At 36.3% G+C, this 288,358-nt stretch overlaps 1 protein-coding gene across 1 annotated transcript; it reads right to left on the bottom strand.

The window, feature by feature from the left end:
• Positions 1–107,145: 107,145 nt before the first annotated feature.
• On the bottom strand, positions 107,146–267,908 carry ADGB (androglobin; the record flags this gene model as incomplete). The annotated part of the gene is made up of 36 exons (XM_081295062.1): positions 107,146–107,328; positions 109,808–109,991; positions 110,674–110,764; positions 124,962–125,180; positions 127,994–128,099; positions 128,854–129,030; positions 131,877–132,049; positions 141,108–141,219; positions 145,829–146,028; positions 153,701–153,885; positions 157,111–157,298; positions 167,578–167,731; positions 168,259–168,393; positions 172,373–172,466; positions 174,389–174,529; positions 175,128–175,263; positions 178,218–178,385; positions 180,569–180,683; positions 182,260–182,401; positions 184,745–184,847; positions 186,415–186,478; positions 186,947–187,127; positions 187,856–187,889; positions 196,023–196,152; positions 208,928–209,018; positions 212,216–212,390; positions 217,589–217,683; positions 226,273–226,413; positions 230,393–230,640; positions 236,932–237,018; positions 239,779–239,918; positions 243,721–243,930; positions 244,545–244,616; positions 247,691–247,783; positions 251,457–251,619; positions 267,835–267,908. 36 exons carry the CDS (start codon positions 267,906–267,908, stop codon positions 107,146–107,148), a joined length of 5,004 nt encoding a protein of 1,667 aa, XP_081151188.1.
• Positions 267,909–288,358: the final 20,450 nt, after the last annotated feature.

Genomic DNA, 288,358 nt, shown 5'->3' with positions numbered 1-288,358 from the left:
AATTTTTTAAAATAACAAAGAAAAATTGTTCTAAAAAATTAAACTAAAACAGAACAAAACTTAGACTGTAAGTAAAATAATAGTTCCAAAATGAGATAAACAAAGTTAATAGCTAAAACGTGAAAGGAAGGAAAACAGTACAGAGAACAAGCACTTAGTATTAGGAGAGTAGAGTGTTTCAACCAAGGTTGCTGTGTACCAACTGGAAAGAGATGTAGGGTCTATTGTGAAATGAGAGGGAGGGAGATAAAGGGACAAGTGGTCTGGTAGGAAAGCCACTTCTCCCAGATGCATGTTGATCAAGAGCCTTACACAAGTGAGGGAACACATTTGGCAGTCAACGTTCATGTACCTAGAGAGCCAATCCTCACTATTCAGTTTCAAATCCTGCACAACAGTTTATTAAGAGCTACATGAACTGATCAATAAGGGGATCAAGAAAAAGACAGACACGAAAGTAGAGAAGAAGCTGGGTTTTTTTTGCTGGTTCAGCCTGCCTCTGGGGGAGGAAAGACTGACTACTAGCAAGCTCAGAACCTTTATTATGTAGGCTTAAACATCAGAAGGATTTGTTGTGAGAGAGCTTCTTCAAGACAAACAAAAAGGAATGCTGAGGGTAAAAGCAGCCCAATGAGAACTTAATAGCTTATGCTCATAATTCTCTTCCTCTAGGCAGTATATGTTTGAACCCAAGGTTGTGAACTAATAAAACTCCTTGTCTAGCAAGGAATTTCTCTTTGAACAGGGTGTCACCAATACAACTGGGCAGTTTTCAGTTGGTGCCTTTGCATAAAAAAATTTCCAAAGGAGGCACCCCCTCTGTCTTTGGGCAGTTCAAAAACCCATAATTCATTTGTCAATCCTGACAGTTGAGGATTCACAAGATTGCTTACCCACTGAATTTTGTTAACTCCCAAATCAGTACTCTGGTATCTTTGTGGTCATTTGTGGAAAATTACAGAACGCTGAAAAATTTGAATCACTGAGATGCATGTTCCCAGATGATGTTGACCAAGGTGACATTTTTATCTTATAATTTCATTTTTTCACACTGCAAATAACTGTTCTCTTTATTATATATTTAATGCCACTTTTTAAGTGTTTATGCTCTTTCTTGGTGATTTTGCAGTTTAAAATGGCCCCTAAGCATTGTGCTGAAGTACTGTCTGGTGACCCTAAATGCAAGAAACTTGTCATATGTCTTCTGAAAAAAAATACAAAAGCTTAGACTTGAATTATAGTGCTTCTGGCTGTGAGTTCAACATTAACAAAGCAGTAATATGTATTAAATAAGATGTCCTTGGAGACATGCACAAAAAACAAGATTATATATTGATTGGTCGATGAAAATTTTGTGACCAGAGGCTTCCATGAAACTAGCCCTGTGTTTCCTCTAGGAGCAATTATTCAGTGTTTATTAATCCAGTGTTCATGGAGACTTTATCGAGCACAACTCCAAATAATAAGACTTGGCTGGACTTTGTGTATATTTTAGTCAGTTATTTCATCACTGTGATAGAAGACCTGATGAGAACAATTTTAGAGGAGGAAAAGTTTATTTGGCACTCACAGTTTCAGAGTTCTCAGTCCAAATATGACCAACTCCATAGCTCTGGGTCTAGGGTGAGACAGAACATCATATTAGAGGAAATCACCTCAGGACATAGCAATCCAGAAGCAGAGAGAGCTCTGCTCACCAGGGACAAAATGTAAACTCCAAAGGCACACGCCCCAGTGACCTACTTCTTCTACCCACACCTTACCTGCCTACAGACCACCCAGTTAATTCCTACTAGTGGATTAATCCACTGATTAGGTTACAACTCATAATCTAATCATTTTATCTCTGAAATGTTCTTGCATTATCATACACATAAACGTTGGGGGGATGCCTCTTATATAAAGCATAACAGAGTTCATGTGTTTTTCCTTTGTGAGAGTATTAAATTCCAAACATCTAAAATGCTCTACAACTTCCGATTGTGTTGTGGACATTCCCTGAACAGACATGCCCAGAGAAAAGGCAGAGGTCTTGTTTAACTGTAGGAGAAATGTTCCTTTAATGAGAAATAGGAGTTTCCTGTAGAAAAGGAACTCATTCTAATTTAAAAGAGAGTTTAACTTAGAGCCAAGAAGGTACTGAAATACAGTGGGTCTCGGTTAACAGTGAGGGTGAGTTGGGAATATACCATTTGAATATACTGCTCAAATTAATCAGAATCCTCATCCTCAGGAATTTGTGTTAGAACCTGGAAAAAAGGAGGAAGTGATAGCTTTATAGTTAAGGAGACACAGCTAGGGAGCAGGGGGAATGTCGGAGTAGCCCATATGAGGAGGAGGAAAAAATATAACCTGGATAGTGTGCCCATAGCTCATGGCAGGGAGCAGAGGACTTAGAGATGGCACGCCGGGCCTGTGGCAAGATGGATAGGAGGGATAGAGGAGAAAGAACTGTACCAAAGCAGGAATTGCTATGACAAAGGAGCACCACTGCCCACCAGAAACTAAGGAATAAATTCAATCATACATTTAGAAGTGCACATGGAATGTGATTGGGATTTCTTTAATGCTTGGGGCAGATAGAAAACATGGTATAACTTTCTGAAATTCTACAGGAGGGGACTGTCAGAAAAAAATAATTTTTTGCACAATAATTTTGAGCATTCTTCAATTATTATTTAGTATAATTTTGTAAAACATGGATTAAATTGAATTAAAACTGATCCATATTTGATATATCAAATTCCTGTTTTATTTTTCTTTTCTCTATCTGAGGAATGATGTTCACATTAACAAGGGTAAAGTCACTGTTTTAAGGAAAAATCAGATGACAGTATAGGTTAGGAAGTGGATGCAGCATATTTATCTAATAATGAAGAAATTTCTAATACAATTGTTGAATTGTTATATATTTTCAAAAACTTTTGGAAAGTGTAAGAATTCTCTTTTTCTAAGTATTTATTCCAAAAAAGAAAAAAGATCAATTCAGGGACCATAAATAATGAGCTCAGTGCTTAATATACTCCCCACAAGGATTATGAGGCTGCTTTTCAGATCACAAAGAACTGAAATGGATTTATCAAGAATGTATATTATTATTTTGATACTCTCAATGACAGCATATTTGTTAATGTCTCTAAATGTCTTGAAGAATGAGATGGAGAAATAGGACTTTGATTATTAGAGATATGGCAGCTGCCCTCAAATGAAATATTTGACTCTGTCCTTTTCAACCTTATTGTCAATAGCTTGAATGAAGACAAAGCCCATTTATCTAATTTTGAGTTATACAAACATAGCATTCTGAAAGATGAATATTTTCAACAGCTTGAAATGATGAGTCAAAAATTAATGAGATTCAATTCAACAGAAATGAATATAAATGACCATGTCTATGTTTGAAACATTAAATACAAAGTGTAGGTTGTGAGAATTTGAATTTAATGAAAGCCAATGTAGGATTTCAGGTGGCCAATGCAATATATGAGTAGAAGTAGACGAGAAAAGGCTTATGAAATGTTGTCTTGCAGATATGTGCCTAGAAAATGAAAGTTCACCATTCTCTGGATAGAATAGACCATATAAAAATACTATATCCAGTTTTGTCAGGTTTTATAAAAGACATGAATATATTAGGTCATAATTACTGACAAACCCCCAGAATCAGAAAAAATTAAGGAGCATTTAATTTGCAAAAAAAAAAGAATATTTAATTGGTACACATTAACTGTACTTAAGTGTTTGGGAGATGGTTTGAAAGAAGCATTAGATTTGTTTCTTAGATTTTCAGTGACCAATATTACAGTAAGGTGGCAGATATTCTGCTAGAACCTGAAGTGGTGAGAAAAGAGACTGGAGGAGAAGAAATGCCAAAGAGAAGAAGATGTAAGCCATAGTCAGAGGTTGGTCAATGAGAGAAGGGCTAGAAGAGCAGATCTGTATTTTGGGAGACTCTATTGGCTGTACTGAGGAAGCAGATTCTGCTATCCATAGGCAACAAAAGTATGCTCCCAATGAGCAGGAGTCTGTATAGGTTGAACTTGGAGACTATGGATTTTAATTGCAAATATGCAACTTTGGAAAAGATTGAAATACTACTTAATTGCTTTTTCACTTCCTCTTATAATTAACAGGAAAGCCAGGGTTTACGGTTCCTTGAGAAAATTTCAAAATTCTAATCTTGAGATAACTCACACAGAAACACAGTGAATGAGAAAAAGGAACACTATAATAAATTATAAACTAGAATTTAATTAGTAGGGAAAGCTAAGCATAAAGCAATTCAAAATCTCTTCCTTAAGGCAGGCTTTAGTTTCTGAAGCTCTAGAAAATAATCTTATGGAGAATTTGGAATTGAAATATTGTTATCATCTTAACTAACAATAACCACCATCTAAACCCCAAGACCTGCATGTGTACTATCAGTATTGCATAATATATATTTTTTTCTTTCAAGCATATGATAATAAAAATCAAAGATATGGTGGACTCGGAGTAGCCATGTCTTACCATAGGGGTAGAGCTTTTACTTACCTGCTGTGAAGAAGACTAAAGAGCAAATTTAAGAAGGATCTACACTTTATGTATCCAGTATAATTATTTATTGGCTTGGACCAACCTCATTTTTAAGATTTATTAGTGATATAAGTGATTGCCTATGTATGCATGATTTTTCCATGTTTTTTCTTTTATAGCAAGAATTTGTGGTCAGCTAATATCTTTATATCTCCTTATTTATAAATATGAATGAAACCACTAAGCTAACAAATAGGAGATCACATTATCTTACATGTAGACTAGCTAATAGAAGGTCCAACTGAATATAGTCATGATTAAGAACGGGTACTCTGGATCAGACTGAGTATGCTTAAATCTTTTATTCTGCTATTTACAAAGCTATGTCCCTGGGTGTGAATTATTCATTCTGAGTAACTTTTTTTTTTTAATGAGCTCCTTCATAGGATTGTTGAAAGGGCAAATAAATTGTCTTCGAGCTGTGCCTGGTACGTGGCAGACAGTCAAATTGTGTTAGTTGTTGCTCTTATTCCTGGCTCTGTCTCAACTAGTTATTATGTAAATCAAGATTGTTAACTTCTTTGTAATTCAGTTTCCTCCTCTCAAAAATTAAAGCATTGAACTACATGCTGGCAAATGATACTTTCAGACCTCCTTAGTCAATACAGTCTTATTCCTTTTATTATCTTTATCCACCAGTTATATGTTGACTACCTATTGCATACAACTAATTACATTTTGGAATGTGGTTTATACAGATATTTCATTGGCCTTCTAGAATTTATAAACACAAAGGAGATAAGACATAGAGACATAAATTCAATGCAGTATTTATGTAATAATTCTTATGTACTTCATAGAGTATAAAAGTTTAGAGAAGGCAAGAAAGCAAGATATAATGAAAAGGGTAATTTGGGCAGAATTAACACATGGATCAGAAGATGAGAAAGAACAGAATATATTTAGGAATGGAACATACCATTTTCATATGGTGGAGGGGTCTTATATTCAGAATACAAGACTAGGTTTGAAAGGGATGTCAGGCCATTAAGAGCATAATGAATATCTGCCTGAGAGACAAGTACCATTCCATTAATTTAAGGAAGATGTTGAAGGTTTCATGGCAGGTATGAAGGTAGTGAAAGGAGTACTGGAGAAAGGAGAGTTAAAAGAGTCTAGAGAAAACGTAACCACAGTTCACCCTCAACCAAGGAGTTGGCACCTTTCTCATGAACTTCCTTGACATTTAACATATTTTGATCTCTGTTTACAACTGAATGTACCCTTTCTCCTCATCATGGATACTCCACCTGGGTTTTGAGTATTTCCCCCTAAGGTCATGTGTTGGAAACTGAATTCCTCAATGTGGCAGTGTTGTGAGGTAGGACCTGTTGGTAGGTTCCTGCTCGTGACCTGCCTGGGGAGGGAGTGGGTAACTGTTGGAGATGTGGGCCAGCTGGAAATAAAGACTAGGAAATATTAAGAAATAAACACAAAAGACGAGAATTATATATATTAAAGCAGGGGCTTGATGAGTGGAAGGGACCTGACAGGGAAAAACCCTTGAATGCTAAATTTATAGTGAAACACATCGAAGGGATTGAGTGAGGAGCTTCTTGAGGAATACAGGATAAAAATGGGGAAAAAGGTTGTTTGGGGTTGGCAGGTTACACCCATCTCTGGGTGGCTGCTTTTGAACCTAGTGCTATGAGCTAAGGCAGGGCACTAGCATGGTCTGGGCTTTCTCTAACAAGGGAATTTCACCCAGAAGTTCACAGAAAAGTAGGTTCCCTGTCTTACAATGGCTCAAACAAACCCATAATTCATACACGGCTTCCAACAGTAGGTATTTGATTGTTTTTCCTTTCTTTTAAAGCCTTGTTACATATAGTCAAGTCATAGTTGACCCTTTCCTTTGTCCACTGTGGTCCTCCTGACCCCTGACAGATGTCTAGAACTCTAAGACACACAGCAAGAAAAGAAACACCTTGCCCCATGAAAAGGAGAATGTAGGAGGAGGAAGGGACCTTTGGTAATTCCTCTGATCTTTCCCCCAAAGGTTCCTTTAGCCAACCCTGAGAAACAGTTTGCTGCACATTATGTCAAGGGGCATTTTTAGGCCCTTGATGGAACTCTCATATCTGTATTTCCTGAGTAGTTTAGAATGAAAAGGTCAGGATGCATGAAACAAATGGTATCCTAAAAAAGAGAATGATTTTGAGAATCAGATGGATCTGTCTGGATTTGGAGACTGGGTGTGCACTTATTTGTGGAAGGTACTTCTCTAGACTTTTATTTTCTCACTGAAATGGGCATAGTACCTGGCAGGTTTGTTTTGAAAATTCAGTGAAAGGAGATAAGCAGAAAACTATGATATAATAGGAACCCATTAAATGCTACCCTCTCCCACTCCCACTTCCCTAATTTTCATGATTCTTTCTGTCTTCTGGTTGGTTTGTTACCCATTGAAACTTGAGATAGAAAATATTCTGTTATTAGCAATTTTGAAAATTCCATTATACTGTCTCATATTAAAATAAATTATTTTAAATAGTAAAATTTTCTATCCCTTATTTAGAATATCTAAAGCATTCTGTCCTTTTAATGAGCTTTTCAATGTTCCAGAAATCAAAACATTTCAGTAAGGACCTGCTATAATTCCTGTTCTGCCTGGTGATCTTCTGCCCTCTCTTTAGGAGCTGCCTCTTCAGACAGGTCTTTTCTCTGACTTCTTGTAGCCCTGGGAAAGTCAGTCAGCATTTCCCCTAACTTTCTCTGAGCTGTGCGCACATCTCCAGTGGAACACATACCTCACAATAGTAGATGGAATGACATGGATGCCTACCTTCCCAGACTAAAAATATCTTCTGGAAGGTCCTTTAAACCTTTGACTCTTGAGTTTGTTATGCCCCTTTCTGCCCAAGACTAAACATCAAATGCACTTCTCTGGCTTCATGTGCTCCTCTGTACCAGCCTGTATATAGCCCTAACCTTCTGGAAGATTTTCCATGCTTTTGATCATTCAACATTTATCCTCCCCAAAATGTTAGTTATTCATTGATCCAACCCTCCTAGCCAAGTTATCAGTAAGTGGCAAACAGTAACTAGTTAACCCAGAAAAACAATTCATGCCAAGATGTTATAGGAAATGATTTGAAATATACAATATATAACACACTTATATGTGCTAATATTTGCCTTAAAATATAATCACTAGAATCTTTATCAGACATTGTACCTGAATAATGTGGTTCTTTCAGAGCCAGGAAATTCTCTTTCTTTATTAAATGTCATCATATTATGGAGCTAGCTCTGGACCCAAATTGCCTCAGATAATTTCTAGTTGTGTCACCTTGGGCAAGTTATTTTCCTTCCCTGTGCTTCATACCTAAAGTGAGTTACCTCATATATAAAATGGGTCTGATAAGAAGCATTGCTTTCTATGATTGTCTTGATGATTAAATTATTTAATACATGTAATGTGGTAAGAAAGGTGCCTGGCATATAATTGACCCCATGTAACTATAAGACCTATTCTACTGAAAATGCAAATCAGTGTTTTCCTAATCCAGTATTCTATTATCATAAATTATGTGGGGCAGAGAAATCACAAGGGAACATATTTATGTTAACTCTAATTCCTATGATACATGCATACAACACACACACACACACACCACTTAGAATTTCACATCTCGATTTTACCATTTATCACATCCAGATTCCAAAATTTTTATTTCATTGTGCTATTCCCATGCTCAAAAACTTTCATTGACTCTTCCAACTGTTTTTGGAATAAAATACAAACATCCTCACCTGGAAGTGAAGGTGTTCTATGACTGGTTAAAAGCCATCTATTTGTTTAAGTCTAAACCAAATTCAAAAAGTCTCTGAAATGATTCTGATGCTATGGTCCAATTGTACTCACTTTTCCATAATATAAAAATTTCTTGATTTCTGTCAGTCCATGTCATTTCTCAATTTAGAATTACTATATCCTTTTATTGAAATACTTTAAATACAAAGTTAACCCTCAGATTCTTGATAGGTCTATAATTTCCTAAAGAGTTTCCTCCCTCACGAACTCATGTAAATTCTGGTTAGAATGATTTTCACAATCTTGTAACTATTGAACAGTGTTCCTTGACTCTGTTTTCTTTAAATATTTGATACAGTTTTATGAAATTTGGACCTGGGTTTGTGTGTGAGGGGGGTTTTAAATTAAAGATTAAATTTCATTAATGGATCCACAGATGTTTAGATGTGCTTTTTTTCTCAGTTTTGATGATTAGTGTTTTTCAAGGGCTTTGTCCATTCCACCTAAAAGATTGAATTTATTTATATAAATCTATATTGTATGTTTGTTTCTGCTTTGAGTATTTTCTGCCTTTAAATTCTCTACCATCTAATCTACTTTAAAATTTATGGATTAAATTTTTCATTTAATGCATTGCACTTTTTAGCATTAGAAATTTTTTGTAGGTTCATTTTATCTTCTCACTTTTAAATTATTCCTTTAAAGTCCTTGAACATGTGAGTAAACATTATTAATCTGAAAATTTGGAAATCTCTGAAATCCGAAACTTTTTAGCATCATTGTTTCAGATTTCAGAGCATTTTGGATTCTGGATTTTCAAATTAGTGATGTTCCACTTGTAAACTCTACACAAATATCCTCAAATCAAAACAACTTTGGAATCTGAAATACTTCATGTTCCAAGCAATTCAGATAAGTGTTTTTTAGCCTATAACTACTAAAAATTTCATCTGCTGATTCATCCACTCAGTAATTTCTGGGTTTATCTCTTTTAATTTTTTACAGTTATGGATCATATTTCCCATTACTTTGTGTGTTTAGTACATTTTTATTGTAAGCTGAACATTTTCAGTACATCATTATTGACTGTGTTAGTCAGCTTTTTATTTCTGTGGGCAAAATACCTGACAAAAACAATTTCCAGGAGGAAAAGTTTATTTTGGGCTAATGATTTCAGAGGATCAGTCCATGTTCAACTGACTCCATTGCTGTGGGTCTGAGAGGGACAGAACATCATAGCAGAAGAAAGCTGCTAGATTCATGAAAACCAGGAGAGAGGAGAGAGAGAGAGAGAGAGAGAGAGAGAGAGAGAGAGAGAGAGAGAGAGAGAGAGAGAGAATGAATAAATATGGAAGAGCAAGGTGCCCAAGACAAAACATAAACCCCAAAGGCATATCTCTGTGACCTATTTCTCCAACCATGATCCCAACTAACCTCACTTATCTCTTAGTTAGTAGTTCTTTCAAATAATTAATACAACTAATGAATTAATCCTCTGATTATGTTATAGTTCTGATAATTTAAATATGAGCTTTTGGGGATACCTAATAACCAAACCATAACATTTCACCCCTGATCCTCAAAAGCTCTTGTCTTTCTCACAACTCAAAATGCATTTAGTTCATCCTCAGGAGTCTCCAGAGTCTTAACTGTTCTAGTTTTGCCCAAAAGTCCAAGTCCAAAGTCTCATTTGAGACTCAAGGAAAACTCCTGATTGTGAGCTCATGTAAACATCAAAAGCATGATAACATATTTTCAACCTATAATAGCAGATGATAAACATTCCCATTCTAAAGGAGAAAAATTGGGAATACAAAAAAAGGGATGGAACCAAAATAAGACCAAAATTCAGCTGGCAAACATATCATGTAGCTCCGTTTCTGGCATCTGGGGCAATGGCAGTAAGATAAGATATGAGCTCCAAAGGGCTTGGGCAGCTCTGCCCCGATGGCCTTGCTGGTTGCAGCCATATGGTTTCTCTCTTAGGCTGTCTCTGTCCACATCCAGCAATTTTCCTTAAAGGATGTTCCATGCTACATGCATCTCTTAACCCTGGGCATCTACACTGCAGCTTTGGCTTCCTTCTCACAACTTCATGTATTGCTCTTTCAGAAATAACCCATAGGAATTCTGAGCCTATTACATTCTGTCTGGTACCCTCGTCTTTCTCTTGAAATATTAGTAGAAGCCCCTAGAACTCCCTAACTCTAGCATCCTGCATTCCTGAAGAACCAGTATGACATGGATGATGCCAAGGTCTGCCACCATCTCAAGCTGTAGTCAGGCCATTGTGACCATGGTTTCGGTGACTGCTGAGTACCTGAAAAGCTGACCAGGGTGTCCTCAAGGCATCTTTCCTATTGTCTCTGTGCAAAATACTTAGCTTCTCTTTAGTGACTGTAATCTCTTCAGCAACCACATCTTTCTTGGCCCAAGTTTTACATGTGCTTTTCTAGCCAAACTGCTACTTTTTCAGATCCTTCTCTTCTGCTTTCTTTTCTGATTCCCACAATAAATCTGGCTAAAAGTTTCCAGCAAAACCCTTGCCACCACCTGAATTGTATGCTAAGTTGAAATTTACATCATTTGATTTATGAGTCCATCACCTTTAAATTAAGCCTCACACAAAGTCTCAGGATAAGGGCAAAATGTAGACAAGTTCTTTGCCTGGATGTGACATGAATGGATTCTTGTTCAATTCCCAAAAGAGTCTACAATTTCCTCTAAAGCTTTCTGAGCACTGTCCAGTTTCTATTGATATTTTGGTCTTCTGAGCTCAAACCAGATTCACTCATTAAGCTCTGTTTACAGCATTGTAAGCCTTTTCTACTTTGCAGCTCAAAATTTTTACTAAACACCTCCTGAAAACCAGTTTCAAAGGCTTCTGAACCACATGGTCAGAGTAGTCACAGCAAAGACCCACTTCTCAGTACTAATTTTGTGTCACTCTGACCAAAACACTGACAAGAACAACTTAGAAGAAGAAGAGTTTATTTGGGGGTGACAGGTTCAGAGTTTCAGTCCATGGTCAGCCAACTCCATTGCTCTGGGACTGAGGTAATGCATAATATCATGGTGGAAGGGTGTGGTGGAGGATAGATGCTCAGTTCGTGGAAACTGGAAATTGGAGAACAGAGTGCCAAATCCCAAAGGCTTCCTCCACATCCCCTCTGACTACAGTTACCCCAGGTCTGTAGTTCTTTCAAATTACTAATCCACTAAATGAATTAATACAATGATTAGGTTATAGCTCTCACAATCTGATAGTGAATTTTACAGGGACACCTATATCCAAATCATAACCAGTGACTCTTAGGTTTTATTGTTTTCCTCTCAATAATGTTGTCTTTTTTGTTTTGCTTTGATTGATCGATTGATTGATTGATTGATTGATGTCAGAAAGCAACTTACTTGGTGACCAGCTTGATATTTTCAGGATTTGTTTTTAAATTTAATTAGAGTTTGTTTAGGAATTCTTTTATTCTCCAGGGTGGTTAGGCCCCTCTCCTAGTCATGGATTTTCTGTGATCTCTATTGAATATGCAGAGGATGCATAAAGGTCTCTACACTCTGGCTGGTTGTAATTAGAATCTGGCTCTAATGTTGCTGAATTGGTAGTTCCTTGTAGTTACCTTAAGCTTGTGAAGTGCCTCTAGCCATGAACAACTTTATTTCACCAAATACCCAAATATAGTCCTGTTTGGATTTTTGGAGGTTTGTGTATGTGTATTCCCTTTTCTCCCTTACCCAGTCCTGCTATTTCAAACACTTTAACCATTCCAAGCTCTGATTAGTGAGATTTCTGTGCTTTGCTTGGTTTCCTCCTCTTGCCTCTTCTTTAACAGAAAGTTTTAGTAATCATAAAGCTCATATTTTTGTTTTCCTTCCTTCAGAAATCAGTGCCCATGCTGAGTATTGTCTAGTGTCTGAAAATATTATATGTTTTGTCCAACTTTCTAGCTGTAAATGAGTGATGGCTAATTCAGTATCAGTTGCTTTATATAAGAACAAAAATTAGGGGTTCATTTTCCCAAAATACAATTATTATAATAAAATTTTCTTAACTTGAAGAGATTTTCTTTTGGGTAATATAATTTCTCTATCAATTTTTATGTGTAGCACATGTGCATTTTTCATTTTAAACAAACTTATTCTTTGGAATAAGTTATTTCCATGTAATTTTTGGAATTGATGACATGGTCCATTGATAAAATTAATGCATATTAAATTTAACTGGTCATAGCCTCTGCAATCTACCCTACTAATTTTCTCTGGCAATGTTTACCAATGACATAATTATGGCTAAAGACAATGTTATCATTCAGAACTCATCTTATTTAATTTTGAAATTGCTTTTTTTTTTTACCATCCTTTCTGAATCATGACTCTCCCCTGATAGTCCTCCTATATAAAATTCTCCTTTGCTAATTTCTTTTCTTCAAATGACAATTTGAGTGTGTTCTCTAGGGCTCTAATATTGGGTCTTTTTCTCTTAACATGCTTTCTCTGAGCAAGTTCATTACTTTCTGGGTTTCCACAAGCACCTATGATGATGACTTCCAAACATGACAAACAAATCATTTTGTTCAGCTCAAGCCTCTCTTTTCTGGGCTTGAGACTTATATTTCTCAACTTCTATCAGTGCAATGTCTCAGACATTTTGCATGTCCAAAACTTACATTATCCTCCACAAGCATACCTTACCTTCTGCATTGCTCATTTTAAAAATTTATCAAGCTGTTCATGTGAAAAAGTCAGGAGTAAGCCTAGACTTATATATTTATTTCAAATTGAGTGTCTAATAGTAAGTAAGTCTTGTACATTATCTTCCTACATCTTGGGTTCAGGTTTGGTTGATGTTCTTCTTATCTTTTCATGGCAATGGTACTGTAATGCATACATGTCTATGGTGATACCCTTCACATTGCTGCCATTGTAAATATTTAAGGAAATCTGTTAACACATGATACCTTTTCAAATTGATCAATTTTCCTCTTTATCTCTAGGTAAGGGACAAAATCCATATTCCAAAGTTTAACAAAGCTGTCTGTATCCATCTCCCATCTATGTTAGTTGTGAACCTCTTCCTATATTGCAGAGAACCAAAGTAATCATCATAAATGGCAAATTGCTGAAATTTTCTTAACAACCTCTAGTTTTCTCCATCCTACCCATCTCCCATTCCCAATGACTGTGCACAGAACCATGTCAAGTGAATAAATAAGCTTTAAAAAATGAATTTTCAGAATAAGCAGTTAAAGCTAAAACTTTTATATTTCATTATTTGTGAATATAATCATTCTAAGATTCTTATATTTTGTTTGGATTTTAATAGTGGTTCTAATTTCTTAGTCCCAATTTGGCCAATGAAAATGTTTTGGCAATTCAAACAAGCTGAGAAAGAATATGTCACTTGCCACGAACATTATGCTATAGTATTTAATTGGTTTTAGAATAAAGAACCCAATGGAATGAGACTTCTTTCTCATATATTGCTTCTTTTGCTCTTTATATTATATAAAGGCTCACACATGTCTATGTATATATGTATCATACAGATATAAATTAAATGTCTATACCATATTTGGATAGATATAGAAATTATATATAGTTATAAATTATCACTTACAAATTATTTTAGATATAAATTATCACTTACAATGATATTTCCTCATGACTAGTTTATTTACAGTTCTCAGAATCACTTTGGATACCTTAATTTATATTATTTTAGAATTAGAGAAAAGTAGAACTTGCACTGATTGAACAAGTACTTGGTTAGCAACCAAACTGGTCTTATATAACTTAATTCTAAACAGTTTGGCAGAGAATGTGATTAAAGGTTATAGAAGAACATGCGAAACACATTTCCATTCTTTATTTCATCTTTCTTTTATATGTAGGCACACTTTTCCCTTGCTTAGAAATGCTTTTAGAATAAATATCTGGCACTATTCAATATGAAGTTCAAAACCTTCATTTCAGAAGCTGTAACATTCTGGAAGAAAAGTTCCTTTAGTAAAACAGTTATTTTTTAATTAGAAGTTTCCCTCCTACTGATCCACAGATTAAATGTACAGAAAATTCTAAAAGGAGAAAACATACCAAAATGTGTAGGAGACAGATAATACTAAGGAATATTAGTATTCATCATCAGAGGCAAATAAAAGGAAACTAATTACAAATAGACAGTTCAATTGCTTAATCAGTTCTTCCTGGGAGCATATTGGCTATTCTAAGATCAAATGTGAAAAGAAATCTACTCTCATGGGTCTGTTGAGCCATCTGGAGAATCACTGATATGCTCTCACCACACTGGTAAATTATAATTAAAACTGGTTCTATAAATATAATGAGAGACAGAAAATAAGGGGGAGACAGAAAGAGAAACAGGAAAACACTCAACTCCCTTTAGTTATATAAGAAGGATCTTTGAGCATTTGGTTCTGGTCTGCAGTTGTATGAAGGAAAGAAAAAGAAATTAAGAGATTCTGACATGGAGATCATTCCACCACATTAGCTTAACTGTACATTTAATGTGAAATGATGATTGTTGCTAAGCTATGACACTCATTAATATGGGCTGCAGGAAGGAACTGGTAAAATTGTTAGGGACTTTTAGGACACAGCCAGTGAACTTGGAAGGAAGGCGGGGAAAGAGAACAGAGTATCATTCTCCTTCCCATTAAACCGTGTTGACTTTTTCAAAAGCACACATGCAATAACAGCACAGCACTTTCTGAAATGAATAAAAGGACACGATAGACTAGCTCAGTCCTTGATGAGCCATGAAATTCTTTATTAAAAATGAATTAAAGTCACGGTGGTAAATCAGATTCTCTATAGCAGTATTTTGTTTCACAGATAGGACTTCACATTCCCAATTACTAGATTCCTGCAGGTGGGATAGTGTTTTCAAAATACTCACTTCAAGAAAAAGAAAATGTGAAATTCAAAAGGGAGGCTATAACCTTGAAAAGAATCACTGTGATAAGCTTATGTATCCAACCAACCACACGTGATCCTCCCCTGGCTTCATCTTTCAAAACAGACTTCCTGTTCAGATGTCTTGTTGGGATAGAACCTCTAGTATAGAGAATAAGTCATGCTATCTTATTAATCATGCATCCAGTATATTTTCATGATAAACACAGCAGTTGCAAATTCTTTGCTTTTAGAAGAAGATGAGGAAAGAAGAAAAATAAGAAGAAGACTACAAAACTAGTAGAATTTGGTATAATCCTCAAGCTATATAGATATTCATAACTGGTTTTTGGAGAGAACAAAGTCTATTATAATTTAGTACCAGGAATAATATTCATAAATTGACTCTATGTACTAAGCATCTGGGACTAAGTGCTTTGTTTATACTAGTTCCTTCATTTAGGTTGATATTGATGTATATGCTTTACATATGAAAGAACAGATATAGAAAAGAAATGTGGCCAATAAATTTTGTAAGTGGAATTCAAGTTCAGCTGTGCCCACCCTTGTATTCTTGTCTTTATATTGCATTCCCTCTCCTCTCAATCTTGTAGATTCTCTGTAAAGAACAATAGTAGTATATTAAATAATCCTAAATGGGATTTTAAAGTCATAGATAAAATACTGAGTTCTAATAGCAAAATGAATACTTTATATTATATTAATATAGTATTTTATACTTCCTGAAACATTTTTCCCAAACTAACAATTTCTATAAAAATATAATTTCACAGTTTCTCAAAACGTTTTTATAAACCTTAGATCATTTGATCTTTACAATATTTCAGTGTGTTGACGGCAGAACCATTATTTTCTCTGTTGCACAGATGAAATAACAGGAATTCAGAGACATCAAATAATAAATTTTACCTGTGCTTCCAAGACTTGGAAAGTAAGATCTGGGTGTAGGCCAGTTCCATATGAATTCTAGGGTTCTGAATTGTATAAAAATAGGATATTGGTATAAATTCACTTAAAAATTTGAGTTTTACTATGAATTCCCTAGACTAGTATCTCTAAGGTATTCAGAGCCTACAAGGCCCATTTCTATGTCTAGGTAATGCTTTCCTTAAAGCTTAGCAAATCCAGTTTTCATTAAAGCCCAGATTTTAGCCTACGTGAGAAGTGTGTTAGTCAGCTTTTTGTCACTGTGACCAAAATACCTGACAAGGACAAACTTAGAGGAGAAAAAAATTGTCTTAGCTCATGATTTCAGAGGATTTAGTCCATGGTCATCCAGCTCCAAGTCAAAAACATCAAAACATGGTGACAGAAGGACTTGGATAGCTACTCAACTCAGCAGCTAGGCAAGCGAGAGACAGAGACAGAGACAGAGATAGAGATAGATGAATAGAGAGAGACGGAGAAAGAAAGAGAGAGACAGTAAGAGGCCAGGGAGTGATATACTCCTTAAGGCCATACCCCAATAACCCATTTCCTCCTGCCATGCACACCTGCCTACAATTACTACCTCTCAATACTCCATTCAAACTATTATTCCATTACATGAATTAATCTACTAATGAAGTCAGAGCTTTCAAGAGCTAATCATTTTACCTCTGAGCATTGATGCACTGTTTATCTCATGAGCTTTGGGGGACATTATAGGTCCAAATCTTAGGAATAAGTTGTAGTGATAGAAATATTACCAATATTTATTACTGATTGTGAGAACAAATTGGTATAGTCCTAGAAAGTGTCAGTAGAGAGATATGAATGCTTTATCTCCAACAAACCTATGGTCATTCATGGGCAAAATAACAATTACTGCAATATTTCTGAATGCCTTTTTGTACAGTTTGGTGCAACCTTAAAGGATGTTTCTCCAACGTGAGTGAATGATAGCACAAGAGAGTAGACTCTACTTTAGTTATAGGTATGCACAATATCTTTATTTTATTTTTATTGGTGCTGAGGATCGAACCCAGTGCCCCACACATGCTAGGCAAACGCTCTACATCTGAGCCACAACCCCAGCCCATAGACTCTACTTTAGAAGGTAAAATGAGCTGCTGAGTATATTGCAGGTACTCCATAGTAAAGAGATGTTGACTACAGTATGAATAGATGATACAATGTCTGATTCACTGACATCAATTCCTATACCATTGTTAGGATTTTTCTATTTCCTAATGAAAAATTTACTATATTTTAAGCTTATCACGAGTCAGTACATTTATAAAACTGTGTGCATGCATATGTGCAGAGTATGCCAGTGCATAAAAGAAAGATATAAATTGTTCATATTATTGTGAGAATATTAATTATATGTAAAATTTGGGGAGGCAAAAGTTGAAAATGAACTACCAAAACATATGACAACCTAATAACTTGAGAAAAGATTACCTGAAAATTTTTTATTAAATAAATTAAAAGGGGAGACTGGATAATAAACAAGCATGAAATTTTATAAAGTGGTATCACAACAGTTTTCTCTTCTTCTAACCCAGCACTGCTAATTAATAAGACCCAGTCTCCCAGTAACATCAACTAACAAATGTGAAGTGGGTTGGTGATGGGATAGAATAGGTCACTCAGACAATTCTGATGTATTTCTCCTTCTGGACTCTTCTTGCTGAGAATGACTTGTCTGTACGTCACGGTACTCAAAATTATAGATGCCTGCTGGAAAATTTTGCCTCATTAAGTTCTGGCCTGTGATAAGCTGCCATAATTTTATAAAAAATAAAGAAGTTAGTTATTTGGCATGCATTTTGAAATACTTAAGTACTTCATGTGCATAAATTCCACTTGTATTTTTATTGAAATTGACACAAAGTGCATGCAGATTTAAAACTAATCCGGAACTGAGTTTTCCAACTTTGAAGAAGTAACTGAACCTGTTTGATTCTCAGTGTCTAGTAAAATGGGATCGGTCCACATCTCAAATAGTTGTCAAGAACATTCAATGAAAGAGTTCTTGGTATGATAGCTGGCAAATAATGCTTGGGCAATAAAATGCTTAATAAAGCGTTTGTTCTTTCCCTCATCTTGGGTACCCACAATTACACTTAAGTAATGATTCACATGTATGATATATCAAGGTCATTGGACTGTCATGTGTAACTAATTAAAACAAACAAAAAAAGGAACATAAAAAAAGTAATCTTTCCTAAGCTGATGGTCTCAGTTGTTATGTTTCTGCAGTTTGTTTTCCTTTAAACATTTGAACTGGGGCTGGGAATTCCACTAGGACCACAGCTCCAGTATGGCACTCTAGTGGAACAAGAGCCTATTAGGGAACATATATTCATTGGAGCTAGACACGGGATTACACACAGTCACTGTGAAGTTCACCATCAGACATTTCTTTCATATGTTCCTAAACGTTGCCTTTACTATTCTTATTCTTCTTACATATTCCATCTGACAATCAACATACTCTCACTCCAACACTTTTATCTGACATTAGATCTTGTTTGTGTGTTTGTGTGTGTGTATGATAAATAGGTTATTCTGAATATTTTAGTCTTAATCATTTTTTTCTGCATAGACACTTGGGATATGATGAGTACTTGTGAAAAACCAAATTAGCCCTTTCATCTGTGGGAAAGAACAATTTACTTCTTTCTAACCAAATCATTTATTAGAAGGAAATATATGTCAGGGTCACCTTTTTAAAATTTTGTTCAAAATATTTGTTATGACTCAAATATTATCAAATGGAATGTGTTCCTTGTTTCTTCCTTGGAACCCATGTCTACTATCCAATTTTCAGATAACAAATTGTGGAAACCACATCTATCATTTAGTTATCAAATAACAAATTATGGTGTAATGGTTTCTGTTGGATTTCTCTTTAACCCCAGAATTCAGCTTTTGTGCTTGATCATCCAACTTTTGATTCCTTCTGTCACTTGAAGTGGCTTGATCAATGGATGTCCAACTTAAAGCATGAAAACAAATACATGGATTCTAGTTCATCCCTTGATTTGGGGGGATATAAAGGAGTTCAAGTTGCTCTAAGTCTCATTTTCCCCTCCGGTATAATATGGGTAGTTATTCTCATATAACTTCCTTTATTTAAACTTCTTGCCTGAAAACTTCCATAAAATCCTGAACGCAAGGGTCATTCTCACTGGGACTAAATGATTGTAGAGACTTTCGTAGGCGGGAATTTATGGTAATGGGCCTTTAGATACTGCCTGTGATGCTGTACACTTGACAGCCTTGGGGACATAATGGATTAGGTGGCTTCTCCAATCTGCTCCCATCATTCAAGAAGAGCTCCACAGCCAACCTGAGAACCATTATTATAGCAGTAAGGATCTGTGGCTTCGATTGTTGGCTCTGTATCACTTCAAAAGATATACTAGAGATTGAGTTGTTTGGACTCAATTGAGATTTGATTTTCCCAACTATGGAAGAATAAATAAAATTCTCATTTCTAGAATTTTTATTATAAAAAATAACTACCTCAAGATTATTCTGGGCCCTAAACTAATTAAGGAAGCAACTTCTTACAAGCAATGTGTAAAAAAAAAAAAAAAACCAACAACAACAACAAAAAAAAAAAAACACTGAACGTATCAGAACCACACTTTGAATCTCTGTATCTCAAAATGACCTCTTTCTCAGGACTTTGATTTGAATCTTTCTCTTTTGTGAGGAAAAACAAAATCCTCATTTTCATTCTGCTTTGTAAGGACTTTCTTTCCCCTTTTCTATGCTTATCAGCATATCACTTTTAAAATCAGCTTAGCAGATTGACTGTGACCTTTTCAATTGAAACCAAACATTTTCCTTTTTATCAAGAGCAGGTTGTGGTTTGGGCATGAAATTACTCAAAGTGATTTATTAATGTTAGCATCTTAACACAGATTCACCCAGACCCACCTCACTGATGATTTTCCTGATAATAAAGAAAAAGGCCATCTCAGAATAGAAATAACAACTTCACATCTGAGCTGAATTTGCCTGTAGAATTTTGATTGGTTCATTCCAAATGACTCACTTTACAGTAAGTCCCAAGTTTGTGGTCAGAAATTTTAGGGTGTGAGTCAGACAGAAGAGAACCTTTATAAAACAGGAGCTAACTGCCTGGCATTCCACTCAGCAGTGCCATGAAAACCCAGGCAGGAATAAACTGGCTTCTGAATGGTCTTTCTGGGAATATCTGTATGTTGCAGAAGGCTCGTTCTTCCTGCGGAATCTTCTGTGCTTTCCTGTGAGAGGGCTGTGGAAGCAGGACTTGCTCTGTTCTTATACTTTAATCACTGTGTGACAACGCAGGATGATATTACTGTATCATCCAGCCAGCTGACAAGAAGAGATTAAACATTATTTCAACAGCAATACATTAAACCTCCAAATGAGCCCCAAGAACTGTGGTGACCTCCAATGAACCCTTGCTGTATGACTCAGAAGCAGGATGCAGCCAGGTTGTGGCCAAAATGGATTTTGAGAGGAGGCACATTCTGACTTTTCTGCTTCACTGAATTCACTCTGCTGCGGATCCAGAGCTCCCTGGCACAGAGAGAAAAACTGGCAGAGTCTCAGGCAGCATATTACTAAAAGGATTCAAAGCAAATTTATTTTAAAAAGAAATAAAATGCTGTCCACAGTGATTTAAAATCTTCATGGTCACCAGGGGTACCTTTGGAACACCAAATTTTTTGTTGAGCACCTACTGGGTGTCTTTCTAACAGAATGGAACCCCACAATGAAAGGGCAACCTTGAAGTCTCTTTGGTCCCTTGTTCCTTCCACAAGGCAGATCATTTTTTTAGCTTGAGTTCAAGTCTGCCAATTTGCATTAGCATATCATCTGCCTAGTTACCAAGAAAATGTGCCTGAAGAAAAAAATAGGAGCATGTTCACGGTCATTAGGCTTGCATCATGAGCATGAATCAGCAGTTTGGAGATTGTTAAGGCTGGGGTTGAAGCAGGCTGGGGAGCCGGTAGAGCATGCAGGAAAACTCCAGGCTGCCTGACTGTGCCTTACCACATCCTTTGCATAATATCCACCCTTGCTTAAGGAAGGGGCTGAGGAGGCCCATCACATAAGGACTTCCTATGCCTGTATATCTGCATTTCCTGATTCCTTGAACAAATACTGACCAACTGTGAAGGCAAAATGTGTACTTGACAGTAGTTATACATGAGTCTGTACTTGAAAGAAATGGAAATGAATGCAAAAAAAGTAAAAATTAATTTATTCTGACTTGCTTTGGATATTTTCTTTCACCGTGTTTAAAAGCAGTGCTAATAGTGTGGCTGTTTTATGCCACGCACAATAAATGTATAACAGATGCAAAGACATGATCAACCAAAAGAGTTTGTCTGTCTTCCCTTCATCTTTGTCTTAGAACATTTCTCTATGTGTTGGTCCTACAAAATATGTAGGTGAAGTCATGACTGCATTGTTGAAACATAACATCTTGAAAGCACTTTTCAAACAAGCTCTCACAAAATATTCTTTAATACTTCATGTATCAGGTGGGGAAACTAAAGTCAAGTGACTTACCTAAGGTGAGGGGAGTTACTTGATGATAGAACCAGGCCTTGAACTCACATCTCCTTATATTTCAGAGCTTCCTACTCTAGCACAGTTAACAAGGCTACTTACTAGTCCAAAGCTCTGCCACTTGGCATCCCTTTGGGCTAAGGCACTGGGCTGCAGTGTCGCCTTTACAGGGAATCTGAGATGAGGGGCAAAATGATTAGTTGACCCCATTATCAGTCATAAACTTGCAGAAAGTTTTGTTTTATTGTATTGCTTTCGAAGTATTCAAGAATTTTGGAAGCAGCACCTGTAGGAAACAAGTAAAGCCAGAGCAGAGATGGAGTGGGAGTGAAGGGGTGGCACCAGACACATGGATATAGGACCCCTGGATGATCCCAGAGGGACAACTGGGGAAAGAGACAGGCAACACTCGAGGCAGATGACATTTTCTTCTTCCTTCTTCCCATGCCATCCTCTCCCTAATCTGTATGGATTGTCATGTTTTGTGGCTCTCCCACCTGATGGGATTATTTGGATGGGATTATTTGAGGAATGCTCCCCTGGATGATATACTTTTGACATCCTAAATGCATTGAATGTGGACTTCTTTTTGCACTGGGGTCCCCTGAAAGAATGGGAGCTTTTCATCCTTTTCAAAGCAGGTGGTCTTATTTTGAGTGTCCTCTAAGATAAAAACAAACTTATCAATCTGTATGTTGAAATATACCTTTATTTCTTTTTCCTTTTAGAAAAAAATATTAAAAGTTTTGTACATTTAAGGGACTGGGGTTGTGGCTCAGAAGTAGAGCACACGCCCAGCATGTGTGAGGCACTGGGTTTAATCCTCCGCACCACATGATAATAAAATAAAGATATTGTGTCTACCTATAACTAAAAAATAAATTAAAGAAATTGTACACTTCAAAAGAAATTAGCAGAATATTTCCCAATATAGCACAGCCCAATTGGGAGACCAAACATCTTATGAGCAAAGAGAGAAATAAAACATTGTGAACCTAAACCACATATGCCTTTATCTTGGCTTTTAGCAGCCAACTTTATAAAATGTGATAAATCATTGAAATTTTTTTAAAAGACGGGAAAATGTAAGTTAATGTCATTCAAAGGGGAGGGGGAACATTGTTATAATTTGTGTGCAATTTTTAAGTGATTCATAAATTAGACATTTAAACAGAAATATTTAAACCAAAATATTCATCTAGGTACTTTTTGGTTTTTGTCAAAAAGAATTTAATAGGACCTGTAACTGCTTTTGCTGAAATCCAGTTTAAATTTTTAGAAATAGGGTGCCACACTGCAGGATTTATCATCATAATTGGCAGATATTTGGGGACCAACTATTGTGGCATCATTTTATTGAAACCTCTTTGTAAGCACACATATGCGCCAGATGTGCTGGTTGGGGCAGAAGTATGGAACCAGATTGTGCCTTTGCTTCCATTAGAACTCCTCTTTCTCTCTAGCTGTGAAAGTATGGACATATCCACTACTTTCAATGGATCTCAAGCAAGAGCAAGGTCTACCTGAACATAGTTGTATGTCTCAAGCAATGACTAGGTTTCTGCTCTGGAAAGTTTGCTGTCCTCCTCTACAAAGTAAAACTATTAGTTTAAGCTGATATTCTATGGTTAGAGTGAGGTTAGAATGTCACCATGACTGTGAAAGCCCTTTATAAATGTAGAATGTTGTGCAAATTGCTGCTACTATTTAAGAGGTCATGGTGACATTGGTGGTTCAAATATGAAAGCATTCCCAGAATTAAAATGTATTTAAACATATTTAATAAGTGTATGTGATTTTTGCATTAGCACCTGTGTAACTATAATACATTTTTTCGTTTGTTTTGTGATAAATATAAAATTAGAAAATCTGGGCTATCGTCTATACTTTCTTTAACCAATTGGCTTTGTAAACCTATGTAAGTCATTAAACCTTTCCAAGACTTACTTTTTTCCTTTATGAAACATAGAATTTGGATTGGGGCACATTTTAAAATCATGATACTAAAAGAAGTATAGTGAGATTGCCTTCTATAAAGGTTGCTGATGTAATAGTTTAAGATAGGGTAATAATCAGGAGAAAATAATTCAAGTTCTCAAAATCATAGTTTCTGCTACATTTGGATATGGTTGTTCCTTACTATGGCATCTTTAAGAGGTGGAGCTTAATGGGAGGTCCTCAGGTCGCTGTCAACACTGCTCTAAGAATGGAGTAAAGCAGTTCTCTGTGGGACCCTGGCTATTCTTATGAAAGCATTGTTATAAAAGCCTGAACTTGTCTCCACACAGCTTTTCTCTGACTTCCTGATTAGTGATATGATTTTTTTCTCCTACATGAACTCCTACCATTGCAGCCATTGAGGGCAGGTGTCCATGCCAGAGTCTGCACCATGCTGTTTGGACTTCTGGCCTCCAAAACTGAAAGCCATGTGAATTCCTTTTCTTTATTAAGTTAACCTGACTCAGACATTTGTTATAGCAACAGAAAAATAATGGACTAATACAATTTCCACATAAGAAATATGACTGTTCCTCCTGAAGGAACAGAAAAAGGAGAAGAGGGGCTTGGCACTCCTCTGAGCAATCCGTAAGAAGGACACATGTTTTGTGTGAGAAGACACATGTATTTATGCAGAAAGCACTTTGCACACGTGAGCAATGATTATCTTGGTGAAGGAGAGGTGATCTAGAAAGTATCTATGAGAATCAAGTTAGCTTTTGAGAAGGGATGGAACCTTCGATCAGGAAACAGTGGAGATAGAATTTGTATGTTAAAACGAAAAGTTGTGTTCTAAGCACTAAGTATCAATAATGATATCAGCCTCTTTTCTTGAAACTTTGTTGACTGAATTTGGCATCTCCCCTTAGAGAAATATCTTATCTCCTGTTTCTCATTTATAGCTGAACATGAGTGTGGAGTTAGAGGTGGAAACAGTAGGGAGACGATGAGTCAGCACACAGTGGCATGGAGACATAGGAAGAACACAGAATAATAATCCAGATTCAGATAAATATGGAGACTCTGCCTTCCAAACACAGTTGGAAGGATCTCCGATAGATTCATCCTGTATAACTAAGGAAGCTGTCCAAACAACTCCAGGCCCATCTTTATCTTCACTTCCAAAATAATTGAGAAAACACAAGATCTTATTCTGTGTTAGCAAAGTCTATGCTTTTGATTTTAGCTTTTCAATGGAGGGAGGAATAACAGCGGACAGGAAAAAAAAAAGTCCTAAATCATTTAGGAAGAGGGAAGCAGCACTAGAAATAGTCTTTGTGGAAAGAATATAATATTGAAAGTAAGCAAGAAGATAAATTTTATTGCAAGAGTAATGAGGAACAAATCAATACAAGGTAAAGTAGGTGCCAAATCAGAGGAAAGAGTAGAGACAGAAACATTTTTTGGACTTGTCAAAACAACTCATTATTGTACAGTCGAAGCCAAGATCTTCAGAATCAGTACACTTATTTGTACTTGTTCCTCAGACCACTGTAACTATTTAGTTTCAGCATCCACTTCTCCTGACAGACAGGCATTACTGACTTGATATTCTGGATTCTGTGTCAGCCACTACACTTGGCCACTCAAATGTTTTACTTGGATCATGGCCCTGGCACAGGTTTATCTTCAAGTTCATACTAAAGCCCTATATTATAGTGATTTGATTGTCATTTAGTGGATTTAAATCATCCTGAGAAATAACTTGCCTACTTGCCTTCTGTTGAGTGGCTTTAGAATCCATTTGCTCATGCCTCCAGTCATCAGGAGTGTCACCCAGGACTTAGAAATTCTATCTTTTGCCAGGCATGGTGGTGCATGCCTATAATCCCAGCAGCTCAGGAGGCTGATGCAGGAGGATCATGAGTTCAAAACCAGTCTCAGCAACTTAGGGAGGCCCTAAGCATCTTGGGGAGACCCTGTCTCAAAAAAAAATTAAGACTAGGGGGCTGGGGGTGTGGCTCAGTGGTAGAGAGCTTGCCTAGCATGCATGACGCACTGGGTTTGATCCTCAGTACCACATAAATATAAAATAGAGATATTATGTCCACCTAAAACTAAAAAATAAATATTAAAAATAAAACAGACTGGGGATGTGGTTCAGTGGCTAAGTGCCCCTGGGTTCAATACCTGTTTTGTTTTGTTTTTTGTTTGTTTTTAAGAAAAAAGAAAGAAAGAGAAATTTTATATTTTGAATTTCTACCTCTGATTATTCCATGAAAAGAAAATGTCTAACAATATCTTGAGGACTTGGAGGTGTAAAGCCCAACTGGGGTCCTTAAGAAATCATCAAAGTGCTTCTTCTTCCATTTTGCAATTGAGAGAACCCTGGATAGAATAGTTGCTACTCATCCAAGGTCATACTTAAGCTATGAGGGGGGGCAGAATAAAACTTGTGTCTTCTGATTTCCAGAATTGTCCTGTTTCTTTCTCTCAGTATTGCCTCATCTAAATATGAAAATACTATGGAATATGCTGTGCAGATTCTATTATAATTGAGCATATTTTTCTATAAGTAACTTTTTGTTATGTTCTGCTCAATTTGGTTAAAACTTTATTTTCTAGCATTGACTTTGGAGATTTTTCCAAACACTCAGAGATACCATGTACAAACACACAACGTGCAGCATACTTAATGTCAAACATACTTGCTGCCAATGATCAAGACAGAAAAGAGAATTTCACATAAAGGCAGACATAGGAACAAATCTCCAACTTGCTTTATTTGAGAAGTACACTGAAGATAAGTGGATGATGTTCCTCTGAACAAGTGTAAATGGATAAGGTATTCCATCATCAGACTGCCTTGTGATTTATCAGGTCTGCATCCAAAGATATCTCTAAATGCACATAAATGACTCAGGCTCTGTAAGCCAGAGAGAATGACAGGATGGCAAGAGACCAGTCAATATCTCAGATAGTTGGTGCCAAGAGGATGGAAGTAAAAATTGAAAGATGCAATCTATAGCCAGATCTGGGTTTAGAACATTAGTAAGGAAATAAATACTGAAATTTCAGAGCACGTATATCCAAGAGGAAGCCATCTTGGTGGAAATGGTGTCATAAAGGATAAATGAGGAAAGTCACTTTTTAACAATTGTTATTGGTGTCACCAAAATTTCATTGCAGATTGTCCTGAGGGTTTTAAATCGTGCAACTAAATAAGTCCTTTTTTGCATAGACTGAAGTTACTTGTGCTTAATCAAAGGAATCTGCAGGAAACCAGGTTTTCTAAATATCCTCAGCTTACTAAAATACATTGATATAAAAATAATAAATTTAGTCCTCAGAATTCCAAATTTCAGGGGCTGGGGTTGTGGCTCAGTAAGCACTTGCCTAGCATGCATGAGGCACTGGGCTCAATCCCCAGCACCACATGAAAAAAAATAAAAATAAACAAATAAATAAAGGTATTGTGTCCATCTACAACTAATTTTTTTTAAAAAAATAAATAAGTAAAATAAAGTTAAAAATGGCTGCAAATTCTTTAAAAAAAGAATTTCAAACTTGATAAAGAGGTTTATAATTTTATCCTATTTATGAGATAAATTTTATTTCCCCTTATGTGTTGAAGGGCTTTCTAATCCTTAGGATCTAGGACGCAGGATCTTCCAAGAAAATAGTACAGTTTAAGAAACATTTTTAAAAATTTTGTCACCAGTCTATTCCCTACAGACATAAAAAATATAGGTGGGTGAAGTTACTGTATTATAATAAGCAGTAAATGCTATATTTGTAACATAAGTGATTGGTTTCAGCTGTATTTCAAAGTTTATCTCTAAGTAATATTTTCTCTAGGGAGGCTCAGTAGTTGAATATCCCAACACTATTGATGTTTTTCAGAAACTTAAACCAAGTATTTTGTTACTCTCCAAATGATTGGGTTTATTGTTTGTTGATTGTCTAGTTACATGTAATAAAATCAGAATAGTTTTCCTTGGCCTCCAAAGAAAGGACATTCAGTATCTATAATTCCAGGGAAGACTACGGCAATGGGACATACCTCATGACTGTCTATTGCTCTTAGCACCACTGAGTTCTGCCAACAAAAATGTCACACATTTCTCTAGCCAGGTAAAAGTGGACTCTGCTTTCTCAAGGACTTACAGATGTCCCCAAACTCCACTCTTCCTTCTCAAATGTAAGCAGGAGAATCATCTTTGAAGAGGTGAGAAACTTTAATACTTCATTTCTCTCTTTGTCTAAGAATTCATTTCAGGAGGTGAAGAGGTGGTATTAATATTTGTGTTTTATTCATTCCTTTTGAGTCTGAGTCTCTGTGTGAAGGGCCAACTGTTGAGGGGATGAAAGAATCTATTCGAGCTTGATTTACTGAACTAGAATATGATTCCTGATACAAACCAAGATAGAAGGGAGCACTTCTGATTTCTACATGGAAAATAAATCTGCTTGAACAGAAATTTGAATACTCCATCTACTTTGATGGACCAAAGATGTTCAATTTCCCCTTTTACAATGTCATGGACATTTGTCCTCCACTCAAAAGCATGTTGAATGAATGAGAGGTAGATGTTAAAAAACAAAACAAAACACATTTTTGCATCACCTTTATTGTCTGACTAAGGAAAGTTACCTCATTTTTGTCTGCATTAAGTTAATCTTTCAACATGAGATTTCATCCAAAAGAAGTTGTGATTTTAGCTAAGGTTATCAACAGAGCCTGGACTTTAGAAGATGTCACTTTGGTTTGTAAAACAAAAAGAAAATAACCTGTTTATGTGTTTAATTCCATTTTCACAATGTATATCTTTTTAATGATTTTTAAGCAGAAATAGGAGACTCTGTAATGTAATGTTAAAAAATGTATAACTATTCTTTGCCAAGGGAAATGAAATTGCAAGAGAAAGTAGACAGGGAATGTCATGGGGCAGAAAAGAAGGGTATAAAGGTGAACATACTTCAGGGTGGCATCTTTATATCTCCATAAGTGCTTCATTCACCAACCTACCTTAAATAACTACACATCTAAGGCAAATGTAAATATAGTATATAAATACAGCTTGAAAACAATCCCAACTTCTCTTTAAAGCATAGAGCTGCCCTTAAGCCCACACTGTGTAGAGATTCTGGAAGTTACCATCTTCCAATTCAATAGAGCTTAATAAGAATAGCAAAACCTCTAAAGAAATTTTATTCCTGCTCATAATAACTCAACTTCCTGATCATCTCTTTTCCTGTGTTGTTACTGTGTTTTGATAAATCTTGAATTCAAGGAAGTTGTACATGGGGAGTATTAGTAATGATCACATGCTGAATAACACTGGTTATAATAATAACACTCACTTATTCACTTACCATATTAAGTGCATTTTTAAGCACTCACTCTAGGCCAAACTCTGTTAAGAACTTTTTGTGCATTATCACACTTGTTTCTCACAGCAACAATTACTTTTCCCATCTTAATAGTTGAGAAAATGGTATCTCAAAAAATACAAATAGACTTGGTGTAAGTTACACAGCAAGTGGCAGAGCTGAGAGGTTAGCTCAAGCTGTCTTATAGGAAAGTTCTAGCATGTAACTGCTAGACAGTAGTGACAAAATGGTAAACAGTATTTGAATGTTCAGAGTCTGTGCACACACATGGTTTGAGGACTGTTGGGAAAATAAATATGAAAATAGCTTGGTTTGTGCAGGGCAGAAACATGTTTATTATGTTTCCTGGGGTGTAGGCTGTTGACAGAAAGTAGGCCCGAGAGAAGAGAGGCACTTGATTTCCAATAGACTATCTGCATTAAATATTCAGCTTTCCTGCTGCTTTGTGTGAGTTCACTACCAGAGGCATGGACAAACTGGCAATGGATCAGGTTAAGCATCAACAAATCTCAACATCTGCCCTACTGAAGGCTGGATACATTATCACCTGGGGAGAGCAAGAAACAGGACCTGGGCCATACAGTTTCTGGGGGGCTGTAACTATTACTACCATGTTTAGATTATGATGCCAATCAGACTTGGGTCCATAACTGATAGGAATTGATGTGGGTTAGTTTCATAGAGCTGTTTTATTCTAGCCCCAGTCAAATTCCTGGAAAATGAGAGCTCCCAATATAAACTAAATGCAAAAATGGGTAGTTCAGTACTTCTGTTGTTGCTTATAGGATGGGTGTATATATTTCCCCTATGATATCTAGGGAGCACCAAGGTCCAGGCCTCTGGCTAAGGAAGCAAAAGGAATCAAAGGGAAATTACTAAAGGCTGAGTCTGGCTGAAGGTTTCAGCCATCAGATGTAATACCAAATATAAAGAGAAGGGGCAAGAGCCAAATTCATTTTGCAACTGGAGTTCTCTGGGTGTTCAGCCTCTTTGTAATATACCGTTAATGTGATTAAAATGGAGGCATTTAGAGTTAACTGGTTGTTAGAATAAATTAGGGACATGAAAATTGGCAGGGTTTAGGTTTTGAAGAACTACATTTTGTCAGCTCTCCTTGAAATTTAATCACTCCAATATTAAGCTATTTTTTTTCATGATGTGAAATTTGGCAGTGAACAAAATCAACAGGGCACAGCTATGCAGTAGAGAATTCTACTGCATTTTGGCAGAGTGATAGTGCTAAGAATGCTTCTTTTAAAAGATCTGAGAGAAAGTAACTATTAATCATTTAAGTCATTGCAGTGGGGGTCAAAAAGGTGTGCACGTGTGTGTGCATGCAAACGTGTGTGCATGTGTGTGCATGCAAACATGTGTGCATGTGTGTGCATACACAAAAAATAATTACACATACACAATTCTGAGAGCCAATTTGGTGCAACAGATTTTTGATGCAATCTGTTCCCTTTAAGCACTTTTCCACTATCTCCAAAAATAAGAAGCAAAAAAAATTCAACTAGCAGAAAACACATTTTAAATGTTCATATGATATACATTTATCTCATACATATGTACACAGAGGCACATTCATAGAGAAAAAGCATGTAAAGAGTGAGATTGTGAAAGATGCATGTATATTTATTCCTATCATGCACATGGACACATTGACATTTTGGTTGCCTGAGTAGAAAGTAGACCTGGCTACTTTGGGATCTGGCAGATCTCAGGCAGGATAACTGGGTAACTCAGAGTGAAATCTTTGTAGAAGGTCCATATGAATGTTTCTTTCCAGTAGTATTTTTACCTCAGACTTCTGTTTTTTTTTTTTTTCTTTTTTCCCTTGGTTTGTCTTTATATTCTTAGACTCCTTAAGTCCCCAAAATGCTACCAAGTAAGGAACTGGTTTATTGGCCTATGAATTAATAAAAATTTCTGAATCAGCTATTTCCCCAAGAACAAATTTCTTCTCCTCAAAACATCCAGACACACACATAAATTCAGGGCAGCACACAGAATGATCAGTTCTTCTGTATCTGTATATGAGTGTCTATGAAATTGGAAACAGCATTCATGTTCAAGTTTTAAAAGATTTCCCTGCAGGTTAGCCAAACAGTAACTTTGGAAAAAAAAAATATATCAAAGGCCACAAACTGCCTTTTGAATGATACCCTTGCTAGCCATGAAAATAAGCTCTTTGCCATATGCCTGAGGGCAGAACTAAAAATGAATCAGGCACTGGCCTTAATGGAAATCCAGTTTGGGGACTAGGAGAAATTTAATATGCTATGTCTTTTCTCTGAAATCATGACTATCCTCATGAAGGTTACAGCAAAAACTGTTTAGGGGTGGGAAGTACCATGTGTAAAATATCTGCTGGGAAGAGGTCTTTGATTTACAATATTCCTGAAAATGAAGATTTTATTTCCTATGATATATCAATCTTAGTTTTGTTTCATGATTAGGAAAAAAAAAAAAAAGCAAAGTGACCTATGGGTCTGGGAACTAAGTTCTCTCTAGTTTAGGCCTTGATTCTGTCTTGTTTATGTCCTTGGCCAGATCACGTCTCTGATGCAGAATTCTTATCTGTAAAATGAGGGTGAACATAACAGTTCTGTATCATTGTGGTTGAGAAGGACAAAGATATTTAGATGTGAAATTATTTCAAAATCAACAAAGTGCTTCACAGATATGAGCTAAGATGTTGGGGATTAACATAGAGGGAAACTGATGCATGCCAGTCGGACATGCAGAGCTTCTTCCTGCCTAGGAAGAAGGAAGGCTCCTGGGAAGGCTAGGGGGGAACAGCTGCTGCAGCCTAAGGCATGTGGGAGGAGAGAGCAGTAAGTGCCTTTTCCACCACTGACTCCCAAGTTCCCACTTGGTTTTAGTACTACAAGGTCAATTTGAGTTTAATTTCCTGTCTACAATGTTGATGTCATTGATGCTGAGAAACTTGTAGATCATTTGGTATGCTAGTCTATAGGGTCTGAATTCTTGATCTTTTCACCCTTTTAGAGCTAATGTAATGAAAACAGAATAAGTCCATAATGATCCAAAACCCTAGTTGATTCTCCAGTTGATTGTAATTGTGAGTCTCTGACCTCTAAATCCATACCAAAATCTGCCACTGGTGGAACATTCTAACTAGAGCACAGGCTGGAATGACTAGTGGGAGAACTTCAAGTGAAGGAGATTTTAATTCAGATTAGAACTCAGTTCAGACTGGACCCCACTAAAGAAGGGAAAGATTGCTACTCCAGGCCTCAGATGCTAACTGGAACAAGATTACTTCCTATGGGAGTGAACTTCATTGCTTTTCCCCAACAAAATTACTGGGATTCCAAATTACTAGCTCAATCACTAACCCCAAAATAGAATTTCTATAAGTAGATCATCTTTCTATAAGTAGATCCATTACATTCTTGTTTGTTCTGTTTATGTATTTCTGTGTTTCATTCTTGCCTAACTGGGGGTAGATTTCTAGGCTCAAATGTAACTTGATATTTTCATCCCTTGGCTTGGGGTGAGAGTGAAGAAGCAAAATGGTGATACCCTCCTTGTACCCATCAACATTAGACTCTATGTACTGTCTTTCCCAATGTCCCCAAGGTCCCATGATAATTTTGTCAAAATTTATTGAATGATTAAATTCAATAAATCATTGAATGATTAAAACATTGAGCAATCTAGGTAAATTATAAAGCCTAAGCTAAATACCAATGTGTATATATGCATATATATGTGTGTGTGTATATGTGCATGTAGATATGCACATGCATAAATGTGTGTATGTGTATGCATGTAGGTACTTATATACTCTGTAGCCGACTGTGTTGAAATTAAATAAAAGGTAAGAAGTCAATGAGTGCCATCTCGTGGAGAGACCTACCACTACATTTTCCAACTTATCTCCACTTTAAAAAAAAGTTTAATGCTAAACTGATATTCCTTGTAGTAAATATTTTCTTCCTGTCTTTTTGGTTTTCTCATATAAATGACAATAAACGTCCTCTGATTAAACACTGGCATGGTCCAGTGTGCCAAGGTACACCTTAGGGGATCAGGTGAGTCAATAGAAAACACATTCTCTACTGACTCAGCTCAGGCAAAAGCTCAAAAATTGTGAGAGACATGACAATAGACTTAAGGCATCACAGTGTTTTAATGGGGGGCACATTGTCTTGTGACCAGTTGATGTTGCTGTAGTTACCATTTCCTGGAGTATAGGCCCATCATATTGTAAACTCTCTGTCAAACACAAAAATTCCATTGATCCTAAGACATATAGTTTTACTTTTTCTCAATAAACTAGCATCACGATCAATGAGCCTATCCTCATGTTCAATCATAGTAGCAATAGTAATAAACTATTGGATCATTTGTATGAGATGCTAATGGGCAAAAGCCTGCTTATTATGAGAAAGTGAGCTTACTTATTTCTAGCGCCCCCATGATTGGAGTATAGGTTCACATTATAGGTGAGAGGTGAAAGTCTAAGGGAAAAATAAGGTTCTGCTCAATATTTGTGAACCCAGTTAACAAATAAGAGTTCATCCCTCAGCATAGGGGTATAAAGTATTTTTGTAGTTGTTACACAAAGAGGAATGGAAAAAAGATAGCTTTGCCAGAGTTTTTGATAATAAATAAAAATGACATTATGGTAGGAGCTAACATGTATCCTTGCATCCATTCATTCAACAAATATGGAGAGCTAGCTCTGTGTACAGTCCTGGGACTAAGGATAATGGAAGAGAACAAACAGATAAGAATGGACAGAGTTCCCCGATTTCAAAGGACTTGTATTCTACTTGTGAAATACAGAAATTTAAAAAAAGTAAAATATATTGGCGGTTGTGGGATTATAAAAAACTAAGGAGAAAAATCAAGTAGAGAATGGGGAGAAGGCCCCATTGGAGGGGGATAGTGTTGCAATTATACATAAGGTGACAAGGGAAGGCCTCACTGAGACATGAAGTTATGACGTGAAGGAGGTTAGAGAGGAAGTCTTGAAAATATGTTGGTCAGAAGCATTCCAGGCAAAAGGAACAATAAAGAGAAAAGCCTGAGGCAGTTCTGTGCCTGTCAGGTCAAGAAACAGATTTCCAGGCAACAGGCATTGGGATAAGTTCTTTTTAAATTTTATTTTATTTTATCTTATACCCTCTCTACAGCACATTGATGTGGAATTTGATATAAATTCCATGTTGCAGATAAGAAAACCAGCCTACGAGGAGATTGCCCACTGTGCCAAAGCTGGCCAGTGCTGTACGGTACTTGCTATGCAGCCTGGCCCTGGGCTTGATGTTTTACACACTAAGCCAACAGCTGAAAGGTTGATCAAAGGGATTTCTCTTGGAGGTTGGACAGCAAGAAGGGGCAGTGGACTCAGAAGGAAAGGGTCTGGTTGAGGAACAGCCTGGAAATATCTAAATATTCTCTTTTTAGAGATTGGTACAAACACAACCAGTCCTTTCTTTGCAGACTCTTTCTTTCATAAATCCTGGTATAGAATTTCAATATCAAATCTCTTCTGATTTTCCGTATTTTTGATATTTAAATTAGGCCTTCTAAGGTTTTTCCTTCCTATTTTCAAAAGGTAAGGAAAAGTTGCAGGCTTTGAAGTTAATTCAAAACTACTTGAAAGCCATTAAGTTGTCCTAAGAATCTGGTTTTGCCTCAGAGCAAGGTCTGGAAACCAGATTTTATGCTCTGTTTAAAACAGTGGTAGATGTTAAATGTCTTCTTTCTTGACTGCTTTCTTATTATTTTTTAATTTTTAGTTCTCTTAATTTTAGTTCTCTTATTTTGGCTCCCTTTCATCTCTTATAGAGGAATCCCTCAGGATTTAGAGGATCACTACTTATTTAAGGGACTGCTCATGATGTAGCCTAGGAGATCTGCCATCAGCATTGTTAAGACAAATAATTTCTATTGGAGATGATTACTGGAGGGCAGAATTTTGACAGGGCCAGGGTCAGGGGGAGAAGAAGGGGATCATGACTGGGCAACCAGGAAGCGGGGGTGGGGGGAGGAAGTGAACTGCCTGAGGTGGCACCTCCAGAAAGGCCATGGTGCCCAAGTGCCAAACCCAAGCTGCTGCTTTAGCTGGGCTCCTGGATGGCCTGCCCTTCTGGGATCTGCTTTCCTTGGATCTTTTCCTTAGGACCTGCTTTCCTTTCTTCCTCTCTCCAAATTTGTGGGTAGGAAATCAAATCAATAGTAACTACTGTTACTTGTACCTGTGTGATTGTTAAACACTTCGAGTTGTTTGTCCTTATAAAGATCAGCATTTACAGGGGCTGGGGCTGGGGCTCAGTGGTAGCGCACTTGCCTGGCATGTGTGAGGCACTGGGTTCGATTCTCAGTAGCACCTATAAATAAATAAATAAATAAATGTCTGTCTATCAACAACTAGACATATATATTTTAAAATATCAGCATTTACAAAAGCTACAGAGAGATCAATAAATTTGGCCAGTCCCAGTGGCTCAGGAAGCTGAGTTAGGAGGATAGCAAGTTCAAAGTCAGCCTCAGCAACTTAGTAAAACCCTGTCTCTGAAGCTTATCTGTTATGTATTATGGGATCACTTTGTGCCTGGGTGATGAGGGGTCCTAAAATGATCTGCATTTGAATTTTGAGCACCATAAAAAAAAGATGAAGAAATGGATTCCAAAGTCGAGCTTCCAGACATTGGAAAGGATGGAGTAAAGCAGTGTTGAATTTGTCCCTGAAACAAGACAGCATATCATTTATGGAACACATACATCTGCCAAGCTCCGTGTGAGGCTCTGGAAATGATTGGAGTAGGTTGTTACCATCCCTTTCCTTTGACAAATGACCCTCATTTTTGGAAGTTCAAGTTGTGAAACAATGTCCCCAGCACATAGTTTTGTTTTGTTTTTTTCAAATTTTCCTTTCTTCTTTATGTTTTTTATTAAGAATAAAAAAACCTTAACAGACTCATATGATATGTTATGATCATATACATACCCAGTAGTGACTGTGATTTTTGAAACTAGATTTGATCTGTTCATTTGGAAACATGTCTTAGAAAATAACATGGTTTTGGTATGTCTAGTGTATATTTTATACTAAAACACCAAGATTTATCACTAAATTAAACCCATAGAGAAATCCTGCAATGGGTCACACAAACAAGCATCATATCTTTATTTCTGCAAAATAAGACCATTGTCCATGAATAATGAATCAATTGCTTAAGGCAGTTTTCTTGTCTCTCCATTTAAAAAAATATTTTTAATTCATATGAAACATGCTTAAATTCTTCATCTATTTCTTACTTAGGGCGATTTTTAGAATCTTCACCTTTTCTGTCTCTCCTACAGGGTGGTTTGCTGGATATATGGTGCTTAGGATCAAAGGTGTCACCTCAGGGGTCATGAGATGAAAGTTCACATTGCTTTCTTTTTGTGAAAATCATTTTTTATGCTGGCTTAAATGGTGCCACTTGTTAATAATGCGTCACAGAATTGTTTTATTTTGAGCTAACCCACTCAAGAATTTTTGCTCACAAATTCCAATTTTTAAAACCAATTCTTCTCCATTATTAAAATCTATTAAACTTAATTTAAAAGGCATAAATGTAAAAGTTATCCAAAGGAAACTATTCTATTTGTGCTGATGAAATGTTGTTAATATCAAATTATCTTCTCTGTGTTTCAAGTTATTTTTTAATCTTGTTAAAGTTGGAAAGAAGTGATGGTACTAATGAAATAGTAAGTCCTGTGATGAGAATGGTTGAAACTAAGATGATATCACATTGTCCTATTTTTGTATATCCTTGAAAATTTCCAAAATAAAAACCAACATAAAAAACTTAACTTCTTGCTTATACTTAGTTTTAGCCATCTCATTTAGAAAAAAAACACTATTTTAAACAAATTCTTGCTGTTAGTTGTCTTGTAAATTTACCAGAATTTCTCAAATTGAAGTCAACATTAAAATATTAAATGAAAAAGAAAAATTCAATGTTTTCACAATATACATTAACTTTGTTTGCCTATCTTGGGCATAACTTTCTTACATATAACGATATTTCCTTGAGTTTTATTCCTGCCATAGCAACAAACACACACACGCACACACCTATTTATTAGAAGAGTTGAATCAAAAGGTAAACATCCCTAGGTATCATTCTATGAAGGTAGCTAAATGTCACTGGCTGCAAAGACATCGATGGGACTATAATAAGCAGAAGAAATCACATTTACCAGACTTCCTCCAAAGAAATGTGGTTAAAATAATTACTTAGAAAACCCAGGGGATAAGAGTAGAGATGCCCCAAGATGGATGTTGAGGTTATAGGCAGGGAGGTCCTACCTGATTCTGAGGCTGTGGTCAGGTAAGGGCAGGCATGTGCTTGCAGTGTGTAGGGCTTCTCTCAATCTTGGACTGAACTTCTTAGAACAGTTTGGCAGAGCCTCTAGTCCCTCCCTCTGTGCCTGATCCTACAGAATGTATGACCCATCTCCTCAATACATGTTGAATAAATATTTTTAAAGGATTAGTTCAAAGAGGCAACAAATTACTAATGTGCTTACTTATTGAGGTGAACCCTAGTCCTCAAGGCAATTTGAAAAACAAATTAAGATGAATTTTAATCTTAAAATGAATTAAAATTAGAATATTGGAAAGAAACAATTGTATTCAAAAGACTCTCTTAGCGGGCAAGGCAGTAGGAAAGATAGTGGAATGAGATGGACATCATTACCCTCCATACATGTATGACTGCACATGTGGTGCAATGCTACATGGTGTACAACCATAGAAATGTAAAGTTGTGCTGCAATTGTGTACAATGAAAAAGTGCATTCTACTGTAATATATACCTAATTAAAATTTTAAAAAGACTAACTATCAAGATGTTCACCTCATTTTGGTTTACAAATTGTAATATTTCACATCCAGACTCCACTTGTCTTAACCACTAAATGTTCAAAGGCTTCAAAAGAGAAAATGCCCAACTAAAAAGAGGTAAAATGCCAAGGACAAATGACCACACCACAGCTCAGAAAGCCTACTGGACTTTCCTGCAGCAAGTAAGACTCTCCCTTGGAGGATTTTACCCATGGTGTGTTGCTTGAGTTACTAAAGGCCTGTTTCCAACATTTTCCATGAGCATTGTAGACACAGTTTGCAGATATAAAGAACATCAAATTCAGCCAAGCAGTTCCAGGTTAACAGAAGGATAAATATAGTTATGACAGTGCTGTTGTTTTTTTTTTTTTTAATCTTCCAGAAGGCAAAAATGTGAAAGACATGGCCTTGATAGACCGCCACATCTTTCTCATTGGACTGTGGAAAATTAGTCTCCTCTTGTTAAATAGAAAAGGTTAGGATTTAATAGTTAATGAAGCTAAGGGAATCTGAATAGATAAGAGCTGCCTCTGTACAGGCTGCACTTGGACAAGCCCAAATCCTCTTATCTCTTTTCAGAAAGTCAGCTGTTTGAGAGAGATTGTTTTAAGCAGCCAGGTGACAGGAACAAGAGCATATACAAGGAGAACCAGTAGCTTTTTGGAAGATTGCAGAAGCAGGATACAAGAAGAGGTGCTGCTTCTCAGTTTTATTGGGTACTCTAACAACATACCGAATTTCCCCCCTGGATTCAAAACACTAATCCCCGGGTAGCTGAACTTTAAAATATTTACAGCATTATGGACATATTGTGAAATTCCTATTCTCTCTTGTTGCTTGCACTGTTCTTTGTTCTGTATTCTTTCACTCTCAAGTTGCTCAGGGTAGGAAATGTTCTGAGTTGAAGGAAACTCAGGAGGAATGAAGAGAGGGTCACAGAGAGTTCAAATAGTATGCCTTTGAACTAAGGGTTATTTGGGGCCAATAAGATAAGTCTCTTGCCCCAATTCAATCTAGTTAGTTTTTATCCCTTTTGTACATACTTGTTTTCTCTGGAAAAAAAAAATCTATCCCAACCTCCCTAATTCTCCAGAAAGCACCATGAGTATAAGTCATGATTAATAGGTCATGAGTATAGGTCATGGATTAAGCTTTATCCACGGCTCCCAAGCAAGACTCTTCCAATTCCCTGGTGACTGCTGTGACAAATGCCTCCTAATGCTCCTACTTTTGTTAACTATACAAAACATAGCTCTTTCATTTTTCCCCATCCTTTCATTTTCAAATATTTCTTTGATTTTCTTCCTACCATCTAGACTTTCACCCCAAAATTCTGCCCTCTCCGTCATCTTTTCTTATCCTATGTCTATAATGCCTAGAGCCCTCAGTTGCTTCTCTGAACATCCATTTCACATTCTTGCCTCAGCTGATGCTGGACTCATTCTGAGAACATTGTTTCTACCAATTACAGGGAACCCAATCTCAGTAACATGGCCCAGCATTACTTCTCACTCTCAAAGCTATGTCCAGGCCATGAGTTCTCCCTTCTCATGTAAGACATCCTAACTCTTTTGGGATTTGTGATACCCCACTTAATTACTAGCTCTCCTTGTCACCAAATTCCTAGATCTCTCTCTTTCTCATGCTTTAAAAGCACCTGTCTTGCAGCCTTATTCTCCTGCCAAGCCCCACCTCCACACAGTTCATTTTCTTGTTCACATGTATCCTTGCAGCACCCTCTGGAAATTTTGGTTTTGCAGCTCCAATAATCTTCACCTTTCCTCACTTTAGCTCTTCATCCATGTGGCCTCATACTCAAGGAGACCTTTCTCTGATCACAGTGCCCTGCATGCTCCTCATTCACATTCAGGTACATAGGTACATAGCTTGTCCTTTGGTTCCTATGTTCATCAGCCTCTTCCACGGCCTCAGTCCCTCCACCAGGCCTCTGTCTTCCTGTCCATCAAGCACTCTTCATCCTTTCTCATGCAATTTGGAATCCTTGACATAGCACTATAGTCACATTCTTTTACTTTTCTTGCCTGTTTGGCCTCTCATTTCACTTGCCAGCTAAACCCTAACCTGAAGTCAACCTAGCTATAAGTCTTCTCCATCTTTACTTCTTACAACTGATGATTCTAATGAATATTATACAGCCAGGTATATTTGTGGCACTCAAATTTCTTCATCTCAGCCCCACTCTTGTCTTTTTAATGTTGGTCCTAGAGCCAGTTTGCTTTCCTCTGATTCTATGACAGGTGCCTCTGCTTCTAACAGAGACTTGTTTGGGTCTGATATGAGTTCCTGTCAAGTCAACATATAGTCTCCAGAATCTGGGACTCACTCTAGATATTTAAAGTAAATTTGACTTCTCTGTCATGGTCCATTATGGATTGATTTGTGGTTTTATACATTAGATTAATCAGCAATTCTATGTTTCTCATACTCAAGTTTACAATAAGCACTTCTCTGTGGTTCTCATCTACTGTCTGTTCCATTGGGTACTGGGAATTGTGCTAGCACTGAATACACACTGTGTTAAAATTTATTAGCATTACCTGTCAGCAAACAGTTCTAAATCCCATCTGAGTCACTTCCATAGACTTCGATTCCCACATGCTCACTGCTCTTTTCCCTGTCCTGGTTGGAGTTTCCTCTAGGTCCCTGCTCCATCCTCATGGATCCTTCTGATCCAGTCGACCCCAGCTGTATCCTAATGAAACAGGTGCTCAGTTTTAATCCTTCTGTGAGGTTCCATTTATGTAATATGAGAATCTTAGCAACTTCCTTCTCTTTTTTTGTCTAAATCAAAGTTAGATGCTCTAACTTCTTTGATGTAAAATGAAATAGTTGTCCTTGTAACCCAAAGTATTGATTAAAGACCTCTGACTCTAGAGTAAAATTGAACTTGAAAGCAATTTATAAATTTATTTTAGGCCAAATTATTCCTCTCCTGCATTTTATAAGGATATATCTTCATACGTACTTTGTGCATAGTTTTATGTTCTTTTTATTTGAAACATAAATATTAAAATAGTATATCTTGCTGTTTAGGAACTCTGTGCTTTAAATCCATGTCTAGAGTTGAAGTTTTTCTCTTTTTCTGTTTATTGAACAAACTATACCCCATTCTCCTTTTGAATACCTGGAATAAAATATACATCATTGAATTATTACAGCTAACGATTATCTTTTCCATTATTCAGTAATTTAATGATCAACTTCTTCTCAAACTAATGGGCTTCAATTTGCTTGTAACAATTCTGAAATGATAATAATAGTTCTGTGCTAATCATATCTTGGTATAAGAAGTGGCATTTTAAAATGAGTAAAGTGAGAGAAAATGAGAGACCAAAGATCACAAAGCAATTTGTTTAAGATATAAAAACAAGACCATCAACGCCTACACACTAAGAATTCCCCACTCAGAAGACATCAGATTTAAAAACTCCAAATGGCCAGGCTCAGTGAAGCATCTCAGTGACTCTGGAGGCTGAGGCAGGAGAATGGCAAGTTCAAGGCTAGCCTTAGCAATTTGGCAAGGCCTTAATCAACTTAGTAAGACCCTACCTCAAAATAAAGAATAAAAAGGACTGGGAATGTGGCTCAGAGATAAAGCACCTCTAGTTTCAATCTCCATTACCAGAACAGCAACAACCACCAAACCAAACCAAAACAAACAAACTCCAAATGCAATTGCCAACATACTGACAAGAGAAGGACTGGCATTGTTCCTGTTCCTATTGAGCCCTACCCAGCCTTCAAGTCCCACTGAACCTACTGATCTCACCAGGTCATATAGATATTTCCCATTTGAATGAAAAAAACTTTTTTGTGGGGGGGATAGGGGTAAGTCATTATTTAGCAAAGAACAGATAGGGTCATGGGTGTCCTGTCAGTTGCATGAGGCACACCTACTGTAAATGGTGGAGAAATTCCCAGCTGGATCCATCTTGTGAAAAGAATGATAAACAAACCAGTTGGGATGATAAACAGGGAAGACTGGGTCATTTTACCAGAAAGAAAGGAAGTTAGGTTGACCCTCATAAAGCACAAGACCATTGACTCAAAAGCATATTTTTGCTTAATAAAAAAGCTTGGGAAGAGAAATGCTGTCATATCACAATTCTACAACACAGGAGAATATTACAATAAGCATGTACCAATTCAATCAAATAATTTTTGAGTGACATAACAATGCAAGATTTGCACCAGAATGCAAGCAGACTGGCAGTGTTTCTCATTTGAACTAAGTGTATAATCCTTATTTAAAGCAGAAGCTTTCCCCAAACCTTGGGAATCTCATATTAGAACTCAGAGTCACTCATGGAAGGACTATAACAAACCATTATCTGCCTCTAAACTCACGTATGTCAAATCCCTCACCTGGTGTCAAAATCTTTTCCTACAACACAGTTCAATTTGAGTAACTTCCTTTCTCAAAAGTCTACAATGGCTTTGTCCTCATCAGGAGCAAGTTTCTAGCACAGAGTTCCAACTTCTCCATTCTGTAGCACCTTTCTGACCTTTCTGCTTCCTCACCCAGAGCTCCTTTGAATTACTCATGAATTTCCCTCCCTTTAGCTTTGCTCGGGCTGTTCCTACAGCTTGTTTCATTTTCTTTATCTCTCTGTGTCCTAAGATCCTTTAGTCCTTGTTCTAACATTCCCTCCATGAATCCTCTATTAATTCCCCAACTCAAAGTTCCCTGGAACTCCCAAGCTCCGTCACACTCAAAGACGCTGCCTACTGCCTGGTGTGGGAGTTACTTGAACTCGTGTCTGATCTCCATCCATCGTTTCCTATGTTCTTGAGTCTCCTACAGGAGTGGTGCTCCAACTTAGCAAGCATCAGAGGGCTTGTTATAGCACAAATTTGTGGACTTCACCTCACAGCTTCTGATTCAGTAGTTTTAGGGTAGGGGTCAAGAATTTACATTTCTAGCAAGTTCCCAGGTGTTGCTATGCTTCTGGTCAGGAAACCCTTGTATTATGGGCCTGATATAATGCTTTAGACATAGTAGGTTCAACAAACACTTACTGGATAATGGGGGAGCAGGCATGCTGTTAGCCATGCTTTTCAACTAAAAATAAGTTATTCCCTTAAGACTTATAACAGAATGTCTAAGAATATAGATAAGATAGGTTTTATTTCAGATTATGAAGAGAAGCAGAATTTAAATAAAGTGAAAATGTTGACAGATTCATGGTTAAGTCTCATTCAATCTATTCTGCTCTGTATTGGGACTCTTGAGAGTTGGGGTGATAGGTGAATAAAGAAGGGAAAGGAAGGAAAGAAAGAAGGGAACTTGAAGGAATGAAAACTGCAAATTTCCTCAAATACTCATATGTCAATTGGAGCTCAGAAAGGTTACATAGCATGCACAGCACAGAAATAGAGCTCCAGGTTTTCAGTTTGCCAGGTTTGATGCACATTCTGCTCTGCTTGTGGCTCTTCTACAGAGTCAGTAACATCTTATGTGGAACTGCATACCAGGCATTAAGAAAATATTAGGATTGAGCCCAGGAAAGCAACCAAAAACTTCCCTATTTATTTTGAGTGAGTAATAGATGGCAAATACATCATGTACACACTGTATGCCACTCACTATTCCCTAGGCACCATAATGATGTGCCTCCTAGGCTGACACATGAAACTCTGGCCTCTGCCTTCACCTGGTCAAGAATCAAGGCTCTGTGGTATTACCTGCCCTGCCCCCCTTTCAAATATGCGTGGCCCTTTCCAGCTCTTTGGGAGAAATTAGAGCTGCTGCCACCTAGAGGTAAGAATAAGTCCATGAAACTAATTATCAGGGAAGGTCTATATCTGGAAGTAGGGAGAAAAGTTTTATGAATCTCTGTACATCACTTATCTGCTTTTGGAGATAAAAAGACAAAACAGATCTAACCCTCTTCCATGACAGTCGAACAGAAGATTGCTGGCATAACATAGAGTATGGGGTTGGTTGGGGTTTTTGTCTCATGAATACAAAAAAAAAAAAAAATGAAATCCACAGACAAAATGGCTTATGGGAACAAAGTAACAGGATTTATTCAAATAGTAGAAAGAATTAAATCAGAGCTCCTGAAAGGGGAAAGGTCTCAAGGGGCAGTTTCTAGTGAGTGGTGATTGTCTAGAGGTTTATATGAATCGACAGGGTTAAGGAAGTTAGGCTGTGACCCAAATCTGGGTAAGGCTCTCAGTGTCCACTACCTCTTCACTCACCCTTTGGTCCAATCAGGTTACTGTGCCTTTTGGGAAAGAGGGTCTGGGCATTAGGCAATGGATGTCTCGATATTAGTTAGTTTTTCTGCTTACATAGGAGTTGACCTGACCTTAATGGGGCCCAGCTTGTATCTGTGGCCTCTCACCCCTCTTACACAAAAACCTTGAAGGGACTCCAGTTTCTTCTCTGAGCATCCCAGCTCTTTCTTCTGCTGCATGGGGCCCAGACAGCCCTCTTATGACAGGGACAGCTTAGGGAAGGTGTTGCCCAGTAGCAGTGGTTACTTGGCTGGAAACTTGGTGGAGATGCAAGGTCTTAGACGCTATGTCAATGTACTGAACAAGAGACTTGGGGGGTGGGCAGGGGACCTAGTAAATTGTACTTTAACAAATGGCCCTCTAGGACATTTTTTTTTTAAGATATGATTTAAGCTCTTATTATCCATTTGTGGATACTGTTTTGTAATCAAACATACATGATATACCCCCACCAGAAATAGAGACTAAAATTACAGTAACTGTACATATGAGAATACAGCCATATTCCTCCAGAGTTGAAACCAAGGGGTATGGTTAAAGATGATGTACATTTAGGAAGAAATAATTATTAAATTTAATAAATAAATAAATTTTAGAAGTCAGAATTTGTTGTTGTTGTTGTTGTTGTGGTTGTATTATATCTAGTTTGACAAATATTATAAAACACCATGTATGTTTTATGTAGATGTCTCATGAATATTGCATTTCATATGCAAGTATGTTTAAAAAAGAAATGTACAGCATTTGAGAAAATAAAAATTCAGAAAAGCACATAAGAGACTCAAATATACAACATATTTACAGAGGACAAGACTACTATAAAGATGACCATTTTCCCCAAGTTATAATAATAACTGGTCAAAATTTCACCATGCTTTACTTTTTGTTAAAGAAGGGATCAAAGCAAACACTTCTAAAATTCTTCTGGAAGATTATATAAAATTAGCCAAGAACTCTCTCATATGTAAGAGCAAATGTACCAGCTGTCATTACCTGACACTAATAACACGTTATTATATTACAATAGTGTGGAAATTTGAAGACCAAGAAATCACAATACAGAAAACTACATAGATAAACTCATATGATGCAGGCTAAAGTTTAAGAACCACAGCTAGTATTTTACTAATCGACAAATAGGCAATCGTCCACGCTTCAGTTCTCTTTTCAAGGTCTGCCACCAAATCATCAGCAATTAAGGGTTCAAGCCAAAAATCTCTAAGTAGTCTAAAGTTTTCTGACATCAAAATATCTTTATTTTGGGGGTAGTTTTTAAAAAATGCAAAAGCTTTTTTTCCTCCTGATAGTTTTGTTATTTTTACAACTTTGTTTTGTATTGAATATATATTTGAAAATAAATATTTAAATCATGACATGAAAAAGACTGCAACATAAAATGTTGAAAGATCATTTAAATTATCATCATACCTAACACTTATTTTATAATAGATAAAACAGGTTCAGAAGTGTTACATGACTCCCTGAGATCCTAGCACCCTGTTCATTCTCTTACCTCCATCTGTCTTCAAGAGACACTCTTTCATGAGGCACCTCACTTTCACTGAGTTTGTGCATAAGAAAAAAAAAGGCTAAATAATAATAAGTACAAAATAATAAATAGATAGTATCTTTAATTTATCTTGGCCATCATTTAACATACAATCCATATCTAGGTATAATATCTCTGCTAGTAATTAAGCATGTCGTTCTTTAGGTCATTTTAAGTGTTTAATTTTTTTTCAGTTTTATAAGTTGCTGAGGTTATGAACTATCTGTTGAGACTCTGAAAATATTTAAGACTCTATTCCCCAAAGATTCTTATTGGATTTGGGCACACACACACACACACACACACACACACACACACATGCCTGCACACACACCTTACATGATCCTGCATCTAAATCCAGAATTTTCCCTTTGAACTCTGTCAGTGAACCCCCAGAAGTTCCACAGACTCCAGGTTAAAAACTTGTACTGTAAGAAGTCTCATTTAACATCAAGGGTGAGGAAGCATCCTCCCAGGGTTATCTTTTTCAGCTAAAGACCTGTTTGGGGGAACTCTTTTGCTCCTCCATGAATGCCATGTAAGTAACAGTTCCCCTTGTTTTCCTCACTTCAACACCTTGTTTCTGACTGACCCTGTATTTACTAATGTCCAACAGTAGTGTCTTGGGGCAGATCTTTCAGTTTTCTCTCTGTGGACATCCTATCTCCTTCTCCACATGAACTCCTGCCCTGTGAATATTATTGATAACATATCCAATTTTAATTTTAATATACTTCACTGTACTAGAGATAAGCAAGACATACAACTCTCTGCTTGTGTGCTGGACATAACAGATGAAGCAGAAATTATATGCACATTTGAAAGTCATGTTAATTTTAGGATTTTGTTCATGAATGAGTTGCTGGAGCCTCTCTTTGTCACTTATTTTCTCCTTTGTGACTCTTTCTCTCAAAATGATATAATTCCCAATGAGCAGTCACAAAGAGCAGATTAGTCTAAAATGTGTTCTAGTAAAGAAGCTCATCCAGAGTTAATGCCAAGGGACATGTCACAGCAGATTTAGTTTGCACAATAAATAAAGATCTTGAAGAAGCCCAAAGGCAGGGTTTTGAGGTGGGCATAGAGTATGCCCTGGATGGTGAGAATGGTGAGAGCTACAAACCTTACAGACCAAGAAGACAGTGACAGTGTCTAAAATCCGTTATGTATACTGATACTTTGATGCAGTCATTGTGTGTTAGGAGGTCCCAGGTGAAAGAAACTGCCATGATGCTATCTAGTTGTAGTAGCTCTAGAAGCCATTAACATATGTTGATTTGGTGGGTCACATAATAGAAAGCAAAATTCATAGTACCCATCATGGTATGTGAACGGAAGTGGGTTAAGCAGGTAAGTGGAGGGAGGCCAATCAACTGCATGGCTCAGTGGGAAGCACACCAAGGGATCCACACTGGCAAATGTCATTAAATGGAAGCAACTGAAAGATTTAGGGAACTGATGAGTAGGAAGATCTCAGTAAATCAAGTTTATTTATTTTTTTTTCTCAATTTTCTGAAAATTATTTTAAGAAAAAAAGGACCATTATTATCTAGATTGGAAAAAAAATCTATTCTTGCTTTGAAAGTATTTTGTAAAAGATCTGAAAGCCTCTGGCAAGTAATGAGGACTATGTAAAATAAGCTAAATAAAAATTATTTAAAAATCAATTTAAAGCTAGAAGATCATTTTTCAAAAGGGCCTCCTTTAAAAGTGAACCATCTTTGAAGCTCTAGGTTTCATAGTCAATAATCTTTATTATGTATGTTTTGAGTAACTAGATACAGCTAATGTATTCATTATTCATGACAATTGTACACTACATCATTTTAATCTTCATAATCCTTTATAGACATTAGCTAATTTATCTGTAGTAGGGCCCCTGGAGAGTGCAGTATTATTTCTGTTACTGGGCAAGCAAAGGAATTAATGCAAGGTGAAGGGCTGTGATTCTCTAAGGCCTATTTCTAAGCACTGATTCGGCTGAAATATCGAAGACAAACTGTTGGCTGTGAGCAACAGAAAGATAAAATATTTGCCAGTTTGATTGAGAAGTGTTGCTGCTGTTTACTTACCCTAGAAAGCTTAAATGAAGCAGGGATCTGGAGGCAATTAAGAGCCCTGCATGCATTTTCACTTTAACACTGTAATTATAAGGCCAGACTTTGCTACCTGCAGAGAGTCACAAGGAGTGTTGCAGGTCCTTCTCTCTAGGGGGATAGAGACAGTTTTGCTTTCCTTGGAGCTCCTTGTACCCTTTCTGCCTGAGTCATGATAGAACCTCCTCAAAGTGGGCATCTGCACAATGAGGCTGCTCACAATGCTCTTTCTTCCTTTCCCTTATCATTTGTGAATTTCTTTTGATCAATTTTATTCATTGTGATGGAAAACAATTTTGCATGAGAACTTCCTAACATGTTGGAAGTCAGTACTCAAAGGTCTGTGTACATATGGGTTTTAAGGGCAGTAACTATCCTCTTGGTATCTGTGAACTGTGGGGCCCCTGGGTTCTCAGAACCCAGAGCATACTCTGAGCTTACCTCAAAGTGTTCCCTTCCCACTTCTTCCTAGAGCCAATGAAACTCTGTGACTCTCTCTTGCTGATCTTTTTATCATTTTTTTTCCCTAGAAATTGTAATGATGAAACTGATTAGAAGTTGATTTTGGAGGAACTGGTAGGATATTAAAATTGTATATCTCTATATCCCCAACGAAGCCAAATCCTTCCTTTGGAGTTTTCCTGTATTGGCTAATCCAGCTTTAACACAGAGGGTGTTGAGTAGGTTGTATATGTTGGCAGTTTCACGTTATAATAATTATGTGAATTTGGGGACTCAGGCAAATTAAAACTAAAATTTTAGCTTTCTTATCTATAAAATCAGAGTGATCAACGTATTGCCTAATTCATCTTAAGCATTACAAAATTGTGACTTTTCTCACTTCAGAGCAATTTTAATTTGACAATTAAATATATCTTAAATTTAGATCTTTTTAACAGACTGTTTTCCTTTGATTTGTTTTTTAAAGAAATATTTACTATTTTTTATTTCTTACTGTTGGAATGATATTAAAGAAAATATCACCCTTCAGAAGAACAAAAACTGGCTTTTCTATAAGTCCCTAAAATTTTGTTACCAACATCATACCGGAATCTTGTAGCTTTATGCTACCTCTGTCTACTGTTACTTTCTTTTTGGAAATTCCCCTTCAAAAACATTTCAACATTTCCCGACATCTTCCTCTCAATCTTTCAAATACATCCCTCTGGCTGAACTTAGACTTTCTTCCATTTCTTTAAAGTCCATATAGTTTCTGAAAGCTAGAGATTAAAAAAAAAAAGAGAGAGAGAGAGTGTTCTGTTCACAAGAGATTATAACAATAAAGAGAAGAGGAGGGGCACTGAGGGGACAGATAGTTCATCTTGATCCTGGTAGGAAAGAGAGGACTTTAAATACCAACACCTTAAATTTCTATTATTTCCATTCTTGCTGGAGTTGCTTCTCTTGAGATGCTTCAGCAGAGAGGCACAGCAGTGGGGAACCCTGTGCATTAACCGTGGCACCAGCATGCTCACAGGGTAACAAACATTTACAAAGCTAGTAAATAGCCAGTGGTTGGAAAAAATAGAGGTAAGACCCAACAGGAGGGCAGAAGTGTCAGTAAGTACCCAGGGGCTCAAGGGGGATCACAGAGTCATCTTAAAATGGCATCTTTCAGGGCTGTGCAGACAGGAGCAGAGACCTTCATCCTTTTCACAAGTCAAGGTTGCTGTCCTGTGACAAGCTGAGAGTAGCCTCTTGAGTTTCAGAGCAGTGAAAGGTTGTGTGTGATAGGAACTGGATACAGGGTTGTCTGGTGCCCTGAGCTAAACAGCACAGAAAGAAAAAGCTGGAGGGAACAACTGCTTTGGGAAAGTTGGTTGTTTTGAGAACAGCTCAAATTTGGGGGAAAATATGGTAATATCCCTTGAGTAAAATACTTGATATTAATACCCATAAACCTTTCTTAGATGAGAATACAAATGTTGAAACTTGCAGAGATGAGGTCTATTCTTTTTTATGCTTTTCCCCCTGAAATATAGTCTTTGTGTTAAGGAAAAAAAACTGCTAAAAAAATAACCAACTCTATAAACTACTCTAAAAATTTTTATAAAATTAAAGCAACTATTGAAAATTCTCCTATCATTTTTAGTAGCTTTCTTGTCACTTATATTAAGTTAGGTTTTGGTCTGGCTTGGGGATATTACTTTCTTTCTTTCTCTTCTCATAAGAACCTATCCTGATTCTTCCAAAGGCAGAAAATAATTCATTTCACTTAATACTATTTCTCAAATATCTGTCTGTATTTACTCCTCTATAAATAGCCTGCCATCATTTGTTCCTTTTATGTATGTTAGAGGCATTTTCCCTATATAGGAAGTAAAAACTCTATGAATATCCCCAAACCAGTCATTGTAAATCTGAACTCCAACACAAACATGTGAGAAAGTTAATCTTTTTGTTCCTAAAAGGACAAATACAGAGAAGCTGAAATGAATGAGGGTGGGAATGTGAGGGCAGTACAATACAAATGTGTAGCATTTAATTATGAAATTGTGGTAAAGAGGTGAAACCAACCTTTACTTTCCTTTGATACATCTAAAATCCACCCACCTGAGCTCCTTTATGTATGAAAGAGCGTGAGTACATCTTTGGGTTAGTGCAGAAAAGGAAAAGTGATCCTTCAGACTCAGAAGGTGGAGCCCAAAGTATCCATGAGAACATAATCCTGAAAGAAGCTACAGCAACCTTAAGAAAGGGAATGGATTTTCTCTGGATTATGATGTAGGATTTGGGGCCAATCATACCATGGACCTAATGGGACAGCATAACCCCAAATGTAGCTGATCAGGAGTCTAAGGCCCTGACTAGGTCCCATGCCTAACCTGGCCACACACTAGCTGGTTAATAGCGGTAGATACAATTTAGAGCCCAAGGTTCCTCATCAATAAAATGGGAATAATATTTTTGTAACTTCCAGTCTAATAATCTATTCAGGGTCACTAATGGATACTGAAATATGTAAAATATTGTTGAAAAGAAGAGATAATCTCACGGTAGCAACACCATGTTTCTTTTAGCTTATAAGAGAAAAATGCATCTTCATAATTGAGAAAATAGGCAGATAGTATCTTATCAAATGATCCAATTTAATATCACCAGCAATAATGGAACAGAGATCTTGTGGAAGAGCAACTTTGTTTTGGGGGAATGCATGTTGAAGTATTTATCAGTGAAGTATTATGCTACCTATAACTTACTTTATACTATAAAGATAGAAAATAAATGGGGCCAAACATTAATGATCAATGGATAAGGGTGAAGAGTATATGGAAGTTTATTGTACTATGCTTTCAAATTTTCAAAATAAAATGTATAACGTCTGAATAATTATGAATAAAGCACTTGGCAGTGTATCAAGCACCGTGTCTATGCTTACCTAGTTCATGTTAGTTAACCTTTTCCTCTGCTAAGTTTGCTCACTTCTCCCTAGTCATGATAAGCACCCACAATGTTTTCTTTTTTAAATATTCTTAGGTCTAGTTACATTGACCTAAACAAAAATAGTTTCTGAAAAAGCATAAAGCAGAAAAAGGGCAGAGTACTGTAGAAATGCCAGGAATAGCAATAACTGGCAGCTCTATAAGGTTGCTCTGTTCCTAAAAGGGCCATCTTAAAATGGTAAGTATTAAGTATTTTGAAAAATTAAGAGGAAGAAATCAGTAGTTTAGAAAAAAACAATAGCCAGAATATTACCATTTCTCAAATAATAAAATAGAGCATTTATCTCATAGTAATGCAAAAACATGATTTTTTTACTTAGAACCCTCCCCCAACGTTAATTGCTGTATATATTATAAACTTTTGCCCAAAGGTAAATTGTCATTATTATTTTATTCAGATGAATAAAATATTATTAATTTTTATCCATATGATCTTATTAATATAATTATTTTAAAATTCATATTATTAATATGAATATATCTTATTCATATGAATAGAATAATAATATTAAAAGTTATTATCAGAATCACCATCCTCTATGTTCATGACTGTGAAGTTCTAAGGAATTGAGAAGGAAAAAGGAAAACAATTTATCATTTGAAAAAACTATTTACTGAATAGGCAGATCTTGAGTAAAAACCATCATGCTGAAGATTTCTGAAACATGGTTGGACAAAGAGCAGGGCTAATGTGTTCAAATGGATAATGTAGCATGTGTGGTAAGGTAGGGGAGAGAGGATGGCTAAACTCTGATTGCAATAGAAAAATAAATTATCATTTAAAAGATCTTATGCAATATGATATTCAGAGTGGAATAAGTATAAATAAAATGTGGGAACATGGGAAATCCAGTAGCTGGAAGGCATTAAAGCCTTGGTCTTAGATTTTGGTCTTGGATTTTCTTTGGATTTAGGAAGAAATCGAGAGTGGAATTTTATAAGAATTCTAAGAAAGGAAATACAGTGACAAAGTGACACTTGGAAAGAAAAGTTTTTCAAATGTTTTAAATAGATCGTGGATAGAACAGATTCAAGGAGATAAAGATCTTGTTTGGAAAGCAATGTTAAGACAGAGACAATGGATGTTTGGAGAGCACAGAAGGATGGCTTTGCTGGATTTTGAGTGTGTAGGAACCAAAGAAGGCTGAAATGATCTGAAGAATATTGAGATTCCCACAAAGCACAAGAAGGAAAGATGGTCCTATGTGAGCCTGGAATGGGTTTTCTGAGGCTAGAAACCAGGCTAGTATTACACCCATTGCTTTTATTCTCCTGTCCCTTTGAGTCATCATTGCAAAACAGTCAGTCCTTGTCTTCAATTCTGGTCCTCCTTCTTCCCAAACCTGCTGTGAAAGGCTCTTCTCAATCTCTGAGCTGCACAGGCTCCAGGTGCCTGCTTGCAGCCTCCCAGGACTGGCTGGGGCAGGGTCAGTGCCTGGGTGATTAGTAGCTTGCAGAGGTATGCGCTTTAGCCACTGCTGCTCCTGTTTTTTTGTTGTTGTTTGATTTTGGAGGATTTCAAATGATAATTGATTTTTAAAATGTCTATTGCTCTCTCTTGCCCTTTCCTCACAAAGAAAAAAAAAATTAGTCCCCTGCAAATATTTTCTCTCAATCCAGATGTGTGGCACAGAATAGATGACTGGGTTGCTGTACTCTCCTGGAACTGCTGATCCTCTGTGGGGTCACACTCTCCACACAATGTGTGGAGTTCTCTCTCTCTGCTGCTCAGAGTCTTGGGTAGAAAAGATGTTAGTCCTTTTTGTGATTGTCACTCATACTAGCAGGTACTCACACAACTCTGTATGATATCAGATCATCTATTTATCATGAACATGGTGGTTTTTCACATTAGGCCTTGAGGAGCTAGGCTGGCAGAGAAATCCATGTGACACACAGTATACATTGTACTTATATGGAATCTTTGGAAGTAGAAGATGTCCAGAGCTTTACCCCATAACTCATAACTTACCCATTCTATATGGACATATTTAGGATCACTGGCCTCTTGTGAATACAAAGAAGACTGAAGACATAAGGAGCATGAATACATGATCATGTCCTATAAGGTCTTTTTGTCATATTGTCCCTGCCTTATTTTGCCACTGCATGTCAGTATTCAAATTTCAAAGGTAACTGGTATAAATAACTTAGTTAGGGTCTCTTACCTCTTCTGGGCAGAGGTTGTAATGCCAGAACACCATAGTCATAACTGGTTGGGTTGCTTTTGTATCATCCTTTTCCCTGGTTCCCAACCAATGGGGTGGGGAACAGCTCGGCTGGGGTTTCTCTCCCTAGCAGAAGGTTGTGGGATGAACATTTTTAGCAAGAGGAGGCCTCTGAATATGGCATGCCTGATAACCTGCATATCCCCAACACCTGTCTCCCAGCCAGTGTGTGGGCTGCTACACTCCAAACCCATTTTGTACTTTGCTACTGTTTTTATCTGTTGGTTTATGTGTTTTTTGCCATTGTTGATGTTTCTCCCTTCACTTCAATTGCCAAAATTCTACCTACCCTTAAAATACAATTAAAACTGCCCAAGAAGTGTTCCATGCTTATCTCGGGGGGGGGGGGACTAAATTTCATCATTGTTTTAATCAATTAATGTAGCTATTTGAAACAGGAAATGTTAAGACAATTCAATAGAGCAAAGTGGATTACTCCATTAGGTTAATTACCATGACATTTTATGTGGCATTTATTTAGCATCATTATGTACTACTTTTTATCACCTATTCTCATGTCCATTTCTCATCTCCCCAACTGTTATATGTTATTTGAGGTTACATAATAGGTGCTTAATAAAAGACAAAAGTCCCTTCTGTCATCTTGGAGAACTCTCACATGTCTGGTTGTCTCTTATAAATCAATGTCCTACAGAGCTTCCCCAACTCCTTGGGGGTACTAGTGGACCAGAAGTGTACTAAGGATCCACTCACTAGAGCTCTATTTTGTCAGTGAGGGGAAGGAAGATAGCATATTCCATAACAGAGAGAAATATCAGGAGAACAGTGGACAAGGAAATACAATGACCTTGATGACCTAATTTTAAGGCAGCAAGTATTTCAAACTCTCAGAATTTTACCCATTCCAAGTAAAGCCCCAAAGGCAGTTAGGTGGGTTATCAGAATTCTTTCCCACTAAGGTACACCACTGCATAACAGCATACTTTGCTACTGCTTTTATCTGTTGGTTTATGTGTTTTCTGCCATTGTTAGTGTTTCACTCTTCACTTCAATTGCCAAAATTCTACCTACCCTTAAAATACAATTGAAACTGCCCAAGAAGTGTTCCATGCTTATCTGTGTAAGACAAGAGACTCACAAACTGGAATATTAATTTAGAATCTAGTGGGAAACCAAAGGCTGTGATAGTTTGACCTTTAACACAGTCTATTTCAGACTAAATGTTATTAGGGAAGTACATTACACAAGGTTTGTAGTGAGAACGAGAATCTAATCTATAGCTGATGGCAGTTCCTCAGTAGAATCACAGTTTAAGTGAGAACCTAGTTTGGTGCGAAGCTGAAAGGAAAAAGGACTGGAATTATAAGTGTACCAGGGTAACTCAGGAGAGCTGGAAGGACACACAGCAGTTATATGAATTAGATCAGCAACCATCAAAAGGTTTAAACAACTCATGTATTTACAACTAAATAAATGCTGGTTTTGAAGCCTGCCAACAAGAACTCAAGTTGAGAAGTAGTTAAAATCAACTAAGTTAGAGAAAATACAAGAGAAAGAAATGGTATAAGAAGTGAAAGTTTTAAAATAAAAGAAATTACCTTAAAATATTCTACTCTTTCTCTGAAGAGCCCATCTACAGAAACAATTTTTAGAATGACGAAGCATATCTAAAAAAATCCCATGGTTCAGCATTACATTTTATTTGAAAAGGGAATTTAAGTCTTTTAACCATTGTACAAAGAGTAAGATAGAAAAGTATAAAAAAGATGAAATGACTTTCTCATCATTAGACAATGAGTCAGCATGGGCTCAAATTTTGAAATATAGATTGCTTGGCACCAACTCTGGGAAAATGCTTTTGAACTCTAAAAATCCTATAAAAATGGAAAGAATAATTGCCCATAAAGTCTTAGTACCTTTCATATAGTAAGCATTTTACTCATTGTGTTGAATTCACTATATACAGAAAATTGCTTTTGTTCTTTCCTTCTTTTTCTCTTGAATTATTTTATAAAGTATCTTTTTTTGAGTCTTGATATTACCTGAGCTTGATATAAATTATTTTTCCATTTTTATTCTTATACTTTATTGCTTTATCCCTCCTGTTATGTATTTCATTGTAACTAATTATTATAAATGAAGGATATATGTTTCATAATCCTGGTTCATATTTAGTTTTTTCCAATTTTTTTTATATTATTACCAACAGTGCTTCAAAGACATTTTTTGTGTATATTGATAGAACCTCTTTCTAAAGATGGATCTTGCTGGACCAATTGGTAGGATGCATCTGTACTTTTGTAGATATGCCCACATAATGTTCCACAAACTTTATTCCCATCAACAATGCATGAGAATGCCTGTTTTCCCAAGCCCTGGTCGATGTGAGCATGTTAACTATTTTATGAATGACAATTTTATTCATGCAAAATGTTATGTTATTTTAATGTCTTATTTTTTCTTAATGTAGTGAGCATATTGTTAATATTTTAAAGTAATTTATTCATTTTCTTGAATAAGCAGAATCAGTTTTAAAAATTTATTATCTTTTAATTGAATTATTAATTAAGTGAATTACAATTTTTAAAAGTTAACAACACTTTTAGAAAAGTATTTGTGATTTATACTGATGTCACCCTCACACTTGCCTATAGTTTTTGGTGAGCCTCTTCATTTTTCTCATGCAAAAGCAGAGATGTGTGGGGGGGGGGGCGGTGAAAGAGAAGGAGAGAGAAAGTAGTGCTTTATCACCAAGGTGGCTTTTATTCAGGATTTCTTCACCAAGCTTATATATCTGTCCCTTCATTATCTGTCTTATGATGTTAAAATATTCATGAGTACAGTCTATCTGGATACGTGATGAGATTGGTATCAATGAGGGAAAATGTCAGAATAAGGTGAGGGTTATTCTCCCCCTCCCCCTTGGAATGGATTATTAAAGGATTATTCAAAATTTTCCTTTATGATGAACATCTTTTGCAAGTTCTTTCTGTGACTTCAGTTCACCATTAAAGCTAACATCCCTAATTCGTCTTAGAGATTCTTCTTTATTCTCAAGAATGGAAGATAGATACACTATCTGAATCTTTTAGGGGGTTGTCGGGTTAGTAAAGGAAATTCCATGACAAAGGAAATAAATGACTTTTACTGGAAAAAAGTAAAAGTTTTTACTGGTTTTATCTTTTATCACACAAATCAAGTCTACATTATCAAAGGAAATGTTCTTTGTGAGATCTTTTGGCAAATGATTGATGCCATCCCTGTGGCTGCTGAAAACTTCCCTGCGTTTGCACAGCCCACATTTCTCTAATCTTATTTCCATGAAAACTCCAGTGGAGAGTGACAGCCTATGTGGCAACACTTGACTGTGTCACATGACAACATGCAGATCAGAGTCCGACAAAGGAACCACACTGGTCTCTGTTGTCAATCTTATTGACAGAAAAATGAATCATTAGAAAAGGGCATGTGAAATTATAGATCTAATTTAGTTCCTGTGTATTAACTAGCAATTCGATAAGGCACGAGAACAGCCTTCACGCACTGGTTTAAAAATCTATTTAGTCCCTAGAAAAGACAGAGACCTGCTGATCTCTCTCCCCTTCTCCAAAACCTGTTTTCTGCAGACTTAGAGAATTCAGTCTTATAAAAGATGGAGGTATCATTTTAAAATGTTTCTCACATTTTTATTTTAGATGTAATTCAGGGAGAACAAATCATTTGTTTCCTGATTTGAAGATATGGTTTTATACTTTAAAATGTTTCATTAAAATCTTTGTGATTCTTTTTAACTTTGGCACTACTGTTTAAAAAGATTTGCTTATAAGAGTCACCCATTTGACTCTAATTTTATCTCTCTATTGCTGTCACAAATACCATTGTTAAAATTGCTATTGAATGCAGAAATAATTAGGGGAAATTTGACAAGCAGAGAGATTTATTACAAACCTAAATGCCTATAACTTTGAAAAGTAACTATAGTGATTAGTTCATCCTTCATAACTTTTGTTTTTTAAGACACATCTTAGTGATTTTTTAGGTCTAATGGAAAACCAAATAGAGAAAACAAGGAGAATATCCTGTGATTCTAACTTTCAACAATATGCACTTTATAAAAATATATTTTTTAAAAAAATAAGGAGCCACTCAATTAATGAGGAGTTATCAGTTGAGCTTATACTGCATATTCCCAAGATAGTAAGAGGATAGTATTTTCCTCTATACTAATTTTACAGACAGAACATGGCAGCAAAGATAGACCAAATTTTATGTTTTGGTGGCTGGTTGAAAATAAAATATTTATACTTTTTTAACATTAATAACCAGTTGTACTAACCATATAGAAATACAATAGGTAAAGGATACCATTAAAAATAACAACAAATAGAGAAAATCTCTAGGTATTACATTAAAAGAAGTGTCTCTTTATGTGGACAAAACTAACCTTCGCTAAGAAACACATGGATGACTTGAGTAAATGTCTTCCAAATTGGAAAACAAAATATTGTGTGAATGCCAACACTTTCCCAAATGATGTTTACATTTGATGCAATCTTCTTCAAACATTTGAATTCTTGAGAATATTTTCTGAAGTTTATTTGAAAGTGAAACCATTCAGAATTGCCATTTTGGGAAAAGAATTATAAGACAGAACTTGCTAAATACTTGAAAATATTAAAAAACTAAAAAACATGAAATATCATAGTGGTGTCATGATAGATATGCAGATCAACAAAACAGGGTAGATACAATAGAAAAAAAAAACATCCAGATTAAAGTTTTTAATATATGATTTAATACATGATTAAAATGACATTTTCAATACTTTCCAATGAGTAGGGAAAAGAATGAAATTGTTCAATAACTTGAATGGTTGGATATGTTTTCAAAGATCACATTTTTATTTTGCTTGTATCAGAAGTGCCACAACATAGTGCTATACTGGGCCTGGATCCAGATGAGCTGGGATGAGATGCTCTCAATTACCAGAGTGGCTGGTAAACTCCACTGTAAGCACCCCAGAATACCATGAAAAATAGCAATTTCTGATGTAAAACATGCTAGAAAGCAATGGGTTCCAAAATTAAATGTAAATGAAACTGTTGAAGAACTACCAGAAAATATGATCAAATGACTTGGGTCCAGGAAGTCCTCTGGAAAATTAAAACAGAAGTTGTGAAGGAAAATGAGAAGATTTGATGAGATAAAATGAAAATTTCTGAACCTCAATAATAATAGAGTTAAAGGGCAGTCTGGCTGCAGCAAAATAACCGGGAGATGACGAGCAACTTGTGTACATAGATACAGCAGGAGTGGGAGCCATTTATTGTAGGACAGGAGGGGTATATATACATTCCACACAGCTTATCTTAATTAACATAAACTAGATACAGCAGTCAACCAATAATGAATCTCCACACTCAATGGCTCGCTGGTGTTACTTCTCAAACCACTTCCTCTGGCAAAATGCCAGGTGCCATCTTGACTTGTTTACGGACCCTAACAGCAAGTGACAAAATGTGGAAAATATCTAGCAAAGTGGAAATAATTGAAACATCCTACAAATTTATAAGGGAAATCAGAAGGCTCCATATTTTTAGAAAGTGAAAAGTATGAAAGAAATTTATACCAATGGTTTTTAAAAACCATCAGTCTTGGGAAAATGTTAAAGATCATTTACATCAAATAAATGCAAATTAAAAGAACAGTGATTTTTTTCAATTATCAAATGGGTAGAGATAAAAAGCTTCCTAATTCCCAGGGTTGACTAGCACATGGGACATTGAGCACTTTCATGTATTACTGAGGAGTAAGTGATCTGAGATAAACTGTTAAAGAAATATTTGAAAATCAATTTTCTAAGCCTTTAAATTTTTTATACAGTAGGGACTGGGGTTGTGGCTCAGTGGTAGAGCACTTTCCTGGCACATATAGGGCACTGGGTTCAATTCTCAGCATAAATAAATAAATAAACAAATAAAATAAAGGTATTGCGTCCACCTATAACTAGAAAATATTTTTTTTAAAGTCCACAAACTGTAACTTATAACTCTTAGGATCTATTCTAAGTAAATAATTAGAGATGGGGCCAAAGTTCACTATTAAATGTTCATCTCAACATAATCTATAAAAGGAACAACTTAAAGAAATTTAAAAGTTCTTTAAGTAGAATATCATGAAAGTTTGTTATGTTTTTACTATGGCATTCTGTTTAGTCATTGAAAATGTTACAGAAAATGCTTATCGACTGATAAGAGAAGATATTCACACTATAAGGCTAGGCAATAAAATGCAAGTTTTAAAGAGTATGATACCATTTCTGTAAGTCAATCAATACACAAGCAAACAAAAACATAGTTAGGCAGACAGCAAAATGTAAATGATTATCTAAAATGTCTAAAACATAGATAACGTTTACCTCTTCCAGATTTTTTTTCATTTTTTAAGTTAACTACACTAAACATATTCTTTTCTACCTATTTGTTTTAGTCAGCTTTTTTGTTGCTGTGACCCAGAGACCCGACAAGAACAATTAGAGAATGAAAAGTTTATTTGGGGGCTTACAGTGTCAGAGATCTCAGTCCATAAAAGGCCAACTCCATTCTTTGGGAGCTGAGGTGAAGCAGAACATCATGGAGGAAGGGTGTGGTGGAGGAAAGCAGCTAGGAATCTAACACCAGGAAGCAGAGAGAGACTAAGCCCAGCTCACAAAATATATACCTAAAGGTATGCCCCCTGCAGCTGCACTGACCACCTCCTGCAGCCACACTCCACCTGCCTACAGTTACCTCTCAGTTAATCCCTACCAGTGATTAATGCACTGATTGGGTTAAAGCTCTCATAACCCAATTGTTTCTCCACTGAACTTTCTTGCACCATCTCATGCCGCAGTCTGGCTGGGCACAATTCAGGAGCCACTAGTCAAAAGAAACGAACTTTATTTTTAGAACACACGCACCACACCACACAGCTCCTCAGGAAAAAACCCTCAGAGCCCAACTGCCACCACCTGCTTCCCACAAGCCTCTCCACCTCCCCCCACTCCTCCTGCTCTTGAGGCCCATTGGCTGGGTCCGCGTGGGTGGAGTAAAAAAAAGTTCCCCAATGAGCAGCTCTGTGGTCTGAAAGGGTGGGGAAAAAGCCCAATGAACATCACTGCAGAGGAGCCAATCAGTTGGCAGCTAGAAGTTTGCTGGGGCCATTGTGAGCCAATCATCAGCTGGCAGCTGGAAGTTTGCTGGCAGCTGGAAGTTTGCTGGCAGCTGGAAATTTGCTGGCAGCTGGAAGTTTGCTGGGGCCATTGTGAGCCAATCATCAGCTGGCAGCTGGAAGTTTGCTGGCAGCTGGAAATTTGCTGGCAGCTGGAAGTTTGCTGGGGCCCCTTCAGCTGTGGCTCTCAACAGTCTCACACATGAGCTTTTTTGGGGAAAGCTCATATCTATACCTTAACACTATTTTAAAAAGATAGATTTTATGAAAATACAAAAAAATTAAAACTATGGTTCATTCCATTTTAACTATGCTCATATATGCATGATTTGAGTTGCTAATGAAAACTGTGGCCATGTATCAGGACTAACATCAGAGAACTGGTATTCTATTATTGATTTGCTGCAATCATAGAAGATAGGTATGATTTCGAAGATGGCATGACAAAACAGGATCAAAATATTCAGTCAGATTCATGCACTAGCCAAGACTCCACAATTCTAGCCTTGCCATTCCACAGAGATAGCATTGCCTGAATAAATACTTTTTCAACATCTAATATATATATGGTAATTTTTATAAATTTTGAAAATTCCTACTCTTACTTAAATTGCAGAGCTGTCCATCATTTTTCTGATGAAAATTATACTAAAATTCACTATTATTTTACATTTGTTATGATCAATTTATTTAGTACTATATTTCAATCTTATATATTAGTTAAGAAGTAGTTTTACTTTTAGAACTGTAAATAAAAAGAGAATGCTTGATCTAACCTGTCTTGGTGGCAAATACTAAGTGAGATATGGCCTCTGTGTTCATGGGTTTGAGAAGTTAAAAAATTAATGACATACTGTGATTTATTTGTTTTTTTCAGATGCAAAATATTGAAATCTAATATTACCATAAAAATTATTATGTTGAAAATGTATTCTTTTAAAATTTATTAATTTAAGAATTAAAAGTCAATTTTATTATACATAGTTGAAATTTACAAAATGATGTTTGAGAGACATAAAATAATTTTCAGGATGAATATCTTTTACCCCCTTGATTAAATTTGTTTCTAGAAAAAAATTGTAATGCTACTATAAATGAAATTGTTTTCTGTTTTCTTTTCAGCTATTTTTATATTTGTATAAATGCAATTAATTTTTTCATGTTTATCTAATATCTTGCAAATTTACTGAATTTCTTCATTAGTTCTATCAACTATTTTGTGGCTATTTGGGATTTTCTACATACTGGGTCATGTAACTGGCAAATAGACATAATGCTAGCTTCTCCTTTTTGGGGGAGTGCCTTTTATTTCTTTTATTAACCTGATTGATCTCATTGCACTTCCAGGACTATGATGAATAGAAATAAGGAAAATGGGCATCCCTGACTTGTACTCAATCTTAGTGGAAAGCTTTCGTTTTTTTCCCGCTGATGATGATGTTAGTTGTGGGTTTTTCATAAATGCCCTTTATTATTTCTTCCAAAACTGTTAAGTTTTTATTAAGAAAGAAAACTGAACTTGTCAATTGCTTTTATCTTTCATTCAGTTTACATATATTTCACATAACCTGACTTGTATTTATAAAACTAGTTCTGCAGACCAGGCCACAAGGTCAGGATGTATAATTGTGTGTGTTTGTGTGTGTGTGTGTGTGTGTGTGTGTGTGTTGCTGGAGGTGAAACTCAGGGCTTCATGCATGCTAAGCAAGGTCTCTACCACTGAGCCACATCCCCAGCCCCATTACGTATAATTTTTTGATGTGTTGGATTTTAATTGCTAATATTTTATTGATTTTTGTATCAATTTTCATCAGAAATAACCGTTTTCCATGGTTTTCTGGTTTGTTCACTTTTGTTTTTGTTTTTTGTTTGTTTCTTGTGATTTTTTTTGTCTGGCTTAGGATCAAGGTGATCCTGGCCTTGTAAAATGGGTTGGAAAATATTTACTCTAGCTTTAAGTTTTGGAAGAATTTAAGAAGTATTGGTAATAATTATTTGACTGTTTGGCAGAATTCAGCCAATCTAGTTCTGAAATTGTCTTTGTTGGAAGGATTCTAATTACGTCTTCAATTTTTTTACTGATTATTGGTCTGTATAAGCTTTCTTACTGATTTAATTTTGGTAGATTATAGTTTTTAGGAATATTATCCTTGCTTATCTAGTTTGTTGGCATTATAACAGTCCCACCTTTTGTAATTTCTAAGGTATCTGTTGTAATAATGTCTCCACTCTCATTTCTGTTTTTATTTATTTGAGTCTTCTCTTTTTTTCCTCTTTAGCCTGCAAGGACTTTGTTGATTTTATTTATTCTTTCAAAGAATTAACTCTTGGTTTTTTATTAATTTTTCTGTATTTCTGTTTTGATCTTTATTATTTCCTTCCTTCCTTTCTTGGATTTATTTTATTTTTATTTATTTGGGGGTTTTCTTCTTTTTTAATGTAGCCATTTAATGCTATAAATTTCCTTTTTATAACTGCTTTTACTGTATCTCATAGGGTTTGATAAGTTTTTTCCACTGTTGTTTATCTCAATGCAATTTCAAGTTTGTTTCCCTTTTAATTTTCTTTTACCCTTTCAGGTGCATGTTGTCAATTTTATATAATGTAAATTTTTCTAGATTCTTCCTGTTATTGACTTCTTATGTCATACTGTAGCGCTTGGAAATAATACTAGATAAGACTTTTAATCCTCTTGAATTTGTTAAGACTTTTTTATACCTAAGATATTGTCTATCCTAGAGACTGTACTATAAACAATTGAAAAGAATGTGCATTCACTTTCTATTTAATGGAATGTTCTGTATTTTTCAGTTATGTCCATTTGATCTGAAATTCAATTCAAGTCCAATACTTGTAAAATTTCTGTCTGATTTACCTATCCACTCATTGTTTGAGTAGTTAAGTCTCCTACTATTATTGTATTTCTATTTCTTTTTTCATGTCTATTAATATTCAGCCATATTATATGGATGAGCACTATGATACTAGGTGCATATATACATATGCACATATAGATACACGCAACACATACTTATAATTGTGTCTTCTTGATTAATTGATCCCTTTATTTTAAATAATGACCAATTTTGGCTCTTGGAACAATTTTTAACTGTTACAGAAAATAGAAGCCTATTTTATCTCTTATAAACTAGCAACTTTGTCTCTCTTTTGATTACTATTTCATTGGAACAAACCATCCCTTTACTTTCCGCCTATGTGTGTCCATAATGTTATAATAGACCTCCTGTGGTTGTATCTTGCATATAGTTGTATCTTGGTTTTTTTTTTTAATCCATTCAGCTATTCTATGTCTTTTAATTGGAGCATTTAATCTATTATTCCCAAGTTCATTATTGATAGGTAAGGACTTACTCTTGCCATTTTGTTAATTGTTTTCTGGTTGTTTTATACATTATTTGTTCCTCTCTTCCCTTCTTGTTGTCTAATTTTGTGGTTTGGTGATTTTCAGTGTTAAGCTTTTATTTTTCTCTCATTCTCATCTGTGCATTGGTTGAAATTTTTTGTCTTTGTGGTTATCATGGGGCTTTAAAAAACCATAGTTATAATGGGTTAGTTTGAGCTAACAAAAACTTAGTTTTGGTTACATACAAATATTCTAGGATTTAATGCTTCTATACAAATTACATTTTTGTTACCACAATTTATATATTTTTATATTGCATATTCCTCAACAGTTGATTACAGCCACAGTAATTTTTGACCATTTTGTTTGTTGGCATGGTAAAGAAAAATAAGATGTCAGGATTCGTAGTAGCTCGGACTTTATAGTTTTTCCTATTCTCATTTTCTCCATAGTCAAAAGATTTAAATGCTGGGATTCTTCTTGATACTGGGTCTGACATGGGCCCCAGGTGCCACATGGTGTTGTTTCCCAGAGCACAGGTGCTCAACACTACAGTGGAGCTGGAGGTCTGGGTTCAATGTCTTGTTGAACTGTTGTGAAATCTATGACTTAGATGCAGGTTCACTCTCTTAGGCACAATTGGATACAACTGTTCCACCAAACCAAGGATTGTAACTCTGAGTCCCTTACAAGTAACTCAGGCTCAGGAAGTACAGCTATATCGCTGACTCTCTCCAAGGGGTCAGAGTGATCAGAGGTCAACACTGGCACAGTTCCAGAGAAGATGCGGTATTCCAGAGGCTCAGGGCCAGCAGGCAGGGCATAGCTACAATTCAGGTTCCAGAGCCAACAGGGTACAGTGGCAGCTTGGGCACTGGGACCAAGACTAATGTATAGTGGTGACTTTGAACCTTGGAGTGGTGAGACACAGTGGTGGTCCAGGTTTTGTGTGGCCAGGCACAGTGACATCAATATCTCAGGAATGGTGTGGTGAAGTGATGACTGTGGTTCAGGAGATTAGGAAGCAGGGCAATGTTGGCTTCACTCCCCAGAGAAGTGGGTCAGCTTAGCAGCTCAGACTCGGGGAAACTGGTCAACATAATTGGAAGAAGGTCACTGCACTCTTCATGAGAGTATGGGGAGTTATAGACCAGCCAAGTTTATGTTTCCATAGGGATCCAGGTGACATGTGGCTAAAGCACCAGAGTCATGACAGTTTCCTTCAGTCAAAGCTCTAAATACCTAAGGCTGAGGTACTGGTTTAATTCAGGTACCAAAGGAATGCACCTGCTTTATCAGCTCAGGTGTGGCTTCCCCTCTGGGCTGGAGCATCTGGTCCCCAAGGGGCAGAATTCCAGTGAAAGTATCTGCTCCCCTGGACCAAAGCTCTAATTTTCTGGAGGCAGAGCACTGGATTGGTTCAGGCACATAGGGCCATGAATGCTCTGCCAGCTTGGTGCAGCTTCTCCTGATCCCAGAGAGGCAGGGCACGATGTGAGCTTGTGTGATGCAGCCACAGCTATTCTGTTGGGCCTTTGCACCAAGTAACCATGAATGTGGTATAGTTCCTGGAATGGGGAGGTCCTGGAATGGGGAAGCTGGAGTGCCTCCTAGGTGTCTTGTTCCCAGGGGATCAAGAGCTATAGCCACTCAAATGGAGAAGGGTGCACTACCATGTGGGTGGGCATGGTGCGATGATGTCAGACCTTAGGGATGGAAAGATATACTGGCTAAGAGCCTCTGGAACAGCAGGCAGTCAATAGCTCCTATTGTGCAGTAGCAGCTTGAGTCAGTGAGGGTCACCGTACAATGTAGGCTCCATCTATGGAGTCCTGCAGCTGGGTACATTCCAAATAGCTCCCTCAAGTTGAGTTCAGGATTTGTGAGGACTGTAGAATTCTCCAGTATCAAAGGCAACATCTGTCTGCCATGGTATTGGGGGTTGCTGGGGGACTCTTGGCTTCCTTTTCCCCAAGGGAGATGTCCTTCCTGATTGTGAACTGCCCTTGACTCCAGAGGTGGGGTGGCAGAAAGAACATGCATATTCTTGTATGAAGTTTAAAAAATTGAAGTCAAATAATGGGGTTTAAAGAAGAGAGTTCATGTCCATGAGCAAGTACATTCAGCAAAATGTCTTAAGCATTTTGGAATCTTTAAATACACTTTTTATTTCAAGGGATTTGTTTGAATAAAATTGGTCAAGGATGATTGTGTAATTTGTGATATCATGTTGGTGATTCTCGGAAAATTCTGGTTACTTAGGCTACTTTTACTTCAGGTAGCTCTCCCAGTGAACTTGGGGCTGAACTTGTATCTGGAATGCACACATGAAAGGCCCTCCTGGAAGAAGTCCAAGGCTAGTCTTAATGGATCATGGGTAGTGCTCCACAGCATGAGTCACTGGTGTTTTGAAGCAGCAATTCGACCATAATGTGTTTCCATGGTTTCCACACTTATCACTGTCTCCCTTGGTAATGAGCACCAATAAAATATGACCTGACTGAATTATAGCAAGAGAAGAATCTGAAGAACACTCTTTTTATAGTTTCTTTTCTTATAAAACACTTGGCTGACTCCTTTTGCTAAGGCTATCCTAAAATTTACTGTTCAATGCAGTATGAGGTAATTGGCTTTTAGTATTTCAGGATGATTCTGTGCTGCAATCAGATCAATATTGTGTGCCTTGTCTGGGTTATTAGAAGAAAAGGAAATCTGCCTAAAACTGCTGGAGAGTGGCACAAGTAGGAAAAAGCTCAGTGTTGCCAATGTCCCTAACATGCTTGAAATGTGCAAAACTCCACAGGTCACGGCATGCAGCAGTAACCGATGGAACTGTCAGGTAGTAGTGAATTAAAAATCAATTGCAATAGAAGTGATCTTCCTTGGAGCTGCTTTGAGACACACAGTATTCAACTTTCAGCTGGCCATGGTGGGTGATGGTATCAATAGAAACAGTTTTTCATGCTGTGTGGTTTAAGGGTCACAGTTATATTGACATTGTTCCTGGAGGATTCAACAACTCATTATGTTTTCTGTGCTAGACTCTCTTTTTGTTTCATAAAAATTGCACCATTATTAGGACAAAGGGCCTGCTTTCTGCCACCCTTAAACCCAAGTCCCCCTCCCCTCCACTGCAGTCTGTTCTCCCTCTCCTCTTGATTTTCCTGCACCTGGCTGGACAAGCCCTTTGGCTTCCCTTGTTGGGTGTGGAGGTGAGGGCTTTACCAGGGGACTCTTTGGAGCCTGTCTTAGAGGGAGATGTGACATGATTTTGTTGTCATGAAGGACCTTTCATCTCAAGCTTTTGGCAGATTAGTACAGCAAGCCAGAGCCGCTCTTCCTGGGGCAGTGCAACCTGACAGCAGGCATCCTGGCTGCTTGGGCTTTCACTGTTGATGAAGCCTGAGTCATGCAGAGAAAATCCCTGGCAACAAGCTATAGGGGCCTATTTTTTTTTTCCTGAGCACTGGGAAAGCCCTGTGGATTTAGAAAACTCTGGTCATAGCCAGATTATTCTATCATTTGCTAGTTGTGTAAGTTTAATCAACTTAATTGCCATCTCTTATGTACAGGGCCCTCATTCACAAAAAGGGCAAAAACAGTGATTTCTATAACACAGTAATGGTGAATTTTAAGTGAGATAATGCATCTAATGATGGGGCATATGATAAAACTTGATAAATGTCATATAATTGTATCATGGTGTTTGAGAAACAGCATTTTGTTTAATCATTGCACATTCCTAGCCATTTGAGGCAGTAGACTACTTTTATTCAGGATAATATGTATCTATATCTATCTATCTATAGATATAGATATATTTTGAAGGATATATATATATATATATCTCCTTCAAGAAGTACTTTTATCTTTCCAGAGGCTATTAAAATTCTATTATACTAATAAACATTAATAATGTATATGCTGAATGTCTGTTAAAATGTCTTATTATAAATACTGCTTTCAGCTCTACAGAGATGCTCAGAAATGGTATAGATTCTGGGGCAGATGACTCTATGAATTTCATGGTGTAAGGAAGTAATGACTCCCACTTTAGGCAAGTCTGAAAATACACCCTTCCTTGTCTAAACTAAGTGGCAAGTCCAAATCAGGAAACAACCAAGAAATGATTTTTGTACTCTTGGGTCTGTTTTCATTAAGTCTTTATCAATTATGTATTGAGTAGCTATTGAGTTGTATATGTGAAGTGTTATGTGCTATGTGTTTTGGGACTATATAAAACAAATAAAACACAGCCTGGTGATCCCCCAGAGCATCCTATAGTAAGAATATATTACATGCAAAAAAAAGTTGGTGTGAAAAATTAAGAGTTATATAAATACAGGAGTTCAGAACATTCCCTTTTACACACACACAAAGGCGCGCGCACACACACAAAAGTTCAGATTTTGCCTATGTCTGTTGAAGAGGCACTTAATGCCTAGGATAAGAGTAGACTAGGACCTTCAATCACTTGAAGGCTCCCTCCCTGGGCCCTCTTTAGAGATAGTGCATCCATTTACATAAAAGTAAAGTTATGCTGGATATTTTTCTTAAAAAAGAATTGTACGGGGGCTGGGGATGTGGCTCAAGTGGTGGCGTGCTCACCTGGCATGCGTGCGGCCCGGGTTCAATCCTCAGCACCACATACCAACAAAGATGTTGTGTCTGCCGAGAACTAAAAAATAAATATTTAAAAAAAAAATTCTCTCTCTCTCTCACTCTCTCTCCTCTCTCACTCTCTCTTAGAAAAAAAAAAAGAATTGTAGGAACTCAAAACTTAATTGAGGGAGGATGCATAAAATAGAGATGTGATCTCTTTTAAACCAAAAGCTGAAAAAATGACTATCCTGGCTATACATAAATTTTATTAATGTAATTAATTTGTAGACATTTCCTGCTCTGATATTTTCTAATTCAATATTTTAAAGTGTTCATAGACTTTATTTTATTTATTTTTATTATTTGGGGGGTACTGGGGATTGAATTCAGAGGCACTCAAACACTGAGCCACATCCCCAACCCTATTTTGTATTTGTATGTAGGTACAGGGTCTCACTGAGTTGCTAAGCCCCTCGAAGTTGCTGAGGCTGGCTTTGAGCTCCACGATCCTCCTGACTCAGCCTCCTGAGCCGCTGGGGTTACAGATGTGCACCACCATGCCTGGCCTGTTCATAGATTTTATATGTCATAGTGGATATTGTGCTGAAACAGGCAGGCATAAAAAGAATACCTTTGGGGAAGTGAGAGGAGAAAATTTTCTGAAACTCCAGGGAGCCACCTCTACAGAGGAACTTCTCTAACTCCTCTTCCCTAAGTATTGGCATTTATTTTTCAAACAAAAATGATAGCAGAAAGGACCACTTTGTGACTTGAGCATTATTTAGGGAAAACAGGTCTCCCTATGACCCAGGAGATAAGAGGTATCTTATGCTGATAGTTCCCAAACTTCACAAGACAACCTTTTGGGTGGTTCAGTTTGAATGTTCACAGAAATTTCTGTGTAATGCACTTCCACAAATGGGAAGTGGGAAGAGAAATGTTATAAGGTAATTAAGGCCACTGAGGAAATGTAATAAAAGTGCTATTATTTTTGAAAATATGTTATATAGATATGCATTTGCTTTTTACACTACTTGAGTTAGGCCCCATGAAAATGACTTAGGATATAGCTGGTCTTTTTTTGTGGCCTGTTTATGGGCCCGAGAATGTGCATCTTCTCTGACCTCACCTGCTAAGTTGCTAATTGACTATTCCAATACGAGAAGTTCTAACTGTATGTAGAATAGTCATTGTGACTTAGAGATAGATAAACAAGTTGATTTTCTCTATTGCTATGCTGAGCCTCATTTCAGTACTTTTTAAAGGTACTGCTTATATCAGGTAATTGGAGAATTTTCTGATAGTTTTGCTACATTCTCCCTTACAGAATTACTTTTTTGGTGATTATATTTTCTTATAAGTTAGAGTCACTCAATGGGCTAAATGAATGTGTAGAAATAAATAAAATTCCATTTGTAAAAATGAACTTGCAAATGTGGAATTTATAATTCATGCAACTAAACAAAAATACCCTGCAAAGTCACTAAAGTTTTGGGCTTCTTATTGAATAGATCCATTTTGCTTCAACTGCCCTTTTCATTCTGAAGGCTGTTAGTATCATTTCCAGCACATTACAGTAGTGCCCTGTACACATATGACAAAGTGATCCTTCCTCTTGGTATGTTGCAAACTATTTCACTTTTCTGTTGCCCAGCCAAGAATACTTATGAATCTCCACCTACAATTCTGTGCTGTCATTTATTTAACATATAAATTCATATTCAGAAGACTTAATAACATATGCTCTGACTTTTAGAACACCTAATGACTGCTTTTTAGAGCACCTAATGACTGCTAGAACCTAAATAGGTTCCAAACCCTGCTATGTTGCAGAGTGTAGGATTTGGAGTCAGAGAAAGTCTCAGGTTACCCCTGCCCCATATATTAACTGTTGCATGTCAAGTTAGCAATTCTGAAGGTCCCTGGTCAGTTTCAGAACTATATCACTGAAGATGAAACCAAGAAATACACCACCAGTTCTCAAAGTTTCCTTTGTGCACTTATACAGCATCCTTCAGATAGGAAACAGACCCACTGCCTCTTCTTAGGAACTTCTGCTGTTGTTAGAGGGGATTCTATGCATGTTTACAGGGAAGAGCTCAGGGACCCGGTACTTCATTCTCTACAGCATAACCTTGCTCTTATGCTCCTTGTCACAGCTGCATACACTCCAAAGGAAGAGGCCAAGGGCTTTGGAGAGGTAGAAAGCCAAGCACAGAGTCACTGCACAGTCCTGGACTGGCGCCAACCACTCCACCCCCAAGTACACGTGGGATAATGTGTCCTGCTTTTCAAAGCAAGTCAAAGCAGGTCATGGAAATTATTTTATGAAAAGTACCTGGGATTTTGCCAAGCTCTATTTTGGTTCATTATACTATCTATTATTAACACATGGTTTCATAATGATCACATGGTCAGAATTCTTTCCTTCCATGCATATCATGGTGGTTTCCCCCTATTTCTAGTGTGTGCTGACAGTGGAGGTAATCCATGGTGCACACTGAATTTTTAAATTTGATCATCAGAACACTGGCAGAAGTTCTTTCTGATAAATGCAGGTCTTCTGAGCAATTATTGATGGACTTTGGCATTAGGCTCACCTTTCAGAAGATGAAACAAAGAAACACAAATTATCTTTGTGGATGTGCATCTGAGCACTGGAAAGAAATGCAAGGTGAAGTGAAATGGTTAAGAACCTTGGGAGAAAATAATCATGTCCTTATTAAGTGGGGTTGAAAATACAGAGACTAACAAAATATTCCAATTTTTAAATTAGTGTGGGAAATGGTACAACTCATGACTAGAGATTTTGAAAAGTAAAAGCAGCTCAAAAGTTATGAGATTTGAAATATATTCTAATGCATAATTCTGGAAGACTTTGATAAAAAGGCAATTTAAGAAACTAGTATATCAGGCAAGGCCTTCCTATATATTTTTAGAAGGATTTTGGTCCCCAAAGGAAGGGTTAGTATATAAAGATGATACAGTTTTACATACCCATGATGTGTAGTGTTTTCCAAAAAGATTGAAATTTGGTACTATTTATTCACCTTTGTAACTAACTCCAGCATCTCTAGGGTCACCAAGTTCCTGTCATGGGTTCTAGAGTTTGGAGGACTTTTGTCACTGTTCAAATAGGAAGTTATTTCTTGTGTTGCTGGTATATGTGATGAAACAGAAAAAATACAGAGGGATCCAAATACACAAAAATATGGTGGCAGAGACATCTAGTTGCCTTACCCCTTAGTGACTCTCCTTTTCTTCATTATTACAGAACTCTGACTTTATTTGGCAAGGATGGACAATGTAATTCAAAGAAAAGTATACATTTTGCAACCTCCCTTACACCTTGATATGACCTTGTCACTATATTCTGGGCAATAAAATACAACAACAGGTGTTAATGTGACTTTGGGGTTGAAATTATTTAGCTAAGAAAAGGGGTCTTTGCATGTCTTTGCTCTTCTGGCTACTGTAGTCTTGCAATGCCGTTGTGGTCCAGCCTAAACCATCTACCTCTGACTTCTTTTACATTAGAGAAAAAAAAATTGTATTTTGATTAAATTATGTTATTTTGAGGAATGTTATGTGTTATATGCAGCTGAACTTAATCAATTAGGATTATAAGTAGATTTTAAGAGCAGGATGTATATGTGGGTATAAATCCAAGGTGGGGGGAACTTTAAAGGAATTCTATCTCCCCTAGAATGTACTTACAGATAGAAATGGTGATTTAAAGGAGAAAAGACACATTCCATAGGAATTATTATTGCCAAGTCACCCTCATTTTGTGGGACCTTGTTATTAGATTACCAGCTTTCACTTAGTAACTAACATTATTAGAGGATTTCTAGATACTGTTTTAAGTATTTTTTATGAATTATGTTCCACAGCCATTGCATCAGGTTCTATTAAACTCTCTATATTGGAAATGATGAAATGGAGGCAAAAATATTTGAATAATGGACTTGATCTAATGTAATTATTTAGCAATGAAGAAAGAATAGAAACTCATGTGAGTTCAGAGCTCACTATCTTTCCTAGTATTCTTCACTGTCTTTCAATGTAGTTGTAAAGATAAGGTTGTAGTATACAATTTTATGCCAATAGGGTGGAGGAATGTGAGATATGCATTTAGATAAATTCAAGATGCTCAGTTAACACCAATTGGGAGGGAAGTCTGCTGGTACTTGCCAAAGTTTCTTACTTGATTTGTTTTTGCTTAAAATTTTTATTAATGACTGTGAATATAGAAGATATATTTATTGAGCTTGAAAGGAAGGATTAGAATAAGTTTAGCCTGGAAAAGAGAAGGCTCATGAAAATGCAGTAGTCTCATTAAACACTTATTCTATAACTGATATATCATCAGTTCATATCCTGAAAGAATGGTGAGAATGCTAAGTAGCACAAGACTAATAGAGACAATACTTTGCAATATTACAATAATTGACAGTTGTTTTTGAAAACTTACATATGAATTTACAATTTGATTCAGAAATTTCACTTCTAAGACATTATAAAAATTCACTAATGAGAATTTTTTAAAAAGCAGAAGATTGAACAAATGAATGCCAATTGACAAAGCTTTCCATTGCACAATAATTTGTAAAAGTAAAAGACTTAAAACCCCAGATTAATCAATAAGGCACTTATTGAATAAACTCTGGTATACTCACTCCACTGCATTATAAAATCGAATGAAAATTTTTTTATATACTCTACTGAAAGATCTCTGTGATATAAGGTGAATAAAGCAGTGTGCAGACAACTTTATATAGCATTCTACCTTTTACTTAGGAAAGGTTTATTGGACGGGGATGAGGAGAGAGATGAATATATTCATTTATTAAAAATTAGAAAGAAAACCCAGAAATTATGTTAAATGCTGTATAAAGAGGGAAGGAACTTACAAGGATAGATGTTAGAGTTTTCTGAATATAGTTTGATTACAATGTACCTTTCTAATCATATAAATATTTTATATAAATATGAAATAAAGTGATATTTAAAAGTATAATCTCATTTATAACTGAAAGGAAAATGTAACAAATGATATTAACTATGCATCTAGCTGATGGTGTTACTACACAGGAAGAAAATAATTCACATGACTCTAGAAAACATTGATGTCTGTTCTTCCTTAAGGAATAACAACAAAATCTTAAACTGTTTTTAATATTTATTATAGAAGCTAGAGTAGGCATAGTTAATGTGAGACTGTAGGGTTCTTATAAAATAAAAGTAGGATAGTGCTAATAATGGATTCTTCAGTTTTACAGAAGGATATACACACAAGAAACACATATGCACATACATAAAGGTACGAATACGTGTGTGCATATATGTTTCTAAGTAAATCCAGCTTTGTATTCTGGATTTAAGGAGAATCAGTGTGAACTCATGATGTATTTTCATCTTTAAAGACCTACAAACAATGACTAATTCCAGAGCAGCCAGCACCTTCAGAATCCAGACTATGGTCTCTAAAACTTATTTTTCTACTAAAATAAAACTGACCTCCTTAGAAAGGAATGTTTGGTTCCCCATATGGGATTAGGAAATGTATAACAACAACCTGGAATTTTGGCATGCCAGAGAGGAAGGAAACTATCAAAGATTACTTGAGTTACATGAAAAGAACTGAAGACACCGTTCAAATAGAAACAGACTAGTGAAAGGTGGGACAAGCTGAGGATTATGGAGGATAATAATTACAATGAAATAAAAAACATCAAATTTACCTGTATTCATCAGTTCATAATAATATTTTAAAGCCTCTTATCATGTTTCTTGATGAGGATATTAGGGAACTAGTAATTTTGACATCTGGTAAATAAAGGTAGAGAAGCATCTACCTGCTTTACCTATATAAATTGCATTTCAGAATAAGCAAATAATTGACAAAAAAATAAAAATAAAGAGGAATGATACAATTCAAATGTGCCACTTTGTTGTATTAGTAAATTTAAGTAAAAGTCATCAATGGCTTGAAAATTACAAAAAGAGAGGTATCCAGATAGGATTTTCCTCCTGGTAGAAGCACGCAACGTCTCTTGGGACCTATTCTGAATTAATCCTGAGCTGGAATCTCTTCAGATTTCTAGATACAACAATTTTGTCTCTGCCAGGTGACAAAGGAAATACTAACAATATGATGGTGATGTAGAAAACACCAGACACTAAAAAAAAAAAACCCTCCAGGATAAATAATCTCGTTTCTTCAACAAATAAAATTTTAGTGAAAAACTAAAAATGAGATAGATAGGGCACTTTCAGATTAAAAGAGACTTAAGTTACATATTAAGAAAGTGTAGCAGTACGATCACCTTTGAATCCTGATTCAAAAGATCAAAGGGAGGAAAAATGTGAACACTAGAAAATTTAAGATACTTAGGAATTAGCTTTATTTGGCAGGGGGCATGACAATGGTATTGTGGTTTTTAAAAAGTCAGAGTCCTTATGCTTTAGAGAAATAGTGAATCATATGGGTGAAATTGTACAGTCATCCAAATAGGATTTGCTTCAAAGCAATCCAGGGCGGGAAAACTGGGGTGAAGATAAAGATGAAAGAAGATTGCCCACAAGTGGATCTATTCACAGCTGGGCAGTAGGTACAGGCAGGGCATTCATTATTGTATTTTATCTACTTTGGTGTATGTTTCAAATTTTCTGTAATAAAATGTAAAAATTAAAATTTATCTCTTAATTTAAAATATTTCTGTTTACAAAAACAATCTGCTAGAAATCTACAGATGTAGAGGTTTAAAAAGAAATTTATAAGGACAGAAAAAAGAAAATGAAACCTGAAGGAAAAGGCTAACAGAGTTTGAGCACAGGTCACACATTTGATTTGCAGTGGAGTGGAGAAGGAACAAATTGGATGTCCAGAAAGTAACTCCAGTGCTCTTTCTATTCATGGCTGACTCTTAGTCAAAGGCATGGATGCCAAAGGGAGCCCAGTGTTTTCTGGGTCAATAAAGGGAACCAATCAGTCAAAGTTATACAAAAGCATACTTGATCTGAAAATAAAAATTTTTCCTAAAATGGAGACTATCAAGCAGCACATGGGCTTTTCTCTAGATTTCAGGTAGCTCAGGTCTGGATGAACACAGGTAGATGCTGGATAGCCACCTTAGAGGGATCTTGTAGGACGAATTCCCCTATCAGCTTTGGAGGCTGGACCAAGGGAGCTTGAAGTTCCCTTCTTACTTGCTGATATCACCATTCTATAATGAGATGATGCTTCTGGTTAACTCCTGCTGGAGACTGGCATGTGCCAGAAGCAGCACAAGAATCTGACCTGGAAAGAATTTTAAAAACACTTGATTTTCAAATACAAACTATGTAGTCCCTCACAAACTCAAACTTAAATTCTCATATTGGTGATATTGAATAAGTACAGTTTTGCCAAATTGGACTTTACTGAATTCCTAGAAAGTAAAAAGTGCCCAGATGGGTTTGGTGCCTCAAGCTCTTGCTTTCTCTTTGCTGTGAGTAGCCTGTGGCGTGTACACTTGAGCTCATTTTTCTGCAGGAAACCAGCTCCTAGACAAGGTTCCATTGCCCACCTTGTAGAGCCATTTTTGATCTTTCAGCAACGTGTCTCCATTCCCACATATTTTTCTTTCAACTTTATTTCTAACTGAAATATGAAGACTTATTCTTCTTAAAAAATAAATTCCTACGGTCAATAAACAATTGGGATGTGCTGAGGGGGGCATTTTGCAATGACCCATATAACCGATTGAGCTATTCTACTGATTCCAAAGAGAAACTGACCACATAGTCTACATTAGAGTGGGTCAGGGCCCTTACTGCCTCAGTGACCAGCATTCAGAACCTCAAAATTTGTTTTGTAATTGATGAATTCAGAAGGATACAGTGTGGGCCTTCCAAAATTCTATAAGGGAGTCCATTCCATCTCTTTCCTCTACTTTCTTTCTCTTAATTGTCAGTGACATGAATCTCTGCCATTCTACATGGAATATTTCTGATCTAATTCTAATAGCTCCTACATTTCAAGAGATAGATATAAACACGAGATGGATATTACAAAAAATTGGATTGCTCTGCAGTGAGTGATATATGGAAAGGCCATTTCCCAACCAAGCAAAATTGTAACAGTAAGATGTGTTTAAAATAAAATGCTTCATAGATCAAAGGTGATGCTGTCTTTGGTAAAGTGTGAAATTGTTCCTTCTGTTGGGCAGAATGTGGATCAAACATACACAAAAATTGGAACATGAGCAGTTTGCTAATTATTTATTAATTATGTTATTGTCTACCTCAACTATCTTTCTGTAATACAGCAGTAAGAGTCTTTAAAAGTCTATATATTAATATGTTTTCATGCTCAGTCCAGAGCAAATCTGGATTTTTCCTGCAGAAAAATCAACCCAGCCTCTATAGTTCTAAAGAGCTGACTTTAAACAGGTACCAACTCTTCAGATTTTGCTGGATTTCCAACATGATAGATAAAAATGTTCTGCATCCATTACTCCATTCTATTTCCTCTTTTATGTTTCAGTCCATACATTAGTGCACCCTCTACTATCTTCCACTCATTCTTCCATCTTCCTTAATCATTTCAGCACCCAGTTCACAAGTTTGCTTCCCATGCTACTTCTGCCAACATCCTAGGTGACCTGGTCAAGTTTTGACCAGTTCTAGAACCCTAGCATTTAACGCTGAACAATCTGTGTTGAAGCTTCTGTAAATACATTTTTCTTCCCCTATACATTGTAAATCTATTGAAACTGGCATTTCCCATGCAGAAGCCATAATGATGCACCACAAATAATATGAGCTTTTTGGATATTTGCTATGACTCAATATGTTGGAGGATGATTTTCATCTAGGGTTTACTTTCCTTACCATCCCCCTTCACCTTTAATCCTTTCAAGTCTAGTAGCTATGAAGCCTACAGCAGTAGAAAAGAATGTTTAAAATGTAATCAAGCTAAGAATGGGATATACTGTTTTCTTAAAGGAAAACCCAGGAGGAACCAACAGGAAGCTGATCCCAGTGCAGTGTTTCTGCTCCTCTCTTTGTCTACTGTTCAGAGGCCAGATCTCTATGAGAGCCCCACTCTTCTTGCCAGCCTCGGGACTTTTCAAGACCCCTTTCCTATGATGAATCAAATGGACGGCAATTCACCCCAGGGGCATATCTAAGTGGAGAGGGCAATGATTATTATTTACTTATTTTTGATCAGTAGTGTGATCTGAAGGGGTACAAAGGGGTTTTGTTTGTAAGTTTTTGTTAAGTTCTTGCCCCTACCTTGGCCTTTCCTTGCCCCTGCCTCTGTAACCAAACATCCCTGGGAAATCTTGGAGACAGGAGCAAAGGAAAGGACAAGGCAAGCGTGAAACTAACATTTCCTAAACATCCTTAAAATTTTGTAAATTGGGCATTTGGCAAATTTGTTTTTCCAGTAAATTGGTGGTTCTGTAAATTGACTTGGATACTTGGCAAATTGTTTTTCAGTAAATTGGTGGTTTGGTAAATTGACTTGCCTCTCTAAAGCACAGTTATCTCCTAATTGTCTCTTTCTTAGCACAAGGTCATACTGCTGCTTTCATACTCAGTTGAAATAAGGAGGGACAACACATGCAAGGACACTCTTGCACATTTGCACATGACAAGATGACATATGCGTACCTGTACATGGAATCCACTTCCTGAATTTGAGTCATAAGGTGCAGAACAACTTCTCGACTTCATCCCCTTTTTTCACATTATAGTTTTGACTCACGTTAGGCCATCTTGAAAGCAAACATCCCCAGAGTTCATGCATTTAGACTTATTGAGCATTAATCATCACAGTTGAGTGATCATATTTAAGAATAATATCAGCTTAAATTGCCATGACAGTTCCATTTGGATGGCTATAACAAAATACCATAGACTGGGTGGCTTATATAAACAACAGAAACTTATTTCTCACAGATCTGGAGGCCGGGAAATCCAAAATCAAGGCACAGAAAGATCTGGTTTCTGGTGCCGGGAAATCCAAAATCAAGGCACAGAAAGATCTGGTTTCTGGTGCAGACCCACTTCCTGGATCATAGATGGTTGTCTTCTCACTATGTCCTCACAAAGTACCAGGCAAGGGAGCTTTCTGGGGCCTCTTTGACAAGGCCCTCATCCTATTCAGGGTGCTTTACTCTGATCATCTCCCAAAAGGTTTCACTTCTTAATACCTTCACATTAAGAGTTAGATTTTAACATATAAATTGGGGGCGGGGGACAGAAACATTCCATCCAGTGCAGGTCTAGTGTGGCTATAAAACATGTTCATGCAAGTGATACTGTCTCAGTAAATCTCAGATGTCTTAAATGCCACATTTCCCTTTTTGCTTACAATGGAATCTAAGCCCTTTAGAAAGATCCAAAGATCCTTAAGAATCTGAGAAATTCAAGAGGAAAAAAAACACAGGAATGCAAATGAGAACAACAATGACATACATTTGTAACCTACAAAATTGACAAAGCCCAAGAAAAGGACCTTTACTGGTATTGGCTCCTACTGTTAGTGAAAATACAAACTGACACAGTGCTTTTGGAAGAGCATTGCAGACACACACTGAGTATCTCCAAGTAACCACTTATCTTTATTTATTTTCTAGGGATATTTCCTAAGGAATTAAAATATAAATATATACAAAATTACTAACCCAGTGATGTTTGCAAAAGTTTGTAAATGGAATATATTATGTTACATTTACATGACATGAAAAGGAATACTATGTAAATATTAGGAATTATTAAGATATTTTAAGGGAAACAATAGATATATAAGGTAAACAATAGATTTTTAATCAGTATGTGTAATATAACACTTTCAAGCATAGCATATATAATGTCAGGAAAAATATCAACAACAAATGTAATATAAAATTAAGTGATAACCATTATCTTGAAGATAAGGAGTTGTAAGAGCATTTTGTGTTGTTGTTTTTTTTTTTTTTTCCTAGATGTGTGTTTTCAAAAATTTCTACAGTTATGTCTTCAATGATATAAGCCCGGTTTTAAACCTTTCAAATTTCTTTTAGAAGATTTAATGATTTTGTTTATAAGAAAGAGAGAAAAGGGATTAAACAGCAGCCCTATTTCCCTACCAGAAAGAATGCCATGCCTCTATCTCCCTCTTTAATTCTTCTCTAGAACAGTTTTTAAAAAGATCACCGATATATTTGAAGGGAATTAACAAAACAAAGGCTTAAACAATAAAATGAAGAAAAGATGAAGCTCATTTAGGAAAATCAGGCAATTTTCATACTCCTGCTCATTCTCTAAACACAAGCTGGTTTTTCTCTGTCTCTGTCTCTCTTAGGTGGAATACATTTCTCTTTCTTCCTCCTTTTCCTTTCTAAAAACAAGCTGTACTTAGCGCAGGAGGGAGCCTGATGTGAGGAGCCTGATGTAGGACCCCCTGACTGCAGGTGGGAGGATAAAAAATGGCAGAAAAAAGATACATCATGCCTGTCCAGCCCCTAGCACCCTGGAGGCATTCAGCGGCGGTTCGGAAAAGGGTGCCTATAATAACCGTTATTATTTAATCATAAAAAAAAAAAATCAGGGCAGTCCCTTTCAGAAAACAAACAGGAGCCCTGAGCAAGTGTCACAAGCAGCTGTATGCAGCAGCAAATCAACCAGAAAAGCAACTAAGCGTTTTCCAGGGTTTCATGGAAAGGAAGAAGATTGCTGAGAGTCCGTTCTCTCCTCTGGGGAAATCGGTCCCAGACATGCCTGTCTTTTCCCGACTCAGGCCTGCGTCAGCATCCCCAGGCGCTGGAGCCTGCGCCCTCATCATTGCATAATCTGCTGGCGCGCCTGTCCGCCGGCACGCTTGACATCGGCGCCCCCTGCCGGAGAAGCACGAAAATGGCATTTGGGCTACTCCTTCAAGTTTTCTCCCTTTCCAGGACACTTTTCTCATGGCGCCACCACAGGAAGGGAATTTTCTGCAGAGAAAGAGAAGAAAGGAACCTTAACGTGCATCACGAAGCACACCGTGGAGCATCCGCCCGTAGTGGTTTTGGAGGAGGGAAGGCTGGTTTTCAGCATTTTCCCCACTCAAGCTTAGGTCCTTTCCCAGCACCTGCAGGAGGTGGGGGCCAGGCCTCAAATGGACAGAGCTGACCAAGGGCCAGAACGGATTTCTTAGTGCCCAGGAGAACGTGAAAGGGCTGTTTTTAAAGACTTCTCATGCTTTTAACAATGCATCTTATCAAAGAATCAGACTCTCAGCCTGAAATATGTCCTAAACCTCATTCTTTCCTTCCTTCCTTCCTTAAAAAAATCACAACAAATTGCCTGTCATTTCCATAGAACTACAGTGTTATCTCTCTTGCCATAAAATTTTTAGAAATATTTAAAATATAAATGTCTTTCAAAACCTATGACCCCAATATAGTTTGTCCCCAAGTGTTCGCATGTTGAAGGCTTGGTCCCTACTGGAGTGATATGAGACATTTAAAAGGTGGAGGGAGCTTAGTGGGGACTATTTAGGTCATGGGAGGTGCTGCCCTCAGAAGGAAGTAGCTCTTAGGGAACCTGCTTAGTGCTTTACAGAGGGCGGTTATAAAAGATCAAGACTGGCCCCTTGAGACTCTCTGGCTTCCTATCTCTCCATGTGATCTCTTGTGGTCACTTCCTTTTACCAAAGGTCTGCTTAATCTTGGGCTTTCAGACTCTAAAACTGTGAACTAAATAAATCACTTTATACATTTCTCAGCATCAGATATTTTGTTATAGCAGTGAAAAAACGGGCTAAGAAAACCCCTGAACCTAGGAAGGGTGCAGCCACACATTTCCCAAGCCACTGTGCACTTACATCACAGAAAGGTTATTTTGCTGAGAAAAAGTGACAGTGACACATTTTCTTTGCTCAGTTTGAATCAGATGTGACACATGTCTCACCTTAACTGTAGCTAAATTGTGGTCAGGTTGAGGTGATGACACTGAGCAGAGATGGAGGGGCAGGCAGTGCCATGCAGCCAAGGAAATGGACCTTTCTCAGAGTACTCTTTCAGAAGCGTTGAGGCCTTGCTTTTAATTTTAATCTGTGATTTATGCCCTTGTCTTCTCACAGTTTTCAATCCCAGCTGCACTAGAATCATTCAGGGAGTTTAAAAAAATCAATGGTGATCAGGTTCTGTACCAGACGGATTCATTCAGAATCTCTCAGGATGGGACAGACCCATGTGACTTACTTTCTTTCTTTCTTTCTTTCTTTCTTTCTTTCTTTCTTTCTTTCTTTCTTTCTTTCTTTTAAAGGTTTCCAAATGAAATATAGTTATCAGGCAAGATTAAGAACCATTTCCCTAGTCTTTATCTTCCCAGCTTATAGAACATGACTATATACAAAGTAGGAACTCAGTAATGTTTGATGAATGAATGAGTGAGTAAATGAATGAATGAAGGCTGGGAGAAGCATAAACAGACAAATACTCTTTTATGGGAAATACTAAACTATGTGATTAATGAATAAATGAATTACTAAAAGTAAGGGAAAAAATGAAGACAGTTCTTAGAGTTGGGGTAGAAAACTCAGTAGATTGATTTCAAGGGAGAGGTCAGCTATCTAACACTGATGGAAAAATGCCCCGCAGTAACCTGTGTTTGTTGATATTAATGGTCTAGTAAAATTCTTTCTTTAAAGGACAGCAGGGCAGATGGAGAGAAAATAGGGAGAGAATTTGAAATTATATGACTGGATACAAACAGAGTGTTATGGTTTAGATATGAGGTGTCCCCCAAAAGCTCTTGTGTGAGATAATGCAACAAAGTTTGGAATGAAATGATTGGGTTTTGAGGGCCTTAACCCAATCAGTACATGAATCTACTGACATGGATTAACTGTGTGTTTAAGTAGAGAGGTAGGGTGTAACTGGAAGAGGTAGGTAACTGGGGACATGCCTTTGGGGTTTATATTTTTGTCCCTGGTGAGTGGAGCTGTCTCTCTGCTTCTTAGTGTAATGTCCTGAGATGCTTTTCTTCATCATGCCGTTTTGCCATGTTGTTCTGCCTCACCATGGGCCCAGAACGATAAAGCTGGCCATCTACGGACTGAGAGATCTGAAACTGTGAGCCAAAATAAACTTTTCCCCCTCTACATTATTCTTGTCAGTCTTTTGGTCACAATGACAAAAAAGCTGACTGAAACAGGATGCCAATCCTGCCTGTGTTCAAGGAGTTGGCCCTACAGAGGGTTTTCCTGAAAATGCAGAGCATGCAGAGCTTGGCGTGCCCAGGTAGTTGGAGAGAGGGCAGAGTTCCTGTCTGCTTAGAGGAGGCAGAGTACAACCCATCAGGGAGCCTAAGGATCCCGGCACACCTGGTCTCCTACCCTAACCAGAAGGTGAACTCCTTGAGTCAAGGAACAATGTCTTTCTCATACACTTCCTGGAAAGTTTTTATTTCCCCAAACATATAAGAGTGAACTGGCTTCCAAGGTGGGGAACCTACTGAATAATTAAGGATAAAATTAAAATTCAATGGGATTGAAAATGGGTCTACCATTCTTGCAGTGAAGAATGGTACCAAATGGAGGCCTTCAGGGCAGGCGTATCTCTAGAAAGGAGCCAAGTGGTTAAGTCATGCCCAGAAGAAAAATCACCTTCGGTTGGACAGAGTTGGCCCTTAAACTTATATCTCCAGGCTTTCAGCTGACCAGTTACCACCTCCCCCTCTCTCTCTCACTCTCTCTCTCTCTCTCTCTCTCTCTCTCTCTCTCTCACACACACACACACACACAAATTTCCTTTCTTATTTTCAGATTTTCTGTATTCAGAAAGTGGAACTAATAACATAGTTTTTCTCATTGGTCAGGGCAAAGCAACAGCAATGTATCTTATTAGTCATCTCAGAATGATTTGCTTTATTATTCTAAAATATCATCTCTGACGCAGCTGACATTCCAAATACAATGAGTTTATTTAATGCACTGGAGTTGTTGGGTAAAATACCCTGATAGAGGTGGGAGATTTTAGGGAAGTCTTGAATACTAACAGATGCTCATCAGTGTTTCTCTAGAAAGCCTCGTCTAGTCTAAGAATTACACAATTTGGGCCTATGGTTACAATGCAGACTCTGGATGCTCATGAAATTGGAAGCTTTTTCCTTCCTTCAGTTTGGACCTGACCCAGGCTGGGTGTCCAGAGAAAGGTAAGAAGCATAGTTGACCTTCTCCCTGCTTCCTAGTTCTGCCTCTGTCCTCATCTGTCAACTGCTTATGTTTTAATTTCTCTGGAATTGGGTCCATGGGAGAGATTAATATAAAGAAATGGTCAAGGGTCAGTGGTTGATACATTGTCTTCAAGTTCTGGTCTCCTCAGGCCTCACTAGATATTTGAAGCTTTCTTGGGGGATATATGCTGTGAGTCTTCTGAGGTTCTTGACCTTCAAGTCCCTCAAAGTGGGAAAGCACTGTTGCCTGTCACCTGGTGGTCAGGTGTGACTCTCAGCTCAGTCCCTGGATTCACAGTTGTCCTCTGCTTTCTTCAGTTCTGCTAGGAACTGAATGTTTGTGTACCCAGAATTGCTATGTCAAAATTTAATTCCCTGTGTGTTGACTTTAAGAGGCAGGGCCGTTGGGAGGCAATTAACTCATGAAGGTGGAGCCCTTATGAATAGGATTAGTGTCCTTCTAAGAGAAATAGGTGAATACAAAAGTGTGGTTTATATACACAGTGGAATATTATTTGTCCTTAAAAAAGGGAAATCCTGCCCTTTGTGATCATGTGGATGAACTGGAAGGACAGTAGGCTAAGTGAAATAAACCAGACACAGAAGGACCAACACTACATGATCTCACTTACATATGGAATCTAAAAACTTCAAGCTCATAGAAGCAGAGAGTAAAAGAGTGGTTAACAGAGGTTACTGAGTGGGGCAATGGAGAAACGGTCAGAGGGTACAAATGTTCAGATAAGGTGAATGAATTCTGGTGATCTAAGGTGCAGAACAGTAATTATGGTTAATAATGTATTGTATACTTGGAGTTGGCTTAGAGACTACATCGTAAGTATTCTCATTACCAATTTTAAATAAGGTAACTATGAAAGGTGTTATATGTTAATTAGGTTGGCCACACAGTGTGTGTGTGTGTATGTGTGTGTGTGTGTGTGTATCAAAGCACCATATTATACATCTTAAATATATACAATTTATCAATCATACCTCAATTACGATGAAAAAATGAAATAAAACATGAATGAAAAATACAAAAATAAAACAAATAGGCAATCTGGGGCTAAAGGTAAGAGACACGAAAGTTGCCTCTAGCACTGTGAGAAATAAATGTTTTCTGTTTACGCTACCCAGTCTGTGGTAATGTGTTATAGCAGCCCAAACTGACCAAGACAGGGTCAGATTGTGGCTCCAGGTATTTCCATGGGTTGGCATTTTCTAGATCATGTCGAGCCAACTTCCTCAATGTAGATATATTTCTGGAGGACTCAGTCTTTTGCCCTGCCTAAGAGAGGGGACGCTGGATTCTCACGAAGTTTGCTACCTCTCATTCTCTGCTTCTCAGATCTATCCCAGAATTTAGTCCTTAGGCCCTGCACATTCCACAGATAGGTCAAACTCTCCCAAGAGTCTCCTTAACGCCCTTCTCACTTGGGCTTAAAGTAGCAGGGGTGGGGAGAACCTACCCTTCCCTATTGTTGGAAGGATATGAAGGACACAAAAAACTAATTTCAGATGTTTTCTGGACCTTTCCACCTTACTCTCTCATAAAAGATGCAAGTAAGGTCCACTTACTCACTTTAGATTATAGGAGTGCTTGTTATCTGCTGTGACTTTAAAATATGTTTATAAATTACTTTATATTCCTTCTTTTAAGAAGGGGGGTCTAATTTCTTTAAATCTGAGTGTGGGTTTGGCTTAGTAACTTGTTTCTAGAAAATAGAATAAAAAGGAAATAATGTATGAGACGTCTAAGATAAGCTCATAAAGTCTTTTCACTTCTGACTTTCTCCTTTTCTACCACAGATGACTTGTTCTGGGGGAAGCCAGTTGCCATGTTGTGAAGATACTCTCGAGACACTCCAGAGAGGTTCCTGTGGTAAGGAACTAAGGGCTCCTGCCAACAGATCTCTCCCAAGGTGAGGGAGCTCCCTTGAAAATGGATCTTTTAACCCCAAATCAGCCATTCAGATGGCTTCAGGCCCTGCCAACCTCTTGATTGCAAAGCTCATGAGCTAGAATTATTCAGCAAAGTTGCTTTCAAATTCCCACGGAAATTGTGGGATACGGGAGAAGTCATGGTTTAGTCATAGTTAATCATATACCATCTTTGCCTAGAAAATAAGAACTTCCCCTTTGGAGAAGTACCAGGAAGCACTGCTTGTACCTGACAGCAGCTGCCAATGCCCAACTTGTAACCCCACAGCACTTACCAATGCTCTTGGTATCATTGCTTCCTATACAAGCAAATATGAGTCTCCACATAGTGGCTTCCTTCGGCCATTGGAACCTACTCAGTTGAATGGGGAATGCCAGAAAGACTGGTGAATTAGGTCCTCCAGTCAAGGGGTCTTTGAATGATGGTAAGGGTTAGTGGATAAGCACCTCAGACACCTTCCTCATGTGTGGGCAACTTGTGTCTCTACACAGCAGCTCTGGAGCCACATCATATACTATTTGTGTGTGTGTGTGTGTGTGTGTGTGTGTGTATGTGTGTGTGTATATGTGTGTGTTTATCATCAACCTGTTCATTTCAAAGTCATATTATGTTGTCTGAGTCAGGACACATTAAACTTAGGTTAGTAACATAAAATTGTAAAACACATTTAAGGTTTTAGAGTGCTTATTTCTTATTCATGCAAAATGCAATAGTATTTGTTTTCCAGGTGAATAGATGGCTGAACTTAAACCAACAACATTAATAAACATCATGAAAAATCTAATATAGGACAGGAGAATTTTCATGGCTATTGTCTTCCACATGTTACTTGAAGATGAATACTGCTGGATCTTGTGGCTCTGACATTTCAACACGTGGCCACTACATTTTCTGCCTTAAGGAAATCAAACAATATGAAATCACAAAAGGGCTGTTTTTGCTCCAGCATGGAAATAATACTCGTATCGCATCTGTTCTTATCCATGGCCACAGCTAGCCCAAACATCCTTTTCACTTGCTAAAGGCTGGCAAATATCATCTTTGGAAACCTAGACAGGAGAGAAGAATCACGTATTGGTGGGCACTGTTGAGGTCTAACATATACAGCTGAATAAAAATAAAAATATTTTCAGATAGATCCAAATATAAATTATAATATTGTAACTAATGGTAGAAAACATTGGCTACTAGTTGCTATAAACTAATGGTGGATGAAATCTATCTGAACAAGAAAATAAATCAATCTGCCATAAAGAAAAAAGTGGCAAATGTAATTACAAAATATGTTGCCAACTGTTAATATCTCCAGGGTATAAATAAATTTCAATAAATGGGTGAAAAAACACCAATAAACCAATACAAAAATGGGGAAAAGATATTTGTAGAATACCTAGAGAAGATGTAATCAAATTGACAATGATGTTATAATCTCCAGCAATCAATGAAAAGTTTCACCTCTCAGAACTATGGAAGTTATTTCAAATGGATGATTCTAACTCCAAAGAAGCTGTGGGAAAATAGGCAACAGTTTAACATTATTGTAGGGAATGTGGATTTCAATAACCGTGTGCAAAGTAATTTTATTTTTATATAAATTTTATGCAAGTGTGTCCCACAACTCAGCAACTCCACATTTGAAAATCTATATAAAGGAATCGTTGCACTTATGCAGATGGATGTAAGTTTAAAAATGTTCAACTTTATATGTAATAGGATCAACATTTATTAAATTTCTAAATATTAAATAAATCTATGAAGTGTGCTGAGCATTTGGAATAGATTTTCCTATGCCACATATGACTGCCCTCTCTTAAGGAATTTGAAAATTGTATATATTTGAATAAGTTTGAATATGTGTTTTTAAGACATGACTGTAAATCTCTGGGTCTAGCACCGGTTCTGTTTGCAAACTCCAGCTGCTGCCTGACAAAGATAATTTTCTAGTTTAGGACTCCAAGGTAAAGTAGCATCTTTTATCATGAATACCATCACTTTAAATAACAAAAAGATTTTTTTTTTGGTATAATAGATAAATTCCTACTATTGAGTTTTATTTCTTTTTCATGTTCCTTTTTGTTTTCATTTTTTAGGAGAGAAGAGACTTGGTCATGATAATGCTTTATGTGAAAACCCTGAGTTCCAGGTCTCCACTCATCTGCTGACTGGAAAAACTGGTAAAAGGGGTTGGGAAATTGAAACTTGTATGCATTGCCACACCAGAGACAGGCAGGTCCTCACAGGTAAATTAATGAGGCAGCAGCACACAAAGTCACACCAAGCTGATTTGGTTAAAACCCCAGGGACAGCATTCTTTAGTTGAGTGTGGTACTTAGAAGTACTCAAAAAAAGAGACAACTAATAGACCTTCTTTTCCTTGAAATATAAACAAGAGCCTGCAACTGTGAAGAGGAGGAGGATGGAAGGTGGAAATTCAGGAGGAAGAAAAAATGTATAGCAAATATACATTTGCTATACAAGCTGTAATTTTGTTGGAAATTGGAGTAAACAGACCTGCAACATCAAACTTTCCCCCTCCCCCACTTGGTCTTCCTTGGTTTTAGATCCTCACAGGTTAGGATTGTTCTTGTTACTCAGCCCTGCGTCTGAGGCTGGGAATCCTTCCATACCTCAACAGAGCTTTAAACGTGGCATCGAGTTATTTCATAACTGAGTCTGTGTTTTATCACACAAAATTTCAGCCAAATTAAAATATAACAGATGGGAAAAGTCACTTGGAAAGGAACGCTAATGAAGCAACTTCACATTTTCTTTGAAAGCCAAGATTAATATGCTGATTTCAAATAACTGAGGATATGTTTCGAATCCTTGGTGATATAAATGTGTGCATGCAGAATCCAAGCAGCAATCCATTCTTTGGAACCTGTGAGGAACACCTCACCACTCCAGATGTCATTGTTATGATGTGTCTTCCCCATCACCAGGTGCTGAGCTTCTGCTGTGCACCGCCCAACCTCAGACTGCTGCACCCACTTCCTACCTAGAAGTAAAGCAAGCATGAAGGCAACAGGCAGACAGCTCTGGCCACTCCAGAGCCCTCAGGCCAGGCAGGCCAGGCAGGCCAGGCCATATGATGTCACAATGTCACAGTCAGATTCTTGGCATCAACAGTTCACCAGTTTTACTCAGATTTCCATGGTTTTCCTTGTTTTCGTGTGTGTGTGTGTGTGTGTGTGTGTGTGTGTGTGTGTGTTGAGTTCTACACAGTTTTATTACCCATGTAGATCTGTGTACCCACCACCACAGTCAATATTTGGAGCACTTCATCAGTAGGATACCTTTTAAAACTGAACCAAAGCCTGACAGCAACTACTCTGTCCTCCATCTCCAAAATTGTGTGATTTCAGCAGTGTTAGAAATGGAACCAGTGTGTAACCATTTGTGATTGACTTTTGTTCACTGGTTGATTTCCTCTCTACTTCTATGGGTTGCTACAGAGGGCCAAAGAATCCCTTACTATGCTTGTGTCTATTTCTCCTTTCAGTTCTGTCAGTTTGGGGGTCATGTTTGTTGAGGTTCTGTTATTTGGTGCATACACATTTAGGATTGTTTTTCCTTCCTGGTGGACTGATCCTTTTATTATAATGTAACGTCCTCTTTTCTCTCTAGTCATCTTCCTTGTTATATTGATCTAGCCACTTCTTATGTTTCATAAAAAATAATAGTGGCATGATATTTTTTCCCACATTTTAATATTTTACCCTTGTTGAATTTAAAGCAAGTTTATTGAAGCAGGATTGTTAGGTTGTGCTTTTGCATCCAAACTTTGAATATTTACATCTTTTGATTGGTCTCTGCAGGCAATTTACATCATAGTAATTATTGATAGGCTGGCATTTCAATCTAGATTTTTTTATTGTTAGTTTACTAGTTGTTTTCCATGCCTCTTGTTCCTTTCTCTCTTCCTGGTGTATTTTTGAGTGTATCTTTTTGAGTAGCATTTGTTGTGGTTGCTCTGAGAGTTATAATATGCATACCTGACTTAAAGAGGGCACTAGTTTCAATATTTTATCACATAAAATGCAGATGCCTCCTTCTACTCCCGTCCCTTTACCATCTCCAAATGTCATCATCTTGGATGCAAGATGGTGCTGTGATTTTTGACTCCATCATTTTCTAGAACTTATGAGGAAAATGCTCTTTGGGTTATTCCTTCTTCCTTCCTGATGCTGTGATATTCCCATTTTTATCCCTTCCTTTCTTTTGAAGCATTTATTTTAACCACAATGAATTATCTTAGTTCTCTCTCACGTGAGATTGTTTCTATTTCCTCAATGTCCATGAAGGATAGTGTTTACCAGAAGCAGAATTCTGTCCTGACAATGTTTTCTCCTACAGTTTTTAAGTAGTGTGCCTTCTGACCTCCCTGATTCCAAATGAGAAATCTGTCTCATTTCAGTTTATCTTCCAGAACAGGTCTCTATCATTTCCCTCTTCTTGCTTTCAAGACTTTCCTTTTATCTTTGCTAATTAAAAGTTTAATTATCCATCCATCTTGGCATATGGTTTGTTTTTTTTTTTGGGGGGGGTTCTGTTTTTTGGGGTTCAATCAATTTCTTAGATCTGTAGGTTTTTGATTCTTTTTAGATTTGGAAAGTTTTCAGTCATTATTTTTTTAAGCACTATTTCAGCCTTCTTTCTTTTTTTCCCCCTTTTCTTCTGGGACTCTGATGATATAAATGTATTTTTGACATTGTCTTAACAGAATCTGGAGTCTCTGTTCACTATTTTTTTAAAGACTATCATCTATTTTCTTGTCATTCACATTATGCAAATTAACTTTCCTAAAATTAAAAATTTTCCAATTTTATCTTTCAAATCTCCCCTTTACTATTGATATGGCTGGTTATCCTGCTTCCCACATGTTGAAGTTTGAACATTAGAGAAGCACTTCTAGGCAAGCACATGAAGCAGGGCTTATTTAAAAAGGGGTAACACAGACTTCTCCCCCGAGGGAGAAGAGGGCCATAGCTGGTATCCTGGTATCCCCAGAAGAGAGGTGTTCTGCCCTTTTTATCTGTCCTAGGCTTCCTTTGTTCTCCTGCCTTTCCCCCTTATCTTTCTTCTTCTTGCCTAGGTGACTAGGCCCAGGAACTGCTTGGTGGGATGGCCAACAGGTGGGAAACAGGTGGGCTGAAGGGGGAAGGGCAGGATGGAGTAAACCAGGACACATTAACAACCTTATAGCTCCCTGTAGGGAGGGGAAATTCCTGGGACAGGTTACCTTGGCAACAGGTTGAAGCAGGGGCAGGTTCTTGATAAGGGGGCAGTCTCCAACTTCCCAGACTCACTCAACATTGGCCTCCTTGACCAGACCTGACTGATTTACCCTGAGGACTGCCTAATTCTGGCTTCACTATTTAGTTCCTCCAACAACGTTTTCTTTCTATTATCGTTTTCTACAATTCTGTAATTTCCAAGAGCTATTTCCATTTGCTTCTTTTTTATAAATTTCTTTTTTTTGCTGAAATATTCTAATTTCTATTAGAATATCTATAATTGGTTGATGAAGAATTTTTATAAACTCCTTTTTCAGATGATTTTGAACAAACCAACTTTGATTTTCTTTCAGAGTTGGCAATAATTCATTTTCTCATTCTGTCATAATTTTCTTGATTCCAGATATTAACCAATGATATTTTAGACATTTTTTCTCTTATGCTAGAAAACTCTGGACTCTAATTTCTTTTTGAAGGCTGTCTCACTGATTAGTTTAAGCATGTAACTCTTCTCTATTTTTGCAGTTTATTTTAATTTGCAGAGCCTTTGACACCGCTGTTGACCGGTGACGAGTCCTTGCTTCCCCCATGTTGAAGAATAACACCAAAGAAGCATGCAGAGGCAAGGTCAGAGTAGAGATTAGAAGTTTATTAAAGGACAGCAGAAAAGACTTCTCCCGAGGAAGAAGGGGACCCAAGAGGTGGAATCCGTGGAAGTGCGGTTGTTTCCCATTTTTGTAGTTTTGGTGATGGAATGTAGGTGGGAAGGGTTAGGACACAGGTGGGCCAAACAGGGCAGGAAGGACTTTTGGGATGGGCTTATCACTTCTCTGGGATGGGCTATCTCCAAATCTGTTGGGGGCTGTTTCTTTGAGGTGGACTTTGGCCTAGGGCCTTTTCGGGACTTCATTAACATTCCATGAGTTGTCCTGTGTTTTCCCTGAGTCATTCCCAGCATGGCCTCCATTTTAGATTTTACTTGGTATTAGACCCGATTTACCTAACTACACTGACTACCTAACTTTAAATCTGGCTTCAGTATCCCCAAAAAAACCTACAAAATTTCACTGAACAAAGGTGAAAAACCAGCCTCTACCTCAGAGCAAAGCCTATCCAAGGAAGGGACATGACTTTTGTCCTTGGAAAGACCCACAGAGCACTCCTAGGCACATTCCCACCCTGCTAAGTTGTTTATCTACAAATGACAGGAGAGATCTGCTGAGCCAGGTGTCCCTGACTCAGTCAGGCTAGGTGGGAACCCATAACAACCCCCTAGCAGCCACCAATCAACATGAAACAGGGAAATACCTGGGATGCCAGATGACCCTCCCAGTAGTTTATGGTGTTGGGAAACCATGTAGTTCAGCAGGAACACCCATCTTGGCTTAAACCAATCAGTTCAAATGAATCCCCCTCTTGTAGTAACCAATCGCTCCTACCCAACTTGTTCCTGCCAGTGAATGTGCTAATCATGTTTTAGAGTTGTTGTTTGATTTTCCCTGTGGTGTGTGATGATCTGCTAAGAGATGCTATGATGTATGTGGGGGTCCCTGCCTTCTCCAAAGAATGTATAAAATGCTGCAAACCCTGGGCTCGGGGCCTCTCAACATCACCAGTTGCTGGTGCACTCAGAGGACCGAGCTAGCTCAGAATACACACCTCTTTGCTGTTTACATTGATCTTGGTCTCTGGTGGGCTTTTGGGGGGTCCCGAATTCAAGCAATACAAGGACCAGGACTCACTTCTTGGGACCACTGCTTTGGGAATGGTTGTGAGTCCAGGCTGGAGCTTGCAATAAAGACTCTGTGTGCTTGCATCAGATTTGGCTCCTGGAGGTCTACTGGGGTCCCACGAATCTGGCATTACAACACCAGGTCTAGAAGAAGAATATTTCCTCTGGTTGCTTGCTTGTGTTAGGTTACCAACTGATCATATTTACCAACTGTAGCAGTTCACCTAATATTGACAGAGGGATACCTAATCTAGGAGAATAAAACCCTATCTTCGCTGCCTTTTTCTATGCTTAGTCAGAAAACAATAAGTCTGGATGGGTGGGGGAGAGGGAAAGGGTTGCCCTGCTGCTGTGCTGTTCTCCAATGCTGGGATTTTAAACAGGCTCATCTTCTTATCCACTTAGCTACGTTGGTTATTTATTGGATCATTTCCAGACATTATAATTGGGTTAGTGAGAGGGATCAAAAATCAGACCAGAAGTCAGGATCTATCAAATAGATTTTTTAAAGTCATAAATAAATGATCACCTAAAAATAAAAGGTATACTAATATACAAGAGCAGCCCTTGAAACTTTATGAAGAATTGTACCAAAATTTTAAAGCCTGGAAAAAGAATACTATATTTCAAATTAATCAATGTTCTTTTTTACTTTATCAAATATATATTTCTTTCTTTTTTCCTTTTCCTTTATCAAAATAGAGCATGGGCTAAATTCCAATTTGAATAAGTATACTGATCTTCCAACTTCCCTTGGGACTAAAAATCACATGTGGTTTTCTTCATGTTCTATCTTTAACTAGTGGAACATGACATTTTTGTAAATTGAGATAGATGCTGAGTTCTACCAAGGTCTCTCTGGAAAGGAAACACCCTGGAACACTCTGGAAATGAAACAATCTTCCTACTTGACTTACACAAATATCCAAGCATAGAAAGCTGTGTGTTTGAAGTAACACTCTGTCCCTGGTTTGAAACAGCCTTATTTTCCTTGACATCTTTTTATCTGCTTAATACTTTTATGAAAATAAAGGAATAAAGAAATGTTTCCCGAAAAAAAAAAAAAAGTTAAAAACCTCATATTGACATTACAAGTGCAACATTTGAATGAGGATCCTGGCGGCTACAGCAAATCTATGCTCACTTCAGCCCTCCCTCCTCCCACGTAACAATTTTGCTGCAAAAGGAAAGCATCTCCACCTTTACTTCTTCATTGAAAACCTTCCAATTAAGTCTTTCTGCTCCTATTTCATTTGGAACACCCGGTGGCCCAGAATTCTGATATCATACATCATTTTGTATTTAGATGCTATCCTACTTTTCTTCAGTACATGGGATCTTCAAACATGGAATTGGCAAGGGGTTAAGATTCACAAATTATCTAACTCAATCTTTTCAAGAGAGCAAGTTTAAAACAAGGATTTACATTATGTTTAAGCACCTACAGAAAAATCAATTTCATAGTATCTCTTAATGATGCATTCTAATATTGAATAGCCTCTAAATTATTTCTATGTAAAAGTCTCTAAATTGACTACATATTTGGATAATCTTAAAAAGAAATCTTCATCAGAAGAAAATATTTTACTATTGTACTTCCTTATGATATTTGGAAACCAAAAATAAATTTCAAGAGCAGTAGTTCTTAGCAGTTTATAGGTTATAATTCCTGTAAGAATCTGCTGTAAGTTATGAGTTTCTCTTTATATACATCTGAACCCCTCAGGGTAAATGTTGTAGAGATCCCCAACAAGAGGTGGAGAAAGAAGCTTGGTCAGGTCTGATTCTATAAGACGTCTCTAATCACTGGATCTCCATTGTTCCTGCTTCCATTCTCTTAGAATTTTTTTTTTAATCTGTTTTACTCTTTTGGTAGTTGCAGGAGGTACAGAGATTGCTTAAAGCAATTGCAAAGTTCTCACATTAAAATCCTTTGCCTGGAGTACAGGTAATTTTCTCTCAGAACTCTCAAGCTGTATCTTCTAAACTTCAAAATCCCTCAAATAGGGATTTCAGGGAATAGTCTATCAGTATGGTTATTTGAATTTATATAACAGAAACAAACTCTGGCTAACTTGAGGTGGGGGGAAGCCACTGAAGATAACAGCTGAGTGCCTCAGTTTTGAAGAAAACCCAACAAGCAAGAATAACAAGTAGTGCTAATGTAATGACCCCCTCATAGAGATGGTGCTCAGAACTTATCTTCAGCTCTTTTTTGGCTGCCAGAAAACACACACATACACACACACACACACGCACACACACACACACACCAGTAGAAGGAATACCGGTCAGGAAGAGATGAGAAACATCCATGAGAGTAGCTACAGGTTTATAAGAAGTTAAGAATATTACTGTCTTAGATATTTTTGCAATGACCATAATTATTCTCCTAATTCATCATTTTGCATAAACCAGACCTACATGAATTTGGAGGAATCAAATGTTTTTAGTCACTTTAGATATCACTAGCTAGCTGGACTGCGATATGAACTGGGTTCAATGGAGCTGGCTGTACCAATGACTAAGAAAATGGCAAAGAAACCACACAACACAGGAATGCAAGTTTCTAAAGCAGGACAGCTCGGTGACATCAAGAGTCAGCTCCAGCACCGAAAGGAGCAAGACAGTGAGTGCACCTGGAACCCCTGTTTTCATTTAGGGGAAAGACATTCAAGAAAGTTCCACCCAAATAAGGCAAGGGATTGGGTTTTGAAGGGTGGAATCTTGCTTGGTGATGTCTTGTGGTCAGCAGATTGGCTAACATCTTGGAAAGCCACACCCATCTCAGGTACTATGTGGGATCACAGGCAAAGAGAGAGGAAAGGCACACATAGGTCATGAAATAATGTCAGGCCAGTCCCCTCATATGCTCAAATGCACATAGCTCTCACACACAGCCCATGGATGGCTTGCAACATTCAGATGTGACCAAACAATGCAACCCAGGAGAAGAAATTCTAAGAAAATGGAAAGGGGCTGTGGAGATCAGTGGATGGAAATTCTAAGAAGATGGAAAGGGGCTGTGGAGATCTTAAAGGATAGAATCAGACCTGACTGAAGACCTTTCTCAGCCTCTTGGTGGGGATTTTGCAGTGTTTACCATGAGGGATCTGAGAACTGCTTTGAATCAGTAATGGGGAGATCACCCATTTTCCCCTTTCTCAATGAGAGTGTTAAAATTGTTTATTCTCAGATACAAAATTTTGTTAATATCACTATCATATTTTAAAATCACTCTTAAACTTTAAAGATTTTTGCAAAGGCAAGTTACATCCTTATTAAAAAGCAGGTAAAAAACAAAGGGATGCCCTTCTGGACAAAGATAGAGGTAAAACATGTATAATGCTATATATTTGAAACCTTCTCACTTTAATTGCCTATTGAGCTTCCAGATCAATGACTTCCTGCCTGGCTTAATGGTATATAAATCAAGATCCACTTTTGAAAATGAAGCCATCATCAAGATGGTTTGATGGTTCATGGTACAGGTCTTCTGTGGGCTTTACAAGATACTACTATTGATAAACTACCATCTGGTGTTATTGCAAACTAAGGGTGAAACTCTTTCCTTTAAGCAATGTGAACTGTGGTTCTAGTTTCACTTGAAGACTATTCAATCTGATATTTTTGAAAAGTGACTATAAGTACATACAAATTACATATGTAATTTGTGTTATTTTGAATTATTTGGACCATTAGGCTATAAAAATGGTTCAATTATAATCTATTAAAAACAATTCTGAGTTTTTGTGCAACATTCTGTGGGTATTTAAAATGCATAATACATAAAAATTGTGATTTTTTTTTGTTTACACTCAAGGGTACTATAGCGCATTATTTAATAGAAAATGAAATCTTATATCAAATAATATGAAATGGTCTTAATGGAAAATTAGTTAAACAACAATGTATAACTGAAGAAATAGAAGTTATCAGTCATATTACAAGCACTATGTCCAAATTTCTAAAGGTTAAGGGTTTTTGAAATGTGTCAGGGATATTTAACATCTCATCAGGAATTTCAACTTCCCTCAAGGAACTTTTTGTTTTATATGCAAATCACAAATTAAACTACTTCTTTATCTTTATATTTATGGAAGCAGAAATGAGTACTCAGGTGACTTAATGTTGATGATAGAAATGAAAAGGTATGGTAAATATAAGAAGACTATATGAATTGAAAATAAATCTTTGAATTCTAATTGAGTATTCTAAAATCTATAATCCTAAATTCTACTTTTAATAATTTAATGGCTTTAGATGATTTTTTAGAGAGATGATAGTTCTTAGGAAAACCTTAATATTATTTTCCAAAGTTCATTTTCTACATAACAGATGGTAAAATATGCAGACTTTGAACACATGCTATTCTAGAAGTAATTGAATTAAAATTTAACTAAATCCATGGAGATGTTATAAACAGTTCTGAGTTCCTTGAGAAAAAATACTTGGCAACAATATTATATTTTATTATTAATTAATGGAATGATCATTCATCAGTTTGTGCCTAATATGATTTGGGCCATTTACATAAGTATAAAAATAGCATGGGACTTGCCTTTTCAAAATCGTTAAAAATGTGAAAGTGATATTAACAAAATTTACCCATTTTCACCAATGATATAAAACCATGATTTATATTATTTAGTCACTTAAATATTAATCAGTCTTTAATATGACATAATTATTTGAATGTTTTCCCCAAAATCATATACATTTTTTGATGAGATGTCTGTGTATCCTTCTGAATATATCAATCCAGAGTAGAGTGAAGAGACTTCCCTTTATTACCTGAATTAATGATTCTGAATAGTGTGACTAAGAGTGAAAATAGGAAGTGTCATTATATATCAGATGGGAAAGGCATTTATAGATCAGATTAGTAAATATTTATAATTAGTAAAATTACTGAAAAATATTTGGTTTATTTGAATAAAATTAGAATTGTTTAAAGTTATGAGAATATACATATGCATGGTAGAGTGTAAAGGTAAAATTTCTAAGCTGATTCTAAGCTGCAAAAGTCTGAGTTAAAGTGTAAGAGACCGGGCATTGTAAAGTTTCTAAATTGCAAGGCCTGGGCTAAAAAGTAAAAGACCAGGTATTGTTAAAATTCCTCTGCTACCCCCGGAACCTGTAATCTCTGTAGCTGTTAGGACAATACTGGAACTGCCCAGTAAATATTTCCATTGATTCCCTGGTTGTTTAATAGCTAAGGGCTCCAAGTAGCTCAACACGTAAGCATCCAAGCCACAAAACCAATCAGTTTAAATGTGTACCCCGCTTAGGAGTGACCAATCACCCCTGCCCAGACTGTTCCCGCCAATGAATGGACTAATCATGTCTCAGAGTTGTTGTTCAATTTTCCCGCGCCTCATGATGATTTGTTCTGATGTATGAAAAGCCCCCCGCCCTCTCCAAAAAGTGTACTTAAGCTCTGCTTGACCTCTGCTCTGGGCTCTGGGCTGCTCTCCCTTCCTGAGTGAGCATTGAGCCCCAGCATGCTGGTTCAATAAACTCCCTCTTGCCAATTGCATGAAGGTAGTCTCTTGTGTGGTCTCTTTCTCCGACGCTCCGCCGGACCCTTACAAGAGTTATTTATTAACTAGTTTCATCTAAAAAATAAATCATATGTGTGATGATGCAGCCATCTGGGCTCAACCAAAAAAGAAAAAACAAAAAACAAGGATATTTAGCTTAAAGTTCTAAGTGCATTCAAGATGTAATGGAGCTATCCTATGAAACTACACCTGTAGTTAGAAGCTATTTTATCTAAATTAAAATGAATAAAATCTGTTATATAATTGATTAGACAAAAACTTTATAACAACAGATTGAAACAAAATTCTTCACAAAGGTAATTTCAGAAATGTCTGTGAAAACCATTATAAACCTCCTTAAATCTAATTTTTTTTAAAAAAAAAAATCCATTTGTAATAGGGCCCAAGCCAGGGCATGAAGGTGGCAGGGCACAGTGTTTCTTCTATGAGAAATTCTCCCTTCTTATGTGACTCTTCTTGCCATTTCTCTTTTTATTTTCTTATTTTCCAAGAAGCAATGGCTGCAGTGGTTTGTTTGGAATGAGAGAAGGATACAAGGTAGATCCTGGCTATCATAACAGATTATTGTGCCACCTTTGCTTGTGTGTAAGTAAATTATATGTGTGGGGCTCTGAGACTAGAATTTAACTTTTGTTTTGTTTTGAAAAATTCAATACCTAGAAGCCAGTTGAGAGTTAATTAAACTATCAGCAGTTTCCAATTCATTTAAATGAAGACTATTACATTTCAAACAACACTTTAGTAGACACTGTTGTTATGTAGAGGAGGAACTACAATCCTGTTCTTTGGTGGAGGCCATGAGTAGTGGAATCCCTCTGTGTAATGATACTTCATTATCTTAGAGTTGCACCCTGAGGATGATTGCTATTGTCTCAGAAACAGTCCTGTGACCACAGAAGAGAAACACTGTTTTGTTTTTTTGTTTGTTTGTTTTTGTTTTCTGCCCTTATAAGAGCTACAGAGAAGTAGGAGAGATGACCTTGAAATATTAGGGAGGCTACTAAGAGGTAATATAGATACTTTAGGTAGTAGGGGGCTACAGAAGAGTAAATGGAGAGATAGGTCTGACCTTTTGTCAATGACCTAAGGGATTGGAGGCACTGTGACATTCTTTACAGATATACCCTGCTTCACTTAATGAACCCAAGGGAAAGTATTATATGAAAATGTATCCCACCAGTCATTTACTGTGATCCACAGACTTTACTACCTTAGCTTTTCAACAATCTCTACTCTTCTTACACATGGAGATCATGCTCAGTGCGGACAGGACATTGTCTAGGGAATGTTATATTAGAACACATGTGGAGAAATTTTTAGTTGTCTCAATATTGAAGCAGAACCACTGTTAATGTAGTGGTAGAAGGCAAGGATATTAGACATCCTGCAATTTTTGAGATAGTCACATGCCCAAAAGAATTATCTTACCTTTTATATGATTTGAATGGCCCACTACTTGTTTTTGAAAAACAGTTAATAACCCCAGAACCTAACTTTTTAAGATATATAAAACCAAAGTAATTTTTATACTTTTAATGTTCACAGAATATTTGAGGATTTAAATAATTATGTACAAAAAGGACAGTGTATATAATATTGTCTTTGGGAATTTACCCAGTAAACCAGATTTCAAAATGAGTCATACATGGCAATCCCATTCCAAATATTTGAGTCATGATTAAAGACCACCTGTAAAAAGTGTGTACTTTAAAGAAGAACTAATACCAATCCTCCTCAAGTTATCCCATGATATAGAAAAGGAGAGAACACTGCCAAAGCAATTCTACCAAGCCAGTATCATCCTGGTACCAAAACCAGTCAAAGACAACCAAGGAAAAAAAACTTCAGACCAATATCCTAGATGAATATAGATGCCAAAATTCTTAATAAAATATTGGCACCATGCTATAAAAAAACACATTAAAAAGACAGTGTACTGTAACCACGTGGGATTCATCCTGGGGACAAAAGACTACTTCATTTATTGATACAGAAATCAATAAATGTAATTCACCACACAAATACACTAAAAGACAAGAATCACATGATTTTCTCAATAGATGCAGAGAAAGTATTGGACAAAGTACAGTACCAATTCATGTTCAAAGCACTAGAAAAACTAGGGATTGAAGAAACTTACTTCAACACAATAAAGGCTATATACAACAAACCCAAGGTCAACAATATTTTCAAGGGAGAACAAAATGAAAGTATTTCCTTTAAAAATAGGAAGAAGACGAGGACGCCCACTTTCACCACTCCAATTGAATACAGTCCTTGAAACTCTAGCCACAACAATTAGTTAAGAGAAAGAAATTAAAGGAATACAGTTGGAAAAGAAGAACTTAAATTACCTTTGTTTGCTGATGACATGATCCTAAAAGACTTCAAAAATAAACTTTAGACTTCCAGAGCTTAAAATGATTTCAACAAAATAGCATGATGCAAAATCAACACCCCTAAATCAATTGCATTCCTATACTCCAATGAAGAATCTGCTGAAAAAGAAATTAGGAAAAGTATCCCATTAACAATAGCATCAAAATAAAGTAAATAAAACATACTTGGGAATTAATCTAACAAAAGAGGTGAAGGACCTCTATGATGAAAACTATAAGACACTAAGAATTGAAAAAGACCTTAGAAGATGGAAAGACCTCCCATGTTCTTGGATAGGCAGATTTAATAATATTTAAATGACCATACTACCAAGAGTGCTATGCATATTGAATGCAATTCCCATCAAAATTTTAATGACATTCTTTATAGAAATAGAAAAAACAGTTAAGAAATTCATTTGAGAAAAGAAGAGACCCAGGATAGCCAAAGCAAGAGCCATCATAGTAGCAAATCTCAACTTATACTACAGAACTATAGTAACAAAAACAGCATGGTATTGGCACCAAAACTGACACGAAGATTAAAGTTATAAAATAGAGAAGACACAGAGACAAACCCACATAAATATAGGTATATTTACTAGACAAAATACCAAAAACGCATTGGAAAAAAAGACAGTTCTTTAAACAAATTGTGCTGGTTAAACCAGAAACCCATAGTAGAATGAAAATTAACCCCTTCCTCTCACCCTGCACAAAACTCAGGCAAAGTGGGTCAAAAGCCTAGGAATTAGACCAGAACCCCTGCAACTGCTAAAAGAAAATATAGGCCCAACATTCCAACATGTTGGCTCAGGAACTGACTTCCTTAACAAGATTCCTAAAGCTCAAAAAGTAAAATCGAGAATAAGTGGGATGGCATCAAACTAAAAAGCTTCTTCACAGCGAAGGAAACAATTAAGAGCATGAAGAGAGAGCCCACAGAAGGGGAGAAAATCTTTGCCACCTGCACCTCAGATAGGATGTTAATTTCCAGTATATACAAAGACCCCCAAAATAACACCAAAAGCAAACAACCCAATAACAAAATGGCAAAGGAACTAAACAGGCACTTCTCAAAAAAAAAAAAAAAACAAAGAAAAAGTCAACAAATTCGGTTGGGGATATGGCTCAAGCAGTAACGCGCTTGCTTGGCATGCACGGGGCGCTGGATTCGATCCTCAGCACCACATAAAAATAAAATAATTTACTGAGGGTTGCCCTATGGCATAATATATGGTCTATTTTTGAGAAGGATCCATGTGCTGCTGAGAAAAAAGTATATCCATTTGATGATGGTTGATATATTCTATATATGTCAGTTAAGTCTAGGTTATTGATTGTGGTATTGAGTTCTATAGTTTCTTTATTCAACTTTTGTTTGGAGGATCTGTCCAATGGTGAGAGAGGTGTGTTGAAGTCACCCATAATTATTGTGTTGTGGTCTATTTGATTCTTGAACTTGAGGAGAATTTGTTTTATGAATGTCGCAGCACCATTGTTTGGTGCATAAATATTGATAATTGTTATGTCTTGTTGGTGAATGGTTCCTTTTAACAGTATATAATGACCTTCTTTATCCCTTTTGATTAACTTAGTCTTGAAGTCGATTTTATTCGATATGAGGATGGCCACCCCTGCTTGCTTATGAGAACTGTGTGCGTGGTATATTTTTTCCCATCCTTTCACCTTCAGCCTGTGTATGTCTTTTCCAATCAGATGTGTCTCCTGGAGGCAGCATATTGTTGGGTTTGTTTTTTTAATCCATGATACCAGCCTATGTCGCTTTATTGGAGAGTTTAAGCCATTAACATTCAGAGTTACTATTGATATATGGTTTGAACTTCCATCCATGTTTGATTGTTTATCCTTTTTAAAAAAAAATTAGTTTGTTTCTCCGTGATTATCTTTCCCGTCGCCCTCTGTCTTTACCGAGGCACTTCCCACTGATGGTTTTGGTTATTGTTTTTCATTTCTTCCTCGTGTAGTGTTTTGCTCAAAATGCTTTGCAATGCTGGTTTTCTGGCTGCAAATTCTTTTAACTTTTGTTTATCATGAAAGATTTTTATTTCGTTGTCATACCTGAAGCTTAATTTTGCTGGATACAGAATTCTTGGTTGGCATCAATTGTCTTTCAGTGTTTGAAATACATTGTTCCATGACCTTCTTGCTTTCAGTGTCTGTGATAAAAAATCCGTTGTTAACCTTATTGGTTTACCCCTGAATGTAATCTGTCTCCTTTCTCTTGTAGCTTTTAATATTTTCTCTTTTTTCTGTATATTGGATATCTTCATAACAATGTGTCTTGGCGTTGGTCTACTGTGATTTTGTGTGCTCGGTGTCCTGTATGCATCTTCAATTTGTATATCTGTTTCCTTTTTTATTTCTGGAAAGTTTTCTGTAATTATTTCATTCAGCAGGTTACTCATTCCCTTGGTTTGAATCTCTGTACCTTCTTCTATCCCGATGACTCGTAAGTTTGGTTTTTTTATGTTATCCCATAACTCTTGGATGTTTTTCTCATGATTTTTTACCAGCCTTTCTGAGTTGGCTAGACTAATTCATATGGAAAAATAAAAGACCCAGAACAGCAAAAGCAATTCTAAGCAGGAAGTGTGAATCAGGCGGTATAGCGATACCAGATTTCAAACTATATTACAGAGCAATAATGACAAAAACAGCATGGTACTGGTACCAAAACAGGCGGGTGGACCAATGGTATAGAATAGAGGACAGAGAGACTAATCCACAAAGTTACAACTATCTTATATTTGATAAAGGGGCTAAAAGCATGCAATGGAGGAAGGATAGCATCTTCAACAAATGGTGTTGGGAAAACTGGAAATTCATATGCAACAAAATGAAACTGAATCCCTTTCTCTCGCCATGCACAAAAGTTAACTCAAAATGGATCAAGGAGCTTGATATCAAATCAGAGACTCTGCGTCTGATAGAAGAAAAAGTTGGCTCCGATCTACATATTGTGGGGTCGGGCTCCAAATTCCTTAATAGCACACCCATAGCACAAGAGTTAATAACAAGAATCAACAAATGGGACTTACTTAAACTAAAAAGTTTTTTCTCAGCAAGAGAAACAATAAGAGAGGTAAATAGGGAGCCTACATCATGGGAACAAATTTTTACTCCTCACACTTCAGATAGAGCCCTAATATCCAGAGTATACAAAGAACTCAAAAAATTAGACAATAAGATAAAAAATAACCCAATCAACAAATGGGCCAAAGACCTGAACAGACACTTCTCAGAGGAGGACATACACAACAATCAACAAGTACATGAGAAAATGCTCTCCATCTCTAGCAGTCAGAGAAATGCAAATCAAAACCACCCTAAGATACCATCTCACTCCAGTAAGATTGGCAGCCACTATGAAGTCAAACAACAAGTGCTGGTGAGGATGTGGAGAAAAGGGTACACTTGTACATTGCTGGTGGGACTGCAAATTGGTGCGGCCAATTTGGAAAGCAGTTTGGAGATTCCTGGGAAAGCTGGGAATGGAACCACCATTTGACCCTGCTATTGCCCTTCTCGGACTATTCCCTGAAGACCTTAAAAGAGCATGCTACAGGGATACTGCCACATCGATGTTCATAGCAGCACAATTCACAATAGCTAGACTGTGGAACCAACCCAGATGCCCTTCAATAGATGAATGGATAAAAAAAATGTGGCATCTATACACAATGGAGTGCTATGCAGCAATAAAAAATGACAAAATCATAGAATTTGCAGGGAAATGGATGGCACTAGAACAGATTATGCTTAGTGAAGCTAGCCAATCCCTAAAAAACAAATACCAAATGTCTTCTTTGATATAATGAGAGCAACTATGAACAGAGCAGGGAGGAAGAGCAGGAAGAAAAGATTAACATTAAACAGAGACATGAGATGGGAGGGAAAGGGAGAGAAAAGGGAAATTGCATGGAAATGAAGGGAGACCCTCATTGCTATACAAAATTACATATAAGAGGTTGTGAGGGGAATGGGAAAATAAACAAGGAGAGAAATGAATTACAGTAGATGGGGTAGAGAGAGAAGATGGGAGGGGAGGGGAGGGGGGATAGTAGGGGATAGGAAAGGTATCAGAATACAACAGTTACTAATAGGGCATTATGTAAAATTGTGGATGTGTAACCGACATAATTCTGCAATCTGCATTTGGGGTAAAATTCGGGGTTCATAACCCACTTCAATCTAATGTATGAAATATGATATGTCAAGAGCTTTATAATGTTGTGAACAACCAATAAAAAAATTTTAAAAAATAAAATAAATATGTTGTGTTCACCAAAAATGAAAAAATAAATATTAAAAAATTCTCTATCTGTCTCTCTCTTTTAAATAAAAAGTCAACAAATATATGAAAAAATGTCCAATGCCTCTAACAATTAGAGAAAGGCAAATTAAAACTACACTGAGATTCTATCTCACTTTAGTCAGAATGGCAATTATTAAGAATACAAGTAACAATAAATGTTGGTGAGGATGTGAAGAAAGGATTTCACTCATATTTTGTTGGTTGAACTGCAAATTGATACAACCACTCTGAAAAGTAGTATGGAGATTCCTCAAAACATGAGAAATGCAACCATCATTTGACCCAGTTATCTGACTCCTTGGTATATATCCAAAGGAGTTAAAATCACTATAGTACAGTGATGCAGTCACATTAATGTTTATAGCAGCACTGTTCAAAATAACCAAACTATGGAGCCAAACTAGATGTCTTTCAATAGATGAATGGATTAAAAATGTGGTATATATACACAATGGTGTATTGCTCAGCCATAAAGAAGACTTTTTACATTTGCAAATAAATGGATGGAACTAAAGAATATCATACTAAGTAAAATAAGCCAGTTGCAAAAAAACCAAAGGTCAAATGTCTTCTCTGATATGTGAAAGTTAATTTTAAAATAAGGAGGTGGAGGGAGATAAAAGAGAATAGAAGAAAAATCACTGCAGTACAGAAAGGAGAATGAAGAAAAAGGAGGAGGAATGGGATAGGGAAAGAGTGAAATGAATATTATTGGACTTTCCTATGTACATAAAAGAAAATGCTACAGTGAATCTCACTATCATCACATACATCCACAAGACAGTAATTAAAAATTATATGTATATATCTGTAATTTTATTTATATATATAATTTTATATATCATATATATATATATATATATATATACATATACACACACAGAGAGAGAGAGAGAGAGAGAGAGAGAGAGATCAGTAGAGTAGAGGGAAGGGAATGGGAGGGAGGAGGAGAGGGAAAGGGAAAGTACTGGGGACTGAATTAGAACAAATTATATTCCATGCTTTCACAATTATGTCAAAATGAATTCTATTGTCATGTATAACTAAAAAGAACCAATTAAAAAATACTATGGTGGGGCTGGGGTTGTGGCTCAAGAGGTGGAGTGCTCACCTAGCATGCATGAGGCACTAGGTTCGATCCTCAGCACCACATAAAAAGAAAATGAAGATATTATGTCCACCTATAACTAAAACATAAATATTTTAAAAAAATACTATGGTAGTTTTCATCTGAGACTGTCGTGAGTTAGAAAGATGCTTGCTGAGAAAGTCAATTTCCTACTGTGCTCCTCAGTTAAATCACTTATTGTATTTTTCTTAAGCTGGTATATGAGGTTTTATTCTCTGCCTTACACAAGTGTTATTCTGATAGGTGAAAGATTGTTTGCAACCACATTCTTTGTGCAGGGTCACCATACTTTTGTTAGGCTTTTAATCCTAACCAACATTCCAGGTGGGTGAACCACTTTAGTTTTTGCACAATAAAGGAGATTTATTGAAATTTGACTAAAAATACCCAACAAACAAATGAACAACAACAAAAAGAAAACAGGCACAATTCTGATTACACATTTATTGATATTTTAAAATCCTTAACGTTGGAGACAAAATTTCTTCTAAGGACAATAGCTCTTTTTCTCATTGTTGAATTTTTCAAAGATAGTCCTCTTCACTCATTTATGATTGATCTTGTTTTACTACTAATTTGAAATGTAGGCAATTCAGAATGAGATATATAGAATATTATTACAATCTACAAATTTGTTAGCAATTTGCTGAATCAGAACATTTTAAGGTCTAACAATTTCAAATAGTTTCTGAGAAATTTTTATTGTAATCTACATATTTGTTAGCAACTTTACTAAATCAGAACATTTTAAGCTCTAACAATTCAAATACTAACTTTAATACCAATGCATTAACCTTAGGAACAATTTGCAAGATAGGGAAATTTCTATTTTCAATTACCCTGATACTTTATCAACAGGCAAAGTCCTAGATCACTAGAAATATTTCTTCTCTACAGAAAAAGGGTGGTTCTGGGCACCTCCTGGTTACTTCTTCTTTCCTTTCTTCCCCTTTGCGTCAGGAGCTGGGGTCTTCTTCTCTGACTCTGCCCGCATTGCTGCCTCCTGAGCAGCCAAAGCTTCCAGTCTTAGGCGCTCAGCTTCCAGCAACTTGTTTCTGTACTCCTCCCGGATGGTGAAAATCTTCTGTCTGGCTTCATCTAAGGAGTCCTGTTCCAAAACAAGGCCTCAAACAAATCAGTCCCACTTATAAAGGTTTATTGTCAAAGTGGGGGAGAGGAGTATAATACCTTTATCCTTCCTTATGCCAACAGAAGGTTGAGGAAAATTATTGAAGATGAAAATCATGGTTTCAAGGTTTATCAATAAACAAACATGAGACAGCAATATAAGATTTTAACAAAATAATAAATAAAAGCTGTGGTAGGAGAAAAATAAAGAGAAAGGTAAAGAAAGAAAATATATAGGGATTTTTAGTAAAGAAACCATCTGCTTTAAATGAGTCCAGGTAATATCTATATAAACCAGCCCAGTATTGCTCATAGAGTGACTGTGCTTAGTAGATGGCTAATTCCCCACATGTATTCTAGCTCTCACAACATATATCTGAGCTGTATTTGAAGAACTTCCAAATAATACCACAGTTTGTTTTCTTTGTTGGCTTTTACTCACATCATTCTACAAAACTGCATTTCTCAAGGACACTGATCACCAACAGGCGGCTAAATGCAGGAGTGGTTTTTTTTTTTGCTTTTGTTCATATTTAACCACACGCCATCCTCCCAGATGAACTGATTGCCCTTGGCTTTCAGGACATTACACTTCACCTCTCTTCTGTCTTACTAGCTGCTTTTCAGTCACCTTTGCTGATTTCTCCTTGATCTCTTAGTGAGGAAGTGGTCATGCTGTAAGAATAATGACTGATGAACTGATACTAGCCTCAAGAGAACCTTCTAGAGATTCCTGCTCTTTTCTTCATTCTGAATTGTTCAAGAAATTTTCTATGTTTCTGTAACGGGTACAATTTTGTCAAGATATGGGGACCAATTGCTTGTCAGAACAGACTTCCTAAAGCGTCTGATGAAAGTACTGCCTCTACCATCCATCATAAAATTGGATTCCCTAAGCCAAATGCCCAAGGACAAGATGATAGCTTTGACATGTGATATACAGAGAGAGCAAGAATGGGGGCGGAGAGACATAGTAAGGTTTTGTGTAAAGTAAATTTAATCTGTGTCAGTATTCTCTTGAGAATTGGCATGTTTTCTCCTGTTTGATAAGAAATATGTTACTATCATGTTTCTCTTAAAATGGCTCCACTCAAAACTAGGGCGTTTAATTTGCACCTTACACTTTAACGAATGGGGTCCGAATTCAAAGTTGTCCCAGTTAATATGCAAATTTTGAGAATGCTAATTTTGAAAGGGTACCTAGTGAGGTCCCTTTAATAAGTGGTAATAGATAAGACAGATCATAAAATGAAGACGTAAACCATTTGGCTCTCTGGGGAAAAGTCCTTCTAGGGAGAAGTAGTTAAGTTCAAAGGCCCAGAAGGGCTTGTGCATGGGAAGCTGAATTCAGTATGGTAAGAGCAGAAAGATAAGAGGGACCTGGGCTATGGCTATGTGGAGTTCTAGGGGTCATAAGTCTGTGTTTTGCCTACCTCCATTTTAAAAATACTTTGCCAAAACCATCCAGTTTTCTTCCAGGTACTGGGTAGTATTGACCTCTGTACTGATTTTCTAGAGCTGCTATAACAAAGTACCACAAGGTGAATAGCTTGAACAGAAACTTAGTGTCTCGCAGTTCTTGATGCTAGAATTTCAAAATCCAGCTACCATTAGGATTGGTTCCTTCTTTGAAGCTGTGTACCACAATGGGACTTCCTTTAATTAATAAAATGTGAATGGAAATAACATGTCATTTCTGTGGAGCAATAGTAACACCTGATGTGCACTTTTATTGTTTTATGCCAGGGTTGGTAAACTAAAGCCTGGGGAACAAACAGAATAAAATTTGTTTTTCTAAGTAAAGTTGCTTTTATTTATAGGTGATCCCATTCGTTTAAGTATTACCTTTGATTTATTAAAAAATGTTTACTGTCTGGGTCTTTACAGGGAATGTGTTTACCAAATCCTGTGTTAAACCACTGACATGTTGAGGGTTTTGTTACCATAGGTAACAGATTATCAGATAATCAATTGATTATGATATACAATGGATCAGCAACTGCTGATCATAGAACACATCCTAGAGATGGCAAAGATGAAATAGGGCCACCAGATAGGGGACAGTAGCAGACTCTGAATGGATAGCAATGATGGTTTGGACTAGGGTGGTGGGGACAGACACAGTGAGAAGGGGTCAGACGTCCTTCTATTCAGTTATTGTATGATTCTTTGTGTGTGTGTGTGTGTGTGGTGCTGGGGATTGAACCCAGGGCTTTGTGCATGCAAGGCAAGCATTCAACAAACTGAGTTACATCCCCAGCCCAGTTATTATGTGATTCTGATTGCTTTTGAATATTACAAAAGGAAGGTCAGCTGGGATCCATGCATGCACAGGCTTATGACCCCTAGCACTCCACATAACCATAGGACCACTTCCCTCTTATCTGTTTCCCCCACCTGTCTGCTCACTTCGCCCTTCTGCTTTTAACATACTGAATTCGGCTCCCCATGAAACTCACCCGCATTTCTCCGTACATGTCCAGGACTTCATCCTTTAACTTAGTCCGCGCTTCCTGATCTACGTCTCTAATACTAAGCATTCTGTTCCTGTATTGCCGAAACTGATGAATTTCTTCTGCCTTTTGCATTGTTTGCAGCCGATTCAGCTCCTCTGTTTGCAGCATAGCCTCATCATTTGTTTTCCTTGATGTAAAATCAACAAAACAAATCCATGTCTTTCGGGCACTGTAGAAGACACTTAACTTTAAAATTCAAAAATAAGTTAAAATTGTGTCAAGAATGTGGTGGTCTGAATCAAATCAAACATTAGGGATAGAAAAAAATAAACTATTAATTTTTAAATGCTCCATTTACTGAAGCACTGATATTTCAGGAAAATATTTTGGAAAATGTCAGTAAATTTGGATACATCATTTGATGTGTGATTGTGGAACTGTTTAAAACTACATGAATATTTTGTAGATTTTCCCTCTTTTGAGCTTATGTAGTTAAATAATTTTAATATTTCCAAATTTACAAATATGCATGAGTTACTGTCTCTCCATTAATCTGATTGTCTGGTTCTTAAGAAAACCAAATCTGTAATTGAATAATAGTGGCACGTATGATGGGAATTTTCTGTAGCTCAATTTGACTTAATCTGGCCTCAAATTTTTACAAAAAAAGCATTTAAATGCATTAGTGATTGAATTCGTAAAATGATTGCCAAAGTTGATATGAAAAACCACATAGTTCTAAAATTTTTTTTTAAATTACTAAAAACATTTAATTTCAAAATTTCAGTTGCTTAACAACTGCCCATTGGCAATGTATCCAAAATTCTATAACAAAGTTGTCTGCATTAATAATGTTTATTAAAACTTACCGTATATATTGACTTAAGTCCACATATTCTAGTGCTTTTTGAATGAGTTCTGGAGATATTTCCAAAATTGTTGGGGATCTTGACTGTTGCCCTGCTTAAAAAAGAAGACCTAGGTTTGTTTTTTTGTCTTTTGGGAGTTTTTTGAAGGAGGAATTAAACCCAGGGGTTCTTAAGCACTGAGCCACATTCCTAGCCCTTTTTTATTTTTTGACCTTTTTAATTTTTAAATTTGTTTTAATTAGTTATACATGACAGTAGAATGCATTTATGCACTTTGATATATCATACATAGATGGGATATAATTTCTCATTTTTCTGAGTGTACATGTTGTATAATCATATTGGTTATTTTTATTTTTAAGGCAGGATCTCACTAACTCACTTGGAGCCTTGCTAAGTTGCTAAAGATAAGCCTCTACCTTGTGATCCTCTTGCCTAAGCCTCCCAAGCTGCTGAGTTTACAGGCATGTGCCACTGCACCTGACAAGACCTAGGTTTTCAATAATTCATAAAGAACTAAATCATTGCTATCTCTCAATTTAATTGAAAATAATATTTTCTGTTAAAAAAATAGACACCAATTTGACTTGACATTTATTATGGTTTTATCAAAAATATGCATAATGATATTTTATATTTATCCCCAGTATTGAAATAAAGGAGATAAGAAGATTAATGTACTCCATTAGAAGAGTAACACAAGTATTCTAATTGCATTTAAATGAAAGAAGAGACCATAAGCCCTACTTTAAGTTACAGAATGACTCAAACTTTAAAGAGCTTAAGCAATGTGTGAAAACTATACCAAACACTATGGGAGTTGAGATATAAATGTTTAAGACATTATCCAGCCTTCTAGAAACTTACCATAAATAATACATAAAATATAAATACTGAAAAATTAACAGCAGCTAAAATTTTACTACAGTAGACCCATGGATTTAAGGCTTTAGATTCTGTAGGTACTACTCTTCTGGTCTCTCCGGACCATTAAATCTTTTTAAAAAACTTTTGTTTTTATAAAACAAAATTTGCATACAATAACATTAACCCATTTTAAGGAGATAATTCAATCCATTTTGAGTACCTAGTTGTATGACCAAGAGGCAGTTTTAAAACATTTCCATGATTCTAATGAGACCTCTTGTGCCCTTTTGCATTCAGCCTCAACTTTCATCATTAGCTCCAGGCAACCATGAATTTTCCTTTGTCTCTATATTGGTAGCTTTTATTGAACAGTATCTCCCAAAGTTCATAGTTTGCATTAGGATTCATTTCTGGTTTTGTATATTGTATAGATTTGGATAATTGTATTGTGACATGTATTCACCATCACAGTTTTATACAAAGTAGTTTCTCTTCCTGCAAAATCCTCCATGCTCCATCTGTTCTTTCACTGCATCCCTAACCCTGGCACCCACTGCTTTTATTTTCCCACCTTTTATTGTTTTGCGTTTTGCAGAAGACCATGTAGTTGCAATTGGACAGTGTTTATAGTCTTTTTAGATTGGCTTCTTTTGCTTAGTAATATATCACTAAGTTTCCTCCATCTCTTTTCCAGTTTGACAGACCGTTTCTTTTTGTGGCTGAATAAGACTCCATTTCCTAGATTAACCACAGTTCATCAATCTCCCTATGGAGGTCATCTTGGTTGCTTCTAAATTGTGGATCTTATGAATAAAGCTGCGTGGTAAACAACCATATGTAGGGTTTTTTTTGTGAATATATTTTCAGCTCCTTTGGGTGGATACCAAGGAATGCAATTGCTGTATGGTATGGTAAGAATGTTTAGTTTTGTAAGAAACCACCACAAAACTGTCTTCCAAAGTGGTTTTGACATTTTTTTTTTATCCTACCAGCAATAAATGAGAGTTCCTATTGCTCCAAATCCTCACTAGTACTTGGCATTATTAGTGTTCTAGATTTTGGTCATTCTAATAGGTAGGTGGAAGTACTTCCTTCATTTACATAATGACCTAAGTAGAGCATCTTTTCATCTGTTTTTTTTTTTTTTTTTTTTTTTTTTTTTTGCCATCTTCTTTAGTGAGGTGTCTCATCTGTTAAGGTCTTTGGCTCATGTTGAAGTCCTGTTGTTTGTTTTGTTATTGTTGATTTTTAAGGATTCTATGTATATTTTATTAAGTAGTCTTTCATTAGATATATCTTTTGCAAATATTTTCTCTAAGTCTGTGACTTATTTTTGAATTCTCTCCATCGAGTTTCTTGTAGAGCTGAAGTTTTTAATTTTAAGAAGTTCACCTTATCAATTTTTTCATAAATTGTGCCTCTGTTATCACCAAACACCAGGCCATTTAGATTTTCTTCTATGTTATCTCCTAGGAGTTTTACATTTAGATCTGTGATCCATGTTGTGTTAATTTCTGTGAAGGATTATAAAATCTTTTTCTAGACTCATTCTTTTGCAAATGGATATGGAGTTGTTCCAGCACCATTTACTGAAAAGACTCTCTTTTCACCATTGCCTTTGTTCTTTTGTCAAAGATCAGCTGACTATCATCTTAATTCATTTTCTGCTGCTATAACAGAATCCAAATGAATGTGTAATTTAAAAAAATTTAGTTCATTTGGCTCACAGTTCTAGAGTCTGGGAAGCCCAAGAGCATGGCTCCAGCATCTGGCTAGGACCTTTGTGCTGCATCATAACATGGTGGAAGGGCAAGGAAGTACCTGTGAGACAGAGAGAGGAGATTGGGTCAAATTCATACTTTTTCACCAAGAATCCGCTGCTCACATAATAACTGACCCATTTCCACAATAATAATGACATTAATCCATTGATGAGGATGGTACTCTCATGGCCTAATTACTATCAAAGGCCCACCTTTTAACACTGTTAAAATGATAATCAAATTTCAACAAGAGTTTTAGAGAGGGCATTCACACCACAGCAGTTATATTCACTTGGGCCTCTTTATTCTGTTACATACATCTATTTCTCTGTTCTGTTGCCAGTATCACTCTGTCTCCGGTATTGTATCTTCATAGTAAAACTTGAAGTTGAGAAGTGTCAATTCTCCAACTTTCTTACTCTTCCATGTAGCAATTGCCTTTTTGAATCTTTTGCCTATCCAAGTAAACATCAGAATCAATTTGTTGATATCCACAAAATAACTTGCTGGGATTTTGATTGGGATTACATTGAATTTATAATTCAATTCAGTCAGAATTGACATCTTGATAATATTGAGTCATTTTATCCATAAGTACAGAATATCACTCCATTTATTTTGTTCTTTGATTTCTTTCATCAGAGTTCTGCAATTTTATTCATATGTATATTTGTATATACCCTGTTAGATTATTATTGTTGAGGGTACAAATGTAAATGGTATTGTGTTTTTAATTTCAAGATTTACCTACTCATTGCTGATATGTAGGTGAGTTACTGATATTTATGTATTAGCAAAGCATATTGAAATCTTGCTATAACCACTTATTAATTCCCTGAGGTTTTTTGTTGCTGCTTCTATCGTAGATTTTTGTCAACTCTTACAGATTTTCTACAAAATCATATCATTTGTGAATAAAGAGACTTTTATTTCTTTTGGACAGCCTATTTTTTATTTCCTTTTTTTATTGGAGTGGCTAGGACATATTAATGGGTTACCATGTGATATTTTTATATATGTATATATTGTACAATGTTTAAATAGGGTAAAACATGTCTATTTCCTCAAATATTTGTAATTCTCATGACAAAGCTTTCAATGTAGTTTCTTCTTTTTGGATATTACAGTTCATTATTGTTATCTCTGCTCACCCTACTGTGCTAAACAAATCAAAATGCCTATCTATAACTTGGTACTCATTCTTCCTACCCCCATACTCCTTAGCCTCTGTTAAGTACCATTCTACTTTCAACTTCCATGAGATCAGCTTTTTAATATTCCTTATATGAGTGAGATCATGCAATATTTGTTTTTCTATTACCAGCTTATTTCACTTTACAAAATTTTGAATTCTATCCATGTTGTTGCAAATGATAGCAGTTCGTTCATTTTTATGGCTGAATAGCATTCTGTACCAGATTTCCTTTATCCATCCATCAGTTGTTAGACATTTAAATTATTTCCATTTCTTGGATATTATGAAGAGTGTTGTAATAAACATGGAGTGCATATGTCTCTCTGACATTCCAATTGTATTTCCTTTGACTATATGTACATTAATAGGATTGCTGAATCACATGGTGATTTTATATATATATATATATATATATATATATATATATATATATATATATATATATTGAGGACCTCCATAATGTTTTCCATAATGGCTGTATTAATTTACATTTTTACTAACAGAATACAAGTGTTCCCTTTTCTCCATCTCCTCACAAACTCTTTTATCTTTTTACTTTTTGAAAGAAAACGCTTCTATGGAAGCAAGGTGATATTTCAATGCAGCTTTAATTTGCATTTTCCTGATCATTAGTGATGCTGAGCATTTTTTCACATACTTGTGGGCCATTTGTATATCGTTTTTTGAGAAATGTCTGTTTAGTTCTACTGCTCATTTTCTAGTTGGATTGTTTGGTGTTTGTTATTGTTCTTTTTTTAATTTGCTATTTAGATTTTGAGTTCCTTATATGTTCTGGATATTAATTCCTTTTCAGATGTTTGGTTTCAGATAATCTCTTTACTTTAAGAATTATTTCCTTTCGTGTGAAGAGGACCTTTATCCTTTATCGATTCACTTTATGTATTTTTATGTAATTTCATTTTTTGATGTAATAAAACTTAATATAATGACATTTGTATATTTTTGCTTTTTGTGTGCTTCTGAAATCTTCTCTAAAATATCCTTACCAATTTCAATATTTTAAAGTACTTCCCTTATGTTTTCTTCTAGAAGATTCATGAGTTTCAGGCTTTATGTGTAAGTCTTTAATTTTGAGTTGATTTTCATGACTTGTCAGATACAGAAATATAGTTTGTGAATACCAAATTTTCTCTGCACCATTTATTGAAAAAAGTATATCCTTTCTCCAATGTGTGATCTTAGCAATTTTTGAAATGTAGTTGGCTGTAGATGTTTGGGTTTACTTCTAGTCTCTCTATTCTGGTCCATTGGTCTATGTGCCTGCTTTTATGCCAATACGATGCTGTTTTGATTATTGTAGCATTATAGCTTATTTTGAAATCAGTAAGCCTAATGTCTCCTTTTTTCTTTTTGATCAAGATTGTTATTTTTTTGTAATTCCAAACAAATTTTAGGATTGTTTTATCTAGTTCTGTGAAGAACACCATTGTTATTTTGATAGAGATTGTATTGAATCTGTATATATCTTTGTGTAGAATAGACATTTTAACATTACCTTAGTCCTTGGATATGGGATGTCTTTCCATTTGGTAGGTCTTCCTTCAATTTATTTTATCAATATTTAATACTCCCCAGGGTAGGCACCTTTTACCTGTGGTTCAATTTATTCTTTGGTACTTTATTTTATTTTTGTAGCTATTATAAATGGAATTGATTTCTTGGTTTTTATTTTCTATAATTCACTCTTAGCATTCATTTTTCTATATTGATTTTGTATTCTGAAATTTTGGTTAATTTATTTGTTCTAATAGTTATTTTCTGGTGAAATCTTTCAGGTTTTCTATATATAGTTTTGTCATGAGCAAAGGTGACAATTTGACTTTTTTTTTCCAATTTGGATATCGTGCATTGTTTTTTCTTCATGGATTATTTGCTTTGGCTCGGACTTTCAGTGCTATTTTGTTTGCTCCTTCTCTCCCTACTTCCTTTTCTCCCTACCCAGGGTCCCTTTTTTCTACTGTATTAGACTCTCTTCAATTTTCACGAGACCACTCACCCACCTTTATTTTCCTCTTTCCTTTTTAGCTTCCAAATATGAGAGAAAATGTACAACCCCTGAATATCTTATTTTGCCTAAAGTAATGTTCACGAGTTTCATCTATTTTCCTTCAAATGACATAATTTTATTTTTCTTTATGGCTGAATAAAACTTCACTGAGTGTATACAGCACATTTCATTATCTATTCATCCATTGTCAGATACCTTTGCTGATTCATAGTTTGGGTATGGTGAATTGTGCTGCTATAAATGTTGGTATGATGGCTTTAATTCTTTAGGATAACTACCGAGGAGTGCTACAGCTGGGTCATATGGTGGTTCTATTCCTACTCTTCTGAGGGACAGACATGCTGATTTCCATAGCAGTAGCATTGATTTACAGTCCCATCAACAGTGTAGAAGTGTTCCTTTTTCTTCACATCCTCTCTAATACTTATTTTTATAATTTGTATTCTTTTTTTTTTTTTAAAGAGAGAGTGAGAGAGGAGAGAGAGAGAGAATTTTTTAATATTTATTTTTTAGTTCTCGGCGGACACAACATCTCTGTTGGTATGTGGTGCTGAGGATCGAACCCGGGCCGCACGCATGCCAGGCGAGCGCGCTACCGCTGAGCCACATCTCCAGGCCTAATTTATATTCTTGATGGCTGCCATTGGAGTGGGATGAAATTTCAGTGTACTTTTTTTTTTAAATTTCTTTCCCTAATTTTTAATGACAGTGAACATTTTTTTTTCATATATTTGTTGGCCACTTGTAATTCTCCTTTTGAGAAGTGTCTATTTAATTCATTTTCCCATTATTAATTGGGCTTTCTTGTATTAACTTTTTTGAGTTCTTTGTATGTTCTGAATATTAATCCTCTATCAGTAGAGTAGCAAGCAAAGGTTTTCTCCTGTTCTGTAGGTTCTCTCTTCACATTCTTATTTCCTTTGTTGCATCTTCTTAATATGCTATTCAATTTATTGATTATTGGCATTATTTTCTGAGCTTTAGGGGTTCTATTGAGAAAGATATTGCCTGCACCTACATGTTGGAATGTTGACCCTGTTTCTTTTATTAGTTGTATAGTTTGTGGTCTAATTCGTAGGTCTTTGATTCATTTTGAGTTGACTTTGGTTCAGGTTGAGAAATAAGAATCTAGTCTCACTCTGCTACATATGGATGACAAGTTTTCCCTGCACCTTTTGTTATAAAGCCTGGCTTTTCCTCTACTATATTTTTTGGCACCTTTGTCAAGGATCAGATGACTATCTCTGTGGGTTTGTCTCTGTGTCTTCTATTCTCTACCATTGGTCTATGTGTCTGTTTTTATATCAGAACCATGACATTTTTTAAAATTACAACTCTGTGGTATAATTTGAAGACAAGTATTGTGATGCCTCCAGCATTACTTTTTTGGCTTAGAATTACTCTGGATGTTCTAGGTCTTTCTTCCAAATAAATTTTAGGACTTTTTTTTTTCTTGTTCTGTAAAGAATGTCTTTGGTAATTCAATGGGGATTACATTGAATCTGTATATTGCTTTTGATGTCATGGACATTTTAACAATATTACTTCTGCATATCCATGAGTATAGGAGTCCATTCCATCTTCCTGTGTCTTCCTCAATTTCTTTCTTCAGTGTTCTATAGTTTTTATTGTGGAAGTCTTTCACCTCCTTGGTTAGGTCTATTCCTAGAATTTTTTTGAGGGTATTGTGAATGGAATTGTTTTCCTGATTTTTATTCTCAGCAGATTCATTATGAATGTACAGGAACCCTGTTGATTTTTGTATGTCAATTTTGTAGCCTGCTCCTTTGCTGAATTTATTAACTCTAGCAGTCTTCTGATGGAGCTTTTTGGATCCTCTAAGTTTAGGATCACATCATCTCCAAACAAAGATAATTTGACTTCTACCTTTCCTATTTTTATTCCCTTTCATTTCCTTCTCTTGCCTAATTGATCTAGCTAAAGTTTCTAGTACTGTTGAACAGGAGTTTTGAAAGTGGGTATTCTTGTCTTGTTCCAGATTTTAAAGGAAATATTTTCAGGTTTTCCCCATTTACTATGATGTTGGTTTTGGGTTTGTTGTGTATAACCTTTATGATGTTGAGGTAGGTTCCCTTTATTACTAGTTTCTTCAGTGTTTTTATCATTAGTGGGTGCTGAATTTTTTTAAAAGCTTTCTCTGTGTCATTGAGATGACTAAATGATTTTTGTCCTTAATTCTATTTATATGATGAATTACAATTATTGATTTGTGTATATGTCAAACCATCCTTGCATCCTGAGATAAGGCCAACTTGGCCTCGATGTGTAATCTTAATATGTTGTTGACTATCATTTGCTATCCCTCTTCTACATGTGGATGACAAGTTTCCCCTGCACCTTTTGTTATAAGCCTGGATTTTATCTACTATATTTTTTCTACAATACCATTTGCTAATATTTTATTTAGGAATTTTGCCTATAAGTTCATCTGGGATATTGGTCTGTAGTTTTCTTTCCTTGATGTGTCCTTATCTAGTTTTGATGTGAGTATAATACTGGCTTAATAGAATGCATTTGGAAGTGTTCCATCCCTTTCCATTTCAGAGAATAAATTAAGGAGAATTGGCATTAGTTCTTCGTTAAAGGTCTGACAGAAATCAGCTGTGAATCCATCTGATCCTGAGCTTTTTTTTTTGTTGTTGTTATTGTTGTTGGAAGGCTTTCTATAACTACTTATATTTCATTGCTACTTATTAGTCTGATAAAGTTTTCTATGTCCTATTGATTTAATTTTGGCAGGCCATGTATGTCTAGAAATTTATACATTTTCTCTAAGTTTATCCAATTTATTAGAATATAAGTCTCAAAATAGTCCCTAATGAATCTCTGTGATGTTTGTAATGATTTCTCCTTTTTCATTCCAATTTTTTCTTTTCCATTTTTCTTTTGATTAATTTGGCTATGGACCTATCAATCTCAGTTATCTTTTGAAAGCACCAACTCATTGTTTCATTGATCCTTTGTACTGTTTGTTTTATTCTAAATTTCACTTTTACCTTCCTTCTGCTTGTTATGAAATTTGTTTGTTCTTGTTTTTCAAGGACCTCGAGATGCATTAAGTTGTTTACTCTGGATTTTTCTGATTTTCTTATGTAGGCACTTATAGCTATAAAAACTCCTCTTGGAAACAACTTCATAGTCCAGAAATAATTTTGGTATGTCATATCTCTATTTTTGTTTGATTCTAAGAATTTTTAAATTTCTCCTGATTTGTTCTGTCATTCATTCATCATTCAAAAGTGTATTGTTCAATTTCCATGTTTTTATATTCCTCTTCTTAAATTTTATTTTATTGGTTCTTACTGGTTAGACATAACAGTAGAATTGATTTTGATAAAATTATACAAGCATAGGCTATATCTTATTCTAATTGGAACCCCATTTCTTGTGGGTGGGGACGATGGTAGGGTTTAATTAGGTAATTTAATATGCATACATAGGAAAATTATGTTAGATTTATTCTACTGTCTTTCCTATCCTCACCCTTTCTTTTATTCCTCTTTGTCTAATCTACTGAACTTCTCTTCTCAACTGCCCCTCCCCTCATTATTGTGGTTTAGTTTCCATACATCAGTGAAAACTTTTGGCCTTTAGGTTTGGGGATTGGCTTATTTCACTTAGCATGATATTCTTAAGATCCACTAGATTTTAAGATTTACTGGAAAACATCACAAAGTCATTCTTCTTCAGTGTTTAGTAATATTTCATCATGTATATATACCACAATTTCTCTATCCACTTATCTGTAATGGACATCCAGGTTGGTTTAGTAGTTTAGCAATTGTGAATTGTACTGCTATAAACATTGATGTGAGAAAACTGGGTCAAATGGTGATTACATTCTAGTTTTTTGAGGAATCTCTGTACTGCTTTCCAGAGTGGATGTACCAATTTGCAATGTTTGAGAGTTCCTTTTTTCTCACACCCTTGCCAACATTTGTTGTTAAATGTATTCTTGATAACTGCCATTCTGGCTGGAGTTCCATGGAATCTCAGTGTAGTTTTAATTTGCATTTCTCTGATTGCTAGAGATGTTGAACACTTTATCATATATTTGTTGATCATTTGTATTTCTCCTTTTTAGAAGGGTCTGTTAAATTACCTTGCTTATTTATTGATTAGGTTATTATTATTATTATTATTAGTAGTAGTAGTAGTAGTAGTAGTAAGTTTTTGTAGTTCTTTGCATATTCTGGAAACAACACTCTATATGAGGTATAGATGGATAAGATTTTCTCCCATTGTGTAGATTCTCTCCTCATATTCTTAAGCTCTTGATTCTTTCTTTTTCTTTCTTTCTTTCATTTTTTTCTTTTCCTTTTTTTTAGTACTGGGGATTAAACCCAGGGTGCTCACATTCTCACCCCTCTTAAATTTTATTTAGATACAGGATCTAGCTGAATTGCTTAGGGCCTTGCTAAGTTGCTGAGGCTGGTTTTGAACTCATGATGCTCCTGCCTCAGCCTCCCCAGCCCCAGGTGTGTGCCATTGTGCCCGACCTGATTTTTTCTTTTGCTACGAAGAAGCATCATAATTTGATGTCATTTCATTTATTGAATTTTTATTTTATTTCTTGTACTTTACGTGTCTTGTTCAGGAATTCGGTTCCTGTGCCAATATGTTGAAATGTTTTGCTACATTTTGTTCTAGTAGGTGTGGAGTTTCTGGTCTAATACTTAGGTCTTTGATCCACTTAGAGTTGATTTTTTTTTCCTGCATGGAGGTAGGGATTAACTTTCATTCTATTACATATGAATTTCTAGTTTTCCCAGCATCATTTGTTGAAGAGGTTATCCCTTCTCCAGGGTGTATTTCTGGAACTTTGTCTAGTATGAGGTAATTGTATTTATGTGGGTTTGTATCTGTGTCTTCTATTCTGTTCCATTGGTCTTCTTGCCTATTTTAGTGCCAATACTATGCTGTTTTTGTTACTATAGTGCTGTAGTATAATTTAAGATCTGGTGTTTATATTTCTATAGAGTCTCTTTTGGTTGTTTTCTAATTTCATTTCATTTTACTCTTATAAGATATAAGAAATTATATCTTTTTTATTTTCTAAGAGTTGCTTTGTGGCCTAAAATATGACTCATTTTGGAGGAGTTTCCATGAGTCACTGAGAAAAAGTGTATTTGGCTGTTGTTTTATGAAATATTCTATAGATATCTGTTAAGTCCACTGGATTTATAATATTTTTCAAGCTCAAAGAGTTTTTACTGAGTTTACATCTGGATGAAAGAGGTATGTTTAAATGATCCAGTATTATTATATTCTAATTTGTATAGTGTCTGTTCTATGTGATTAGGTACACCAACATTTGGGGCATAAATATTTACTATCATTATATATTTTTTGATTGTTCCCTTTACCAGAATGAAGTGAACTTCTTTGTCTCTTCTGATTAATTTTAGCTTAAAATCTACTTTTTCACAGATGAGTGTATTTTCTCCTGATTGTTTTCCGGCTCCACTGGAATGGTGTATAAATTTTCATACTTTCACTTTCAGTCTGTGGCTATCTTTGCCTTTATGTGAGTCTCTTGGCAACGTATAGTTGGATCTTGTTTTTTAATTCATTCTGCCAATTTATGTCTTTTAATTGCAGAATTGATACCATTTACATTAAATGTTATCATAGAGTGATATTAATTCCTGTCATTTCAATTTATTTCCAATTTCTTTCTAATGTTTAATTTGATCTTGTTTCTTATTTGCTTAGCTGCTGTTCAAAGGAGACTTAGTAATTTGTTAGTCATAAGGTTTTGTTTTTTATTTTCTCTGTATGAATTTAAGTATTGTCTGTTGTTTTAACTTAGTTTCTATGAATTATTTGAGCTTCTGCTTCTCTTGGAAGGTTTTTATTGCTAATTTTATTCTGAAGGATAGATTTTGTGAATATAGAGAAGTTGGTTGACATTTCTTTTTCTTTTTCTTTTTTTTTTCAATACAATGCCTTTATTTTTATGTGGTGCTGAGGATCGAACCCAGGTCCCGCCCGTGCTAGGCGAATGCTCTATCACTGAGCCACAATCCCAGCTCCAACAAGTATTTTTCTTTCAGAACTGAGAACACATCATTCCAAGTCCACTGGATTTTAGAATTTGTGTTGAGGAATTTAAAGTAATTCCTTGGAATTCCTCTAAATGTGACTTGACATTTTTATCTTGAGGTTATTAAAATTCTTCCTTTGTTCTGTATTTTAGGCATTTTAATTATAATTTGTCATGGGGATGTTCTTTTTTGATATTGCCTATTTAGAGTTTTGAATACATTCTGTATCTAAGGGACTATCTATTTCCAAAGGTTTGGAAACTTTTTAGTCATTTCCCTGAAGAAGTTGTCCATTCCAAAAGCCTATATCTCACAACCCTTTTCAATTCCAGTGATTCTTAATTGGGTATTTTAACGTTGTCCCAAAGTTCTTGTTTATTCTGATTATTTTCTTTTCTTTAATACTGTCTGAATGTTCAAGGTCAGTGACTTTGTCTTCCAGTTCTGAGATTCTGTCCAGTGTAGCCTATTCTATCAGAGAAACATTCAACTGAACATTTTATTTGATTTATTGTGTATTTCATTTCCAGTATTTCCTCTCCATACTTGTCCTCTACTGACTTGCTTAATTCATGCAGTTGTTTTTATATGTTCCTTTAGAATTCAGCAATCATTTGTTATAATAATTTGAATTCTTTATCTTGTATTTCATCCATTTCAAAATCTCTGGAGTTAGTTTCTGATGAATTATGAACTTTAGAAGGCCTTGTGTGTACCTTGCTTTTTCATAATTCTTATATTCCTATGTTGGATTTTATGCACATGTTGGGATAAACTTCTCTTCCACGCTTATGTATCAGGCTTTTGTAGGGCACAGCATTCTCTTGCCAAAGAGTCCTAGAGTGATCTAGATTGAGACCCTTCATAGGTGTGTTATCCACAGACTTTGTGCTCATTCTACCTGTTTTTTGCTACAGAAGTAGATGTCCATGAGTGAGACCTAGGACTCCTCCCCTACAGCTATTCCTACTTGGGGCCTTGTTGGGGGTTTTGCCTCTTCTATTCTTTGTATTAAAGCGTAACTGAGGTTTGAGTGTGGTTAAGTTTTGTGTTGAGCAATGTACACTTTCTTTTGACTGGGTGTATTTCAGCAGCAGAGTTTCCACCCTGTGAACTTGAAGTGTTCCTGGAGATTTCCAACACCTTACTAAGAAGCAGGAATCCCATTTCTTGAATCCTGAGTCATGGATCAACTGAAAACAGCCTTCCTCTGATCCACTATCTCAATACCCCATTTGAAAAGCAGAGATTCCATTATTTGCTTTTTATAATCCACAGAGGCTTATGTGAGATAATACATATAAAGTCACTCTACAAATTAAATATCAATATAAAGGGAATTCCAATAAGTGTTAGTGCCACTGTCATGTGTATCACTGCTTATTAAATAGGCACTTTGTTTCCATCAGCTCAGATATATCAGAATCTCTTATTTGTACAGTAAGAGAGGTCTTTGAATCTTGTAATTTGCCTCTTTACTATAGAAATCACTCAAGGCCATGCTTTAGACTTAAACCCTTCTTAACTTTAAAATTCTCAGAATGAGTCAGCAATATTGAGAGTAGAACTAACACTGTAGTTTCTGAGAATATTTCCTTCCTAAATATTATTCTTTCTAGCTTGAGGTCTGAACAAGTGGAGAAACAAAGAATAACCGTTATTGTTGATTCAGGTTAAATTAGAGATGGAGTTTGATGTGAGAAGTAGAAAGACCATTTTCACAGAACCTCAGGGTTGGCAGACTCCTCCAGCCCATTGAGTTGCTCAGGGAGAAGCACATATTCAGGCTCCTATGGGGGCCAGGCTCCCAATGGATTCCTTCCAAATGTATCAATAAATAAGACACTTAGCCCCAATTGGACTGAAAAAATCCAGGAGTTTCTTAGGAGTAATCACTCATCATGGAAACCAGGAGTGTGGAATGTCATTTCCCTGTAAAACCTTCCATCAAATAGTTTGATTCATTTTAGTGAAGAATTATAAATCCACATAGACACAAGTCAAGTCAATGTGACTCCTGTACCACTGAAAATTGCTCTTTCAGAATTTTATAAATAAAATAGTTAAAATGTAAATAAAAATCTATTATACAGCATGCTATAGATAAAAGAATGTGAATGGCATTTTCAGTATTTGTAGCCACAGAAAACTTATACACAAACATACACAAAAAAATACCTGCTAATTTGTTTTTTTTATGCCCACTTTTTCTTTAAATATTTAGCAATCAAGTTCTTAAGTAAATTATCAGTTCAGATAAGTAAAATGAAAACCTTAAATCCAAAATACACTTTTTTGTTGTTTTATTAAACAACAATCACATATATGTTAAGGGTCTTTTATAGAATTTTTATTTCAAAACTTACCTATGGTTTCCTTCTTCAAACTTTGCTCACGCTCTTCCTTCCCTGGTGAGGGCACTATTCCACTTTCACTGCTAACAGTTTTTGTCAAATCCTTCAAGCCCTTGCTCAGTTGCCACTTCTTCCACAACATACTTCCTCCTCCTGATAGTAGTATATCCCTACTCTCTTGACCCTGAAGACTCTTTGCATCTGTCTCTTTCAAAAATGCAGTCATTTCTCCTACAACACGACATGTACATTGCTGATAAAGTTTGCATTCTACTAAATCATGGCAAAAAGTAACAGGGCTTGCATGTGGGAACACAGATTTTGGAGGAGGTGACTCAGTAGCTTTGCAACTTATAACCACAGCACTAGCAAAACCTGTCATCTGTACCTCCAGAAATGGTGTGAACTGTGCAGGATGGCAGTGTCTGGAAGCTGCCTCAGGATGTCAAAAGTTTATTAAAAAAGTAGAAGCTTTTGGGAGCTGAGACAATACAAATAGAAATGAGATCTTGGAACTACGTGGGCTGCTGTGAAGGTGAGCCCTGGAGAAAGTGCCACCAGCCCTGTCCCGACCAATGTACATTTTAAGATACTTCTCTCTGGGAATGCAGTCCTGTGTGTAGGCACTTATAAAATTGTTCTAACTTATATTTGAAAAGGGATTCTGCTTGTGAAATCCTAAAGCTTAGTGGTTTCTCTTTAATCCACTGTTTCAGTTCCCTACGCCATGCAAAACTGTAAAACTTACCACAACTTCCACATTAGGCAGACATCATTTCCCCTATTTATTAATTGTGGATGACTTAATTTGCACTATATTCTTCTTTGAATGAAAGGCTGCAATAGGGTAATGCTTAAGAGCATGAATAAATGTTGAAACAAAAGCAAGACATACAGTAGTCAAAATTTGGTTCTTTAAAAATATTATCAAAATTGATGTACCCCTAGAATAAGACTGATCAAGAACAAAAGAGGAGGAAATTAAAATTTATTTCAATAATTTTGACTTAGGTAAAAATAGATGAATGTCTTATAAAAACAACCATACCTGATACAGGAAAAAATAAAACTGCCAAATAGTGAGACACACAGTGTGAATATAAATAAATGAACTTCAAGAATAGGCAAAATTAATTGATGGTGGTGGAGGTCAGACTAGTGGTTACCTTGAGAGAGAAAATAACTGGGAAGGAGAATAAGAAGACATTTGGGCTGCAGTGAATATTTTATGTCTTGATTTAATCTAATGGTGGTTCCCTATGCAAAAATCAATCAAGCTGTACCATTAAGATTTGTGCCTCAACTCTGTGTATGTTTTATAACAAGGTTAGGCTTCTCAGAGCCTTGTTTTCAACTAGGGATTCTCCTTGGCCTATTTTTCTCAGTTTTAGCAAAGAATCCTGCTAGAATCTCCCTACCCAAGCTCTTCTTTCCTCAACCCTGATATCCAATCAAGTTTCTTTTCCCTAATCATTGATACTAAAGTTTCTCTCAGTAATTTTCCACCCACTCTCCCTACCTTTGGGTATAAATACCCCCTTGTTTTTGTTATATTCTGAGTTGAATTCTATTTTTCCTTCCTATTTCAGTAGTCTTAAAGTCGTTCTTGTTTTTTACAATTGTCTGCATATTTTGTCCATACACCTTAATACAATTTTCAAAATAATTGAATCTATATTCTAAAGGACAAGAACTGGATCCTATTCACCCTTGTCTTTCTAGCATTACATTGGACTCCAATAATGGAGGGATGGGATTGGGAGTTAGAAATATTTCAAATTCTAATTTTGTCACTTTCTTGACATATGACTTAGGAAGAGTAAAGTGATTCTCTGAGCTTTGGTCTCTCTATCTGTAAAATGGAAGTAGTAATTGACTTCCTCATAATTATGATACATGCAAATGGGATAATACACAAAAAACGTAATTCACAGTGCCCATTCCAGGAGTAGGGTGATATTGCTATTCACACTATTCATATGAAAAGCAATATTATTCCTATAACAATTATTGATTGACATTCCTCAAGATGTGAACATGGAATAACATAATTTGGAATGTGAATCCTCGTGCCTCCATGAAAGCCCAGAGGGATAATAGGTAGAGGAAGCCAAGATGCTATGAGAAGACATTGACATGGAGGGCCCATCTATGTGCTGGCTCAGTCTCTGGGTGTCTTGTGAACTTAGACATATTACTGAGGCACTCTGGGCCAGTGTTCTAATTGGTAAATTGGAAATAATGTTGTATAAAGTTGACTCTACATATTTGCAGATTCTGCATACATAGATTTGAACAATCATGGATCAAAAATATTTGAAAAAAGTTATATTGTCATATACTAGGTAGTTAGTCCTATGATTGATGCATATATACTAAACATGTACAGAGTATTTTCTTTATATTATTCCCTAAGTGATATACTAAAAAAAACTGTTTATGTAGAATTTATATTGCATTAGGTATTTTAAATAATCTAGAGATGATTCAAAGTATGCAGGAGAATGTGCAAACACTACATTATTTTACATAAGGGACTTGAGCAACTTTGGGATTTTGGTATCCATTGAGGGTCCTGAAACCAATGCCCTGTATATGAGGGCTGACTAAAATTAAAATAATGTGTGTTGACAGGCCCAAGGCAGTCGCTCAACAAAAGTACCTAGCTTTATTATGATGATGACGATTGTTATTATTTACTGTAATTGTTATTTTATAGGTACCAGATTTATAGCAATAGACCTGCCTTCAAGTTTCATGCTAGTATTTTCTAGCTAGTTGTACTCTCACCTTTGGTTTTTCTCTAAAATTGGAAAATCTTATCTACTTGGGAGGAGGGAGTAGGATAAAAATGATAAAACAAGTGGAAGTGATTTGATAAATTAATTATTATATATACTGATCTGAACTTGCAAGGCCTTGCAATACTTGAGACTAGGGATTCTGAAACATTTTCTCTTCACCAAGCATGAAGAGTTGACTAGTTTTTAAGAAGTGAAGGCAATAGCTTTGTGTTCAGAGGCAGCAGGGAAGGATCCACTGACCTTCTTCCCCAAATTTAATCTGGCTGTCAGGCAAAAGCAAACTCTCAGGGAAATCAGGTGGTCTCTTAAATAACTGGTTGAGGTAGAGCAAACGAGCTTGAGAAGCCTACAAGAGAAATATTATCAGTCTTTAAAATGCTTTGAAAATAAAAAAAAAAAAAACACAGCACAGGCAACAACATGTTAGTGTAGGTGAACAAAATAGGAACACGTGAATTGAATAAGGCAATTTGAACCAGGCTAAATCTAACAAATAAATTCAAATTTTGAGCCATCTGTGATTTTGACAGTTATTTTTAAAAAGAAATGAAGAAGCAGTCCTGGGCATGCTATCTTAAATCCAGGTGCTCCTGAATCTTTTTCATCTACCCCAATTACCCTGAGTGGGGACCTGAAACAGTAGTAAAAGTGTTTCACTGGGGCAAAGATTCCTGCCTCAGGCAGAGAGTAGAGGGAGAGAATATTCCAAGGTAGAGCAATGCGTGCCTTCTATCTAGGGGCTGGTCCAGGAACAGGCAGGCATACATTAAACATTGCTATGCTTTATGACTTGAGGGCCTTAAGGGTAAATGGAAATATAGCCCTGGTTCTGTGAAAGAGAGAGGAAACTTATAGTTTGGATGAATAAGTGGCACCATTATGTGCTTTGGTTTTGCAGATCCTCTGGGAATCAGGAAGGTAATATTTTATATTGTGTCCAAATGTGGTCTTAACATATTTAGCTAGGCAATGTCTGATAACATTCAGGTATCATTCCTAAAAGGAAAATTGCATGATCTCACCAACATGGTGAAATATCATATCATGCCTAATGATGACAAGTAAAAAAAAAAAAAATGAGAGGTTTTCAGTCACATGACCTTAATGGCTCTTCCAGGCTCAGTGGTCTCCCAGGCCTGCTTCATGGCTCGGATTTCATCTGCTCGTTCTGTATCTTTTTTCACATCAAATAATTCAGTTTCACTGTGTTCAGAAACCAACCTCAAAATCCAGTAGGGTTTATTTGGATCTTCTTGTTGCAAGTGAACAGCGGGTACCTGAAAGGTAAAATGAAACTTTGAGGCAAATGCTCTCCTCTTTTCAATAGGATCTAAGTTTTACACCCGTTTCATCATTTTACTATTCGATATTTGCACAGGAGAAATGAAATCATAATTCACAGAAGACTGTACAAGAATGTTCATTGCAGTTTATCAACCGATGAAAGGATAAGTAAATTATATATTCCTATAATTGATAATGTATTATAATATATATTCCTATATATATTCCTAAAGTTGCATACTACTTAATATGAAGCATTATGAAACTACTGTTATATACTATTGTGTGGATGAATCTCTCAGGAAGACATCATACTGCAATGAAAAAGTTGAGCACAAAAGAACATACCTTGTGTGATTCACTTGTATAAAATTCCATAGCAGTCAAAACTACAGTTTGAAAGCAGGTGAGTGGTTGTCTGGAGGTGAGGTTTAAGGAGGACAGAATTGACTGCAGTGAGTTTAAGGATGTTATATAATCTATACCTTGATAGGGGCATGAATTATATCATGGTTACAGTTGTCAAAAGTCATTGAATTGTACAATTAATATTTGTAATATTTGTACATATCACTCTCTGTAAAATATACTTACAATTATGCACAATAAAGTTTAAATTATACTGATTTGTACTCATAACATCTCTTCACAAAAATGAGAGCAGGATAGTTGACCATTTCCAGGTCGGTATACTAGCCATCCATTCATTATGAAAGTGAACAACATTTTGAGCTTTCATAGGATCCCGGCATGGACCATAGGCTAGGACAGCCTTGACACAGAGTGGGCAATTTCTATATAATTGATGCTCATTGATGGAAATCAGGTAGGGAGAGAGACTTTAGTTCTTCACATAGCCTTTTTGCCACAACGTTATGGTTTAGATATGAGATGTTGCTCCCAAAACTACTGTGTAAATGCAGGAGGTAAAATGATCAGATTCTGAGAGCTTAACCTAATTTGTCCATCCTAGTTTGAATGGACGGAGTAGTAGCTGTAGGCAGGTGGGCAGGGCTGGAGGAGGTGCACCTGAGGCCCTGGAAGGGTACATTTCCCTGAGGTCCCTTTCCTTTCTCTTTTCTCTCTGTGAGTCCTGCCTCAATGGCATGAGCAGCCCTTTTGTCTCACCTTAGGCCAAAGGGATGGAGTTTGCTAAACATCAACTGAACTTCTTAACCTAACAATAAAGTTTTCCTCCTTTAAGATACTTTTGTCAGGTATCTTGGTCACAGTGATGAAAAGCTAACACAGCCACTTTCTCTAGCTCGTATTCCTCTGTCATTGCCATCATGCCTGTTAGCATGCCAAGGTGTCTCTCAGATTTCTATGGATTTTTTTTCCTCCACCTTTTATCTTCTGACTGAAAAATCTCAATCAAGCTAGTTCTCATCGGGGAGAAGCCTTCTCACTGTGAACCAGCCTAGAGTCAGTTTAGGAAGTGGGATTTTCCAGGAAATCTGCTAGACAATTAAATAACAAAACTTACAAGGGCACATAGCACTTAGGTTGAGACTGTTAGTTATCCATGTCGGATAGTGCATTTGGGGAAGGGGGATTGTTGCAACCATTGAATGACGTTTTCATATACAGTTTGGTTTTAGTGCTACCCAAAAGACCTTGCTTTGCACAAAATTCCTCTAATATTCTGTTGAGACCAAATCCCACAATCAGAAATTCTTCTATTTCTTACTTTTAAAAGAGGGGAGTAAAGGGGGGGTGGGGAGGGGATATGAGGATAGGAAGGATAGTAGAATGAAACAGACATTATTACTTTATATATACAAAGTAATAATTATATATATAAATATAAAGTAATCATATATATATATATATATATATATATATATATATATATGATTGCATGACCAATGTGATTCTACAACATATATAATCAGAAAAATGAGAAAGGATACCCCATCTATGTATGTTATAGCAAAGTGCATAAATGCATTCTACTGTCATGTATAACTAATTAAAACAAATTTAAAAAATTTTTAAAGAGTTTTTTTAGCTTTTATCATCTTTTAAATGGCTTGATAAATGAGTTTTTCAGAAACTTTTCCAGGATCAAATTTTGATCAGGAAAGAGAGAGCTATGAAGGTACTAAGGGAGCTGCGTGTCTTTTTGTTGTTTTTAGATATACATGACAGTAGAGTGTATTTTGACATATTATACACACATGGAGTGCAACTCATTCTAATTAGGATTCCATCTTGTGTTTGTACATGATGTGGAGTTACACTGGTCATGTATACATATATGAGCATAGGAGACTTATATCTGATTCATTCTACTGTCTTTCCAATTCCCATCTCTCCTCCCTTCCTGTCATTCCCCTTTGTCTAATCCAGTGAATGTCTGTACTTCCCCAAATACCAGACAGGTCCAAAATACCAGACTGACTTGATGTTGCCTCTGCATGTCTTTGCTCATTGCCTCAGTTCAGGGCCTAATTCTCCTAGAAGAGGTGGGATTAGATACCTACCCTTCCTACCACGGCACACACAACGTCTAACTCTAAAGTTCTGTTATCTTTGGCTTCCTGCATTTCAGTGTGGGTTATTTAAGGGTAAGGACTATATGATATTAATCTTAAGAACCCACATTCCAGTAATAGTGTCCTGCATACTGATAGTTCAATTAATGCTTTTCAATATTGAGCTGGTGAAGGGGTTTTGGGAAATATGTCCAAGAAAAGTCCTCAAGGTATCTAGGTTGCTGCTGCAATCAGGGAGATAGAATTATTCACAATTTCAACTTCTGTACAAATGAGCAAATAGGGAACCAATGAGCCAAGGTTCACTAAGTGACTCTGATAGGAGAAAAGACCACACCCACCTGAGGCTCAAAGCGAGGTGCTTGTTTTTCTTTGGTTGACCTTTCTCTGTCTGAAGACTTTTCTTTGCCTTTCCTTGTTGTTTTGGAAGTTCCTGAGGATTTTTGACCCTCACTGATGGTATGAGAATCTGGACTTCCCATGGTAATTAATTCTTCATGCTTCTCTCCATGAGCTAGAGAGACACAAAAATGGAAACTAGTGGCCATTATATGACAATAAAATCATTTCACATAAGAACCAGGGGAGTGAGTTGGTGAAATAATTTCATATTTCTTTTCATTCTTCAACAAGAAAATATATCTTTTATGAAGGTCTGTTTAATTCTTTTTATAAAATTGAGTTATAATTCATCTACCATCAACACCCTAGATGTATGTGGGTCAGTGGGCGTTGGCATCTAACACTGTGCAGCAATCACTACTATTTAATGTACTTACATTTTGGAAGGCTTTTATTTCATTTGTTGAATAATTTCCCTGTCTGGTACCTGCAGTGCAATATTGATCTCATTTATCTCAGGTCTAATCTTTGCTATTTCCCTCTTAACTATTTTTACTGCATCCCATAACTTTTGATATGTTTTGTTTTCTTTTTAATTTATCTCTAAGTATTTCTTAATTTATCTTGCTATTTAATCTCTGAGCCATGGGTTAAGGGTATATTGTTTAATTTCCACATATTTCTGAAATCCCCAACTTTATTTATTATTGATTTCTAATGTTCTTCAATTATGATCAAAGAACACATTTATATGATTTTCAGACATAAATCTTTGACATTTATTTAGAGTTGCATTAGCTATAGTTTATCCTGCAGATCTTTTAAGTGCCCTTGAAAGGATTATTCTGCTGTTGTTGAGGAGACTACTCTATAGATATTTGTTAAGTCGATTTGGTTTACAGTGTTATTCAAGTATTTTATTTCCTTTTTGATTTTCTGTTTAGTTGTTCTATTCATTAACAAAATTGGACTATTAAAGTTTCCAACTATTATTGTCAAATTACTTATTTCTTCTTTCAGTTGTACCCATTTTTTTTTGTATTTTAAACTGTATTGTTAGTATGTGTTTTCTTTCTTGAATATGTGACCCTTTACCTTTATAAAAGATGTCCCTTTGCTACTAGTGTTTTTTGTCTTAAAATCTTTTTCCCCCTAGCATTAGTATATTTACCCTAGGATTCTCTGGTTACTATTTGCATACTACTGTTTTTCAATTCTTTTTGTCTTCAGACTCTTTGTATCTTTGAAACTAAAGTGCCTCATAAACAGCATCCAGTTAGATCTTGTTTTCGTTGTATAGTGTATTTACCTTGTATTTAAAATTATTGCTAATAATGAGGGATTTATGTATTCTATTTTACTGTTTTCATCTAGGGCTTATCTCTCTCTCTCTCTTTTTCCCCCTCCTCCATTGCTACCTTCTTTTGTCTCAAATGTTTACTAATGTACAATTTTAATTCCCTTGTTTTTTGTTTGTTTGCGTATTATATATTTTTATTTTCTTATTGTTTTCCTTGGGATTACAATTCAAATATTAATTTATAACCATCTACTTTGGATTCATGCAGTTTAATTTCAATAGCATACAAAAATCTTTGCTCTTATATAGTTCTGTCCTTTATGCTGTTACTCTAAATGTCATCTTACACATATTGTGTCTATCAACATTGACCCATTATTGACTTTAGCTTGGAGTCAGCCTTGTGAGTAGGGTGTTTCAGGAAACCACCAGACCAATAATAATGATATGACTTTGGAATAAGACCTTGAAGAGCTCTAGCACCATTTTATTCCTGACAGCTGCTATCTTGGACTGAAACATAGAGTATTGGTTTTTAATAAAATATATCTTGCTTTCCTTAAATGAACACTTTTTATTAGTTTTGTAGTTTTTTAATTGCTTTATGGAGAAGCTAATTATCAAAATTCTTACTCTACCATTTCCCCCAATATGCTTCTGGATTTGTTTGCTTCTCTAAACCTGCTAAGAATCTTTACACACTAATAGTCTGAGGCAGGGTCCTGAGAAAATGGGCAGTTTATATGTCAGTTCTCTCACAGCTGCCTGGAGACTTTGTTGGTAGTTTATGGAATTAAAAAGAACTCAGGGAGAAAAGGTGAGATTCCATTCTTGCCTGTGATGAGTAGGACAAGATACAAATGGACTGGTAACACATGAGCAGAAAAGTAGGATAAATGAGCCCCCAGAAAGAGAGTCAGGTTATTTAAACCAGAGAAGAACAAGGCATAAAGTTAGAGATGATGAACCACAAAAACAGGAACAAGAGAAGAAAAAATAAGAAATAAAGACAAAGATTTTTATACGAAGTCACGCAGTAAAATCACCTTTCATCAGAAAGCCAAGACAGACTTCTGAATACATATTTTCTCCTGTGCTCTTTGGCATTCTTTGCCAGCCTAAAACTTGAAGGTTGAAGAAACACTGCTTGCACAGAAATGAACCTTTCATTCAGTATGAGGGAAATGGGCTTCAGCCAGCCTCATTGGCTATAGTCACTTCTCTAAATTCTTGCCCCAGTAAAATCCAACTCCCAGAGATCTCATTGACAACAGAATATAAACTAAACTGTATTTTATAGTCCTACTTGTGGATAGTGCTGGTTAAATGAACCTGATCAACACTGGAGTAGAAGAATGCTTTTTTCACTTGGTGCTTCCAGATAACTCTGTCACTGATGATGCTATGGTTTTTGTAACAGCAATTCACAATTCTATGAATGTACAAGTGTCCTGTGGATCACACTCTGAGAAACACTGCCCTAAGAATTCTACATACTTTTCTCTTTTGCTAGATGCAAGTACTACAAAGGGGTAGACAAAAAGGCTGAGCATTAATGGCTTAGAATTTAAAAAAGCTAAAGATACTTTGCAAGGCTGGTTTTCAAATTTGATCCTGCATTTGAGCCTGTGAGGGCTAATTTTTGAAATGGATTTATGGCCACTCCCCTAAAGTTTCTGATTTGGTGGGTCTACTGTGGGTCCTCCATGGGCACATTGTGGTATTGAGGCTGCTAGTCCAAGGACCACACTTTGAGGATCACTGGTTTACATTTAGGTCCCATAGTTTGTGATTTAGAAACTTAATCCCCAGCGCAACAGTGTTCAGGGATGAGACCTGAAGAAAAGAGTTGGTCACGAGGGATCTGCCTTCATGAATGGATTAATGCCATTATTGTAGGAGTAGGTTTATTATTGAGGGTGTGGATTTTTTATCAGAGAATAATTTTGGTCCCCTTGTCTCTCTGTCTCTCTCCCACATGTTGCCTTCTGCTGTGTTGTGATATAGAAGGCCCTCACTAGATACTTGCACTTTACCCTGAAGTACCCTAGCCTCTATAACCATTTGCCAGTAAATTTCTGTTCTTTATAAATCATCCAATTGTGCTATTTTGTTATAGCAGCACAAAATGGGTTACAATACCTTATGTTCTATTAATTCTTTTTAATAGTTAAATATCCAGGTGGCAGAGAGGCAAGTAATTTTTTTTGAACCCTACTATGTTTCTTCCTAGTTTGATTCTCAATGGGTCCCAGACGGAAAGATTCGGAGAGTATCTGTTTATGTAATTTACTCAGTAATGTAATTTACTGCTAAGAGTTGAATCAGCATTCAAATTTAAATTCAAAAATGCTGTCAGTCCTTTACAAAATCAAAGTTTTGTGAGTCACCCCATTAGCCAAGTAAAATAGTAATCGTAAAAAATCCGTATTTCATCAATTACTTGATCCTCTGATGTTACGTACTTTCAAATTGGAAGCAGGTCACACTAGTAGATGGCCAAAGGATGATGGGTATCAATTGTTCTTCTACTGACAAGACCAACTGCTAAGAAGTGTTGGGCCATAGAAAATTTCATGGTTAAATAATTTCATGACTTGGCAGTGAATCATGGCTCAGGCATTGGATACATTCAGTTTGCCAGGTAATTTGGGCCTAAGTTGCCCCTCTGTATAATGAAGATACTAACTCTGCACACACAAATCTAACACTAATCACTATAGAGCAGGTAAAATAGCATTCTACCTAGTATCATACACCCTGGGTTTCTAAGGTGTTTAATAAATTTCTGCTGAAATTGAATCTCAAGGTGTTCCTAAAGTACTTCTGGGGCTCTCTTTTCTAACTGCCCATAGTTAGTAATGTTTGAATCATACATTAAGGTGTATTTGATTCCCCTGAAACATACTTGATATGTAAATTTATACATTAATATGTATAAATTTATACTTGATATGTAAATTTATACCTACTATTTTGTCAGACACAGCTTGTGTGTGCTGCCCACTTTCCTAATGTTGTTAATATAAAATTAATTTCCATATTTCTTAATGGTATAACATATATTAGCTTTTTCTCCCATAAAGTGCAAGTTCTTGGAAGGCCAGAACATCATTATATACCTCCTTTCAAATCCCTGATTTCACATCTATTATAATATGGAATTCATAATACACCTTAACTCCTGTCAGCTTCCCTATCACTCTAATAAAATTCCTGAGGGAAACAAAGAAAGAAAAATTTATTTTAGTTTAAGCTTTCAGAGGCCTGAAACCCATGGTCACTTGACTATTGATTTTGAGCCTGAGATGAGGCAGAACATCACAGTGGAGAGTGTGTGGTGGAGCAAAATATATATGTTTTTGATAATATGTGTTTCAGAAAATATACCAGAACCTCAAAGGCATAGGTCAGCAGCATAAAGATGTTAAACATAGGGAAAAGGAATTTAAGATCGTGCCACAAATTCATCTGAAGGCAGATGATAGCACTAAGTTCCTCCCTGCTCAAAGTCCTCCAGTTTCATGTTTCCTTAAGTGAAAGGTAACTTGATAAGCAATATTTACTGCAACTTAGGAATTGAAATATACTAAAGGTGGCACTGTTGCCTCATGTTAACCAGAGGCCACATTTTAAAAAAATTTTAAAAGAAATATCCTAGGTTGAATATTACTATAATTCGGGCCTTATTTTGTATTGTGAGATTGTGAGCTGAGTTATAAAGATGTGAATTTTTGAAAAAAAAAACAAGTTTTACACTTATTTCTCACAGAAATTCAGTATTTGATATGAGTAAATAAAGCAACATTTCTATTGACTTTGGAATGAATATTTTAAAGAATATAATAATAAAAAGAACTTGACCAATTTCTTCTTGACATAAAGTATTTATATTTTAAAAGCAAACAAATTAATAATTTGAAAACATTAGTAAATAAATGTTTCTAAAATATATCATACCCTTAAAGTTAGGATATGTGGGTTTTGAGTTATAAATATAATTAAAGCATAGCAGTCAATGCATTGATATGTTTTAATAATCAAACTGTCTAAAAATCCACATTTACAAATATGCCATTGAAGATCAATTATTCTGAAATTGAAAGCTGCCTTTCAAAGATTGTCCAACATTTTCTTCCACACAGAAAAACATCCTAATTCATTTTAAACACAATTCATCTTTAGTTTCTTTGCTTGCTGTTTTTCAGCCACAAACATATTATTCAATAGAAGGTGTAATTTAATTTTAGCAGCTGCTCTTTCATACAATAAATTTTCAAATGTTATATCAGAAAAGAATACATATTATTTCTCCTAAAGCCTTTCTGCTACTTAGAGAATAACATCTTTTAAAATACTACTAGGACATAGGAACTTCTATACATTATTTTGAATATTCACAACAACCTTGAAAGACAGCACTTATTCTAGTCTTGCAGGTGATGAACATCCTGGTTCAGATCACTGAACCTAGGGTGGTTTAGCCACTATGCTGTATTTCCCCAATTGATAATACTGTTCCTTTAAAACTTTTAATTCATTTTAACTTTGTTCTCTTACATAACTCTGTTTTTCTTACATTATTTGATATTCTGATAGCATTGTACTATATGGTGCTAACTTGCCTTGGAAAGCTTAAAACATTTCCCCCAATATTTCTTCCTTTATTGTTGCATGTTCTTATAAATCCTAATGGATTTACACACCAGTTTTACCTATGAATACAATCTCAAATTAAATTTAATCAGAACATTCAGTAGGTTTTATTGTTGTTGTTATCATTTTCCAGTGCCTGGGACTGAACCCAGGACTTTGCATGGGCTATGCAAGTATTCTACCACAGAGCTATGCTGTAGTTTTCTTTTCATGATTTATGCTGGGATTATTTATTCCCTGTCATGTAGTTTATATTTATACTTGCTATAAATGACAATAGTATGACTATTTTGGAAGTAGCAAGATAGGCATAACAAAATATTGCAACGTAAAAAATCATGAAAGAAATACAGGCAATTCATGAAAGAAGCCATGCAGGAAAAAACCTGGGATTTGGTTCTCACTCTTGATTTACTGTAATTTCTAGTTTCCAGGAACATAAGGTAAAATTTACTAATACTACAAACTGTCCTTGAAGAACAACAATGCAACAATAACAACAACAACAAAAAAAAACGAGAATAGCTTTGCTGAACACATTAGCATGAACAAAACTGTGCTGTTTTCCTATTATTTTGATTTATTTCTGTAATAGTGAATATTTTTTTATTTGCACAGGGTCTTTAGCATAAAATATTTAATTCCACTGATATTAAGCAGAAACTATGTCTCTATATCTTGGGAGGAGGGGAATACACTACCACAATTTGTACCACTCTTTCTAGCACTGATTTACACACATAAAAATAAATTTAGGTATAGTATGTAAGGTCCAAGAAATTTCTATTTGGACCACAGGGGAGGTAGAGATAGGATAAAGACTGATTTAAAGGATAACAAAAGCAATAGCCTGACAGGAAAGAATACACAGAGAGAAAGAGAGAGAGGGAGAAAGAGATGGTGGTGGTGGTGGTGGGGAGACAGTAATCCACAAAAAGGAATAAACAAATAAGATTAATAGTTTGTTCTCACTTATTTTTCATTTGAACATTGTGGCCATGGACAGTGGATTCCAAAATAAAGGCTTCCAAGTCACTTCTATAGGGAGTCTTTAAGGCAAAGTTCAGGAGAGTTGGGTGGACCTAGGACACCTTCACTGCATCCAAAGGAAGACCTGGGGCTTGCAGCACTGGGTCAGAGAGGCTGCTGCAAGAGCAGTGACAGCCAAAGCCAGTGCCTTTGCTACCACGAGGGAACCAGTGGCACATGCAGCATTAGACATGGCCTGCAAGGAGCTTTCAGCTTGCATGTGATGCTTATTCATGGAAAAACTCTTCTCTTCTGGTTAGCAAGAACACCAGATCAAAATCTTGCCTGTTCTGTATTTCAGACATCCTCAGTGGTGCTGGGCAGTGGCTGTGGAGGGGAGGCTGAGCTAGAATGAAGAGATAGTTCAACAAAATTCATATTCCATGAGATTAACTAGGGAATATGTAACAAGGTCGAATGTATATCATTATTAAGCAGTTGTACAGCTTTTTTGTTCACAAACCAGTTTTTGAGCACCTGAACAACTGCTTTAGGAGTTATACATGACACAGGTGAATAGCAAAAGAAGTGGCCACTATGTGGCTCAGAGGCAACGGCTTTCTCTTCCTCTGTCTGTGTCAGACATTGATCAAAGATGACAACATTTTCTCACTGAGCACAAACCCAGCCTCAGAATCTTGTCAACGCGGCAGGCCAGGGAGCCATCAGGATTAGGCATACCTGCTGACACAGGCATAACACTTTCACGCATCCACTCAGTGAATGTTAGGGAACTAACATTCTGTCTGGATCTAGTGACACAAAGATGAGTCTGGGAAAGACATGGTTCCTCTCCCCAAAGAGAAGAGCGCTGCAGGGGAGGCCAACAAGGTCAGGATTTCCACACAGTGGAGGCACACAGAGTACATTGGGAAGAAGTGGGGACTCTTATTTATTTTAATAATTTTTCTTTGAATCGTCTGACCCACACTAGAATCTGCCCTTTTAATAAACCTAGTAATAACCGTTTTCTCTTAACTTCTGTATAAATGAAGCTCTATTAACACTTACCTGTTTGGGTCTAGGTGATAACACAGGCAAACAAACACCTGAGTAGAGTTTTTAACAACTGGTAAATAAGGCAATAATAACAAGAGTAGTTTACATGTCTCCTTTCATTCAGTCACTCAACAAATATTATGGAGTGGCTAATCGGGTGGACAATACCTAACCAGTGGCTACACAAGGCATCAGATAAGCAAGAATAGACAGAACTCCTTGCCTCCCAGGCTTCCATTCTAGTAGGTGAATTTAGATAGTAAGTTCCCTCTTATCTGCAGAGAATATGTTCTAAGATCCTCAGTAGAAGCCTGGAACCAGAGTTAGTACCAAACTCTCTCTATATAATTTTTGTTCCTATGTATACATACCTACGAAAAGTTTAACAAATTAGGTGCAATAAGAAATTGACAAAAATAAGTAAATATAAAAGTCAATAATTATAACATGTAATATACCATATTAAAAGTTATGTGAATGTGGTCTCTCTCAAAATACCTTAATTCCTTATTGCACTGTGGTAATATGTTCAGTTCATGGTTGACCACTGATGACTAAAACCACAGAAAGGAAATTGTGAAAAGGGGAAATTACTGAACACTGTTAGAGGATGATAAGAGCAGAGGGTTTGTCTTGTCACATGTATGATAGATGTGCACTAAAAACTCTGCAAAATACCAAGGAAGCTCTGATGTGGTCTAGCATGGAATATTAGGACTAAGGCTTATAGGATCAGGGAGCTTTTACTTTTTTATGTTATTCTCTCTTGTTTTGTGTAGTTTTATTTTATTTTAAAAATAATGTACATGTATTATTTTATTAGGCAATCGGGCTTCAATTTTAGCACATAAATAGAAAACACACACTTCATCCCAATCTGTAATTGAAAGATTTGTTAATATTTGAAGAGCTTGTCTTTTGTTTTATGATTTTCCAATAACTACAGACAAATGTAATTTTAAAATGTAATAAAGTTTCCTGTGTGTTTCTTGAAAATGCTAAGGTATAATCAATATGTAATTTTTGCAAATTACACAAAATGTGTTTAAATTGGCCTAAATAATCATGTATTTTGTTTTTTAGGAACTAGGCAGTAATAATGTGAAACATAATTAACACAATGGGAAATATGGCAGGTCACAGGAGATAAATTATAGACAACAGTTCTAATAATTATGTGATCCACTTACTATTAAATATTTATATGAAATGCAACATGCACATACAAACATTTAGAGTGACATACCTTTGTTATCACTTTTCTCTAATTCTTTTAGTGCTTGAACAAATATCTGCTGACTTTCAGTGAGAGGCCAACTGTTATACAATATCAAGCACTGTATGATATACTTGTAGTTCTGTGAAATAAAACACAGTGTTTAAGAATAAGCAATAAGAATATACACAATATGTACATAATAGAACTTGTTACACTGGGAATGTGATAAGTATATACTTTTCCTGATTATATGCTCATTATTTAATTCAATAACACCGATGTTCTCAAACTCTATTGCACAACACTTCATAAATTTAACACTCTCGAGGCTGGGGTTGTGGCTCAGTGGTAGAGTGCTCACCTCACATTTGCAAGACCCTGGGTCTGATCCTCAGCACCACATAAAAATAAAAAAATAAAATAAAGGTATTGTGTCCAACTACAGCTAAAAAAAATAAAATAAATATATATTTAAAAAGTTTACACTCTCATATCTCCACTTATGCCTGGCCATTTTCTGTTTCTATTTTTTGCCAGTACAGTGGGTATAAAGTGAAATCTCACTGCTGCTGTATTTTGCAGTTTTCAAATTACTAAAGAATTTGAGTAGTTTTTTTCATTCTCTGACTTTTAGGATTTTCTTTGTGCTCAGGCACAAAAATGGCCTCCTACATCATCATTTACTGCTTTTGTGGAGTAAAATTTCACAATTAAATCTGAAATACCTTTGGAGTCCACCTTTATTCACCGAGTTAGCTTTTGGTCTGGTTTTATTTCTGTCTTTGTAGAGGTCATTTCTGTAGCACCATCTACTTGATGGATTACCTTTCCTCCTTTGATTTATAATATCATCTTAATACTGTGTCAAATTTTCATAGAAACATGATCTGTTTCTAGCTTTTCTCCTACTGCTTCATTTATGTGTTCTTGTACTAATATTATTTTATTGTAATGACTATTTAGTTTGTCTTAATATTTAGAAAGGGATGTCCCCTATCTTTGCTTTTCTTTTTTTAAAGTGGACTTAATGTTTGTTTTGATTCATTCCTATTCTGAAAAACACAGGGGGAATCTTGATTAGCACCACATCAAATTTAAAAATTAATTGGGAGAATAAAGGATGTCTTAAGACCATTATGACACCTTATTGAAAAGCATGGACTGCTTCCCTGTGTTAGAGAAGCCATCTATATTCTTTAGTTGTTCTAATTACCTCAATAACCTTTACTAAAGGATCAAGTTTTTCTATGTAGAGAACTTGTGTATTTTTGGTTAAGTTATGGTCTAGATACTTGCTGCTGTTGCGAGAGTTGGCAAATTCTACTGTCTGATGCATTAGTGCTGCTTGTAGAGGAAGGCTACTGTTATAGTCGTAGAAGCAGCAGAGCATGGTGAGTAAGGGTATAGCCTCACAAGTTGGACCTGTCTGGGTTCAGGTTTAGTTTTAGCACACACATGGTATTTGGCATTGAACAAATCACTTAAGGTCTATGTGCTCTTGGTTCCTCAACTGTCACATGGAGAGAGTGAAACTGTTTACTTCAAAAGATGATGGGAGGATTAAATATCAATGTACATACACTGTAACAGGTACATAGTTGGTAAATAAGTAAATATACAAGAATTTGCTATTAGTAATGTCTTGCAAATCTTCCTAAAATCTCTTGTTAATTCTGAATTTGTCTATTCTGTTGGTTTCTTTGGTCATATAAGTCTGTAAATAACTCAGTAATTCTTTGAAGTGGAATTTCTATTTTGTTTCTTCTCATTGTTCTAACTTTACACCATCATAATATTCCAGTATCATTAAATATCAACAATGACAGTGAGCATTCTTATCCTAATTTTAGTAGAAATGCACTTCAATTTTGTATGTTCATATATTGCTATGGTATATAAGATTTCCCAATTAATTTCAAGATTTTTGGTATGTAACATTTGCAGTTTAGAAGTTCTATGCCTAGTTTGATAAGAGAATGTTTGAAAAAGACCCAAAGGTTGTTGAACTTTATCAAATGTTTCAGAGTTATCTGATTGTTCTCATCTAATCTGTTACTGTGGTGATTTATACTGACAGATTTTTTTTAATTGCAAGCCACTCCTGAACTCCTGAGATGAATGCTCCCTGATTGCCTGGCACACTAGAACTGGTTGTCTGTTATCTATACTTCTTCATCCATTTTTATAAATAAAACTTATGCATTTCTCTTGTGTTACTCTTATCTGGTTTTGGAATCAGGATTACAATAATCTCTTAAAAGGATTGGAAAGTTTAAACTTTTCTTCTGATTTTTTGAATAACTTACTCCTTGAAAGTCTGATCGACATGGCTTTTGGCACTTTGACAAGGGGAGTCTTGGGAGATGTCGATTACCTATTTAATTTTATATTTTTTTGTTCTTTTATTAAGATTTTCTTATGAATCAGCTATGCTATTCTCCACCTCCCCTTCCCATACAGGAATTTGTGTATTTCCCAACCCCCATCCCTGCCAGGTTTTAAGTTTGCTAGCATAGAGTTGTTTATAATAGTAATAGCATTAAAAAAAACACCTATAGGGTGTAGTTATACATCAACTGTGTTTTTTAAATTTTGTATTTGGCTAATTTATATCTTCTCTCTGTTTAATTGATTGATTTTACTAGAAGTATATTTACTTTATTAATCTTAGAAATAAGTACTTAGGGTTTATTGATTGTTTTTGCTTTTTGCTCACCATCTCATTGATTTCTGACCTAATTATTAAAATCATTTCTTCAGCTTTGAGTTGATCTTGAATCCTTTCCTTTTTAATAGCTAAACCCACAGAGTTCTAATCATTCATACATCCTTAATTAATTAACCTAAAAGTCAATATTACACTAAATGCTACTTTAGATGTTGTATTTAGATGTTGCTTAAATTTTTCAATTTGAAAGTTTTCAAATAATCATTGAGTGCTATACTTTGCATAATTTCTTATTTGATGTTCTTTTTAACAACAGGATTATTTGATATATTTTATCTAATTTGCACATTTGGGGACTTTTACACTATCCATTAATTATTAATTTCTATTTTATTGCATTATACTAAGAAAACATAACTACATAGTACAGATAGCTTGGATTTTATTGGATTTTAATCCACTAATTGCTTATTACTCGGTCTGTATTTTAAAAAATATCCTGGGTGTGCTAAGAAAAAATTGTGTTCTCTGTTTTCTTGGTGTTTTATATAGGTATCTATATAATTAGATATATAATTAAATTTTTCAAATCATCACTGTTATGATTTGGATAAGGACTTCCCTCCAAAAGCTCACTTGTAAGACAATGGAGCAATGTTCAGAGGTTCATTTCATGGATTAATTATTTGAAAGGAGTACTGTGGCTAGGTCACTGGGGGGATGACTTTGGGGTTTGTATTTTGTCCCTGATACCTCAACCAGCTTCTTTGCTTCCCAGCTACCTTGAGCTGAGCAGTTTTCTTCAACCAGGCCCTTCCATCATGATGTTCTGCCTTGCCCTGGACCCAGAGCAATGGAGTTGAACGACAGTGTATTAAGAACTCGGACCCCATAAGCCCAAAATGACTTCCTCCTCTAAGCTGTTACTCTCAGGTATTTTTGTCACAGAGGTGAAAAGCTGACAAATATATGCACGGCCATTCTCATTTTGTTTTTCAGCTTGATTTATTAGTTTGTGATAGATATGCATTAAAGTCTTTAATGGTGAATTGTGCACTTATCTTTTTTTCCCCTGTGATCCAAAAGTTTTTGAGTCTTATTTATTGTCTCTTGGTAGTTAAGTGCCTCTGTGTTACTTAATGTCATATCTACTTTATTTATTTGTTTTTTAATTTTCATATACTATCCCTGTTGAAGTCTATGTATTATGACATTTAAATTATTATTAAAGCTCTCTCTTGATTAATGTTTACCAGATACATTTTCCTCTCATTTTGTCTTTACATTATCTGTGACCTTTTATTTAAAAGTGTTACTTAGAACTACTTATACTTGAATATTATTTTTATATAACTTTAGAACTGTAGCTTTTCAATTGATTACTATGTTGATATTTATTGTAATTACTGTCATATTATGACTTATTTCTTTTTTTTTAAAGAGAGAGTGAGAGAGGAGAGAGAGTGAGAGAGAGAGAGAGAGAGAGAGAGAGAGAGAGAATTTTTAATATTTATTTTTTAGTTCTTGGCGGACACAACATCTTTGTTGGTATGTGGTGCTGAGGATCGAACCCGGGCCGCACGCATGCCAGGCGAGCGCGCTACCACTTGAGCCACATCCCCAGCCCCATTATGACTTATTTCTGGCACCTTATTTTCTTTTCGATTCCTTTTACTATTTTATGCTGTTGTTTCCAATGGCTGTGCCATATTTTATTCTGCTGTTTTAAAATAAATGCATTGTCTTTTTTCCTTTCTAACTTGGGTCACATACACTCACCTTTTATTAATGTGTAATTGTTATAAGAATATGACCTTTAGTGGTATGTATTATAACTTATTTTCAAACTAACATGATTACATATACATCCTACAGTTGGCATAGAGGTTAAGTTTGCCATTTGATTAAAGATCTTAGCATAGAGAAACTGTTCAAGAAAGTCTCATTCTTCAATTCGGGTTGTTCACTGATGGCATAGCAGATAGAAAGTATTTGACAACTTCTAGGAAGAGAATCATTTTATTGTTAGATTTTTTTTAGGAGCAGTGCAATTGAGTGATAATTTTTAATGTTAATATACCTGCTGTGGTGTGCTAGAATTTTCTTCTACAGATGACATAGTGACCACTTCCTCCTCCACCAGAGGCTGACCAGTATCTACTATTGCACTTCCAGGTCTACTCTTATACGATTTCTGACTTCCCTGTGCAGATTTCTTCTTAGAATATACTTCTGGCTCTTTTTTGGTGGATAGGTGACTTGAAAGAATTTGCTTGCTAGCTGAATGAGAGAAATAGTAAGTATAATATTAATATGTGATATGCACAACTATTACTAAAACAGTTATATCCCTTTATATTATGTTCAGAGGGAGAGGTTTATCTTAACAAGATAAAAACTACCACCACTGGATTCTTTGGAATATTCTGGCTTTAAAGAAATCTACTCTAATAATATGTGACCTGCATAGAGTACTACATATTCTGAACAACCACTGATTGCTAAAAGAATATGTTACAATCTCTTATTCATTTGCTGTTGCATGAATGACACCACACACCAGGCAACTGGTTTCCTTTAATTTTTAATTTCTATATTAATTATTTTGTAATGAACAGATGATATAAGTACCATTGGGAGCAATAAAAAGGTATTAAATGTTATTAATTAATTTTTCAAATATACTTGGAGGTACATTAAGTGAATGAGAAAGAAATTCCATTACTAGTCATTACTGAATAATGGGCACTGGACAAATTCTCCTATCACAAAAAGAATGATAAAATTGGACAAAACTTATAAATCAACTCTTTTCAGCAACTGGACAATATACAGTCCAGGACTGTAATCCTTGAGAGTAAGAAAATGTACAAGGTGATCTCTCTACTTCCCCAGATTTCTGCCTGAAAACACTCAGGCAGACACAGGAAGGTGCAGTCCTGAGCAGTAATGCTGCCGGGTTCAGAAGTAAATATGGAGTTCAAAAGAACTATAGTTTGTCAACTGAGTAAGCAAAGAGACATATCTGAGCAGCAGAGGAGCTTAGGATATACACAAGGGTTCATTTGAATCTTTTGCTGAATTCTGAACTTCCTTTTTACAAACACTCAATAACTCCTGGCAGATCATAACTACTAGAAAAGATCTGGGGAGCAGGAGTGGGGAGTTAATGGAGATTCTGTTAGTTGCACAATAATATTGATGTTCTCACCTGCCAAAATGAAGTGAATTTAATAAACACACAGAATATGCTGTTGAGACCCAAGGAAGTCCAAGCTTCAAGAACAGAGTAAGCCTCATGTTAGAGTAATGGCAACTCAGGACTGGATTCAAAATATCTCATGATCAAATCTTGGTAGAAGCACGCTAAATTGTTAATAAATCAACTAACTTCCAGAACATAGTTCAACATTCTTTCAATGAGGATAGCATAATCTAGATCATTAACAATGTTGCATGCACAATGTACAATACATAATTGATCTGATATATTAAGAAACAGGAAATGTGACCACATCTGAAAAATAAGGTCAACAAAAGTAGAAGTAGGAGGATTGTGAGTTCAAAATCAGCCCTAGAAATTTAGTGAGGCACTAAACAAGTAAGTGAGATCCTGTATCTAAATAAAAAATACAAAATAGGGCTGGTGATGTGGCTCAGTGGTTGAGTGCCCTGAGTTCAATCCTTGGTGCAAAAAAAAAAAAAAAGGAGATACATAGCTGGCATAGATCATAGATGATGGATTTAACACACCTGTAATCCCAGCTATATGGGAGGCTAAGGTAGAAGGATTACAAGTTTGAACCCACCCTTGGCAACTCAGCTAGACCCTGTCTCAAAATAAAAAATAAAAAGGTTAAGGATGTAGTTCAATGGCAAAAAAAAAAAAAAGTCTGTGTGGGTTAAATCCCAAGTACCACACATACACAAAATAAAAAACTTTTGCATAAGTTGTTAAGGGAAAAGATGAGAATATCTGATGAAAAATGGTGAACACCAACAAGAAAAATAAAATATATAAAGAATCAAAAGAAATCTATATTTAACTATGTATGAAATATAATTTCCTATCAAATTGAGAATAACAGATCAGTGAACTTGAAGATAAGTAATAGAAATAATCTAAAAAGAAACATGGAATGGAATAATGGATAAAGGCTGATGGTATGATATTGCAGTAGATTAAAAAGTGACCCTCACAAAACAAATACATACACACAGCACCTCAGTATATGACTTTACTTGACATAGGGTAGCTGTATCTGTAATTAAAATATGGATCCTGAGAGGACATCAATCTGGAATTATGCTAAATCCAACAATGGTGTCCTAGAAGAATCAGAAAAGAAGAAGATACAGAATCATAAAGAAAGACATGAGCCTTGTGAAGATTTTCGGTCTTTCAGAATGGTGAGAGAATATTTTTTGTTTGTTTGTTTATTAAGTTACCCAGACTGTAGTACAGTAGTCTCTCCTAATCTATAGGGATATGTTCCTAGACTCCTGTTTAATGCCTGAAACTGAGGATAGTAACAAACTCTAAGATGATATTTCCTTAGAAGACACAGAAACAAACCTATATAAATACAGTTATCTCATACTAGACAAAGGATCTAAAAACACACATTGGAGAAAAGGTAGCCTCTTCAACAAATGGTGCTGGGAAAACCGGAACTCCATATGCAGCAAAATGAAATTAAACCCCTATCTCACCCTGCTCAAAACTCAACTCAAAGTGGGTGAAGGACCTAGTAATTAGACCAAAGACCTTAACCCTAATAGAAGAAAAAGGAGGCCCAAATCGTCATCATGCTGGCTTAGGACCTGATCTCCTAACAAGAATCCTAAAGCACAAGAAATAAAATCAAGAATCAAAAATTGAAATGGATTTAAACTAAAAAAGCTTCTTCTCAGTAAAAGAAACAACCAGTAATGTAAAGAGAGAGCCTGCAGGGTGGAAGAAAATCTTTACCACATGCACATCAGATAGCACACTAATCTATAAATGATTAGTGATATATAAATGACTCAAAAAACTTAACACCGAAAAAACAAATAATCAATGAATGAGCTAAGGAGCTGAACAGACACTTCACCGAAGAAGAAATACAATCAATCGATAAATATATGAAAAAATGTTCAACATTTTTAGCAATTAGAGAAATGCAAATCAAAACGACTCTAAGATTTCATATCACCCCAGTCAGAATAGCAATTATCAAGAATACAAACAACAATAAATGTTGAAGAGGATGTAGGGGGGAAAAGGCACACTCATACATTGCAGGTGGGACTGCAAACTGGTACAACCTCTTTGGAAAGCAATATGGAGATTCCTTAGAAAACTTGGAATGGAACCACTATTTGACCCAGCTATCCCACTCCTCAATATACACCCAAAGGACTTAAAATTGGCATTGTACAGTGATGCAGTCACATCAATGTTTATAGCAGATGAATTCACAATAGCTAAACTGTGGAATCATCCTAGATGTCCTTCAATAGATGAATGGATAAAGAAACTCAGATATATATACACACAATGTAATATTACTCAGCCTTAAAGAATAAAGAAATTATGTAATTTGTAGGTAAATTGAAGGAGTTGGATAATATCATGCTAAGCAAAATAAACCCAATCCCCCAAAACCAAAGGCCAAATGTTTTCTCTGATATGTGGATGCTGATGCGTAAAGGGGGTGGGGGTGGGGAAGTGACAAGGGAAGAATGGAAGAACATTGGATTGGGCAGAGGGGAAGGTAAGGGGTATGGGGGTGGGAAAGTTGATGGAATGAGATGTACATTATTATCCTATGTAGATGTATGATTGCACAAATGTTGTGAATCTGCATCGCATATAACCAGAGAAATGAAACGTTGTGTTCCATTGGTGTATAATGGGTCATAATGCATTCTGCTGTCATGCATAACTAATTAGAACAACAGCACCAAAAAAAATCTAAGATGGGCAATCAATTAAAGAAAAAAATCTTTCATTCACATATATATGATAAAATTGTAAGTTAAGCACAATAAGAGATTAATTATAATAACAACAAAATATAATAACATACTGTATTAAGAGTTGTGTGGATGTAGTCTGTCTGTCTGTCTCCCTCCCTCCCTCCCTCTCTCTCTCTCTCTCTCTCACTTAAAGTATTTGTACTTTCACATTTTCACTTAAAGGAAACTCTTTCCAAATCCAAATTTCCAACATCACTAGTCTTGGGTATTGGGACTATTATTAAGTAAAATAAGGGTTACATGAACCTAAACACTGTGATACCATGACAAAGATCGATGATGACCTGAGAAGCTACATAGGCACTGAGTTACTAATGGGCATGTAGTGTATAACGTGAGGACACACTGAAAAAAGGGATGATTTGCATCTTGGGCAGGACAAAGAAAAATGGTGCAAGATTTTATCAGACTACTCAAAATGGCACAAGATAAATTGCTATTGCTAGAAATTTCCATTTAAGATTTTTGAACCATACTTTATCATGGATAACTAATTTAACTAATCTAGTTTGCTAAAGCAACCCAAGGAAAGTAATGCAGATATCAATGGTATGATGTACGTATTTTTAGTCCTAGATGGAACTCCTATAAAAGTAAAATACTTAGAAATAAATTTTTTAAAGTATTGCAAAATCTGCTCATTGGCAATATGAAAATTGCTGACAGAAATAGAAGACTAAAATAAATTGAGAGATATACCCATATTCATAAGCCAGAAAAACTCAAATTTTGTTAAGCTCTCCAAATTCGGCACAAGCAAAAATAAAAATTGAAAGCTAAGATTTTCAAGCAAATGTGTTTTCAGAGTAAAATAGATATTAAGTCAATTGATTAAAACAGAGTCTGAAAGTAGACTCTCACACACATGGTCAATTGATTTTTGAATACTATCAAGGTAATTCAGTAGGTAAAATATTGTATTTCCAACATACAATGAATGCTAAGACAACTGGATATCCTCATGGGAGTAAAAAGAACATTTACCTCATTCCTGATATCATACATAGAAATTATTTCAAGATGGATCATAAAAGTAAACATATGTTAATATTATACAACTTATAAAATGAATCATGAAATAAATTATTTATCATCTTAGATGAAGCATTTTTTTATTAAATAAAACAAAAAATACTTGTAATTTTTTTAAAACAACAACTTTGACTTTATCAAAATTAAAAGATTCTGTACTAAAAGTTTACTGTTAAGGAATTAAAAAGAAAAGGCTTCGATTAGAAGATCATATCTGCAAATATATATTTGATGAAGGGCTCTCTAGAATAAAAAGGATAGTTTAATAAGAATAGGGAAACTCATTAAAATATGGGTGTAATGTGTGCATAGAAATTCACTCAAGTTATATACATGACAAAAACACATATAAATATTTTTAATCATTAAAATCATTAAATCCTTTAAATTAAAAAATAAAATTGCCTTTTAAAATACCACTTATATGGACATCATTTAGAAATATTCTGTGGACTGAGCAAAAGGATCCTTACTCTTTTGTGCACCTATTATTTAAGTAAGCTTCACGGGCTTTCTTCTTTATTGTTTGTTGTTGTTGCTGTTATTGTTATTTTTTTATTTTATTTTTTTAAATTTTTTATTACCAGGAATTGAACTCAGGGACATTCCACCACTGAGCCACATCCCCAGCCCTATTTGTATTTTATTTAGAGACAGGGTCTCACTGAGTTGCTTATTGTAAGGCTGTCTTTAAACTCTCAATCCTTCTGTCTCAGCCTCCCAAGCCACTGGAAGTACAGGTCTGAGCCGCTGCATCTGGCTTTGTTGTTATTTTTATTTACTTATTTTTAAATTAATTTCTTGTGAATATACACGATGTTGAGATTCACTGTGGTGTACTCCTGTATTTAGGAAAATTATGTGAGATTCATTCCACTTCCTGTCCTTTTCCTATCCCCCTTACCTCCCTTTATTGCCCTTTGTCTATTCCACTAAACTTCTGTTTTCCCCACTACCTGCCACTTTTACATGGGTTAGCTTCTACATATCAGAGAAAGCATGCAACCTTTGGTTTGGGGGATTGGCTTATTTCACTTAGCATGATAGTCTCCATTTCCATCCATTTACCAGCAAATGTCATAAAATTATTCTTCTTTATGGCCGAGTAATACTTCATCATGTACATATACCACATTTTCTTTATCCATCTGTTGAAGGGCACCTAGGTTGGCTCCATAGCTTAGCTATTGTGAATTGTGCTGCTATAAACATTGATGTGGCTGTGTCACAGTAGAATACTAATTTAAAATCCTTTGTATATATACAGAGGAGTCAGATAACTGGGTCAAATGGTGGTTCCATCCCTAGTTTTTTGAGGAATCCCCGTACTGCTTTATAGAGTGGTTGCACCAATTTGCAGTCTCACCAGCAATGTACCAGTGAAACTTTCCCCCACATTCTTGCCAACATTTATTACTAGTTGTGTTATTCATAAATTAACATTCTGACTGGAATGGCATGGAATCTCAGTATAGTTTTAATTTTCATTTCTCTAATTGCTGGAGATGTTGAACATTTAGTTGTACTGTTGTTCTGGATAGAACATTGTATTAGGAAAAGAAAAAGGCTTGCACTAATAATTTCTGTGTAAAGTGGTTGGATATCAGAGTATTTGCAGTGGCCTGCAACTCAGCCCACTCTTCCTAACCTTGCCCACTCACAGTTGTCAGGGAGAGAAGGAAAGGGGTCAATAGTCTGTGTCACCAGTTAATGTCTATTTTGCTTGGTAGGTCCAGATGTGGGAAGCCATTTCTGACACGTGATTGGGTGGCTCCCGTTAAGGGTCTGAGGCGCTTTGGCTGTGTCAAAGCTTTCCGGGCCCTTTCCTGATGAGAGAGCCCATCCGTGTGGGGGTGTGCCTGACCACTGACCCCGGGGACCCAATCACTGACCCTGACCTTGGAGTGCAGCCCCCCTCAACCTTCATTGGATGGAATTCTCCCCTGAATCTCTTGTTCCCCAATAAAAGGCTACTCCCAGGCGTGTTCACTCTCTCTCTCTCCTGCTAGCCCTGAGTAATCCTTGCTGCCCTGCTGGGCGGTTAGAGGAGGGAACCAGAGAGGGGAGCCGTCTCGGACCTAGCAATAGAAATAAGGTAACTGAGTCTGTGTGTGTTATTTCGATCTCATCTAGCTAACTTTATGCCTAGAACCTCATTAATGAAACCATTGCGCAGGCCGCGTGGTGGATCCAGATATAACTAAACCCCCAAAAAGCCCACATATACATATTAGACTGGAAATAGGTACAAAACTTCTTTTATATATAAAAAGAAATTTATTTTTAGCAGTTTGCTAGCACACTGAAGATAATCAACACCAGCTCTATTTGGAAGCAGCACCCAGGAAGCATGCTGATAACCAAATAGCTATGCAAAGGTCAAGTAGAAGATATAACCAATTAGAGAAATATAACAGGATGGCAGAAAAAAATTCTGCATATCAAAACAAATGTAAGTAGATTGTATCCTCTATTTAAAGTCTAGAATCTTGTATTAAACAGAAAAAAACTCTATAAGAGAAAGTAATAACCTAATTTTAAGCTTATATTAATTTTAATAAATAGAATATTATAAAAAACAATAAATTAGAAATAAAAGAAAGGCAAAAGGTCTTTCAAAATGAGAATATTCTTCTTATTATTAAAGCCCATAAAGAAGAAAATACATTTTTATTTTTCTTCAAGGCGAAGAGTCTTTAAAGTATAATTATAACCAGTCTGCTGATAGTCATAGCCTAATTTGAAACACAAATGTCAGTGGCATCAAATAATGGCTTTTAAAAAATATTTTATTCTACTAGATGGTAACTTGCTGTCTTATCTTTAAACCTTTAAAAAATGTTACAAAAAACATAATTTATGGATCCAGATCCCCCTGTCCAAAAGGCACACTTACACTGGGAGCTCACAGTTTTCTCACTCCCCAGGAAGTTAAATGCTGGGATGAGAGCTTGGCCTTTTCCAATGGAGCTCACCATGGTTTCTTCATTTTCTAGCACCTGAAGCTTGATGAATACGTCTGGCTTGGATGTACGTACCTGTATTGTAAGAGGATGCTGTAATGCCACTTTAACACAATACCTATTGGGAAAAATATAAACTTCATAAGCAATTGCATTGTTTTTCTTCAAGTCAGTAAACAAAATAGCATAATTTTCTAAAAGCATTGTCAAAAAGTAAAACCACGCTGTGAAGTCCTCTTTAGCAAAGGATCCCAATATGGTAGGGTGAAACAAAATGAGTCTACTTTTATCATCCTTAAATCCCCAAGTAGGAAATGCATCTTTTTGTTTGGATATGATGAGCCACTTTTGAAACTTGACAGACCCAAAAGCCACCATACTTCATAGAGCTGCAACCTGCTACTACCACACCAACTCATTCCATCAGATCCTCCTTCACGTTGCACAAAGAGCACAGCTTACAGAGGCAGAAGCCTTCCATGCATCACTCTTCAGTGTTCTCATTTGATCAAACACACAGAGAAGCTGAAATAGCACCCACAGCCTCCACCCTCACCCTTTTCCCTATATTTGAGAAACCTCAAAATCTAAAACATGCAATCTAACCCATACTTTCTAACTCCTCCTTGGTGCCACTGAAGAGTTGTAGGGGCCTTGTTTGTTTTGTCTTATTTTGTTTTGTTTTCATTTTTCTATTTCTAGTGATTTCTTACAAATGCTCAGGACTTTATCAACTTTCCACTTCTCTACAAACTTGCCCTTCTGAGTATCCTGCTATCTGTATCATAAACACCCTCTCTTTGTTCCTCCTTGTCATTAACATTCCTACATGTGCAGTTGAAGCAAATACATCCACCTTGCTGTCCGGATGGCCACACTTCCTTTCTGGGAGCCATCTCAGTAGATCACCTACTTCTGCTCTTCTCACCATGTCACTTTCTGTAGTCTGCTCTGTCACCAACCCAGGCGCTAAACATGTTCTTGTCAAGGTTTCAAGCAGCTTGTCACTACTGTATACAAACTTCAGTTCTCGTCTTCCTTGACCTCTCAAGAGAACTTGACAGGGTTGATTCTATCTTCATTTCCTCCTGATTTAAAAGTCTCCCCCAAGAGCAGAGCAACAGTCCCTCATTTTTTCAGGACTGCTCTTTTCAGGCTTCTCAGACATTGACATTCCCACAAATATCAGAGAATCCTAATGTTCTTTTCTGAGTCTGATTCTCATTTTATACAGTTTCCTGGGTACCTCACGAGCCAAAACAGAAAAACAATTTTCAAATAAAAGTGTCCTACCAACCATATACCCGTGTCACGTGGCTATTTTGCTTGTCTACTCTATTAAACCACTAGGAAGGAGTTAATTGTCTTCCTGTTGACCACCACCTTACACACGACTTTCACCCTCTGTATCCTCTACTGCATAAATGGCACTATCCAAATATTTGTCAAGCCCCAGGTATTCCAATAAATCAAGGCTCTCAGTTTTTGCCTTGGTTTGTTAAAATCCTTTTTCCTCTCTCCAGATCCAGGTCACTATAATGGACTGAACTGTGTCCCCTCCTCTCACAAAAGATGTTTTATAGTTCTCACCACCCCATGCCTCACAATGTCACATTATTTGGAGATAGGAGTTTTTAGAGGTAATCAAGTTAAAATGAGGTCATTTGGGGAAAAGTCCTAATGGAACATAACTGGTGGTTTTATAATAAAGAGGGGGAATTTAGGAATAGAGTCACATAAGAGAAACACCATGCAGAAATTGAAGCAGAAATTGGGGTGCTGATCCACAAGCCAGGTAGCACCAGCAATTATCACACCAAACCACAGGATGCCAGGAAAAGTGAAAGAACAGATTCTCTGCACAGCCCTTAAGAGTGACCCACCCTGCTGACACCGTGGTGATTTCAGACTTGGAGCTTCCAGAGCTGTGAGACAATGCACTTATTTTGTTTAAGCCCAGTGTGTGGAACTCTATAATGCTACTTAAAATGATCAGAATTATAAAACTCCAGTTATGATTCTAATAATGTTCAACTGGGACACTATATTAAAATACAACAAAATTCTAACAATAGTCATTTCTAGGTTGTCTGGTTATGGATGACTTTTCTTTACTTAGTAATATATTTATATATTTTCCAAATTTTCTGTGCATAATAGTATGTTGTGGTTTAAATGTGAACTATCCCCTAAAAGCTCACGTGTGAGACAAATGCAAGAGAGAAAATTAGTATTCCAACAATGCACTCAACACCAACAAATATTTAATGAAGGCCAATTATGTATCAGGTGCTGTGCTAAGTCCCACATTGAAGACATGAGTTTGGCCTTCCTTTAATGTTAATTCACATAGAAGTTCATGGGAAGGTAATTAGCTAAATTTGTATGTCATATTCTCAGAAAGAATAAAGGACTTGAACATCACCTGAATTAACTATATCTAGAGTCTTTAATGCAAAGATTTTATTGATGAATATTATTATTAAAATGATAAATTTTTCTAAGTGTAGAAGTAGAGAGAGAATATCTCATGATAAGAGGAAAAACAAATACACAATAAAACTGTATGGTCTGTATGTCAGGATGAGCTCTTTAGTTCCAGTGAGAGGTTTCACTGTGCTTGATGACTGGGTGAAGCTGATGGACTCCATTCTTTGTGATCTGGATTTTATTCTATAATTGGTGAGACACTGTCAAAGATTTTGTGGTAGGGAAATCACATTTAAATATGAGTATTAGAAAGGTGATTGCTCTGGAATAAAGTATGAGTATATAAGTGAATAAAGGGAGAATGATAGAGTAAAAAATGGAATATAATGGAATCATAGATTCCAGAAACAACAGTTTTATAGCTTAAACATAATAAAGGCCTGAAGTAGTGCAGGGACATTGAGAATAGAGAGGAGGGAGAGCCGAGACATGTCAGAATTAGAATCAACAGAACCAGCTAATGAAAGAGCTTGGAATCCATGCACAGGATATTCAAGGAGAGTATAGATGAGCATAAAAGGGTCAAGATGACAGGTGGAAGAGAAACTCCACCAGGAACTGAGATAGAGCAGAGATGGAGCTGAACAAGGAGAAAGAAGTATCAAGGAGAATGTGTAACTAAAATCAAGTAAGATGAAGTCTAAGAAAACATCATTAACATTATGTGCAATCATGTAGTCTTGATCCTGTGAAACACTCATGTAATCACATTACTCTAAATTCATTCTTTCCAAATGAGTATAGAAATTGAAATTCAAAACTGATGCAGGATTTTCCTGCAGAATTAATTTTTATCCAGAAATAATAATATTTTTTAAAATAATGCCTCTCCCCATCTATCATATACTTATACCTGAATAAAATTTTCTTATCATTGGGTATGTAGTAATCTCTGATTTCTTTTATGGTGAAGGTATTGCAAGGTGATTCCCGGGAGAGGCATGGGAGTGGAGTGTAAGAACCAATGAGGCGTAGCTTCCATCGAGAGCTTGCTGCATACATGTCACCCGTAAATGCTTCCGCCACAAATGTGTATCCCTTCTATAAGAAAGAGAAATTACACAGACAGGACTTATATTGTCACTGTTCTCTTAAATGTATAATATAGATTATAATATTAAAATGCTTTACTATCTTGATATACATATAGATCCCAAGATCTCTTAATACACATGGAATCACTTTCAGTAGGCCTTGAAATTCCTCTTAGAAAGTATCATCTTAAATTTTTTCAGGAAAATTATTAACATTTTTTGTGTGTGTGTGTGGTTCCTTAAAAATAAAATAAAGTACTTTATTGTGATAGATAGTTCTATGCTTTCTTTTAATTCCCCTAATGCTTCCTAAGGCAAATTTTAAAATGATTACATCATTCTGGAATAGCTCAATGGCTTCTTATTTGAGTTCCCACTCTCAAAGACACATCTTTCTCAAATACTGAGATGAAGAAATCAAGAATTCATAAGTGGAGTTCCCTTGAGATGGCTATGAAAGCTATGGAAATAACAGTGCATCTGATCCCAGTGAGCCTGGATTCGTATACCGAGATGAGCTCTTGAGATTGGAGAAAACAGACTATTAAAGAATATAGGAAATTGACTACTTCATTATAGATAAAAGCTTGGTTCAACGTAATTGGATATTTGGTCAAAAGAATCAATTAATCACAGCTTGATATAACAAGATGCAAAATTTCAAAGAAATTCAGGGTTTGTAAATCTAAATGCTCCTAATAAGGAATAAAAAGAGTTGTCTTCCAGTTGTTCTGTTACAGAGGAAACTCTGATGCTTTTAGATTTCCAGAAACAAAAATTTGTATACACACAATCCAGAATGAATAGATAAAATCTCAGTAGCTATCTAGGGATATCAGCCAGAAATCCAATATTCAAAATGAGATGAGAATTCCAATACTGATAAGAAACTCTTGATATCATGTTTGGGACAAATAAAAATTACATATGCAAAAGCATATTTATTCACAAAATGTAATATGCATGGATTTATTGCTATTCTTATATTTGAATTTACTGTATTAATGCATTTAAAGAACAAAACATTGACTCTCTTGTGTTTGTAATTTTAAGAGAAAAAAAGTTATAGAATCATCTGAGAGATATTGGCAAGTGAAAATCAAAGATAAACCAGTGCTAGGATTATAAGACAGGAGCTGGCTATGCTAAATGACTTTAGAACTATTAGAATAAAAGAGTTACATAATAAGGTACTAAGAATTGAGAAATCTCATAGCTGAGTATTCTGGAACATACTGTATGGTCTTGAAGAATCATGAAAAGAAAGAGAGCAAACTATTCTATTTTTTAATTAAAATGTACCTGCAAACATGGACTAGTAAGTTTAATATTTAATAATGTTTTTTTTACCAAAGTTGTACAGCAGATGATAAAAAGGATGCCTCATGAAAAACCAAAAGAAGAAATCAGATTTCTAAAAACCAACATGAATTTATGAGGTCAAGAACTAACTTATTTTTCTCTTTCTCTCATTTTTTTCCTTTTCTTTTCTTTTTTCTTTTTCTTTCTTTCTTTTTCTTTTCTTTCTTTCTTTTTTTTGCAGAATAGCATTCCATTGTGTAAAGATATTGCATTTTCTTTATCCATTCTTCTTGCTAAAGGATAACTGGGCAACTAGGCTGATTCCATGCACTGGTCATTGTGACTACTGCTGAAACAGGAAAAAGGTGCACACACCTCTTTGAGGGGAATAAAAATGTCACCTCCTTTGGATGTATGGCCAGTAAAGGAATCAGTGGATCATATGGAGTTCTATTTTTAGTTTTTTGAGGAATCTGCAAATAGTTTTCCATATTGGCTATACTACTTTACATTTCCACCAATAGAGTACAAGAATTCCCTTTTCTCTGCATGCTTGCCAGCATCTGTTATTGTCTTCCTGATGATAGCCATTCTACCTAGGGTGAAATAATATTTCATTGTGATATTGAGTTGGATCTCTCTGATGATTATTGAAATTGAGTGCTTTTTTTTACATACTTGTTGGTCATTTGTGTGTTTTCTTTAGAGAATTGTCTGTTATTTTTTTAGCCCATTTTTAGTTGGGTTTTTTTATTGGTGTTCAGCTGTGTATTGGTCAGCTTTTTCACTGCTGTGATTAAAAGACCTGACAAGAACAATTTTAGAGGAGGAAAAGTTTATTTGTGGGCTCATGGTTTCAGAGGTCTCAATCCATAGACAGCAGGCTCCATTCCCCTGGGCTCAAGGTGAGGCAGAACATCATGGTGGAAGAGTGTGGTGGAGGGAAGCAGCTCACATGATGATTAGACATCAGAGACACACACCTCTTGTCAGATATAAAATATGTACGCCAAAGGCATGTCCCCAATGACCCACCTCCTCCAGCCACACCCTACCAGCCTTCAGTTTCCACTCAGTCATTCCCATCAGGGAATTCATTCACTGCTTGGGTTAAGGCTCTCATACCCGATCAGTTCTCCTTTAAACCTTCTTGCATTGCCTCACACATGATCTTTGGGAGACACGTAATATCTAAACCATAACGGGCTGTTTTAGTACCTTGTATATTCTGGATATCATCATATACATCCCTTGTTGGATGTATCATTTGCAAATATGTTCTCTCTTTCTGTAGATTGTTTCAATCCTCCTTCTTGTTTCCTTTGCAATGTGAAAGCTTCTTAATTTGATATACTCTCATCTGTCTATTCTTACTTTGGTTGCCTGTGCTATGTAAAAAATCATTGCCTATGCCATTGTCTTGCAGTGTTTCCTCCATTTTCTTATGGTAATAATTTCATAGTTCCAGATTTAAGATTTGGGGCTTTGATCCATTTTTAGTTGATTTTTGTATATGGTGAGAGAAAGGGATCCAGTTTCATTCTTCCACATATGCAATACATTTTTTCCAGCACGATTAATTGAAGAAACTGTCTTTTCCGCTGTATATTCTTGGTACCTTTGTCAAAAATCAGTTGCAGATGAGCATGATTGATTCCTGAGTTCTTTATTCTATTCCATTATTCTATGGGTTTGTTTTTAAGCTACTATCATATTGTTGTAGTACCCAGAACTTTGTATTATGTTTTGAAGACAAGCATTATGCCTCTAGGTTTTTGTTTGTTTTTCTCATTTGTGTATCAATTTGTCTATTCTGTTTTGTTATTGTTGTTTTATGGAATTTTAGGGTTTTTTTTCTATTTCTGTGAAAAAAGTCATTGAAATTTTGATGGGAATTACATTGAACCTTTAGATTACTTTGGACAGTCTGGTCATTTTAACAATATCAGTTCTTCCAATCCATGAATATGAATATGAACATGTATTATCTATCTTTCTGTCTTCCTTTCTTTCCCCTCTTTCCTCTCTCTCTTTTGCTGTCCTCTATAATGTCTTTCTTCAGTGTTTTACAGTTTTCATTGTAGAGCTCTTTCACTTCCTTGGTTAAGATTGTTCCTAAGTCTATTTGTTTTGTAGCTGATGTGAATGAAATTGCTTTAATTTCTTTTTAAACAAGTTCTTTATTTGGGTACAGAAATGTGACTATTTTGTTGATTTTTTATCTTGCTACTTTGGTGAATTTATTTATTGTAAGGTCCAACAATTTTTAGAGTATTTAGGCTTTTCTATCTAAAGAATCATGTCATCTGCAAACACAGATAATTTAACTTCATCCTTTCTAATTGGATTCCTTTATTTATTTCTCTTGCCTAATTGCTCTTGGTAAAACTTCTAGTAATATATCAAATAAGAGAGATAAATTAGATATCCTTGTCTTGCTCCCAATCATAGAGGAAACACACTTTCAGTTTTTCCCCATTCAGTATATTACCTGTCTGATTATACTATATTTTGATTTTATGATTTTGAGGTAGATTATTTCTAGGCCTAATTTCTTGAGAGTTCTATTATGAAGGGATCTCAATTATCATGAAATGCTTTTTCTGTGTTGATTAAAGTGATCATATGTTTTTCTCTTTCATTTTGTTGATGTGTTGTGTCACATTTATGGACTTGTATATGATGAACTATCCTTTTGTCCCGGGAAAAATCCTACCTGGTCATGGTATATAGGATCTTTTTAATACACAGTTGAATTCAGTTTTCTAATATTTTTATTGAGGATTTTTGCATCTATGTTCATCAAGGAAATAGATCTGTAGTTTGTTTGTTTTGTTGGGTGTTTGGTATAAGGGTAATGATGGTCTCATAAAAAGAGTTTGGCAAAGTTCCTTCCATTTCAATTTTTGTGAACAGTTTAAGAATTGGGCTTAGTTCTTCATTAAATGTTTTCTAGACTGCACCTCTAAAGCCATTGGGTCCTAGACTTTTATAGAAGAGAGATTTTAAATAATTTTTAGTTATTATAATCTCATTACATATGTTTATAATTCATATTAGATTGTTTCTCTTCTATTCAAATTAGGCAGGTTGTATGTATTTTAAAATTTATTTCTTTTAGGTTTTCTGTTTTTGAAGCATATACTTAATTGTTCAAGGTAGTTTCTTCTTCTTATTATTATTTTTTATATTTCTGTGGTATCAGTTGCAAGGTCTCCTTTTTGCCTCTCACTTTATTTGAAGTCTCTCTCTCTCTCTCTCTCTCTCTCTCTCTCTCTCTCTCTCTCTCTCTCTCTTTCTTTCTTCCCTCTCTCTCTCTCTCTCTTTCTTGGTTAGTCCAACTAAAGTTTTGTCAATTTTATTAATCCTTTCAAAAAACAAAACAAACAAAGCTCTGTTGTTCACTGATCATTTGAACTTTTTTGTTTTGATTGATTGATTCTCTGATCTTTATTCTTTCTTTCCTTTCACTAACTTTATTGACTTTTTGTAGGTCTTTCAAGTGCTTTGTTACATTGTTAAGACATTTCTAGGTTTTGGTGTATGCATTATTGGTGTAAATTTCCCTCTGTCCTGCTTTTACTGTATCCCAAAGATTTTGATATATTTGTTTTTAATTTTGTTAATTTCTATAAAGTTTTTTCCCTTTTAATTTCTTCCATTATTGATTGGTCATTTAGGAACATGCTATTTAATTTTTACTTATTTATATATTTTCCATTCTTCTTGTTGATTTGTAATACTAATCTGAGAAGATACATGATATGATTTATTTTTTAAAAATTATTGAGCCTTGATTTGTGACCTAATATACGATCTATGATCTATCCTGGAGAATGTTCAATGTGTTAATGAGAAGAATGTGTATTCTACTGCTATTGGATGGAATGTTCTGTAAATCCTGTTAGGTCCATTTTATCTATAGAAGGGTTCAACTCAGATGTTTCTTTATTTTTTTTAATTGTCCCTCCTTTGATAAAAGTGAGGTATTGAGGTTCTACACTATCCTTTTATTAGAGTCTATCTCTTCCTTCAGGTTAAATAATATTTGCTTTATGTTCTTAGGTGATCCTAAGAACATATATGTTTATAATTAATATATCTTCTTATTGAATTGACCTTTTTATTAATATATAATAAGCTTCTTTGTCTCTTTTTACAGTTTTGCATGATTTATCTATTCTAAACCCTTCACTTTTATTGTGTGTACCTTTAACAGTGAAGAGAGTTTTTTTGTAGGCAGCATATATATTTAGATCTTGTGGTTTTTTGTTCATTTATCCAGTTTATGTCATTTGATTAGTTAATTTTAGTCCATTTACACTAAGGAATATTATTGATAGTATGAGCATATTCCTGTAATTTGGTTAATTGTATTCTGCTTGCTTTGTATATTTTTTGCTCCTTTACACCTCTTTTATTATTTACTTTTTGTGATTTGGTAGTTTTCTGACATGTTAAGTTTTAGTTCTCTTCCCTTTCACTTTCATGGTCTGCTCTAGAGAGTATTGGTGTATTTGTGTGTTTTAAGATGGTAGTTATTATCCTTTCATTTCTGGTGTAGAATGCCCTTAAGTATTTAAGTTGGTCTGATGGTGATGAATTCCCGTAGACTTTGCTTATCTGGGAAAGACTTCATTTCTCATTTAGTTTTGAAAGATAATTTTTCTTGGTATAATATTCTTGGTTGGCAGTTTTTTCTTTCAATGTTTTCAATGCATCTTCCCCCTTTCTTCTGGCCTGTAAGCATTCTTTTTTGTTTTCTTATTTGTTTTGCTGAGAAATCTACTCTAGGTCTCACGGGCCTTCCCTTTGACTTGACTTTTTTTTCTTGTTGATTTTGTGATGCTTTTTGTCTTGTCCTTTTGACCTTTTGACTACAATATGGTGTAGGTCTGTTTTCATTGAATCTGGCTGGAGTCTTTTGAGAGTCTTGGATCTGGGTGTCCATCTCTCTTTGAAGTTTTGAGACATTTTCAGACATTATTTCATAAAATGAGTTTTCAATGGCTTCTTCTTTCCTTTGTCTCCTGGAATTTCCACAATGCCTTTATTCAGTCTTTTGACTATGTCCCATATGCCTTGTAGGCTTTCTTTATTCTTTTAAGTGTGTTTTTCTTTTCACTTGTCTGATTGTGTTAGTTTGTTAGACTGGTCTTTGAGTACCAGAAGTCTTTATGCTTGTTCTATGTGGATGCTCTCTGTTGAATTTCTCACTTATATTGACTAAATATTTGGTTCTGAGTTTTATGATTGGTTATTTTTAAATTATTGTTTCTACCTCTCTGGTAAATTTTTCATTCATATCCTGCATTGTGTTCCTTATTTTTTGGTATTGTTTATTTGCATTTTTTTTTTGTGGTGTGGGGGATTGAACCCAGTGCCTTGGGCATGCGAGGCAAGCACCTCTACCAACTGAGCTATGTCCCCAGCTCTGTTTATTTGTATTCTTTTGCATCTCACTACATTTCTTTAGGATCATTATTTTAGGTCCTTCAGGCATCTCATAGATTTCCTTCAATTGAGATCGGCTTATTGAGAATTAATGTTTTACTTTGAAGATGATATTTTTTCTTTCATGTTTCTTTTGTTCTTATATTGATTTATGCACATCTGTTATTATATTTATTTCTTCCAATTTTATGAAGTCCTGGAGGTGATGAATATGAATGAGCCTGTCTTTTGGTCCCTTGGGACAAGTTTGAATGATATTGAGGCTGTTTACATTAACAGCTGCAATCCCAAGGTTGTAGGCTACTTTGGAGACCTTCCTTAGCTCCCATTAGTCACATGCAGATGTTGGTTAGGGGTCCTGGTCCCTCCTTGTGATGTTCATGGAGATTGGCCAGAGCTCTCCCAGCTCCCAATGCACATAAGGTGAAATGGGGAACTTGCAATAAGTAGTCCATCTTCCAGAGACCGTGGGGTTAGGAGGGGACCTCCCTTAGAGTATGCTGTAGAGTATAGGCACTGGTAGGTGTCCAGAGCGTCAGGGCTCAGCCAGGTCTTTCCTCAAGACTAGATGCAGAGACACAGGTGAAATTAAAGCCTGCACAATCAGATACCAGAGCTTTAAACATCATATTCTTATTTGGTTCAAATATTATTTAAATGTCCCTTCCAAAATTAAGTACTGATGATTAATATTAGTAACTTATCTAGCAAAGAAGAACTTATTTGTAGAATCTGATGTTATCTATCCCTTTGATAGAATCTACCTTTAAACAAAATTGTATTTTTTCTTGAACTTTTAAATTTAATCACAAATTAAATTAACTATTTCTAGTCTGTGGGATAGGATTTTCATCACTATCAAAGGGGACTTAGAAAAGGGTCGGGCAGCCCAGGCCAAGGAACAACCTGACCGAAACTTCATCTAATTAAGAAGGGAGTAAAGTAGGGGAAGGCAAAAGAGGAAACCAAGAGGCCCATGGAGGCCAGTCACAGAGGGCCTTTCTCCATACTCATATGGTTGTTAGGCTTTTTCCAGGTACCGCAGAGAGTCATTTAGAGTTATTAAGTAAGAGAAGGTCATTGTCACCTGGTGGCTAGTGTCAGGAAGGAGAGGATTGCGCTGCTCCTGGTCAACCTTTAAGTCCTTCTCCCTTCTGTCCTTGAGGCTTGAGGCTCCCATTTAACACCTGCTGTCCTTAAAACTGCCAGGCATGGAGGGAAGAGGGAGTATCCAAAGATCAGGGCTCAGAGGGAGAATTGGTCCCTGCATCCCTCCATCTCCAGCTCACCAGCCTCAGGCAGAATGTAATTGTCCTCAATGAAACCATCCTCGTCCTCATCTTCACCCACCCCTGGGCGGTTCCCACTTCCTGTTCTGGGCAGTGGGTGGTGTCAGTAGCTGGCATGGTAGTGGCGGCAGAGGTGGAATTTGGCAGCAAGTGCAAGGATCACAGAGAGGTTCACAGCCCCCAGAACAATCCCTACCAGCACAGGCCACACCTGGCCCACAGTGCCCGGTCCAGGGGTTGTGGCTGATACTTTGAGGAGGTCCTAGGGCTCCACCTGGGTTTGGTTAGTCTCATTCAAGGAAGGGCCTGCTGACATCAGTGAGCCTTGACCTCCGCCAGAGGCCTATGCCTCTGTTCTTCAGGAACTGGGCACAGTCTGTGGCACAGAAGTGGCTTCCAGCTAGGACAGCAGAACTTGGACAGGTCTAAATGAGCGTATTTCTATCCAAAAGGAAATCTAAGTCAAACTTGATAAACAGGCACAAAATATCCATAATTTGTGTGAAGACAAATTTGTTACTGAAGAACTGGTTCTCTTCTGCAGTATTTGTTTTGGCACAGGAGTTCTGCTGCTGGGAAGTATCATTTATAAGTAAAGTAAATTTCATAATACTATCATTTTTGTGGAGGGGGGGAGGGGAGGGGTGTGCCTGGGATTGAATTTAGGGCCACTCGACCACTGAGCCAACTATACTATAACTTTTAGTGGAACTTAACTATAATATAAAAGGAATTGTGGGTTAAATACAGTTTATAAATATGTGTTTAATGTACAGAAATTGATTTTATTATCAAGTTATTCTATTTTAAGTGAGACATGAATATATTTTCAAAAGTAGATAAAATAATCAATATAAATAAAAATAACTAAATACAAATAAAATAACATACTGATAAATTGGCTTTAATGAAGTGTTATAAAATTATGTTTAAATGTATAATACCAAATAGATAACTGCCCACAAAAATATTGTTTTTCATATATTTTTCATAAGTATAAATGTGAAATTTGCCCCATTTAATTCAAAGTAAAAATTTAAGCTCAAATTGCAATTTAATAATGTGTTCAAATTTAGTAAGATCTGACTATAAAATCAAAAAAGTTTATCTCATGTAAAATAACTTAAAATTTTAAGGTTTTAATAAAGACATATAAGATTTTAAATTAGAATGAAATATCAGTGAAAATAATAAAAATTATTTTTAAGATATCTTTATACATACGTATGTATACATGTGTGTATATATGCATGTGTGTGTATACACATATATATGAATATATATACACACACATGCATATATACACACATGTATACATACGTATGTATAAAGATATCTTAATATATATATATATATACACACACACACACACACACATATATCAACTGGATTAAATGATTTTATAAAGATTTTATTGTTTTGACTTTGATAAAGTTTCCTAAAATTCCCAAAACAATTCAAAATAACTATTACATTTTTATACTGTTAATATATTTTTAATTTATCTCTGCATTCCTACAAATATGTTAGCTATATCTGTCTTACACAAAGTAATGCATGGAATCACAGACTGAAATGAATCTCAGAAGTAAAATACAACCTCAACACAAACAGAAAAATGAAGAGGTTCAAAACCATACAGCTCAAGAATGGAAGGAGAGAGCTAAAACAGATCCTGTGGCTTCCAGTCCAGGTATATACTATCCTTTGTCATGATTCCTTGTTAGAGGGAATGATTAAAAACATGAACTTAAATATATGTAGAGGAAATAGGGTTTGAGGGGAGATCAGAGATCAGGGTCTATCCTTCATTTATCAGGAGCATTGTTTCTTGATGCCAAGGATTTACATGGCCTTTGAAAGGACTAATGGGGGTGGTGAGCGGGTGTATAATCTCAATCTTCTGAAATATTTATGAGTAGAATAAAAACTCAGTGAGAAGCAGAGATGCCAACTGATTGGTTTGGGGATAAGACTAAAATGGGCTCTATAATTCATTTCTGCTTCAAGAGTTTGAATGATTTCAGTAATTAGAATATCTAATGCTTTCTTTTTATAATATTTTGGGAGAAAAAGTGAGAGGTCCAAGAGGTAAAGGATGCACTGTAATTCACATTAACCACCTCCCCTGTCAAATGAAGAGTAATTGTACCAAGAAAACACAGGACCCTGTTCCTCTATTCCAAGTTGGTAGTCTTCACCACTGTTATATCACATGGGGAGAATTAATTTTACACGTACCTTATTCTTGGTATAAAGGTGAGGTACCACTTTTTGGAACACCTTTGGCACTTGTTCCATCGTGTCATTATTAATGACGTGTAGTATACAGACTGGAAGTGTAGTGTAGACTTTAGGGACCAAAATCATATCTTGAGGAAACAAAAATGTTTCTCTGCAATCACAAAATTATGGACTTAAAACTTGAGTCTTAAAGTTTGAAATTAGATTTAGTGCCAAGAAAATTTTTTAGAAGTTTAAATAAAGTTCCAACTAACTAAAAGGTTCACATATTATTTCTTTAGAAATTATCATTAATTATATTATTTTGACATATAAATCTTAACTACATTAAGAAATCCCATTTTATATATAATTTGTTACTTTTAGCTGATATTCTATTGCTCAGAAGTGAAATCTATTTCTATACTACAAGCATATTAATGTGTTATATTACTTTAATCATATTTCTAAATGTGACTATAAAATTCACATCATCATATTTTGATGAAAGGAACATAGATAAGGATATCTATATTATTCCTCCATAACAAATGTGGAAAAATTTAACCTACTTATGAAAGCAAACTATAAACTGAGTTATTACTACTCTACTTTTACTACTATAAGTAAAACTCTACAGATATAAATACTGTATGCCATTTAAAGATGATATAATTCACCACTATATAATAGTCTCACCTGAATACTATAAACCAAGAATTTGGTGGCTGGTCTGGATAGGTCACAGAATAGTCAGCAAAAGAAATCTTAGTTTCTTCATCTTGATAGCAAGGGTAAGATTCAATAGATTTGCACTTGCTTTTGAACATTAGTCTAGAAATGTAAAAGTAAATTGAGTATAAATGAAAAAAAGACTACTTTTAAAATAAACTCTTAAATAGAGAATAAATAGTGCAGGCAATGGTTTGATAGATTGAGTCCTTAATCAAAGTGTGGCCATATGAGCCAGTACCTGGTGCCAAGGTAAAGGAGCCCATCCCAAGTCACTCCTAAAAGATGTCTCTTGAAGGTACCCTAAGTTGTCTGAACTCTAGATCAAGGGAGAGTTATTGGTGGTAATCAAAGTTCATCGGTGGAAAATGAGACCTGAGTTTATAGCTGGGGAAATCAGAAGCAGGCAAACCAGCTTTAGATATTAGCCACTAAATGATCTAGAACCGAGGTAGAAAATAAGAGACCAGAATGGAATTTAATATGAAAAATGGGTTTGGAAAAATAGACTAAAAAACAAAAACAAAAAGAACTAAAGCCATGAACAAGGGAAGAGTACTAGAGCTTTCCTTCTGCATGATTTCTGCTATATAAGGGAGTGGTGAATGCAGCTGGTTAAAAGAATTATAGACTGCAGTCTGTCCATGTTTGCCCCCTGCAAGACTGGCATACTCCAGAATTTCATGTGATGGCTCCTCTTGGGTCTTTTTCCTCCCACCCTACCAAAATCTAGATCCAGCCTTTGTAGTACCAGCAATATTGGCTCTTTTATATGAAGCCTCAGGTATTTTCTGGGTAGAGGCTATAATGGACATAGAAAATGGTTCTCTATTAGAAGTCAATTCAGACCTAGAGATGTTCTTGGCTCCCAGAAGGCAGATGGTTTCATTGGTGGTCAGTGGAAAGCAAAGCCATGGAGCCCTTATGGAGGACAGAGTTCATGTAAGCCAGTTGATCCTTAGTCTTTGGTGATGGGAGAAAATTAGCAGGGTTCTACCTGGAGGGGTTTATAAAGCCTTTTAAAATGGTAACAAGAACAAAGAGTAAGGTTTGCCTGGGGTAGAGGTGACTTCTGCTTATTATAGTCCTGGCATAAATATTAATAGTTCTCCATATTTTCTTGTCAAAGCACCTGAATGTGAATGGCAAATGACATGATCACCATAAGAGGAATTAAATGTGGTGGTCTGCTGATGCAGAACACTGCTGTAAGGCAGATGGGACTGACCCAATCTACACATGGGCTTTGGTTGAGCCAACACAAGAACAAAGCAGGTCCTGTGGAGAACTGAAATGAAACCTCCCACCATTCTAAAGTAAGGGTGAGACTGAGAGTCTTTCTAAACTGTCTCTGTTCCCTCCACACTCTGTGTGTGTTTTCATCTAACTCAAGAAATCCTAATAAATATAAGGTCATCCAAATCTTGATGTACCATGTGGAATATTGTGAATGACCCATAAAGACATCCACAATAGAGGTAAAAGATCTATAATTAATTATAATTAAGACTTAATTTAGTCAGATTTTTATTGACCCCACTTCTTTACAGGGGAACTTGTTCCTTAGCATGCCCTTTACATGAAAAGTAGGTGTAGGATCTGACTACATAGAAATCTTCCTGTGTATGCGGGTGTAGTGGCACATGCCTGTCATCCTAGTGGCTTAGGAGGTGAGACAGGAGGATCACAAGTTCAAGGCCAGCCTCAGCAACTTAGAGACACCCTAAGCAACTCAGTGAGACCCTGTCTCAAAATAAAAAATAAAAAGGGCTGGGGATGTGGCTCAGAGATTAAGTACCCCTGGGTTCTAGAAATCTTCCCAGGAGATCCCCACAATGCAGAAGCAAAATGTAAAATGTACAATTTGCAGAAACAAATTGTAAAATTGCAAAATGTATTTATATATAATTTTCTGTTTCTCTCTTGCCCACAAATAAAGTCAATTTTTAATTTATATTAGTCTTGTATCCAACTTTCTTCAATTCTCTTGTTAATTCTAACAGTTTTTATGCATTTTTTGATGTGTTCTACATACATGATCATATTACCTGTTAATAGTGGAAGTTTTGTTTCTTCCTTTAAAGCCCTAGTGACTTCCGCTTTACTTTATTGCTGTTACACCCTTGTGGGAATTTCAGAACTATCTTGAGTGTAAGTGGCCGGACAAATATCTTTGTCTCATTACCAATCTCAGGGAAAACTTTCAAAAATTTCACTGCTAATCATGTTGACAATGGACTTTTTAGTTTAAATTTGTGAGTTTGCTTTTAAAAAATACTAGATACCTTAAAATATTAAAAAGGATTTCTCTATTTCTAGTTTCTTAAAGCTATTTTTAATTTTGAATGTATTCTATTTGTATCAAATGCTGACTTTGAACCTACCCATATGACTGAATATTTTGTCTCTTTTTTATTTTGTTAATGTAGTAAATTAAAACAGCTAATCTTCTAACATTAATCTGCTATTGTCTTCGGGAATGTGGGGACAGTATTCTTTTTAGATAATGTCAATATTGATTTGCTAATATTTTATTACTTTTTTGCATCTGTATTCAAGAGGATGATTTGTTTGCAATTTCATTTTTTTTTTACTGTCCTTGTTGAGTTATAGATTGTGGTTAAGAGTTGGGAAATATTCCTTCCTTTTCCCTTTCCTGGAAATTCACCTTATTTTCCCTTTAATCGGCTGGAGATACAGCTCAGTTGGTAGAGTGCTTGCCTCACATGCACAAAGCCATGAGTTCAATCCCTAGCACCACAAAAACAAAACACATCTCCCCTTAAATCCACTAGTTAAGCTAAATTGCATCATACTAAAGAACACATCATGCACCTTTGTCCTATTGGAGTCTCAACTATATTATTCCTCTTGTTGTTTCTGAAAAATGCTAGAACCTCTGAACTTTTAAAAAGATTTTACCAACTCTTGACTCTTACATTACTATTGCCATGAGCTTATTCCTGCATATAGCTATTAGTTTGCTTGTCCTTTGAAGATAGCATGCTTTATTACTCTGGCTGCTTTTAAGGCTTGTCTTTTGATCTCTAGTTCTCAGCAGTTTGATTACACAGAGTCTAGGTGCAGTTTTCTTTATGTCTTTTTTTTTCACAGAGAAATTAGAATTTTTTTATTGGATATTGAACACATAGATTCACTGAGATGAATCTTTATGTCTTTCTTACGTGGGGTCTGCAGATTCTCTTAAAAATATGGCTTTTATCAGCTTTTGGAAGTTCTCAGCTATTGTTTTCTTGCATTCCAGTCACTAATTACATATACTCTAGACTCTATGAGTGTGTTCCTCAAGTCCCTTGGACTCATTATTTACTTTTACATTCTTGCCTGCTTCAGTTGGATACTTTGCATTGACCTGTCTTGTAGTACATCTGATCTCTTCTTCTCTTCTGCCTAATTTGCTGTTATATCCACTCTTGCTTTCAAATATTAAAATGTTCCAGTATACACTTTCTGTTTTACTATATTTTATTAATAGAAGTACTAAACTTTACATCTAGTTTTTCTTTCTTTCTTCTTTATGTTCTTGAGCATTTCCATAATAGTCATATCATAGCCAACTATAATAGGATTTTTTTCTGCCACCTCCAATATCTGGATCAGGTGAGGCTTAAAATTACATATACATGAATAGTTTTCTCTTTATTTTATTCAGATTTTCCTATCTCTTGGAACAGACTTGAGGTTAGAATAAATTTTTCTTAAGGCTCAATCTGCTTCCAATTTGCCCCTGTTGTCCTCTAGGGATTTTATCTGATTACTTTGTTTGTTGGGACATCTCCCTTACCTGATCCTAAACTCTTAACTTTTGTCTTCTTGGTTCAATAAGATTTCAGGAGGCTTTGTTCTGCTTTTCTATTTAGAGTTTTAGCCATGTATAATTAAGACACAAACAAAAAGTAGCAATATTTTAGATAAACTGTAGTGAAATATTTTGGATAAAATGTAGTGGAAGTTAAAAAGCAGTGGTATTTCTAACTGTAATGATTCAGGGAAAACTCAACAGGTATGGTAGCATTTGAACTGGACCCTGAAGTACATCAATGTCACTATGGTGCCTTACCTTAAGAGTGAAACTGCATACTGTTCTAAATTCATTTCCAACATAGCCCAAACTTTTTGAAGTGTATCTGCAACACTAGCATTTTCCTTTGTCTCTAAAAATAATATAAAATAACAATATTAAATCTGTGAGATGCCTGAAAGATCATCTTGTTCGCAGTCTTCATTGCACAGATGAAGACTTTGAAATTCACAAGACAGCTCCAAACTCACAAGCTTATTAACCAAAAAGATCATGTGTAAAGTATAGAACTATAAACTTTTAGGTAAGATCCCTGCTCACCATGTTATGCTATTTTCCCTTCATCTTTAGTTTGAAGATCATAAACTGTTTTTTGATGTAATGGAAGATACTCATCAAAAAGGTTATGTAAGGAGAGATTCTGTCACACCAGACGTTTCTTATGGAAAATCTTCATCCCGGAAAAAGCAATTCAATCCATTTTTTTCTAAAGAACAAGAGCTAATAGGATTCTACTAATGCTTAATCTACTGCATTTATCCACAAATGGCTTAAAAGTAGGTGATCTTGTAGGAAAGCTGCAACTCATAATCAGCACCCTACAGCTAACTTGTCACAAACCAACGTTCTTTTTCTAATTATCCTACTTCAATTCTTTTGTAGAGTTATGGTTTGATTCGAGGTGTCCTCCAAAAGCTCATGTGTGAGACAATGCAAGAAAGTTTAGAGGAGAAATGCTTGGGTTATGAGAGCCTTAACCCAATCAGTGAATTTCTCTCCTGATGGGATTAACTGAGTGGGAACTAAAGGTAGGTAGTGTATGGCTAGAGAAGGTGGGCACTGGAGACACGCCCTTCTGGTATATATTTTGTATCTGGTGAGTGGAGTCTCTATCTCCCCATCCTGATGATCACGTGAGCTGAGTTCCTCTGGCATACTCTTTAGTCATGATGTTATGCCTGACTTTGAGTCCCAAAGGATCGACCGGCTATCTCTGGACGGGGACCTCTGAAAGTGTGAGCCACCCGCTAAACTTTTTCTCCTCTAAAATTGTTTGTGTTATGTCTTTTAGTCACAGCAGAGAAAAAGCTGCCTAAAACACAGTCTTTCCATATATATCTAAAACTGATATTGTAAGATATTTACCTGTCTACTGTATATATACTTAATGCAAATGGGAACATAAATCTCATTAAGCAGAAATCTTGTCTGTTTCACTGACTTCTATAATGCCAAAATCTACAACAGTGCTTCACTCATGAGATTTACTCAATAAATATGTGGTGAGTGAAAGAAATGAAAATACCACTAAGAACATTATTAAATGGCTCAAGTTTTCCAGTTTCTAAAGGGAAAATAAATCATTGTATGAATTTAATTTTAGAATATATATGGGCAACTAAAAGTATATTTTATCATACATTTAGTTTGATAAATACATATATTTTTCTAATAGCAAAAATTAAAATCAGGCAATTGTAATATTTTCTGTCATAAAACTAAGCAATGAACGTTTTTCCCTTGGTGTTTCTGTATAGTTTTGGCTCCTTACATGACTATTTTGACTATTGGCATTAAATGTTTCAAATAGAGATGTTTTTATAACAAATATAACAAATATTTTTCAAGATAACCAAAAAATTTTATTGAAGGTATTTTCCTATCAACATTCTGACAGAGATACCATGATAAAATAATTAAGTATAATTTCTACTCTTTTCTCTTAAGCTATAATATACACATTTTCACATAAAATTTAAATACTAAGTATATTTGATTTAATAAATCTCAGAATACACTTAAAATGCATTTCATGCATTCTCAAAGTGGTTACTCATATGGAGGCTTCTTTATTATTCATTCATGCATTCATTCATTCATTCATTCATTCATTTGAAATCCACTCTAGAAATGTAGAAATCTCTAACTGATGAGTGATACAGCTCGATGATAGTCACTGGTTAGGTATTGAGAGAAAGATTAGTTCCTTCTTTGAAAGAATTTGCAATGGATATGAAAACAAAATTGATCATTTTATACGTGTTCAAAAAATACCTGGTGTTCTGGCTTTCATAAGTAATCTAATGTAAGTCCCTCTCCACATGGATTGAATTTTAATTGCCGCTGCCATTTCCTCAGGAGAATACTCTTTGTCATTTGATGATGGCAAAAAAAATTTAGCATCTATCCATTCTGCTGGAAAAGAAAAACAAGCTCTGGACAGAAAAGCCATATTTAATCCCTTCCCCAAATTTCAATGCTTTTGCCTACTAAACCCTGTGACATGTCCAAGGCCACCATGCTGGATTTATCATTATATTGAATGCTGTCTGTTGTCTGTTTCAGAATGGGAACATTCTTGAGAAGGGAAGCACGTGAACGAGGGATACCTCAGTGAACTATTAGAGATTGCTCTGTGCAAAGAGCCAGAGGTTTTCCTGAGAACTGAAAGGAAGCATAAAAATGGTGGGAATGAAGATTGCATATGGGAAGAGGGGGGAAGTAAAGACAATTGGTTTGGGGGATCTTCCTAGAGTTCCTTACATGATACCACCTAAGGAGTGGCTTTCATATCTTTTTAAGGTTAGGAGAAAATAAAATGGGGAAATTCTGGAAGTAGGTGTGGCAGGGATTAGGAAGGATACTCAGCAGATCCTAGGAACTCCTTGACCTCTGTGACCATATCCACGTAGATCTGTTCAACCTACACCACAAAAACCTGAAGCGCATTCTTTACCAAGTACTTATCTCTATAGGGCTAGAGATCCTTTGGTCAAGTATTTAAAATTAATACCTAAAGAAACGTCCTCTAAGGAAGAATCAAGTAATTCCACATCCAAGACCATAGCACGGAATGCAAATTTAAAGTTTGAAAGAGGCTTTGCCATTTGAGCTTTTTTCATTAAACGCCATAAAGAAATATAAAAAACCTGAAAAAGATAAAATACATTTATACATTTTTGAAACCAAGAAAATGCCATAACCTGGCCATAGAATCTTAATGATATGTAAAAAACATTTTTTAAATATATATACAATCTAACAGAAGACTCTTTTTTTTGGCGGGGGTGGTATTTGGGATTGAACTCTGAGGTGTTTTATCACTGACCTCTGAGCTATACATCTCTAGACTTTTGATTTTTGTTTTAAATTTTGAGACAGAGTCTCACTAAGTTGTTGAGGTTGGCCTCGAACCTACAATCCTCCTGTATCAGTTTCCCAAGTCACTGGGCTTGCTGGTGTGCATTACCACACCCAGGTAAGAGAAGACTCTTCCAAGCCTCACTCACCTAATAAAGATCAAATTATCATTTTCTTTTTTTCTAATTTAATAAAACTTAATTACTGCCATAAGTTTATGATAAATATCCAATCACAATACAGTGTTAAACTGGTTGAGAAGATATAGAGTAAGATAAAAATATGATCCATGTACTTAAGCAAGTTCAACACCATATTTCATTGTTAAAAGATGCTAGAAAGACATCATTGTTTAATATGGTAAAAAACAAAAAAATATGTTGCTTAGAGTTTTTATCACTTTCTTATCATACAGGTGTATTATTTTATGTTGAAAAAGTTCTTGCAGATATATTTAGTAAGGTTTTTCAGCATGTCACATGGGTATACAACTTTTAAAATATATAACAGAGATGTTTTGTTACCAGAACCACCCCCCTTTTTGTAAGGGATGCATGCATGAGGATCCTTTATATATTAAATCAGGGCTAGCCATGATAGGCCCAGGCACAAAGTCATGGGGAGGAGAGATGCTGACTACCCATGGCCCTACTGCACAGTCTCTCTCTCCTCTAGGTGGTCATCTAACCTGTCAGTAACAGCAACTGACTATCCTTGACATGCTGCTTGATATTGTGACATCCTCTGAGAAGTCCAGCCAGTCACTTGGTGGCAAGTGAGTTACCATGTATTTCCAACAAGGTGGTCATAGATTCATCTTTCCTAGAATTGACAGCTACCATAGGAATAAGTATCACTGTCCAGAAAGTTGTAGAAGATATGATTTATAAACATGCAATCCAGTCTAACATACTCTTGGACCAACAAACAGGCTATACAGTGAGGATATTTAACCTTTGAGAATAGTCTTGTACCCAGTGGTCCTAAAATTTGCTATAGATAGAATTGAATTCCTGGTAATTGGAATGGCACATGAAAGGCTAAGTAAGAAGTCATCTTGGAATGAGAGTGTCCATCTATTGAGCTAAGACCAATATGTAGTGCTTTTGGGATCTTGGCAAGCATTTCTTGTAATTATTCCTTGTAATTGTGCCCTAGGTAAATGATTCTCACCTAGGGGTGACTTGCTCCCAGGTAAGGTTGCTGGGTAAAATATACTACACTGTAGAGGCAAATGCACATTTAAAATAAGAGCCCTACTCATTTTCTTGGGGTATTTACTTTAGAAAGCATGATTCTAAGCTCTTTCTTTCTTTTTAAAAGGTAAATAAGCCTCTTCCAGCTTTGAATTCCAGAAATGTCTTTCTTAAGGACCTGGGAACCAGCTCTTTGAAATGTTGTCATCAAGGAAGATAACGCCCTCACCTTCCAGTTTCTTTGGGAGGGTAGGAGTCTGACTTCGGTGGGTACTATGCTTAAGTTACAAAACTGCCCCTTGTCTGAAATGTGGGGAAAACTCATTTTTCTTTTGCAAAAAGACAGTTAACTAACACGAATGGACACCCCTGATGCTTAGGGAATTTAGGATGAACTATGTGTGACAAATGGGGCCATTGGGTCTTTTTACTTGAGACCTCCCTGTTGTTTGCCTCTAGAGTATGTATGGGGGACTGCACCTACTTGACTACAGAAAAAGATGAGCTTTTTTGTCTTTGCAATCTCTTAGCTGATTGCCTGTGATGTTTATCATATCCTGTTTTCTTCAATAGAAAATGTGTTTTCTGTCTTGGTAAAAAGGTCTTCTAGGTTGGAGAGAAGATTTTGTTTTCAATTGTTTCTTCAATAATACCCCATATCTACTTGTATTTGAATAACAAATAACATGAATATTTTTTAGAAATATTTTTCATTATAAGCCTGTACTAAATATGGTGCATACGGTTTGTTTACATTACATTCAAATTTAACTGCATGTTCTCTATTTTTTGTTTACATGACAATAGATTGTATTTTGTTATATGTGACAATAGAATGTATTTTGACATATCATACATACATGGAGTATAACTTCCCATTTTTATGATCATTTTCTGTCTGGAGACATTTTCTGTTGTCATAATTGGATGCTACTGGCGACTAGAGGGTAGATACTTGTGATGCTATTTCACCTCTTTCAGTGCACAAGACAGCCCCATCACAAGAATTACCTAGCCTAACAAGTCAATAATGTCAAGGTTAAAAAATGCAGACATATGTCCACTTGACTGCTGCGCGGCTAGGGTGTACAGGTTCAAGTATGCTCTCAGTCTCCCTTGTCAAGAGGCCACCAGGAAGCCCCTGCGCTTTACTCCTCCTGGCTGTTTGTGAAGCCAGAATGCTACTTAGCCCTGGCAGAGACACAGGTTCTACTTGAAAGAAAGTTAAAGTCCCCAAGGGCAACCAGGTATGAATAGGGAAATAGTTGGTGGGCAAGGGTCTTAATCTCTCCACCCTTCTGAGGGACAACCTATGGTTTATAAGGAGTCCATTGCAGCAATAATCACGTTCTTTAACCAATTTCTTCCTCTTTCTCATTCTCTTCTTTTCACTCCCTCATTTCTTCTTTCTGAAATCTCTTCCCAAATAAATTACCTCCATCCAGAATATTTTCTCGGGTTCAGATTCTGGAGGTCACCTGAGATAATATATTGCATTTCAAATAGAAAGCCCCTCTTCAGGAACATTCCATCTGGGACAAGCTTACCCTGAAGTGCTGGACCATGAGCTCTTTGTCGTGGAGAGGCACAGGGTAATGAGCCGCTTGCAGATCCTTCAGAGCTGCAGATAATCTAACCTTGTCTCTGAAATTAGCAACCACATTTCCAACAGCTTTCATAATAAGCAGAGCCTGTTCTGTGAATCGGTAGCTCTCCTATAAAAATGAAGAACATATAGTAGCCAACCTTGAGTTTATTGAGGTGTAATTAAGCTTACAAAAATTTGATTTCTGGGGGGGGGGGGAAACAAATTTTAACTATGTGGTTGACCCAGCAGCTATCTGTGGCGAACTTACTTGATCAAAGCCTTTTTACTAGACGCTGTAGTCTCAGTGGTACATACACAGGAGGGATACCTAGCTGACACTGGAGGTCAGGGAAGATTTCCACACAGTATTAACATCCAGACTTAGTTCAGAAGGATGGCAAGGAATTAGTTTGACAAAAACCAAGTGGGGTTTGAGGAGTGAGGGGCTCAGAAAATTGTTGGGGAAAACCATAAAAACAAACAAAAAAACCGAGAGGGTGAGCTAGCTCGGGCTGTTGGCTATCAACTCTGAGGAAACAAGAAGAGCAAGAGGGAGACAGAGGTTTCAGAAAATAATTCATATTTTTAAAAATCTGAGAACTCCCTGAGGTGATGGAAGACTGTCTTGCATGGTGTGTGGTGGGTAGTGGTGGTTGCCTGGCAGGTACTTGGAGGTGCAGGAACAGAGCAAGGCCAGAGGAGAACCATGAAGTCAGCTTTACCTCTTCCCAGGGTGCATCACAGTGCCACCATTTGCATCTTGGTTGCCTGCAGAAATACTGTGGAATGGCTCAGCACGTGTTCCTGGACGGCACAGATGCCTCACTGGGGTGAGACACTGATGCTATCTTAGTGAATTTACCTCCCCATTACCTCTTCCAAGTCCCAGTCTTAAAAAGGCTCATGGAAGCAGTGATTCCCCTTAAGGGGAACTTGTGGCCAAGACAATGTCTGGGTAAGTAGCAGCATTGAGAATGACGGACATTATTATCTGAAGTACATGTATGAAGACATGACTTGGTGTGAACGTAACTTTATATACAAACAGAGATGTGAAAAATTGTGCTCAATATATGTAATAAGAATTGTAATGCATTCCACTGTCATGTATTTAAAAAATAAAATCAATTTTTCAAAGTAAAATCTATGAAATTTAAAAAAAAAGAGAGAGAGAGAATGACTACTCAGGACCCTGAGGAGCATGAGTCCCTCTACCCTGGGGTCAGTCTGTCCTTCTTTGTCTCTTCAGTAGGATCAAGAGCCATGAGTACTGGCTTGAGTCCTAATAATCTTTACAAGACACAGAAATGGTACCTCCAAGGAAATGAGCTCACACACCAAAACAATTAAGTCCCTAGGGAGTTAAATCACCTGCAGGAAGATGAAAAACTAGATAAAACAGATCATCTGAAGCCAAATTATTCTAAAATGATAAGAATTTGAAATAAACAGATAAATATAGTCAAGCAAATAAGGGGCACATGCATATATGATGGACTTGTTAATGTTCCTTCTGTACCTCAAAAAGACATGGTGTCCCTGACGTGGCACAGTGGAGAGAGGAGAGAGGGTGAGTGAGGCAGGAAAGCTGCCCTTGAGCTTCACTGTTGCTAGCAGACTTGCTGGCTGGCATAGAGCCCCCCATCAGTACAAGGTTGTTCACTTGGAGTTGGATCTATTTTGTTTTGTTTTGGCTGTTAGGGAGGAGTTCTTAGAGGTGAGAAAGTACCAGGAATTATGCTGTGGGGAGGGCCATATTTTAGGCTTCCCCCAAATGCACATAGGCAGAGAAAAGATCTACAGCAAAGAGAAGACTTCAGAAGAGGTGCTGGCCCTGCTGGCCCTGTCAGAGCAGAGAAGCAAGAGAAATCAAGAAGAGACCAAGAAAAAGTGGCAACAGAAACCCCCATGAGCCCTTTGCCTTCTGAATCCCAGGGACATACCCATTTCTTAAGCCAAGGAAGGAATGAAAGGAGTTTTAAAAATTTAAACCATATCAAACAGGACTGTACTGATTGTTTATTCCAAAAAGGAGCAATGACATTATGAGACCTCCCTGAGAAGTCAACAGATGTGAAAAGGGACTCAACAGAGAAGAGGTCAGGGCAGTCACTGGAGGAAAATTAAATTATTTTATTTATATCTCTACAGAATTTAGATTGTCCACTATACAAATTGCAGTTAGGCATTTCATAAAGAATATACCAAATAGTTTAAAAGGGCAAAAAGTAAATGAAAAATGGAGATAGAATTTCCTTCAAAATCTTTGAAGATAAAACACACACAGAAGGCAGTTGCTAAGATATTTACCGGCTCAAAGTTGGGCAGCACCACATCTTCATCCCCAATGACGAAGGTCACCATGCTGCAGACATGTATGGAGTGTCCCACTGGGGAGTACACGGTGAAGAGCAGCATGTGTCTCCTAAAGGGAATGGGTTCTGTGAGGACCAGCTGCCTCCTCTGCTGTCATATTTGCCTTTATTAGTTATTCGAGAACAACTTGAAACTCAAACTAGGACAAAGGTCTCTGAAGCGTTGAGTTTTACTATATATATATATATATATATATATATATTTTTTTTTTTTTTTTTTTTTTTTACATAGATGGGACAAAGAACTTTGAATGTTCACTCAAAAAAAAAAAGTCTTGAGGATCATGGACTATATATTTGACTAATTACATAGGACAAAAATAGTTATGCCAAATGACAAACTTGAACATGCTGGGGATACCTCCCACACATTCCACTCACATTCTGAAAGACTAGCTTTGATTTTTTCCTAACAACAACAAATTATGTGCCTATAGGGTTTTGTCAATTTTACAGTCTTTTTCTTTAAAAAATGCATCATTTTATGTAAGTTAATAGCATATCAGCTACCAGCTGCAATATTACTGAGAACAGGGGTATTCATGTTGATGGATGGGGCTTGTGGGATGGGGAATGTGGCCACAAGAGAACTCTTACTAATTCTCTGTCCTTGGTTGTGTCAACGATTGAGTGTTTGAAGTAACTTGGAAGAATCTTTTCTCCTAGAGTTTTAAGGCAGAAGTGAGAAATAGTGAAGTTTTAAAATTGATCATTTTCTGCAAATCCTAAATGCTTGCCATATATTAGTTTAGCATTTTATTTCATTATGTAGGCTTTGCCTTTTGCACCAGAGCCATTGGTTTATATTGATCACATAGAATTAGAATAATTGATCATGGGGGGAAAATTAGGTGAAAATATTTCACATGCTCTGAATTTTATTTACCAAAATCAAGAAGCCATGCTCCTTATGTATTTTTTTTTTACAATGGAATGTGTGATACATTTAGCCACCTTTACCTTAATTAAAAATAACATCTAACAAAAAATAACCACAGGTGGAACTCCAGATTGGTAGGGAGAGATGCTCTTTCTCAACTATGTTTAAATGGAATTAAGGAACACACTAAGATTCATGAGAAAAAAATGGATTTCTTTACTAATTAATATTAGAAATCTCTGGTTTAAATGAATCTGAGTAGTTTTCTTAACCAAATGAGTTCCCAAAATTATTGGCAATGATGGATTTTCCAAAAGAGTGGCCTGTGTATGATTGCTCTCAATTTATTCATTCATGGAATTATTTCTCTCAAGGATCTGAAGGGTAGATGTGTGCATTTTGAAATTGCTTGGGGGGCTGGGGATGTGGCTCAAGTGGTAGTGCGCTCGCCTGGCATGCGTGCGGCCCGGGTTCGATCCTCAGCACCACATACCAACAGAGATGTTGTGTCTGCCGAGAACTAAAAAATAAATATTAAAAATTCTCTCTCTCTCTCTCTCTCTCTCTCTCTCTCTCTCTCTCTCTCTCTCTCTCTCTCCTCTCTCACTCTCTCTTTAAAAAAAAAAAAAAGAAATTGCTTGGGGTATCAATATCCTGGAGTTAGTTTGTATTGTTCACTTCTTCATGAATCAGAGGTTTAAAGGGTTTTCTAAGATTCAAGGTGGGGAAACCAAGTCACTCCATACCCAACAGGCAAGCGCAACATAGCAGCCTTAGCGGCATACGTGTGGATCTTCAGAACAAGGCTGCGTGGCTTCAGAGACTTCCAAGAAATCGTCTCAGCCGTTAGGAGGCCAGGCTCTATGGGAGGGCTGTCCTTCATTAAGGCTATAGGAAAAGTGAAAATAAAATGAAATTTGGATGTAAATGTACAGTTGACCTTCACCACTATTGTTTTTTGGCCAGTAGCAATATAATAGTAATAACTCAGATATGAGAGATATTCTCAAAAATCTACTTCAAGTAAATAATTATTGGAAGGAACGCTTAGTTGGAACCCTGATCCTCCTCCCTATTCTGTCTGCTTCCTCATTATCATTGCCTCAGGTGAATAAGTACTGAGCAGGAATATTATGAAAAGATGATAGGCAGGTGTTTTATTGCAGTAGATCATCATTTTATTATCTTTATGGCAGTAATTACGATGCCTTCCAAGATACAATGGTAATAAAAGGAAATACCCAACATCTGGGGGCAGTAAGGGATTTCTCAAAGATAGTGTCAAAGAAAATCAAAGTAGCCCATTGTTCAACTAAATTTGATTGTCAGTGTTTGAGTTTATGTTGAGATTGAAAGTAATTAACAAACTTAGCAAGTTTTCTTCTTAACATGATAAAGAATATGAACTAGTTTTCACCAATGGCTAAAGACAAAATACTTTTTGCCCTATATCCAGAAAACACTCAAGGCTACAATATGACCTGGAATGTTCTAGGACATGGTGACCTAAGAGATATTGGTGAGTTAGACATATTATATCAGATTACTGAATTTTGGGAAGTTAATTATACAAATATTAACTGGTCATTTGCTGTTTGCTAGACCCTACTGGAATCACTGGCAACACCCTGGTGGAAAATAAAAGTCCTTGTCCTCAATGTTGGCAAGACAGTCAACAGTAAGCATTCAGTGCATAGCTATTGAACACCTGCAGCCCTAGGTGCTAATGAGTTCAAGATAAATACTTTAACAAAACAGGATACAGAATTAAAGAATGATGCTTTTGTGTGTGCAATGTGCTGGCCTTGAAAGGAGTGGGTACAGCCCACCCACAGCAGGAAGGCAGCACACTGGAGTGCTGGGCATTGACTGTGGGAAGATAAGAGGCTCATTTTCTAAGCTTATGTCTAATTTCCTCCATCTCTTCATTGAAATCAGGAGCATAGCCATCAGCTGAAAACGAATGAAGGTAAGAGTGTGGGTTGAAAATCTGAAAATAGAGATTTAAAGGGCTGAAATGTCATCAAGAAATGCTGGCAGAATTTATAGGTCTTGTGAAGATTTGAGCTCCTCAAAGTGAAGTGGGCTAGCCAGGGTTTTGTTTTTTGTTTCATCTTCTCCAATCATATTCAGTTACTCTGTTACAAGCACAGGATGGAAATTGAGTTAAATTTAACCAATATTGGGATTATTATCAGGAAAGCAAGATGAGAGCGGGTAAGAACAAGTGTGCTTAGGGTATGAGCAAAGCTATCATTATAGTGGGGGCCATAAAATTCACATTGGAGGTGGGAGAGAAAAGGACACAAGGAGATTGATAGACAGAGAAGTGGTAGAGTACATGAATAGAAACCCTGGCAGGTCAAGAACTGTAGAGCTGGGATTTCTAGAGAATGAATTTGAGAGTCAGGGGGCAGTGGTCATAGAGTGGGTGCTTGAAAGGAACACAATTAAGATGACACACCAGTGGTAAAGATAGTCTACAGTCTAATCATGAGTGTAAGAGGTTGTATTGGTCTATTTGATGCTGCTATAATAAAATATTCAAGGCTGGGTACTTTATAAAGTAAAGAGGATTATTTATCTCACAGTCTGTAGGCCTAAGAACATGATGCTGGATAGAGAAAGAATATGGAACCTGGCCATGTGCAGGGTTGGGGTGACAGGTGGATTCCATTCATAATAGCCCACTTTTATAAAAACTAATTCATTCCATGGGACTAATCCTTTCTGAGGGCAGCATCCCCAGTGACCTAGTCACTTCCCAATAGGTCCCACCTCTTGAAGGTTCCTCTACCCCAAATCACCACTTTGGGGACCACATCTCTAGCACATGGACCTCTGGGGGATGGATGAACCACATGTGAACCATAGCAAAAGCCAACATGGAATGGAGGAAAGGATCCTTCAGATTTTCAGATAAAAGAAGAAAGGGTTCATGATTTTAATAGATGTTGAGAAAATAAAAAATAATGACAAGAAAAACAGGATGTGAACAGACAACTGTGACCAGGAGAGGAGCACATGTCAGGAGTGAGCAGTCCTCTGTGTCATGCAGAGAAAGCATCAGAGCATCAGAGGAGGTGGCCTAGGTATTCCTGAATGACTTTTGAGAAATTCTAGGAAGAGAGGAAGCTCCTTCATCTATGCCTAAAATTATGATCAAGGGTTCTCTGACCAACTGCATGTGATCTGCACATTTGCACAATTGCTTCCCCAGAGCCCTCTTACCTCCAGATTCCCCCCAGCGTACCAGTGCAGAAAAGCAAACCAGTAGCTCAATAGGTTTTAGACTATCCACAAACAGATAATAGGATACACGTTCATCTGAGAACTGCAAGAAATCAGATGTCAATCATTGTACTTATTACCAGTCCATTCATGCCACTATTTTCTACTTCTATTGATAATATATAGTTTAATGTCTGCTGTTTGAAAGAAACTTACTGCATTCTAAACATCATACTACTTTATGGGCTTAATAATATGAAAAAATCCTACTGGGTAAATGCTGGAGATAGTCTGCAGTGGTTGGGTCTATAGGGACTCAGGGAGACAGTCCACCATATGAAAGAGAAGCAAAACTTTTTACCGGGGTAAAGAAAAAGGATCTTCTTATTCGAGAAATGCAAGGGCAAGGAGCTAAGAGCTCAGAGAATGAGTTGCTGATAGGTGGTGAGACCACAGAGTAACTTGGCAGAAAATGGAAATGTCTAATGGGGATGTGTATAGGTAGTGTGCAGGGACATATGTGATTAAAATAAACAAAACCCCTCTTTTCCTTCTTTTCACAAAATATTCAGAAATGTACCCATTGCTTGCTAATGCCACCAACTGGGTTTTTAGTTTGGAGATGCAATACAGTACTGAGAAGATCCCTGGAAATGATGACATAAAAGCTACTTATGATCTCAGTGCCTATATGGCACTATATCCCTAATTATGGACAAAGATCCTAATCTTCCTTTCAGAGCAGGTAACCAGCTACAGAACACTTTTCAAAGAATGCTCAAAATGTTTTCCTCTGCCTGCTTACATTTTTTTTTATCTATTATGAGCAATTTAAAGTTCTTCTTATTTCCACTGCCTCTGCATACTGCTAATGGACTTGTGGGATTATCATCAGAAGCTGTATGGTTCTTGTATCAGTACAATTTAGTCCCTGAGGATACATTTCATAGTATCCTCCAAATTCCACTCAAAGTAGTATTTGTTAATCAACTTATTAAACAATGCCTTAATGAGTTTTCATATAATTCCATGAAAGTCTTGCAGTAGCAAACAAAAACAGTCTTTCTAAAGTTGGTAACATCAAGTGAGGGGCAGGAAGGGTGCAGAGAAGGAACCAGGCAGCTGGGATGGTCAGAAGGTCACACCTGGGTAAGCACAGAGCTGCAGAAAGCATGAGGTCCTGCTAGTGGACCTGATGTCATAGCCAGGGAAAGGCCAGGACACCTTTTCTGCTCTATAAGACTTCTAGACATTAGCTGGATGAAGAAAAGAAGGATGAAAGCAAAAAGTTGCTAGAAAGTAAAGAATATGGGAAAATATCCCCCCAAACCAGACATGGTAGGGACAATGTGCTTGTGGCTGAGCAATTACATACTCTTCACTAAATACCAATTAAAACCAAATACAAATTTATTTATGCATCTCTTTAATTTATTCCCAAATCATTTTTTTCTTTATGTGAATTTGTATCATAATACATCCCCAGATTTAACCACTACAACATGGCCACATGTGGATCACATTTAGGGACTTGAGCTTGTGGAGTCTTATTGTTTTGATAAGAGCTGAAAAGTTTAAAGATACTTGAGAAACTTGAATGTGTTTTTCCTAGTGAGATTCAACTAAAAACTTAGGGGTATAAAGTTAAAGGTAAGAGATAATATATTTACCTTAAATTCTGACTTTTGAAAGTTAATGCAATAAGAACTTGGCTTGTGAAATACATATATATTCCTGAAGAAAAATATTTAAAACAGGTTATTTTCATCACATGAAAAGACATGTACCACATGTTCAGGTCCTTAGACTCAAAATCAAATAATCAGAGATAGAACGTTTAAAAATTATAGAAAGAAATATTGAATCAGTTTCCCTAAATGGACAAAAATGATTCAGTGAAAAATTTATGTGTCTCTTAACAAACAAATCTTGAGGAGAAACTGAAACTGACCTAGGATGGGTTTTGTTATTAATGTACTGTGTGGATAATCAAAACATCCATTTTTTCCTTTCAAAACTGTTATTTGATAGGCCAACACCCAGCTAAATATGGCTTAACTCTTTAATGATAGCTAAGAATTAATAAACAATATAACTATTACATTAAGTACAAAAATAAATCCTAATGTATATTGGTATAATAATGCAGCTAAGGAGTTATCCAACAGAGTAGGGTCTGATGATTCCCATCTGAATACTTACTGAAAGCATACACAGAAGTCTTCAAAATCTAACCATATTTCTTTGGAAACACCATTATTTATTGCTACAAGTTCTTCCTGTGATTTTTCCTGTATTTCTGTTATCTGGCTGACGGCATCCTTTTCCAAACCAGTACCATCAATTTGATGGATGTCATTCAATCCAAGGTCTATTTGTTCATCTGTCCATTTTTATTTGGGGAGGGGAGACATTTAATGAGATAATCATTTACATAAAGACCTCAAGTTTATGGAGACACATCTCATACATGTAGGTGAATTTGAACCTAAATTCTATGCAGATTAGCATGTTCAGAAATTTTGAATCATTGATAAATTTGTGAACACATTCTTCAAAAAATGTGATGTTACAACATCAGTTAGCTTATGTACTTAAAATATATTCACATAAGCAAAGAAGGCTCAGAAAACAGAAAGGAAAGTGAAAACTTGACAGATCTGTTGCCACAAAAGCATTTCAGTAAGCCATTTAAGAGTTCCCAGTAGCCCATGATTTTGTGTCTCCTTGGGTATTGGTAAAGCATTGTCATACAGCTCCTGTAGAATTCTTAAACCAACATTTTGTGTATCTACATGCCACATGACATCTTTCTGGATCTGCATCCTATTTGAGTCTTGGTTCAGCAGCTGAAGATGACACATGATGTCAGCACTTTGACCGTACTGTGCATACATAGGAAGGCATGGGCTCTACGTGTCGATCCACATCAGATCCTTTTCATTTTTAATGAAACATTAAATTAAACAGGTAAAAATATATCTCACTTTTCCTAGCCCAAAGCAGATTAGACTCAAAAAATCAGGGGAGATGCAGAAGCGCTGTGGAGGGGAGATCCCTGTGTGCTGCAGTGTTTACTGGGGGGGGAAAAGCCATGAAAGATTAACTCACCTTTTCCAACTCCAACTTGTGATGAAGTATTACCCTGTGAAATGAAAGGAACATATTAAGAAATGATTTTTAGTGCAAAAAAACACTACAGCTATGCGAAGCATCAAAGCTCTTAAGATTTTTTAACATTTCTAGAAAACTGAACTAAAACTTATACAACAGATAGTTGATTTTTAATCTTAAAATTCAAAAGGTGTGAATGCAATTAAATCATCAGCTGAAGATTTAAGCTTCTGATATTAAACAGAATATATAAAATGATAAAACCTTATGTAATAAAAGTTAAAACAATAATACCACTTGTCATGAGGTAACTTCCATAAATACAGAGAAACTGAGAGTATGAGTGTCAATTAGTGTACAGAACCCAGAAAGGCTGGTCTCACTTACAAAAATGGTTCCTGAATATTTTAATAGAGAAATCATGTTGAATTCATATGTACAACTCTGTTTTATTTGGAACACAACTAAAATAAATATAGAAAAATGAAATGATGTAAATTTTTCTAGACTGACTATGGATGGTATATAATAGTTTGGATGATATAAAGTGAATGGAAGAAATACAAGAGTAGAAATAACAAAATACTGAGTGCTAGTTTGAAGCACTTCTGTCTTTAGGACCCCAGAAACAATTAGCAGGTATTTGTAGAGGAGAGAAATGAGAAATGAGCTAGAAACACGGAAATGGTTTGATTTGACTGTATAAGGAGCTCTTCTTCTCTCTAATCCCTTCTGCCTAAACCAGACACTGGAAAGTTCCTCACAGAGAAATGAGAAATCTCTAGGTCTGAATTCACAGAAGTGTGGAAAGCAGGAGAGCTTAGTGTACAGAAACCAGAAGGTTTAAATGAAAGTTCACAAGCTGAGTGTTGAGACTTTAAGTTCCTCTGTGCTGCTTAGCCTTGGGCTTTAACATGGATGGATATATCCCTGTGGTTCCCCTCAGATGGAGATCAGGGGACTCTCAATTGAAGAAACTGATCCAGCAGCAAAAAAAAAAAAAACAAAACAAAACATGGGGATTTTGACATTTGGAGCCAGCCTCTCCTCCAAATCAATCTCGCTCATCTCTAATTCTCCTAGGTTAAAGCCACCAGTTGACAAGTTGAGCTGTGCCACATGCTGCTTCCAATCAGAAGATCCTAGCACCTTAAATTCCTCATGTATTCATGTGCAATAAAGTATCTGAGTTGAGTCAAGGTTCTTATACAAAAAAAAAATCATGAGTATGGGTGAGGAGATTGATAAAAACCAGAAACAGTACATAGGGAGCATCATAACACAGCTAGGCAGGTTTACAGTTTTGCTCCTCTAAATACTTTCCTTTGGAAAACAAGCCCTGGAGGGTTCTTCTCAGTTTAGCATGCTTAGTTCTAGAGGAGGAGTACATACACTAAGAGTAACTACAGGGAATGGAAAGCTTAAAAAGTGGATCCTGAGAAGACGACACTCAAGCCATTTTAACAAATATATTTCTTTTAAACATCAAGGTCTACCTTGGAACAAACACTTCAGTGACAAAAGATCTAATCTGGTCTACTGAGGGATACAGTTCGATAGAGAAGTAACTCAATAAGGCTTGTGAATAGAAATGTAGTCCCCAAGACACATTCTGTTTAAGGGGCAATAAATACAGATGAGTCAAGAACACAACAACAATAGGGGGCATTTAAAAAATAATGATATCAGAGATATCATAAAGAGAAGAGGATATTCATCTATCAAATAAGAAACTTTTACAGAAAGTAATAAAAAATAAAGAAGACTTCGTCAAAATGGAAAATAGGATAGTGAAACAAATTCAATAGAAAGGTTATATATAACAGGTTATATATGTAAAGATTATATCTAAAGTGAATACAAAAGACGAAGAGACAAACTGTAAAACCTTGAGAAAAATCCAGAGGGAAACCCCCGATCTTGGTGACCCTGAAGTAGAGGCAGCAATAGCAAAAATGAATGTCAAAACAAAAACAAACAAAACAAAATGTACATCAAAGGATGCAATCCACATAGTAAAAACGCAAATCATATATATGATAAGTATCACAAAAAGAACTTAAGAAATTTTCCAAAGAATAACAGCAACAATGAAACTCTCAAACAACCTTATCAAAAATAGATAAAGGTGCTAGGCGCATGCCTGTAATCCCAGGGAATCAGGGGCGGAGGCAGGAAGATTGCAAGCTTGAGGCCAGCAACTTAACAAAAGCCTGTCTCAAAATAAAAAACAGAAAAGAGCTGGGGATGTAGCTCAGTCAAGGTCCCCTGGGTTCAATCTCTTGTGCTCCCCCACAAAAAATAGGCAAAGGACTTGAATACTTGTGTCTCCAAAGAAGATATACAAATGGCAAACAGCCCATGAAGAGATTTTCAAACTCACTACTCATCAGGGAAATGCAGATTAAAACCAAAATGAAACATCAACTCATCCCAAGGAGGATGGCTACCATGGAAAACAAAACAAAATTTTAAAAAACCCACAGAAAATATCAAGAGTCGCCAAAAATGTGGAGAAACTGGAACACTCGGGACCTGCTGAAAGAACTGAAAGCAGAGTCTCAAAGAAAGGTGTATTCGACCATGTTATGGAGGCCTGGTCCACGACAGCCCAAAGGTGGAAGTCCCCCAAAAGTCTCCTGAAGGATGAATGGATATTCCAAATGTAGTATATGTGTAATGGTTAATTTGAATTGTCAACTTGATTGGATTAAGAGATGCCCATGATTAGAGAATTATGGATGTGTGGATGAGAGTGTGTCTAGGAATGATTGGCATGTGGGATAGCCAACTGAAATGGAGACCCTCCCTAAGTGTGGGCAGCACTTCCCAATAGGATGTTGACTTGGATGGAATAAAAGTTGGAAGAACAAGGAAGAAGCAGCAAATGCAAGCTTGATTCTTCTTGAACTGGTTCTTGATTGCTGCTGCAACTGTCTGAGGATATCTGATTATCACTTCTTCACTCTTCCAAAGAGGACTCTGACAGTGATTCACCAGAAGTCTGTGGTCTCAGACTAGGGTATCACCATTGATCCCTCATGTTCTGAGGCTTCAGCCTCTTGGGCTACTGGTTCTTCCAGCTCTCCACCAGAAGACAGCCATTGAGGACTATCCAGCCTTTGGTCATGTAAACCAACCTAATAAGTCCCCTTTTTATAATTATACTTTCTGTTGATTCTGTTCCTCAAGAGAACCCTGACTAATACAGTATGCATATAACGTAATATTATTCAGCCTTTGAAGGAAAATAAACTCCTAACACCAATCACAAATGTGACATGATATTAGAGGAAATAAGCCAGTCACAAAAAAATGCAAATACTTTATGACTCCCCCTTATATGTGGTACATAAAGCAGGAAAGTGAATAGAGATAGAAAGCAGAGTGTCAGTTTTCAGGGGTCTGGGAGGAGAGAAAAGGAGGCTGTTGGTTAAAGATAAAGCTTAAGCCTTTAAAAATGAAAAGAGTGTTGCGTATTGGTTGTACAACAATGTAAATATCTTCAATGCTACTGAACTGCACATTTGAAAAAGTTAAGATGATAAATGTTATGGATATTTTAGCACAACTAAACACTCTTATTATGAATCTAAAGTAAAGGCAAATAGATGAAAAGGAAAGGGAAAAAATTCAAGCACATTAGTGGGTAAATTGAGAGGTGGTGAGTATAATAGAAAATCAAGAAAGCACAGAAAATAAGAAGGAATTCTCAAGGAAACAATGTAAGAAAATTCTTCATAACTGAAAATCATAACTTCCCAAGGACCTCACAGAACACCCAGCAAAATTCATGCCCAAAGAGATCCAGACCCAGGACAATCATTGTGAAATTATACAGTGCCAAGAAAGAAAAGATGATCCTGAAACTTTCTAGAGGTGGCGCAGCAAGTGGCACACACATTAAGAATCAGAATGTTACCTGTACTGTCAAAAGCAATGAGTAAAAGTAGAAGACAGGTACTAACACGACCTTCAGAATTATGAAGAAAATGACATCCAAACTGGAATTTCATATCCTGCCCAAATATCAACCAGGTGGGAAGGTGGAATATAGGTACCTTCAAGCATACAAGTGCTCATAATATTACTTCTCTTACTTCTTATTGTAGGAGGTATTGGAAGATGTACTGCACCAAAAATAGGGTACAAACTAAGAAAGAAGATATGGTCTTCCCAAATAAACCCATCAGAGGGAGACAGAAGGAAGTCTCAAGAGGACAGTTGCCATTAGTTTTGTAGGAAAAGAAGAGATCAGAAAAATCTAGGAGGTGATGTGTCCAAGATAAAAACTGACATTTATACAAAAGCAGATGTGTTTTGTGGATTATAGTGATTAGAGGAATTTTATATTTTTTAGAGCATGGGAATAAGCTTAAGGGGTTTAATGTGCCACGCGGTGACTGTGTAGTTAATAATAATGTATCAGATTATTAAGCATTGCTAAGAAAGTAGATTTTAAGTGTTCCCACAGCAAAACATATGTTAAGTATGTTGGTTACCTCAATTCAGCCATTCAGTAATATATATATATATATATATATATATATATATATTTCAAAATATCATGTTGTACATGATAAATGTGCTATTTTGTCATTTAGAAATAGATTAAAAAGAAAAAGCCAATAAGAAAAGTGAAAAGATTAGACAAAAACTTGGATAAAACATACCACAACACATATAATTTGTAAAGGGTAACTGTTTCTTTTGCACCAAGAGCATCTATGAATTGGTAAAGAAAAACACTGAATCAACAAAATCATGGTATTTGCAGGTAAATGGGTGGCATTGAAGAAGATAATGCTAAGTGAAGTTAGCCAATCCCCCCAAAAATGAATACTGAATGTTTTCTCTGATATAAGGAGGCTGACTCATACTGGGGTAGGGAGGGAGAGCATGGGAGGATTAGATGAATTCTAATAGGGAAGAGGGGTGGGAGGGAAAAGGAGAGGCCAGGAGATTAGCAAGGATGGTGGAATGTGATCATTATACAAAGTACATCATCCTTATACAAAGTACATGTATGAAGACTTGAGTTGGGTGTCAACATACTTTATATACAAACAGAGATATGAAAAATCGTGGTATATATGTGTATTAAGAATTATGATGCAAAATAAAAATACCACAAAGTACATGTATAAAAGCATGAATTGGCATGAACATAATTATATACAGAGATATGAAAAATTGTGCTCTATATGTGTAATATGAATTGTAATGCATTCCACTGCTATCGTGTAATTTTAAAAAAATAAAATCAATAGAAGATAAAAAAGAAAAACATCGAATCAAGAGAAAAAACAAAGTAGGGAAAAGACAAAAGCAAGTACCTCTCAGAATCACACACAGAAATGGCAGTCAACATACAGGAAGATGTCAGCCACATTATCAGTTAAGTAGAAATTTAAAATAAAATGATCTACTTTTCCTTACCAATCTGCTTAACAAAAATTGAAAATAGAATTTGCCAACCTCTCTGTGAGGCTCTAAGGAAATATTCATGCATGCTGGCGTGAATGCAGAATAATACCAAGCCTATGGAGGATATTGACAATAACTATAAAAAAAATTCCAATGAAATCTTATTTGTTGATCAAACCATGCCACTTCATGTATTTCATCCACAGGAGCATTATTTATGGTAAGAAAAGATAGTGCCTTTATAGAGGTTGGTAGAATAAAAACTATGGTCCATTCGCACAAGAAATAATAAGCAGCTAAGAATGAAGACATTTCTCAGGTATAGATTAAAATTATCACCAGTATATAAAAGCACTTTTAATTTTTTTAAATATTTGGATAAAGAGAAGTTGTGGAATGTGTTTGTATATGTGTATTTCTTTCCTTTCTTTTCCTTTTTTTTTTTTTTATCATGAAACTGGGATTGAAGCCTGGGTGTTTTACCATAAAGCTACATTCTCAGTCTTTTTTTTTTTTTTTCAAGACAGAGTCATGCTATGTTTCCAAGACTGTCCTCAAACTTGCAATCTTCCTGCCTCAGCCTCCCAAGTAGCTGGGATTACAAATGTGCACCACTACATCTAGTTAATTTCTTTGCATTTATGTAAAGAAATTCTTAAAGTTTCCTATGGAAGATCAAAGATGGAGAGATACATAGATAGAAGCAATGAACACACTATTTTTATTTTTGAAAATGTGAATATTTTACCTATTTTATACTTAAAACACCCCTTTACACCAAGTAGATTGACAAATATCATACAGTACTGAATGTTGGCCAGTATGCAGAACAAAGAAAACTCTAATTTAGTGCTGATAGAAGCAGTATTTCTACACTCATACTGGAAAATTCCTTGGCATTTCATTATAAGATTAAGCAAGTGAATGTTCCATGATCAATTGATTATATTCCATATTCATGACATAGTTTAGATCTGGAACGACTCTCAAAGACTCATGTGTTAAAGGCTTGGTCCCTCAATGCAGCAGAGATCAGAGGCAGGAATATTGGGAAGTAGTTGGATCATGTGGGCTCTGATCTCCTCCATAGATAAATCCACTGAAGAGTTCGTAACTGAATGGACTATGGGAGGTGGTGGAAACTGCAGGAGGTGGGGCCACTTGGGTGTGATCTGGAAAGGTACATCTTGTTCCTGGCCCCTTCTGCCTCTGTTTTCCAGCTTCTGTGAGGAGAGCATCTCTGCTTCATGAAGCCCTCTCTGCCATGATGCTCTGCTTCACCATAGTCAAGCAACAAAACCTCTAAAACCATGAACCTCAATAAATCTTTTCTCCTTTTGATTTTCTCAGGTATTTTGTTACTTTATTGGAAAGCTTACTCATAAAATATCCTAGAGCAATGGTTCCTAATCTGATGCCATAGTTAGATAGTTGGGTTCATAGTTAGATTTCGAAAACCCAGTACCACAGATGATTAACATGTTACATCTTTAACTGGATTTCATCATTTTCTTCAGTTGTCAATTTATCATTGTAAGGAAGTAGCCACAATGTTAACAGCAATAACTTGGACCCTACCTACAAAAGAAATCACAATATTTTCAATTATGTTATGTTAGAGCTGTTGCAAATATCATGAAAGATCAGGTACGCCAAACACTACCTTGAAAGGAACAGTTACTAAACCCACTGTTGTATTTCATGTGGTCACATCTTTCTGTCTACAGATGCTGCTGTGGCCTAAAGCTGGCCAATGTCAACTCTGCATAGCAGTCATTCACCGATCAAATAGTGAAGTTGTGTGTTCTCACAGTGCTAACCCAGAGAGCTATTTTGCTTTCCATTGTTCCCTATCAACAATCCTCAGTTAACTAATACATAGAAAGAGATGAGTTGCTTTTACTGAGCACTAAAGTTTAATGTAATTGTAAAGAGGAGTCATATTTCGAAAAAGGTTATGAACCCTGTAACTAAAGAAATTTGTACATAGGTATGTAGAGGACATCAAATTATTTGTGATAAACTGGGTGCCATGGTGCAGGCCTGTCACCTCAGATATTCCAGAGGCTGAGGCAGGAGGATCACAAGTTTGGGACCAGCCTAGGCAATTGAGTGAGACCCTGCCTTAAACAAACAAACAAACAGGCTGGGGATGTAGCTCAATGGTAATGTACCCTGGGTTCAATTTCCACTACCTGCCCCCAAAATAATCATGGTTAGAATGCTTACAACATTAAGAAATAAGAAGTGATGAATACAGCCATTAACACCATGATACATTTTCCAAAACTATGAGTATTGTTTTACAGTAAATACCACTGTTCAGTGAAATGAATGAACTGTGAAACACAATAAGAGAAGAAACTCAAATATGTTAAGGGAGAGAAATCAAAGAGTTAATACAATCAAATTTCATTAAAATGATGTAACAATTAATCTGGGATGTATGTCAATTAGAAATACATATACACCCACAGCAAAATTAGAAAAGTATAGATTTGATTAATACCAGTGTCTGAATGACAGATAGGAAATGCCCCAGAGGAGACACACAGGGACTGATCAATATTCATTTTTCTCACCTAAGTCAGAGATACATTAGAAATTTATTTTAATAGTATTCTTTATGTAGTTTAATGCCTAATATACATTCTTTATATGCATACTATGTTTCACAATTAATAAAAAAATATCATACATGCCGGCTGTGAATGTAACTAAAGGTTAGGCCAAATACCTGGGAAATCATTCCTGTTGTTTGATTCAATTCTGGTTGGCTGAGGCTTATAGTTTCATCATTTTCCATGAGAGAAGGTAAACCAGATCCTGGAGTTACCCCTTTCTTAATAACAGATTTTACGTAATGCCTAATGGGGAAAAACACAAAACTTCCATAACTTTAATCTCAAGATTTAAGTGACTATGGTTTTTCAACAAGAGAAAGTTTGGATATTCTTCATTTTGTTGTTCTCCCATTTTTACAACCTGGAATTTTTTAAAGCTTCATGTTAAACCATGACCTTTCTTCGATACTACTGAAGAAATATTCAAAATCAGTCAATGTATCAGTATATAAGTTCTCTAGAACACTATTTATATTAAAGTTATGGTAACCATCTGGATGTTGATGATCAAAACAGAAATCAGATATTTAGAATTGCTCTAATTAATTGTGAGGGTAATGTTCATGAAACAGGGCCCAGAGGCATAAGTTTAATTACAAATGCTGAGCACTAAAGTTCATAACTGTGATATTTATGGTATCTACACAAGTATTTTTAGTAATTCCTTTTGAACAATTGATATTTCCCCAAATCACTATTTCCAGAGCTAAAATTTTACAGGCACAGTAAAAACACATGTGTCATATTATATATATTTAGACATGTTCAAAAAATAATAAACTTTTACAGGTACAGAAGTTATAAACTATAAATTATATTCCCAGCATGTCTGGCAAAACTACAAGCTCAAGTTTTACTTGTTGACTTGTTACCTGGAACTAAACTTCTCTGATTTACACAGATCGGCCACTAGAGTGCAGCACAAGCATATTTAAGAGACTCCTATTTTTCCATAGGCCAGAATGGGCAAACCTGGCCTGTTGCTACAGACACAGCCTCCTTCCAAGGAAAGCAAGTTGTTACAGGGGCCACTTTGAAGGGCTTCCCAAGAAAGGGCTTGCTCTTATGTTGCTCTGGGAACTCTGATTGTACAGAAAGGCAGGACTAAGGACACTGCCTTTCATATAGGATGTGATGCTGTTCACATTTTTGCACTGGAGTCTGCCAGATAGCAAGGACATGCAGATGAATTCATCAGAGATCCAAGCAGGGAGTAGATTAGTTGAATCCAATCAAGCCATGAAGTCACCTGTTTCAGGTATTAGAATTTCCATCCACCTTAATCACATAATAAAGCTGAATGGAAGTAAAAGAAAATCAGGTAAGGGAATTGGGTTAGGAAATCAACTCATTTATGGTTCCCGAGGGCCCAGAGATTCTTCAAAGCTGGGTATAATATGAATTGGAGAAAAATTTTCCTGCTGGTCTGCAGCTGCAGTTCTGATATCCAGCTAGTCTCTGATTAGCACTCACATCCAGTCAGGTGAAAGATAACCCAAAATTTACTCGGACGACAAAATCATACTCTTAGTAGAGGGGAGAGCTAATTTCAGGTGTTAACTTGACTGGATTAAGGAACACCTTGATAACTGGTTACTCATGGTGTGTCTGTGAGGGTGTTTTGGAGGAGACTGGCAGGTGCATCAGTGGGCTGAATGGGAATGATCAGCCTTCAGTGGGGGCTGCACCACCCATCAGCTGTGGGCCTTGATAGAACAGAACCGCATAGAAAAGGAAATTCATTCCTTACCTCCTGGAACTGGGACACCCTCTTTTCACATCCTTGGAGATCAGATCTCCATGTTCTCTGGCCTTTGGATTCCAGGACTTGCACTTGCTGAGTTCCTCAGCCTCTGACCTCAGATGCAGTGTTACAACACTGGCTTCCGGGGCTCTGAGGCCTTTGGACTTGGATAGCCACACTGTGGCCTCCCTGGTTCTCCAGCTTACAGATAACCTGGGGGACTTCTCAGTTTCCACAAATGTGTGATCCTACTCCCCCAACAAATCCCCTCACACCTATCTATCACCTGTCTGTCATCTTTCTACCCATCCCATTGATTCTGTCTCTCAGGAGAATCCTGACAATACAGTGAGTAAATTTTAATTAACTTTTAATAAAATTAATTAGAAAAATTGTGAAGCATAAACATTTTTTATATTGTTTAAAAAAATCCATGTGTATGCTAGAGACTGATGGTTTGCATCTCCCCAAATTCAAATGTTAAAGCCTAATTTCCAGTAATGGTATTTTGAGGTGGAGATTTGGGAGGCCATCAGGTTATGAGAGTGGTGGAGCCTTCATGAGTTGATTAGTGTCCTTCCAAAAAAGACCATAAAAAGGAATATTTGGGCCCTTCCACTACATGAGATTGCAGAGAAAAAAATGTCATCCATGATACAGGAAGCACCACACTAGACACCAGCTCTACTGGCATCTAATCTTGAACTTCCAGCCTCCAGAACTGTGAGAAATAAATTTCTGTTGCTCATAAGTTACCCAATCTAAGATATTTGTGTTATAGCAGCAGAAACAAACTAAGACACTGTATGTGGTATTTTGTAATAAATAAACGTATTTAGCATGGTACATAATCTAAGAAGTTAGGCTTTTAAATGTATGGCTTAGTATTTAATTTTAGCTATATGATTAAGTTAAAAGTCAAATGAAAATTTTGGTTTATAAACATTAATGATCTATAGGAAAAATTAAGTGTCTATGAATACTTCAGTTTGGTTATATGACTTTTTTTGTGATGATTTAAATACTTGCCAAGATTTTTTTTTCCTACAAGTTTTGGGTTTTAAAGTACTCAAAAAGAAAATTATATATATATATATATATATATATATATATATATATATATATGTGTGTGTGTGTGTGTGTGTGTGTGTGTGTGTGTGTGTCTGTACACACACACATATATATAAGTTTTAAATAAAATTTAAAATGTTTAAATAAATTTAATGTATTTAAAATGTTCATAGAAATTGATTTACTTATAACAAAAGTTTGAGTAAAACTAGATTTACAAATTTGTAATAGTAACAGATTTTTAAAACCAATGAAGAACAATTTTTTTTTTCTGTTTATTAACCTCTCCCTCATGGCTTCTCACTACTAACTGCCAATATTTGTCTGCCCATACTGTGTAGGAGTCCCTGCCCATGCACCGTAGCATTCAATCATAAATTCATGAAACTCATAAAACTAATAGAACCTTGAAGGTAAAAGTTGTAATGAGCATTTCTAGCATTCTGAAATTTATAAATACAAGCTATAGAAATGTAAATTAACTGGGTATGATGCAAAGTGTCCCTAAAAGTGGTCTGTTACTATAACTAACAGACTCTTTTCCCCGTCTCAATTTGTAATCCCATCATGGATTATAGTATAGCCAAGAAAAGGCTAATGCTCCATCTGATGGCATTAGATGTGTGTCTATTATATCTTAAGATATCAGCTGGCCAACCATGTTTATTAAAGAGTGGAAAATACATTTTTTTAAAAAGTGCCCACATAATATACACTTGCTGAAAAACTTCAACATTCTCACGGTTGTATCATCACCATTCAGAGGAAGGGATTGAGTGTCAGCAGCACCCCAAAAGCTCTCCTAGAGTACCTTCCAGGTAGGGTGAATATTCCATATCACAACTGCCACCACAACTTCTAAAACTTGTGTCATTCTGGAAATTTTTCTTTTCTTAATGCATATTAAAAGAATAATTGCAAACAAACCATATAGTTTTACACCAGATTTCTTTGGTCTATTTTTTTTCTTTCAAGATTCATTCTCTGCTGCTTTGTGTAGCAGTGTTGCTTTCATTTTATGTCTGTATATTATTGCACTACGTTTATCCATGGATTGATTATGATGTGTCTAGTTGTGGTGTTCATTGTATTTTTATTGCTTGGTGTTTTCAGGAATTACTGAATCTTGACTTTAATTTTATACTTCTGGGGTTCTTTTGACCACTCTTATTATTTCCAAATATTTATTCTTTATTTCTGAGGGTACACTCTGTACTTCTTGATATGTACTAAACACTGCACTGTTCGTTTTTCAACTTGTCGTTTGTGTATTTTACTGTACTTGTTATATTCTCTCATCACCACCCCCACCATTTTCTCCATGCTTCAGTCTGAGTATTATCTTTGACCTATTTTCCATTTTGCTAATTCTCTTTCAGGCTGCATATAGCTTGTTATTTAACATACCTATTGAGTTCCTAATTTGGCTTATTATATTTTGGGGGTCTAGAGCTTTTATTTTTTAAAAAATAATTTTACATACATTTTATATTTTTGCAGTTCTGTTGAGGGATAATTGAAGTATGATTAAATTAACAAACTCACATATTGTTCACAACAAATAAGCCTTCTTTTCACATAAACTATAGTTTCCTTGCTAGTAAATCACTATGCACTTCAACACTATTTTGACATTTCTGATAGGAAGGCTCACCCAGACTTTCTCATGTTTTATGCCAGCCTGTTCAAAGTAGGCCATATTTTACTCAATTTAAAATTTATCTTAAAATGAGTATAGATTACCATAAAGAGAAAGCACAAACATTCCTCTCCTATAATCACCGTATTGATACAAATTTAGTATGTTTGTCATCAAAGCATAATTTTCTATGAAATAAAATTTACTGAAAAGATTGAAATACTTTATTACATTTGAATAATTAAATTCAACTGACCTTTCTGTTAGGATGAAGAAAATTTTATATAGCTGTATTATATAAATAAGCCAGCTTTTCTTTATTTTAATCAATAAATAGAAATACAGGTAGAGCTAATAAAAAAAAAACTAAAACTAATAGCATTATAAAATAGCAAAAATAGCATTATAATAAAATGCTACAACTATGGGCAGGTTCCTGTATACAATTATATAATTATTAAATGTTCATTTAAAATATTTGACTATTGAGAAATTTCAATGTTGTTGATTTAACCAACAGAGTTCGGGTTTTTTTTTAAGGGATTTAGCTTTTAATTTTACATAATATTAAGTAACCAACTCATATATTACATGTGCTTTATGGCTACTATATTAGATGGAACATAATAAAATGTCTTTAATAAGTTATGTCTCAAAATATTTTCTATTCAATTAATATCTATGGAGTGCCTGTTATAACTGTGTTAAGTATCAAGGTGTTACAGTGTAGACGCAAAGCCCCTAGGCTGATCCTTGAGGTCTTCATTATCAATATATATAAACCAATGTTAAATAATTCTAAAAATCTGGTAATATTTCTCATTGCATCTAGAACATTAGACAAATTGGGAAGAGGCAAGGCTACTAGAAGCAGACAATATTAAGTATAATAAACAACTCATTCATAGTGTGGAATTAAAACTTCAACTAAACTAACAAAAGAAATAAAACCCAGAAAGGGCCAGTAGTTTGGGGTCATTGAGTGTTAGAGTAATTAATTGTTTTTCTCAAGTCCTTGAGGTTCGTTTGACATAAGACAGTATAGTAGTAATGCTGAATGTGATTGTCAAGGAAACAAGAAAGACTCTGAATATGCTCTATTAAGAAACAAAGAATTTTAAACTTTCATTATATGTGCATTACAAGAAGCTACTAAAGCACAAATTTTTTTTGACCACATTAATGACAGTGACGATAAAATTGCATTTCATTTATACTATACTGCAGCATCAGTTAAGACTGATTATATCCCAAGTTTCAGAAGCTTTATTCATTGCAGCTTTAATAGGAAAAGAAATTCCGTGGGCTTTTAGGACTGAAAAGTACAGTGGGAATGAAAGCTAACGTACACAATATTCAGTTACATACCAAGAAACCCAATAACATAAAGGAAATGGAGTAGGCATAAAACTGTTGCCAAATATTTGAAGATTTTTCATATAGAAAGGGAATAAAAAATGGAAACATATTACTTTAGCAGCTTCATGGGTTATTTCTCTAGGGGAAAAAACTAAATTCATTTTGGAAACCTCCTGAAAGAACACATAACTTAAGAGATACAGGGTGAGGGAAGTGCTATGGTCTGAATGTGTGTTGGTACCCCCAGAATTCATGCTAATTCCTAACCCCTGAGTTAATGATATGAGGAGGTCGAAATTTGGGGAGGTAATTAGGTCCCAAGGACAGAACCCTTATGAATGGAACAAGTGCCTTTGAAAAAGAAACTCCAGATAACTTATTTGCCCCTCTCACCATGTGAGGAGACAGCCAGAGGGTCAGAAGCACAAGGAGGAGGTTTTTTCCAAACATTAAGTCTACTGGCAAGTGCAGCTTTCTTAGGTTCCAGAATGATCAAGTAAAATTTTGTTGTTCAAAAGCCACCTGGTCTATGGTATTTTGTTACAGCAGCCCAAATAGATTAAGACAGAGAATTGATGCTGAGAAGTCAGGTTGCTGCTATAAATGACTCCCTAAAAATGCGGAAACAGTTTTGGAACTGCATAATAGGGAGAGGCTAACAAAAAGCCAATGTTGCCATGCACATACTTTAAGAGATGATTCTGGTGAAAGCTCACAAACCAAAGAGAACTGTATAGAAAGTCTCAGTCTTCTTAAGGAAGTGGTTGTGAGATAGAAATTTAGAAATAAAGAAGGAAAAAAAACCCGAATTTTTAAAGGAGAAATGTCCCTGTTGCAATGTGGAATAGGTGGCTTGTGGACAACTCCTGAGCTGTGAGCTAAACAGAGCTAAACAAAGGAGGCTGAGGGACAGAAAGAGACCATTAACTCTATAAAGCTAGGGGCTCACGTATGAAGCCAGAATTAGGCAGTCAGGGTAGGTAAATCAGTCAGGTCGGGTCAAGGAGGCCAATTTTGAGTGAGTCTGGGAAGTTGGAGATTGCTCCCTGAGGGATCTTATCAAGAACCTGCCCCTGCTCCAACCTGTTGCCAAGGTAACCTGTCCCAGGAATTTCCCCTCCCTACAGGGAGCTATAAGGACATTAATGTGTCATTGTCTACTCCATCCTGCCCTTTCCCTTCAGCCCACCTGTTTTGCTATCCCACCCAGCAGTTCCTGGGCCTAGTCACCTAGGCAGGAAGAGGAAAGATAAGTGGGGAAAGCAGGAGAACAAAGGAAGCCTAGGATATACAAAAAGGGCAGAACACTCTTCTTGGGATACCATGTTACCAGCTATGGCCCCTTCTCCCTCCCAGGAGAAGTCTATGTTACCCCTTTTTAAATAAACCCTGCTTCATATGCATGCTTTTCTAATGTTCAAACTTCAACATGTAGGGAAGCAGGACTTGTCACTGATAATCGGCGGTATTAACCTCATCAACCTGACCACCAGAGATTTTGATGTGAACTAAAACCTACATGCCACACCAGGACCACTATCAGTATTTCCCAATCCCGAAGGAAGTCCAGTCCCTTTGGATCAAACACAGTTCACCTAATTATTTACCTTAATAAAATCTCAGACTTCAAGTGCTGTCACCACACTAGATAGCACATGTTCTGAGAATGCTTACTTTTACATTTTGCTTCCTAATAAAGCTCTTCTTCTTGTCTTCGCTAAAACATGACACATCCCTAAATTCTTTTCTGTAATGTGTCAGGAGCCTGGAAGATTGGAGTAAAGGTCTTTTCTGCCTCTGAGAGACTTCCTCAAACTCCCATGTGGTGAGTTATAGGCACAGTGATGGTAGAAAAATAGAAATATGGACGGTAAGGACCAGTCTGTCGAGGTCTCACATGGAAATGAGGAACATATTATGGGACATATTGTTGGCTATCATTTTTATCAAGTGGGCAAGAACACAACTGAATTATGTTTTATGCTGGTACTTTGTGGAAAGTGGAAGAGACTTTTACTAACTCTAGTTCCAGGAATCTGGGGGTTGTGTTGTGTTTCTCAGATGTTGTGTCCTCACGTGAGAAGATTTTATAGTAAAATTATAGCAAAGCTTATTAGAGGAGAAAGTAAAAGATGCCCTCAAGGAAGAGGATAGGTTCTCTCAAAAAAGAGAATGCCCACATGCTCCCTTTGTTCCCTAGTTGGGGGTCTTAGGGAAGTTTCTAGACAGTCCCACCAGATATCACCTCTTAACTCTTGATTGACAGTAGTATTGCATCAGATTTCTAAGTCTCTATTGTGCATGGTCTTAGCCACAGGTACCTTAGGAAAACCCACTGAGAGGGATAATTTTGCTATTGTAATAAGATTAGAATAATGTTAAAGATCTAAAGGTAACTCTTGGTCACCTTGGCCAGTGTGAAATGGTTCTGATTGGAACTTGTATTTCAGATTTTAGGATCGATGGTCTTTGCTCTTAGATATACTGTTTTTCTGAATCTTGGAATCTTTGGTCTGTATAAAGGTCACAAAAGTCCCCTCTTTAGGGTAATTTGTGTTTTTTTTTTCGACAAGGAGGAGTCTTAGATTTCTCTGACCAGAGAATAATCCTGGGGATGACAGGGTATTTATAAAGAAATGTAAAATCCCACTGACCCAAGCCAGAGCAGGACCAGATTGGCCTCAGGTAAATAGCTTTTTAAAAAGCATGTGGGGGGCCAGCGAGTAAGCCCAGTCTATGGAATTACCCCCCTGAACTTCATGTTTCTGCTTCCTATCAAAATGAAATTGGAGTTTTAACTGAGGACATTTCTAGCAAACTGTTGAATTTGTGGTTCAGTTTCTCTTGACTGCTTACTGTAAAATGCTAGAAGATAAAATAATTCCAGAATTGTCAGTCAAAAAGGAAGCGGACTAAAATTTTGGAAAACATTTGATGCATCCATATTGGAAAAAAATAAACTGAGAGAGAACACAGAAGGTGTTGCCACATTTGGCCAGGAGATCGGACGGCCCCTGCCCAGCACTGCTGCCAAAATACTACTTCAGATCTCAGGCTCCACTCCCCACACTTGGCTGTTGGGATCCTTGGCCATCCCAGGAGTGGCTCTAGCAGGTGCCACACTAAGATAGGAGAGAAAGGGTACTAGGTAAGTGCTGGAGAGCATGATCTGTAAGGGGGCTATAATGCAAAACAAAATTGCAAGCTATCCTCCTCTCTGAATAACAATGAAATAGCAGGACCAGGAGAGGAAGAGACAGGAGAGGCCACACAGCATGGTGAGAAGCTTGGGAGGCCAAGGCTGATGGTGACCAGAGGGATCCTCATCAGTGCCATGACTGATGATTTAGGAGCAGCAGTACCTAGGATTCCCTTTTTACTTATTTGGGTTGCTCAAATATGACCAAAATACAAAGCATCCCTCAATCTAGCAAAACTTTCCATCAAAACTTCAGAAAAATTTGTGATTTTTGTTAATAATTGGGGTATTTTTCTTGATTTCAGGTTGTTTGGTTAATTGGTCATAAGAAACGGGGAATGCAGATTAATCACGGTGAAGGGAGTTCTGAGTCTGACTGGGTAAGGAATAAGGAGGCACAAACAGGCGTGGGAAGGGAAATGTCAATGAGGGGACAGCCCAAGAAGGCTTACACAGTTCAAGATAATAGACTCAATACAGAAATGTCCCCCTTCTCCCAACTACCATTCCACTAGGGTCTCAGAAGAAGTCAAAATATAAAAGCAAAGTCATGTAGAAATGGCAAAATAGGAGTGCCATGATCTGGGCTGTGCTACATTCCTCAGGGACAGATGAGAACAGATTGTTGGCAAAACATCAGGCCAGAAAAACCCTCAGTACCATTAGGAAAACCAAAAGGCACCCCAAATCAGAGAGAGTACCCAGAACCTCTCCATTGAATCCTAAGTCAAACCCTAAGTCAAAAGCAGTAGAGGCTGGTGACAGACAAGGGCTGGGACCGTGTGGCAAGAAATGTTTGTAAGGTTAACTAAGCTAACCATGCAGTCACCGACACAGCAGCTGCCTCCAAACTTTACCCTCCATTGTGTCTCCAAAGTGTGAACTTTCAACTGGAAGACTGCATGGGTGATGGAGGAAGAGGAAGAAGAAAGGACATCAAGCTCTGGATGAGCTTATGCCTGACAGGAAGAGGGGACCTTGATAGTCAGAAGGAGAGTCACCCACATCACAGGCTAAAGGCAAGTTCTTCACCTCTAGCACAAGCACCAAATCCAGGAGTCCTGTACTTAGGGCTCTAATTATTTGTACAAATATGTTTTTTGGAGATACAACCACAGAATCTGAGTCATAACTTTTTAATGGCAATTATTAAATTATATTGTAATTATTTACTTACATATGCAGCAGATCCTTCCACCATCCCAAAAGTTGATGTCTATTCAGGATGAGATGTCATTTTTCTGTCTTCCTGTGAAATATGGTGCTTGCTCTGTCAGTCTGCTTGGGATTCCATGACAAAATTAAAGCCATGTGCTTGTATGAACTTTCCTCACAATGTGTGCCTGGAGAAGGCACTTCCTAGTGTCTCATACTTTAAGGACATTAACTTTACTCGATCAGGCCTGGCTCCATACTTATGACCTTGTTTAACTTTAATGACTTCCTGTCTTAATCTATTTCTGTTGCTATACCGGAACACCTGAGAATGGGTAACTTAATATTTTTTTTAAAAAAGAGATTCATTTGGCTCATGGTTTGGGAGGTTAGGAAGTCCAAAATCCATGCTGCCAGCATCTGACAGGATCTTCATGCTGCATCATCTCAGAAAGGCAAGAGGGCAGAAAGGAGTAGACCAAGTGAGCACAAGAAGTCAGCACCCTTGTCTATCATATATCCCTTCTTATCCTCTCATGATACTAACCCACGCCATAATAATGTCATTAATTCTTTCATGAGGGTCTTGATTTTTTGTTGTTGTTGTTGTTGGTTTTGTTTTGTTTTGTGCTGGGGATTGAACCCAAGGCCTTGTGCATGCAAGGCAAGCACTCTACCAACTGATATAGCCCCAGCCTCTGAGGGTCTTGGCCTTTAATAAGCCTTTTCTTACTCTCCATCTTCCCGTGTGTTGCATTGGGTATTAAGTTTCTAATGCAAGAACTCTGGGGAACACACTCAAACCATCTTCAAACACATTCAAACCACTTCCATCTTCAAATAGAGCCACACTAGGGGTCAGTCCATCAACATATGAATTCTGGTGGAAATTCAAATTCTCAGTTGACAGCATTCTACTCCTAGACCCCAAATTCCTTCTCACATGCAAAAATACATTGACCCAGTCTCAAGAGCTCCAAATGTTAACTTGGCCTAACATCCACTCTAAAATCAAAAGTCCCAGTTTCCCCAAATATCATCTATGTCAGATACAATTGAACCTCAGGGTAGGATTTATCCTGAAGCAATAATCTCTTCCAGCTGTAAATCTGTGAAACTAGACAAGATATGTGCTTCAAAATACAATGTTGGTATGGGCATAGGATGTACATTCCCATTCCAAAAGGAAGAAATGGGAAAGAAGAAAAGGTGACAGGTCCCAAGTAAATCTAAACCCTAGCAGGTCAAATTTCATTAGATCTTAAGCATTGAGAATAATCCCCCTTAGTTTGCTGTTCTGCCTTCCATGCCTGCTGGGGAAGCAGTGTCACCTCCAGAGTACTGTGGGGTGGTCCCGCTGCCTCAGGCTGCAATCAAGGGCCTGGGTGGGAGAGGTGGCCCAGATGACTTCTGAATCCTCTCAGGGGTCATTCTTTCCATAGTTGAAGGTGCATATTTGCAGCTGAATAGTTCTGTTGAGTTTCAGAAGTCCCACAGCCTTTCCTTATTCAGTCCTATTCTCATCTCCTTCAGTACAAACTATGATTTCTGTTGGTGTCATGCCATTATCTAGTGATGGCTCTGTATACCCTTGGCCTTCTCCTCACAACATCCTTTCTCATTTTTTTGCAATAAGAGGGAGCTGACAATTTTCCAAATCTTTAAGTTCTGGGTTTTTTTTGTTTGTTTGTTTTTTACTTGATAATTCCTTCTTCAGTATATCTCTCTTATCTTGAGTTGCTTAGAAATCTCCTTGGCTAAATATCCAATAACATTGCTAGCAAATTCTAACTTCTATACAACACTAGAACACAATTTAGCCAATTACCTTGTTACTTAACAATAAGGGTTTCTTTCTCTCCAGTTTCAAATAACCTGCTCCTTGTTTCCACCTGAGATCTCCCCAGGACAGCCATTAATGTTCATATTTCTACCAATATTCTGTTTATCGTCATTTATGTGTTTTCCGTGATAATGGGGCTTCCTATCCAGATCTCCTCTTTTCTTTTGGAGCCTTGTCAGCATCTCCTACCAACAGTTTCCTCCCAGCAATGTGCAATTTTTCCAGCATCTACCTCACAACTCCTCTAGTTGTACCCCATTCTAAAGCAACACCCACAATTTTCAAATTGCCATTACACTGTATTACACTTTTTAGTACCAAAATCTATATTAGTTTGCTGACATAATAAAATGTCATAGGCTGGTGATTTAAATAAGAAACATTTATTTTCTCACAGTTCTGGAACAGGAAGGCCGAGATCAGAGTGGGTGCTGGCAGGATTGGTTTCATAGAAGGCCCTCTTTCTTGCTTCCTTGCTGACAGTCACCTCCTCTCTGTGCACATGGCTTTTCCATGGTGTATGTGCAGGGAGGAGGAGAAAGAGACAGACTAACAGACCAACAGCAAACTCTCTGGAGTCTCTCCTCTTAGGCCACTAATATTATCAGCTCAGAGCCCCAACCATAGGCCTCAATTAACCTTAATCACTTTCTTAAAAGGTTTCGTCTCCAAATCCAGCCACATTCCAGGTTAGGACTTCAATATATGAATTTGGAGGGAAGACAAACATTTAGTCTATAAGATTCACACATAAAAAGTTGAGTCAAAGATGTTTAATATTAATAAGTGAATAAGTGTATTCACAAGTTTTAGGACATCAAGGAAATATCTATTTATCATCTATTTATCCATCTATCTATCACCTATCTACCTACATACCTATATTTTGCCTTTTCCTTAATGTTCTTCAAAATGCTTTCATTTAGAGTTATTTTTTTAACAACACACACCACAAAGTACTTTATTTGTCAACAAGATGTATTTCTGAGAAAGAATGTTTATACTTACGTTTCTGTTGGAATTGTAAATGGAGTCATTCTGTAATTCAAAAATGGACTTGAAATCTCAAGAAACTGTTCAGGCTTCTTTATTACTGGTTCTAAAAAGTAGCAGTTAGGAATTGTGATATACATTTTAAAAAGACTTTTAGAATTGTATGCAGATCTTAACATTAAATGCAGTTCTGATTAGATTAATTATGCAGCATATTTTTATGTTTATGCAACATATTTCAATACAGTTAAATTGAAATTTACAAAGATACTTAAGGGTTTTTTACTGAAACAGTTTATGATCTTGCCAATATTAATTTTTTTCTGTACCACATTTGCTTCCTAGAGTGTGATATGAAACAATTAAGTCTCGAGGGGGAAAGATGGTAATATCTTAAAGAAATATTACTTGGCATTTGCTGCTATTTCAAGTACAAGAATGATTTTTCTATAAAAGAAAGTATTTTACTAAAAAAAATGTGTTCCCTTTGTTAGCCTCTACAACACAGTGACTTAAGACTGCAAGAGGAAATGGGAGAACTTAGTGGAAGAACAGAAAATGTAATAAACTAAAGGTCAGAGTAGAAACAAAAGCACCAGGTAAGAGAGGATCTGCGGACACTCCTAACTCTGAAGCTGATCTAGAAGTGGGAACACAGCTTGTGCCTTCCCATGGTGAGCACTGAAATTGGACATGAGGAAGAGAAGTGAGGCTATAACACAGTACAGACAAATTTTCCCTGATTATTCCATTGTCATCCTCCAAAATGATCTCTCTCCCTATTTTTTGGTTACTTTTTAATTTAATTATTGAGACTAATAGAGAGAATAAAGACAATTATATGACATCCCTAGGGTAAGGACACTGCCGGTATAGAATTTTACCAATCACGAGATTACCATCCCCAATTTACGGAGAATATGACAGAATTACACAACAGTCGGTTGCAAAATCAGAGGACACCTGTATGTTCAGTGTTCTTCCTTTCATTCTGTTGTTCCTTAATGCTCTGAATGAACAACTGTTTTTAGTGACTCATTGCATTTAACTAAAACATAGCATTTAGGAGGCAGGCAGGCAGGAAGAGATGAGGGAGGGAAAGAAGGAGTTCTTGGAACTCAAAGCAGCACACGCACTTTGTTGGTACCAACAAGTCACTGCTGAACTCAAAATAATATGTGGCAATGTCTGAAAGAATTTAGCAGAAAGGGGCGAGGTGGCTGAGCCTGAATAAAAAATAAATCCACCATTTCTCTTTTCCACCCCAAACAGACTTTTTTTTTTTTCTTTTTGTTTCTTTCTGGCAAGGATAACCCATGTTGTGCTAGAGAAATCTTTGCTACCAGCTGTACTGGTGGTGTCAATGTAGGCAGAGAGCAAATGTGAGGAAAATTACATGGTTACCAGTTGTAATTTATATTTTTAAAATGTATAAATTATGGTGGGATATAAGAGGCGAGGAACAGGTAAATATTTCAATCTATGTGATTAAGGCAGTTTTAGGCTCCTGAGTACCACTGAGTCTTACAATTTCCTCTGTGACTGGGACACAGTTCTCTTGTCACTTGCAATGAACTATTACCCACCTTTGAAGTGACAGCAGGAGTTAAAGCAATGCAAAGACAGTCCCACCACTCAAAAGGATACAAGGATGAATCCTGGGATCCACCGCTGAAACATATCTAAAGCTCAGCAGCGATGCCTTTGGTAAGTGGCAAGTGTACGTTCACTATGGCTCTGCCTTCACTGTTTCACTGTATTTCAGATGACCTTTGAATGAAACTCCTGCTATAGCTTCAAGGTTGAATGCCCTCCAAAATATATATATTCACACACACACACACACACAGTGTTAAATAAAGGCATGGTCCCCAGAGTGGCACTATTGGAAGGTGGTGGAACCTTTAGAGGTAGGGCCTTGTGAGAGGTCTTGGGCCATTGGGGGTGCCCTTGAAAGAGACTGAGGGCTCACAGTCTTTTTTTTTTCTTCTTCTTCATTGCTTTCTGGCTCATGAGATGAACGGTCTGCCTTTCATGTGTTCTGTGCATGATGGCTCCTTAGAGTGCCAAACCAATTTTAGAATGGAATCTTCAAAGCATTAGCCCAAATAAACCTTTCCTCCTTATAAGTTAATTGCCTCAGCTATTTAATTGTAGTAAAAGAAGTCGATCATTTATACAATCTCTGATGCAATAACTTCCAGAAAATGATGTTACTGAATTAATAGAATTATAAAATAATGAAATATCAGACAAAACAAATGGAAAACATGCAAAATCAAGGAGATGTACATTAAAATAATAACAAAGTCTATTTTTTAACAGGATAATTTAAGCTTCTGGGAATGAGAAAAAAATATATATATATATTCACACACACACACACACACACACACACTACACACACACAACCCATAGCATTCCAGTTTTCTTCATCCTGTATTTAAAAGTATACATGCTAAATTAGCTATGGGAAGAATATGTATGTTGAATAAACATACACAAATATGAATTATTGGTTAATATCTCAATTGTTTGATTATTAGTGTTTCTTTTTAAAAATCCATCCCCTCATTTCCTGTTTTTGCTTTAAAATTGATTTTGCACTTATGGTCTCATTCATTCCTTTTCTTGCTCTCTTGGTCCTGCTTTTATTTAAATATTATGTGCATGGGAAAAAAATAGAGTAAGAACGAAGACTTGTAGAGAAAAAAATATGTGAAGGTTTTAAGACATGGACTGTGGGGAAGTTAAAAATGAATTGTGAGAATATAATAACAGAATGGGAACACACGCCTCCCTCTCCTTAGCCCATGAGAACCTATTTATTTCTGAGGACAACCATCATTCACTGTGTCCATATGAAGGTACTAACTTGGGGGCCACTTCATAGTAGAAGTTCTATTTTTATAGGAGTTCTAATTATAAATCATATAACTCAAAGATTATGTTCTGCATGATATTCCGTGGTGATTTTCCCCTTGGAAATTCATTCCAGAGGCTTGATATACTCTATTAAGTTTCCATATTATTTACTACAATCTACTTTCCTATCATGCTAAGAATAACTCAAAGAGAGAAGTGATTGGCTGGTCAATTTAGAAATGAACAAAAATGCTTGGTTTCTGAGATGTAGAGATTTAATTTTTTAAGAACATAGAATTTAGATATAAAATTCAAGTAGGTTTTAGGTGTAGTGATGGAGCTGGACCTCAACATTCATCTTTCATCACAAAAAAAAATTATTAAACTTTTATGAAGAGAACTGGTAACTGGAAACATTTCAAGACAACACGATACTACCTTGAGGTTCATCTGTTATGACCATCTCTTTTTTGGGGCGGATGAGCTTCCAGCGGGGTAAGGGAGGTGGTTTTGGTGGGGCTGTAAGGGGACATGACCTGCTTCGCGTCACCAGCACAGGATGGCTACAGATGTGGGAGAGTCCATATTCTCTAAGTTTCTCAGCAGAATTTGCCTAGGAAATGGAGAGAAGACGCAAAAGGATTCTTTCAATCACCTCCAGCTTTAAGATCATACTTTCGTCAATATAAAAATGCTATTGCCATGATATTTGACCATCCATTTTTGTACCTCCTTTATTATAAGCACTGTCACCATTTATATTTCTTTCCATCTTTTAATTTTGATGGAGGAGAGGCTAATGTTCTTATTTGAAAAAAAAAATGAGAGACTAGAACTAGAATCAGTTCTAAAAGCTCAAGATCCTCATGAGACAGCAACAATCTTAGCACTCTAGTCATTGTCCAAAATTTTCACCGTGATTTTTATAGGTCCAAGTTTTAATCCTAGTGTTTATTACTGGGAATTGTTACCTAATATTAAAGACAATTCACTGTCCTAAATGTGCTCAGGTCAACTGGGTGGCAGGCTGTTGCCTTTTCTAAGACTGTTCCCTCTCTCTCTAACAGAGGGCTCCCTCGTGGGAAATCCCCCTAATTAGTCATGACAGTGTGGCATTCATGCAAGTGCAGGGGACACAGGCTGCCCTGCCAAATCTAGGAGTGTTTCCATGTTCAAATGCTCAGGTCTCCTGAAGCCACTCTACTTTGGAATAATTAGGAATAATGTTTACATAGACTTGGGTTACTGACTTCTGCCTAATATATGCCATCAGAAATTAAAAAGTGTGTGAAATTTTAAGTTATAAATACACATACACACACACACACACACACACACACACACTATGTAAAGTACTAGTCTAAATAATAACACATGTATACCATAACCAAATTCTGACTTCCACAGCTTGCTTTAACACTTAAAATAAAATGCAATATTAATTACTTTAAAGTTGGTTTTGCCAATAACTCTTCCTTCCTTCTAATTTTGCATCATTAATTTTGATGGAATAACTGCAATTGAGACTCTAAATTTACAAAAGGTTCACTTAGAAGGACCAGCAGTCTACCCATCAGCCTCTTCCAAATTACTGCTTCAGCTGGAATCTGCCTTGCTCTCAGGACTCAGGTCAATCTGTACTTCACCAAGACACAAAACAGGTGGGGGCACCCATGAGCTAGAACTGGAGGAATCATCCTAAGAAGGAGCTAATCAGTGAGTCCAATAAAACCATGTAAAAGTATCATTCAAAGTAAAGATAAAAGTGACTTAATGGTCTTTAGAGTGGCCTAATTAAGAAGTAGAGAAAAATTCTTCTTTTCCTTTTTTTTAAATTAGATTTTAGCAGTTTGCTGAAAAATATTCCAAAATTTCTATAATTATGTCTTAAAGTGGCTTTAAAAAAACTTTCCTAGAAACTTCTCCTACCGCTTGAACTTTGTCAGGTTTTAGAAGTTTCCATGGATCAAGTCAATACTTGAAAGTAATCCTTTCAATGAAATATTTTTTTTTAATTTTGTTTGTTATAGTTGTAGATGGACAGCATGACTTTGTTTAGTTTGTTACATGGTGCTAAGGGTCTAACCCAGAGCCTCACACATTCTAGGCAAGCGCTCTGCCACTGAGCTACAGCCCCAGCCCCTTTCAATGAAATCTTATGAAAGAATTCGAGGTCATTCAATAAAAACCTGCCTCATTTAGTATTTAAAAAGGTGTGGTCCTATAAAAGTCACACTTCTGGGGGCACGTGCTTGTAATCCCAGCTGCCCGAGAGACTGAGGCAGGAGGATCACCAGTTCAAAGCCAACCTCAGCAAAGGTAAGATGCTAAGCAATTCAGTGAGACCCTGTCTCTAAATAAAATACAAAATAGGACTGGGGATGTGGCTTAGTGGTTGAGTGCTCCTGAGTTCAATCCCCAGTGACCCCCCCCCAAAAAAAGTCACATATCAACAGTATCAAAAATAGAGGTCAGACTCAAGAAGTATTTATACATTCAATAAATTGAACATTTTTGTGAGTGATATTTTTGGCCTACCTATGTTAATTTCTCATTACTGCAACAAGCCTTTGCATTTTTAAAGTCTTTCTTTATTGAACCCCAGAGTGTTTGAAAATAAAATGATTTTAAATATTTTGAAAATGTAAAGTACCAGTCCGAAGAACAAAGTATGGTGTCTGCACCTATTTATTGTTTGAGTCATCTGCCAAAGTACCAACTTGACTTTAGCATGAGAAATTTTAAAAAGGCAATTTCTAATTTTTCATTTTATTTTCAACGTACTACACAATGATTCTGATTTTGTAAAACAATGTTATTAATAAGAGTTCAATGATAAGAAATTTCATTGAAGAATTCAAAGTTCCTTGGATTAGGATTAGAGGCAGACAGGGATTTAGAATAGTGCTTCAAACACTGAGTAGGTGCCCAATAAGTTTTTATTGAATAATTTATATATTTCCTTTCCTAAACTCCTTCTACTCTTTTACCCCATTTCATTTCAAACTTTCTGAAGGAAGGAGCAGGAGCTTTGGCACACAGAGGAATCTTTCTTAAAACTCCTAAGTCATCCATCTAAATAAAACTAAAATCATTTAGAATACCCAAGTGGGGAGGATGTTGAATCATGTAGGGTAATTCCTGGCATCTTGGTCCTTTTCAAGTTTTATCATAGTTTCTCTTGTCATCTTCTTCATTTATTTAAATAAATGCAAGTAATTTACTTTGTTTTACTTGATCTCATTGTCTTTGGGGTTATAATGTTTGGCAGCGTTCTCCATTTAATAAAATTTTATTAGGAAAGAGATTGTTTCCTAAAGGCTTATTATTAAAACATTATATCTCTATTATAATCTGATATTTATCAGGAAACTAGAACAGCCTCATAGATAGAGCTAACCTAAAAGAATCAGCAGGCAAACTAGCAGAAGCATGACCCTCTTATGACCATCATAGCCTTGGGGGCAGGTTAATTACTTTTGCCTTTGCTGTGTTAATTGCAGATCCCCTGACACCTTATACTATTTCAACATCCTAGGTGCAGATTTATAAAGGTCTTTAAGACCTGACTTCCACCCACAACTGCGGCTGCCTTTCCCGTGTCTCACTTTACAAGCTATTTGATTTCCAGTAGTTTCCTGAACCCAGTGCGGCCTCTTTCACTCCAGCCTTTGCAATGTAAGATTCTCTCTGCTGCTAACACACTTTTTCTTGTTTACCTGCGTAACTTCTCAAGGTCGTAGCTTAAACTGTTAGTTTTTCTTGGGAGTTCTCTAGTTATCCAATGGAAAAACTGACATTTGTGCTTTTTCTTCTCCATTGATTTTTTTTTCATTCATTTATTCAATTATTCATTTGGTCACAACTCCAAACACACATGGTGCAGCTACATCTACCATGATGCAGGCACCTCATGAGCTTGGTGTTATGACAGGTTTCTAACTGTATTAGCAAAATTTGCTTAATTGTCTGATTGCCTCCTCAGATTCTTAAACTTTGTGAGGAGAGACTTGGTCAATCTTACTTACTTTGTGTCTTTAGGACATAGCATATTGTTAGCATATAATAGATAATTAATAAACTGAATTAACCAGCAAATGCACAGATGTGCTTATAGGTTTTTTTTGTGTCTTTTAAATTCAAAATTAACTTTGTGTTTAATCTTAGACTTTCAGTAGTACCACCATAAGTTCAATTATTATTTTGCATACTGTTGTTTGTTAAGTAAAGCATTCATCCTAGGCCTACATGTTAATATTTTTAAAAGAGTCTGAGTACCTCTCAAGACCCGAGGCCACAGCATTGTACAAAACACGCTAGTGTTCTTTAATAGTGCAGATAGTCTTTAACTAGAATATCTGAGCCAGACTGCATCAGTGGCAGGAAAAGAGGTTAAGAAAAGAATCAGGGATGAGGTGGCCAGCCCTAATCTCAACAAGAGACTTGATTTGAGAAAGAAGTTGGAAGCACACTTGGAATATTGTGCTACTTATTTTTAGAACCAGTACAAATTTCTGATTCTGCAATTGAACTATAGCTAATCACAGCTTCACTTTAAAATCAGAGAAACTGCTGCTATCCCTCTACTCAAGATGGCATGCTGTGCCTGATCATTTTTATGATGTTATCACTGCTCCATGGTATATTTTTGCAGTTAGGAATGGCTCTATGTAAAAAATAGAATGAGGATGAAGGAGAAGAAAGAACAAGAAGAAGAAGGAGGAGGAAAAGGAAAAGGAGAAGAAGATAAAAATGATAACATTATGCTCCCAAGCTAATCTAAAAGACAAATACAATGCATATAGTAAAGTACTATAATCAGTATTCCAATTGGAGTATTTACATTTAAAGCTAATTTTCATTAAAGTTTTAAAGCTCAGCTCTTTCGAACTAACCAAAGGAACATTCATATGCACTTATGTCAGTGTAACTCCTAGTCTTATACTTTAAGGTCGTAACTTTAGAATGTAGGGAATCCTAGCAATTAAGTATCAGATGTCTAAAGTCACAAAACAGTATTGGGACCCAATACACTCTAAATGCAATTCAGCATTTGTTGAAATATATTGTACAGAAACTTGATACACTTTACTATTACCAGGGAAATGGGAAAAAATTTCCCTAACAACAAAAGGTAGCTTACAAATTATACAACAGCATAATATTATGCATCGCTAAAAATTATAATGACTAAAATGTAATGCCATGAGAAAAATGCTAATATTGTAATTGTTAAATGAACAACTGGTTTCCACTCTATAAAAAAAGAACACAAGTACACAGAGAAAACATACATAGAAGAAAATTAAAAGATATGTGCCAGAATATTAGCAGTGCCTGTGCTTAGGCTTGTATACCATGAATATTTTGTTACTTTTGACCACATTTTCTAAATTTTCTACAATTTGTTAAATTTGAAAGAAAACAAGCAAGTAGCATTTACATCATATTATTTTCGGATACAAGGAAGTTCATAAACTGGCTGTCCAGCCAGAGTGTGGATTAATTTAAATCATCTTAGTTAGGAAAATATATGTGGTCTAAGTATGGGAAGTTCATTAATCAGTATTCAGGAATGGTATGTATCATTTTCACTGACATTTATAAATTCTACGTTTCCTTCTGTGTATAATAACAAATATTTAAAACTAAAGTGTGACTATATTTTTTTCTCTTTTAAAAAAATCAGAATTGTAATCATCTAAGATAATTTTGGATGTGCCAGGTCCCTGCAAGTCAAAGAACCCCTCCACCCCACACCACCTACACACACCTTAAATAATCATGTATTTCTTGGTTTTGAATGCTTACCATCTTCTCTAATGAAAAAATCTTGTTTTCAAACAAATAGAGAGGTGTAAAGGTAGCATAAACAGCCATATGAGGGGACTGAATTCCTGAAGAACCTGTAAAACAAACATTGTCACAAGAAAATCCTAATAAAAATGGGTCTAAGCAGTCACATTTACACTGTGCCTCATGTGACCTCACATGGCAAGGGGAAGGGGGGAGAGAGAGGAAGGGGGAGAGGAAGGGAGGGAGATCTGCTGTCTTCCTCTTTTTATTAGACCAGTCCCCACTGAATTACGGTACCGCCTTTGTGACCTCATTGAACCCTAACTACTTCTCTAAAGAAATTATCTTCAAATAGACTCACATTGGGGGTTAGGGATTCAACACTTGAATATGGGGGATGCACATTTCCTTCTGTAACCTTCTGATTTCAGCTCTTTAAATGTATGCCCTTCTTACATGCAAATGACATTTATCCCATCCTCAAAGCACCAAAAAAAAAAAAATCTTAGCTGATTTCTACCTCAAACAAGTCCAAAGTCTTGTATAAATATCTAAATAGCATATGGTTAAGACTTGAGGTTTGAGTCGCTGCTCCATAACTATGAGCCTGTGACACTAGACAAGGTAGATGCTTCCAAACACAATGTTGAGGCAGGCAAAGGAAAGATGATTTCATTCCAAAAGGAAGAAACAGGAAAGGAGTAAAGAGGAAGAAGAGACGGATTCCAAGTAAGTCTAAAACCTCACAAGGCAAGGTCCAGTAGATCTTAAAGCTTTAGAACAATCTTTGGCTGCATTCTCTGCCTTCTGGGCTCACTGTTACCAATAGCTCTAGGTGGTGGCCCCAACCACTCAGACCTGGGTGGAGGCCTTGCCTGGTGACTCTTTGCAATGGATCCACTCATGAGGATATTGGCAGGAGCCCACCTGCTCTTTGTAGGGGTAGCCTGACTTACTGAAACAGGAAAGGTGAGCCTACCTGCTGAGGCTGGGGTGGAAACAGTCTAGCTCCCTGAGCCTTCATGACAGTGGAAGCCCTGAGTGTCTTTGAATCATTTCAAGGGATCATTCTTCCCTTTTCTTGAAAGATAACACATATTTATTTTCAAAGCCAGACAGCTCTATTGTTCTGTTCTGTAGACTTTAGAAGTCCAACAGCCTTCTTTTATTCCATCCTGATTTCTCTATTCCCTTAGTTAAAATGGTCTTGACTCTGTGGGTACAAATTCATTTGTATTCCTGATCTTTGCTGAGATGTCTAGTCCATTGCTAATCTCCTTACAGAGTGATTGTTCACACATTCTTGCTATTGTTTCTACAACAAGATTTATCTCTCCCTCTCTCTGTTTTGCAATAGAGATTGAGGATTTCCCAAATCTTCAAGTTTTTTTTTTTTTTGCTTCATAATCCTCATAATTTAACTCTCATCTCTCATATCTCACTATATGTAGTAAGGAGAAGCTAAGCTTCACCTTCAACATATTTTTGCCTAGAAATGACTTTATGTAAATATTTTTTAATATCATTAATTATACAGTGCCATACCCATTAAAATACCAATGTTGATCTTCTCAAACTAGAGAAAATAGTCCTAAAATTCATTTGGAAGAATAAAAGACCCACAATAGCCATAGCAGTTCTAAGCCAATGCTTAGAGACATCACAAGACCTAACTTGGTTACTACTACAGAGCCACAGTAACCAAAACTATATCGTATGAACATAAAAACAATTACATATAGCAATGGTACAAAATAGCAGGCATAAAGACAAACCCACACAGATGTAGTCTTCTGATTCTTGACAAAGGTGCCAAAAATATACATTGGAGAAAAGACAGCCTTTTAACAAATGGTTCTGGGAAAACTGATTATCTGTATGTAGAAGAATGAAGCTAGAGTTGCACAAAAGTCAACACAAAATGGATCGAAGGGCTAAAAATTAGACCAGAAACTATGAAATTCTCAGAAGAAAACATAGGGTCAACACTCCAACATTTAGGTGCAAGCAATGACTTTATCAATAGGATTCTAAAGTTCAGACATAATGCCAAGTGTTAATAAATGGGTTAGCATCAAATTAAAAAGCTTCTAAACAGCAATGGAAACCATTAAGTTTGTGAAGAGAAAGACCTACAAAACGGGAGAAAACCGTTGCTAGATACTCTTCTGATGGAGGATTAATATCCAGAATGTATAAAAAACCTAAAAACTTAATATCAAAATGACCCCCAAATAACCCAATTGATAATGGGCAAATTAACTAAACTGACACTTTTCAAAAGAAGTAATTCAAATAGCCAACAAATATATTTTTAAAAATGCTCAATATGGTTAGCAATGACAGAAATGCGAATCAAAACTGCACTTAGATTTCTTCTCTCTCCAGTTTAAATGGCAGCCTTCAAGAATAGAAGCAATATTAAATGCTGCAGAGGATGTGGAGAAAAAGGAACACTTTTACACTGTTGGCAGGATTATAAATTAATAAAACTAACATGAAAAAGAAAAAAAAGTATGGGGTTTTCTTAAGGCGTAGGAATGGAGCTATCATATGATGTAGTTAGACCATGCCTCAGTATTTATCCTAAAAATTAAAAAGTCAGCATAGTAGAGTGATATATGCATATTCATATTTATTACAGCACAATTCACAATAGCCAAACTATGGAACCAGTGTAGGTTTCTGACAATGGATGAATAGATATAAAAAATTAGTATACATATACAATGGAGTTTTATTTAGCCATGAAGAATGAAATTATGTCATTTGAAGAAAAATGAATGGAACTGAGGACATTATGATCAGTTAAATAAGCCAAATTCAGAAAAGTCAAGGGTCATATTTTTGTCTCATACGTGGAATCTAAAGAGGAAAGGGGAAAAGAAAATTGGGGCGAGAATGGAGAAATCTCATGAAAACCAAAAGGAAATCAGTAGCACAGAGGAAAGGGACCAGGGACTAGGGGGAGGGAGGAGGGAATGGCAAGGGGAAATACTGGGGAATGGCATTAGCCAAATTAGATTGTGTACATGTACAAATATATAACAACTTATTACATATATGTCTCTATATACAACTAATGCACCAATGAAAGATATTGGGGGGAAGGGCCCTCTAAGACAATCTTGGCTGTTTCTAGACAGCACCTCAAAAGTCTTCCAGCCACTACCTATCACAGTTACAAGGCCACCTCCATATTTGTAGGTGTTTGTTACAGCAGCACCCTACTTCATGGTACAAGTATCTGTATTAGTCAGGTGTATCCAGAGAAACAGAACCGATATGAAATATATAAAAGGAGATTTATTATAAGGAATTGGTTCACATGATCATGGGGGCTGACAAGTTCTAACTATAGTTCCTTTCTGAAGGTCAACAGACTCAAGTCCCAGGAATAGTCAGAGTTTCACTTTGAGTCTGAAGGCGATCAGGCAGCAGGAATTTTCTCTTATTGGGGGACAGCCAGACTTTTTCTCAGGCATTTAACTGATTGAATGAGGTCCACTTGCACTAGATCAAGCAGTCTATGTTACCCAGCCTACTCTTTTAAATATTAATGGCTTACAATCAAATATCTGGGCATTATATGGTCCAGTGAAGTTGACACATAAAATCAACCATCAAATTAATTCTCTTCTAAATTCTGATTTTAAAATCTTTTAAGTTTAAAAGTTTTTCAGGGGCTGGGGTTGTGGCTCAGAGGTAGAGCAGCTTCCTGGTGTGTGTGAGGCACTGGGTTCCATCCTCAGCACCACATAAAGTAAAATAAAGACATGTGTCCACTTATAACTAAAAAATAAATATTAAAAAAAATTTAGTTCGAATTACATTCCATATTTGCTTATTATACAATGGAAGTTTTTATGTCTTTCCTAAAGTTTCTTAAAGCTAAATATTTAATATTAAGAAATCAAATACTTTGCCATAAACCTATAATGTCATTCAAGCTCTAGATTCTATATGATATTCAAATAAAGTTTGACTATGATGCAAGTATTTTGAGAGAACATTTTCCATTTATTTTATAGTGTTGCATAATAAAATCTACAGAAACTTGGGAATTCTAAATTAGATCATAGAACAATAATTACTAGAAATATGAGGTAAAGGACATGGTCTTAACATATAGCTATTAATAATGTTGATGACAGAAAGAATGTGCTTTAAATTCTATGACAATAATTTTTATGGGATTGCAATATTTAATGTGAAAATATTAAAAACATCAGCGTTTATTCAGGGGTCAACTTCTAAATATTTGATAAGCATGTATCATCGCACAGCCCATCAAATTGCAGCTGCTTATAAATACTGGTATCACAGTTTTGGTGTTATCATCTTATCACTAACCTGTGAATTCTGGGTATTAACATAATAAAAATAGGATATTTTGAGCTAAAATATTTACATCTTATAAAAGGGATTCAGGGTTCCAGAAACTCCCCCAAATAGGTAAAACATTGCACATTTGTGTGCATACTAAGTGCCTTAGTCTATTTCGTGCTGCTATAGCAGAATACCTCAAACTGAGTAATTTATAAAGAACCAAAATTTATTTCCTCACAGTTAGTGGCTGGGAAGTCTAATATTGAGGAACTGGCATCTGGTGACAGTCTTTTTGCTGTAATATCCCATGGCAAAAGCCAAAGGGCAAAGAGAGGGTTAGAGAGAAAAGAGGGCCAAACTCTTTTAGAGTAAGCCCACTACTGTGATAACCAGTTCACTTGTGCAATAATGCCATTTATCCCTCTGCTCCACCCTCATGACCTAAATCACTTCTCATTAAGCCTCACCTCCCCAAAATTTTGCATAGTGACCAAGTTTTCAAATCATGATTGTTGTGGGACACATTCAATCAATAGCACTAAGTATTTGGGAGAAGAGAGAAGGTTCATGATTTTCATAAGATTCTCAAAGAGTCTGTTAACATAAAAGATAAAAGAGATATTTGAAAAGAGTCTCAGAGAATTCATATTCGGTCCATTATATCTCTGTAAATATGCTGATTTCCATAATACTACTTCCTCATATCATTACATATGAAAAAAAAATGCTTTCAGAATATCTTAGAGGGAAATATTTGGATTCAGGAGCTCTGTATCTTTTAAAGAACAATTCATTACATAAACCATAGAATGTTCTTATTTATCTTCCCAGATTTAAATTTGTTCATTTTCATGGAATAAAAACAAATGCATACAATCAAGTTGAATAATTGGTGAATAAATTTAAGGGAGAAAAAAGACCCACTTAAGGAGATGACATTTAAAATCCTAACCTCTAAAACTGCCTTAAAATATTTGTACAGTCTTTAGAAGTTGTGCAGTTTCCAAAACTGCCTTGCTAATTACATGTATTTTATTGCTTAGGAGGATTTCATTGGTATAATTTAGATGTTGCAATTTAGTGCACCTCTTCTTATTCCCTATATTTCAAAAGACTATGCTATAAAATAAATAATATTGCTTAAGTATCACTTTTATCATTGATTTCATTTTGTTAGATATTCACTGCCTTAATAAATAACAGTTTCAGCCTGAATCAATGATTCACAGTGAGATGAACTCCAAATTACTACATAACTACTGCAAATTCATAAGGGATATTTGTCTAAGATTATAAATCATTTTTCAGTGTGATATTAACTCAATTTCTTATAGTGGCTAACTTTTATTGAATGCTTACTCCATGATAAGCTCTGATCTAAGCATTTCACACAGACATGACTAAACCCCAGACAGATTCCAAGCAGCAATTCACGTCTCCCTGCTCTTCCCAGTCTTCCGCCATCTTTAACAGTGTACCCTTAACCACACCAAGTTAGAAAAGGGGGACTTCACACAGGAGCATTTATTTCAGGGGTCAATTGGCAATGGTGCACATTGCTTTTGTTCCTGTTCCATGGGCTAGAACACAGGCACAGGCCATATTTTACTTCAACAGAGGCTGGAAAAATATGTTCTCCGAAGGAAGAAGAAATTATGAACATCCAGCAAAATCTCTCTCATGGTCAGAAAACAGTCAACCTTACTCTTCCAACAAGACATATTCCAATCTTACTGATTTGTATTTTTTTAAACAAAATTACAGTTACCATGTTACTGAGCTATTTTATATTACTAAACAAATTCTAAGTTTTCTTGTAATTAGATAACTTCAAAATTCAAATCTCTAATATTCCTGGATACTACTTCTGTCTCAGCTATGAGAAGGGTCTGATCATTTTTTTCTAGAGCTTCGGTATTTTAAATTAATGTTACAATTTGAATTCAAGATTTTGTTAAGTTACATTTTAAATTTAGTTGTTTAGAGAATAAGGGTTCAACAAATTTTAAAGCTGCTAATATCCACAGATATGCAGAGCTCTAGGTCTTTTTCCTTCTGCTGGTATAGAAATTTAGAATCCACATTGCTGAAGTTGTCAGAACCATAAGAAATAAGGAGGCTGGGTCTTCCAAACACCATTTAGAAAAGAGCTTTCTGCCAATCATTAACACAGGTCTTTGATTTTATGTAATTTTTATATATGTAAAGATTACATAATATATATATATATATATATATATATATATATATATATATATATACATACACACACACAAACACATGTATACTGTTTGAACCATTTGTTAACCTTAATGAATACATTTACTTTCAAAATAACAAAATAAAAAACTCTTAAATGCCACATAGTTATTAGGATATGTATTAGATATATAAATGGTTATTAGGGTATGTATTAGATATATAGATGTAAATATATACATATATGTATAAACATGAATAGATATCTACATGATTTTTGACACCTTAAAATTATATATTATTTATAACATTTTAAAACTTTGAGTGACATATTATTTTAATAACATCTGTGATGAATGCACTACTTTCATAAAATTAATAGGAGTACTTCATGTTAAACTTTCCATGATTTCTCAGTTACCTATGACATTTTATTTATGTCAAGTTGAATATAAATAATGTAAATGTCATGTTATTTTTTTCATAGAGTTTGAATTGTAGGTCAATTACCTTTTGAATGCTCAGGGTCCCTGTATAATCTGGTATAAGTAAAACCAAAACAGCTGTTTTAAGGAAATGAATTTTAACAATACCATCTCCCAAACCACTTACATTTAACTGTATGGGAGAAGGAAGTTCATATGGCCACTGTCTTTTATTTATGGTAGATAGAGTCCTGTAGAATTCATTTTAACATGGTATCTTGGACATGTTTAGGAATTAACAAAGACTTCAGCAATAAGTATACTAAAATGTATTTCTACCCACATGTACCAAGCACTTTACTTGGACTTTAATACTTAATTCTCAGAGGAGCCCTCACAGATATCATGCTCACTTTAAGAAATCAGAAGATTCTGATTTTAAGGAGCCTCCATCAATTGCCTGGTGCTTACTCTTTCCATAAAGGATTTGACTCAGGCAGTGGCTCCAATCGGAACTACATTCTGTATATTGACATTGACCTTAACTGTGTTCCAGTGGAAAAAAGGCACCATTACCCTCACTTTCACAAAGAAAGAAACTCGAGCAAATTCAGCCATTTTAATAAAGATGAACTGTGATAATGTGATGTTTCCCACTTTCAGAAAATATTACTTAAGGCATCAATACAAGAAAATAAATTTTAATGAAAAATTAAAGATGCAGTAACTAGTGACTATTTTCTTTACCACATCACTGGATTCATTTCAGTAAACATCAAAGGCCAGAACTATTAAAATTTTCACATACAAATCATTATAATATATTAAGGAAGAATACAAAATGAAAATAAACCAGATAAAGCACAGTGCTGGAGGCAGAAAGACATATTTTCAACCACGTAATGAAGGATGAGCTGAAAATTGTAATCAACACTCTGGGAGCACTAGATAGATGACTCCTTGTTGGGACTACAGAGTCTCAAAAGAGATATTGAAATCTCCTCTTGAACAATCTGAAGTGTAATTTTTTTATAGTATATGATACCATTAGAGGCTGTTGTACTAGATTGTTTTAGGTGGTACAGAGGATAAAGGTCCCCTGACCCAGGACTTTTGGAACCATCAGTCTATGAAAGTTGGAAGGATATTAACTAAAACGAGGAAGATACAGTATGATTTTTATGTAGTAGATAGAATCCTGAGCACTTTCACTAAGAAAACATGATCTTTATACAATGAGACTGTATAGATCTGCTACATTTGTCCAGTCACAATGTGATACACAAAAAAAGTACGGTTGTCAGTAAACAGGCCACCACTATAGAGACCATGCTTCATTAGTTATTTTCTGAAACTGTCAAAGAGCTGGAGGTACATACACTGTGAGCAAAGAGTTACACACACACATTTCCTTTAATTTGGATGTTACTAAACGAGGAGCTACAAATTTACTTGGATCTGGATGATAAATTTAGACTCGTAATCATGTTTCAGAAAAATGCCCACATGGGGTTGCTTCTCCTTGGACTGCCATGCAGGAAGAACTTGGCTTGCTTCTGTCTTCTATAGAGGACCTGGCCGCGATGTGCACAGCCATTCTTTACATAGAGGGCCCAACACTTAGGGGAAAAGCCCAACAATCTTTCTTAGATATTTCAAAACAGAAAATACATCTCTGTGCTTCCACATTTTCCAGCATTTTAGGGAACAACTAAAATAAAGAGCATTCTGAGACAGAGAGCTTACAATCGGAGAGGGACTGCATGGAGTGCTGTACATCTGATGAGGGTCTTGAGCCATGAATTGAAAATTTGAATTTTTCCTTTTCCTTTTCCTTTTCTCCATCTTTACTTTTTTTCTTCCCAAGATCTTTCATATCTGTTTTCTCTAACATAGCAAAAAAAATCATAAATCTTTTAACTAGTAACTCTCAAGCTACATTTATTAGTCATTGTATGAAAAAAAGACCAGAACAATTATATTTTGAAATGTAAAACTATAGCTACAACTTCCCCCAAACATAATCTCCTTTAATTAGAAAGATCACAATAAAGCCAGAGAAATTTTTGAAAATGCACAAGTACTTTGAAAGACATACAACATTGCTTATTGTTATACATAATAACTAAATTATTATACATAATTTTGCATTTCATGGAGATCATTATTGGAATATATTTTATTTATATAAAATTAGAGTGCCATCTTAATTTTCTCAATTAAAAAATGAAAACAACAAACAACAAAGCATGGGCTGAGGGTTGAGTCCTGACTATGGGGCCCTCTAAATCTTATCTGGGGCCTTCATCTCAAGGAAATAAGGAAACAAAAAATATCTTTTTGTGGAACTGGAACTCAACCAACACCCACAAACCAACCTCTTTTTGCCAGCATGGCATGTGTAATAAAACTCATGAGCCCAGAACTATCCCCTCTGTTTGAATTCTTATGCATAAACACATTTCTATGAAATATGTCCTCCTTTAATATAAAACCAAATTTCCTCCAAGATTTTTTTACTCGCAATCCCTTCCAATTCTAAATCAGAATTTTTAGATTTTGGTCATTTCATTCTCTGTATAAGCTTCTAAATTTATAATCACCATTGGTCACAGGATTTATTTTCTTAAAACTTTGCATAAATTAAAAACAATGGGTATTAAAAACTTTATACAGTTCCTTAGCATCCAAAGTATACCTGTTTCATTTCTTAGCTTTAACAGATTTAACACCTATGTTTGACATAAAATTGAGGAAAACCGTAACTTCAAAGGGAGGAAGAAATATTTAACTAGGAAACTTCCATGCAAAAATGTTATTAAACTTTCATTTTGTGGATTTTGTATAAATGTTAACTTGATTCAATGCATCAAATTTGGTGTAGCAGTTTGTGATTTCATTTATAATCTTAAAATTGAACTTTAACAGTCTTCAGACACCTATGCTAAATTTATTATTTAAAAATAATCTACTATCTAATGAAAATAATAGAAAAAAAAACAAGCTGTTTAATTTGGAAATTTGGATAATATGTAACAGTATTTACCAAAATGTGTTTTTGGCAAATATCCTAGGTAGTTGTTATTTCTCTTCCATTTAAGTCCAACCATCAGGCAAAATCCTATTCTAAATAACTTGCTAGTTGAGTCCTAATTCTACAGTCCTCTCCACATTAACTCAAATCTCCAGGACTCCAACATTTTCCATATCCACCTTACTCTCAGCTCAGAGCTAAGCTTTCTATTAATAGAGAAAGTAGAAGTCTTTTGTCAGAAATTCTCAACTTCTACCAATTAAATAAACCTGTTCACCCATCCACATCTGTATCAAACACCCCTGTCCCTACATGACCTGTGTCCGTCCAGCTATTAGAATGGAAGAGCCATTAGTCTTCCTGGGCTGGGACAAACCCTCCTGCTGGACTGTGGATCCTTCTCCTTCCACATTCTCAGGAAAAGTATGCTGTTGAAGTCATCTCCCTGGATCCTCCCAATCATCACCTAAAACCACTGCCGTTCTCCCTGATGAGGTGAGCAAATATATATTCTATCTGGGTCCCACATTACTCCCTGTCAGTTCCACTTTGTGACTCTCCTGTTCTTCAAGAACTTCTAAAGATTATGTTATTTCCCATTTACTTCGTAAGTGCCTCCACTACGTACTTCATTCCCATCAGTCCCCAGTGTTTGATGACATTCCCATTAAGACATCGAATGGAAAAAATTAAGTTCTCATTATTGTTCATCTCTCAACAATACCTGACAATCTCTCTGATTCTTGAAACATTATTATCCCCTCTGATTTCAATGCCCACATGCTCTGTATGGGCTTTCCCTGCTTCTCTGACATTCCTTAGTCTCATTCATCAGCCCATCATTTTGTACTGAGCTCTCAGATGTATAGGTGTTTCAAGTCTCAGCCTTCCTAGTCTTCTCACACTATACTTTCTCCTTGTGAAATATCTTCTATGGTTTTAGTGTGCACTTGTCAGTGACTCCCAAATGCAAATTACCAGTCTTGAAACCAGTATAAGAAATTCTCTTGTCTCAAAGGCATTTCAAATTCAATATATTCAAAACCATTTTGTGCTCTCTCCTAATAGGTGCTACATCTATCCTGGTTTGCAATTCAAAATCTTCCCAATTATCTTTGCTAAGGTCTGCCATTTTTTAATTCTTAAATATCACTTGAACCAACCACCTCACCTGCATCTGCACTGCCAATACCTTCTTCCCCATTCTTATAAGATGATGTGACAGTCACCAAGTTGGTTCTTACACATTGGCCCACACCCCTGATACCCTGTTCCACCTCCAGACTATTTTTCTCAGGCATCAGAGTGATCCTTTGAAAGAGCAATCAGATTGTGACTCTATTCTAAACTCACCATTGGCAGTCAGTAACTCTGATGACAAAAAGATCAATAACCTTGGCACGGCCTATACGATTTGATCCAATTATTTTTCTTGAGCCACATTATCTCTTCACTTCCTCTCCTACTAAACACATTTTCTACCCACTCCTTCAACACACGGTCATCCCTCCTACTGCCTGATAATCGTTATACTCATTATTTACTCTGCCTGGTTCTCTTTCCTCTACAATCCTCATCTTCCTCTAGGTAATTCCTCAAAATTCCTAGAGAATTCTTCCCTGATGGCCTAGAACAGGTACCCCAATGAATTGCCAAAATCCTATACTTCCTTTCAAGGCTCATATTTTAGTATGTGGTTATATACTATTTTTGACATCATTGATGTTAGTCTCTTTCACTTGACTGTAAGTTCTAGAAGGCAGATTTCACATCTGATTTGTTTACCAAGATACCATTAATTCTTGGGAAACAACTGGTATTCTAATTAGCAAGTGGTATATTTGAATGAATTAGTGAATGGATGGATAAATGATAATTTGTGAGTCTACATGAGTAACGCGTCTAGAAGCAAATCAGTTTGAAATATACTGGATAAAACTAATTTAGCCAGGCTTCTTTTCGTAATGAATACATGTTAGATCATTTCAAGAGGGGTCTATAGGGACAGATATCACATACACAGGTAATTTTGTTGTATTTTTGAGGAAAATCTAAAGTAATAATTTCTGTGCAGTATACTAGAGGAAATGCTGGTGGACAAGATCTTAATAAAGAATAATTATAATAAAAGTCAATATTTTATAAATAAACATTTGAAAGATCATTGTAAATAATACCAAGATATATAAATAAGTTGACTATTTTGTAGTATATTTGATTCTACTTCATTATACAAGCATTATTGTTCATATTTATATCCATATAAAATGTTTTAAAAGACACAAAATAAATAATTGTCCAACACATTTTTCATCTTGACAAGAGAAATGATCCTGTACTTCATAAAATTAATCAAAATTACTTTTCTTCATATTTGAACTTCCACTTTAAAATAAATATTGGAAAAATCATCCATGCTTATTTCACCTTCCCTGGAACAAAACAGGATAATTTTTCTCCTTTACTGTTTGGGTCCATTGCTCTGTGCACAAAAACATATAAGAAAAATGTGTTTGATAAAAATTTAGAATTTGGTGTCTCTTTCTATAATAATATTTTATCTCCTTATATGATAACACAGAATTAATTTAATATCATTGAAGTAGAGAATCACCTTTAATTTTTAAAGAAAGCAAAATATGGAACAAAAACTTTTGCATGGTAAACACTGCTGTAAATTCTGAAGTCCTAAGAGAAACATGTTCATTACATGGCAGTTTTTACAACATTTAAGGATGATTATGACACTAAAGGAGCTTTAGGTTCACAATATTGCAAGGGATTTACATGCAGTGTCCATGTTGAATGAAACTTTGATGTACAATGTCTTACCCTTTGTAACCTTGTCACCTTTCTCAGGAGGTTTGAGAGCCGTCGAGGAACCATCAGTTTTGAATTCCTTCGAGTCTTTCACTTCCTTACCATCTTTGACTTCTTTGCTATCCTTTGTCTCTTTCCCTTGTTCTTTTAGTTTGTTTTCTATCTCTGCTATTTTGCTTTCAGAGTTGAGCTCATCTGGCAGCTTAAACTCGGGCAATATTTCTTTCAAGAGATCCCAAACTTTGTCCATATATCCAGGGCTTAGAGAAAAAACATCAATAATAATTTTCAAAAGACACCTTTACACTTCATACCAATAAATTATTGACAATTTGCTAAGAGTAATTTTAATCATTACATGAATTTTTAGTTCAAAAACCCCCACCATCATACATTCATTCATGCAACATCCTTTTACTGAGTACCTACTGTGTGCTGGGATTTGCTGACACTAAGAGACCAAAAACAGTTTTACTCATCTCAAGGATTACTCAGTCCAGCAAGGGAAACAGGTATGTTGAAACCATGATGGGGAAAAAAATGTGCATTTCTGTGAGTAGCAGGTGGTCTACCATGCAAAAGGGAGACCTAATAGACATCTGTCTAAAAAGGAATAAAAAAATAAGAAACAAGTGTGTCCTGCTACCACCTTCTACTAAGTACTCAGAACTAAAAACTGAGAATGACCAGGTCTTTCTCCTTAAAATCCTGATCAAATAAAATCCAGTGTCACTTTGATCCTATCTTCTCTCCCTGCAGTAAATCATGTTTTCTCCATTTTCATCACTGCTTCCTCAGCAGAAGGCCTTAGAAAATCCCTCTGGAATACTGCCCAAGTCAGTCTCCTTGCTCCAGTCCTGCCATTTGTTGTATGGCTCTGAGCCATCTTCCAAAATCACAAATATGATAAGGTCATCCTCTCATCTAAATTCCTCAATGATATGCTTTCCCTGTGAGGATACTGTGAAAACTTCTTAACAAGCCATAAAAGGCTGTGTCTATGTGGCTCCTGCTTACCTCCACCCCAGACCCACTCATCTTCTAGAATTCAGCAGCATATAATTCAGCCACGCAGAATCAAGTGCTGCTCTAAGATTACTCTATTCTCTCTCCCACTCCATTGCTGTTCTTCCTTCTCTGAGTTGGTTTTCCTACCTCAAACAGCTTCATTAATTTCAATGCCTTTGATGGTAGCTTAAGTATTATGTTTGGGGGAATTACACTACTTGTTTTTTTTTTTTTTTTAAAGAGAGAGTGAGAGAGGAGAGAGAGTGAGAGAGAGAGAGAGAGAATTTTTAATATTTATTTTTTAGTTCTCGGCGGACACAACATCTTTGTTGGTCTGTGGTGCTGAGGATCGAACCCGGGCCGCACGCATGCCAGGCGAGCGCGCTACCACTTGAGCCACATCCCCAGCCCAACTACTTGTTTTTGATCTAAATTCCAAAGACTCTTTTACACACATCTAGTGTGGCCTATAAAAATACTTTTCAAGTTACTCATTTATCACACACTTACTCTATGCAGTTACTCTGTGGCATTGTTCTAACCACATTAGGCATAAAATTTAGTAAGATAAAAAAGAATCATTATTCCCTACTCTCATGGACCTTAACATCCAGTGAATGGACACAGGAGAGAGAGAGAGAGAAAGAGAGAGAGAGAGAGAGAGAGAGAGAGAGAGAGAATATTGCATGGAGTACAACTTCCACTATGAAAATGAACCAAAAGCAGATGGGATAGGGCATAAGTTGCTAAAGGAATAATTTAGGTTGGATGGTCAAGAAGGCTTTGTCTGAGGAGTTGATATTTATGGTAATTGAGACCCAAATTCTATAACATATTCAGCAAAGCAGATATCTGATGGACAAGAATTCCAGACAAAACAAAACAGAAAGAAAACAACATAAACAACAGTGGCAGGAACCACAACTCAAGAAAAGACCCCAAGGAGCCATGAGTTTGTAGCCAATGAATGGTTGCTAGGATGGAGATAAGGTCAGGGAAGAGATAAGAGACTGTGTATGAGTCAGCATAGTGTGAGAACCAGGGTGAAGATTTGGAAACTTCGTTCAAGTATCATAGCTAACCACTGAAAGGTTTAAAAGAAGGTGAGGGATATGATCTGACCATATGTGTGTGTATACACAGGCTATATATAGAGAGGGGGGGAAATGTTTGTTTATTATGCTTTTTTTTAACTACTCTAGTTACCATGTAGAAAATTCACTAGAGGAGGTTAAAATAGACCCAGAGAGGCCAGCTCACCCTGTAGCTGTGGTGGTGAGCTGAACTGGGAGGGTAATAGTAAGACATAGAAAAACAAATAGATTCAGCCCAAGTAGAGAAGCTACAGTGGGCAGAGCTCAGTGAAAGACTGCAAGTGAAAGGTGAGGAGATGAGTGATCAAGGAAGATTTCTAGAATTTTCTTTAGGTTGAGAACTAAGTGGATGATGGTGCAATGACCTCAGAAGAGGGATGGTAGGAAAGGTACAGGTTTGGGAGACTGAGAACCTAGAGTTCCTTTCTGGATATTTTGAGTTTGAGATACACTTTTGACACCAATGTAAACTATGTCATTTGGAAAGCTGTGTACCAGTAAAGTCTACAGTTAAGAAAATACCAGGCCTGGATATAAAAACTTGAGAGTTATAAGCAAACTGTTCATTAAAGTCATGGGACGGGATCTCTGTTACAAACCATCATTTAGTGGTTGAGGAACTATTCAGGAAGGCTAGGAAAGACCAGCAAATAAGATAGGAGGAGAACACAGGGTTATTACGAAGCCAAGAAAATCAAGTGTTGCAAAAGAAGTTGTTCAAGGGAGTCAAATAAAGAGATGGTAAGCAAATGGGGGAGTGGGAAATATGACCACCAGATTAAACAGTGTTGAAGTCTTTGTTGACTTTATGAAAAGCCATTTCATTGGTATGACAGAAAGGAAGGAAAGTTCGATGAGAAGACAGTGGGAGGTAGGAGGATAGTGGTGTATATTGACCCTAACCCTACCCTAACCACTCACTCATTTGACATTCTCTGAGAATAATCAGTGAGATAAACTCTGATTTGAAAAGAATAGGGTTCTCTGTGTGTCTGAGACTTGCTTGAGTATCTGAACTGCCCCCTAGTCCTCTTGGATTCCCCATATATTGCAGCCTTCAGTATATTTTATCTGTGCATTTAACCCCACTACAGCTCAGCAACATTGATTTTGCAATTTAATTGAGTGTTAAGAGGTTGTAATTTTACATGGTCACACAATTAGCAAATGAGAAAGTCAGGACTCAAAAAGATCTTTGTGAATCCCAAACACATGTTGTCATTTTTTTCTATCTACAATACAAAAAAATGTTATTCTATGAAGATGATACGTTCAAATGTCACCATGGAATGACACATAAAACTTCTTGGACAATTTGACTTAAAGATGAGGTGGCAGAGTGCTGTATTCACAGATGGACCACTGCTGAGGGCCATTACCAAGTAGGTATGACGCATCGATATTTCCTTGCCAGCGTACCCCATGTTAAATGGACTTGCCTTGGAATTTCGCTGTTGACATTGCATGTGTGTTTGAGAAAGGTGACCCTACTCAAGGACGAGGGTGGATCCAGGATTAGGGTGTATCCTGCAGTTTGAGGAAGTATAGTATCCCGGTCCTTGGGTTTAGGGCGTTCCCAGTTTAAGACAATAGGGATTTTAGGGAAGTTGGAGGTTGAGGATTATTGCTGCTGGAAATAGGGCGTTCCTGCTACCTGAGCTCCCTTTGAGTTCGAGAGGATTTTGGGAAGGAAGCCTCGTGGAGTAGGTGAATTGGGTGGCAGAAGAACTGGGATTGCCCCAGAGCATGTGTGGAGGCCGGTGTGAGTTCGGGAATAAAGAATTGCTGTTTGAATCTGAAAAGCTGTGTGGTGGCTCGTGATTCTTGTGCCAAGCCGAGACATTGGCAGACCACCCATCAGATAGGCAAATGAGTAATCCCTCTATTTGAAATTGTCTGATTTCTAACATTTACTCTGATATGTATTTAATTCTGTGCTTCAGTCAGTACATGGAGAATTAGAATCAATTCCATTTTTTATTTTCAAAGATAAAACTTTGCTATCTGTAAGGAAAAAAATAGGGAAAAGGTCAAAATTCACAAATAGAGCAGTGCCTGCCCTTGGTGGTCCACATGGGAGAATAAGAGGAAGGAGTTTTCTGATGGAGTTGCTAAAACACACTTTCTCCCTTACTGATTTTCCTATGGAAAAAAATGTAGTCAATAAAAATTTGAAGTCTTGACACCCTACTTTTCCTTCACTTGCAGGAAACCATGAATAGGACTGCTTAATATTCAAATTCTTCTTATTAACAAAGACATCCTACTCCTGAACATGCTGTGGGCCTTTGCTCCTATTGTTTTTCCAGTTTTTTCATTCTCTTGCCTTCCTTTCTCTAACCTGCCACAGAAAATGCTAGAGGCTCCAGTCAAGTCAGAACCTTGTCCATAAAGCCTTACCTGACCCATCCTCTGCCTCTTGGTTTCTGTTCCCATGTTTCAATTTAAACATTTTTGGACAATTTTTTTAATACACTGTTTCATAACATCTTTTTCTATATGTGTGTGTGTATATGTGTGTGTGTGTGTATATATATATATATATATATATATATATATATATATATAAACTTTTTAAGGTTACGGTATAATTGTAAGGTAGAATTAATGTTCTGGGTGAATTTCACTTATTCTTCACTTGCTCTTAATCTCATTTATTCAACATGTTTCCAAAGGTTGATTATTAACTACCAAACATCTTTCTAGATAATGTTAGAGTCTATAAACAAGTCAGGATAGTGCCTGGAATTTTGCCAGGGGGAGTGGTTTGTGGAGTAACGCCAGCGAGCCATTAAGTGTGGAGATTCCTTATTGGTTGACTGATGTATCTAGTTTATGCTAATTAAGATAAGCTGTGTGGAATGGATAACTACCTCTGTTGTCCTACAATAAAGGGCTCCCATTCCTGCTGTATCAATGTGCACAAGTTCCTCGTCACCCCCCCCCGCCACCCCTCCCACAACACCCCCCACCCCGTTAGTTTGCTGCAGCTGGACTACGGCAAGATAATATTAAACAATATAAAGAAAGTCATTAGAGATGGCAAAGGCATTTTGAATAATTATGTCTCTACCATAATCTAACTACTTTTTTCTGAGTAGATGCCTTTTCTTTCACCTACTCAATCTCAGTACACCATCCAGAGTACATCATATTATCTCCCATTTTACAGATGAGGAAACTGGGCTCTGAGAATTTATATTACTTGCAAGATTCTCATAGCTTGAAAGTGGAAGTATAAGAAGTTAACTCTCACTATACTGTTCTAACACCAAAGCTCATGTTTTTTTTTTCCCTTTATGTCACTTTCATAGACATTTTGTCAACAATTATAATTCACGTGGTATCTTTATATTATGAAAGTATATGAATGCCTTTAATATTCACCTACAATTTTACTCTTAGCATTCCATCAACACTAGAATTAAAATTTTAGAGCAGTTCATAGTCTTTCAATTTCATTCCCCTTCTACTTCTTTCACTAACATTGTCCACACTACATCAGAAAATCTTTTGGATATCAGAAAAGGGATTTGAAAAGGTGCCATTTTTGACTTCTCCCTAAGTTACAAACAAAGATCACGTTTCCTTCACAAAAAGTATCCATCAAGGAGGGTCAACTGAAGACAAACACAACTGAGAAGCACAAGATAACAGGCAAGCGCTCTGTCTTCCTTCTATTTTCCTAAAAGCAGAACTTAAATGTGCAAAGACAGAAAGTATCCTACCTCCTTACTCACTTGTCTACCAGAAAGAATAGAAGTTAGCCACTAAAGGTAACAGTAGACTTCATCTGCCTGAAGATGGTGTCAGAAGAATCTATGTTAACAACCTTAATGCCCATTCCAACTTTTATTTGCCTTTCACGGGTTACCACTGTGGAGACTGAAAGTTTTTTATTTTTCGTATCATTTCTCTAAAAATTTCCTTTTTTTACTGATGATACGGATGTGCTGAAATTCAAAACCACCTCTTTTTTTAATATTTATTTCTTAGTTATAGGTGGACACCTTTTATATTTATGTGGTGCTAAGGATTGAACCCAGTGCTTCACGCACGCCAGGTGAGCGCTCTACCTCTGAGCCATAACCCCAGCTCCAAAACCACCTCTTTTAAAACTACTCATTTTTTCAGTGTTTCCCACTTATATGTGACATATCCATTCTTAGTAAGCTTATTACTACTACTACTATTATTACTATTATTATTGATGTGTCTTTTGTTACAGGGGTCAGTTTCAACTAAGAATCTGTGAGGGGTTATTCTTCTATACAGTGAAGTAGAATTTACCCTGAAATACCCAATAAGTTTTATATAACACTGTAAATGTTATTCTCACATATGTAAAACAGAAACTTTCTTGAAATTTTCTTAATGACTAAGAATATTTTAAATACATCTTGGGAAGAAAGAAAAAATAGATATGAGCAACTTAATAGTCAAACTTACTGAAGAGAAATGACTTCCGGTAACCACCCTGTGAGCGCATGAATAACTGTGAACTCTCCCAGTTCTCGCCTCTGTGCTATGTGAATGCTAAAAGAGAAAACACATCATGCAATACTTACCAAAATTTGGAACACAGAGGAATATATAAGAACTAGAATTTCTAATAAACAGCAGCATAATAATCAACATAGGGGGGTCATAGTGGTTATACATTATAGTACAAGAAAATATTGTCTTATCAATTAGATGATTCATTAAAACCCTAAGTATGCCCCAATGGTAAAGTTCAAAATATATGTGAAAAACATGCATATAAGCTGTATTTTAAAAAGATCTAAAATTAATATTAATGCCATATACATAAAACTTTTATCTTATGAAATATATAACATAAAAAGTGCATAACTCATTTCATATTTTTAATATTTATGATTATATTGTTCTTTTGAGACTACAGCAGTGATTTTTATTGTTTCAATTCAATAAGTATTTTAAGTGGGCTATGAGGGTGTTTGTTAAGTCAGTCTCATCCATGGTAGGCCAAATGGGCATCAGAAGTTCTTAATGAATTCCTTATATAACTGCAGAGAAACCAGACATCTGGTTCACCCTATAAAGAAGAGTGGACCTGCCAGTGTAACATGAAGTCAGAGGTAGTGTTTAACCAAATAACACTCTTCTCATTTGCTCTCTTTATTTATATATATTTTTGGAGGTGTTCATACTATTTACATTCATAAACAGAAATGCCATTCCTCCATTCCACTCAGGACTCACAGCCACAGTTCACTATACGTCAATAATGATGGCAATGGCACTTACCAACACCTGTGTTCTTTTCTTCAGAAAGGAATCCTGTCTCATTTGTATTTAGCAGTATTTATAGATTTCCATTGGTTTGTTGTATATGGATTATGAATTGCTATGTGTCTACAAATCTGAAATGATTTTATGTATATAGATACACATATTATATATATGTATATATATGTATGTATATATATATATATATGTATATATATATATATATATATATGTATATATATATATATATAAAATAAAATCATTGAGAAAGAGAAAATACCACTGTAGTCATATATAAATATGTTTCTCAAAGATTTTGTGTGTATGTACACACAAAATCTTTGAGAAAGACAAAATGCCACTGTGATCACACACACACACACACACACACACACCTGTTGAAAAATTTCACAAAGTCTAGTCTGAACTACTTTTTGTATGATTTTATTTATGAATCAACTGCAAACCTTATAGAAATAATGCTCTTTTCTTTACATGTTTCACATGGATATTTAAGTAACTGTTACGATTAGATTTTAAATGTAGAAAGCTAAACCTCATATGAAAATAATCTCCATATATCATAAAAAAACTAAGAAGTTATAGAAAAAATATAAATTGTACCATGTAGTGCAGGTTTCCACAAGAAATCCACGAAATGTATTCCACTTAGCTTGGTCCTTTATTTTCAAGTTGGATTTGTTCATTTTATTTAAGTAATAATAACCCTGTTACTCACATTCCTATTACATGCTACTGAACTACTGCTTTAAGAAAGACAAAATGCCACTCTGGTTACCCAGATTGTGTATTTTACGCCTCCTGGTCTTGCGGATCCAATTCTCAGAACTTCAAGTGAGGTCTGAGAATTAGAACCATTGGGAACATCATCATCCTTATGATTATTGTCAAGTAAACATAGTTTCCACCAATAAAAATCCTCAGTTTTTCATCTATCATTAAAAAAATATTGAAATTAGGGCTGAATGCTGGGTAAAACAAATTCTCAAGAGAAAATTGAGGGTTAGTAAGAGAAAAGAGAGATGGAGAGGTGGCAGCAGGAAGGACTGTTTTTGTTTTGTAGCCTCAGGAGACAAAAAGGAAGCTGAGCCAAAAGAAAATCCACACAAAGCAGACCTGGCTTCTGACTGACACTGCTATGTTTATTACTGAAAGGGAGAGGGCTGTGCTTCAAGCAAATAGCTGACAGGGTTCTGTAAAACATGTGGGTGTCTTCTATTGAATTCTGAGTTGCTATGACAGGCTGCAGTAGGGTATGAGATCCAGGCTTGTGCAGTGTGTGTGAGCATTCTCCCACTGAGCAGTGATAAAAAGTCGCCATGCATTACCAATTCAAGCTCCTATGTTCTTTTTTTTTCTTTTTTATTTTATTTTCTTGATTTTTACACCGTGTGTTGCGTTGCTAGCACCAAGAGAGAATGACTGCTTATCTATTGACTACAGCAGACATGCCTCACGATATATTGGACACACAAGTCATATTGGCATAGAAGACACGAGCTGATTGTAAGCATACTGAAGCAAATATGAGTAGCTCTTATAATGAACATTTTAAAAGGGACCAGTGTTACCAAAGCCCAAGGAGCACATTGATATCATTCTGAAAAGTCCAGATTTTTCAAGTTGTGTAAGGTGTTGTTGAATGTAGAGAAATTAGAACTTTAACCAAATCCTACTATATATTATTCAGTATTTAGATGAACCAATATTTCCCCCTACAAAACAGTTTCTTTTTCTCCCATTAAACGGAAACTCTATTTTTTACGATGTATTTTCCATTTATAGTAAGAGAGTCTGGAATCAAATAATTTTCAGTATTTTTCTTGAGGGAGTTTTGTGTGATAGCTGACTACCCAAAACTTCAAATCACTGGCTTTGGCATATTAGCTTTTGTACATGAACGTTCACACTGTTGGGAAGGAAATCCTTTTTAAAAACTAAAGCAATTCAATACGGATGTTCAGTTGCTCTGGTGTGCCTTTTTGTTTTTATATAAATGATGGATAATTTCTCACTACATACTCAACATTTGCCAGCTTGATGATGGCTTTAGACAACAGCATTGGCCAGAGTTCAAATTCACAGGTTGAAACTGGAAGCAATAGATTGTTATCTTCATCAAAAGGCATGATGTCATCAACAGTTATCTTTCTCCAGCAACCCTAAAATAAAGAAGGAAAGAATGTAACATTATCAGTGATTTATATTATTTTTATCATATATTATCACACACTGCTGACATTGTAACTTGCTGTTGTATAAATTTATGTCAGCATCTCACATTTGAACACTGATACTGTTTTTTAGTAATACATTGGTGGGGCATTTTAGCTTATGATTTATTTAATTATAGCACATCCATATTAATATTGTCCTTATTTATGAGGGCTTGTGAGCACATAGTACAGTAAATTAAAATGTTTCAAATAGCAAAACCAAAACATTATACAACCAGGGATTAGTTTAGGCATAATTAATTTACTTTATATTGTCATAATGTAAATTCCTCAAATATAACTTTAATAATTATGGCTTATTCTGATATGTGCTACTTGATCTTATACTTTAATTCCCATGTTATACCTATTCTGAATTTTAAAAAGCTAATATTTTAATATGAAGTAAATTCTTATCTCATTTAATGAAATCAGTGTATATTTGCCTATATGCATATTACTTTCTAATCAAAAACATGAAACAAAATGATAACATTAATTATTTTGAACGTTTAGAGATTTTTTTAATTTTAGTTTTATGTGCTTTTATTATGAACTTATTCCTCAAAATATTTTGCCCAGTTGTGTCAACCATTATAATTTCCAAAATACACATAACACATGGTCTACTACCATTAATTACTTAAAATCTAGTGAGGAGTGCACGTATGCCAACAACACAGAATATCATATGTTCAAAGTACTGTGGGACAGAAAGAGAAGTGCAACATTTGGAAGTATGGAAAATGAAGTGAGACTAGAATAAAGATTCATGAAAGCATGGTTTTCTCAGGTACATGTGAGCAATATGATAAAAAAAAACATTTTAAAAAAATACAACACTCACCATCTTGAATTTCATGTTGCTTTATTTAGTGGCTCTATCTCTTTTACATTCATCCTTAAGAAATTATGTAGAGTTAGCCAGGGTCAAAGGCAGGGGTATGATAACTGCCTTCTAATTTCAAATGAACTGACCAATAAGAATTCACAGAGAAACAAGCAAGATGCAAGAGGACACTGTGTGATTGACACCTATTTAAGGTAACTAGAAAAGGCAAATTTATGCAGATAGTAAGAGGTTGCTAGTAGCTAGGACAGGGGAGAAGAATGGGACATTATTTATAATGAGTAGAGAATTTCTGCTTGGGATGATGCAATTTCTGGAAATAGGTAGTGGTAATGGTTGCACAACAGTATAAAAATACTTAATGCCGCTGAATGGTGCACTTAAATGATTAGAATATTAAATTTTACATTATGTTTATTTTACCACAATAAAAAAGCAGCAATTGGTGTTCCCTTCCTACACTTCAATTTTAAAGACAATTTTTTAAAGGGGTCAGGATTCCTATAAAGGAAAAGTCTTAAACAACTATGAGATGTTAATCTAGACAAATTAAACAAAGAACACCTGCTCACAGATGATCAAAGGTAACATTTTTCTGTTAAGAATGCTTTTATTATTAAACACTACTGAATAGTGCATTTAAATGAATAAATTATACAGCATGTGAATTGTCTCTCAAGAAATCTATTTTTAAAAAGCACAGGAATAGATATTTAGCATTAACATATTTTTAAGCATGATTTGACTAAACCTATAGCTATTTTCATGGTAATATTTTTGATCTATTGATATTACACATTGCTTCCTTAAAGTATAACAAATTAAATTGTGCAGACTTAATTTAAATATGCATATAAATGACACATTTAAGAAAACTAGACCAGAAGGGAACTGTGTAGAGGGGCCAAAAATTGTGGTGAAGTATCTACATTCCAATTTATGTAGTAAAATGTTAATATTAGTATGATATATCAAGATTATTGTATTGTCTTGAGCAACTAATAAAAAATGTTAATATTAGTTGAATGTCATAAGCTATGCATATATATTTTTTTAATTCCTAGGGAACCACTGGAAAACAATGTGCAAAGAGATACGCTGAAAGCACTATGATTATATAAGTAATTTAAAAAAGGAATCCTAAAAAACATTCAAGAATTGTGTTGGAGGATTCAAAAATGGCTAAAGAATCCATAAGTGCAAATTTAAAAATAAGAAAAGTCATAAGCAGATAATAAAGTGGTAGACATATCACAATCTATAAATAAAATACAAGAGTAACTTGAATATACTTATCAAAATTAACAATTTGCATTTTCTTAACAAAATAATCCACATGTATGAATCTTAAAAAAAAATCATATAAATGGGCAAAACATATACATAAAAATGCTCTTTTAGAGCCTTGTTTGTATTGGTAAAACACTGGTTATGACCTATCAATTATATTAATGTAGCAAAATGCATTTACTTATTTATATATCCATAGAGTTGATAACAATATACATCAGAATATATCAGCATAGAAATGCCCATGGCTAGAAAAAAGAATTGTTTACAGAACAATAAGTATTATATGAACTTACTGCTATAAATTACATATATACATTTATGTAAGTTTATAAGAACAGAGGAAAGCTCAGGAGGACTTAGGTGATTTGTTGACTGATTGTCTGAGTAGGATAGAATTACAGGGAACTCTCTTTTCCTGCCTTGAACATGTTAATAGTTTTTGAATTTGCTTTACTAAAAGCATGGATAATCATAATAATTAAACATTAATATAGCATTTTCTTTTTGAAATATAGTAATTGATAAAAAAAATAATTTGTCCTACCTTGAAAACATTGTCCCTCAAATTTAATAAACACCAATGTCACTGAGAGTTGATTTAAAGAGCAGCATTCAGGTTCTTCCACCAGAGGGACTTGGGAGGTCAGAGGTGAGACATGGGAGGCAGGAGTTTATGAAGCACCAGAAGTGCTATAGGTGCTGAGAGTTTTTTGTATCCCCAGTTTAAGGATCCCTGAATTCTACAACTATATTGTATTTAGCATAAGTGTCAATGAGAAATAAGAGCTAACCCATTTTCATATGAATATATTGATAGCAACTGAGAAAAAATGTGTCAATGTCTCTTTTTTCCTATTTATCAGAGACAAATGAAAGCATAGAGAAGTTCAGAGAAAAGCCACCTACAGCAATTGGTCTTCTTTCCAAATAGAGAGGAAAGGGCTAAATTGCTTCTTTCAGGGAACCAAAAGATGCTCATGCTCACTAGGAAAGCAACTGGTAAGATGCTATGTGCCCTCCACATCATTATCAATGACAGTGGAAGAAGAGAGGAAATTGATCTCTCTTTTATGACCCTGTTCCTACTGCTGCTCAATACAATTTTTATCTGGCTGATGTCAAAGAACTTTTTGTAATTTGCTTAGAATCCAAATTGGAAATAATGGAATGCTTTTATGGAAAAATGACATTCTGGCGTGAAAGTCAGAATTTTGAATGTCATGAAGAGAGGCCCTGCAAGGTTGCTTTACCCCAATGAAGACATAAAGGCAAACACTTCAGGAGAACACAGGAAAGGGGAAGAAGAAATTCTGTAACAAGACAGGCAAGGAAAATCTATCCCCAAGAAGAAAAAAGTAAAAAGGTAGGAAAGCATCAAGAAGGTGAAGAATAGTGAAGGGGAGACATCTAATGAGAGACCAGGAAGACACCTGATTTAGTCTGACTGCTACAGTCCTAGCCCTATAAAGCTGAGACAGACCTAAAGAGATGGGCTAAATGATTGGATCAGACTGAGATTTCCAAAGTGGATTAAATATTTTTTCCCAACCTTATATTTCAACATGAAAGCATCATATATTTTAATGCACATGAACTTGAACTTACCATCCAATAAAGTTTCACAACATACTTTCCATAGCTATTGAACAAAGGCATATGACCCTTCACAGCCTTGCATAGGGAATAGATATGTTCCCAGGGTTTCCAGAGAAGAAGAGGAGGTTCCCCTGGAGTTCCTTTAAAATAATTGCTCAAAATCCCTCCATTGAATATCTTCCACACTGCATAGATTTCACTGATAATCCACCTCATCAGCTAGGAACAAACAACATTCGTGTTATTTGGCTACTTTTCAAAGATAGATACTGAATTTAGAGGGAAATACAGTAAAAAAAATTACTTCAAATAGTGATATTAAAAGTCATTCCACATTTTGGTTTTTCACATACCAAATAAAATCATAGGTTTTGCTTCTCTTTTTAGGAAATACAGTTACATTACAAACTAATATCTAATAAAACAGGCCTCAATTTGACATTGACATTTGTTCAGCTCTATGTGTGTGTGAAAGTGACAGATTGAATTTATCTGAGAGAACTAAAGGCTTTAACAAATCAGTGAGATAAGATAGTAGATTGTACATGTTCTCAACACACACAACAATATGTGGGATGACGGATATATTAATTTTCTTGTTGATGCATGTTCTATATTGTATATGTATATCAAATCATCAAATTGTATACCATAAAGACATATGATTTTTTAATTGTTAGCTATAGCTAAGTATACTTTGAAGTATACTTCAAAAAGTTGAAAAAATACAATTCTCAATTATAGAAAAACTGAAAGGTGGGAAAGGTAGACTTGCAATTGACTTCCTGAAAGGTCTTCTGCAAGGAGACTTCAGACAATGCTTCCCTACATACCTCGCTGCAGAGCAAATGCTCATTTGCTGAAAACAAGTCAAACATAATTTCATTTTTCACAACTACTGGAACCTGAAATAAAAATATATATGTATAGATATTACTCCATAAAAAACACACACAAAGGAAACACAACCTAATGAAATAGGCCAAAACTGATCTCATTTCTTTCAAACAAAAGAGAAAAAACATGTAAGCACTTTATTCCCTAAGATAATCCTTAGAGCTGTAAGTGACACTAATTCAATGTAACACTAATAAAACAGAGTATTTTAATATGCAAATAAAATATTACAATATATTATATATTCAGATAAACCTAGCATGCATACACACAGAGAGAGTTTAAAAGTGATTTGAAATTTAAATTAACCACTCAAGTAAAACCTGAAGCTTAGTTAACATCTGGTAGCTGGAAAAATATCTTCATCTTGCATGAAAAATATTAGCTCTGAAAGTTTTTTAAAATCTTGTCCACCTTTAAATTCTATCACATTTTAAAATAAATTTGATGGTCATTGTTTAATTGGGGTAACTTAAAAAACAATAAAATAGGAAAATATTGCTTATAACATTTTAAATGAGTTATAATTCACATTAAAGCTTATATAGTTAACATTACAAATTAAAATGCAAATGGTCTTGATTATAGAATCAGATTTTTATGGAAGGTAATGTGATCTTTTATCTTCAATCACTTATACAACTAGCATCTTTAAAAAGTCAAAAAATGATTCTTTTTATGTTTGAGAAAAATTTACCTAAATCTATTTTGAAGATCTGGATTGATTCTTCTAATCATAAATTATAAACACAGTTTTTTGTAGTTTGACTATGTTGGAATGCTCCTAAAATACCTAAGCTTTCCAGCAAGTACCAATGTGCAGTGAACGTGATGACAGATAAGATATTAGATACTTAAATTTTGAAGCATTAGACAAAATAGTCACCTGCCGACAGAATAAAAATGGGCACTGACATCATAAAAGATAACAGATATTAAGCAAAGGTCTCTCCAGTGGCATTCCAGTGTCTCTATTCCCTCCACCTGTACTGGGGTGAGAGAAATCTTTAAGATGTTTCACAGTGCTCAACATGATCAGTGCTCGAGGGTCTGGATCACTGACTTCTAGTGCTAAAAAATAAGCACTTATGATCAGTCACTCTGTGTTCACAGCTTACTAATTAATTCTCTTGGTTGGAATGACCTTTGTCAACCCTGTTACCTTAAAGCCAGGATTTAAAGATCTTAGTAACATAACTTCTGACTTCAATCATGTCCTTTGATTTTGTCTTTTGCTTAGAGAGTTCTGTGGTATGTTCTGTATTGTTTTAAATGTGGGTTGCAGTTATTTAGTGATTCATGAAATCAGCTTAGGGGAACAGGATTGCAGAAGGAGAGAGAGGATAAAATAGAACATATCTTATATAAGAAGATTGTTATTGCCTTGTGAAATTTTTGTTTCAACTTTATATATATGTACATTTAAGGAGCATCAATATTAAAGATAAAAGGTAGGTATCACTGTAGATAAGGACAATGAGGCTTGAAAGCCACTATTCTAAAACATTTCCTACCTAGCCAGACTTTCATTTCTCCCTGATCTGGCCCACATTCCAGCATAATGGATCAAGATGAGTCGTGCAGAGGGAGTCCATGTAGAGAGGCATACAGAGGCGCAAGCACTGTGATACAGTGGCAGAAGTTTCATCCACAATGAGTGTATTTTTTCATTACCAATGTATCTCTCAGAACTAAGAGCTCTTTCACAAAATTTTTCTAAGTATTCGAATTTATAAAATTCTCACAAAAGTAAGCCATGAATATATAATAATTATATGATATACTATATAATTATTAATATTATTACTAATATACTATTTTTGGGGGGGGGACCAGGGATTGAACTCAGGGGCACTCAAACACTGAGCCACATCCCCAACCCTGTTCTGTGTTTTTATTTAGAGACAGGCTTTTTGATGAGGCTAGCTTTGAACTTGTGATCCTTCTGCCTCAGCCTCCCAAGCCGCTGGGAGTACAGGCATGCATCACTAAGCTCAGCTAATTACTATTAATATCACTATCAACTGTGTTATATTGACATCACAGAATTTATATTCTTCATGTCAGTGTTATCTAATGTTAACATTAATTTAAAAGCATGCCTTGTATATATTTACTTGTTTTATTTAAAATGTCTTACAAAGCATTGAACACATTTTGATGAGCTAGGATGTGCCTTTTTATTTTCTTGTTTTAATAATTTTTTAAAATTTGCATATATCCAGTTTTGTCAATTAGTATTGCAGATAAATGATATTGCATTAGTATCACTGCCAGTGGAGGCTAGAACTTTTAGGAATAAAATGGCTTTGTGTAGAGACAGAGATACAACAGATTGTGAAAATGTACAGAATCAGCTTCACTACAACCATTTGGTTAGGACAGAATAATTTATCTACTGGTTTTCTATGCATTAAATGAAAATGATATGAGATTCTACAAGGAAAAAAACGCATTAGTGATTACTAAACCCCTGGAAACAAACAAACAAAATACACTGAAACTAACATAGCTATTAAGAAGTTAGACTAGTGTGTTTTAAAGTATCTAAGTGCTGTTTAAAATGAAAGTTTCTCAGATGATGTCCCAGTCAATATGATTCAAGTGGGTGAACACGGAGTCCAGAAATGAAGTGGCCTTTGGAAAATGCTTACAGAATCCCTGCAATAGAGGAATCCAAATGCAAGCCTTCTGGGCTGGAAAATTAATGCTAATTAACACTACAGGAAGCAGACCTCCATGCCATGTGAGTTTGTGCTAAGCAAAAGTAAGAAGAAAATCTGTGCATCAGAAATGAATGAATACTTCACATAACATTTAAGCAATCACCTGTCATTTTGGAGAGAAGTAGAAAACTCCTGTCTCTCAAGTAATTTCTTAGAAATCAGCACAAAAACATATTAAACTATATTGATAAACTTAAATTTCTAATTTAAATCCCCCAATTATTTTTCTTCTTATTCTATGCCACAGGAAAAAATTCCTCTAAGTTGTTTAAATATAGCATTTTTTATCATGTGGATATTGTATTCCTGTAGTTAATAAATATTTTGTTTAAGAATAAAAATAAAAATATTTTTACCCGACTCATTATAAAATCTTGTGGCCTTTTCCAGGAATAAATTTTCAATGATGGTGGTAATTCAATCTTTCCTTCAGGGTCTTCAAACAAATGCTATATAAAAATATAAATTAAGTTTTTTCATGAGGTTTTATTAAAATACAAACAACTCAATCTTGATAAAAACAAGTAAGTATATAGATTTGATCAACAATTAAGGATATATAAAGTAATTTGCATGTTTATTCTCAGAGCAAGTTGGTGGAATATTTGGAGGATTTAATAATTCTGTATATCATTGACAGAACCTTGATCCCTGAGCAGCAGTTTGATTGTAGAGGCAGCAGCTCAAACAAGCACAAACTGCTCTGGAATATAAATTAGATATGGTGGGAAAATTATTTTGAATGAGCCAGATAAGGACAAACTTTCCACTGAAAATATTTTTATTTTACTTGAGAAGGACTTAAACTATTTACTTAGTTGTCAGCTGCAGGAAACATAAATAAGATTATATGAGGGCTGGGGTTGTAGCTCAGTGGTAGAGGTCTGGCTTCACACCTGCAAGACTCCGGGTTTGGTCCGCAGCACCACATAACAATATATGAATAAAATAAAGGTATTGTGTCCAACTACACCTAAAAAAAATAAATATTAAAAAAAGATTATATGAAACTTCAACCTTTGACTTGACTTTTGATTATTAATTATTATAATTAATCTTGTTCCTTTGAGAGAATGACTTTATATAGAGTGCAGCTGTATGAAATAATACAAATAGTTCTTGAAATCTCATTATCCAATTTCTCCAATAGTAAGACTTTGCAAAATTGTGTAGTATAGTATCATAACCAAGAAGTTGACCTTGACACAGTCAAGTCCTAGAACAGCTTCATTGCCACAAAGATCCTTCCTATGTCTTATATAGCTACACCTACCTTTCCCCTTTCTACCCTATGCTTCGTCTTTAAGGAATGGAAAACAGTTTGCCCCACTATTGTGTAGACAGAATCATAAACCATGAAATCTTTTGGATTGGCTTGTTCCCCCTCTCATCACAATGACCTACAGATTGATCAGAAATGTTGCATGCATTAACAGTGTATTCTTGTTTGTTGCTGACTAATATGTCACAGCATAGGCATTTATTTGTCTATCACATAGGTTATTTGGGCTGTTTATTGGCTACTACCAGTAAAGTTTCTATAGACATTCTTGTGCAGATTACACATTTTTGTGAACTTAAACTTCTATTTATCTGGGATAAATATCCAACGATACAATTAGTTCATTAATATTTTAATCCTATCTCTAGAAAGATATTCATATGTCAATTCTCCAATCCTTGCAGTCTAGTAAGCTAGATATACTTCAGGTAGCTACTATATAAAAAAAGTTCTCAGAGCTCAGAAGGTACTGGGGGAAATGGATTCTTATAAGAAACAACATGAAAAGTGCTAGAATTAAGAATAAAACACTTAAGGAATATCAGCATGGGAAGAAAAGGCAACTGTATTTCACCTAATAAGCGCAGGGACAGATGAACTGTTTTGTGGTTTTCTTAGTAATCCTATTTTTACCCTAAGACTGGTGTGACCTAAGAAATGGACTAATTTTGAAGGCATTGACTGTTCACTTGACAATATAAGTACATATGCTTATCTGGAACATTTGGCTTATTGCCAACTTTAAGATGCAGGACAAATTTGAAGAAAAATCAGGACACTTCAACATCTAGCCAAAGGGCCCACACAAAGAGTCTTAGAAAAACTGAGGTTTCTCAGAGGACTTACAGACTTCTGGGTTTCCCTCGCTTTGATTGGTTTTCTTTTTTTCTTACAAATATTAACTTAGTTATTTTAAAGTACTCTCTATCTGGCAGTCAAAGCCACCTGTGGATCAGTTTCTATTATCTGATTTTTCTTGTTGGTTTTCAGCTACTTGGTTCTTTTTTTCTTCATGCTTGGTGATTTTTGATTGAATAATATATACTGGATATAAAAATGAATATAGTCCCTCAAAAATGATACTTTCTTCCATAGAGGAGGATTTTATTTCCTTTGGGCAGGTAGAATATAAGATGAATTTGACCCAGTTAATACCTGTTCTCAGAATTGGTAAAGCAACATAGTACCTATTTTGGGGTCTGATGTTCAGCCCCATGACTCATATATGCTGCCCCCAAATGAAACAGACATCAACTTTCCAGCATATTTACTATTGCTCCATTCTTTATGCTTTCACCCTGAAAAGTGTTCTAAAAGACTTGACCTTGCTTTAATAACACTATTAAATCCCAGAACTAGATACTCAACCTTTCAGAGATCCACAAGCCGTTGATGAACACAAGTAATTTTTATACCCTATGTCAAAGTTTTCAGGGACTGCTTGCTCTCCCCTTCATATTATTTCTCTGAACCTGGAATGACTCATCATTAGGTCTTTTCCACAAGTTCTTTTCCAGAGCTCGATTGCTCAACTAAGGACTTTCATACTCTATGATGTAAATTCTGAAAGCAACAGCCAACACACACACACACACACACACACACACACACACTCCCCATAAGTTGTGAACTGCTGCTAAAAATACATAGAACAGTTTACATTTGAACTGAGAGGTTCAAAGACCTTTAGCTTCTGCAAGTTCCACAATGACTTTAGGTATGGTACAAAGAATGCACACCCACACAATTTGCTAATTTGGAAATTGTTCTGCAGGTGCAATAGAGCCAGCAATTAGATACATTTAGTAAATATCCTTTGTGAAAAAAAATTTACTGACATGAATCATGCAGTTTGTGTTTCTACCTTTTCTGTATAAAATTTAAAAGTTAATATTGACCACTTTAGAATTATCTATGCAAATGAAAACATGATAGTTCAGTCTAGCCATTTTGGCAATTTTGTTTGTGTTTTGAAATTTTTTTGTTTTACAGATTTTTTTTAATGAATTGCCTCACCTAATAACCAAGTCATATTTTAGATATAACCCAGACCTACAGAAATCTTTAGTAATTGAATATAAATTTTTTAGACCTTTTTTTTTAGTTGTAGATGGGCACAATATTTTTATTTTATTTATTTATGTGGTGCTGAGGATTGAACCCAGTGCCTCATGAATGTGAGACAAGCGGTCTACCACTGAGCAACAACCTCAGCCTGAATATACATTTTTAAATATACAAAATAACTTAAATTCATATGGTTGGAAAATGGAGAAACTCCATATAGCCCCAACCTCAGGAACTCATCATGCTTATGAGACTAAAAGTAAACAACGAACAGTTTAGATCCAGGTATTAGGAGGGGATTCTGGGTTCTTATTCGATTCTTATCTCACCATAATATCTCTTTAAAACCATCTTTCCTAAAATCTTCAGAGAACAGCAGTTGAGCGGCAGATTCTCATTATTTATACCACCCTCTCTAGATGCCTGGTTTCTAGTTCCATTGCCTAGACTGCGCGCGCGCGCGCTCTCTCTCTCTCTCTCTCTCTCTCTCTCTCTCTCTCTCTCTCTCTCTCTCTTCATTTCCCTTTATTTTATTAGGACTCCAATCATATCTCATTCCTACCATTTACCCCAAAGTGATTTACCTGAGCTCAAGACTAAGGCTTGGAAGAATAAAGTGATAAGGGAGACCAGGTTGACAAAGACACAATTTCTCTTTGGAATGGAGACTGTGGAGAAGAAGAATGAATACACTTTCCTGTTAACAGATCTTATTCCATTCCAAAACTAAAAACCCAAAGGGGATCTGTCTAATCACTGGTAAGCCTACTTACGAACACAGGGCTTTTCCCTGTCTTGTCCTTTTCTTTTCCACTTTTGCCTGCATCCCACTTTTCTGCATTGATGTCAGCTTCACTCCATTCTGGCCAGATTGGGAATTTCCCCTTCTTTTGTTCACCAGAACTGGGTACTACATTGCTGCCAAAAGAGTACAGCCTAAAGAGAAAGGGACGGGGATTAGTTTAATTAAAATTTCCAAGATAAAAATATTGAACTAATTGCATGACATACCTTTAATTATCTTGTCAGCAGAATATGTTAAAGACATTTGTCAATCAGACAGCTTCTATATGTTTAGATTCTACAACTGAAATGACCCCAGACAGATTATTTTAGAAGCATATTTTGATTATAAATCAATCCCTGCTTGTTAATACAAGATACTCAAAAAAAGATATGAATAGAACTTTGTATTTATATTATCCTGAACACATAAGGATATTAAATATAATTCACACTTCCAAAAATCCTTTACTCATAATAGTAACAATTCTGAAATATCAGTTCAAACATAATAATTTTGATTTATCCCATTATAAAAGTACTACATGATTATTATTTTAAAAGAAATCTACAAAATACAAATCAGGCAAATAAAAACATATCCCCTCTCCCCCCAACACCACGATTAATGGCTATTATCTATCCTTTCAGACCAACATGGAAGATACACATATTTATTCAAAATTAAAATCATTCTGAATTTTCTTTTATAATATATGTTATCAGTACATTATTATATGTTTAACCATGTCTATACATGGATATCAAAGTAGTAATTTAATGACTGCATATTCTAGTGTATATTCTATAATATACCATATTTTGTTTAACTGAGCCTCCATATTTAGAAATTTGGGGGCTTTGATTTTAAAAAACATTCATTTTTTATAAACAAGGCTATTTAACAAGGTGATTATCTTTTATCATTTATTATTGATTATCCTTTATTGATCATTCATTATTGTTAATTTAAAATCAAAAGTAGGAATCTTAATTTCTCAAGTTTTCAAACTGCTCATGAGGCTAGAATGCTGCTTCAGATCTTGGAATAAGCAGTTGAAAAAAATAACAAAGATATTGCCCTTAAAATGTTCAAATTCTAGGGGCTGGTTGTGGCTCAATGGTAGAGCTCTTGCCTAGCATGCGCAAGGTACTGAGTTCAATTCTCAGCACCACATATAAAGAAATGAATAAAATAACGATCCATCAATATAAAAAAAGTTCACATTCTAGTGAGTTGTAGATACAAAATAAATAGCATAAATCGAGGTAAATATTTACCATTGTTTTAACAGTGAAAAATGCTCAGGGGAAATATAAAACAGGAGAAAGAAAACTAAAAACTATGGTAAGTGCTCTTTGAAACAGTTATAATTCTATAATAAGGTAAGAATTAATAGTTAAAGTAAGTGATGGATCAAGTCAAGTGGCTATCCATAGGAAGAATGTTCTAGGTGCAGGAAATAGCAAGTATAAATATCACAGAGGAGTCTTCCAGAAGCAAAGAGTATGCTGGCTTTTATTAAGAATAATTTGGAGACCAGTATGGCTGGAAGGTGACTGGAAGGAGAAGTGAAGGGACCTGACTCCAGAGAACAACAGGAAACATGAAGATGGTACATGTTATTTGAAACAGGGAAGAGCAAGACAGGTGGCCAAAGCGGGGTTGAGTAAGAGGAAAACATGGTAGGATTAAATTTTGAGCATTATTCTTGAGACAAGGGAGACTTCTCAGAAGGTTTTTGAGACAACATGTGAGAGCTCATGGTGGCCTAGACCAGGTGATGACTGCAGAGAAGGCAAGGAGTAGGGATGTAAAGACCTTGGGGTGGTCAAGACCCAGGACAGGAGGTGGAAATGTCTGGGGCTTAGAGTTACTGGAAAGGTTAATGTTAAGACTACTTATCAGTTAATAGAAAAATAGTTCAATATGTTAACTGTTTCCATAGCTGTGTATCTGCCTTGACACTCTGCATTTAAATATCAGAAACATCAGGGGGAACAACAAAGAAAACTGAGGGGAAAAGCAGTCAGTGAATAATGATCCCTGCCCCCGGGACAGGACACCAAAGATTCTTGACCTTGGCAAAAGGGAGTTTGTAGCTGTGACTAAGTTAAGTATCTTGAGATGAGGTTATTCTGGAGTATCTGGATGGGCCCAATGTCACCCCAAAGGTCCTAAAATGTGGAATAAGGAGACAGAAGAAGTCAGTGGGGAAAGTGACTCCCGAAGAATGATCCAAAGCAAAATTCCTGGTTGTGGAGGTGAAAAAAGATGGCCACAGTTCAAGGCATGCCAGAGTGTTCTAGAAGCTGGAAAAGATAAGAAAGAAACTCTCTTCTTGAGCATCCAGGAAGGAAGGCAACCCTTCTGACACCTTGAAGCCTAGCTCACTTGGGATTTCTAACCTTTGGAATATGGAGACAATAAATATGTGTGATTTTAAGCCACTGAGCTTGTTGTATTTTATTAGAGCAGCAACAGAAACTGACCTGGTGAGAAAGGTAAAGCATAGCAAAAGGTGGTGCCCTGAAAACCAAGTGAGGCAGGTTTTTTTGTTGTTGTTGTTTTTGTTTCTTTAAATGAGGGAATAAGCAACAGATCCAAATGCTGCTGATCATTCAAGAAATGGGAAATAAAAACAAATAGATGTTGAATTTACCAACAAGACACTTGAATCCTCCCTCCCAGAAGGTGAGGGCTGGGGGGAGCACTTTCCTGGATGTTACAGCAATGCTCTCCTCTCGTCTATTCCTAGTGCTTCATTTTTATGGCACCTGACAGCTCTCTCCCGAATCCTTTATTCATGAGCTTATTGTGTGTCTCCTTGAGCAGGATTTGGGCATTCCACAGTGGTAGGGAACTTTGGAGTTTTTGTCAATTTCCTGTATCTTTAGCAAGTAGAACAGTGTCTGAACAAAGCAGGAAATCTGTTTCTATTTATATGAAGTAAAAGAAGGAATGTCTTTTGTCTCTTTACTTTTACAGTTTCTAATTAGAGTTGCTTCAAATTGGTTTATGTAGGTAGAGATGCCCAGATGCTCACTCCTCCTATTTCTGTTTCTTTGGCAGTTTGGCTGATAATGTGTGCAATGATGAGTTAGCAAATACGATGTGGGGAGATGTGCTGTATCCCTCCTTCAGGCTTCTCAGACATTCTGTCGCTCTCTCCCTGCTTGATGCTGGCTGTAAGCTATGAAGACACTTTGGAAAATGGTTACACCACAGATCGAGGGAGCCAGGAAGCCTATTCAGCAAACCCTATTCAGCAAATGCAAACCACCACTGTACATCCTCCTTCAGAATCTGTTATGACTGATAAATACCCTTGTTGCATTAAATTGCTGAGGTGTGGCAGGTGTTCGATATTATAGCTAGTATTAATAGCACTGACTAATGCAGAGCGTAGCTCTTGGGATTTCAATATCATCTTAAATCATATATATATACACACACACACATATACATACATATATATGTGTATCTATATATGTATGCTTGTTATATAACAGATTATTTTTCTATCATCTTAAATTTTTTTTTAAAGATCAGTTTTTAAAACTCTTTTTTTAACATTTATCTTTTAGGTGTAGATGGACATACAATATAATGCCTTTATTTTTATTTGGTGCTGAGGCTTTAACCCGGGTCCCGCCCATGCTAGGCAAGCCTTTTACCGCTGAGCCACAATCCCAACCCCTATCATCTTCAATTTTCTAACTCTTGATTTTCTTGTTTGCTGTGACTTCAGCTTCTTTTGTGTATTTTTTATATGTTTGTCCTTCTTAGAATTTTCCTCTCCTCCTCTACCCTTCTGCTGAGGTCATCTGTGTTGAGAGTATGTTCTTTCAATATAATATTGAGTTTTCTTCTTTTGGAAATTCCAGTGACTAAGGCCACCAGGACTACAGAAATACTAACAAAGCGGCTATCAATCCAGCAAGTCCCAGTCGAAGTGTTCATTTCTCACGCATGACTTTCTCTTTCTTTGGAGTTTACTGTCCTCTAAAGGGATTTAAACTCTGAAAGCCATGCCTTCCTCTGAGGTTGGAGCACTCCCTTTCTTCATTTGGGCTCAGGACTGTGTCCTACATGTGTAAAAATAAAATATTATAAAGGAATGGCTCAGGAGAGATTCCTTGATCTTCAACTCCCTCCTCATTTCTGGATCCTAAAGATTCTTATTAAAATAAAAGCACCTCTAGGTATCATTATTTTCTAAAGAAAAAAACTCAATCTACTATCTTACTGGAAAAGAAAGTCTGAGAATATATACATTGTTAAGGAGAAGTCCTAAGAATATGTGAGGTAAAGATGAATAGAATAGCTGACAAGGAAAACTATAAGTCCTTCATAGTATTAACAGAAAACTCAAGACATTATAAAATCTTCATTTTATTGAGGGTTGGGATACACCTACAGATGAAAAGAAATTGGTGATTTTGTATCCCTAAAAAATAAAAATGATGAAATAACCTCTTTCAGGAAGCTCAAAATCTTAAAACCTATTATTTGAAAGGACCATCTAATTTTTAAAGAAGTAATGGCTCCACCAAAGTTGTATTTTGCTTCTCTTTTCATTCTGTTAAGTGTCAGTAAATGTTCTGGCTCCCTTTTTCACTAACTGGCATGCTTTCCTTGGAACACATCAAAGGTGTTTCCACAGAAAAATACTTAAAAGATCTGATTAGAGGTGTCAAATCAGTCCAATAGATCACCTGTAGTGTTATGCACACAACACAAACTCTGTGGGAATACAGCCCAATGTCAAATGAACTGGAGGCTTCAAATGACCATGTCATTTTTGAAATTTGGCACAGGCACAGTATGTATGCCTTTGAAGTCTGCTGGCAGAGTGGCCCTAGTGCTCTGGCATACTTGGGAGCCTCTAAGTATTCAGAGCACGTTATTCCTGGTCTCATCAATCCTGAGAATGAGCTAATTTTTAATCATAAAGCAATCAAAGAATATAATATTGAAAAATAAATTGCCAAACTTTAGAAAATCTAAACATGCAGCCCTGAAAATCAGCTATCCACAGCTACTTTATTCATTTAGCAGTATAGTCAATTACCAGTAAATTATTCAATTCATTAAAATTACAAGTTGGGGGCTGGGGTTGTGGCTCAGAGGTAGAGCACTGGCCTACCATGCGTGAGGCACTGGTTTCGATCCTCAACACCACATGAAAATAAAATGAAGGTATTGTGTCCACCTATAGCTAAAAAATAAATTTTAAAAAATTACAAGTTGGGTAAAAGATTTCAAAGATAAATACAATAACATGGTGGAAATATTACTTTAAAAAACATCTTATTAAAATCAGCAAGGAATGTTTATAATATAAAATCTGTATATTCCAAATGGCCAATGTGGGATATTCTAAAATAAGCCCATGTTTGGAGGGAGGAAAAAATTTGGATAGCCAGGCAAAATGCTGGATTCCAGAGGATAAACTCTAAGTGTGAGTGAGTCTGTTTCCAGAGGAAAGAGGCTAAGCACAAAGGAAGCAAATGATTATGACTGAGAATCATTGGGAAATATGGGTGGACTAATCACAGAAAGAAGTTGTTTAATTTGGGGCTAAAATATCATAATCCAAAGGTAAATACTAGGAAATGGATTTGGACAGTAGCAAACCAAGCTTGAAAGTCTACAAATCTGTCCTGGAAAAGAAGCTATAGTTACCCTATAAATGTTGGAAGATTAAAAAGGCTTCATGAAGGAGCAGGTAGCTAGAGGGTTCATAAGCTCCTAGACTTGAACCAAGACAGGCACAGCTGCCCCTGTAGATTATGGTATAACAAGCAAGGTGCCATTTCCTGTAATTCTATGAGGAAATAGAGAAAAGTGAAGAGGGGGCAGCCTTCTGCACAATGTGTGTGGCACCAGGGGTAGCACTTCCAAGGTGACAGAAAATGGTCCAAATTTCCAATGTTGAGACTTAGGAGGACGGGCTAACATAAAACTTAGGAAAAAATGCTCATGGCAAATGCATCCATTAATCAGGAGAGACTGCTTTTGTATTGGAGCAAACTGCTACAGGTCATCAGAAGTTAACTATAGCAGGCACACTGTGGTTCGGTTCTAGAAGTCCTAGGGACGGGTCAGAGTTCAGAGGAAAGAAGCATTCTTCAGAGAGTTTGTCAACTGATAAGAAATTATTTCGATATTTTAAGAGCCACACTATCCTTTTTATGAGAGTACACCAACTGCATTTCAGCAATTAGAAGAGTTGATCATCCTGAAAGATTATCAATGGCAGAGAATTATGTGCATGAGTTTAAATTATCTACAACAGATGAGCTAAAAAAACTAAAATTATGAAGCAAAATTAAGATAAAATTATATATCAACTTTGGGGAGAGATATTGAAGGATACCTAAATTAATGAATATCTATAGATATATACATATATAAATATATAGAATCAATATTGGTAAGACATTAGTGCACCCCAAATTGACGGAGTTTCAAGATAATCTAAATCAAAATCCTAGCAGGTTTTTACTTAAAGAGTTTGACAAGCTGATTCTAAATATCATATGGAAGCACAAATAATCCTGAATAGGCAAAACAACTTTGAAAAAAAAAGAAACATATTGAAAGACTAAATAATATTTGTTTGTAGTCTCATTAGTAAAGCTACATTAATTGCATTAATTGGGATGGTAAGATGGTGGCATTAAGACAAACAGATCAAAGGAATAGATATGAGAGTTGAAAAATAGGCCCACATGCATGACTGATTTTTACCCCAGTCACAACCTATGTGTGTAAGGGGGTGGGGGAAGAAGGAAAGAAGAGGAGCCTGGAATTTTAAAGCATGAATTAAGGAAATTCAAAACATAACTTCACAAGAGCAATATTATCTGTTCATAGACTCATAATATGTAGTTAAATTTAAGTCTACACTCTGTCATATACTTGATTGTCAAGTCATACTACACAGGATATATTTTGTCTCCATATTCTCTCCTTCATATACACTATTTTTGGAAAAAAAATAATTTGGAATTGGAAAAACATCAAAGTTGTCTTTATGTATAATAATTAAGTTTATTAAAATATATTTTATATTTTATAATCCTATTATTAACAAAATACTAAAAATAACATTTTTGAAACTTAAAAGCACTCATTAACCACATATTTTTCAAAGGCAACAAAATGACAAGATTATAAAACACAATAAAAGTTCCTTGAAAAATTGTCTTTAAGGAAAACATTGGCTGGTACAAATGTATACAGCCATTAGAGACTTTTAAGCATTAATAATAATAATAAAAGCCCAACTGAATCTGCTTTATGGAGACACAGACACATTCATATATCTGCTTTAATTAGATTATTTTATGGAAGCTGCTTGCTGTAAGGGTATTAAAATTCCAATAAAATGAAGGTCTGGAATTTTGCCATTGTTTTCTTAGAGCAAGCTGTTCAGTGTAAGAACATGATTTTATTCCTAGTGGGAGGCAGTAGACTTAGGCAATGTTCAGTCAGATGCCTTCCTAAGTAAGTTGTGTCAAAATAGCCTGAAGGAATCTGAATATGAATAGAATTACACAATTGACTTAATTTGAGCTCAGGACATTCTCAGCTAAGGGCATTCTTCATAAAATCAAATATGTAAGGAAACAAACTGCAAATGGAAAGTGTTTTTAAAATAAAAATATTTAAAATCTTTTTTCCCTTCCTTTTCACCAAAATTCTTTAAGTAGATATTCAATTTGAAAATTCAACATTTATCCATTTTTCCCCAATACATTGCGCTTGAGTGAATACAGAGATTTAAAAGATTTTTGTTTCAATCCTCAAATAATTTAAAATTTGTGCAAACAAATACAGGAAATAGACAAAATGCAAGGGCAAAAGTTAAAGAGTGCTATAACAAAGTTAAAAACGAAGTGCTTTCTTAGCACTCCCTCCCACAGGGAAAGTCAATGTTGTCTGCAGGAAAAGAAGACCTTTGGAATAGGATGGGATTGGGGTGGTGTGAAGGCCACTGCAGACACAGAAGAGGAGATGGGAAGGGGGGTAGAGGAGGAAAGGTGGAAGAATGGTAGTATATTAGTATTGGGCTGATGCAGGGGTAGGAGGGAGCTGAAACTGAAGCTCTCTCACTCTCTCTCCCCACCCTACATCCACCTCCCTGTTCTCTTCTTCTCCTTTCTTTCCTTCCTTCAATCTATTTTTTTTTTTAAGCAGAAACATCCTACCAGCCTTTTGGTATAGGAGAAGGTTACTAATAGCATTTGCATATAAAGTAAACTGGATAAGAACAAACCTGAGTAAAGGCCAGGGGATTTGAATGTTTTCTTTGTGGTTCTACCTGGAGTTACTAAGGGCCTCAACTTCAGGAAGTCAGGGAAGAAAATAAATGGGAGCCAAGGTTAGAATTTAGAAGAACAAGGAAAAGAGCTGGATGTAACAGGAAAGGAGAGGAAGGGGTCAGAGGTGACTGACCTCTGAGTTAGGATGACTGGAAGTTGGTGATAACCTTCTCTAATAGGAGCAACACAGGAGTGTGGCCTTTTGGGAGAGAAGAGGAGGCCTCTGGTTTTGTCAGATTTGATTTGGAGCAGGAGGACACACCCGAGTGGGTTTACACAGGAGCTTATTTTCATGACAAGGATCACAGATGTTAATTTAGCTGAATTAAATCAGGAACAGTTGTTTTTGATGATCAAAAGGAAGTAAAAAGAGATTTTAAGTCAGACCATCTGAGAATGACTTACTTTGGGGTGTGGAAGGAAGAAAACAAGATGGGGCTAATGGGACAGAGAGGAGCAGAAAAGAGCCAGAAAGGGGAAATTGAGCTGCAGTTCTGTGTGTTCCCTTGTGGGTGTCTGAGCCTGGCACAGGCTGCTGTGCTGCTCTGGCCCCAAGTCAAGTATGCAGGCCACTAGGATCTTCAGCTTCTGCCATTTCCCAGGATCTGACACCTTCGGCAGCAAACATTATCATGGTTTGCAAATACACCACACAGCCTTCCTAATGACTCCAGTCGGAATCCAGGAAGGGAACAAACAGGTCTGTAGGACCCAAAGGCTTCTACATGCACAGGCTAAAACCGACCTATTTTTACACAGATCCAACTGTTTTTCTCATAACATCATTTCTTGTGGTGTAAATTAGTCTTAAATTCTTCCTAGCACTTGGCCCAAGGTACAACAAGCATGTAACTTTGTCTCATTTATTCACCCACCTTTTCCATCACAGTAGTAGGCGGAAGTGTCCTGCTGCCAATTTGTGCAGTACACAGACTTAACCCTTGACCTGAACCTTATCCAGTTAAACTCTCACTGCATTTCTGGCTCATGCCTGGGACAAAATCAAGCAAAATAGCCACAGTCCTTCCTTCTTTCTCTCCCTTCCCTTGTACATCCACAAGGATTTGATGACATGTATTTTATTAATGACTAAACTGACATGTGCTCTATTCTTGGAATCAATAGATGGTGCCCTTGAATACCCCCTCTACTAAAAGGGGTCCTCTTGGAGTTGTGTTACTCAAATACAAATGCTGTAGAATGACTGAAGGTGAAGAGCCTGGTGGCAGCTTTGGGTTGACCCTGGCTCCTGAACCCTCTCCAGGAGGCTGTGGATGGAAGCCAGGATCGTAGACTAGAGACTGGGGGTTGAGGTTGGGGGCAGAAAGGGCCCACTGGTAGTCTTTTGAGAACTTAACTGAAGTGATATATAAAATTCTGATATTAATTAGAAGAATGGAAGAAAAATAAAATATTTGAAATATGGTATTCATTTTGACACCAGTAACCAAAACAAATTGCAAGTATTTATTTACTTTAAAAATATACCATGTATTAATTCAGTTCATTCAGTAATATAAATAAATGGGGCTACAGCCATATAAAATGGAATTCATTAGCTTGCACCTACCTTGGAAAGGAAGGTTCACAATAAAATTCAAGGAAAGACCCATTGGGTGAAAATGAGAAAGACTGGCAATATTTCATCCCATCTTTCATGTTACACAAATTTGTCAAACATATGTTTTTAATGTGTCCTGGATATAATTTTTAGTCATTTTATCTCACATTTAGTGGCAAAATAAGTTTATTATATATTATTTAAATTGATTCCTTGATTTAAATAATCGGTGGCCTAGAAATGTCAAAGTAACATGAAAGTCAATTAATTGTTTTTAAATATTCCCTTTTAATGGAGCACTGGCCTGCTCATCCAGAAGCATTAGCAATGATGCTATGAGTATCAAAGCATAAATTTGATTGTTTTTAGTTAACAATGAGTAACTCATTCTATGAGTCTATAAATTTAAATCTTTTCAAACTAACCTTTCTACCTGTTCAATAATTCCCCAGAGCAAACTTAAATCTGCTTCTGCCTCAAAGCTAAGAAAACTCAAATATGAGCAACTAAAAAACTTTTTTTAAAAAAGGCTTTATTTTCACAGATGGTTCACAGACAATGTCAACTTTGAATGAATTACTACATAAATGTTCAGGTGAAGATTATTTCAATGGGAGATCTAAAGGCAGGCACCGTTAAGATGAGGGCTTTTTGGCTGAAGGTTTTATTAAGAATTTGCTAGTGACATGTATCTAAAGCCCTGATCTGCACCAAGTGTTTCCCGGGGATGGGATGCCTATGACAGGACCTCTTCCCTCTGGCTTCTCATGGTCTCACCCTCCAGTTCAGAGGGATTTATGGCTTGGCTACCATGCCAGGGTTCCAGTTCACCTCAGTCAAATCACACATGCACTTATTAAATACACACTGTGTCAGCCCCCAGGAGAACACAAATGACTTAGGTAAGGCGTTCAGAAATCTGTCCTTGAATCTTATGGACACACATTGTTTTCCTTTTCTTTTCAGACACGATGACATCACCGCCGCATTATACTGCCACTGTAGGCTGGAACCTTGGCTTCTGCAGTCTTTAACCACAATTAGCTCCCATGCCAGCAAACCCAACCCTCTTTCACTGTGTTTCTCAATGTATCAGGAGTGCCCAGAATTGGACATATCCCATTCTCTCAGACCACTGCCTTTTGTTGCTACGATGATTTTAATCCAGCACCAGATCCATGTATGTGGAATTATACCTCATAAATCATTATTTGGTTATTTAAAGTCATTTGCCTCCCCACTACATAGAGTTCAAGTTCTTTAATCTGTCCCTCTCCTACACTCACTTTAGATCTTTGATGTGTCAGCACTGAGTCAGTTCATAACCCTCCACCCAGCCAAGGAGCACCATCTCACTGCCCAGTGGCTGTTAAAGGTTTGGAGGAGTAGCTCCAGAGGATAGCAGCTTCCTCTCCTCTGGCTCACACAGCCTCACACGGGAAGTCTCAAGATTTCTTTTACCTAACCCCAAGCTGACACCTATGATTTCTAACATGCCCCTCCCCTTCACCATACCAAGAATCGTGATGTCACCATATATTTCCTACTTACTTCTGCATGAATCTTACCCCAGTCCAGTTTACAGATCCTTTGATTAAAGCTACCATGTTTCACAATAGCTTACTCTTCAGGACTTACTGGTGACTTGAGAAGGAGATATGCTCTTTAAATGGTTGGGAAATGTACATGGAGTTCCCTCTGGAGAAGTTTCTATCAATGAAATAAATTTGTTAATTGACTTGAGTTGTTAAGATCCACAAAGGTCAACTGGGGAAATCACAAAACTCAGTATGCACCTGGTTTCCTTCCTCCAAGGTCCCTTCTCCTACCTCTGCCTTTCCATGTGGACTCTAAGGAGTGACCCTGGAGCTATACAGGGCACCTCCTTACTCTGACTTGCTTTCTTTGGAAGGTTCTTTTTTTGATCTCTGCAGGCAGAGGATCATCTCACTTACCAACCACGCCGCTTATTTCACTGAACCTGCTCTCTTGAACCTCACGTTAAGAACTCACTGAATATGCAGTAAGATATTTATTTCATGTTGATTTAATATTATTATCATAATTCGGCTTTTGCAATAGTCCTGTCTTCAAATTTCATAGAAACAGATGTTAGTCTTTTCCAAAAATTCTATAATATTTAGATGTGCCTTATGTTTACAAAGAGATTCACTTGAAGACTAAAAAATGCATTTCAATTCTGTTTTGGAAAGGGGTTTTAAGATATTTCATCATCATTACTAATCTAAAAGTCTACATGGCTCTCATTAGTAGAACAGATTATTTGTTTTTCCATCTTTGTTTGAATGTACTATTAGAAGTAGAACAAAATTTGGGACTTATAAATGCCATATTGTGTTTCAATCTCAAACTGCCCATTAATGTGCCAGATATTTTAGTGTAGGAAGGTCTGTATTAATACTTCTAATACCATTTTCCCCACATTTTATTGGACGTCTACTAACTTTTAATACTTAAATCATATGCTTTCTTTTGCCTCTGATATAATATCCGTGATATACAAAGGCTTCTATTCAGTATTTCGAGAAGATAAATTTTTTGTCTTGATATCACTCCAAATTCTTCTAGAGGCATCTAACTGGTTAAAGAATCTTTGCCGTGCCTACTAGTTATCAAATCAATTAAACGTCAAATCAATGCATTTGGCTGGGCACAGTGGTGGCACACCTATAATCCCAGGGGCTCAGGAGGCTGAAACGGGAAGATTATGAATTTAAAGACATCCTTAGCAATGGGGAGGCACTAAGCAACCCAGAAAGACCCTGTCTCTAAATAAAATACAAAATAGGGCTGGGGATGTGGCTCAGTGGCTGAGTGACCCTGAATTTAATCCCTGGTACCCCCCAAAACAAAACAAATCAATTAATTTAATGTGTTTATAATTGTGAATTATTATTATATATCATTGCAGACTGAGTGTCTAGGATCCCGCAAATGCATATGTTGAAACCTGAAGTCACAAAGGAGTAGTATTAGGACATGGGGCGTTTGGGAGGTAATTAGGTCATGTGAGGCTCTCAAGATGGGGTTAATGTCCTTATAAAAAGAGGTAAGAATGAGCTCTCCCTCCTTCTCTACCCTGTGAAGGTACAAAACAAAGACAGCAACATGTGAACCCACAAGAAGGTCCTCACTAGAACCTGACCATGCCATGCCCTGATCTTGGATTTCCAGCCTTTACAACTGGCCTCCTAGTGTTGGTTGTATAAGCTGCCCAGTCTACAGTATTCTGTTAAAACAGGTCAAACTAAGAAGAGTAGAGAAAACAAGAGAAACGCCCTGTGAAAGGGTGGTACAAATTATGTTAAAATCTGTTATATGAAAAAGTTACAACTTGGAAAAACCAATTAAGTCAAGATGTTAAACCTTTTACTGTAACAAAATGCCTTTATTATGGACTCAGAAGAGTTTTTTAAAAAATCTATAGACTCATAGGAGTTTAGAATAGTAGGAAAAATAAAACAGAAAAAAAAGAACAAGAAGTGTGTGGTGAAAGCCATTTTAATTAGATACTGCTCTTTAAAGACAGAAAACAAATGTCAGAATATAAAATGATGTGCCCGAGACCACAAAAATCACTAGTGCCAGGGTCAATCCTGGAAGAGAGATTTCATACTGGAGGTTACAGAGGACTAGAGATAAAAAGTAATAACAATGACTGAATCTAATGTAAAAACTGGCAACTCAGTAACTGGCATGATTTTCATTGCTGATTCATGGTCATATTTACTTATGAATTAAAGTCATAGTTCATTCTGCTGTATTCCTAGTGACCTCTTGGTTTTTGAACTGTGCCAATAGCTGAGCAAATAGGAAAGGAGAATTGGAATTCCAAAAGAATGAAAACCAAGGTAGGTAGCTAACCTATCAGCTCATTTAATAAACAGAAGAGCTTGTTACGTGCTAGTCACCTTAGTAGGTAAAAGTCAGACATGGCCCTTGATCAAGACTGACACATCGTTTTAGGGCAAAAAAGAGAAGCAACAGATGGCAGCTCGGGAGAATAGAGTGTTATGGGATGCCTTTTTCCAAGGCTCTGAAAACCTTTTTTCTTATTTCTGCATCCAGGATGAGTGGGTTGCTTTTATTGGATGTGTAACTATAAGGTGTGGTTAAGGCAACAAAAAAATTTCCTCAAAATTTCCCCAGTGTATCTCAAATGACAGTCATAGTGGAGCTTTGCTAGACTTTGACCCCTATACCTTATGGCAGGTAGCACTTTGTTTGTCTTCTGTCTATGATTTTGCCTGGTATCTCTGATTACTTCTTCAATAAACCTCAGAGGATAGACCTGATTTACAATGAACTCTACATCCTATCATTTAAGGCTACTGCAAAATCTGATTTGGTATTTAACACTTAGTAGTTTGTAGCAAAGCCTAAGCTTTTTAAATTTTTAATAACAGCCCTTTTTTCTTCTATTTTCATAAATGAAAGCATATTGATAAAATTCAATTCAGATACTTCCTGGAAGAGAGAAACATGTGAGAAACACATTATCATGACAAAAAGAAAACGGAAGTCCTGGCAAGGGTCGAGTCAGTGACCTACCAGCAAGGACCCTGTCTCTACTGTGCACTCCACCCTCACAGGGCAGGGCCAGGTCATGTATTCTGTAGCATCTGGTTTTATCAGTTTCTTCATGGGAGTTAACAATTTCCTCTCTTTCAGAATATAAACTCAAAATCAATATGAACTGGAAGTCAAAGATTTTCCCTAGCTCCTAACGAGTTGTGAGCCTTCAGTGTGCATTAATCATCATTGCATAATCATCATTGAGTAAGCTATTTTTTTCTTTGGTGTATTCAAAGTTCTTTTGCAATACTGTTACAATTTCTTAGTCAAACACTATCATGCATGCATTTATTCACTCGTTTAATAAATATTTGTATGACCCAAGAACTATTCTAGTCATTAAGAACTGACAGTGTATAAAAAGAAAAAAAAAAGTCTTCATGAAAACTACATTCTGTTAGGAAGACAAATTTAAAGACATAATTTTTAAAAGATGAAATATGTTCAAGAAGGAAAAACAAACAAACAAAAAAGCCCAATGGAGAAAAATAAAGCAGTGAAGGAAGATAAGGAGTGTTTTGGTTTTGATTTTGGTTTGGGCAGGAAAGTGAGGTTTGTAATTTTAAATCAGGTGTTCCAAGAGGATGACAGGAGAAGATGACAGGTAGGCAAACACATGAAGGGGGTGAAGGAGAAATCATATGGAGATCTGGAGGAAAGAGCTTTCCATCAGCGGAAACTGCAAGTGCAAAGTCCCTGGGGTGAGAACAAGCCTGAGGTGTTTCCAGAAGTATAGAAGATGCTACTTAATCTGAAGTTAAGTGAACAAAGTTTAGATTAGAGAAGAAATAGAGACCTAATCCTCTAGGACTTTGTAGGCCTTGAACCTATAAGAATGGAAGCCATTAAACAACATTGAAATGGCCCAATTTGTCCTGGTACACAGAAATAAAACAATCATGTTGAAATCACTTACATATATAACACAGTATTTGAAATTTAAGGTAATAATATGAATGTATCATCTTCCAGATAGTTGGAAATCTGCCTGGGACTAGAGAATAACAGATGTTGGAATAAGTCCAGAAAAAGAGTTCTCAAAGTGAAAGAGTTTCAACTAGGGATCGGTGAACAAAAGTCCAATATGGGATTCTTTAGGCAAGGAAGGAGATGCCCAAACATCAAGGGTGTAAGAAAACAATTTAGTATCCACCCACTGTAGGCATTGCATGAAGAACATGATTATCCCAATGAAGTAGGGTCAGGTCTTTGGCATTCTCTCAAAGCTGGAATGTACTAGAACTTATATACATTTAAGCCATAGGATATTGTTTAATATTAATTACTAGTTTTTAATTCATAACTATTAAATAGTTATGCTATTGATGACCAGATATCGCCAAGGGAAAAAGATCAACAACACCTAATACCAACACGCAGAAAGGAGCATTATAAAGATCCCACGAGCTGTGGTCTCCTCCGAGTGAACGTTAGTAACTCGAACTGTACACCTAAACTATTTTAATTTTCTGAAGCCACTTTATATCTGATTCCATCTGATACAAAGTAGGGGATCACCATTAAGATGAAAACTTTCTCTCATTATTGGGTCCAGGTAGACGTTGCCTTTACTGGAAGTCCTTGGCCCCTTCTGTAAGGAAGCTACAACTTTTGAGCTGCTTGAGTGGGGGCTCCGTGCAGAGGAAGTAGGTGGGGGATCTCAGGGTGGGAGTGAGACACAGTGAACTTCCAAAGCAAGAAAACCAGGGCCTCTGGGATAGGCGGTGGCTCAAGGGAGCCCCAGGTTTCCAGGGCAGATAGAGAAGCTGCAAGGGGCCCAGTTAACCTCCTGCCCGGGGTTCGCTCAGGGAGGCAGTCCCAGAGCCAGTGGCTACTGGGGGAGGTCGGGGGGCGGATGGGTAGGCAGAGTCCCTTACTCTTTAGACTTTTCCGATCCGTGCGCGGAGTTGATCCGATTCACCTCTTTCTTTTTGCCTGGTTTGGAGGTCATGGCCGGGCTCTGAGTGCAGAGCGGCTGAGCACCCAGGGCACCGCGTCGGCGGTTGCCAGGAGACAGCGCTGCGTCCTGAGCGCGGGGCGGGTCCTGCCTGGACGGCGCAAGCCGGCTGCCAGCCTGTCACCAGTCCCAGAGTTCAGGTCGCCACAACCAGGTGGAAACCGAGAGCTGGTGTATGGGGAGTAACTGAGGTGCCAGGCGAGGAATTAGTTGGATTGATGGCAGCTTTGATTAACTAACTGGAGTTCTGTTGGGCGGACTCTGCCTGGCTTTGCTCTTCTGAACTTAAGACACATGTGGCCTCTCCTGGAGGTTCAGCCCTTTGAATATTAGTATTCAGTGGATATTATTTGATTTGAGTCCCCCCCCCCCAGGTCTTCTCTTGGCTAACATAAGAAGTTCCTTGAATAATTCTCAAGGAGACATTAAGGACACACCGAGTTTGCCCATGACTTAAAAACTACTGAGATTCAAAAAATGAATCTGGTGGGTGTAGCGGGTGTGTTCCCTACAGGAATGACAAGTCAGGTCACCCCTTAGTCACTTAAGGTTAGATGATGTAAGATACGTAAAATAATCATGCAGGTATCTTAGCTATTCATATAAAAGAATAAATCCAAAGGGTACTTGATAGACTTTCTAGAAAAGTCTGTGGAGCCTGACCACACAGATCCAAGTAAACTAAGACTATTGAGACTGGCACTTAATTATTAGTTAATCTATGAAGGTATTTATTAGTTATCTTGTCTTGGCTAGTTCTTCCCTTTGGGCCTCAGTTTACCCATTTAAAAGCAGGAGATGCTGATACCTAATTCTCAGTTCTGTTTTGAGGATAAATAAGAAGCATGTAAAACATTAGGCACACCATAAAAGCACAGAAAAATAGAGGTCACTCTCTTACAGATGACAGCTCAGATGACTTCAAGGAGCAGACAGATAACATGAATAAATGAAGCCACCCAAGTAAATACTAAGTAGCGGGCCTATATTTAGTTTGGAATAACTTTCATATTCATTAAAACAAAACAAAATGTTGTTCTGTCCCAACATAGCTTCACTTCAGAGAGACTTCATGCACAACCCTAAGAACTCTAGGCTGTCTCTCCCACAAACCTAGAAATCTTTACATAAAATAAATACTTTCTGCTCTTTGGAAGAAGGTATTTCCCAGAGTCCTAGTTGTGTAGATGAGAAGCAGAGCAAATCTTTTGATTTCTCTGACAAATGAATGCCCATCCCCCTCCACCCAGCATAGTCTATGCCTTGTCAAACTATTCTAAAATTATTACTATTGAGGGTTACAGAGATGACAGTCAGTAACTTCATTGTATTCCTATATGCAAATTAAATGAATTTAGTCAAAAGTATTAATGTTCTGACTGCAGGGATGGCCTAAAAATCTCTATATATACTATATCTGAAGGCAATGAAATCATCTTCAGAGCCTCCCTGCTTATCCCAGGACTGGAATTTCCAGAGAATTATCCTGAATGATAGTTTCTCACTAAACAATGAGGAAATGTAATTTTACACCAAATCTTATTAGAATTATCAAATGCATAGTCATAAGCATATGAAAAGACTCCTGGTTCAAAATAGCACAACTTAAGACAGGTGAGATTCATCTTGAGAAATGGCTATCCCTGAAGCCACTGTTAATGGCTGGAAGATACTAAAACCTGTAGAGAAGAAAAGCCGTAGAAATCAAAAGAACTACATACCACTCACATTTGTAGGAAAGCAAAGTGTCTTGCCAAATGTTACAGGGATGATTATTGATGGAGTTTGGGCCACAAGCATTAAAATAGTTAAGTGCCAACTTTTAAGTCAAACATCATTCTTCCACTTAGAATCTGCTTTCTTAATATCTATTAAAATAGGATTAACATAAGGGGATTGTCATCAGAATGGAATGAGAGAACTTGACAAGTATACAGTGCCTACGATATGCATATGTGGAATTTCTCTTCTTTCTGGAACTAAAACACTGGTCGAGCTATGATTATAAGAAGGAAATATATTCCTTTGTAAAAATCTAGCTACAGATCTTAAGATGATATTTATATGTGTCAGTGCAAAAATGTAGCTGCCCTTTTTAAAAAAAAAACAATTTTTATAATCACAACCAATGTCACTTTGGAATAATAACAATAGCTGTGATTTACTGAGAGCCTGTGACATGTCAGGTTTAGGAAGAGGTTCTGACTCCTTTAGAGACAGACCTAGATTTAAATACTGATTCTTGTTAGCTGAGTAATCATGGGTAAGTTGTTCAACTTCCATTTTCTTCATTTGTGAAAAAGGAAGAATAATACCTCAAATATGATTGACACATCATAATACTGTATCATAGATAAAGAAACTTCAGTGCAGAGAGGAAATGAGCCTTGGAAACCATAATGCAGAGAAGATGTGGAGCAGGTGGTGAATGATATAGCAAGACAAATCATGTCATAGCCTAGACTCCCCAATACTACAGGGTAACTGTTCAAGTTCTTACCTTTCAGTTGTTTGCCCTGAACCTCGATACAGGGATCAACATTCAAAGGCTAAGAAACAAGAGCTTTAGAGCTACTAGGCATAGCACCTTTCCCCAATCTATACTTAATTTGGGGGAAAGAGATATTTGACTTAGGGCAGCAGCAGCCCCTGCTCCACAGGGAAGTGGTTAGAAATACTTCCCCATATTAACAGAAACAAAAGAAGCAGGAGTCTCTCTGCTTAGGGTGGGGGTGGGAGGGTCTGTCTAAATGGGGAAGTGAGCTTCATTAACCTCTTCTCCCCCAGCCACTGGGAGTCCTGGATGGCTGGAACTGAGTTAGGGAATTGGAGAATGGCTGAAGAGCAGTATTTTTATTTCTCAAAGCCATAGTTCCAGGAAGCTTCAGAGGTTTAATTCCACGGCCTTAGGGAATTATAAAGATGGTGCTGTTAAGCCACTTCTGCACAATTAGGATTGTACAGTGGCTTGGACTTTAACCAATCAAATGAGCAAGTGTTAAATTCCACATGCTCTGAATAAGTTGGAGGTTGATTGTCATTTCAAGTTCAATTTTCTCATTTCTTTAGAAATTGATATCCTTTCCCTTTATTTTCTATAGAGCTTTATTTGTTCGTATTTCTATATTTCTATAATATTCGGCTTCATTTTTTATCATTACTTATGCCCAGGCTCTTCTCTTTTACTGGGGTGCAACCTCACTCAAAGCAAGAACAGTTGTAATATTTCACCAAATGTTCCCGCTGTTTACCGGTGAGGAGTCCTTGCTTCCCCGAATGCTGAAGTATAACACCAGAGAAGCAGGCCCAGGCAAGTGTAGAGTGGAAACTAGAAGCTTTATTAAAGGACAGCAGAAAGGACTTCTCCCTGAAGGAAGAAGGGGACCCAAAAGGTGGAATCCATGGAAGAGGGAGGTCTTCCCTTTTTTATAGCTAAGGTCTTCTTTCAGCTTTCCCACACTCCTGTCCTTTGTTTCCCTTTATCTTGCAGTGATAGAAAGCAGGTGGGAAGGACCAAAAGGTGGGAGACGTGTGGCTGAAGGAGTAATCTGGGCAGGAAGGGCCTGGGGCAGCTTTTGATTAGCATTGCCCTGTTTGCTGGGAGCCTTTCATTAACAGTTCCTTCTGATGGGCTCTTTGCTTTGGGGACATTAACATTTCAATTTCTCCAAGTGCTGCTCTGCTTTCCTGGACTCCATTCTCAATAATGGTCTCCGTTTTATTTATCTTACTCCATATATTAGACCAGATTTACCTAACTACACTAACTACCTATCTTTAAATCTGGCTTCACAAATTCAGATTCAATGTGAAGACCTTAAGCCCCTGATAATTAGAGCTCAGAGTCATTGACTGCCTGTTATATGCTTAGCAGGGTCCTAAGCAAAGCAACTTGCCTGAAGTCCAAAGCACCCAGAGAGTGGAGCTAGAATACAACTTGACTCCTCAGCTCCCTTTTACATTGCCTCCTTTAAGAGTTTAACAATGTTTACTAAATTGTCCCAACCGGCAGGACACATCAATGTGGGCAGCAAACCTAGATGGGGAGGAATGAAGGGACAAGAGACACGAAAGGTGACAGCAAGACAGGAGTCTGATCAAGCTGCAAACTTTTATTGTTCACACAGAGGTATTTATATGCTAGGGATGGGGAAGCTCTCTTATTGGCAGTTGCTGGATGTCTTCACAAGGTGAGATAACCGCAGGATGTTTCAGGAAGACAGATGGCCGCAGGATGTCTCAGGGAGATAGATGGCTGCAGGATGATTCCCAGGCAGGATGTCTCCCAGGGGGCTGTTTCTTGTAACTGTCACGCTATTCTTTGAAGGAGAACTTCCTTCTAGCCCCTGGCACTAAATATTATTGAAAATAGTTTTGTAAATCACAGTTTAGATTCAGTTGTTTATACTAAGGTGCACTCTCTGCATTTGTTGTAGAGGATTTGAATCTATATAAAACCCTTTCATATAGTTTTCCTGACATGGAAATTCTCATTATTCTGAATAAACCTTAATTCATAGTTTTAATGATCTTTGAAAATCTGAAAAGAGATTTTTTTAAAATGGGGAAATATGGAACTAAGAATTAGTCCCACTTAACAGATTGTGCTCAAATTATTTTCAAATTACAGCATCACAGAAAAAAAATCTTAAGAATATTTAGAGGAGTACTAAAATATCCAGCATTCAACAAGGGAAAGTTCACCATGAATGGTATTTAATAAAAATGACCAGGTATGAAAGCAAACAGGAAATGATGTCTCATTAATAAAATCAATCACTTAAAAATGACTTAAGAATATGGATGACAGAATTGGCTGATGAAACAGTAAAACACTTATTATAACTGAACTCTATATGAGTGAGAAGCTAGAAGTAAGTTGAATATGCTAAGTTCATTTTATAAACATTTAAAAATTTAAAGTACAATGTTTATAATGAAAAAAGATATTAATGGTTGATGGCTGATTCGATATTGCAGGAAATAGATTAGCTAACTTGAAGACAAAACAATATAAATGTCATTTTTTTCTTGACTTTTAGTTGGTTGTGCTTATCTAAAGGTTCAATTTAGATTTAGTTTTATGCACTGTGAATTTCTAAAAAGGTAAGATTTGGTTCCTGCCTCTGAAGAACTCATAATCTTGTGGGGCAAACAGAAACTGGAACTGATATTCACAAAACAATGCCCGTGAATTTTACAGGATAGCCATGAATCAAACTCTGAGGCAGCCCCTAAAGCACATTGTAACTGGAAAGAAGTCTCTGCTGAGATGAGGACACAGGGCATAGCAACGGACAGATAGATAGGAAGCAGGTGAGAGGGACCATTCAAATCTGGACCATTGAATAGCCCTGGTAACTTGGTGCAGGAAGAAGCTCTGGATGGTAGGAAATGATGCTCTGAGGAACCTAGCACAAGAGAAAGAGCAGTATAAAGACATAGGGAAAACCTTCCTATTTTCCCACTCGTGCAAAAGTGTGCCACCAAATCAATTTAAAAGAGTAGAGAGACTGCATGGCACTAGGGTACTGGCATTTAGACTTAGCCTTCAACTTACCTTCATCATGTGTTAGATGTCTAATGTTTTAGGCAAGCTATTTAGATTCTCTGAACCTCATTTTACTCATCTACAAAATGTTTATAAACTTCATTCATCCTCTGATTATTCTGATTTGTGATTAAGACATCTATGTTAAGCAAAAACAGAGCAAATAAAACAGTGCAGCTATTCTCTTATGAGGCTCTGTCACTTCATCTTTGTGAAGTTTCTAAAATAAGTTGGCAAAAACTAAAGTTGCAAAAAAAGAAACTAATAAAATATTGTGCTATGATGATTTGTAAGGCTTATAAAGAATTCTAAAAACTTTGGGAAGGATAAAAATTCATCAGAATTAAAAAGAAAACATAAGAATTTCATGATTATAATCAGCTATGTTATTCTCCCCAAAGAACCCTCACTTTATGTACCTTGTTAATTTAGTTGGAAGTGAGTCTCTCTTTTGACTTAGTTGCTTATAGTTCTTTACATTCATGGATCTTATTCAGTTTTCTATGCATTTATGTCTCAAATCTTACAAAGACTATAAAATAAAATTTAACATTCATTAATATGATATAGTTTTTTTTTAAAAAGAAAGTTAATTAGGAGTGTGGAGCAGAAAAAAAGTTTAAAATATTTTATCATAAAATTGTTCATTTTAGAAACATAAAAAAGTAAAGATACGTAGAAATTTTCTAATTCCAACTTCCAGAAATAGACACTGATATCATTTCACAAAATATACAAAATTATTTTGTAAAATCAAGATTATACTATTTGACTTTCTTCTTAACTTTGTTGGTAATATTTACCCATGTAGTTTAATGGTTTTCTACATCATGAATTTTAATAACTGTGTAACAAGCCAGCACATGAATGTACTTACCTATTGCTCTCTTGTTGAACTTTTAAGCTATTCTCTATATTTACCTAATGTGAACAGCAGGCTACAGTATAGAGGAGATTAACAGGAATGAGGAACTGAAGGCTTGGACTTTGGTTCCAACTGTGAGTGGTTCTGGTTAAATCATATCACTTCTGCAAATTCTAGTTTCTCTCACTTGGAACATTTTAGGTGGAGTAAATGAAGGTCCAGTTCTTGTTAGACCTAAAGTACTGATACCAGCCCTTCCAGGATTACTGCACTGTGGTGGGAAGGTCTTGGGTGGGGCATTGCAATGGGCCATCTGAACCACTGGAAGGTATCATGAAGACCTGTGCACTGTGGGCTGCTTGCAGAACTGAAACAGCAGGAAGTGAGCTGTGGCAGAGGCCCTGGAAAGAACTGAAAAGGTAACAAATTATCTTTGGTTCTGTCCACCCTTTCCCCACTGAGGGCTAAGAAGATGGACAGTAACTTGTCATCCTCTGAACTCCAAGTTTGCATTGGTCATTCAGAGGGATATTTTTCACTGATTACGTTTGTGCATATTTTCTGCTTTATAACCAGCTAGGAGCCACAAGCAAATAATATGATGCATGGCACTTTCGGTTGTAAGGTGATGACAGCTAGCCACTGAGATGATATGATTATGTTAAGATTCACATTCATATGGAAATTGGACTCCTGCTGTTCACCTTGGCCTGCTACGGGACTCATGTTACGGGACTCCTGGAGAGTTCCCATTGGTTGGGGAAGGAGAGTAGGAGGGAATTCCGGGGGAGGTCTGGGCCCCCCGGTTCCGGTAGGCGCGCGTGGGTGGACCGGTTTTGGCTTGCCGGCGCGTACAGAGGATTGGCGGCTTTTTCAAAAATAAAGTTTTGTTCCTGCTTGAGTGGCTCGTGATTCTGTGCCCAGCCAAGACATCGGCAATTGGTGGCCCGGACAGGGAACGCCTGAAACTTAGAGGTGAGTAAAATTGCTCGCCCCTGAGGGAAGGCGACAGAATGGGTGACCATTTCAAAAAACAATGAGTTCTTGTTTTGATTTATTTTGCTTTTATTTCAAGCTCCCTAGCCCTAGAATTTCTCAGGCAAACTGGGAAAAATGGTTGGCTTAAGGTTTGAAGTTATTCAGCCCTGAGAAAGAGAAAATTGATACAACCATTCTCTGCTCCGTTTTTGTTTCATTCTGCTTCAGCTTTGTTTTATCCTATCTTATTGGGTTACGTTACCTTTATAGTAGATTAGAATCTAGTAAAAAAGAAACAGAAAAACTGCTAAGTAAATTGTTAGAGGTCCAAACTATGGTAGAAAAAACGCTAGGTCAAACAAAAGAGAAGGTCTCTCAGGCTAGTCAGACAGAGGAAAATTTAAAGAAACAAAGCTTAGAGGAAAAACAGCCATCAGGTGGAGAATTACAGCAGGAGGCTGCTAGTAACTCCGTTCTATCACCAGAGGGCATAATTCAACCAACAGCTCCATCTACAGCTGAGCGGCCCTCAACTCCTGTAGTTGATGGACGGAATTCTGAGGCAGGACCCCAAAGATTAGCATGCCCTGTACTTGAGCATGCAGGAGGGCAACGAATTCACCATGCTTTAGATTTCAAAACAGTAAAGTAATTAAAGGAGGCTGTAACAACCTATGGGCCGCAAGCTCCCTTCACGGTAAGCATGGTCGAATCTGTTACCAACTTGGACATGACACCAGCAGATTGGGCTAACATGTGTCGATCTGTGCTAAATGGAGGACAATATTTGTTATAAAAGGTTGCCAATGAGGAATTTTGCATGGAGACAGCTAGGCAAAATGCAGAAGCCAGTTACCCTCAAAGAAATATAGATATGTTATTAGGAAAGGGACCTTATGAGGGTCAAAGACAGCAAATTGAATATGACCCTGGCGTATACGCACAAATTGCTGTAGATGCAGTTAGGGCATGGAAAACTTTACAGGGGCATGGAGATTTACAAGGTCAATTATCTAAGGTAATACAAGGAACTAATGAACCTTACGCTGAATTTGTAGATAGGCTTATTCAGACAGCCTCTAGAATATTTGGAAATACAGAACAAGCAATGCCATTTATAAAACAACTGGCTTATGACCAAGCAAATCGTTGCTGCAGAGAGGTCATTAGACCATGGAGACATGAAGATTTAAACACATAAATTATGTAGAGACATTAATGAACAAGGGCAAGTCTTAGCAGTAGTACAACAGGCTTTAGATGCCAGGCCAAAAACATGCTATAATTGTAATCAAACAGGACATTTTAAAAGGAGTTGCCCCATAAGAGGAGGGTTTAACAAAACTAGGTATCAAAGGAATAGAATACCGGGTATTTGCCCACGATGCCATAGAGGGAAACATTGGGCTAATGAATGCCATTCTCAAACCACCATAGAGGGTATTCCGTTATCTAAAAACGGACAAGGACCAAGTGTTTACCCACGATATCGTGGAGAAAGGTATCAGGCTCCATTGCCAAAAAAGGGACTAGAGGGCCCAATGCCCCGGGGCCCAAAACCACAAATATACGGGGCAATGGAGGAACCCAGCAGCACCATCAAGGTAGTGCCCAGGACGCATTATCCATTAAATCCCTCATCAGAAAAACTAGAGGGAGCGCAGGGTTGGACATCTGCGCCTCTGCCAGAGCAGTACTAACTCCAGAGATGGGAGTTCAAATCATTCCCACAGGAGTAAAAGGACCTCTTCCCCAGGGAACAGTAGGCTTATTATTGGGACGCAGTTCTTCTACACTAAAAGGACTTATGATAAGTCCTGGGGTAATTGATCCCGATTATGAGGGTGAAATAAAAATTATAGCTAGTTCTCCAAGAGGTATATTAGTAATTTCACCAGGAGATAGAATAGCACAGTTATTAATAATACCCAGCCTCCATGATAAATTTTCCAGTTGTAATGTAGAAAGAGGTTCCAAGGGATTAGGCTCCACAGGTGTAGATTGGGCTATGCTGTCTTTAAATTTAGATTCTCGCCCAATGCTAAAATTAAATATTCAAGGACATGACTTTAATGGGCTGCTGGACACAGGTGCTGACCTCAGCATCATATCTCATCAAGAATGGCCAAAACATTGGCCATTACAACAAGCCACTCAAACGCTTCGAGGCCTAGGAGTGGCAACAAATCCCCATAGAAGTGCTATGGTATTAGATTGGAGGGATCCTGAAGGATGTAAAGGAACTATACAGCCCTATGTATTGGATCATCTTCCCGTAAATTTATGGGGACGAGATGTCCTAGATCAATTAGGATTGACATTAACAAATAACATCAATCCTAACGCGCCCACTACTAGGGCTAGACAAGGCTTTAGGAAAGAAAAAAGATTAAGAGAACAAGAACAAGGTATGACAGCACCTATTCAAATAGATCAAGAAATAAATAGACATGGATTGGGTTTTCAGAAAGGGCCACTGAGACAAACAAAATTACTTGGAAATCAGAAAGACCAGTGTGGGTTCCTCAGTGGCCCCTGACTAAAGAAAAGATACAAGTAGCCCATGACTTGGTCAGACAACAATTAGCGGAAGGACATATACAACCTTCCGTATCCCCCCATAATACTCCCATTTTTGTCATTAAAAAGAAATCTGGTAAATGGAGATTATTACAAGATTTAAGAGCCATTAATAATGAGATGGTTATTATGGGACCTGCTCAATCAGGGATTCCCCAATTGTCTGCTTTACCAAAATCCTGGCATGTTTTAGCTATAGATATTAAAGATTGTTTCTTTTCAATTCCAATTCATCCCGAGGATAGTCCACATTTTGCATTTACTATCCCTGCACTGAATCATGAAGGTCCTGATCAGAGATATGAATGGAAAGTACTCCCTCAAGGGATGGCTAACAGCCCAACTATGTGTCAAATTTATGTTAATAAAGCAATCCAGCCACTTAGAAATCAAAATCCTGAACTACAAATATTTCACTATATGGATGATGTGTTATTGGCACATAAAGATAAAAACACATTGCTAGAATGTTATGCCACACTTACAAACGTATTGAAAAATTATAATCTAGAGATAGCAATAGATAAAGTACAATTAAATCTTCCAATTAATTATTTAGGAGTTCTATTATCCTCAACCATGGTCCGTCCACCAAAAATTCAAATACGAGTAGATCAACTCAAATCATTTAATGACTTTCAAAAGTTATTGGGAGACATAAATTGGATAAGGCCTTATCTAGGCATACCACCAGGAGAGTTGGGACCTTTATTTGATATTCTAAAAGGTCCATCAGATCCAAATTCACCCTGCATGTTAACACCTGAAGCAAGAAAAGCATTAAAAATCATTGAGACATATATGGAAAATATGCATTTGGATAGAATTGATATAAGTTTGCCTTTATTATTTATTGTACTACCAACAAAAAATATTCCTACAGGAGTATTTTGGCAAGAAGGTCCATTATTGTGGATACATTTATCTTATTCTCCTAACACTATTCTTACTAGATATCCTGAGGCTGTAGGACAATTAATACTCAAAGGAATAAAAGCAGCAAAGGGAGTGTTTGGGATTTCTCCCAATAAAATTATTACTCCATATACTATGGATCAAATTGATGAGTTAGCTAATAAGTTAAATACTTGGGCAATAATCATGTGTAAAACTAGTGTTTCATTTGATAATCACTTACCATCTAATCCTTTGTTGTCTTTTTGGTCTAAGCATCCTGTAGTTTTTCCAAAAATGACAAGAAAAACCCCTATCATAAATGCTCCAAATATATTCACTGATGGATCAAACAATGGTACAGCAGCAGTAGTTACTCCTGATCAAACTTTTACATTTTTAGTACCCAAACAATCAGCTCAAAAGGTAGAGCTTAATGCAGTATTACAAGCTTTTATGATATTTAAAGATTCTGTATTTAATTTATTTTCTGATAGTCAGTATGTAGTTAATGCTATAGTAACCCTTGAAGATGCTGGTAGGATTTCACCTTCTTCTACTGTTTTCTCTTTGTTTTCCGCTATACAAAGTCTAATCTGGGACTGAAAAGATCCATTCTTTATAGGACATATCAGGGCACATACAGGATTGCCTGGAGCCCTTAGTATGGGCAATGAACTAGCAGATAAATCTACACATGACATACATATTTTCTCCACAATAGAAGAAGCTATAAATTTTCATAAAAGGTTCCATGTCAATGCTAATACTTTACAAAAGCTTTTTAAAATAACTAAAGAACAAGCCAGACATATAATAAAACAATGTCAAAATTGTGTGACATTTTTACCACAAGTTAATCTTGGAGTCAATCCTAGAGGACTGATACCTAACCATATTTGGCAGATGGACGTCACACACTTGCCAGAATTTGGAAAATTAAAATATTTACATGTTACAGTTGATACTTCTTCCAGATTTTTGATGGGCTCCCTTCATGCCGGAGAAAAAACTAAAGATGTTATAGCTCATTGCTTACAAAATTTTGCCACTGTGGGCGTTCCAAAACAGTTAAAAACGGACAATGGTCCTGGTTATACTTCCACCTCTTTTAAACAATTTTGCTCATCATTTGGCATTACTCACATAACAGGAATTCCATACAATCCACAAGGACAAGGCATAGTTGAAAGAGCTCATCAAACTATTAAAATGTACTTATTAAAACAAAAGGAGGGAATTGGAAAGGGGTATATATCCCCCAAAGATAAACTTAAAATAACCCTTTTTACTCTAAACTTTTTAAATTTGGATTCATCGGGACTTAGTGCTGCGGAAAGACATTTGTATCCAAAAAATGTACATAAGCCTAAGGTACTTTGGAAAGATATTCTAACAGGACAATGGAAAGGTCCGGATCCAGTGATAGTCTGGAGTCGGGGCTCTGTCTGTGTTTTTCCACAGGAGGAACAGCAGCCGATTTGGATTCCAGAGAGATTAACCAAAATAATTTCTACAGAAAAAGAAGATGATTTGACTCAAATCCATAACAGCTGATATCCAGAACTCCAGATATTCTTACATCTGCGACAGTGATTAACCAAGGTGTTTTTTTTAAAATATCTATTTTATTATTGCATTTTTCCCACATCATAAAGTTCTATTTTATTTTTGAGCTCATACAAACCTAGGTTAATGTTTTTCTGATCAGTTTTATTTTTTGACTGTGTTTTATTTTTTGACTGTGGAGTTTTTAAACATTGCAATGGAGATTTCATCTAGGTATAGCTACAGGGCCTTTATTTACTATTGTCTTATGTGTTGTATGTTGTGTGCACACTTCTGTTTTGTGTTGTATGTCTGTATGTGTGTATGTCCATATTTCTTATATGAGGAGCGCTCATGAAAAAATGGATCCGAATTTTTTTTTTATTCACTTTTTTTATATGGTTTAATTTAAATTAGGTGAACAGCTGTTAATGATTGTTTTTAAAGGTGGTTAACAGATCTGTTTGTTTACTAATTTAAATTAGGTAAACAGCTGTTAAGGATTGTTTTTAAAGGAGTTTAATAGATCTGTTTGTTTACTTTCACCTTTCCTTTTCATTATATTTAATAATTCTGTTCAGGATAATGTCTCTTTAGCATCATTGCCAAAATTTCCATCTCCATCCCAGTTCTGGTGAAGACTAAGATAAAACTAAACTACAGCTTCTATGATAGCTATCACAGTAAACTGTATAAACTGATACATCAATGAATATAACTCAACAAGTAATGCTCAATCAAGAACTTGATTTACTTTGGGAGGAAATGGACATATTGATAGACTCCTCCGATTTGAACTGCCTGCAGAACTTGCCTGGACTATATATCAGTTACATGCATTGTGAAATATCGTCTGGTGCAGTGAATTGTGGTACTGCTGGCATATCTTTGCTGATGGTGTCACCAGTGATGCAATTTCCTTGCCAGCTCACCCCATGTTAATTGTGGTAATGCTGGCATATCTTTGCTGATGGTGTCACCAGTGACGCAATTTTTCCAAAGGAGCCATCAATTGGCTTGGTGTCGTGGCATTTCTGTATCCTCCTCCCTTCTACTAGTGATGGTCTAAAATTTGGGGGCCAACAGAGGTGAGGCAAAGAACCTCACCCCCCCCCCACTGGCACCAAGGCTAAATTTGGGGGCCAACAGAGGTGAGGCAAGAACCTCACCCCCCCACTGGTGCATAGGCCTATCCACAAGCATGGCTGAATGCTGGACCGGTAGTCAGTGACGGGTTGATCTGATTGCAGTGGATTCAACCTAAAACAGGAAGCTGACGCCTAAAGGTCAGTTCTCCCATGACGGGTAAGAACCATATGTTGAATTGGACAACCTACCAGGCACGGTCCCTAGCCACATTGCCTGTTGCTTAATTAAACAGAAGGGGGCAGATGCTAGGAGCCACAAGCAAATAATATGATGCATGGCACTTTCGGTTGTAAGGTGACGACAGCTAGCCACTGAGATGATATGATTATGTTAAGATTCACATTCATATGGAAATTGGACTCCTGCTGTTCACCTTGGCCTGCTACGGGACTCATGTTACGGGACTCCTGGAGAGTTCCCATTGGTTGGGGAAGAATAGTAGGAGGGAATTCCGGGGGAGGTCCAGGCCCCCCGGTTCCGGTAGGCGCGCGTGGGTGGACCGGTTTTGGCTTGCCAGGGCATATGGAGGATTGGCGGCTTTTTCAAAAATAAAGTTTTGTTCCTGCTTGAGTGGCTCGTGATTCTGTACCCAGCCAAGACATTGGCAATAACCAAGTTCTTAAAAATCCTATGATTTTAAAATGCACATTGCTTGAAAAGTACTTCCTTTAAATTAAATTTACTTTATCAAGGAGTCAATTAAAAAACACAGAACTAACGTTTAAGGTTGAAAGAGGGAGAAGCATTGGATAATAAAGATAGGCCTGATAAACAGACCCATCCATTCTTTAAATTAACATGTATTTATTGGACATCTGCTATGTTCAAGGTCCAGTTCCAAGGGATGAAGAGATATAGGGAGGGTAAAAAATAGACAGAAAGCTCAGTCCTCATGAACTTATATTCTAATGCACAGAGACAGATAATAAATACTTCATAAATAAATTACGTTGTTATAGTATGCGATGGGGGAAAGGGATATAAACGAAATAGGAAAGATGGAAAGGAGGAAGGAAGTTTTTTGTTGTTGTTGTTGTTTTTTGTTTTTTACATTAAAGGCACAGGAGTGACCACTCTGATAATGTGACATTTAAAGGCAGACTTGAAGTACATAGAGAGTAAGCCACCTGGACCTATGGGGGGTAAGAGCATTCTCTAAACTGTCAGCAGGAAGTGAAATTTTTTAGATAGGAGGGTACATGATGTTTTTTATGCCTCTGTGAGTAGAACAAGCAGCAGAGAAAAGCAGTAAAAGGTGAATTTAGAGAGGCAGCAGGATGACAGGTCCTACAGACTTCTATTATGGATGTGGTATTTATTCTGAGTCAGATGGAAGCAGTTAAGAGAATTTGGGGCAAAGATGTGATGTGATGTGATTTAGGCTTTAAAACGCTCTCTCCAGATGCTTTATTGAAAATAGATGTGGGTGGGTGTTGAGGAGTGAGGAGGTTAGGAGCAAGGGAAATCCCATTAAAATGCTTAAGTTAATTTAGAGAAATGCAATGTTTCTGACACTGGGATAAATTATAGGAGAATAAGACTCAGTGTGATTATTGGTGTATTTTGTAGCCACTAGGATATCTCTGATAGATTGAACATGGTATACAAAATAAAAGAGGAATCAAAACGACACCGAGGATTTGGGCCTGAGCAACTGAATGACTGGAACTGCCTTTTCCTGAAATGAAAGAGATTTTGAGAACCTAAGGTTTGGGCAGAAAATAAGAAGTTGAGATTTGAATGTGGTTTGCTAGAGGTTAGGAACTCGAGCACTGAATTGCTACCTTCCTTTTATAGAGGGATATTGAGTTAGATAATTGAATCTGGAGTTCAAGCAATAGGTCTGAGATAAAATGGGAATTGGGGGGATGATCATCATAAGACAAATTCTCTAAAAATCTTCACTCATTCCATAAAAATATTTGATTTTACAAGAACATAGGAAACAACTCAGTTAAGTCAGAAAATGATTACTTTTAGGACAGAATGCTGAAAGAAATCTCTGGAGACAGAGTCTCATGCTCAGAAAACAAACAAGAGCAAGATGGAAATGGCCTTGAGTGCAGCAAGTTGGAATTGACCTTGAGCGCAGGTGACTGGGTAATAACAGAATTTTGTATATAGGAACCTTGTGTGTGGCCGGGAGGTGGTTTATGGGAACAGAGTATCTTAAGGTTCTTTTCCTTGACAGTTTATAAGTTTTGGTTCTGAGTCCCAGAATCAAAATGGAATTACTAATGCTAGGATATCCCATTAATTACTAAGGATGCTTATGTTCTTTGTGCAAATAGTCTTCTTGATCACTAGTTTTTTAATTCAATCCATGCTGCTTAGAGGAAATTCCCACTTTAGGATATTGTCTTTTATTGCTTTAGATGATTATTTTACTTTATTGAAAACATCACTCTAATGTTCTTCTCCTCCAAGAAACTATTGATGTACATGAAACTTGTGCTAGGAAAGGATGGAAGTTTCACAAGCAATCATTGGATTTTAAACTTAGGATCTCATTTTGTCCAGGACTGCATTGGAAAGTGGGGTAGTGGGCACACCCTCAAGTTCAAAGAGTGAAATGACTTACGCAAACAACTAACATAATTATTACTTACTTACTTAATACAACAAATATCTATGAATACTATGTGCTGGGTGATATTCTGAAGATTGGAGATAAAGCAGCCAGCAATGAAGACTGTCACACAGAATTTAGAACCTCTGGAGGGAGCTCGAAAACAAACAGGAGATGTATGATATGACAGGAAATTGATAATCATCAGGAAGTGGATGGCATTAGAGCAGATTATGCTAAGCGAAGCTAGCCAAGCCCTAAAAAACAAATGCCAAATGTCTGCTTTGATATAAAGAGAGCAACTAAGAACAGAACAGGAAGGAAGAGCATGAGGAAAAGACTACAGTAAACAAAGACGAATGGGGGGAGAGAAAGGGAGAGAGAAGGGAAAGCATATGGAAATGGTAGGAGACCTTCAATGATACATAAAATTATAAGAGGTTATGAGGGGCAAGGGGGAGGGAAAAAATAAGGGAGAGAATTGAATAACAGCAGAGGAGGTAGAGAGGGAAGATGGGAGGGGAGGGGAGAGGAGGGGAGGGGGGATAGTAGGGGATAGGAAAGGTAGCAGAATACAACAGTCACTAATATGGCATTATGTAAAAATGTGAATATGTAACAGATGTGATTCTGCAATCTGTATTTGGGGTGAAAATGGGAGTTCAAATCCCAATTTGAGTCAAATGTATGAAAGATGATATATCATGAGCTATGTAATGTTTTAAATAATCAATAAAAAAAAGAAAAATAAATAAAAAAATTAAAAAAAGATAATCTTCAGGAAGAAAAACAAATCAGAGTAAAAGTAGATTCAGTAACTCATTATATGAAAATTTGGGAGGGTCTAAAATGAGGGGGATTATATTTTTCATGTGAGAATAATATAAACAATATATCTTTAAAGAATATTGCAAAAAAACTTCAAAAAATTTCTATTTCTGTAACAATGCTCTTTCCCATGACTTATCAATTGCTCTCAATAAGGGCAGAGTCTATTTATTCTTTGAAATACGTATTTAGTCATGTGATTTCCCTACTGAGACATTAGTAAACATGACCCAAGTAGAGGTTTGAAATGTGAAAGTGAATTGGAGCTTGTCTTTTTTTGGTCTTGTAACCTAGAAATGTAAAGTTTTACCAGCTTCTTAGACACCCAAGGCTAAGTCATGCCCACCAGATTCTCAGTTAACAATGAATTAACCATCCGATATACAAGTGAGGCAGCACTGGATCATCTGGCTTAGGTCAGTGTGATTTTATGTCACTAAGCTATACATCAATTTGTTACAAAGCAAAAACTAACCAGTTCAAATACCAACACTGGGGAGGACGCAAAGCAGTGACAACTCTTGGTCACTTTTGATGGAAAATTACTTTGGCAAACTCTTTCAGTTAATTATGAAATTAAACACATGCCTACCCTTTTAAGATCCAGCAATTTCAATCTTATATATTTATCTAACAGATATGATAACATGTGTTTACACAGAGATAAGTGCAAGAACATTCACAGCAGCTTTATTCATGATATCAAAAATTGGAAATAGCCCAAATGACCAGAAACAGGAGAATAAAAAATTGCAATATATTCAGTAATCCTATTTGAGAACAAAAGAAACAAACTATGATGCATACCTGGATAAATCATTAAAAAAATTAAATCCAGTCAGTAAAACAACAGGAGAGAAATACTATGTGTATACTTAGGTTTCTCCTGAGAAAAAGAATCAGTAGGAGGACATGGATGATGGATAGATAAGTATTTATCATGGGAATTTGTCCATGTGAATATGGAGTTGCAGAAATCCCATAATCTAGCACCTGCAAGCTGGAGAACCAGCAAAACTTGTGGTATAATTCAGTCTGAATTCAAAAGTCTGAGAACTGGGGTAAAAGTGGTGGTATCTTAGTGTACTCCCAGAGTCCCAAGAAGCTCTAATGCTTGAGGGCAGGTATGGCTGTACCAGCTAAGGAAGAGAGAAAGAAAATTCACCATTTCTCTGCCTTTTTGGTCTATTAATCCCTGCCTCTATGAATTAGATGATGAGCACTCACCTTGGAGAAGCCCATATGCTTTACTTAGCAATTCAGATGCTAACCCCTTCCAGAAATAGCCTTGAAGACCTTTACCCAGAAATAATGTTTTACCATCAATCTGGGTACCATTTAGCCCAGTCAAGTTGACACATAAAATTAACCATGGCACCCTATGTAACTGCATTTTTTTTCCAGGAGAAATATATAAGGAAAAAGAAAGCAAGGAGATAGTGGAATGTGCAAGGATGTGATTAAAATGATAAGCCATAGCATCTCAGCTATGTGTGGAAAAAAACTGAGGCCTCAGAAATTGATGAACAGTATACTGGAGGAAGAATCTATAGAGTATTGGTCTTGGATGGGTTAAAATAAGCTAGAAAGAAAGGAAGATTTGCTAGAGGTTTGAACACTTGAAATTTTCACCTTAGTTTTTGTGTGAAGAACTATTTTATTTTATTTTTTTCTCTTCTCTCCCCAATATTTCTGCCATGGTTTAAAGTCCCAATTAAATCTCAGTCAACTCCAGAGGTCTTTATAAGCAAAGTAGGCCAAGATGCTACAATCTACCAAATGATGGACTATGGACCACAGCAAAGTGCAATGGAATAATTTTCTGAACAAGAAACATTAAAAAAAAAACCCACAAAATTATTAGAAGCAAAATCATCAAGAACAACCATTCAATTTTTCTAACTAAAATAAATGGCTTCTACTCTGAAATATCCTGAAACATTTATGATCACTTGATTTTGAAATACAATCCTTCCAGGTAAACAGGGCAAAGATGGCCAATATTCTTTTTCTTTTATTTTTTCTTGATTCAGATACTGAGGGAGCATACATTACTTAACTCAGAGTCACACACAGCTAATAGTTTCCCTCAAAGCCTTCCCTTCAAATCATGGTACCTAAGACAGTTCTGCTAACACAGAGTGTACCATGATTCTCTTCAGATGACATTGGGAAACTTATCAGTCCACAGAAACATGTTTACCTTTAATTCAATGGTAAAATCTGAGATAAAATCCAACAACCTTAAAAGGGACAAACCAATGTAGTTTTATATCACTGAATCCTCCTGTCCAAATATTGACAGATACACTCAGATGATAAATTCAAAAACTTACCTCAACATGTAGAGACTCCTTTTCATAGTTACCTGAATCTAAAAGTTTTATTTTAGGGTGACTGAGTTTACTGTTGGGTGGGTTATTTGCTTATGTTTTAATGTATTTTTAAAACATATCAGTGGTAACATAAAAGTTCAATGTCAAACAAACTTCTTGACACTATCCTGATCTCATTTTATTAAAACATTCAAGCTTTATTGAGATAAGTGTTTAAAGTCTTGTCTCGATACATAAGTTTAGGGAAAAGATAGCATTTCAATTTGTTATATTGAAGGTTTTTGCAGATTTTTTATGTTCTTTTTGTCTAGGACCAAGTGAAATATAAATTTGATTTTGGGAAGTAGATCAGGGCCACAGGCAATCTATTGAGTTGCTAAAATTACCCTGAGAAAGTTCTGATTGGGGAGCAGATGCCATTGTTCATATAGATCAAGTTTCCTGACTTTCTATTCATGTTACTATCTGTAATACTCAGCTTTTAATAAAATTTAACAAAATCCCTATGCCAGATGAGCATTGTGATTAGCAATTCCTGCACAACGAACCAGCCACGATTTAATAGCTTGAAGCATCCATTTTACTATTCCCCGTAGTTCTTTGTGTTGTCAGGGATCACTTGGGCACTTCTAGTTCTGAGTTGCTACTGCAACTACAGCTATCTGGAGGTCCTGTGGGACTGAAACCCCAAAGGTACCTCACTCACTTGGCTGTCAGTTAATGCCAGGTGACAAATGGTCATGTTGACCATAGCACCTCCACATGGCCCCTCACAGCATGGTGGCTGAGTTTTGAGAGGCAAGCTTCCAAGAGTGACAGCATCCAGGGAACAGTAGCAAAAGCTGCCTGTCTGTCCTCTAAAAGGTTGAGACCAGAATTAACACAGTGGCATTTTTTTTTTTTTTGTCATATCTATTGCTTAAGCAGGCACAGAGCCAGACTTGATTAAAGTTGATGGAAAATAAATTCCACTTCCTAAAAAAGAGAGTTATAAAGTAATATGGCCATCTTGAATTCACTACTTTGGATTGGATTGTACTCCTTCTTGCAAATTCCTATGAAGTCCTACCCTTCAACGTGATGGTATTTAGAGATGAGTCTTTTAAGTGTCATCAATGACATCAAGAGGGTGGGACATTTGTGATA

This window comes from Spermophilus citellus (genome assembly GCF_964194105.1).
Source record: "Spermophilus citellus genome assembly, chromosome: 5".
Classification (NCBI taxonomy): domain Eukaryota; kingdom Metazoa; phylum Chordata; class Mammalia; order Rodentia; family Sciuridae; genus Spermophilus; species Spermophilus citellus.
This window is presented reverse-complemented; position numbering and strand designations above follow the sequence as displayed.